Source organism: Prionailurus bengalensis, chromosome B1 (genome assembly GCF_016509475.1).
Source record: "Prionailurus bengalensis isolate Pbe53 chromosome B1, Fcat_Pben_1.1_paternal_pri, whole genome shotgun sequence".
Taxonomy (NCBI): domain Eukaryota; kingdom Metazoa; phylum Chordata; class Mammalia; order Carnivora; family Felidae; genus Prionailurus; species Prionailurus bengalensis.
This window is the reverse complement of record NC_057344.1, coordinates 16,916,712-17,205,069: the sequence shown is the minus strand read 5'-3', so window position 1 is coordinate 17,205,069 and position 288,358 is coordinate 16,916,712. Positions and strand designations below refer to the sequence as shown.

General features: G+C 42.2%; 4 protein-coding genes and 2 pseudogenes across 9 annotated transcripts; 1 reads left to right on the top strand and 5 right to left on the bottom strand.

The window, feature by feature from the left end:
• Positions 1-136,680: 136,680 nt before the first annotated feature.
• Positions 136,681-155,159, bottom strand: F11 (coagulation factor XI). The gene is made up of 15 exons (XM_043559348.1): positions 154,794-155,159; positions 154,030-154,085; positions 151,903-152,065; positions 150,277-150,383; positions 149,241-149,400; positions 147,720-147,829; positions 146,863-147,022; positions 144,652-144,761; positions 144,389-144,551; positions 144,192-144,298; positions 140,071-140,239; positions 138,765-138,940; positions 138,097-138,192; positions 137,433-137,572; positions 136,681-137,168 (listed from the first exon to the last, which is right to left on the bottom strand). Exons 2-15 carry the CDS (start codon positions 154,082-154,084, stop codon positions 137,007-137,009), a joined length of 1,878 nt encoding a protein of 625 aa, XP_043415283.1. The 5' UTR covers position 154,085; positions 154,794-155,159; the 3' UTR covers positions 136,681-137,006.
• Positions 152,553-152,699, bottom strand: LOC122479316 (annotated as a pseudogene).
• A 4,870-nt stretch (positions 155,160-160,029) lies between the features above and the next one.
• On the bottom strand, positions 160,030-193,754 carry KLKB1 (kallikrein B1). Of its 4 annotated transcripts, XM_043559303.1 has the most exons (16): positions 187,419-187,541; positions 186,737-186,795; positions 182,252-182,414; positions 180,913-181,019; positions 177,402-177,561; positions 176,873-176,982; positions 171,192-171,351; positions 169,620-169,729; positions 169,319-169,481; positions 169,107-169,219; positions 168,774-168,942; positions 164,370-164,545; positions 163,087-163,182; positions 161,121-161,260; positions 160,363-160,515; positions 160,030-160,260 (listed from the first exon to the last, which is right to left on the bottom strand). In XM_043559303.1, exons 2-16 carry the CDS (start codon positions 186,792-186,794, stop codon positions 160,243-160,245), a joined length of 1,896 nt encoding a protein of 631 aa, XP_043415238.1. In that variant the 5' UTR covers position 186,795; positions 187,419-187,541; the 3' UTR covers positions 160,030-160,242. The 4 variants fall into 4 exon arrangements, with proteins under 4 accessions (XP_043415238.1, XP_043415228.1, XP_043415249.1 ...); XM_043559293.1 differs by having other exon boundaries at positions 160,030-160,515; XM_043559314.1 differs by lacking the exons at positions 186,737-186,795; positions 187,419-187,541 and adding an exon at positions 193,642-193,754 and having other exon boundaries at positions 160,030-160,515.
• Positions 192,382-218,527, bottom strand: LOC122471005 (cytochrome P450 4V2). Of its 2 annotated transcripts, none has more exons than XM_043559329.1 (12): positions 217,640-218,527; positions 212,571-212,683; positions 210,577-210,662; positions 209,601-209,791; positions 209,136-209,205; positions 207,223-207,349; positions 205,606-205,791; positions 202,938-203,040; positions 198,290-198,424; positions 198,016-198,195; positions 195,756-196,573; positions 192,382-193,811 (listed from the first exon to the last, which is right to left on the bottom strand). In XM_043559329.1, exons 1-11 carry the CDS (start codon positions 217,851-217,853, stop codon positions 196,401-196,403), a joined length of 1,578 nt encoding a protein of 525 aa, XP_043415264.1. In that variant the 5' UTR covers positions 217,854-218,527; the 3' UTR covers positions 192,382-193,811; positions 195,756-196,400. The 2 variants fall into 2 exon arrangements, with proteins under 2 accessions (XP_043415264.1, XP_043415270.1); XM_043559335.1 differs by lacking the exon at positions 192,382-193,811 and adding an exon at positions 194,217-194,486.
• Positions 198,447-199,905, top strand: LOC122467300 (annotated as a pseudogene).
• An 8,561-nt stretch (positions 218,528-227,088) lies between the features above and the next one.
• On the bottom strand, positions 227,089-284,021 carry FAM149A (family with sequence similarity 149 member A). 2 transcript variants are annotated; one of them, XM_043559281.1, is made up of 14 exons: positions 282,970-284,021; positions 249,564-249,674; positions 248,930-249,068; positions 246,563-246,705; positions 244,635-244,760; positions 242,759-242,929; positions 241,248-241,438; positions 240,296-240,447; positions 236,079-236,182; positions 235,392-235,601; positions 232,189-232,309; positions 230,813-230,941; positions 230,405-230,483; positions 227,089-227,697 (listed from the first exon to the last, which is right to left on the bottom strand). In XM_043559281.1, exons 1-14 carry the CDS (start codon positions 283,617-283,619, stop codon positions 227,624-227,626), a joined length of 2,400 nt encoding a protein of 799 aa, XP_043415216.1. In that variant the 5' UTR covers positions 283,620-284,021; the 3' UTR covers positions 227,089-227,623. The 2 variants fall into 2 exon arrangements, with proteins under 2 accessions (XP_043415216.1, XP_043415206.1); XM_043559271.1 differs by lacking the exon at positions 282,970-284,021 and adding an exon at positions 253,876-254,005.
• Between the last annotated feature and the right edge of the window lie 4,337 nt (positions 284,022-288,358).

The window sequence follows — 288,358 nt, the reverse complement described above, 5'->3', positions numbered from 1 at the left end:
ACCACCCAATAATCTAATAAGAAGCTGGTCTTTTGTAATTTAGCAAATTGGGGGATAGCTGAAGATAGACATTCTTTTTTACTATATACGAACCACACCCTGAAACCAAATTCTGAAAGAACAAACAACTGGAACTGGATTTACTTTCTGGAACAATCTCTTTTGTTGCACAGTTACAAATAGAGAGTATGAAGGGGTTCAGGACAGTCCCCTGAACCACCGTTCCCCAGAATGTGCCACTTTGGCTCATGCATTCTTTTGAACTGAGGGCACTTGAGACCCTTTGGGCTCAAGAGAAACTTTTGCCCCTTCCTTAACCACACAGAAGAATCTAAACTCGGGGTTTTCCCCAGAATAAGGGCTATTAATGGAGATAAATTTTATCTGAGTGACCTATCTGTATGACAGGGCAAACATCTAATTGCCAAACATCTACTCTTATTATTGCCCCATAAATGTATTGCTTTATTCTGAAATCCCAGACCCTTAACTCTTTCGTCTTAGTTCAGAATGACGTATGTACCTCACTTTGCCTGTCTTTGGAATTTCCAGGTCTCTGTGGATTCGCCATACGTACACCTATTAAATTTGATTTTCTCCTGTTATCTGTATCATGCTAATTTGGTTCTTAGTCCAGCTAGAAGGACCTTTGAGGGGACAGGAACTCTTGCTCCCCAGCAATAGTGTATAATTTGTGTATTATTTGCTTTCATGTAAGTAGCTGCTTGGAATGTTTAAATATGCTAGAAAATAAGCTGTTCTGGGTTGTTTCATCAATTTACTTGACATTTCTTTATCAAAAGAATTCAGAGAGAACACCAGTTTGCTTTGAGCCTAAATGATAATCAATTATAAAATAATGGTATTCAAAGTTATTAAATTGTAAACGGCATCTCACTCTTTTGAATATGACTGATAATTTGGGACCAATTTGGATTTACCTTTCTAAAATATATAGAAGGGTCTATTAAGTTCCCCTGTGGTTTTATTTGCAAATGTCAAATGAGTTTATCCAATTTTCTTCACCAAGTTTACTTTTTTTCTCCTTACTGACCTAATTGTTTCAGTGTTCCACAAGTATTGTTAGATTAACTGTACCATTCACCTAAGTATCCAGAATATGAATTTAAAGAGTTCATGGCAGGACAGAGAATCACATGTGCTTTGTTATAAGGTCTTAGATATACCTAAGTGTAATTTGAACTAGATAAACACATAAAAAAAGAGTCAGAGAAAGCTATGTAACAGTCATTCTATTAGATTCAAGTCCATTTTTATCTGTGAAATTGTCTGAAACTGAAGTAGGAGATTCTAACAGATTGTTCGATTGATTTTTGTTCTTTGGTCAAGCAGTTTTCCAAGAAAAACATCTTCTGAAATGGAGAGAAGTAGAATAAAGGGGTAGGGAACTTAAGTCTTATTACCTGATGTTACCTCCTCCACAATAATACATAACTCAGCAAGTCTCAAAGTTCAATGTACATAAAAATCAACCAGGGGGCTCACGTAATGCAGATGACAGGGCAGGGTGATCAGCATGCCAAATAATTACTTTCTGCTTCTATTTCTCTTCAACGGTGATATTAACTAAGTAAAGCTCTGTGAAGAACTTATTTGCGGACCAGACGTTTCTCAAGAGAAATTCTGAAACTGGAAAATAAGTCACGTGGCAATTTAACTCAAATACATTCTGCGGTGGCCATATTTATGATTGAGTATGAGTAGATGGAGGGTCCAGTGTGGTGTTAATTCTCTCCCTGATGAAACAGGGAGTGGGAGGGAGGGAGGGAGGAGATGTCACTGGAGCAGGGTTTCCTAAGTGATAATGATTATTCACTGGGTGGAAAATAGTCTTTGGCTACATACTGGCAAGCTGCCTCAAGCCTTTTCTCATGTTAGCTTACAAGCAAAGATAAGCTTGCAGCAGTGGAAAGTAACTTTGGAGGAAGGGGAAAAGGAACAGAAGTCTGAGGGGAGGGAAAGAAGGAAGGAGAGGAAAGCTAGGGTAGATACGGAGTCAGGTATAAAACAGGGACAGAGAGAGCAGTATTCACAACCTAAAAAAGAAACCGAGCAGTTTATGTTGCAAAGTAGTAGGTCGGTAGCCAAGTCACTACAAGTTTGTTTGAATCGTGGTCGTTTGGACATAACAACTGCCGATAAATACTAGAATCAGATCACAATTAAGCAAACATATGAAGGGTTTTCTCAAAAAAAAAAAGCACTAAGCTAAAAATACAAAGCGGTCTGCTCCGTTGGGGTTTTGACAAGTTCACACGGTCTTAGGAAGGTTTATAATATTCTGTGTTTTTAAAGAAGTCAGTCTTTTGAAGAAAGTTTTCATCATCCTCTCAAAAACAATCAATCGTTGAACAAACTAGAAGGTAGAATGGTAGTGTAAGATCAAGTCTATGACTGGACTTATTTCTAGTTTCTGTTTAAATGCCTATTAAAAGAGACGTATGGGGGGGCGCCTGGGTGGCGCAGTCGGTTAAGCGTCCGACTTCGGCCAGGTCACGATCTCGCGGTCCGTGAGTTCGAGCCCCGTGTCAGGCTCTGGGCTGATGGCTCGGAGCCTGGAGCCTGTTTCCGATTCTGTGTCTCCCTCTCTCTCTGCCCCTCCCCCGTTCATGCTCTGTCTCTCTCTGTCTCAAAAATAAATGAACGTTGAAAAAAAAAAAGAGACGTATGGGAAAATATCTGCATTAGCAGAAAAATCTAACAAGAATTCATGACTGCCAATGGCAACTCAGCAACGATAGATTAGAAGACTCAACTATTGTCTTTATTCAACCTATTGAGCAAAAACAGCAAACACAGCTTGAGAGAGTGAGAAGGTATCTGAGCCCTGCCCCATTAACAGCTCCCAGGGCAGGGACAAAAATTTCATTCTCAGCCAGGTGGTCATTAAATGAAAGTCATTCTAAGAGTTAACATCGTTAAAATGTTCATAATATCCGAAGCAATCTGCAGATTCAATGTAATCCCTACAAAATTACCAATACTATCTTTCACCCAGAACAAATAATCCTAAAATGTGTATGGAACCACAAAATATCTTGAATAGCCGAAACAATCTTAAAGAAGAAAAAGATAGGGTTATCACAATCCCAGATTTCAAGATATACACAATGCTTCAGTAATCAAAATAGGGTGGTACTGGGACAAAAACATAGACATGTAGATCAATGGAACAGAAGGGAAAACCCAGAAATAAACCCATGATTATATGGTAAATTAATCTAGGACAAAGGAGGCAAGAAAATGCAACGATGAGAAGACATTCTCTTCAATAAATGGTGCTGGGAAAAGCGGACAGCTACATGCAAAAGAAAAAACCTGGACCACTTTCTTACACTATTCCCCAAAATGAACTCAAAAAACCTAAATGTGAGATTTGAAACCATAAAACTCCTGGAAGAAAACATAGGCAGTGATATCTTCAGTACAAGTCTCAGCAACATTTTTCTAGATAGGTCTTCTCAGGCAAGGGGAACAGGCAAAAATAAACCATTGGGACTACATCAAAATAAAAAGCTTTTGCACAGCAAAGGAAACTGTCAACAGAAGGAAAAGGCAATCTACTGAATGGAAGAAGAGATTTGCAGATGCTGTGATCCAGGGGACATGACTTTAGAAAGGCGATGTAAACATGTAAGGGCTAAATTTTAAGGTATTGTTGAAGGGATCAAAAGCTTTCTGAGATGGTAGGCATGATCCTGAAGAGAACCACCAACCCACCTTAAGTACAAGTGTTTTTAGTATAGGAAATTTTCTTTTACTACTTTTGAATCCTCTCTTTCCTTAGGATAGTATGTTACATATACACGCGTATTACATATATATTATCATTATTATTGTTTAACTTATACTTACTGAGATTGCAATTTTTCTGGCCACATGGGTTGTACCTATTTGGAAGAAAATTCTCCGTAAACACTGATTTGTATTTGTTGAAAATGTGCAGTTTATACAAAAAAGAAGGTAAGTATTTATTTGAGAAGAAGAACCAATTTCCCAGCCAAGAACAAGTTGCTTTGGTGAATGTGTTTTGGTAATGTATTAAATTTTTAAAGAAAAACACACGTACCCAAATCAAATTTTGTTTGGTTTCTCAACAACCACATGGAAAAGCATGATAGCAATTAGAAACCTTAATCAGAATTCTTGAACACTGAATATCTTGGGCTACCATAGAATGTAAGTCCTCTGAAAGCAGGAATCTTGTCTGTCTTATTCTCTACCCCTGAGCCCTAGAAAGGGTGTAGCACAGAAATAGAATCCAATAAATAAAGTTGAATGAAATAAAAAAGAAAAGTTAACAGGCTCAGCCAGAAGCTCTCAAGTGGGACAATTTTGAGAACTCTTCTAAAAAATTATTTTTCTCATGTATGCTAGAGGGTCACAGATTTATCATTTTCCTAAACAGTAACAGTTTAACAGACCACTCATTTTCTTAACAATTGTCATCACAAACGGTCTCACCTCCATTTGGTTGTTCCAAATTGTTGGATTCTGTTTGGTAAACACCGGTATCTGCCTGTATTTAAAGACAGATGAGTAAGTCTTCTTTATAAACTTGCTATCGTGTCGTATGTTACGATGAGAAGAAACGTAACGGAGTTCTGCCACTCATACAGTTATTAGCCAATAGGCACCAAACAGTCATACAACCTGTTTCATATGCTTCAGTGTAGTTCCTCTTCCACGAAAACACCACGTGAGGCAAATATGACAAGATTATAGATGCAGCATACAGCTAGTCCTCTATTTTGAGTCAGGCACCAAAAAACTCTTGGCGGTCCCCTAGACATAGGGCAGGCTTCAAAATTCTAACCATACAGAGCTGTTCTAACAAATTGGGGCACTGGGCTCACTGGATCCTTATACAATTGAACGTAGAGGTGTACATGTTTGGACAGAGGTTCTACCCAATTCCCATATTTGATTTTTTGTTGATGAAACGAATAGTGTTCATCTAATAAATTATATTGCTTTATTTAACAACCATCTGGAGATCAGAGACACAAGAAAAGATGAAGCAACTTTTGCCACTGTCTCTCTAATACTGTTTCTCACATGTTAACCAATCACCCCCATACAGAACGTATTAGCATCCTTCAAACATTAACTCACCCCCTCAACCCCGCAGTGGAGTGCTTCTCAGCTGGTGGCAAGCCTCGGACGCTGGTCTCTGTTCCACAGGATGGGGTTTGTTAAAGTTGTCAAGAATAAAGGCTTGTTTCAAGAGATACCAAGTGAAGTTTAGAAGAAGACAAGAGGGTAAAACTCATTACTATGCTCAGAAACACTTGGTAATGCAGGGAAATAAAAACGCACAACACATGTAAATACAGGATGATAATCCGTGTAACGAACGGATTGCTCCTGTCCGTAGAGGAGTATAATTGTGAAGCTCAAGCTCATGACCTCCCGAAGTTGGGTGCGAAGGTTGGCTTGACATAATACAACCCAACCGTGAGCTTCTATGAGGATTTTTTCGGATAAAGACACTAATAACGTTATTCACTAAGCAGCTAAAAAAAGGAAAAAGAAGAAAACACAGTACTTCAAACATTAACTGGCCACCAGTGTGAAAGCTAAAACTAAAATAAATCTATGTATGGAAGTGTTTAAAAAATATTATAGACCATACAATACTGTGAAGATGTAATGTATTTAAATATTTTATCTTTTTCTTTTATTATTTTTATTTTTATTTTTTATTTTGTATTTATTTATTAAAAAAAATTTTTTTTAACGTTTATTTATTTTTGAGACAGAGAGAGACAGAGCATGAACGGGGGAGGAGCAGAGAGAGAGAGGGAGAATTGGAACCAGGCTCCAGGCTCTGGGCCGTCAGCCCAGAGCCTGACGCGGGGCTCGAACTCACAGACCGTGAGATCGTGACCTGAGCTGAAGTCGGACGCTTAACCGACTGAGCCACCCAGGCGCCCCTTATTTTTATTTTTAGAGAGAGGGAGAGTACAAGTGGGGAAAGGACACAGAGAGGAGAGAGAGAATCTTAAGCAGGATCCATGCTCAGTACAGAGCCCAATGCAGGACTTGATCTCACGACCCAGAGATCATGACCTGAGCAGAAATCAAGGGTTGGTTGCTTCAGTAACTGAGCTATCCAGGCGCCCCTAAATATTTTATCTTTAAATATACAAAATTAGGTACGGATGTCATATTTTAATATCTGGTTCAAACTGTCTTACCTTCCTCTCCTCCCCAACTTCTCTGGCATCCACAACATTTTATTTATCCTCCAGGCACAGTTTAAACTCACCTTCTTACACGGAGCCTTCCTGGATTACCTTTGTCGGAACTAATTGTTCTTTCCTGACATTTGCACTTCTCTTACTGCTTCATTCTGACTTGGTAGCATAGTAAATTATTTTCCTATCAGGTGAGGTAGCGAGTATATTCTTCTTCAGTTAATTCAAAAACAATCATGCAGTAACTTACCTGAAAGGTAATTTTCTAGGTGGGGCAAAATTCTTTTTTTTTTTTTTTTTAAGTTTATTCATTTACCTTGAAAGACACAGAGAGAGAGACAGACAAGTGGGGGAGAGGCAGAGAGAAAAGTAGAGACTGATTTTGGGCCAACATCCAGAGTCAGATGCTTCACAGACTGAGCCCCTCAGGTGCCCCCACGTGGGGCACAATTCTGAGTGGTGATCAGGGAAGCATTTGGAGAAGCAGTGATACCCCGGCTGGGCCTCGAAGTCCATGTTGGACCTTCTCAAGAAGTTGTCAGTGAACTTGGGGAAAGAAAAGAGATTATAGTTCACAAAACAGATGGCATTAAAGGGTGAAAGAAGATTAGGGATGCGAAGACCTGAGCGCGGTCCTATGTGTAAAAGACCTCATGATAAAAAAGGAGAAAGCGTTCATGAACTCAGCCCACGGGAGAATATAACCATGTGACAAAGATCACAGAAACAGTGGTCAGGTTTGGAAATGAAGTGGTTTGGGTGTCTCCTCACTTAAGATGGGGAGAAGGGGGCGGAGGGCGCCTGGGTGGCTCGGTCAGTTAAGCGCCAACTTCAGCTCAGGTTATGATCTCACTCTTCCCGAGTTTGAGCCCCGCGTCGGGCTCTGTGCTGACAGCTCAGAGCCTGGAGCCTCTTTCAGATTCTGTGTCTCCCTCTCTCTCTCTCTCTGCCTTCCCCGCCCCCGTTTCTCTCAAAAAATGAACATTCCAAAAAATGTAAAAAACAAAAGATGGGGCGAATGAGGAAGGGCCTAACCCCATGCTTTTTGATATTCAACAAGGGCCTGCTGAGTGAGTATAAAAAGAGTTTCCTTCGATAATGAGGGACCAATCAGAATCAGAGTGAAAATCCACAGTACCAACAATGCTACTAAAAATCTTAATTCATTGGACAGTAGATTAGTGATTCAATATCTGACTTCTCTGCCATTTCCTTTTCTCTCAATGTGTTTGTCTTTAACTTCTTCTCTATCCACCTGCCTTCTCTTTTGTCCTTTTTTCTCATGTGTCCTATAAAACGACCTCAGATCAATTTAACCTTCAACTACGTCACTCCTCCCCCCAGGATATGAAGAACTACTAGTAAAAATCATGATCACAAAATAATGCAGACTGTGGTCGCTGCAAATTAACTCATGTTCCTGACCCCTCAATAAATATGATAAAATATTGAATTTATTTCTCCTTCTCCAAAACGATGAGACTAAGACTTTTATACTATTTTCAAACCTCCTGTTCCACACATCGTCTTAGTAGGTATCATATGCAAATCCACAAAGAGAATAGAGATCATCAAATAGATACACCTCTGACTCTCTCCTTTCACATTTTAAATTTGGAGGCAAGTGGCAATGATGAGGGTCAGAAGACACATGTACACGTACAGGCAGTCTGATTTCAGGCTCAAAGCTATGGGTCACCTCCAGCATTTCTCAGAGCAGGTGCTATTAGCATTTTGAATGGGACAATTGTTCAGGAACACGACTTAAGCTATATTCAAACTCCTCGTGTATATCTCTTACTAATCATTTTTGCAGTTTTTTTTTCTTTTTCATTTTCTTGCATATTATTTCATTAGGCTTGTTCACTATTTCTCTGCATTTTTTATATTGTTTTTTTTGTTTTTTTTTTATTTTTTTTTTTCAACGTTTATTTATTTTTGGGACAGAGAGAGACAGAGCATGAACGGGGGAGGGGCAGAGAGAGAGGGAGACACAGAATCGGAAACAGGCTCCAGGCTCTGAGCCATCAGCCCAGAGCCCGACGCGGGGCTCGAACTCACGGACCGCGAGATCGTGACCTGGCTGAAGTCGGACGCTTAACCGACTGCGCCACCCAGGCGTCCCTTTTTATTCTGTTTTTGTTTCTTCTTATATCGCTTTGATCTTTATAATGCTTTTATATTTTGCTTCTCCTTATTACCTGAGTCCTGCCACTATTTCATTGAATCCTCTCGTCTTTTATTATCTATTTAGGCCTTTATAACTTTGTAGATGCCGAGAGGGAGAGAAAGAGAAAGAGGGAGAGAAAGAGAAAGAGGGAGAGAAAGGTCTCTGGAAGAATAGCAAGCTGAATTCTTCTTCTGTTTCCTTGATGAATTCCTTTTGTGTGGTATTTTCTTCATTTGCTTTTGGCTTCATTCCTTTCCTTTTTTAAACCTTTGTGACAGATCCCATGGTTCGTTTTTTAAATTATTTATTGTTCGCTATTCAGGTACTGAATCATTTACTAAACCAACGGTCAGAAACCAAAGGCAGGAACGGAGAGGAGGGCAGTCAGGAGGGGAAGTGACGTCAAACACGTTGGGGTGGATTAGATTACCTCCGTAACACTTGGCCAAATCTGTCATTTTCTTTTTGTTGGTGTTAAACAAAAACCAACGTGCAGACCACATTTGAATATGCCCCTAGACCAAACACTCCCAGTCACATAATCGAAGGGTAAAATTGTACTGATTTCCCTGAAATGCCCACTCTGACCTTCAACAAAGCGTAAGCTTCCTTCACACCTGGGTGACCTTACAGCTTCCTAGCCAATCAGCTACAAACCAGGAAGCTCATGCAATGGAGAGGACAGGGAGTCTCCAGTATAAAATTGCTGGGAAAAAAACCCAAACAGTATACTTACTCATTCTTGCTTTATAAACTGAGCTGTAACTACTAACAACTTTAGGGTTTTGATGTCTGTTAATCAACAGCTTATCACGCAAGAAAATATTCCTATCAAATACAGCTTTCTGAATTTTCTTCTGCCATTGCTAACTCTGGAAACATTTTCTCTTCCTTTTCAACGTTCAGGAGGTACATGGCCTGCTCTTAGCCTCAAGTGACCACTGTTGCCCTCCTTGTTGGACTCTCCTGCCCTCCTTGCCAATCACCGACACAGGGGGCTTTTGAAAAAAATCTGTTCTTTAATGAGCTTTGAAGAACCAAGGCTACCGCCGTCCCCTTCCACTTCAGATTTCTGAACAGTTAGTGGCAGTATCCATCAAAACGTAGGGTTCAGGGTTATCATCCGTCTCCTTATTTCATTGACAATTGAATTTTTTATTCATTGTTTCTTCGTTGTTTGGACTAAGAGTTTTCAAAAAAGGAAAACAAATCCTGTTTCTACACTATCTTTACCTAGAAAGTCTTTGCAACAGTTTGGCATTAGAAAGTGTCCTCAAACAAACCAGACAAAGAACAAAGCCCAAAATGGTTCAGAAACACACTGCCCCCCAGAAAATCAAATTCAACCTCACTAGCTCCTCTTATGGTGTTACAGTAAACTTCCACATCATGGAATAGCCTGTAAAAGCTTATGAAATGAGAGGGAAACAGCAGCATTCTATTCCCCCTATTTCATCCCTTCCACAAAGCTTATTTTTAAAAAAAAACTTTTTTTTTTTTTAACATTTATTTATTTTTGAGACAGGGAGAGACAGCATGAACGGGGCAGGGTCAGAAAGAGAGGGAGACACAGAATCTGAAACAGGCTCCAGGCTCTGAGCTGTCAGCACAGAGCCTGACCTGGGGCTCGAACTCACGGACCGCGAGATCATGACCTGAGCCGAAGTCAGATGCTTAACTGACTGAGCCACCCAGGCGCCCCCACAAAGCTTATTTTAAGTCTTGTCTCTACCACCGCCTTCTGACTGGTTTCAGTTTTCTCATTTACCAATTGGGAGCCATGACGCCTACCACATGCTCGTTGCAAGGAATAAACAGCACCTAAGTAAAATAAGTTTTACGCTCTAAAGCGTTTACTTAGCTAACCACCAAAAAGCCCATGGAAAATCCATTGCCAGCCCGGGGAACCTGGGAAGAGACAGAGGGCCTGCTATCTACTTATTACAGCTCGTCTCGTTAACTTCAACTTCTTTTGGTAATCGGACCAAGTGCATAGCCATTGAGCTTTACTGTCCTTATCTAGAACCATCATGACATGTTTCTAGAGTCCCAATTTGTCTTTATTCCACAAACTGTTTCTTGCAATTTGAGTTAAAAAAAAAAATCTCCGCTGTTTTCTTGGTTCTGCCATTTGTTAATTCAGTACTTCCCCCCACCCCCCCCCCCTTCCCTCAATGCTTGGATGGCTGGCCTGAATCAATCCAAAACAGTTCCACTGACAAGAGCTGGGCAGATTTCTGTGTTACAAAAATGTTACATACTCTGCGTTAGAGTTCTGTGTTTAATGGATTGGACTCAGCCAGTGGTGTTAACTTTTCTGCCTTATTTCCTTTCTACAAAAAGGGCACAACGTTGAGATGTCTAAACTTGCTTTTTGTGACTAAGGCAAAAACAGTAAAGATTTTTTAAAAAAAAAAATGCTGAAACTAGGTACAAACACTTGGAAAGGTTTCTATCAAAGAAAATTTGTCAAGTTTGTGCATTACAGGAGAAAATAAAACACGGATACAGAGGCCATCCAGCTCTTTGGCTGATATATCTAGCCGGGCTTCAGAACTGGGTCCCATATATTTTTTTATACCCTCTGTCTTTTTTTCCCCCAGAGGAAGCTTCTATGGTATTCAGATTGATAGGCTCACTTTCCCAGAGAAGATATGTATGCTCTTTCGGCTCTCAGCTCCCAGGGAATATGTTACATAGTCTCCCCCACTTAAACGTGGCATACATACTCTCGAAGTATCAAACCCACCGTCTCCATGAACACTTCATTAAATACACTGGCCTTGATGAACTCTACTCTTCCACTGAATCAGTTTATTTTGTTAATTCACTACTGTCTTAGCATGTCTTAAATAGCGAGTTCCTCCTCCTAAATTCAGTTATCTGAAGACAGTGACCATTTGGCATCTAATAAATAATTGTTGACAAAATGAATAAGTTGTTGGTCTATGTATCCGAAATTAACATCTCCTACATCTGTTTAGAGTTAATATATAGCAATGGGGGTTGTTAACAAGCCAGCAAGCATACATCTCATCGGGATTTGAACAATTACGTTAACACTAGTGACAATATCACTTTTCTAAGTTACAGCTTCCTAAGTAGTCAGTTTCTGAGAGACTCCACCTGGAAATTCTATAATGGGTTATCTGGCCTATGTCTGCTCTCCTTCAACAGACCTATCTTTAGTCTCCATAAGAGTCTATGTACTGGAGTTTCTGTGGAAGGGAATCACTTGGAACCAATGGATGTTAAAGTATGAAGCGTTTTTCAAAGTGTTATTCAACTTGGCTAAGTTAATTTTTTAATTAAAAAATTTTTTTAGTCTTTATTATTTTTGAGAGAAAGAGACAGAGACAGAGCACGAGCAGAGGAAGGGCAGAGAGAGAGAGGGAGACACAGAACCCGAAGCAGGCCCCAGGCTCTGAGCTGTCAGCACAGAGCCCTATGCGGGGCTCGAACCCACGAACCATGAGATCATGACCTGAGCCGAAGTCGGACGCTTAACTGACTGAGCCATCCAGGTCCCTCTCAACTTTGCTAATTTTTTTTTTATTAAAAATTTTTTAAATGTATATTTAATTTAGAGAAAGAGACAGAGCAGGAGTTGGGGAGGGGCAGAGAGAGAGAGAGGGAGACACAGAATCCGAAGCAGGCTCCAGACTCTGAGATGTCAGCACAGAGCCCGACGCAGGGCTTGAACCCACAGACCGTGATCATGACCTGAGCCAAAGTCGGACACTTAACTGACTGAGCTACCCAGGTGTCCCCATTGGCTTATTTTTTTTCCCCCAAAGACCCAGTCTCAAGAGTTAAGGTCTAAATACTGTTGTCTTAATTATAGTATCCAACTTAGGAAGAAAATTTAATAATATTAGAAATAATGTCATTAGGTAGATTGTGTTGACTAGTACAAAGTCACCACTGATCAAACATGCCAAATAAAGCTATAATGACTACATAAACTCCAAATACTTTTGGTTTGACACTTGCTTCTCTTTACCTCTGGAAAGAAAACAACAACCTATTAGATATGGCTAAAAATTCCATAAAAGGGGTATCACCTGATTTACCCACACAAATAAGGTGCCCAGGTATGCTGTCTCCTCGGTGACTTAGCCTGAAACTCAGACTCGTCCTCTGTCTACTTAGGATACACAAGTAGAAAAACTTCAAAGTTTCCTTTTAACTCTAAAATTTAAAACTTATTTTTATAAAAGAAAATGCCCATTGCACTAAAAGGTTGGTCGAGGGTTAAGAACGGTAAACTGGCATTCCGGGGGTGAATAAAATGACTCGTTTCTAGTGTGTGCTGATTACTGTAGTATGGATACTCCCACGATAATTTCAAGCTCCCCAAGTGTAACCAGCAGACGTAGAGTTGGAAAGAGATGTGTATAACCCATTCTCCTGTAGGTCAAGCCAATTCCAGAACACCACTGGCTGAAACCCATCAAGAATTTTACTTCAACATTTTTTTTTCCACGTTTATTTATTTTTGGGACAGAGAGAGACAGAGCATGAACGGGGGAGGGGCAGAGAGAGAGGGAGACACAGAATCGGAAACAGGCTCCAGGCTCTGAGCCATCAGCCCAGAGCCCACGCGGGGCTCGAACTCACGGACCGCGAGATCGTGACCTGGCTGAAGTCGGACGCTTAACCGACTGCGCCACCCAGGCGCCCCTCAACATTTTTTTTATAAATGTTTGTGTTTTTTTTTGAGAGAGAGAGAGAGCGTGCTAGACAGCGAGAGCGAGCACACATGAGTGAGGGAGGGCACACAGAGGAGGAGACAGAGGTTCCAAAGCAGGCTGGGAACTGTCAGCACAGAGCCCAATGTGGGCTTGAACTCACGAACAGCGAGATCACGACCGGAGCCCAAGTCAGACGCTTAACCAACTAAGCCACCCAGGCACCCCAACAATTTTACTTAAAAAAAACATACTTAAGCATTTTTAGGTGTTTCTAATTTTATGTGTGTCCCTTAGGAATAATAGAACTTAAGTTCTTTCATTAGGTATGTGTTATCGACAACATAGATCTTCTTAAAGCTTGAACTAAATTTGTATGCCCCATCAACAAATATCTGCTAAGCATCTGATATTACCAGGCGGTGTTCAAGGCAATACAGCTTAGCAGTGCACAAAACAGACAAAAATCCCTGCCCTAACAGAACTTGAGGTTTATCTCTAAATCATTTAGAGATGCTATGGCAAAACAGAAGACACTGTATCAGTTAGAAATCTCTTAGTTGCAACACATAAACCGAAATAAAATTAATTCACCTCTGTTGTAAGACAACTTACTGGTTCATATAAAAGCAGAATCTGAAACTATACCTGAAGCGAGGCTTCATCCAGTGGCTCAAGTTAATCACCAAGGACCCAGTTGTGTTTGTCTCACTGATCGGTTCTTTCTGCTTTACACAGGACCCCTTGCAGACCAGTGACGCCCCTTCCTGGTGGCAAAATGGTTACTGTATTTCAGATCTCCAACCTCAGGTCCAAGAGAAGAAAGAAGGTGCCTTTCAGGAGCTCCTGCACACCAGAGAAAAAGCCTTTATTTTAACAGAAACCCCGGGTCATACAACCTTACTTTTTATAAGGTTATTTGCCCAGCTCTAAGAAAATCTCTTTGGCCAAAGAGAGGATTTGGTGATTCACTGAAGCCCATAATATTTCACCCTTGGAGTTGGACGTGGGTCTTCTGTCCATTCAAATCTCACAGATCAAATAAAGAATGCTGATTCATAGGGACACATGTACCCCAATGTTTGTAGCAGTGCAATCAACAATAGCCAAATTATGGAAGGAGCCCAAATGTTCATCAACTGATGAGTGGATAAAGAAGATGCGTGTTTACACACACACACACACACACACACACACACACACACACACACACACAGAGGGAGGCAACCCGTAAGAGACTTTTAAATACAGAGAACAAACTGTGGGTGGGGAAAATGGGTGGTGGGCATGGAGGAGGGCACTTGTTGGGATGAGCACTGGGTGTTGTATGTAAGTGAGGAACCACCGGAATCTACTCCTGAAGCCAAGACCACACTGTATACACTGTATGTTAGCTAACTTGACAATAAATAATATATATAAAAAGAAACACACACATGCACACACACGCACACACACGCACACACACACACACAATTAGAGAACAACAAAAGCTATTTTGAAAGAAATAAAATAAAAAGATGTCAGACAGTAAAAATACGAAGTGTCAGTTACAGGTACTTAGACAGCACCGGAAGTGTGAATTAGAAAAATGAATAGAGCCTGTACGGTTTCTATCTCTCTGGCCACTTATAAAAAAGACTTGCCTCTGGGCTTGTGGTCTAATAAGGGATCTGACACATAGTCACAATAGTTAATAGTTAAAAAAAATATTAACTGAAGATCAGGACATTTGGAATTAATTACAATTAACACACGTGTCCCAGTTTGTCCAATGGAAAAACAGAGAAGACATTTAACAAGGATCAAAGGGTCTCCTTTTCACGTTTTAGTAGTTTTTAATAAGTCACAGAAATTTCTTGGTGATATCAAGTTTTTTATTCTGTATCCATAAAATGAATGGAGAGAGTCAACCATTTTAGAGCAAGTCAGAATATACCTGACAATAATCACACTACAAAGATGCTTATGGCGATTGCTGGAGAAATATGCAGAACAAAGGCTGAAATTTACAGTGTTTGCAAGCAAAGAGTGGTCTTTAACCACCATGGATTATGAGAAGTAATGACTATGTAATTGGTTTCTAAGCTTAAGTTTTTTCTCCAAAAATATCCACACATAACTTATTTTCACATGCGTACCTTTTGCTTTCAAATGCATATCTGCAAAATGCATTTAGGCCCAGATTCAAAAAACTGAGGCATTATTAAAATATATTACATTTCTCTTTTTCCGGTGTTCATGAAAGAGATCGACACACACACGTCTAAACTTTTAGATCTAATGATCTTTACGTCAACTGAGTGCATATCTCTTTCAACTACGGTTATCCTTTCTACGGTGATTAAGCTCCAGCCTAGCAAGTGACGTCCGTAGCTTCATCTAGATGTGCCTCTGTATTTTTTATCTACATCCCACCAGAGTCTAGCTGTAACTTAATCCTGTTCCTCCTTGTTATATCCTCAAGGGAAATTAAGGCGAGCAATTAACCTAGGGATTTCAATTAAAACTCGGGAAGACATTCATTTTTTCTGTACAACGAACCTGCCACCCACTGGGCTTGTTGGGGGTAATCTTAACTTTGTTTCATCTGACTACTTGTTTTATCTGAGTCACAGCTGATTGAAGCAGAGGTGTTTTAGTTATTTATTGCTGCGTAAGAAACTACCTTAAAATTCAGTGGCTTAAAATAATAATCGTTCTATTAAATACTTCCTATGTGGTCTCAGAGCTTTTACGCATGTCTGCCAAGCAAGGTGGTCAACACAGCAACTCCAGGCTCCAAGAGGGACTGCTGTTCTACCAAAGACCCGGGTAGAAGCTCTAAGGCTTCTTTTGACCTCACTGTGGAAGTTCTCCTTGCAGGTCATTTCTATATTCCATTTATCAGGCAGATCACTACTGTAAGGCCAGTGTTAAGGGGGAATTAAGTTAGACTCCTCTGTTAGTGGTAGTAGAAAAGAATTTGCAACCCCCTGTATTTTGCCACAGGCAGCAAATCCATAGGTTTGTTAGGGATGCAAAGCCAGGCTGAACAGGTAAACTAGCTAAATCACATTCCTCTTCCAGTAACCTGAAATTGAGAAATTGTTAAGATGGGCCGATTAGCTATGATAAAGTGGAGTCACGGGTGCCAGTAGAGGCTGGTGTAAAGCCAGCTGAGAAAGGGGAGAGCAGTTATAGGCACACCTTGCAAGGGATTACACGGCTCCTGAGACAGAGGGAGATAGAAAGAACAGTTGTCTAATCCTCATATATCTTTATGATATTGCTCTTCCTGAGGTTACTTAGGTGAGACACTATTTCTTCAAACCAAAAATGTAGTGAGTCAGCTCTTCACCATCGGTAAACCATGTTTTTGCTAAGTTTTGACTTTAAAAACAAAGTACTACACATTACTGCATCTTTTGCACTAACATTTGCTTCTCCAAATATTTCTCAGGGGAAATAGTTGAATAAAGTCTTCAGGACTAAGGTACAACCATAAAATGCGGAAAAATAATATATCAAGTCTATGCTATGCCAAACTATGTGGATAGAAGTTGGAAAAAGTCAGCTGACTTTGAAACATTTTTCTCTCCAATACCAATCACCTAGCTATTTGAACAGAAATTAGTCACTGATGGTCCACCTGTCGTATCCTTCTATCCTACAGATTAGGCTGAGCTCTAGAAAGGCAAAGAGGGGGTGGCAGGAACACGGAACAGTTGAACCTCTCATTCGCGGAAAATTCATCCGTGACTTGATGAATCCAACTGGGCCATGTTTCAGCTGTACAATACTTATAAAAACGGTAGAAATTGATTCCTGAAGACATCAACCGTAAAACAGCACTCCTTACGTAATCAAAAGTTCCACTTTTCTTTCCTTAAAATTGTATTGCCATTTAGATTTTTTAAGGGCACAAACTCCATGTCTAAAAGATATCTCAGTCGACAGGTGAAAATTCATTAACATTTCAAAATCAAATATTCGAAACTCTACTCCTGCCATGTGCCGTTCCACAGAATAAATCTGATTTTAAAGTCACTAAGACTGACTCGATCTGAGTCTTTAACAATGGATTCTTTTCTCCTGAGAAACACAGCGTTACTCCACACGCAGCTGGACTATTGAAGTAAAATGTTAGCGGACTTCATTAAATCTGGGATAAACACAAGCAGATTATTCTGGCCAGAACCAAAGTTGGCTGAGGTAGTAGAAATAAATACAACAAAGCCCCAAACCTAACCTTCTATTGACTGAGAAGACGACCACTTGCCTTTTGTTGTTGTTGTTAAATTAAAGAACTTTATAGGAAGGCCAACCACCACTGCTCAAAGTAGTCTGTTCCTTTTTTGGGGTTCCGTATAGGAACAGAACAAGTGGCTAAATCTGGAGAGTTTGAAAACAGTGCCCAAGAAATTGTCTAGGCAAACATTTTGCTTCAATGCGGAAAAGTCCTTTTTTTGTTATTAGGAAAAAGGAAGACCTAGTCCTGATTTTTTTTTTTTCATTTCAGAAAGAACCATCTATTTTTCTCCAGCTCATGTTGGTGTTCTAATCTCAACCATTTAATGTGCTTCTAATTTGAAAATTTTCAATCTGAAAAGAAAGCATACAACAAGTTTAAAAGGCACAGTGTTCTGCCGCTCATTTGCAGAGATTTTAATGGGATCAACAGAATAGATCCCAAGTAAACACCTAAATCATAGGTTGGGAGGTCAGAACAAACCTGAAATGGCTTAGATACCATCTCTTACTTTGAAGGACTAATTATGTTCAGGTAAATAGCAATGCATTTGAAGCCCTTTCTGGAAGAGAAATCATCATAGCTTTTGTGGAGCCTTCGTTTTCTTATTAGATGCCATTTCAACTTTACAGTGAAACAAAATACTTCTCTTTCTTACACAACAGCGAAATTGAAGGTAAAGTTAGGCCATAATTTCTTTCTTTCTTTCTTTCTTTCTTTCTTTCTTTCTTTCTTTCTTTCTTTCTTTCTTTCTTTCTTTCTTTCTTTCCTCCTTTCTTTCTTCCTTCCTTCCTTTTTAATTTGCCATGTGCTTAATTTGTCCTTTCTGGGTATTCTCTTTAATGTATGTATACATGCTGAGAGGGGCCACATTGTGCTTAATGAAGACCCTTTCCTGGGAGTGTGGAGATGTTTTAAGCAGAGGCAGGCATCCACAATGGCAGGCTGGCCCTCAGGATTCCATGCCCTGCAGCAAAAACTGGAAAAAATTGGTGGAGGTGGGGGAGGCGAGGGCCTGAAAACCTTGTGTAATAGATAATAGATTCCATCCACCGGTATCAAATGCAATGGAAAATTTCTGTGGATTTTGTAGTTTCTGAACACCGTATTTTTGCCTTTGTTAATTGTTTAGGCAAGGGTACAGGCATTTTCCACCCTCCGAATGATTTAACATTGAATTAAACTGAATATTACCCTAATATTTGCACCATCCCAGAAACAGTTGCAACTGGTTGTGAAAACCAGCTCTTCAAAAACTGTCCTCTAGCAGGAGAGTGTATTAACCAAAAGCTTGACTGCCACAGAAAATGACATTTTCAATAAATACAAATTCAAACATTTCTAAGGAGATTTTTGGTCTGAGCACGGCTGCGTAAGTCATCATCTTTCCTCTTCTCTTCTGGAAATCATAAAAGAAAACTCTCCATTGTAAGCAAAACTAGATGAATGTAATCCCTATAGTCTAAAATGCATGTACCATATGTCGAAGGTCACTGAGATATGACAGACACAGCCAGGCAAACGTGAAGAGGAGAAGCATGAAGAATTACAGGTGACCCAAGTGGGCGGAGCTCAGGAAATGGCAGGCAAAGTACACTTTCTGCAAAGGGTTCCCTCAACTAAAATATACAACTGGATTCCTTGTTAGTAACAATCTGTGGAGAAACCGGGGTTGGAGGCGGAAGGCTTCTTGAACCTGGTTTGTTTCAAAGAGGTGGAGGAAATGAGCTGCAAAAGAAGAAATGTAACAACAGGCTGGCTACACTGTGGAAATCTATGTGTCTCCATGGCAGCAGAGAAGGACAGAATCTTTCATATTAAAAAATATGGAAGGTTCCTTGGACTCTTCTCTTACAGGGAAAAATTTCCGTGAACCCAAACTCATTCAATGATGGAGGTAAAGCGAGAAAACAATAACCAGGAACTGGGAAATCAATGATACGTAAAACTTTAAGACGCAATTTGAAAAGGCTGTAAAACTTACAAACAGAGAAATAATACCTATCAAAAGAAATGTTCCCACGGTGCGGACAAGAAAGAGTGACAGAACATTTTACCCTGATTTAAAAAATCTTAGTGAATAAGCTCTATGTTGGAAGATCACCATTCAGAAGTTTGACAACCTGAGGAATTAATGATTAAATAATAGCAAATAAAGTATGAGCTTGAAGAACTCAGATTTAAAAAAAAAAAGAAAGAAAGAAAAAAATGAAATTGGAAGGAGGACTAGGAAGAATAGAAATTGAAGACAATGAGGGAGCCTGGGTGGCTCAGTTGGTTAAGCGTCTGACTTCAGCTCAGGTCATGATCTCACGATTTGTGAGTTCCAGCCCCATGTCTGGATGGCTGCTGTCAGCACAGAGCCCTCTTCCTCTCCTTTGTCTCCTTCTCTTTCAGGGCCCCCTCCCAAACTTGTGCTATCTCTCTCTCAAAATAAATAAACTAAAAAAAAAAAAAAAAAAGAAAAGAAAAGAAATTGAAGATAGTGCATTAATGGATACAGATGCCAGATAAGTGAATGAAATAAAAGGAGGACTAAGAAAGAATTTAGGGGCACCTGGGTGACTCAGTCAGTTAAACACCGACTTTGGCTCAGGTCATAATCTCCCGGTTCATGAGTTCAAGCCCTGTGTCAGGCTCTGTGCTGACAGCTCAGAGCCTGGAGGCTGCTTCACGTTCTTTGTCTTCCTCTCTCTCTCTGCCCTCCTCTCTTTCTCTCTCAAAATAAACATTAAATTTTTTTAAAGGAAAGAATTTAAAAGATCAAGAAGAACAGCTACACAAACCCAATAAAAGAGTTCTAATAAAGAATTGGAATCGTGAAGAAGAAAACAAAATTGAATAAAATATTTATTCACATTTTATTTATTTTTTAATATGTATTTGTGTGAGAGAGACACAGTGGAGCTGGGGAGGGGCACAGAAAGGGAGACCCAGAGTACGAAGCAGGCTCCAGGCTCTGAGCTGTCAGCACAGGGCCTGATGTGGGGCTTGAACCCACAAGGCGTGAGATCATGACCTGAGTTGAAGTTGGAAGCTTAACCGACTGAGCCACCCAGGCACCCCTCAAATTTTAATTCAAGAAAACATTTCGAAATGAAAAGCAACCACAAATGAGAATGAATATATTAAAAAACTTACTATGTGTAAGGGAATATCAAACTGGAATGGTCAGCACCAAAATGTATTCTAGGAAAATTACTGCACTTTAAGGATCAAGAATTTGGGGACAGCAAGGCCCAAACAAAGCAAAACAAGAGATCCTTGTAAGGAGGGTCAAAGACTGGCCTCTGCTTTCCTAGGCAGGATTCAACTAAATACAGCAAAGCAACACTCAAGATTTCGAAAGGAAGAAAAGCATAAGGCAAACTGTCCTTTGGTGCAAAAAGGTTAGTAAAGCAACCCTCAACATGCAGAAATACAGGAACAGTCTTTCGTGTACTTTTATAGGAATACTATTTTCCTATACCGTTTTCATTTTAGGAAATGACTGGAGAGCGAATCTCGGTCAACCAAGAGATGACAAAAGGAAGTAAGACAAAAGCGTTTGTAATCATCACTAAACTCATGTATTGGCAAACTTAATGTGGTCGTGAAACAAAACCGTACGCTATGTTTGAGATGCATCGAAAATAAATATTTTTTAATGTTTGTTTGAGAGAGAGCGAGCGAGCGCACGTGCGAGGGAGGGGAGACACAGAATCCGAAGCAGGCTCCAAGCTGTCAACACAGAGCCTGATGCAGGGCTGGAACTCACGAACCGTGAGATCATGACCTGAGCCGACGTTGGACGCTTAACCGACTGAGCCACCCAGGCGCCCTGAAAATAAATAAATTCTAAATTGGTAGAAACGTAAAGACTCCTGAAAGTATGCAACACGGTGCAAAAAAGCAAGCAGAGAACACAGGGTTCACATCAGGCCAGGTAGGATTCACACCTGAACCACTATCGCATTTTATTGACTCTAAAATGGCACTGATTGTATGATTTGCTATTATTTTTTATTTCATTAAAAAAGAATATCTGCTGCCAATTACATTGTGATTCAATACTTCCTGGTCACCTAAGCTTTTTATTTCCTACCTCCTGAAATAGGTAGATTGCCACAAAAATTTTTTAAAATCATCTATCGCTATTAGGCATTCAAAAGAGAAATAGGTCAACGAAACCTATGGTTTATTATTGCCAGAGACTGACATACAGAGACGGCTCATTTGAATCGACCACCGAGGTTCACTAATGTCTGTGATATTCACAGACAGAAGGATATCAGTTTCTGTGCTATCAAGAGCATTGGCAATGCAATATTTCCTAAGAGCTCTCCATGATTGATTCCAGAATTTTCTTCAAAGCCATTGCATCTTGCGCAAATCATGAAACAGTGGGCACACACAAGTCAGGTAATTTGAGGACAGCTTAATAACGAAACCACTTACATAGGTATGGGCAGGGTGTATAGTCAGTTCAGTATCCCAGGTGGAACCCTTACCACCCCTAGTCCTGATGGGACAAGAACAAGGAACAGTGCTGCTCACTGGAGAGCCCACATGTTAGGAGCCACAGGCTCTGGTTAGAGCCACTGCTATGGCCTGTCAGGTGAGCCAGGGGAAAAATATCTCAGCCTCCTTCCATCATCTCCTGCTGGGGTTCCCTAATGATTGAACGCAACTGAAAGCCAGCAAGAAGGATTAAGGCCTGCCCCTTAATCGATACATTTCCTTGCAGGTTCCTCCAGATTGGAGATGATCGATAGCCAAACAAAGCACCTATTAAACTGTAGCCACCAGCTTTTCTTGTACATTTTCCACACCTCTCTTGTCACAGCATCTCATTGTAATTTATTTGCCTACTTGTCTATCTCTTCTTGAGGCCTATGGACAGGGACTGTATCTGTCTTTTAAATTTTTTTTTTCAACGTTTATTTATTTTTGGGACAGAGAGAGACAGAGCATGAACGGGGGAGGGGCAGAGAGAGAGGGAGACACAGAATCGGAAACAGGCTCCAGGCTCCGAGCCATCAGCCCAGAGCCTGACGCGGGGCTCGAACTCACCGACCGCGAGATCGTGACCTGGCTGAAGTCGGCCGCTTAACCGACTGTGCCTCCCAGGCGCCCCGGGACTGTATCTGTCTTAATTCTGCATTCCTAGGGTGCAGGGATGGGGACACAAAGCTTTGGGTATTATGGGTTGGGTTTCTAAGTGCCTGGGTGTCCTGCTGGCAGAGGAGGAAGCAGGAGTCTGGAGGAAAACCCAAACACCTAGGGTCATTACAGTCACATCACGATGATGCCAAGATACCGTAAAATTTTGAGAACCACTGAAATACATAACATATTTACAGGTGACTATAATGCTATTATTATTAGGTTACTTGGGCTCTCTCAAATTAAAAACTATACATCCAAAAATCCTGAAAGAACTCTTGAGGAAGGCCAGAGGAGATTTCTTCCCCAATTTTTTGGTTTCCATGAGGACAGATTTCCCCTTCTGTCCTCAGACTACTGGGAAGATGGCAGAGAATAAGGATCCTGAACGCACCTTCTCCCATGGATACACTGAGATTATAGCCACATCAGTGCAATCAACTCTGAAAATGACCTCAAGACTATCAAAACACACTTCCCATAGTTAATCATAGAGAGGAGGCCTCATTAAAAGGGTAGGAAGGGTGGAGAGGTAGAAAGGGGGGTCGGGAACCAAATTCCTGGCAAGACTAACCACAGATGAGAGGGACACCACATGCACGGAGAAGCGAGAAGATCATAACCCACGTCAGGCATCTCAAATGTGGAGAACCTGCACTGGCAAGATGAGTCCCCAAACATTTGGCTTTGAAAACCAGGGGAGCTGAACTTCATGAGTTTTTACCAGTGGGTCTTTTATCAGTGGGTCTTAACTCTGATATTTTAAAAAATCAATGGACTTAGCTCCAGGAGAGCAGAGGGCAATAGAAAACTGAGTCCCCGCCATTAAAGAGCAAGCATGACAAATAACCCGGCCAAGATACAGCATAGAAGCAGCAGTTTGAAAAGCACCTGGGGCGAAGATTTATTTGCTAATGTCAGGATGTACACTGGAGGGGCAGGGGTTTTAAGAAACCTCTCCAATAGCAAAGCATGTGGCAGGTGCCACTCCCAACCACTAGTCCCTGTCCCACCTAGATAGTAGGACACCAGCGGACCCAGCACAAACACTCTCTACCTACCTCTCTGGCACTGTGCACCCTGTTTTTGTGTTCTCCTGTGGATCCACCCCATCTAAGTCACCCCACTCCACAGGAGACCTTCCAAAGCAACCTCAGCATGGCAGGCACCATTCCAAAGTGACTCTTGCCCTGGGGAGAGGAGAGGATGACTATGTATACCGGTGCCCCTCCAGTCCCAGCAGCCAAACCTTACAGCCACCAGCACAGAGTGACCTGCCAATTAGTAGGACTGTAGCCCCAGGGGACAGACTAGTGGCAGGAGGCAGGTCTGGCCCTGCTCATCAACAAAAACCTTTAGGGGGACAATGCAGGGATAACAATCTGCAGTTCAGTGTGACCAGAGTCCCGGCAGATGGGCCGAAGGTGACATCTGTTCTGACTGCTGATGCCACCCAGGTACAAGCCTGCAGGGGCCTCAGATGGGCCCCCAGCAGCACAGGGACCAAACCCTGCGTAGGGCACTCATAACAGGCAAAGTGAGCCATTGCAGCTGACTAGGCTGAAGGCAACCGTGGCTCAGACACCACAGTAGGGTGCACACCACTCACTTAAGTGACACCCGGAAACGTCTGGTTCAGGAAAACAGGCACATTGCACTACAAAGTTCCACAGGAGCTCTTCTTCATAAGACCACTACTTGCAAAATCAGGAGATAGAGCTGATTTTCCTAATACACAGAAACACAGAAGTTTAGAGAGAATGAGGAGACAGAGGAACATGTCTCAAATCAAAGAATAGGACAAAAACACTGCAAAAAAATTTAAATGAAATAAACCATGAATGATGAAAAATTAAAAGTAATGATCACAAAGATACTCAATGGACTTGAAAAAGGGTTGAGATCTTAATGAGAATTTCAACAATGAGACAGCAAATGTAAAAAAAATAAATAAAATGAAAACGAACCAGAGATTTAAAAAAAAAACTTCAATAATTGAAATTAAAAATATACTAGAGGGAGTCAATAGCCTATTAGAGGAGGAAGAATGAAATCAGTGGTCTCGAAGACAGAGCAATGGAAAGCAACCAAGCTAAACAGCAAAAAGGAAGAAGAAGAAAAGAATAAGTTAAAGGAACTCTATGACATATTCAAGTGTCATAGCATTCCCATTACAGGGATTCAAAAAGGAGAAAAGATAGAGAAGGTAGCAGAAAAGCTATTTGATAAAATAGTAGCTGAAAACTTCCCCAATTTGAGGACGGCAACAGATACCCAGGTCTAGGAAGCACAGACAGCCCCCGAACAAAATTAACTCAACAAAGTCTGTGCCAAGACACATGGTAATTAAGTTACATGTAAGGGAAACTCCATACATCTATCAGCTGGTTTTTCAACAGAAACTCTGTAGGCCAGAAGGTGCAGCACGATAGATTTAAAGTGTTGAAAGGAAGAAACCCACACCCAAGAAGCTCAACACAGGAAGGCTATCATTCAGAATAGAAGGAGAGAGAGAGTTTCTGGGACGAACAAAAGTTAAAGATGTTCATCACCACTAAACCAACCTTACAAGAAACACTGAAGGAAATTCTTTGACTGGAAAGAAAAGGCAATGCAACGGTCAGGAGTAAGAAACACACGAAAGGAAAGATATTCGCAGGTAAATGCAAACATGTAATAAAAGATTAATCAGTTATGAAACCATTATGGAAATTATAGCACAAGACCAAGAAAATGGATTATATTTATTAAAACTATGGGGAGAGGAGTAAAATTTTAGTGCTTTTGGAATGGATTCCAACTTAAGCAACCACCAACTTAAGTGCTTTATGCCTAAGACGCTATATATAAACCTTATGGTAACCACAAATCAAAAACATATCATATATAAAGGCCCCAACTGAGGGGTTAGGGCTTTAACCTGGGACTTTGGAGGAGACACATTCTCACTGTAGCAACAGGGTTCACGTATAGAGAGTTATTGTGACCTCAGGATTGAGCCATATTCTCAAAAGCTCTATCAGTGACAAAAGCTGACTTTATCTCCATCTTCCGGATTCTCTCAACTGAGTCAGAACATAGTAAGGGTGAAATACATTCATCTTTTCCTCCCCCCCCCCCCGCTGTTTCACTTCCTTTCTTCTCCCTTCATGCCTTTCTTCAGGATCAGAGGGATCAGTTAGTCACAGCCCTCAGTCCGTGGCACATCATCATCATCGCTGGAGCACATAAGGACCCTAATTTTATTTCTCATTCACTGACGACCTCAAATCCCAACAGAACTCTGAGTACAAATCCAGGATGCTATGTTCCTTTCCTTTTTTAAAGTTGGAATTTGCAGTTCACGGCTCACCGTCAAGATCTCCAGATAATTAGCCGTTGCTACGTGCCACAGCAAACAACGAATTAAAGTCACTTTTAAACATTTTAACTGAAGTCACTTTCATTTTGGTTCCTTCCTGACAGCGGAGGCCTATGCCATACGCTTGATGTAAAATGTGTATTTATAACAACATCTTATTTTCGGTCCTTGGTGCTGATGCAATTAACTTTAATTTTGCGACTATAGCATGATAAAGTTATTCCTTCTCTCAAAGATGTAACCTTTGTGGAATCCTTGAATGGTGTAAGCCATCCCTGAAACACGCAGGAAATTTCTTGTGCTGCCAAGATCTAGCCCCCCATCAGGCAAGACGTCTTTGGTGGCACTGGTCACATAGTGTTCCACCATGGTCACCTTCTACTGGTCAGGCTCAGGGGTGGTGGCTTTTGTCTTTCTTAGTATATCTTAGAGCCTGAAATTGGATAGTGTGTAGCAGGTTCACAACAAGTCCATACTGTGCCTGCATTGAAAACTGCTTAAGTGCTCTCTCTCTCTACACCCCACCCATGGGGAAAACCCAACGACACAAGAACATCTAGACATTAAAGGAGTGGCATAGAAGAAAATGAACCCATGGCTTTCTCCATTTGTGTGCCTTTCTAGATGGGTGTGGAGATATAGCTCCTTCTTGACCACACCTTCTAGGGGTGTGTGGCCCTGGATTAACCCTAGTATTCAATCTAGGGGGACGCGTAGACTGAGAGGACCAAAGCTAGATTCTTCAAGCAGACATATACAGACCGCAAACTGCCATGGCCCAGAGCGTCATAGGGGCCCTGTTTTTATGGTTTTGTTCTCCTGGATTTCCCTTCAGACCAACAGCCTGCGGTTAACCAGGTCACAGACCCCAAAGTTCCTTGATTGAATTTGCAGAGAATTATAAATTGGTTTATTTACTCTAAAGCTTAAACTCTCATCGGAAGCCTGGCTGATCCCGGTTTAGTGTTTTTATAGCACTTAATTTTTTTTTTTTCCAATTCACATCTCCTTAGAAAAGTAAACGTCTTTAATACTGTAACACAATTTTTTTTCTTTCTTTTTTGTCCCAAGGGTGGAAAATCATAGCAACGTTATTCAGAGTATCTCTCACCCACTCTCTTGAACAAATTAGGACATGGCATTTTGTATGGAAAAGTTTGAAACCCATGGCTATCTCTGGGGAGTTTCTTTCATGGTTTCCATTCTGAGTTTAGCTCCTAGTGAAGTTAGCTTGGATGCCTGACTTCTTCCCTCAATCACCCCAGTTGTCTACAGAGAGAGACTTTTGGAATATGCATTTCTGTCTATTCAGGGATACCCAATTGTGTCAGCCAAAAAAACTTCTCAGAGTCTCAGATAGCAGGTGCTTCGAAAGCTGAAAAGGTCCCACACCACACCTCAATCACCTTCTATTTCCACCTCAGTCGCCTTCTACTTGTCAGGCTCAAGGGCAGGGGCTCCGTCTTTCTTAAAGAGTGAAATCGTTTATTGTGTACAAGGTTCACAGAAGGTTCATATTGTGTCCGTTTTGTGCCCTGGAGTGCACGAGAATCCTATTCCAATTCTGCTAGTTGGACCGACCATGAGGTCCATCTGCAGAAACTCGTGTTGCTCCAATCCAAAGACCGTGTGCTCCCTCAAAAGCAAAGGCACCACAAATTAAACCATCGATAAAAGACAAACATTTAAATAAATTGATCAATGCCAATGTGGCCACAGTAAATTTTCCCCATGTATACTTCATTTTAATGCGAGTATTAAAAACTGCTGAAGGATAATTATTATCTAAATATCCAGATAATCTTAAAATATTGCATGTCGGCAAAATTAGTTTTCTGAGATTCCCATATTAAAATGATTATGTAACTAACTGAAGAGTCTCTCGTACGAGCGTCTATTTCTACATTGTCACAGTGCTTAGTATTTTAAACATTTCTCGTGTTTATCTTATTTTCAGGACCTTTACCTATATAACTAAGATGCCGTGTTTATGATGCCCACTAAAGGACACAGAAAGGGGAAAATATTGGAAGAAATCTGCGTTGTCACAAATCCTTCTGTTTGGTTCTTTTGGGGTTCAGTTATTTACTCTGCTTTTCATTTCCTTTCATACTCTTTGTCTACATGTGGGCATCTGACCAAAGAACCAGCTAAATAATTCGAACTCCCCACAACAAAAACAAGACAAAACTCAAAGCTTTTTAGTTGAGGTTATATAGAAATTCTGCGTTTTTATATAAATGTATAATCTTAGCTCTAATTCAGGAGAACAAAAAATTAAATCTGTTTCCTGGGATATTTAACTAAACGACACGAACAAAAAGATTTTTTTAAAAATTCCCACGTGACGTCCCGTAATAGGAGTTTAAGAAAGTGTTTAATAATTCCTGGGAGATAATGTTAACTTTTATTCAAGCAGTGATTTGGCAGAATAAATGGCAGTTCTCCAACACCCCTAACCACAGCCCCAGGAGTCCTATCTGCACTTAAGAAAAATAAACCTCATCTCCAACACACCACCAGTACCGTGAACAGTCTGCCATAACCTTAGAGAACACACATAAATGAGAGGGATTTACATTAAAAATCAGGGATCATTTTTCAAACACGAAGGACAAAGTGTCTTGGAAAGAAGTAGGTAGGACCCGTATTGAGGTATCCTTAAGAATCAAATCTCCCCGCCCCCCGCAAACCAACCCCTGCTCCTTACTACCATTCCGTTCATTTTATTTTTTATTTTTATTTTTTTTTAATTTTTTTAACGTTTATTTATTTTTGAGACAGAGAGACAGAGCATGAATGGGGGAGGATCAGAGAGAGGGAGACACAGAATCTGAAACAGGCTCCAGGCTCTGAGCTGTCAGCAGAGAGCCCGACGCGGGGCTCGAACTCACGGACTGCAAGATCATGACCTGAGCCGAAGTCGGCCGCTCAACCGACTGAGCCACCCAGGCGCCCCCCATTCCGTTCATTTTAAACTGCCCTCCAGCCCAACTAGACCTTTCTTTGTTCTCCATCCTTCCACCCACCCAAAGCCCTTCCAAAGGGCCAAGTCTTCGCCCAATTGCTTAAAATCTCATCATTCACCAATGCTCCAAACATCATCAGGCCTTCCTGGCAAACTTCTTTTCAGTCCACAAGACCCAGCTCAAAATGTCATCTTTTTGGTGAAGTCATTCTTGATTACCCATTTAGAGTTCATTTTTCTCTCCTTTGGCTTCCAACTGTAATTTTTTTTCATGTCTCTAAAATGACTCGCAGCACTGTGTGGCCATCGTTTGCACATAGGTCTCCCCACCGTGCTCCAATCTACTCATCTTTGTAACAGCTACAATTAGCACATTTTCTAGAACAGAATAAGGCCTAAATATTAATTAAAGGAAGGGATACGTGGTTTTACAATGGGTATACTGAAAATCATGAATTGTAATCAAATTTCAGCTTTATTATTATTCCTTAATTCTTCTGCTGTATTAAGCTTTATCCAAAATAAGATATAATTCCTCTATTATTGGAAGAAAAATCATGGCAACCCTCATGAGGTTGTTATTCTAATCTTTTTAATGTTTATTTTTTGAGAAAGAGAGAGACAGAGAGACAGTGTGAGTGAGGAAGGGGCAGAGAGAAAGAGGGGAAACACAGCATCTGAAGCAGGCTTCAGGCTCTGAGCTGTCAGCACAGAGTGTGACGCAGGGCTTGAACTCACGAACCACGAGATCATGACCTGAGCCGAACTTAGATGCTCAACTGATTGAGCCACCCGGGCACCCCATGAGTTGTCTATTCTAATGCAGTAAGTGGTCTCAGGCTAGTAATTTGAATGTCCAGAAGTTCAGAGTTTTCATTTGAAGTGGACAGCAGGTAAAAGAAAACTTTATTACTTAAAGTACAAAGTGTTCTCATTTTTTAAAGAAACAATCATGTTTGCAGAATTACTGAAAATACAATAGAGATCTTTTTTTAAAATTTTATTTGTTATGTTTCAGGAACTTTCCTGAACCATTTGGGAACAACTTGATGGCTTAATTCCCCATCACCTGTGTGTACTTCAGTCAGTATTTCCTACAAACAAGGATACTGTCCTGTAACTACAACATCTTCATGAAAACCAGGAAGCTGACACTGAAACAGTACTCTCATCTTATCCTCGGGTCCCATTCAAGTTTATTCAGTTGTTTTCAATATATTTTATTTTTAGCAAAATGATCTCATTCAGGGGCACCTGGGTGGCTCAGTCATTTAAGCTTCCACTTTGACCCAGGTCATGATCATACAATTGTTGAGTTTGAGCCCCACATCGGGCTCTCTGCTGTCAGCACAGAGCCTGCTTTGGATCCTCTATCCACCCCCTCTCTCTCCCCCTTCCCCCATTCATGTGCACGCTCTCTCTCTCTCAATAATAATAAATAAATTTTTTAAATGCTCTGGTTCAGAATTATGTTTCATGTCTTTTCGTCTTTAAGTTTGGAATAATTCCTTAATTCTTCCGTGACTCTCATAGCTTTAACATGTTTTTTTAAAATTTATTTTCGGGGCGTCTGGGTGGCTCAGTCAGTTGAGCGTCCGACTTCGGCTCAGGTCATGATCTCACGGTCTGTGAGTTCGAGCCCCGCATAGGTCTCTGTGCTGACAGCTCAGAGCCTGGAGCCTGCTTCGGATTCTGTGTCTCGCTCTCTCTCTGACCCTCCCCTGTTCATGCTCTCTGTCTCAAATATAAACATTAAAAAATTTAAAAAAATAAAATTTATTTTCAAGTTAGTTAACATACAGTGTAGTCTTGGCTTCAGAAGAAAAACCCGGTGATTCATCTCTTACATGTGACACGCAGTACTCATCCCAAAAGTGCCCTCCCTTGAAGATTTGCTTTGCTGTGGCCCTTGTATGGGGTTTGTGCTGTCTCTTCAAGCTTGGGTTCAAGCCATGCCCTCTGAAAAAACTACTGCAGATGTGATGCTGTGTTCCCACTGCAGCCCATCAGGTGGCATGGGATTTCAATTTGTCTATAATTAATGATGTTCATTTGAGCACTTGATTAATTGCTCTTTGTAAGATTAAGTATTTTGTGGGAAAGTACTTTGAAACCGTATAAATACCACATTCCTGATATCAAATTGTCAATATGGTCATTTTTGCTTACGTTTGGATGAACTCATGGTTTTCTATTTCGCTCATTGCTACTGTTATTTATATCAGCGTTCATTGCCCCCAGTTGGGCAAGGAGGAAATGAAAAAGGTCTCCATTTTTTTTTTTTTTTTGGATATGTCTGCATCATTTTCTGACTACTTCCTTATCTTCCGGTACAACAAAATGTTCCAGGCTTATCTCATACTTGGGCCCAATCTGGGAGTCAGCCATTTGTCTAAGGAGGTCTGGTGTCTATTATTGGAGAATGTTATTTAGAAGCGAGATCTGGATGTTAGGTGTCCTCAATGGTGCTGGGGTGTCCACTGATCCCAATGGACAGATCTAGGAGATATATACACACACACACACACACACACATACATATACATATATGTATATGTTTATATACATACACACACATACACACACACTTATAAGTATATAAATACATATTAATATATAAATACTTTTACACATATATACATGTATATATATCCATACGTGTTAATGTGTACATATATAAACACACACACACATAGATGTGTGCATAGATCATGACCTGGGTATATATACACACATTTATATTTAATTGATCTGTCTGCCTGAACCATGAGTTCGATTATCTCCAGTCCCAATCCAACATCATGCATTTTATTTTAGTTTTCTTCCTCTCCATATTTTTAACTCCTTTCTCTGGCAATGAGAATCCTGGCTCCAATGATCCTTATTATGTTTACTTACTTGATCAATCCCCCATATTAACTAAAATCTCATCTATAACACTGAATTATTCAGGAAGACAAGGAAAGAGAATTCTACGTTTTTACATTTCCATTTAAAGACAGAACTTGTTTTTCCCCATGCTCAGGCTAGAAATAGGTGACTACTGGCCTCTGGTTAATGCAGACAATTTAGAGAATGGAAGCTGGTTGGCTTACGTTTTCCCTCCCCTCTCACTTGCTTTCCCACTGTCTAGTGGTTTGTGGCTGCTAAGGTCAAAGAAGGCAAGTTAAGGTGTTGGGGACAGAATAAGATGATAAGACACTTTTTTTTTAATCTATGTGGTTTCATGAGCCCTGCACTGACAGATGGTTAAATCTGACTCCTATAGACATTTTTAAGACTGCTTGGGAGTCTCCACAAGTGTGCCCCGCAAAGGAAATTCTCTTGGTATTTGCAACACTTCTTTCTTTCAGTCACTCCTGATGTCCCTTCAACTTCAACTTCTTTGGTGCCCTATCCTTAACAGAATCTCAATATTGAGGTCTTCTCACACTTTTGTAGAAATTCTCTTAGAAAAAGTTCAGAATACTCCATCTCTTCACTTTTTTCTGGTGGGCTAGAAGTTCACATTTGGTACCCAGAAGCATCCCTCGCACCAGTAAGTTCTGGAAGAAGAAAACATCCATGTAGCTGCCCACGGCGGACATATTTCTCACCCTCTGTGTACCCTGCATAGGAGTCGGACACCAATCCTTTGTGCCTCCCAACTGGAGAGAATACGTGTCAGTGCTCCTTGGCTGATCTCATGGAAAACCCTCTTCACTAGGGTTCACCCCACTTGAGAAAAAGAAGGTAGCTCTGCTCCCCAAAAAATGTTTCCAAGTATTCCTATTTTTCTCCATATTCTGATCCATTTTTTATCCTGAATCTGCCCGACAGATCCAAGTTTTTCAGTTTCCTTTGTGAATTTGGCATGAGTTGGTTTGCCTCAAACCCATTTTGGTACATGATTTCTACCATATGGGTAATTAACTTGAAACAAGCAGAAATGGTCCTATTTTAACACAATCAGCTTTGAATGAAGCAGTTAAAAGCTGAGAGAGAAAAAAAAGAGTGTCGTCTCATCTTAACTGCCTAAGAGACTTCCTCTACCCTTAATCTTAGACCAGATGCGCCTCTCTGTCCCCGAGACTTACGTCCTCTGGTATCAACTACTCATAACTCTCACAATCTCCCTGTCCCATGTTCGGTCACTGTCATGGTCATTTTTCAATGGGGATTTTCAACATGGATAAACATCTTTCAACACAAATTTTTCAACGTGAATACCCACTCAAGACCTGGACTTTCGTCAGGTTTTGGGCATGCATCAGTCAACAGAACACAAATTCTTGCCTTACAGCATTTGCAGTATAGTCAGAGAGAAAGACGGCAAATAAGCCAAAAACGTGTGCCATAAATGTCAGGTAGAGACAAGTTCCATGCTAAATAAATAAGTAAGTAGGTAAGTAATAAGTAAGTAAATCAGTGCCAGTGGATAAAAACTGACGGAAATGAGTGAGTACTGGTTTAGTTAGAATAGTTAAGGAAGGCTCATCTGGAGTGACATTGGGCATCCACCTGAAGGCAACTGGAGGACTAGTCAGGAATTGCTGGGAAAGAGAATTCCAGGCAGAGGTAACAGCCAACTACCAAATCCCAGTGGCAGGGCAAAGCTTGACATGACCCAAGAAAAACAAGAGGCTATTACAGCGGAAGCAGAGTTAGCAGGGGGTTAAGTGGTAGGTAATGGGCCACAGAACATGTAGGGCCTCGTATGCCGTGGCGCAGATTTCAATTTTATTTTGTGCTCAAAAGGAAGACACCCGAGTGCTGGTTTGGAGCCGCACAGTGGACTGCTTGCTCTCTCAGCCATGTTCGTGTTGCTGATCGTGGAATGCCTGAACTTGACAGACAAGGCTTCCTTCACGGTGGGAAGCCATTTTTGTGCTTCATATCTCCACTGCCGACACAGACGAGCCGATCGCTTCACTTACACGTCTTTTTCCGTCTTTTTGGTATCCAGGGTATTCCATACATCGCAGCAGAATTTTAGGCTAAAAACTCAGTCTTTCGCAGATGCCCTCATCCTTTGGGGTCTTTGTTTTTCTTTAGCCCAATTTTAAGACATTCCCCTGAACCGTGTCTGTTTTTCCACCTCACCTCACTGCCCCATTCTTCACACTATTTTCCATAGCTACTCAATGCTGCCTGAGCAGTCCTCGAGCACCCCTGCCTTCACTCTTTCAGTAAGCCTATTTTTAAATATGTATTTCTAGTTTCTGGCTTATCTAACAGACAGTAATCGCCAGTTCCAGTAATTACCATACATACCTATTTCTGTCTAAGTTATACTGACAATGAAAAAAAGAGACAAGGCTTCCAGAAAGAGATTATCCTTAAGATGATTTTATAAGAATCATTAGGCTTTAAGTTGGAGCAAGGGTGGTGGGGGCAGGGGAGAGTAAGGGAGGAGGGAGCGGCGGGGTGGGGAGTGCCATACGGCAGGTAAAAAGAACTTCACATACAGAGGTGGAGAGGCGTGAAAAATATATTGGAAAATGGAAGTGGTTCGGCATGAGTGATGATAATGGTGTGTGTATGACCAGGGTCAAGGGAATGAACACATAGAGATAGAGAAGTTGGAAGATACTGACGTTATGCTAAGGAGTTTGAGTATCATTCTGAAGGCAATCCAAGGAAGGATTTAAGTGGGGGGGGGGGGGGGATAACACGGGAGAAATAAAGTATTGTACCACATAAACCAAAAAAATGAAGAAAAGAGCTTATTAAATTGGCAGCTTGTAACTAAGTATTCTAAAGCTATGTTTCTAATAACCGATAGTCAAAATGGAGATCGCAAAATGTTTTCTTCCTTCGCTTAAATCTCTTGAGCGCGTACCTAAGATACTTAAATCATACGATTTTCCACTAGAGTTATCAAAAATGGATAAGAAAAAGATACAGAAGAAAGTACAATAAAAGGGAAAAAAATTGGCTTTGCAATTAGATTCAGTTTATGCTAACTTGGTTCCTGTTATTGGTAAAGACCATCTGTCTGGGATAAACATTCAATTTAAGTAAGTGAAAGCACAGTCTTGAGTGATATAGATCAAATCCGCTACAGAAAACAGCTCTTAAGGAGATTGTTTTTTAGCAATGTGAGCTGCTGAGACATATGCAGGGTTCAATCATTACATAATTGTCACAGGGACTAACTTTTTGTCTAGATAATTAATATCTTGGAAGAGCCGTAAGAAGTGTGCCTCAGGGAAACAGAAGTTGGGAAAAAAATTTACAGAATAAAGTGAAACATAGAAAACGCTTGCGTGAGGAGTCTATATGTGAAAAAGAAGATGCCATTCATTTAAATGTTTATCGATCACCCAATGTATGGCAGGCACGTAATGGTTCCGTTTCTCTGGAGAGCCATAATACACAGGCTGAGAAAGGAGAGCGTGTTGAGGGGATGGCTGAAAAAGGAACAAAAGGTGGGCAAAGAGACAGCTGCAGCCCTTCAGAGAGCTGGTCAGAAGAATGACCAGGGGCCAATGTTTCAAGACCTACAAAATAGGGGTCTAATCATTTTTTGCAAAAACCATTTTTTTTACTTCCATTAAGACTTTTCTTATCTGCCTTATTTCCCACTAATTTCAATTAATTCAGATCGAGACATTTATCTCAGTTTATTAACATTTAAAAAAACCCTGAATTCCTCCTATGCAGAAAACCTTATCAACACCAGTGTCTGAAGATTTTTGAATGTGCACATCAGCAAGAATTTTGCGCCTATACTTCTGATATTCATGTTTATTTAATTGTAAAGTTCTTACTATATCAATCTATAAGGTATATAAACCATGAAAAAAAATAAATTTTATATTGTGACATGAAGGTGAAATTATATTTAAGTGAACTATTTAAGTTATTTAATGATAGCACTTTTTTCTTTCACAAAAAAATTATTAATTTAGAGAAGCACAATTTGGTAGAAAGTATCTCCTTATTTTTAAAAATCTTGCATTAATATCCTGGGTACAGCAATTCAAAGAACTAAACCTAATTTCAGGTTATTTGATGTAACCATTAGTTTTGTTTGCTTTGTTAGTGGAGAGAGACACTTTATCAAGAGCTCCAACAGTAAGAAATAAATACTGGCTCCATTTACCAAATCCTAACATTCAGGGGTGCCCGGGTGGCTCAGTTGGTTGAGTGTCCAGTTCCTGACTCTTGACTTTAGCTCAGGTCACGATCTTGGGGTTTGTTGAGTTTCAGCCCCCCCAGTGGATTCTGTGCTGGCAGTATGGAACCTGCTTGGGATTCTGTCTCCTTCTCTCTCTCTCTGCCCCTCCCATGCTTGCTCTCTATGTCTCTCTCAAAATAAAAATAAACTGTAAGAAAAAACCTCCCGACATTCCTTTTTCAACTCCAGCCAATAATTAGGAAAAGGTTTTTGTTGAACTCTTTCTAGAAACTTTCAATTTTCCCTAATGTTTATCAATTGTCCTTCAAGACAATTAGGAAGCAGATGCATTTTTTATTTTTGACAAATGATTTCAAAATTCTCTCAAGGTTTTTACCTGAAAGATTTTTAAAACAACTTATAAATGAGGTATTCAATTTTAAGGGCAGAGAGTTATTATTCAAAGAGTTAGTATATGAATAAAAAAAAATAAAATAAAATAAAATAAAGGAGGGAAATCAGTGTCTCAAAAGCTTAACTGAGCACAAGATAGAACATTAGATGATACTAAGGAATCACTGTTTAAATAAATTTTTTGAAGGGGAAAAAAAAAGAGTATAGATGACATAGGCCATCTTCAACATTCAAATCATCATACTAACAAATCCTACTTTCAAGATACTCTTTACATAGCACATGTTTTTTTAAAAAATGGGGAGTTGGGGAAGATGGCAGAGTAGGAAGATCCTGAACTCGCCTCATGTCATGGACACAGCAGGATAACAGCTACATGTACGTGATTAACTCTGAAAATGACCTGAACACTGACAGAAAAGGCCTTTCTGGCTGATAACAGAATGTCACATCAAAAAGGGTAGGAGGGGCTGAGAAACCATTAGAGACCAGATCTCTAGTGGGACTAATCACAAATGGTTGGGACATCACAGTCATAGAAAAGCAAGAGGATCAGACGCCACACCAGGCATCCTTGGCACTGGGGACACACAATGGGAAGACTGGTCCTGATAATGTCTGGCTTTGCAAGTCAGCAGGGCTTAGCATTGGGAGCTTTAAAAATCAGTGGGCTTGACTCCCATAGACCCAAGGCGTGATAGAAAATGGAGACCTCGCCCTTAAAGAGCCAGCATACTAAATAATGTGGTCAGATATATAGCACAGAATCAGTAGTTTGAAAAGCCCCCGAGGTCTACATGAGACTTACTGAATAATCTTAGAACGTGTGCTAGAGGAACAGGGATCCTTCGGGAACAAAACTGCTGGTGGGCACCATTTCTCTTTTTCTCTCCCAGCCTAGAGCCTGACATCTGCAGGAGCCAGCACTACTACTCCATCTACCTCGCTCACACAGCATGCCCAGCCCTGGTGTTCCCTTGTGGACCTACCCTCTGCAACACAACTGCCACAGCATGCGTTCCTCCAAAGGGGCTTCTGGCCCCATCAAACCCAGGAGGCAGTTCCAGTGGGATCACGGTAGCTCCTACCCTGGGGAGCGAAGCAGATAGCACTCATCAGCATGCCTGCAATACCTGGACCCGGGCTGCTTAGCGTGCTGCACCGGGGGCTAGCCCTGCCCTTTGATGCACCTGAGTCTGTGGCAGAGAGGCTCATTGCAGACACGCCGGCTGAGTACTGGCCTTGCCCACCAACGAGCCACAACAAGGCAGCCACAGGTCGATCTCTCAACACCATGAGGAGCAGAATCCTCTTCGACCCTATTGGTAACCATTTACCAAAGCCACCAATGAACATGCAAAATGGCAAAAGGTAACGATAATTTTAAAAGCAACAAGAGAAAAGACAATAGTTACATACACGGAAAACTTCCTAAGGCTATCAGCTGATTTTTCAGCAGGAATTTTGCAGGCCAGAAGGGAGTGGCGTGATATATTCAAAGTGCTATAAGGAAGAGATCTGCAGCCAAGAATATTCTATGCAGCCAGGCTACAATTCAGAAGAGAAGCAGAGATAAAGAGTTTCCCAGCTGAACAAAAACTAAAGGAGTTTATGACTACTAAATCAATTCTGCAAGAGATATCAAAGGGGACTCTGAGTGCAAAGTAGAGACCCCAAGTGACAATATAAAGGTAGGATACTCAAAAGCAGTAAAAATGCATATTTTCATAAATAAGGAGTCAGGGAACTCACAACATTGGATGTAAAATATGACACCCTATGCCTAAAATGACACCATATGGGCAGGGGAAGAGTAAAGAATGGGTTCAAATTTAAAGGACCATCAACTTAATATAGAATGCAACATCCACAAGTGGTTGTATACTAACATAATAATAACCATATATCAAAACCACTAATAAGATGCCAAGAATAATGAGAAAGAAATCCAAATTTGTCACTAAAGAAAATCAGAAAAACATGAAAGACCAGAATAGATCAGAGACAATGTACAGAAATAGCCAAAAACCAAATAATAAAATGACAACAAATACATATCTATCAACAATAACTTTGGATGGAAATAGATTAAATCCTCCAATCAAAAGACATAGGGTGACAGAATGGATAAAAAAATAAGACCTCTCTTTATACTTTCTACAAGAGACTCATTTTAGATCTCCAGACACCTGCAAATTGAAAGTGAAGGGATGGAGAAATGTCTATATTATGCAAATGGACATCAAAAGAAAGCTGGAGTCACCATACTTACATTGGACAAAATAGAATTTAAAACAAAGACTATAACAAGAATCAAAGAAGCACACTATATATTAATGAAGGGGACAGTCCACCAAGATAGAATTGCAAAGAGGCACCCAACATAGGACCACCTAAATACATAAAACAGTTAGTAAAACACATAAACGAACTAATCAAGAATATGGTTATAGTATGGGCTTTGACACCCCATTCACATTGATGGACAGATCCTCTAAAACAGAACATCAACAAGGACAAAGGGTTTTGAATGGCACACTGATCCAGATGGATTTAACAGATATATCCAGAACATTCCATCCCCAAAGAGAAAAATTCACATCCTTCTCAAATGCACATGGAACATTCTCCAGAATAGATCACATATTAGCCTGTAAAACAAACCTCACCAAATTCAAGAGGATCGAAGTCATACTACACATCTTTTCTGACATTATGAAACTAGAAATCACAAGAAGAAACTGGAGAAGACACACCCACATAGAGACTAAACATCATGAGACTAAACAACCAACGTGTCAATGAAGCAATCAAAGAAGAAATAACAGTGATACAGGCCTAATTCCAGAAACAAGAAAAAGCTCTAATAAACAATACAACACTATGCCCAAAGGAATTAGAAAAAGAACAAAGCCCGAGTAGAAAAATGAAAATAATAAAGATCAGAACACAAATATATGATATAGAAACTAAAAAAAAAAAATAGAAAAAGATCAATAAAACCAAAAACTGGTTCTTTGACAAGACAAAAATCAACGAACCTTTAGCCAAACTTATATCAAAAAAGAAGAAATCCAAATAAATAAGGAATGACAAAGGAGAAGTAACAACTGACTCAAGGAAATACATATAATTATAAGAGAATGATATGAAAAATGATATGCCAACAAATTAGATAAGCTACAAGAAATGGGTCAGTTCCTAAAAACACACAAACTTCTAAAACTGAATCAGGAAGACACAATCTGAATAGACCAATTACTAGTAACAAAATTGAATTGTTAATCAAAAGACTACCAAAAATAAAAGTTCAGGACCGGATGGATTTATAGGTGAATTCTACCAAACATCTAAATAAGAGTTAATACCTATTCTCAAACCATTACAAAAAACAACAACAACAACAACAAAAAAACCCAACAACAAACAACAAAAAAACAAAAAAACAAAAACAAAAAAAAACCACAAAAAAACCCCCAAAAAACAGAAGGGAAGAAAAACTTCCAAATACATTCTATGAGGCCGGCACTACCCTGAAACCAAAACGCACCATAAAAAAACTATAGGCTAATATCCCTGATGAACATATATGCAAAAATCCTCAACAAAATATTAGCCAATTGAATTCAACAGTACAATTTATTATTCTTATTTTTAACTTTTTTAATGTTTATTTTTGAGAGACAGAGCATAAGTGGGGGAGGGGTAGGGAGCGAGGGAGACACAGAATCTGAAGCAGGCTCCAGGTTCCCAGCTGTTAGCACAGAGCCTGACACGGGGCTCGAACCCACCAACCATGAGATCACGACCTGAACTGAAACTGGACACTTAACTGAGTCACCCAGGCACCCCTCAACAGCACATTTTAAAGAATGTGCCATCCTCCATGATCAATTGGAATTTATTCCAGAAACAAAGTGAATTCATTGGCTGTATTCCAGCAATGCAAGGGTGTCTCAATATTCACTAATCAATTAACATGATACACAATGTCAACAAAGCAAATACCACGATTATCTCAATAGCAACAAAAGCAGTCGACAAATTTCAACATCTGTTCATGATGAAAACCTCAACAAAGTGTGTTTAGAAGAAACATACTTCAACATAATTGTGGCTCAACATATTTAGGTGCTGCCATGTTGGATGCATAAATATTTACAATTGTTACACCTTCTTGTTGGATAGTTCCCTTTACCATTGTGTTTTGTCCTATTTTGGTTCTTATTACAGTCTTTGTTTTAAAGTCTATTTTGTCTGGGGGCACCTGGGTGGCTCATTTGGTTAAGTGTCCAGCTCTTGATTTTGGCTCAGGTCATGATGTCACGGTTCGTGATTTGAGCCTTGCATCGGGCTCTGTGCTGACAGTGAAGAGCCTGTTTGGAATTCTCTCTCTGCCCCTCCCCTGCTCTCTCAATAAATCAACATTAAAAAAATAAAGTCTGTTTTGTCTATCAGGTATTACTCCTGCAGCTTTCTTTCTGCTTCCATTTGCATGAGTAATATTTTTCCAACCCTTCACTTTCAATCTGCATGTCTTTAAGTCTGAAATAGGTCTCTTATAGGCAGCATTTAGATGTGTTTGGCTTTTTTATCCGGTCACCCTGCATCTTTCGATTGGCATATTTAGTCCATTTATATTCAAAGTAATTATTGATACCTATTGCCATTTTGTTACTTGTCTTATGATTGTTTTTGTAATTCTTTGTTTCTTTCTTATCTTGCTCCCTTCCTTTATGGTTTGATGGTTCTTCTTATTGATATGATTGGATTCCTTACTCTTATTTTTTGTGTATCTCCTATAGGGTTTTGATTCATGGCTACATTAGGTTCATATAGAACATCAATTTGGGTTGCAAAACAAAGTATACAACTGGAAAATTCTTTTTTTATTTAAAATTTTGTTACAGTACAATATTGGCTTGGGGAGAAGAATTCAGTGATTCCTCACTTGCATAAAACACCCAGGGCTCATCACAATAAGTGCCCTCCTTAATACTTATCACCCATCTATCCCAGCCCCCACCCACCTCCTCCATCAACCCTCAGTTTGTTCTCTACAGCTAAGAGTCTCTTGTGGTTTGTTTCCCTCTCTCCTCTTCCCCCCTTTCCAGGTGTTCATTTTTTTTTGTTTCTTAAATTCCACACATGAGTGACATCATATGGTATTTGTCTTTCTCTAATTGACTTACTTTCCTTAGAATAATACATTCTAGCCCCATCCATGTTGTACCAAATGGCAGGATTTCACTCTTTTTGATGGCTGAGTAATATTTCATTATATATATATATATATATATATATATATATATACACACACACACACACACACACACACATATGTAATATATATACACACATATATGTACACATATACATACACACACACACACACCACATTTTCTTCATCAATTCATCAGTCAATGGACTTTTGGGTTCTCTCCATAGTTTAGCTCTTGTTGCTAAGGCTGTTGTAAACATTGGGGTGCATGTACCCCTTTGAAACTATATTATTGTATCCTTTGGGTACAACTGCAGTGTTCTTAAAATGATCAAGAATCACATAATATAAAAATGTCTTAACTAGAGACATATTAGACATTGATAGGTTTCTTTAGACTAAAGTCATATTTTAATGAATCATACGTTGTTAAAGACGAATTTTTTGTTTAACCAAATGTTCTGTTTTTAAATCATGAGGACAACAGTGAATACACTACATTCATCCCCTCTCTATTACATAGTGTTCTCTTATTTTCTGACATTATAGAAAATAAGAAATTATTATATGTGCTTAAATTTAAAAATCCTTAGTGTAGCTTAGAAGAATCTGGCCCCCGCTGATCTCTCAAGCTTGATTTTCCTCCTTTCTCCTTGCTATATGCACGATAGCCACAGGGAACTTCTTTCAGTCTGTTAAGCATGCCATGATTTTACTTACTCCCAGCCTTTGTCTACCTTCTCTCTTCTGCCCAGAGTGTTCTTATCCATCGCCAAGTTCACCTGGCAAAGTGTTGTCCTTCTTTAAGATGTAACGTAAAGGTCACATTACCAAAAGCCTCCAGTCCCCTTCTCCCACCCAGCCACTGCAACCAGATTAAGTTCCCTTTTACATGCTCCTCAGACCAACATCTAACTTGCTCACTGCTGTGTATCCAGCGTTTAACACAGTCCCTGGCATATAATAGGTGCTCGATAAATAATTATCGAGCCACAATAAACATTTCTGTAGCCTAATAGCAATACGGTTCCTTTGGCTAAAAATGGAAAATATTTTTATCACCCCATTTTAATTATGTAACACAAGTAATCTTTGATCCCAAATGTCTCTCCTTCAATCAATAACCTTATGGTTCAGAAAATATGCCTGTGATGGTTCATTGTGTGTGTCAACTTAGCTAGGCTATGGTGCCTTGTTGTTTGGTCGAACATCTGTCTAGGTGTTGCTGTAATGGTATTTTGTAAATGTGACTAACATTTCACTTTAAGCAAAAGAGATTATCCGCAATAATATGGTGGATCTTATTCAGTAAGTTGAAAACCTTAGGAGTAAAAACTGAGGTTTTAGAGAAAAAGGGATTCTGCAAAACGAACATAGAAATCCTGAGTTTCCAGTCTACCCGCCCGTCTTATCAGATTTCAGACTCAAGACCATAGTATCAACTTTTACACAAGTTTCCAGGTTTCCAGCCTTCTGAAACACATAAATGCATGAATAAATAAATGTTAAATCCAAGTGAAGATCTGTCCATAATTCTTTTTAGGTAACGTTAGCTTAATCACATATCAATCATTCTATTTTCCCCTAAAATATCATAGAAAATAAAAGAATAAAGAATATTTTCTATTTTATCTACGTAACTATGTATCTGTCTCCTTTCTTTCATCTTTTAGGGTAATATATAACACTGAAAAAAGTGTAGTATATTAGTTAACTCAGTGTGGCTCCCAGATCTGGAAATACATTTTGAATTATAACCCTCTGTACCCATTAAACAATAAATTTTAAAGCCTTCCTGCATTATTTTAATATCATTTTATTGCTGCCTTTCTCCTTAATATGTAAGATATTTGTGTATACCTGATAAAAAATTATAGTCTTCATTCACATGCATACATTTTGGCTGACTTGCCACCCTAGAAAACTCATAAAAACAACTTCATTAGCATATGGTATACAGAATTTAACACCATTATTAATATTTTCTTTGATGCTTTTAAAGTTCAGTGGTTCTAAGTGTAACGCCCCTGTGTTTCAATCTTATTATCCAGCTTTTTGGGGGTATGAAAAGAATCTGACAACCATGAAATGAAAGTTGCTTTGTTCACATATTAGCATAGCACGGGTGAGGGTGCGTACTGCTTTGAGTCAGTTATAAAAATTTCCAAATAGCTATTATCATAGACTTTCAAACTTATTACGAAAAGCAGTATCTTAAATATCCAATAGTGAAACAGACATTGTAAACGCATGCAAAATTTGACATAATGGTATCATGATCCTCACCCAGTTTCCAAAATTATCAGCTCAAAGACAATCGTGTTTCATCTATGCCTCCCACAAATTCCCTTCGCCTAGACTACTTTGAAACAAATCCACACATGATGCCAGTTTCTTCTGAAATGTTTTAGTAATGTATTTCTAAAAGATAAGAACACCAGGGGCACCTGGGTGGCTCAGTCAGTTGAGTGTCCAACTCCTGATTTTGGCTCAGGGCATGACCCCAGGGTTGTAGGACTAAGCCCTGGGTCAGGCTCTGTGCTAAGTGCAAAGTCTATTTAAGATTCTCTTTTTCCCCCTCTGCTCCTCTCCCCCATTCTCTGTCTCTCAAAATAAAAATTAAAAAATAGTAAATTAAAAAAATATAATAACTCTGGAGATAAAACAACCCCCAAATGGGTCATCTCCTCTACAAATTTAATAATTCCTTAATCGTAAGATATCCTGTCAATATTAAGATTTATAGTGTGTCTCATAAATGTCTTATAGAAAAAGTTCCAATCAGGATCCAGATATCTAAAATGCAGAGATCGGGATCCTACTGTGATTGAGATATCTCTTAAATTTATTTTATTCTATAATTTTTTCCCATCTTTTTTTTCTCTCAGTTTATTTCTTTTTTTTTTTTTAATTTTTTTTTTCAACGTTTATTTATTTTTGGGACAGAGAGAGACAGAGCATGAATGGGGGAGGGGAAGAGAGAGAGGGAGACACAGAATCGGAAACAGGCTCCAGGCTCTGAGCCATCAGCCCAGCGCCCGACGCGGGGCTCGAACTCACGGACCGCGAGATCGTGACCTGGCTGAAGTCGGACGCTTAACCGACTGCGCCACCCAGGCGCCCCTCTCAGTTTATTTCTTGAAGCAAGTGGATTATCTTTCCTGTAGATCTTCCCACAGGCTGAATTTGGCAGATCATATTCCATTCTTCTTTAATGCTTCCTCTATATTATTTTCGATAAACTGGTAGTTGAACATAAAGGCTTGATAGGATTTTCTTATTAATTTCCTTCAGAAGTTGTTCTGTATTAACCAGAAATTACATATGTGATTCTCTCTTTTCTTATTTTTAGCAGCCATTTTTGGTATCAATGATATTAATTCATGAGGAAAAAAGTGCTGAGCATGTGAGCCCTAACTCTGAAGTCCAGTATGAGGCATGCTTTTTTAAAAAAAAAAATTTTTTTTTTAATGCTTTCCTTTATTTTTAAGACACAGAGAGAGACAGAGCATGAGCAGGGGAGGGGCAGAGAGAGGGGGAGACACAGAATCCGAACCAGGCTCCAGGCTCTGAACTGGCAGCACAGAGCCCAACGTGGGGCCTGAACTCACAGACCGTGAGATCATGACCTGAGCTGAAGTCGGACGCTTAACCGACTGAGCCACCCAGGTGCCCCTGGGGCATGCTTTAAGGATGTGTGGGGAGCCAAATCATCAAGGACCACCAGAGATTTGGAGATGTGCCCTTCTGACCATATGGTGCTGTTCTTACCCAATTAATACAAAGCCATTGTGCAATTATACAAATCAGTCTTCCTTCTTTTTACCCCTTTGTGAATTAGAACTCAGTATTGACCCCTTAGCCCTATCCCCATTGTTACTGAATAGCTAGCGGGGTTAGGAGTAAGCCCTCAGAGAGGAACACAGTGGACTTATTTTATCTAAGACATTTGTGAGCTGAAGTTAGTGACCGGAAAAAAAAAAAAAAGAAGAATTTTCTCTGCATTTGGACCATAACTTAGTAATATGGGTTGCACTAGCCATAATCACCATCACCATCAACCTCACCATCAACCTCACCATCACCACACCATCGCCATCCTGTGAAACTCTATGTACGTAGTACTATATTGAGTGCTAGGTCACGGAAACAGAGAAGGCATGTCCCGTGGTCTTCTAAGACATACTGATATACTTGGCAAGAGGGGAGAACACTAATAAAATGTAAGAAATAGTAAAATAGATGAGGAAAATGCCAAGCATAAGAGTAAACAGAAGAAACAAATACATATTTTCAAATGAGGACTGAAGAAAGACCTACCGAAGGTTGAGGCAGCCAGGAAGGTCTATGGAACTACCTTTGCTGTGCAGGAGCCCTACAAACTGGCAATTTGTGAGTAAGGAGACAAAAACCTTCCTTTGAATGGAAGCTTTTTAAAAATTAGGCACAGTTTCCCTTTCCGTCAATGGCAGACAATGTCCCCCAGATGGCATCATGGGTGAATTTTTACTGAATATTTGAGAAAATAACTTAAGCCCTTAAAAAAATGTTCAGAAAATAAAGGGGGCAATAATTCACAACAACTCCTATAAATCCAGCTTAACTCTAAAACAAGCATCTTAAGTGATTGACAGCAAGAGAAAACACAGACAAATCTAACTCATTAACATAGATGCAAAAATCTAGGACAAAATTTTAGCAAATTAAATCTAATTTACACACACACACACACACACACACACACACACACACACACCTCAAAGTGAGGTTTATCCCAGGATTATAAATTTTAGAATCTGAAAATAAACCAAGGTAATTTACCACATTAACAAAGGAAAAAAACCAGATGATCCATTGGCTACATTCAGAAAAAAACAATTAACAAAATTCCATACTCGTTCATGACAAAAAAAAAAAAAAAATTCAAAGAAAACATCGAAGAAAACTTCCTCAGTCTGATAAAGGGCATCTATGAAAATCCTACAATTGATGTCATAATTCATGGCAAAATACTGAATTCTTTCCCTCTAAAATTAATACCAGAGCCAACAAATCCACTCACACCACTTCCACTCATTATTCACTAAAGGTCTAAACAAATGCGGTAAGGAAAATAAATAAATAAAATATAAAACATAGAAAGGAAGGAAGAAATAAAAGGCAGAACTGGGAATAAAAAAGTACATCAGTCTTTATTTGCATATATCATGATTATATATATACGTATGTATAGAAAACTCAAAGAAACCTAAGCAGAGTCTATTACATTTATACTAAACTGGATAAGTTGAAATTAGCATGACTTTGGGATATAAGGTATATATAAAAAATAACTGTATTCCTATATACAGATACATTTTTAAAGATGCAGAGCACTTAAAATTAATGTCAAAAGACATAACACACCTCGGAAGATATGCAAAGATATATCTTAAAGATATATTTTAAAGATATATAAAATATATATATATTTTTAAAGATATATATATATTTTAAAGATACATAAAATATTCTACAGTTAAAAACTACAAAAGTATTGAGAGAAATGTGAAATATCTATAGACATGGGGAGCTATACCATTCTCCTGTTTAGAAAGTCATTAATTCTGCCCAATTGTTCTATTGATTCAAATCAATTACAATTAAAGTTTTGGCAAGGTCGGCTTGTGGGGGTGGGGGTGGGGAGTTGATATATTGATAAATTGATCCTAAAATATATATATGCAAATGCAGAGGACTTACACTAGCCAAAACAATTTTGCAGGACAATAAGAAAATTAGATGACATACCCTATCTGATTTTAAAACACAATACATAGTTATACTAATCAAGACATGGGATACTGATGATGGTTAGATATATTGATCAACAGAGTAGAAGACAGATTTCAAACACAGATCCACAGGTATGGTCAACTGATTTTCAAAAAAAAAAATGCAACAAAATAATCTGAGAAAGGAAAAACTTTCAGCAAATAGCACTGGGTAAATTAAATATCTGCATCAAAATAATGGAATTTGATCCATACATCACACCATATACAGAAATCAACTTGAAATGTATTGCAGTATGAAATTCAAAAGCTAAAACTATAAAACTTTTAGGAAAAAATAGGGTAACTTTGCAACTTTTGGTTATGCAAAGATTTCTTAGAGCACAACATAAACCACAAAAGAAAAAGATGATAAAATGGATTTAATCAAAATTAAAACTTATCAAAGGATGCAACTAGTAAGATAAAAAGGTAAGCCATAGACTAAATCTAATTATGCCCTAATAATATTAACAAAAAAATCCCTGTTGGGAGGGGAGCCATGATGAGATACAGTAGGCTAAACCCCCAAGGCTAACAACAATTAATGTTGGAGAGGATATGGGTCAATCAACTCTCATACCCTGTTTTTTTGGGTGCCAGTTGGCACAATCATATTTCAAAACTATGTGGGATTATCTGAGAATGTTGAATATAAGCTTTCTCAGGAAGCTAGAAATTTCACTCCTAGTTATACACTCAACAAAAATGCATCAATATGAACACCTATGTACAAGAACACGTGTAGCAGCATTATTCATTATGGTCAAAAATGGAAAGAAACTTAAGAATCCATTAGGAGGAGGATGAATTTTGCGTATGTACAAGCTGAAATACCACAGAGCTTCAAATGAAAGCAGCACACTATGACAGCATAAACTGAGAGGACAAGAACAATGAGGTGAGATTGGAAATGCAGTTAATGGTCAGAGTTCCTTAAACTTTATTTATTTTGAGACAGCGTGAGAGCAAGAGGGACTGAGAGAGAGAGAGAATCCCACGCAGGCTCCACGCTGTCAGCACAGAGCCCGATGCAAGGCTGGATCTCGCAAATTGTGAAATCATGACCTGAGCCCAAATCAAGTCCCAACGCCTAACCGACTGAGCTACCGAGGCGCCCAGCATTCAGAGTTTTCAAGGACTTGGCAGTTACAGCAAGGAGATTGGGCGTTCTGATTCATCTGATGACAAAGGCACTGACAGATTTAATGGAAGACAGTGATCTGATATGATCTGTATCTTTTAAAAAGGTTATTCTGGAGGCTCTATGGAGAAGTGATTGGGTTGTGAATCAGAGAAAAAGCCAGGAGAGTCATTAAGATGTTGTTGTAATGGTCCAAACAAGGGGTGAGTGTCTTCAACTAGAAAACGGTAATGTCTCTCAAAAATTGTTGAAAATGACCTTCCAGGCTGGTGAGTCAGAGTATTTGTACACACCACTGTGCTGGGTCCCAAGCTATGCAAGGACTGAAGCTCCTTTGTTCAAAATCCTGCCCTATGCATCGCTTCATCTGGCTGTTAATTTGTATCTTTTAATACCCTTTGTAATAAACCCATAGTCCAGTGAGGAAAAAAAAAAAAGGGATAAACCATCCCTGTAACCTAAAACAAATGTCAGCATTTTCTTCTTGATATATTTGAGATTAATTATTTTTTAAAAATTATATCAAGAGTTTACCTCACTTCATAATCATCTAAAAGCAACTGCCAGGGTATTTTATATTCTGTACTAACTCTCAAAGTCAATTCTAATAGATATGGAATTGTCTTCCACGTTGGTTTTTGTTTGTTTGTTTTTTTTCAAATTCATGCATCACTAGACTTTTATCTATTACCCATGGTAGTTCTAAAGACACCATGCTTACTTCTAAGGTTGCAGACGTCTTCTGTTTATTTTGGTATGTACTCTGTTCTCTAACAGGGACAGTTGTTATTGGTGCCATGCTGTTATATGTCTGCTTATCTGAATGGTAATGTAAGTTATTAGCTTGTGTAGTTTAGTATAAAGCTCAGGTCATTTGACTGCTAATGGTAAATGAGAATAGCCTTGATAAGAATTGTGTCTTTTAATTTACAACACAACACATTATCTTTTCTCAAAACTCCCTTCCATTTCGCTCTTAATGAAGTTTAGCAATGCAGAATGACTATTCACGGACTCGGAATATAAACACAAACATTAGGAGGGCACACGGGAACTGACCCTGGCACGCCTGTGTTGTTCAAGAACCCTCCAGGTCTTGACGGACTGGGCTTGAGGGTAATGTTAATGAGTAGGAATACTATGCTTTTTGCTTTTACCTCTGAAGCAAAGGAGATGCTCTAATGTCAAACTCCCACATATATCTGTGGCACTGTGCAGGAGGTGACCATGGATTTGTTACCTTCTCATAGAACCCAGATCAAAAGCCAGCAGAGGGTGACTGACTCATTCGTAGTGCTGGCCTATGCAATAAACTTGTGTTCTAAACAAAGGGGGGCTATTCTGGCCACCGTATGTTCCACGTATGTGAATTTTAAGTCCAAGGAAAATAAAAAGGCTTCCGGGTTTTTACTTTAGCCAGTTCTGCTGCCAATGGATTATAAAATCAGCACAAAGTCACTTCAGTTTTAGCTGTAGGGTTTTAGTGTCAATTCCAGAGTAAGGATTCAACTGATTCTGGGTGCAAGGTGGTTTTGCCCAGGCAGAATTTTGGTAGGAGGCACTGTTCTAGGGTTGTGACTTATTCTAAGACTGCATGCTTCTTGGCTAAAATGCTACTTACTGTCTCTTTCCAATGAGACTGCAATGTTCAAAAAGACAGATACTTTGTCTGTTGCATTCACCCTCAACCTTCAGCACCTATAATAGAGTCTGACACAAGTGTTCAGGTTCAATGGATACATGAGGTCATTAGTGCTGTCCACCCGATATTTCCAGTTCTACACTCCCATGCCATCCCTCGCCTTGAATTGAGGTCTAGTCATGGGACTTGCTTTGTGATAAAAGTGATCTGTGGCACTTTGTTTACCGTACAATAGACATTAAGAGACTTTGGGGGCAAAGAGGAGACTGGATCATTCATATAACTCAGTCAAGGTGGTTTATGGACCTACGTGCCAAAAACAAAACTCTGAAAGTCTAAGTAGAAAATATAGTTGAATATCTTCCAGATACTGAGGTAGGGAAAGACACAGCAAGACCCAGGAGAGTATTAATCATAAAAGAAATATGGGTAGATGGGACTATATTAAAATTAAAAACGCTTGTTCATCGAAAGATACTCCAAAGGAAAGTGAAAATACCAGTTACAAACTGTAAGAAGCTATACACGATACACATGACTGGTACCTACGAAGACAAGAATATATCAGGTGCTCCCCAAATGCGTAAGAAGAGCCCAAAACTCAACTGGAAAATGGCAGGGGAGTCAACAAAGGGTGATGGAACTGGACACCCATGTGCCAGAAAACGAACGTAGGCACACGTCTCATACCCTTCGCAAAACTGAACTCGGAGTGAACCGCAGACACACAACTATACGACCCTCCTACAACATCACGGGAGAAAGCCTAGATGACGTTGAGTCTGGTGATGATGTCTTAGAACAGCAGAAACATGATCCGTGAAAGACGCAAGTGATAAGCTGGATTTCATTAAAATAAAAAAAACTTCTATTCTGTGAAAAGCACCATCAGGAGATCGAAAAGATGAACCACAGACTGGGAGAATACACTTGCAAAAGACATGTCTGATAAAGGACTTCTGTCCAGAGTACTCAGAGAACTCTTAAAAGTCAACACTATGAGATGCCTGGGTGGCTCCGTCAGGTGAGCTTCTGACTCTTGATTTCGGCTCAGGTCATGATCTCATGGTTTGTGAGTTTGAGCCCCGCGTCCAGCTTTGTGCTGACAGCTCAGAGCCTGGAGCCTGCTTCGGATTCTGTGTCTCCCTCTCTCTCTCTGCCCCTTCCCTGTTCACACTCTGTCTCTCTTTCAAAAATAAATAAACATTAAAAAACAAACAAAAACTCAACAATAAGTAAACAAACAACTGGGTCCAAAAAAAAAAAAAGTACAAAGACCTTAACAGGCATCTCACCAAAAAAATAAATAAAATACTACTACTACTACTACACGGAAGGCAACTGAGTATATAAAAGATGCTCCACACTATATGTCATTTGGGGAAACACGTAGAAGTTGAGTATTCTGGCTATTGTATGTATAAGTCTCCTTGTCCGTGACATGGGCAGAATAAGAGAACTTATTACGTAGGCTGGATTTGATTGGTTAAATACAATGACTCGTGATGCTTTTCAGCATAGTGTTTGGCCCGTAACAAGTCCTCAAATCATATTCTCTTTCAGGTCTTATCAATCACCCCGCTGAGCCTCATAGAACAGCATCTTAGAGTCTAGCACGACAGTGTCCTGCTGTCCTTGCTTACACTGAAGCTATTCCTCAGGCATAGAATACTCTCGATCTCCAGCATCTGATTCCATAATGAGTATTGAAAATTGAACACATTTATGAATGAATACCATGACTTAAAAAAAAAAAAGACTAGTGGATCAGTCAGGATTCAAAGACACAGAACAATCAGGAAATAGAAACTAAGATTCGCTGCAAAGAATTAGCTTACATGATTGTAGACGCTGGCTAGGGCAAGTCCAAACTCTCTAAGGCAGGATGTCAGGAATGCAAGCTGGACCTCTCAGGCACAGGCTGAAGCTGTTGTCTACAGGGAAATTTATTCTTCAGAGACACCTCAACTCTTAAAACCCTTTAACTGATTAAGTCAGGACCGCCCAGATTATTTAGGATGATCTCCCTTAAATTTATTGGATTAGGAATGTCAATCACATCTACAAAACCTTCCCAGCAATGCCTAGATCAGTGTTTGAGTGATTACCTTGGGGCTACAGTATAGCCAAAATGACACAAACTGGCCATCCCGAATGATACGTAAATTCTGCTTACGTGACACACACACTAATGAAATACACATTGACAGAACATAGAAGATGGGGTTTGCAGGGGGCTCATGTTTCTTGGAAGTTTCTACTCAGACTGAAGATCCAGCTCCCCCAAATCTCAATGTATTGGTGGCTGTGTAGACCTCAATATAGCTGAATTGTAACTCCTTCAAATAGAAGCTATAACACTTATTTCCTTTTTAAAAATTCTCTTTAGGATTTGTTGGTTTCTTTTTAATGGTATCTCTAGTCATAAAAGTTACTTAATAAAATTGCATGGGAAGTTGAAGACCCAAAAAGGAATTTATTTATTTGCCATGTCTGATATTATTCATGATTCCAAGCCTGCATAAAATTTAAATATTACAACAATCTTTCGGGGGTTAAATTCTACTGGGAAAATAAGGCAATGCAGGAAGTGTGTCAAAGTCATGAAAAATTCCAAGCACATGATCAAAATACTGGCTTCGCTTGGCAGAAACGTACCATTTTCTAGGGCAAATGATTACTAATAAATGGAAATGTCTGGTTTCTTCTTGCTCCCATTAACTGTCATGTAATTCACACCAGACAGCCAATAGGCGGACCTTTAGTCTTCGAAAAATGGAACAATTTGGGGAGAATTATGAAGCCAAACAATACTGAATAGATGGGAGACATTTTCACTAGCAGGGTGTGAACAAAACATTCAAACGAGCAGGTGCAGACTCCCTGGCTCGTGGGACACGCTGTACATTTTCATCTATGCTTTCACTGTCTTAATTCAAGCAGGCAACACAGGAAAGCTACGCTCTCTTTAATTTTTAAGGCGAGCAGGGGCCACTGCTTGCTGGTGTAACCTAAAGTTTGAGAACCACTGGTGAAGAAATGCCTTTGATTAGACTTAATTTGGAGAGCAATGCTTCTCAGGCTGTAGTGTATGAGGAGTCGCTGCTGGGGAGCAGGCAAAATGCAGATTGCCAGGCCTGCGTGACTGTGATCCCCCAGGGATGGGATGGGAGCCAGCCCATTTTTGAGATGCCGCTTTGAGTCTTCAGGGCCAAGCCTGAGAAGAGGCTCACTGCCTGGTCCTTTATGTCTGTGATCCAGACTGGCCCAGACTCTCCACTGAAACATTCTTGCCCATGTCTATAATCCTCTGGGCCGTCCTGGGGCTTCTCTTTCTTAAAAGTTACGTTAGCCTTTACCAAATTGAGATAAACAAAATGGAATATGTAATTTCAGATCTATCCTATGAAGGAGGAAACTACTGAGCTTAGAAATTTCTAAGAAAAGCCTAACACCTGGAGGAATGGGAAAAACACAATTGGCTTTTCCTTCCCCCGGGAGTTAAAATGGTTCAGGGCACTTTTTCTTCCTAGTTATCTCAAGTTCTACCAAATCTAATCAAATGCACACTCTCCTGGTCGAATGAACGAATAAGAGGAATTAATAAAACAAAAAGTATGACGAAAACTGGTTTTATTTTGTGGACTTGACATTGCTCAAGAGGATTCAGAAGTCTGTGAATAGAGGCCTTTCCCATTTGTAAGGCTCTTCTAGGATGGAACTGACAGTCACCTGGGGTTCACAGACCCTGGGCAAGGACATACCGACCTCATTCCCTACAAGCCTGGGGGATACAGGAGGGAAGTGCTGTCTCCAACTCAATGAAATGTAACTGCCCAAGTCTATAATATTTGCTGGCAAACATTATCACTTTGATTTTCTGCTTGTGATGTCAATGCATGTAAAAGTAACAAAAAAAAAATACCTAAGATAAGTAGTGCAATCTTGACACAGTTTAAAAATACGTACTCAGTCCTGGCCTTCATGTAAGAAGTCATCATTTCATGGAGTGTCAGGGAGGCCCAGTCAGTTAAGCATCTGACTCTCAGTTTTGGTTCAGGTGACTCACTGTTGGTGAGTTTGGACCCCACATCAGGCTCTGTGCTGACAGGCAGAACCTGCTTGGGATTCTCTCTCTCTCGCTTTCTCCCTCTCTCTCAAAATCAATAAAACGTACATTTAAAAAAAATAAAAGTCCTCCTTTCATCATAACCTCTAGTTTTGTCTTTTTTTTTAAATTATATGAAAAAAGGTTACAATTTCTTTCCTTCTTGATAGTACTACCAGTCCTACTGAGATTCCCTAAGAATATGGAGGCAACGGCCTTGGGTTATTGGTGAGCCCCAGGTGTCATAACCCTGGACAGTGCAAAAGAGCTCTTACTGCCACCTGGCCCAGCAGTAATTTTTCTTTTTAATTCCGTGTCATGGTGATTTGCACTGATGCATTTCTGTGCATACCAACCTATGAATATTTGGGGGATTAAAAATGGAAGCCGTCAGAAATCAAGTATGCATTTGTTAGCACACCAATAGACTCATTAAAGTGGTTGGTGAAAATTTTTTTAGTGATTCACTTCCTAGAAATTTGATTTTTCAGTACTCCTGTCTGCTGAGAAAAACAGTAGTTTTTTTTCACTATTATCATCGCTATCATGCTAGCAGCAGGAACTATCAACGCTCAACCATGCCTGGCTCCCAGCAAAATCATGACTCAGGCAAAGGTTGTTTTGATCCCTTTACCTCCCTGTGTTCAGAACTTATTTCATTAGTTCACGCACCAAGTATCTATTCTCAGTGCGAGGTTGCTGGTGACCCCGAAGAGTACAGTTGTGAAGGAGTTTGGAAGTGAAAGCCAGATATGAGAGGATGTGAAGAGAATGCGATGAGAAGAAGAACCAGTGAGAATTTTGAGAAATTTTGTTGCATTGAGTGACAAACAAAATAGGGTCGTTAATGCGGTGAAAGCGAGAATAAGCGAAGGCTTTTCAAGCGAGGGAAGTAACAGCATGTTTGTCTGCTGATGGGTTGACCCAGGAGATACTGAACACATGGAGGAGGAGAAAGGGGACACCTGTCACTGGGCCCTTCAGAAAGGGAGAGCAATGGGGCCCTGAACAAGAGCAATGGGGCCCTGAACCAGTAGAGGACTTGGCATTATGTAGGACTGTGAATAGTTCATTTGTAGTAACTCAGTTAAAGGCCAGTGATTTGGGGATTTGTGTAGCCATGTTAGGTTGGAATGGCGAGTGAGTGAGCACACTGACTTCTGATAGCTTTTCTCACTGAGGTAAGAAATGACTGTGAGAATTGTAAAGGCATTTGAGGGATTTGAGGAGAATAAAGGTGTAACATAATAATCTAAGGCAGTGAAGGAACAAAGTGACAAAAGTAGTACAGAAGTGTTGTTCGGTCCCCAGTGGCCCCGTGAGGTACAGGATTATAAATCTGCTGTCCAGTTACTAGGTCACAGAAGACAGAGAATTGGATTTATCCTTAGATGGGGTTCAGTCAGGCAATTAAAGTGAGGGGAGGAAAGGCTAACAATATTGATATAGCCTTTAGGGAGTAAGTAAGGTGAAATGAGGTCATGGGGGGGGGGGTTCTAATCTGACAGAATTGGCGTCCTTATAAGGAGAGGCAGAGATAGTAGAGATCTCAGGGTGCACACGCTAAGGAAAGGCTCTGGAAACACCACAGCCACAAGGCAGCCATCTACAAAAGCCAGGAAGAGAGGCCCCAACAGAAACCAACCCTGATGGCGTCTTCATCTTGGACTTCTAGCCCCCAGAACTATGAGAAAAAAAACAAATTTCTGTTGTTTAAGCCACCCAGTGCTTTGTTAGGGCAGCCCTGGGAAACTAATGCACTAACTTTCCTCACCAACAGCAAAATCTTAAAGAAGAAAAATCAAAGGTAGTTTTGAGAGCTTATTGCCCTAAGCCTGTATCTATAGATCTCCGTTGACATTTACTTGACATTTACTCCTAAGTATATTCTAAATGTATATCCTTATTAGATTAAAAAAAATCAAAATGCATGAAACTATTTGAGAATAATACATGCAAGTATGTAATTATAAATCCAACAGCAGTATTTGTGAACTCTCGCATAAATTTCCTACGTAATTGGTTTCTAGATACAGTATTCTTGGGAATAGGGCAAATATAACTCCATTTATTTTTCTCCTTTTAACATAATTTAGAATGGAAAAAAATCCTTTGCCGAAAAATAATGCACAGGTGCATGTATGGCACTTTACTCTTATAGACTACATAGAGTTACAGAGAATTCTCCCCAAGACCCTCAGGTCTATTTTCCTGTGGGTCTGTTATAAATTCCCCCTGGAAGCCCTACACTCAGTAAAATGGCTGTACTTCTTTTTTGAGAAAAGTAAGGTAAAACTTCCCAAACTGGCCATGCTACTTTGTCATAAATCCAGATTTGCTAGCTCCTTTGAGCTCCAGATTTTGCTTGGAAAAGAGAGACAGACAGAGAGGGAGACAGAGAAAGAGAGAAGAAATTCCTGCCGCTTACCGAAGTGCTAGCTCCTGAACTTACTGGCACTCGCATTAGTGACGCGTCTAAATAATCCTATTGTATACTCCTGGGTGATAAGCATGGAACTGGGTGGTTCAAACCATGTCGTGGGAAAGGAAGGAAGAAAACGGAAGATCATGGTAGGTAGGGCCAACAGAAGGAGGTTGTTGCCCATGTCCTTGCCCATCAAAATCAGGAACAAATGAACTAGAAGTGACTAAGAGTTCAGAACGCTACCTGAAAGTTAGTTTGATGTTACTATTTTAAAACGGAAATCATCTTTCATGGACACTTCAGATTAATTTGGGGAATGATAGAGGTTTCTAGGAAGTCGTCCTAGACGAGGAAGAAGAGGGTTATTTTGAGATTTGAAAGGTGCTAAGTAGGAGTCAGGCTTCTCTGGGAGTTCAAACGACAAACCCTACTTTTCACGAAAATTCCGTTTCCTAAAAATTTCAGTTCACATTGGCTAGGCCATGTGGATTTAACTCTACAGCAGTGACCATGAGTGCTGTTATCTTGTAACAACTTTTACGTAAAGCTATTTAGGGATCTCTGTAATTAAAAACATAAAGTAAATTTGTAATATGTTTTCTTGCACTCAGGAAAGCATGTTGAGTTAATTATAGGTGAGCGAGCACTTTGAATCTGCTTCCATTTACGTAGGTTAGTACTTTATTATTTAAGTGGTCTGCACTAAAATTTAGGATAGTCCTGACTGAGGCGACCATAATCCCAGTCTGCCCAGGGCAGGTGATGTTTTATGCCTCTTGTTCCAGTGCAATTATTAAGTGAGCCCCTTTTCATTCTCAAAAGTATCTTCATTTGCATTAAACTTCCATTGTATTATGACCCACCCACCAGCATCTCATGACACCAACTTTGACAAGTAGTGGGTCAGAGAATCTACAAATTATTAATAGTCATCTTATACTCATCTGAACGTAAAAATGATAAAAAGAAAAATAAAGAGTTCCCGAGGTTGGAAGATGGAAGAGGGGTGGGTGTGGACCCCAAGCTCACCTCACCAGTGAATACAACGAGCTAAAGATCAAATCATCCAACGTAGCCCAGACCTGAAGACTGAAAACTCCTCAATTAAAGGTGGAGACAAGGCCACATTGAAGAAGGGAGGAGGTGCAGAGCTGCAGTTTGGGAGAGAGACGTATCTTGGCTGCTATGATAGTACAGAAGGGTAAGAGATGGAGTGGCACACAGGGAAGTGCCTGGGGAAAATGAATTCCCCTAGCGGTTGGTTTGGAAACCAAGAGGAGCCAAATTTCCTGAGCTCTTGCCATCAGTGGGACGTAAAGCCTGAAGTTTTAAAGTTCAGCCGGTGTGGCTGGGATAGAGCCCCGATGCCATTGTGCTGCTCTTGGAGAGAAGGCAGGCAAACAACCCTTGGACACACAGCATGGAAACAGACGTGAAGAGCGCCCAGAGCACAACAGCGGGGAGGCTGTTTGCTCATCTTAAAGTGTGTCCCAGAGAGGCAGCATCCATGTAGACATTCCTCTGGAAACAAAAGAACTGTCTAGAGCCATCTCCCTCCCCTGCCCTTCAGCATTAGCAGAGGGCCACCTGCAGCTCCAAAACTCACTACCTGACTTGCTTAAACCAAGCCCTCCCTCCCCACCCGCCCCACACTCTGGTGGGACCACCTCTCCCGGTCACACTTGCTTCAGTCCCAGCCCTAGAAGACCAGTCCCCCCCCCCCCCCCCCCCCCCCCGCCCAGAAGACCAGTCCAAACCCTAATTACACCACATCTCCCAACTCAGGAGTTTTGTAGTGCCTCGGTTCCAGAGGCATTGGTGACAGGTCTCATTTCACAAGCAGACCACAGCACACCTAGTTAAAACGCACCACATTCAAGCCAGGGACCAAACATTAACCAACAACAGGCAAAGCCTCTCCAGACAACTGGTCTGAAAGGATAAAGCAGTCAGGACAAAATATCAGAGCACATACAGCACACATTAGAGACATTCCCTCTAGTGCTAGGCTCTGAGGAACAAGGGACAGTACACGGGAGGGCACCACAGGAACTCTCTTTTAGAAGGCCATTACCCTCAAGGAGACATAGTTGACTTTCCTAGCACAAACAGGCACAGATAATTAGATAAAATAAGAAGACCAATTTATCCTAGATGAAAGAACAGGACAAGGCCACTGTCAGAAATCTAAGCAAAGCAGATATAAGTAACCTGCCTGATGGAGAATGTAAAGTAATGATCACAAAGATACTCACTGGACTTGAGAAAATAGTGTAAGGCTTAAGTGAGACCCTTAACACAGAGATAAGGAATACCCTATCAGAGATAAAGGCTCAAAAACCAAAATGAGAAACACACTTCATAGAATCAACAGCAGGCTGGAAGAAGCAGAGGAATGAATTAGAGACTTAGAAGACAGAGTAACGGAAAGCAATCAAGCTGAACAAAGGAGAGAAAAAAGAATTATGCAAAACAAGAACATACTTAAGGAACTTGGTGACTCCATCAAACATAATAACATTCATATTATAGGAGTCCCAGAAGAAGAAGAAGAGAGAAAAGGGGGCAGGGAATTTCTTTGAAGAAATAATAGCTGAAAACTTCCCTAATATGGGGAAAGAAACAGGTCTCCAGATCCAGGAAGCACAGAGAACTCCCATCAAAATCAACAAAAGCAGACAGACACCAAGACATATTATAATTAAATTTATAAAATATAATGATAAAGAAAAATCTTAAAAACAGCAAGTCAAAAGAAGTCACTGACTTACAAGGGAAAACCCCTCAGGCTAGCAGGAAATTTTTTAACAATACTTTGGCAAGCCTGAAGGGAGTGCCATGATATATGTAAAGGGCTGAATGGGAAAAAATCAGCAGCCAAGTAGATTCTATCCAGTAAGGCTATCATTTGGAACAGAAGGAGCAATCAAGAATTTCCCAGATGCACAAAAACTAAAGAAGTTCATGACCACTATAGCAACCCTGCAAATAATATAGAAGGGGACTCTTTGAGCGCAAAGGAGAGCCCCAAATTGACAATATAAAGGGAGGAAACACAAAATCAGTAAAAGTGAATATTTCCATAAAAAATCAGTCAGGGAACTCACAAAATAAAAAGATGCAAATATGACAACATATACCTAAAATGTGGGGAGGAGAGGAATAAAGAACGAGTTCAACCTTAAACCACCATCAACTTAATATAGACTGCTACATGCACAAGAGTTTACACTTAATGTAATAACCATTATGAATAAATATGCAAAGAATAAAGAGAAATAAACCCAAATATATCACTAAAGAAAATCATTAAAACATGAAAGACAGAAGATCAAGAAAATCTACAGAAACAACCACAAACAAGTTATAAAATGACAATAAATACATACCAACAATAGGTCTGGATGTAAATGGATTGAATGCTCCAATGAAAAGATAGAAATTGACAGAATGGATAAAAAAAAAAGATCCATCTATATGCAGTCTATAAGAGATTAATTTAGACCTAAAGATACCCGCAGCTTGAAAGTGAGGGGATGGAGAAATGTCTATATCGTGCAAATGTTTAACAAAAGAAAGCTGGAGTAGCAATACTTACATTGGGCAAAATAGATTTTAAAACAAAGACTGTAACGAGAGACAAAGAAGGACACTGTATAATAATAAAGACAATCCAACAAGATGTAATTGAAAATATTTATGCACTCAACTCAATGTATTTGGGAGGATCCGAATACATCAAAAAGATAATGGCAAACATAAAGGAACTAATTGGTAATAATAAAATAATAGTAGGGGACTTTAACACCCCACTTGCGTCAATGGACAGATCGAAACAGAAAATCAGCAAGGAAACAGTGGCTTTGAATGACACACTGGAACAAATGGATGTAACAGATATATTGAGAACATTCCATCCTAAACCAGAAAAATACACATTCTTTCAAGTGCATATGAAACATTGTCCAAAACAGATCACACATTGGGCCAGAAAACAAACCTGACCAAATTCAAGAAGATTGAAGTTATACCGTGCATCTCTTCTGTCCACAACACTATGAAACTAGAAGTCAACCATAAGGAAGAATCTTGGTAGACCACAAATACATGGAAGTTAAATAACACGCTACTAAACAATAAATGGGACAACCAGGAAATCGAAGAAGAAATTAAAAAGTACATGGGCACAAACTCTCAAATAAAATAACAAATGAGAGAGGAGAAATAACACCACAGAAATAAAAACAATTAAGGATATTATGAAAAACTCTATGCCAAAAAATTGGACAACCTAGAAAAAATGGGTGCATTCCTAGAAACATACAATTTACCAAAACTGAAGAGGAAATAGAAAATTTGAACAGACCAATAACCTGCAAAGACGTTGAGTCAGTGATCAATAAACTCCCGACAAACAAACATCCAGGACCAGATGGCCTCACAAGAGAATCTACCAAATATTTAAAGAATTTATACTTATTCTTCTCAAACTCTTTCAAAATATACAAAAGGAAGGAAAACTCACAAATTCTTTCTACGAAGCCAGCATTATCCTTACACCGAAGCCAGAAAAAGACCCAACTAAAAAAAGAGAACTATAGGCCAATATCCCTGATGAACATAGATGCAAAAGTTCTCAACAAAATACCAGAAAACCAAATCTGACAACATGTTAAAATATATATATATTTTTCACCATAATCAAGGAGATTTATTCATGGGTTGCAGGGGTGGATCAACATTTGCAAATCAAACCACGTGATACATCACTTCAATAGGAGAAAGGATAAAAACCCTATGATCATTTCGATAGACTCAGAAAAAGCATGTGACAAAGTACAATGTCCATTAATGATAAAAGCCCTCAACAAAGTATGTTTAGAGGGAACATACCTCACCATAATAAAGGCCATATACGAAAAACCCACAGCTAACATCATCCTTAATGGGGAAAAATAGAGCTTGTCCCCTAAGGTCAGGAACTGGGCAAGGATGTCCACTCTCACAACTTTTATTCAACACAGTACTCAAAGTCTTGGCCACAGCAATCAGACAACAACAACAACAAAAATAAAAGGTATCTGAATTGACAAGGAAGAAGTCAAACTTTCATATTTGAGGATGGCATGATACTATCTATGAAAAGCCTGAAAGACTCCACCCCAAAACTACCACAACTAATAAATTCAGTAAAGTCTCAGGAAACAAAATCAACATACATAAATCTGTTACGTTTCTATACACCAACAATGGAGCAGCAGGAAGAGAAATTAAGCCATCAATCCCATTTACAATTGCACCCCAAATCGTAAGACCCCCTGGGATTAAACCTAACCAAAGAGGGGAAAGACCTGTATTCTGATAACTATGAAATACTCGTGAAAGACATTGACGATGACCCAAAGAAATGAAAAGACATTCCAGGCTCATGGGTTGGAAGAATATTGTTAAAATGCCTATACTACCCAAAGCAATGTATACACTCAATGCGATCCTTGTCAAAGTACCAATAGCATTTTTCTCAGAACTAGAACAAACGTTCCTAAAATTAGTATGGAAACACAAACGACCCCAAATAGCCAAAGCCATCTTGAAAGAGAAAAGGCAATCTGGAGGTATCACAATTCCACACTTCAAGTTATATTACAAAGCTGTAGTAATATACCAAACAGTACGGTACCAGCAAAAAAATTGACACACAGATCAATAGAACAGAATAGAAAACCCAGAAGTAAACCCACAACTATGTCATCAGTTAACCTTTGACAAAGCAGAAAAGAATACGCAATGGGCAAAACAGGCTCTTCCACAAATGGTGTTGGCAAAACTGGACAATGACATGCCTGAGAATGAAACCAGACCACTTTCTTACACCATACACAAAAATAAATTCAAAACTGGAGTGTCTGGGTGGCTCAGTTGGTTAAGCATCTGACTCTTGATTTCGGCTCAGGTCATGATCTCATGGTTCATGGGATACAGCCCCATGTTGGGCTCCATGCTCAAAGTGCAGAGCCTGCTTGGGACTCTCTCTCTCCCTTGCAAAAAAATAAAACATTAAAAAAATGAATTCAAAATGAATGAAAGACCTAAATGTGAGATACGAAACCATCAAAATCCTAGAAAAGAATATAGACTGTAAACTTTTTGACAGCAGCCATAGCAACTTTTTTTCTAGCTATGTCTCCTGAGGCAAGGGAAACAAAAGCAAAACAAAACAAAATCTATTGGGACTACATCAAAATAAAAAGCTTCTACACAGCAATGGAAATAATCAGAACACTAAGGCAACCTATAGAATGACAGAAGATGTTTGCAAATGACATATCTGATAAAGGGTTAGTATCTAAAATATATAAAGAGGTTATAAAACCCAACACCCCCCCAAAAAACCCCAAATAATCCAGTTTAAAAATGGGCAGAAGACATGAACAGACACTTCTCCAAGGAAGACATCCAGATGGCCAACAGACACATGAAAAGATGCTTATGATCACTTATCCTTGGGGAAATGCAAATCAAAACTATAATGTCTGACACCTGTCAGAATGGCAGTTCAACAACACAATAAACAACAAGTGTTGGGAGAATGGGGAGAAAAAGGAACCTTCCTGCACTGCTGGTGGGATTGTAAACTGGTGCAGCCACTGTGGAAAACAAAGTGGAGGGTCCTCAAAATGTTAAAAATAGAACTATCCTAAGATCCAGCAATTGCACTACTGGGTATTTACTCAAAGAATATAACAACACTAATTTAATTTTTTTTAATGTTTATTTATTTTTGAGACAGAGCATGAACGGGGGAGGGGCAGAGAGAGAGAGGAAGACACAGAATCGGAAGCAGGCTCCAGGCTCTGAGCCATCAGCCCAGAGCCCGACGCGGGGCTCGAACTCACGGACCGCGAGATCGTGACCTGAGCTGAAGTCGGACGCTTAACCAACTGAGCCACCCAGGTGCCCCTAACAACGCTAATTTAAAGGGATGCATGTACCCTGATATTCATGGGAGCATTATCTACAATAGCCAAAATGAGGAAGCAGCCCAAGTGTTCATTGATTGATAAATGGACATAACAGTGGTGTGTGTGTGTATATACATACACATACATACAATGTGTACACACACACACACACACACACACACACAAAGAGAATATTACCCAGTCATAAAAAAGAATTGAATCTTGCCATTTGCAGTAACATGGATGAAGCCAGAGGGTATAAGGCTAAGTGATGTAAGTCAGTCCGAGAAAGACAAATACCATGACTTCATTCACACATGGAATTTAAGAAACAAATGAGCAAAGGGAAAAATACAGAGAGAGAGAGAGAGAGAGAGAGAGAGAGAGAGAGAGAGAGAGAGAGAAACTGAGGAATAGACTCTTAACTATAGAGAACTGATGGTTACCAGAAGGGAGGTAGGTGCAGATATGGGTGAAACAGTGATGGGGGTTAAGGAAGGCACTTGTTGTGATGAGCACTGGGTGATGTATGGAATTGTTCAATTACTATATTGTACACCCGAAACTAATGTAACCTGTATGTTAACTGGAATTAAAATTCACAAATAAAAATATATTATAAAAATAAATGTTTATATGTAAGTTCAAGTATAAATACCCTCTCCCACTTTGTGCTACATAACGACTAGTCCTTGGTATAAATGAGTTTGTCATTAAAGAAAGAATTTTACTGCAAAACCAGTGGAAAGTTAGTGTGTATGAGTAGGAACCATACAAAAAAACAGCTTGTAACCAACAGATTACATATATCAAGACGTGTCTGAACTTGACCCTCTGAGGTCCAGGTTCACCCATTATGTAACTGAAAGAAAGCGTTATAGGATCAAGGCCAGACAGCTGGTTGTCAGCAACACTGCCTGAAACGGGTCAAGAATGAAGAGACAAATTAAAGACGCGTTAGGGGTGAGAGTATTAATTAGTATAAAAAACTACATTTGATAGGAAAGTGGGAAGAGTTAGACCCATTGGGATGTCACAAAGAAGGAAAGGGTCACGCAAGAGAACACAGATCGACAGAAGAAGGCCTCAGGGTTTGGATCTTGAGGGAGATAAATCTCAAACACAACGAGCTCTTTTCCTAGCTTCCTTCTTCGGGACGTCTGTAATGATGGCAAACTGGTCTAATGACAATTGAGTGACTTACTAATGCCCATTCTCCTCGCTGTCAAAGGCAAATGGGCTGTTATGCAGCCAATGCAGAATTAATTTAAAATTAAGGTCAAATTCAGAATGTATTTGAGTGCCCTTTAAAAGAAACCAAGACTGTCCCTGCTGATACATGTCTACAGATAGGTACACTGTGGGCGCACCGCCAGTGGGTCCTATGGCACCCACATGGGTAAAAAAGGCAGTTAACATCCTAGAACGTATAATTCGAGATGATATACTCTTGACTTTACCAAAGAATCTGTCTATATGTAAATACCAACACGATCGTGTCTGTCAGAGCCGTGAAGAAGCAATTTAAATCTCCGAGAAATCCAAATCCCTCTGGAGGTTCAAGATTTCTTTTCCTGACAAACCTAAGAGGTTTTTTTTTTTTTTTTTTTTCCATTAACGCCGCCATGGAAAGAAACAGTGACAGAATAGTTGCTACGGGGGTAAACGCCCGGAAAGAGATGAATCGCCGTGTAAGGCGGAAAGTCTGAAAGCATAAAGCTCCGTGCGGTGAGTACAACGGAGCGTGGGAAGCATTCACGGACGATCGACCTTGCCTTGCCATCACCTGGGTGTGTGAACCCAGGACCAAGGACTTGCAGTTTATAAGACAGAATGATGAAGGGGGAATGGGACAAAGGCAAGCAAAATTGGCAGGAGCGATGAGGGTACCGGGAGCATGCAACTAACAGCAGGGCAGAGCTGTGGCCAAGTTGACCTGGAACACGACCTCCTGACCTGTGAGGCGCTGCTTAGGAATGACCCGGCTCCCTTCAAAGTGAAGGCTGATTAACTTCCAGTGCTTCCCTAAGACCCACAATAAGGCACACTGCGGGCCAGCTACGTCCCAGGAACTAGCCTTGCCCTGGAAATGCTCTCAAGAGCAACATGGTGTCTGGGTTCAGGAAGCTCAGAGTCTGGGACACGAGACAGATGCTAACTGTATCAGTGTGTCTGTATATGTGTAACGCTGATATGTAGGTCTCTTCGATATTGCATTTTCGGGTATTTTCCAAAGCAAAGTAGAAGCGGTCATATAGGATTAAGCCACGAAAGCAGTTAACTGGTAAGAGCTTGTATACACATAAAAACCAGGTAAGGAGATAGACTTATTTGCAATGAGGAAACATATAAATTGAAATAGTTTGTAGCTTTCATATGAAACAGTAAAAAAAAGAAAAAAATCAAACAGGGGCACCTGGGGGGCTCAGTCAGTTCAGCGAGCGTCCAACTTCTGCTCAGGTCACGACCTCATGGTTCGTGAGTTCGAGCCCTGCTTCGGGCTCTGTGCTGACAGCTCAGAGCCTGCTCCGCATCCTGTCCCCGCCCCCACCACCCCTTCTCCCTCTCTCTCAAAATAAATAAAGGTAACAAGAAATGAAACCTGCTCTACGGATGCGGTGTTCGAAGCAATCCTGCAGAGGAGAAAACAACACTTACTCGGGGACAGACCGCGAGGCCCAGGTTTTACAGCATCAGTGCCGTAAGTCACAAGACTACGCTACAGCACGTTAAGCCAAGCCTCGGGAGTTCATTCCTACAGAAGTCAACTACTTTAAATATCTATCAACTAAGTGGGAAAATGATTTCAAGAAGGCTTCCGAGGGGTTAGAAAGTCCCTGCACACCAGGGAGACCAATTATCGTTGGCTCTCACCAACAGCCCTCACACTCTTCAGGGAAGTATCTAGAAAAACGTCAGAGGCCTGTGTGGTCACCACCTCCTGTACCGTGCATGTGACCTACATTCGTACGTAACACGTGTGAAACGTGGTGTTGAAGTGATGCAGAGACATGGTTCGTGCTGGAGAGCACATATTAGCGATTTCCACCTCTACTGCAAGGTTAAGAAAAAAAAAAAGGTTCCCCAAGGATGGAACAGTTGAACTAGAATCAGACCTCAGAACAGATAGCTGGGAGGGATGGGGTGGCCTGCAGGATGGGGGGGGGGCCCTGGAATGGAAAGAAGCCTGGGTGCGGGCAGGTGGGGAGAGAGGAGGCTGTACAGACAGTGAAAGGCCAGAGGACAGCAAGGGCCAGCGGCTGTGGAAAGGGTGTGGGGCTTTATCCTAAAAGCACTAAGGGACATTTAGAGTATCTGAAGGAAGGTGTTAACACACTCAGTTTTCTTTTGTGCAAAAACCATCCTGGAGTGAGTACATACGTTATCAACCTAAAGGCTTCCCATATACAAATACGGTATAGAGAACACGATAGTCCTAGGAGAATGGTGTGGCCCCTGGGACTTTGCACGGCTTGAGGGGCCATGTGCGGGAGCTCTGGCAGTGCAGTGAAAACATGAGGAAATGTTTAAGGCCAAAACAGGACTTTTTAATAATGGTTTATTTTCATCCATCCAGTAAGGATTGCTGCTTGGCAGGTATCCTGCACCAGAGCTAATCCCGCCCTGGTTCTGTTTATTGAGACAGAAGCTGAGCTGAACCCCCAACTGAGTACAAGACTAATTGCCCCTATTATAGAAAGAAGCTTTTTGTTACAAAAAGCAAAACATGCCAATGGTTGATAGAGTATGCGCTCTGGGCGCCTGCAACCTGGAAGCTGGTTGGCGTCTCTTGGAGAAGGTTTAGATTTCTTGGTTGCCCGTGCACAAAGCCTTTTTGTTCACCTTCCATGGTAACAATTGCTTCAGAAAGTTCCTTCATCTGGCAGCAGACAAAATTATGCCCACTCAATTGGGGGAAATTCCATTCTTCATGGAGGCCTTTTACAGTATTAATGGTTTTATGTAGGACATTTGGGAAGCATAGGAGCCAGACCGTATTCTGGTAGAATTTCTACAGTAAAACATTGCCTAATTCATTCCTGGGCTGTTTATTTCTGTAGTTCTCCAATTTATTATTAGTACTGGCTAATCGATGGACCTGCTTGCTCTGTCTTTCCTGCTCTCCACAATCCCCGGTATTTACTGAAATACACCTAAATGTATGTATAGCTTTCATTCTGAACATCTATATATGTGCAAGGCACTCTACACTGAGAATTCCATGGACCTTGGTTCTATCCTTTATAATCTAAAACAGTTAAAGGTATTGCCATATGGATACTAAATACATATCATTTATTTACATTCTAGGTATAATCTCAACTGTCAAGGGCATAGCAAGGACAATCCTATGTTTACAAATGCAGTTAATTTCCCTCCTGGGGACCTTGAAAGATTCATTTCCTAGTCTTCCTTGCAGAGATGTGGGAGTCATGTTTCTAGTCACTGCAATGAAGGTGGACATTATAATTCCAGACTTGGCCATGAACACCCCGGGGGAAGATTTCGTGCTCCCTTTTTCCCTTCACACAGCAGACCTGGAGGCCACGCGTAGAGAAGAGGGAGGCGTCCAAAGTGGAAAGGGCTTGCACTCCTGAGTCACTACCCAGGGGGCGTGAGTGCTGCTGTCCAGGAACATCCACGTTGGACTTTGTACGCACGAGAGATAAACCTTTGTGGGCTGAGATTTGGGGGTCGTCACAGAGGACAACCTATCCTGACACAACGTATTAACATTATTAGATAAGATCTAAGCCTTGTAATAAAGTCAAACTGTTACATTGTATGCAGCGTGGGGTTCTGCTTTGATTATTGAATAGCATTTGTCTAGCACTAAATACCCAGTATAAAAACTGTTGTACATCCAACAGGCAAATGGATAAACTGTTGTACATCCAATGGAATACTCTTCGGCACTTAAATGAGCTATCAAGCCATGAAAAGACATGGAGTCAACTTAAAGGCTTATTACCCAGTGAAGGAAGCCAATCTTAAAAAACTAAAGACTGTAGGATTCCAACAATACGATGTTCTGAAAACGACAAAAGTATGTAAGAAGTAAAAAATTCAATGGTTGACAGGGGTTGTGGTGGTGGGGAGGGACGAATAGGCACAGCACAGAGGATTTTCAGGGCCGTGACAATATCCTGTGTAATACCGTAATATTATGGTATTATATATTATATATTTGGTATATATATACCATATATATTATATATGGTATTATATATTATGTGGTATACATTATGTGGTATCCTAGGATATACATATTATAATGCATCAGTGTAGGTTTATCAATTTTAATATAGGAACCACTCTGGTGGCGGGGGGGGGGGGCACTGATAATGGGGAACGCTATTCATGTATAGGGGCAAAGAGTATATAGGAAATATCTGTACCTTCCCTTCAATTTTGCTGTGAATGTGAAACTGCTCCCAAAAATATAGTTGTAATAATACATTTTTCTAAGAAATAACAAAAAGATGTTTCTATCAGCAATCATGTTTGGCTAGTTTTAATACAACGCTATCTAAAAGACACTGCCAGCTGTGTATTTATATCTTCTGGTAAAATAATATATGAATACCTCCAAGCGTGTAAGCTTGCGTGACTAGAATCAAAATAGGACCTATCGAGAAGCATGAAGAATCGGGGGACGAGTTGGCTGTAAGGCAAAGATTATGATTTCTGCTGTATCTCAGATACCTATCTATGACTCCTGGTGAAATAATGCTGAATGCTATTAATGACACGTTATAGTAATACTAAATTATAATTGCTGTACTTCTCTTGCAGACTGATAAACTTGGATAAGGATTTTGAGACATACTTCTATTTCCCATTTAATCGCACCCCTTGTATCCACACCGGCTGGCCAACATAAAGATAAAACTCAGGTTTTAATTATTAATAGATTCTACTGATACGGAAATGGGTAGTTAAGACTAAGTTTTGTGTCAATTGCCCGAGTATTTTAGGAGCTAAGATTATGTGGAACAGCAAATTCTAGGCTGAAGTGGCCGTGAGTTCCTTTTTCTTTCTATGTCCTACTATATAAAATTCTCACACGCGAGGCATGTCGGCACCTAAGCCAACAAGGAGGGAACAGAAGCGAGGGAGGGAACCTGAGCAACATAGCCTAATACAATGGGCGCTCCCAACTACACAAATAATTCATGGTACAAAAGGCAAACTTAGCCCCAGTTGAGGATGTTTCTGAGCTCCAAGGGTATCCAGCGGTTAAGTGGGGCAGGGATAAAAAAAGAAAGTCACTGGGTCAGCTAATACTCAAAAACAAGTGGGCATCAGTTTGAATATGGCAGAAATACAGCCCACGGGCTGGGGTCAGGGGGATGGAGAAAGTAATGGTATTGGTGAAAGGATATAAAAGGCGCAAGGTCTAACCACTGGGTGGGAAGTTGAAGGCTGATAAACTGAGATTTGGGGCAAGGTTCAAGTCAAGATTGACAGGGAGGGGTACTAAAATCTTGGGCAGTGAAAACAAAGGCATCATACCATGGGGATGAACCGCCCCAAGTGGTAATTCCATTATTAACAGTAACCAAAGTAACAATAGCTACCATCTATTGGCTATTTAGTGTGTGCCCGTACATGATGTCTATTTTTAGAGATGAGCAAAGGGACATATGGGAAGACTTCATCACTTGGGCCAAGTCATACAGTTAGTAAAAGCAGAGGTGGAACTTGCATGCAGGCTTTCTGACTCCCAGCACCTGTGCTCTTGGGTCCAAACACTGGTTGGTACCAGGCAAAAGGGGTTCGGTTCTCTGACAAAGTCTCTGTGCTGCTCAGGATTCGATGAGAACCTAGATGTTCTGAATCAACAGCCAAGGCATCAGAGACTAACTGAAAAGGACACTGAAGCATTCTCCCTTTCTTCCGTACCACCTGACTACAGTGTCTTACATTCAGCAGGCGAATATTCATTGTTGGTTTTTTTTTTTTCTGCTTTGAAATAGAAATTAGGAAGATTAAATAGAGAAAAAAAACAACAAAACCTTCTCCTCTACTACCCCGGAGGGTGGATTTGTGCTGCTAGGGAGAAAGGAATTTTCTTCGCCACAGCATCAAGACGCAATATATATTTTCTTATAAACGATGAACCTTCGAGATTCACCTGTGCTCACCATCTGTACACTTTTGAACAGTTGACCAACTACGTCCATTGACCCAATGTAATAAGTGTGTGTATACCAGGAGTTAGACATCCACTGGGTGGGCACATGGGTTCAGCTTGTCTTCTTAGGCGTTCTCTATCCCCACAGGCATCTGGCATATAGTAAGCACTCAGTAGAAGTTGGCGGCTTTTATTGTGTTATTATTATGTACAAAGTAATTGATGTCACAGCTGCAAAGGTTTTAGATTGAGAACCCTCTATTAAAATACTTCTGTATTTCTTGTGGCCATTAACCAGGACATCATTAGGGACTTGGGAAAAGATTAGCTAATGAGGGGCTCAATTCATTAATGAGACAACTCAGTTGTGCTTCTTCTTCCCTTAACGGCAGATCCTCTTACTCTCCAAGGCACTATTTAAACTATTAAAATAACTAATGAGATCATTACTGTTGTCAGACGAGTCCCAGACCGAGCAGATATCTGTACAAGTAATTGTAAAGTATTTATTCCAATAGAATGTCCTACCTGCTTACTAACACCCAAAGAGAAAATAAGACCAGAGCAGAGAACCCACTCCACCGGGACTGGGTCCAAACGTCAGGAAGGGTAGAGTAACCTGAAGTTAACTTGTTTTTAGTCAAATGTGTGATTACAATTATTCCTTTTTTCAAGGTTGAGTTTTTCTATGATTTTTAATTTTTTTTATGTTCGTTTATTTTTTGAGAGACATAGACACAGCACACGTTGGGGAAGGGCAGAGAGAGAAGGAGACACAGAATCGGAAGCAGGCTCCAGGCTCCGAGCTGTCAGCACAGAGCCCGACACGGGGCTCGAACTCACAAACTGTGAGATCACGACCTGAGCTGAAGCCGGACGCTTAACCAACTGAGCCACCCTGGTGCCCCTTTTCTATGATTTTTAAAATGAGTGAACACAAAGGCCTGAATTGTCAACAGATTCACATGAAGTAGGAGTCATACCTGACAGACTGTTATTGATGATTAGTAAAATATATACTATATAATTAAAAGCATGTGTGACATCAATACCTAGGGATTCCCAAGTCCAGCAGACAGAACTTCCTGAGTCCCTGTTTCTTCTGGGATGGATTTTGATTTCTGAGAGGGAACTGTGTGAGGGACAGGTTAGCAAGAAGCTGCCATTGAATCTAGGCCCTCTTAGCTTATTTATCTTCTAGTATCGTATAGCTTTCTCTGGTTCCAACATTCACTCTTAAGGGCAGCCGCTACCCGCGAATTGCAGGTTTATTGGCAATAAACAATCTTTTCTAGACAGACTAAGAATATCTTGCTAAAAGCATTTCTAGATGAGTAATTGGTACACAGCAACCCCGGAAAGACCCTGATTTAACACCACTTCATGCTTGTAAGGGGTTCTGCTTCGGGCCAAGTTTGCTTCTGGTGTTCCTAAGAAGGGAGAGAAATGGTTTAGAGACCTTCCAATAACCCTTTCCTTCCTGAGAACAAAGAGAAGTCGGCTGGAATGTGAAATGCATTTGAAATATACAATGGCCAGCTGTGATTTTCAGAACATCAAGTGCTATCAAGGGTCAACCATGGAAATTCCAGACTGTGAATGCAGCCAAGTATTAAAATCACCATTATGCTATACCACAATAAATCAAAAATAAAGTCTTCGTGATATTGAAGAAAAAAAAGTCCCAGCTTCCAGTGTAATCATTTTTTAACCCAACCTAATCCCCTCAGAGGAAAACAATTTGTATAAAAAACCAGTGATGACTGTTTTTGGCGTATCTCAATGTTTATCTACAAAAATCATGCTTCGGAAGTGACAGGAAGGATAGTGTGAGTAAACATAGTTCTTACATAATGAACTCCTTCTATAGTTAATTTCCTTTATTTTACTTATTCACTGCGTAAAATGCCATCAGATCACTAAACACTTCTATGATCTTCAAAATGATGTCAACTTGTAAATAATGGTCTTCATATATGAAAATCTTGTAACCAAAACAATATTTGATTTTATTGTAAGAATACCTAAGTACTGGAGGTAAGAAGAAATGGATGTGGCTTTTTCTATTTGTATTTCACTTATTCTTTACTGTGTGCTTATGCCCAAGTTATCTTAATGTTAGAGATGGGACCAGAATCAGTCTTTTGACTTCTCCACTTTTCTTGTTATTGTGCATGACAAGAATAACCAAAGTCCCTTCCCCATGACACCCCACGGTCTGATGGGCAGTTAGATATCCAAAAAGGTCATTCTGAGCCGCAGAATAAATCCTAGCCTGTATTATGTGTAAATGCACTAGGAATACAGAGAAGTGAATGCATAATTGTGTCCAGAGAAAATTTTAATTGAAGTGGTGATAGTTGTGTGATTAGAATTATAGTTAGAGGTTTTCCAAGTGTCAGTGGAAGGGTAGGCAATAGCAGTATATGTGGAAGAAAAAGCCAGTGCCATGACAGATGTCCTAAGTGCCAGGCAGCCTCACTCCCTCGGGCTTCCCTCTGGAAAGAATTCTGGGAATTTTCCATCTCATCCAGGTGGCCTGCTAGTTTGCTTATGGAAATTGTTCCCATGGATCGGGAGGATACACCGAGGAGGCAATGAAATTTTCATAAGGCAATGGACTGGTAGAAAAACCTCTCTCAAACTGAGGATGTTAAAAATCAAGGAGTACAATGGGGCGTTAATGATGGAACACGTGAAGATTAATTTTGAAGGAGAAACCACATCAAATGCCTAAGGATCTACATATAAGAGTCACATAATCACGACTGTTCTCGTCTTTGTGATTGCAGCTCTTTCCTTTTCTACCAGTTATTGGTAGCAGAAATGATAAATAACGAGGTGTCAAAGTAGTGACTATAATTGACTGAAAATGGGAAGCTCCCTTGACCCCTTTCAGATTTGTCAAGACCCGTCTGTTAGTCCATTTGCTAACCCCTGGGTACCCAGACACGCGTCCGGGTAGGGCTTAAAATTCTGGGAATTCCTTTGCCTACACCGTCCTACGTTGATATATATCTGGCATAATTAATATCAGTGCGTTTTACTGCAATGAAAGTGAGCTTTTGACAAACTTTGAGAACTTGCTATTTTTTAATCCACTCAATTAACATAGAAGAGGGGTAAGAGCTTCAATATTCAACTGAGTTTAAATACAGTGAGCTCACTGTATTCAAATGGATCTCCAAAACTGATGGGCAGTGAAAGTCCAGCAACAAAATGCCAGACCCACACAAAGTATATAAAGGGTTAAGAAACACAGGGGAACATGGCCTTGGGTGAATAGCTTGGGCAGATGTTGTGGGGCTCAACCTGCCTTTCTGGTACTCACTTCACAGGAAGGCCACCTTCGATGGGCCAGTGACAGATCTGCACTATTTAAATGAACTTGGGTGGGTCTGCACATTCATGGGACCTTCTATCTTTGTCCTGGGATGAATCAAAGACCCCAAATGCTGATTCTAATAAGAAAATGCAGATTCCCAACCATGTTCATGAAAATTTGCACCCTTGGTTTTCCCATATAATCTAACACAGCTCAGATTCTCCTTCAATCTCTACTTTCTCTCTCATTCTCAAAATGTACTATCTAAATGCTTGTCATGAGAGATGTCACGAGGGGTGGCACCCTGCCCAAATCGACTGGTTATGTTAAACTAGATGCTGCCTTCTATTCTTACGGAAGTTTTGACTTCCATGCATCGTTTCCCAGACAGATGTTTTATAAAGGTTACAGACTTCTGTCCTCAATGTCAAATCATAGGAAATCATGGTGATGTGTTCAGTGGCATTATGGCTTTTGCTAAATAGCTATTTAAAACATTTTATGTAGTGCCTGCACTTGATATGTAATCAAGTACATATATTCTCATTGATAAATCTGTGCCTGTTTCAAGGGAAATTTTGTCCATATGCTAATTAATTTGCATTTAGCTCACCAAATGTTGAACATGAGTAGGATTTTCAGTACAGGTCACTGGAAATTAACTTGCTTTCAAATTCTGTAAATGACAGATTATTTCAATGAGGAATCTTAGTGTAGTAACATATAATGTCAAACTAATCATTTATTGATGCAAAGTGTAAGATGAAAGTCAATTTTTACCTGGTAAATATTTTATTTCCTGTTTCCAGAAAACCAGTGAACCAAAATAGGAAAAAAAAAATCCAAATTGAGGAAATTTATTGTATTGAATTCACTTTAGTAATTAACATACCTCCTGTTCCATAATGGATTTGAGGTGACTTACAAAGAAAAAAAACATAACAAGCTAAGAAAATGAAGTTAGAAATAGAAGTTGCCTATTGCGTATCTTAAGGAAAGCAAACAGGACTTTTGAAAGAGTTTGGCTGAAAGGGGCACCTGGGTGGCTCAGTCGGTTAAGCACCGACTTCAGCTCAGGTCATGATCTCAAGGTTCCGGAGTTTGAGCCCCTGCCTTGGGCTCTGTGCTGACATCGCAGAGCCTGGATCCTGCCTCGGATTCTGCGTCTCCCTCTCTCTCTGCTCCTTTCCCACTTGTGCTCTGTCTCTGTCTCTCAAAAATAAACAAACATTAAAAAAACAAAAAGAGAAGAAGGTTTGGCTGAAATACTACCCTTTGCCAAACACAAACCTGATTCAGGAAGAGAACGAGGAGATTGGGGCATTACATTTTCCAAGGCATAAACAGTCAAGTATAAAGAACCTGGGTGCACTTCAGTGTAAGGTTAAGACCTGGGTGGGTCTGTTTATGTCTTGGTGGCTGATCTCATTCCAATTACAACAGTCCTGATGATGAGACAGGGAGATGGTCCGCTAGGGCCCTGGGACACCAAGAAGTGAGTCCTACGTGGGGCCAGGTGAATTTTACTGGTACCTGTGCCCAACTCAATCCCCAGGGAAAAGTAATGAGGAAATTTTGGAGGTCATTACCCGTGAGTTTTTAAAAAATGCCTTGCTTTCTAGTAAGCAGGTGTAAGCATCTAGGCAGAGGCCATAGAAGCAAGTCTGACTTTCTCCGTGCACCTTGCCTACCTCAGCATCTTCCCTCATTGCCTCACAATTCGCCCCAATTCAGGGCCTATCACCCCTTCTTTCTCTCTCCCTCTTCCCTGCCACGCTTTTGGATCTACTGTCCAATCTCCGAATCCTATGTACCACCCAAGAACACCTTTCGAATACGGGATTCCATAGTTACGGAAGATTGAACCCAAGCATCCAACTTTGTTTCCCCACAACACAGAGGCTCTATCTCATGTCAATAAAGGTAATTTCGAGAGATGAAGGCAGAAGGAGAGAGCAAGACAGGAGACAACAACACACAGTTTGGTAGGTGAAACATGGGCATAGGTAAGTGGTAATCTCCTTAGGAAGCCTAAGCAATTCAAATTCTAAACCAGCAGAAAGCTAAAGCTAAAAAAAATAATAATAATAATAATAATAATCTGATTTAAAGCCCAGATTTCAAGAAATAATCAACAGAATTTTAAAGAGACTCAAATAGGTGGCACCAGGTACCTCTTCAGTAGGAGTGAAGAGGGGTGGGCTGATATACAAAATAAATTTCTTAAAGCTTTTTCCATAGAAGCCTAGATCGCTTTCCTTGACACCACTGGATAACTTCCCTTCTTCACTACTGTAAAAGGGGAAATTCTAGAGAGGGTAAAATGAAGGGCCTCTGCCTTGGCGTGTAGGAAGCACAGGTGAGGCCAACATACTTCACTGAAACCCAAAGGATTAAGTTTGAATGCTAATCCCCTCCACGCTCCTTTCCCTGCTCCCGCTTTCCCACCCTTTACTTCCAGGTAGCAGATGGGGAAAAGCCTTCTCTAAGGAATGGGATTAGCCCGAGAGGAAAAAAGCCACTCTGATTATTTCCAACATTAGACTTTCCCAGAAGCTGTGTCCAACCTGATCACCCTACAGTCTCACTGCCAGTCGTATGTTTGGTCCTTCGCTCATATATGATCAGACAACTCATGATTACCGACATCTGGAGACGACCTCCAGCAGGGGAGAAAAGAAACAGACAAAAACAAAGGCAATAAGTAATGAGCACTTTGGAGAAAATATAAATTTCGCAGAGAAAGAAAACCTGAACAGCTAACTTAGGTCTTGAAAATGGTAAGCAAAGGTGTTAACATCCATCAGCTGAGAAGACAACGCAACAAAAAGATGGGAGCTCCATGATATAAAAACACCTCTTAGAACTTACAAGGGTTATGGCAGAAATGAAAACAATAGATATTAAAAAGTGAAACTGATGAAATGTCACATAAAATAGAGTAACAAATGAGAAAAAGAAGTGGCATAAAAAAAAAAAAAATCAAAGGACCAGTCTAGGAGATGTATCATCTGAATAACAAGTTCCAAAAAGAGAACAAAGACAATAGAGGAGGATATCTTGGTTTTTTGTTTGTTTGTTTTTGTTTTTGTTTTAATTCCAAAGCACTTCTGGCAGCATTGGCAGAGGAGGAGGATCCTAAGCTCACCTTGACCCACGGGTACATCTGGATAACACCCACATCAGCATAAATAACCCAGAAAATGACCAGAAGTCTGGCAGAACAGACTCTCCACAGTTAACAAAGGAGAGGCTATATCAAGGAGGGTAGGAGAGCAGAGATAGCATCAGGAGCCGAATGGACCCAAAGGACTGTCCACGGGAGGGAAGGACACTGCAGGCAGGGAGAAGGGAGAGGAGCAGACCGCCTGACCCCATGCCAGGCACCCCAGGCACTGGGGACTCATGCAAGGAAGATGAGTCTCCCTAACATTTGGCTTTGAAAACCAGGGGGTCCTGGCTTCCCAAGTTCTTAACAATCAGTGGGGCTCAACACCTGGAGCTTTAAAAACATCAGTGGGCTTGGCTCTGTGACAGCCAGAGGGACGTAGGAAACGGAGTTCCTGCCCTTAAAGAGACAGCGTAACAAACAGCCCTGTGGAGCTAAAGCACAGAAGCAGCTGTTCGAAAAACTCCTGGGGTATGCCTGAGGGAGATGTGCTGAATAATCTCAGAGCTTGTGCGGGAGGGGCATGGATCTTAGGGAGACTTCTCCAGGAACAAGGAGGTGGCAGGTGCCATTTCCCCACCCTGTCCCCAGCCTAGACACCTGTGGGAACCAGCACCCTGTTAACACTCTCCATCTAGTTTGCCAACAGCATGCTCTGGCCCTGTCCCTATCCGCATACCAAACCTTCCAGCCCAGCTGGCCTCAGCAGGGGTTTTCCCAGGGGGCTACAGGTCCCACCTCCAACAGACCAGCTCAGACCTTGCCGGCACCACGGACCCCCGCCTCTGTGTTCTTCTGAGGGATCCCACCCTCCAGCACGCCTTTGACAGGAGTTCAACCAAAGCAGTGCCACAAGTCTGACAGTACGCAAAGAGACCCAACAGGGGCTGGCACCACTCCAAACGACTCCTATCCTGCGGAGAGAGGAAGACAGGATTTCCTTTCTGTTCATCTTTGTTGAGGACAAACAGCGAGTGGGACTGCAGGCCTCACCCACCAAAGAAAGCTTCTCAGGGCCCAACACAGGGAGAGCACCCTGCAGTCGGGGCGACCGCCATTCTGGAAAATGCCCAGTCGGACTCAAGCCCAAGGAGGCCCCAGTCTGGCCCACTAACAACGCAGGGACCAAATCCTGCCCACAGCAGACAACGGGAGACATTGTAGATGACTGGGCTCAACATAAACTTGACTCAGCCACAACAACAGGGCACATGCGACATGGATCGGAGACATTCCTAAAGCACCAGAGTCTGGTGAATAGGAGACATTGAACGGCAAGAACCTCTTCTTCATAAAGCCACTCCTTTCAAGAGTAGGCGAGGTAGCTGACTTTTCTAATACACTGAAACAGACACAGAGACTGGCCAAAATGGAGAGAGGGGGGAATATGCCCCAAATCAAAGGGTAGGATAAAATCAGGGCAAGACAAGTAAGTGAAATGGAGACAGTAAAATATGACTAATAAAGAATTGAAACTAATGGTCATGAAGATATTCATGGCACTTGAGAGTAATGGAAAGGAATCAAGCTGGAAGAAGAGAGAAAAATAATAATAACAAATGAAAACAGACTAAGGGAACTCAGCAATACCATCAAGCATAAATAACCAAGATCCCAGAAGCAGAACAGAGCAAACAAGGGGCTGCAATTTTATTTGAAGAAATCATAGCTGAAAACTTCCCAAATCTGAAGAAAACAAATCCAGATTCAGGAGGCACAGAGAGCCCCCACTAAAATTAACCCAAGGAGGACAGCACCAAGATACATAGGGATTAAGATGGCCAAAAGTAGTGATAAAGAGAATTTTAACCCAACAAGGTGATCGTTCAGTAAAGAAAGAGAAATAAAGAATTCCCCAGACAAACAAAAGTTAAAGGAGTTCATCACCCCTAAATCAGCGTTAGAAGAAATGTTAAAAGGAATTTTTTGGGCAGAGAGAAAAAGGCCATAATCAGGATAAGAAAATTATGAAAGGAAAAATTTTCACAGGTAAATGCAAACATAATGAAAGTATTAGATTATTTACTTACAAAAGCAGTAAAAGCAATTATATCTATAAAAATCAGTCAAGAGATTCACCAAATAAAAGGATGGAAAGTGTGACACCATATACGTAAAACATGGGGGGGGCAACAAAAGAGTTAGTGCTTTTATAATGGGTTCAAACTTAAGTGACCATTAGCTTAAAATAGACTGCTATATGCATCAGATGTTATGTATAAGTCCAACACTAACAATAAAATCTGCTAATATAGTCACAAAAAATAAAAAGAAAGAAATCCAAGCCTATCACTAAAGAAAGCCATCACACCACAAGAGGGCAAGAGAAGAAAAAGACAAACAAAAAAGACCTACAAAAACAACTGTAAAAACAAGTAACAGAATATTAGCAAGCCAAATCCAACAATGCATTAAAAAATCATTCAACACAACCAAGTAGGGTTTATTCTAGGGATGCAAAGATGGTTCAGTATTAATAAATTAATCAATGTGCTGCATCACATTAACAAGAGAAAAAAATAAAAATCATATGATCATCTCAGCAGGGGTGGAAAAAGCAACCGACAAAATACAACTTCCATTCACGTTAAAAAATTGCAGTAAGGTAAGAGGGAACATATCTCAACACAATCAAGGCCCAAAATGAAGCAGCCACAGCTAACATCATACGCAACGGTGGAAAACTGAAAGCTTTCTCCCCAAAGATCAGGAACAAGACAAGGATGCCCACTCTCCCAATTTTTATTCCCCTTAGTACTGGAAGTCCTAGCCACGACAATCAGACAACAAAAAGAAATAAAAGGCATCCAAATTGGTCAGGAAGGAGCAAAACTTTCACTGTTTAAAGATGACATGATAGGGACCCCTGGGTGGCTCAGTCGGTTCAATGTCTGACTTTGGTTCAGGTCATGATCTCACAGTTCATGAGTTCCAGCCCTGTGTCAGGCTCTCTGTGGACAGCCCAGAGCCTGGAGCCTGCTTCGGATTCTGTATCTCCCTCTCTCTCTGCCCTCCCCCCCCACTCATATTCTCTCTTGGTCTCACACTCTCAAAATTTAAAAAAAAATTTAAAAAATGTTTAAAAATATTAGAAATAATAAAGATGACATGATACTATATATAGGAAACCCTAAAGACTCCACCAAAAACCTACTAGAATTGGTAAAGGAATTCAATAAAGTCACAGGATATAATATCAATATACAGAAATCTGTTGCATTTCTATACATTAATAATGAAGTAGCAGAAATAGAAAATAAGCGGAAATAGAAAATAAGCCAATAGTCCCATTTACAATTGCACCCAAAAAGAATAAAATACCTAGGAATTTAATCAAGGAGGTCAAAGACCTATACTCTGACAACAGTAAAACACTGATGAAACAAACTGAAGACAATACAAAAACTCCAACAATATTCCATGCTTATGGATTGGGAGAATATTGTTAAAATGTCCATGTTACCCAAAGAAATTACAGATTGAATGTAATCCCTATCAACACTCCAACAGCATTCTTCCTACAAGTAGAACAAAGACTACCGAAATTTATATGAAACCACAGAAAACTCTGAATAGCCAAAGCAGTCTTTAAAAACAAGAACAAAACTGGAGGTATCACAATCTCACATTTCAAGATATACTACAAAGCTGCAGTAATCAAACCAGTACGGTGCTGGCCCAAAAAGAGACAAATAGATCGAGAGAAGAGAATAGAAAATCCAGAAATAAGCCCGTGATTGTATGGTCAATTAATCTTCAGCAAAGGAGGCAAGAATATGCAAGGAGAAAAAGATAGTCTTCAACAAATGGTATTGGGAAAACTGGACAGCTACGTGCAAAAGAAAGAAATTAGACCACTTTCTTACATCATACACAAAAATAAACTCAAAGTGGGAGACCTGAAACATGTAAATCCTAGAAGACAGCACAGGCAGTTATTTCCCTCCCATCAGTCATAGCCCTGTTTTTCTATATATGTCTCCTGAGACAAGGGAAACAAAAGCAAAAAGAAACTATTGGAATTACATCAAAATAAAAAGCTTCTGAACAACAAATGAAATGATCAACAAACTAAAAGAAAAACTACTGAGGAGGTATTTGCAGATAACATATTCAATGAAGGGTTAGTATCCAAAATATATAAAGAACGTATACAACGTAACACCAAAAAACCCCAAATAATCCAATTAAAAGTCATGAATGTTTTTTCGAAGAAGACATCCAGACGGCCAACAGACACATGAAAAGATGCTGAGTGTTACTAATTGTCAGGGAAATACAAATCAAAACCATAATGAGTTATTACCTCAGACCTGTCAGAAGAGCTAAAATCATAAACACTAGAAACAACAGGTGTTGGCAAGGATGTGGAATAAAAGGAACCCTCAAGCACTGTTGGTGGGAATGCAAACTGGGGAAGCCATTGTAGAAAACAGCATGGAAGTTCCTCAAAAAAATTCAAAATTCAATTACCGTATGATCCAGTAACTCTACTTTGGGGAATTATCCCAAGGATCTAAAACACTAATTCCAAAAGATATATGCACCCCTCCTTCTTACTGCAACATTATTCACAAAAGCCAAATCATGGAAGCAACCCAAGTGTCCATTGTAAGGTGAATGGTAAAAAAAAGATGTGGTTTATATATAGAATATTACCTAGCCATAAAAAAGAATGAAATCTTGCCATTTCCAACAATATGGATGGAGCTAGACAATATAATGCCAAGGGAAGTAAGTCAGTTAAAGAAAAACAAACACCATATGATTTCACTCATATAGAACTTAAGAAACTAAAGAGCAAAGTGGGAAAAAAAGAGACAAACCAAGAAACAGACTCTTAACAATCAGGAACTGATGGTTACCAGAGGGGAGGTTGGTGGGGGAATGGGGGAAATAGGTGAAGGAGATTAAGGGTACACTTATCATGATGAGCACTGAGTAATGTAAAGAATGTTGAATCACTATATAGCACACCTGAAACTAATATACCATTGTATGTTAATGATACTGGAATTAAAAAATTTTTTTTTTCCAAAGCTGAGTAACAGGAGTGTCCAGATTCAATGAATCTGATATATGCTTAGGACAAAAGATGAAAAGACCCCTCTCAAGAATATCTCTAAGCAATTTCAGAACAGTAAGGGCAATCAGAAGATCTGACAAGCTTCCAGAGAAAGAAATATAGGTCACATCAAGAATCAGAATGTCTTCTGCAAAAAATAATATACAAACAGGGAGGGAGGGGCGCTGGGGTAGCTCAGTAGGTTAAGCATTCGACTCTTCCGCTCAGGTCACCATGTCGAAGCCCATGAATTCAAGCCCTGCGTCGGGCCTTGTGCTGACAGCTCAGAGCCTGGAGCCTGCTTGGGATTCTGTGTCCCCCTCTCTCTCTGCCCCTCCCCTGTTCGCACTCTGTCTCTCTCAGTCTCTGTCAAAAATAAACATTAAAAAGAATAAAAAATAAAAAAAACCAGGGAGACAAACCATAAGAGACTCTTAAATACGGAGAACAAACTGAGGGTTGCTGGTGGGGTGTTGGGTAGGAGGATGGGCTAAATGGGCAAGGGGCATTAAGGAGAACCCTTGCTGGGATGAGCACTGGGTATTGTATGTAAGTGATGAACCACTGAATTCTACTCTTGAAATCATTATCACACCCTATGTTAAATAACTTGGATTTAAATTAAAAAAAAAAAAAAAGAATCAGATGGCTTCTGCTATCAGAGTTCCTGGGTGGCTCCGTCAGTTAAGCACCTAACTCTTGATTTCAGCTAAGGTCATGATCTCACAGTGAGTTTGAGACCTATATCAGGCTGACAGCACCCCAGCCTGCTTGGGATTCTGTCCCTCCCTCTGTCTGCCCCTCCCCCACACACAGTTACGCATGTGCCTGTGTGCGCGCGCGCGCGCGCGCTCTCTCTCTCTCTCAAAATAAATAAACATTAAAAAAAAAAAAAGGAATGGCTTCTGGCGTCTCAACTGCAATACTGTGAGCTAAGATATAATGAAACTATACCTTGAAAATTCTGAAGGAAAATTATGTTGTTATATATAAAATTTTACCTTTAGTCAAATATCAATCAAGTATGTACAGAATGAAGAGACAGGGAAAGGCATTTTCAGACATGGAAAATATGACTAGTAGTTTTTCAAGGAAGGAGACTCAAAATAATGGTGGAGTGTTTGGAAGTAAACCAGGGCAAGCAAGCAAGCCAAAGGAAAACGAAAAAATTAATTACAAGAAAACAAACAAAAAATTGCACAAAAAAGAATTATAATTACTCCCTATCTTATACGTAAATACCAGTTACAAAGTTGTAATTAGGTAAACGCTGAATACTGATCAAACCAAAATTACAAAACAACTAAGTATTAGCAAGATAAGAGCGTGGAAAGTATACGGGTAGATAAGCAGAAAATACTATGACATATCAACATATCTTAACATATAATATCTAAAGTGGAAAAATAATAATATTAAATCATAAATGACCTAAATCCACCAGTTGAAAGAAATCGGCAGAGTGGATCAACAAACAGTCCCACTCTGTTTTCTACAAGTTTCTATTTCGCTCCAAATATAATAAGGTAAGCAGGTTTAAAGTCAAAGGATAAAGATCATTTGAACACGAGTTAAAGGAAAAAATGAATTGGCTAGATTATCATCAGATAAAGTAGACTTCAGAGCAAAGACATTTCTCAGACACAGAGAGGGACATTTTGTAATTATAATGGTAACTTATAAACAATGTCTTCCAGCAACAAGATTCAGCAACACCACATGACTAAGTGTGTACAAACCAAATTAACTGGGAAATACATGATGCAAAACTGATACAACTGAAAAGGAGAAAGGACATATCTAGGATTATGGTTGGAGACTTCAACTCACCTCTTACCATTGATAGAACAACTAGACAGAAAAATAGCAAAAAAAAACCAGAAGAACTCCATGATACCATCAATTAACAGGATCTAATTGATATTTATAGAACACTCTTCTCAACAACAGCAGGATATACATTCTTTTTAAGTGACTACACACCATTTACCAAGATAGACCCTATCTCTGGCCATCAGACAAACTTCAACACGTTCAAAATCATTTAAGCTATACAGAGTGTTGACTGACCACATTGCAATCAAATTAGAAATCAGTAACAGAAAGAGAACTCTCCAATCTTTGGAAACTAAGCAACACACTTATAAATGATCCACAAGTGAAAAAGTCTCAGAGAAAATTTAAAAAAAATTTATGAAACTGAAAATACAACATGCCCAAATTTGTGAGACACAGGCAAGTAAGTGCCAAGAAGGAAATTTCTAGCATTAGTGCATATGCTAGTAAAGAGGAAGTCTCTAATAATCTAAACTCCCAGGGAAGAATCCAGAAAAAGTAAAACAAAATAAACATAAAGCAAGCTGAAGAAAATAAAGAACTAAAATAATTTAAACTGAAAACAGCAATAGAAAAAATTAATGAAATAAAGGGTGTTTCTTTAAAAAGATCATTAAACTGAAATGTTTCTAGCAAGAGTGGCAAAGACAAAAAGAGACAAATTACAATCAAGAAAGAAACATGGGGGGCGCCTGGGTGGCGCAGTCGGTTAAGCGTCCGACTTCAGCTCAGGTCACTATCTCGCGGTCCGCGAGTTCGAGCCCCGCGTCGGGCTCTGGGCTGATGGCTCGGAGCCTGGAGCCTGTTTCCAATTCTGTGTCTCCCTCTCTCTCTGCCCCTCCCCCGTTCATGCTCTGTCTCTCTCTGTCCCAAAAATAAATAAACGTTGAAAAAAAAAATTAAAAAAAAAAAGAAACATGGGCTATTGCACACACCCTTTAGACATCAAAAGAGACTATTATAAATTGCCCTATACACATAAATACGAAAATGTAGACAAAATGGACCATTTCCTTGAATGAAACACAAACAACCCCAACACTTAACATCATTTAAATACACTATAACTATTAAAGAAAGTGAATTTTTATTTTGAACATACACACACACACACACAATTCTTAGGCCCAGATGGTTTTACTAGAGAATCCCATCAAACATTAAAAAATTTCCACAAATTCTAAACAATGTCTTCCAGAAAATAGAAGGGGAAACACTTTTTAATTCATTTATAAAACTATTATTACTCTCATACCAAAACCAGACCAAAACAAAACTACAAATATTCCTCATTAATACAGAAGCAAAAACCCTTGACAAAGTATTAGCAAATAGAATTAAACAATACATAAAATGACCTATAAAAGAGGGTTTAAAAAGAGGGTTTATACCAGGGATACAAAGCTGGCTCAATAGTCAAAATTTAATCAGTATAATTTTTTATATTCTAGAAATATAATCTACCATATTACAAGCTAAAGAACAAAAATCATTTCAACTAAAGCATTTGATAATATTCAACACCCATTCGGAATAAAAATTCTCAGAAAATATGAATACAAGAGAACTTCCTTAACTTGATCAAGAGTGCCTACAAAACACATACATCTAACATTATGTTCAAGATTCCAAAAGTGAATGCTTTCCCCCAAGATCAGGAACAAATCAAGAATGCTTACTCTCACCAGTGTTCAATACAGTACTAGAAGTTCTAGCCAGCACAACAGATGGAACAAAAGAAATAAACCTGCTCTTATTTGCAGAGAACGTGATTTTCCGTACAGAAAATCACAAGCAATCTATAAAAACAAAATTCCCAGAATAGGTGAGTTCAGTAAGTTCATCGGATACAAGACAAACATAGAAAAAAATCAGTTGCATTTCCATATACTGGCAGCAAACACACGGACGACAAAAATTTAACAATAGACACAGCACCGCTTACAATTACTCAGAAAGATTAAATACTTAGGTGTCAATCTAACCAAACAGGTCCAAGACTTGTATGCTCAAAACTACAGGATGCTGACAAAGAAATTTGACAAGATCCAAATACGAGAAGAAACATTTATGTTCGTGGACAGAAAGATCGAAAATAGTGAATACATTAAATTTTCCTAGATTTATATACAGGTTTACTTGAGATGCCTATCAAAACTCCAGCACAGCAGCACCCCGGTTGCCCAAACATCAGACTCTTGATCTCAGCTCAGGTCATGGCCTCACAGTTCATGAGATCGAGCCTCACATTGGACCCTGTGCTGACAGCATGGAGCCTGCTTGGAAATCTTTCTCTTCCCTCTCTCTGCCCTTCCCCTGTTCATACTCACTCACTTTCTCTCTCTCTCTCTCTCTCTCTCTGAATGAATGCATGAATGAATGAATATTTTTTTTAGAAAATCCAGCACAACTTTTGTATACACAAGCAAAATTATTCTAAAATTTCTATGGAAGAGTGAAGAATAAAACAATTTTGGAAAAAAAAAAGTGGGAGGAATCCATCTACCCAATTTCAAAACTTGATGTAGTTACAGAAATCAAGACTATGTGGTGTTGGTAAAGAGACAGACACATAGATAGATAGAATGGAATAACAAACCTTGAAAGAGATCCATACAAATATGCTCAACTGATTTTTGACAAAGGTGCAAAAATAGCCTGGATAAAAGATGGTCTTTTCAGCAAATGATGGGCAACTGGGCATGCATCAGAGGAAAACAAAGAGAAAATCTTGATCTAAGTCTCACAATTTTATGCAAAACTACCTCAAAATGGATCATGCACTTAAATACGAAATGTAAATCTATAAACGTAAAGGAAAAAAGAAACATAAGAAAATCTTCAGAATTTAGGCATAAGCAAAAGAGTTATGAGACTTGGTACCAAAAACACAATCCATAAAAGGAAAAGTTGATAGATTAGACTTCATCAAAAGGATGAAAAAGTTAGTTACAGACTGGGAGAAAATATTTACAAACCACATATGCAACAAGGGAATAGTATCTAAAATATATCAAGAACTTTCAAAACTCAGCAGTAAAAATCCAAAAATCCAATCTGAAAATGGACAAAAGACACAAGGAGACATTTTGCTGAAGGCAGACGGGCATATGAAAAGATACTCAACAAGTTAGCACATTTAGGGAAATGCAAATTAAAATCACAATGAGAGATCACTATACACATACTAGAATGGAAGACATTTTTTCTTTGAAGAACACCAAATGCTGGCAAAATTATAGAGAAATTGGACCACCCGTTTGGGAGTTTTTTCATACACACACACACAAGCACATCATACAACACAAAAATTATACCCTTGCGTATTTATACAAGAGAAATGAAGACTTATGTCTACAAAACAACCTGTACATGAATGCTTACAGAAACTTTATTCGTTATACCCCAAACATTAAACAACTCAGATATCCCTCAATAAGTGAACAGTGGTACATCCACATTATAGACTACTACTAAGCAATAAAAAGGGATGAACTATTGATACATGGAAAGAACCCGGATCAATATCTAGAGAATTATGACAGGTGAAAAAAAGTCAACCCCAAAAGGTCACATACTTTATGATTCCATTAAAACAGCATTGTTGAAATGACAAAAAAAAAATGGAAATGGAGAATAGATTAGTGGTTGGCAGGGGTTAAGTAGTGGATGGGGGGCAGATGGATGGTGGGTTGGGCCATAAAAGGGCAACATGAAGGATCACTGCGTTGATGGAACGTTCTGTGTCTTAACTGTATCAATGTCAATATCCTGGTTGTGATATTGCACTATAGTTTTACAAGGTATTACCACTGGAAGAAACTGGGTAAAGAGTACATCTGTTCTCCTTGTATTATTTTGCAAAACTATGGGGTGCCTGTATAGCTCACTCAGTTGAGCATCAGACTCTTGATTTCAGCTCAGGTCATGTTCCCAGGGTCATGGGATCGAGCCCTGCATCAGACTCTGTGCAAAGCATGAGGCCTGCTTAAGATTCTCTCTCTTTGTCTGCCCCTCTCCCCAACTCATTCTCATTCTCTCTTTAAAACAACAACAACAACACCACAACTGCATAAGAATATACCATTATCTCAAAATAATAAGTTGCATTAAAAAAATAGAAAAAGTACACTTGGGCTAAACATTTTTTTCTCTTCACCTTCAAACTCTTAAATTTATTCGAAGCTCTTTCTAGAACCCATCAAATATCAATGCTAAATACACCAGGGATGTGTCTCTGAAGATGTTGGACTTCGTTGGAAATTATTAAAACCCACTGATGATCTACTCTTCATGTCTTGATCATGATTTATCATGACTTATTTGCCTTTGCAAGTTAGAGCTTCCACTTTTCGATCTATTTTTATGAGCCAATTTGCTCTGGTAAGTAAACACTTTTTAATTTATCTCAATAAAACCTCTAACAACCCTCTGAGGTAATTATGCCTAATTTGCAAAGAAGAAATGATTCTCTCAGAAGAAAATGCTTGTCAAACAAAACCCAGGAAGTGATGAGCCAGACTGTGAGCTTTTTTTTTTTTCCTCATTGCAGCATACTGTACCCATAACCACTTTATCATGGTGTTCCTTCTGCCTGAAATGTTCCTGTTATGTTCCTCCTAGGAAACTCCTCCACATTTTTTTTCTGTTTCCTTTCGAACCAAATATAATTTCTTCTGCTGAGTCTCTCTTGACTGTCAAGCAGAATTCATTACTCTGTTACTATCCTGAATATCTTGTATATACCTCTTTCAAAGCACTTTGCACACTCTTACAACTGTCTTTTCCCGAAGACTCTGAGACCCTATAGGGCAGGTACCAGATTTCTTTCCTTTTATTATATTCCTAATATCCAGTGTAGTGTACACTTAGTAAAACCACAATAAACGTCTGTTACTTGACAGAATAACTGGTGAAAACATGTCACAAATTAAATAGGGTAGAATCCAAACTGTCTATGTGTGAAGTACACAATCAGGGAGGACACAGGCATGGGTGTTAATTAGGCCTGAAGTGGAGCTCACCTCCCTTATGAGCCTAATGAGTAACTTCCAGCTATGTTTCTGGCATTGACAATGAGATGGAATTAAACATCTACTGTCTAAGTCTATGTATTTCTGTAGGTGATGCTCTCCAAAATATGTGTTGGATGCTTCCACTTATCTGGTGTATTCCATAAGAGCTTTGTAAACGTATCTCTCTCTCTCTCACACACACACACACACACACCAAGTTCACATTACTAGGTAGTGACGTGTCATATCTGTATTTAAACAGAATATATATCCAAGATCAAGCAGAAAACAAACATGCTATACTCTACTCCATCCTCCCATGATGAGGGCAGTCTTACCAGGCTAGGCGGTTGACATAGTGATGAATAAGGCAGTTCTTATTTCAAAGGTGATAGATGACAGGAACTCTTAGGGAAAGAGAGCCATCTCAAGTACTTAGGTCCCCACAAACAAAGGAGAACAGACAATATAGCAAGGTTGGAACACGATCACAACTAATGGCTTAGCTGGTTATTCCTAGGTCATGCCTGTCACATGCAGCCCTCACTGGAATTTGATAACCACTGACAAGAATACTCTTCTAGCAAAAGTACACAAATAAGGTAAATTATAGGTCATATGACTTTATTTGGTACCCGTATGTGTTAATCATTCCCCAGAACATTGCTGTTTGACTGAAATATTCTCATTTTGCCACTCTCTGAATGGTAGATGTGGGGAAAAACAAAGAAGGCAGTGGCGGTGTGAAAGGATGACTAATTACTGTCCACTTCAAATAAATGTAGTCTCGGGGCGCCTGGGTGGCTCAGTCGGTTAAGCGTCCCACTTCGGCTCAGGTCATGAACTCGTGGTCTGTGGGTTCGAGCCCCACATCGGGCTCTGTGCTGACAGCTCAGAGCCTGGAGCCTGTTTCAGATTCTGAGTCTCCCTCTTTCTCTGACCCTCCCCATTCATGCTGTCTCAAAAATAAATAAATGTTAAAAAAAATCCAAATAAATATAGTCTCCAAAGAAAGATGCTTCTCAGCCAGCTTCCATCAGCTTCAATATCCATAAATTACTAATTTTATTTTTGTAGAAATGGGGAGTCATGAATGATGCTAATTAGTTTCCCAAGAATCAACCTTGAGACACTGATTTTTGGCAGAACAACAGACTAGATATTGAGGGACTTTTTGACTAGAAAACACCTACATCCTGCATAAGACATCTTTCAGAGTTATAAGTACTAAATATTATTCACATAAAAGCAAAATTTCTCTGAGGCCCAGATGCCAGTACAGCAATCTAGGGCCAGCAGAACCTATAGAAAGGTGGGTGTGACCCTCAAGGATTATACTCCTCCCTAAAGGAGCTGAAGTGGTTCTAGGTCAGAAGTGCTCCCTTGCTCCCAACAGAAGAAAATCTATTTTATCTCTAGATGAAAATATTTTAATCACTCAAGCTCTTAGAATATTGAATTAAAACATTTTTCCATTAAAATGATTGCCTCTACCATTCAAAATTCTTTGCACAGAGATGTCAAGAGGATCAGACAATTTTACAAGTAAAACCTACTACAAAAATGAAACGCTCAGAAATAAATCCAGCACGAGATGTTTAAAATGGTATGGAGAAACCTAAAACACAATAATAAAAATAAATGAAGATATTCTATGTTCATGGATAGGAAATATCAATGTTATAAAGCTCCAAGCAGTATACTCAACAGTATTCCCTCTCCAAATCAATCTAGAATCAATCCAATTTCAGTCTAAGTGCCACAGGTTCTTTTTTTTTTCCCCTTTGAAAAACTTCCTTTTTTGAGAAATTGGATTCTAAAATTAACATGGAATAGCAAACACATAAGAATTAACAACATGCTGATGGAAGAGAATTTGAGAAATCACTCCCCACCAATGATGATGACATATTGTTAAGCAATAGTTAACAAAGACAGTGTGGTACAGACACTAAAATTAAACTGGTAAAAGAACTGAATAAAGAGTCAAGAGATAGACTAACACATCTATGAAAAATTCAAATAGGAATGTGGTGGTGGCATTGTAGATAACTGAGGAAAAGATCAAGTTTTCAAAACATAATACTGGGACAATAGGCTATCCATGAGAGGGTGGGGTGGAGGGAGATGGATCTCTTCTACATTCCTGACACCACAAAAAATTCCTGATGGATTTAAAACTTAAATGTGAAACAAAAACTTCAGATCTTTTAGAAGAAAAATTAGAAAAAATCATTTTAGGAACGTCATAGTGAAGAAGGGCTTTTTTTAAGTTTATTTATTTTTGAGACAGAGACAGAGCATGAACGGGGGAGGGTCAGAGAGAGGGAGACACAGAATCTGAAACAGGCTCCAGGCTCTGAGCTGTCAGCACAGAGCCCGACGCGGGTCTCGAACTCATGGACTGCGAGATCATGACCTGAGCCGAAGTCGGACGCTTAACCGACTGAGCCACCCAGGCGCCCCAAGAAGGGCTTTTAAAAGCACCTAAAAATGCTAATAATAAAAAAAGATTGGTCATCATAATTCTCTTAAAATATTTACTTGAGTACATCAAGACTTTGTAAAGAACATTAAATGACAACCCATCAACTGGGAGAAGACACATAAAATACACGTAATTGACAAAAGACTGGTATTCCAACCTGCTACCTATCTAAAGAAAAATGAACAAATAGAATGATGGGTAAAAGTTATGAAGAGTTATTTCAAAGAGAATGAAGCCAAATTATAAATAAGCACAAAAAAATTCACCCTCATAAGCTTTTCAGGAATTATATTTGAAGATAGCAATGAAATACCATTTTATAAACGTTAGCCTGGAAAAGATTAAGACCTGATCAAATTATTATAACAATTTCAAACCAAGAAGGAAGTATGTCATAAATTTGAATACTAGCCTACGAGATAAGCATAAAAATACCACGGTATCATTGTTCACAACAGAAAAAATGTTGGCAGCAACCTGAATGTCCACGGATAGAAAAAGTAATAAATATATTGAGTGATTTTGCATAGAATATGATTTGTCAGAAAATGAACTAACTGCTGTTAAATGAAACAAAACAAGAATTTTGGAAACATTGGGTAAAAAGAGAAATTTTCTGTAGACAGCATACATCCCAGAAAAAAAAAAATGTCATGTTACTTAAGAACAAACAAAACTGAATGTACTGTTAGAGGTACCCAAGATTTTGTGACATTTTTTTTTTAAGTTTTTCAAAGAGGTAATTCAAAGATGAAGCAAACACACAGGTAAAGTCAAGGTATTTGGGGAGGAAGAATTCACAGGTGTTTCTTCTATTGTACTTCGTAAGAGGTAAAATATATCTATGTTCTTTTGTCTATATCAAATACTATGCAATATATTTCAATAGTATTAAGATCCTACTGGTTCAACTGAGCAAAGACTTTGAATCCAGTGTTTTTATTAAGTAATTCCAGTCATACTTCATTTGTGCTTTGCTTTTTTTTTTTTTAATTTTTTTTTTCAACGTTTACTTATTTTTGGGACAGAGAGAGACAGAGCATGAACGGGGGAGGGGCAGAGAGAGAGGGAGACACAGAATCGGAAACAGGCTCCAAGCTCCGAGCCATCAGCCCAGAGCTTGACGCGGGGCTCGAACTCACGGACCGGGAGATCGTGACCTGGCTGAAGTCGGACGCTTAACCGACTGCGCCACCCAGGCGCCCCATGTGCTTTGCTTTTATAGTGCTTTACAGATACTAGGTTTTTTATAAAGTGAAGAATTGTGACCACATTGCATCGAGCAGGTCTATTGGCACCATTTTTTTCCAACAGAATTTGTTCACTTGGGGTCTCATAGCCAAAATATCAACATTAATGGGAGTGTGGAAGAAGTTGGTTCCAATCCTCATGGAGGACTTCAAGGGGTTCATGACTCCAGGGGAAGAAGTAACTGCAGATGTGGTGGAAACAGCAAGAGAATTAGAATCTTAAGTGGAGCCTGAAGATGGGTTTGAACTGCCGCAATCTCATGATAAATAAAACCTTAATGGATGAGGAGTTGCTTCTTAAGGCTGAACGACGACGACAGCGACAAATGGTTCCTGAGATGGAAATCTATTCTTGATCCTGCGAAAATTGTTGAGATGACCACCAATGATTTAGAGTATCACACACACTTGTCTATTACATAAATTCAGTGGCAGGGTTCGAGAGGATTGACTCCGAATTTGAAAGGACTCCTACTATGGGGAAAATGCTATCAACAGAATCACATGTTACAGAGAAATTATTCATAAAAGGAAGAGTCAACGGTCATGGCAGGCCCTGGCCTTCAGCAACCACCACCCCTATCAGTCAGCCATCAACATTGAGGTAAGAGGCTCCACCAGCAAAAAGATGATGAATTGTTGAAAGCTCAGATGATGGTTAGCATATTTTAGCAACAAAGTATTTTTTTTTAATTTTTTTTCAACATTTATTTATTTTTGGGACAGAGAGAGACAGAGCATGAACCGGGGAGGGGCAGAGAGAGAGGGAGACACAGAATCAGAAACAGGCTCCAGGCTCTGAGCCATCAGCCCAGAGCTTGACGCGGGGCTCGAACTCATGGACCGCGAGATGGTGACCTGGCTGAAGTCCGACGCTCAACCGACTGCGCCACCCAGGCGCCCCAGCAACCAAGTATTTTTAAATTAAGGTAAATACATTGGTTTTCAGAAATATCCTATTAAATAGACTACAGCACAGTGTAAATATAACTTTTATATGTACTGGGAAACCAAAAAAAAATTTTTTTTTTGCAATATTTGCTTTATTGTGGTGGTCCGGAACCAAAGCCGCAGTATCTCTTAGATGTGCTGCACAAGACCACTTTGTTTCCCAATAACAGCAGCAGGTAGAACACCACCAGGTTAGGGGTCACGAGACACGTGTCCAAATCCCCTTCGTCAGTGAACCCGCTCTGTGAATCTGAGTGAGTCATGAAATTTCTCCGAGTCCCCGTTTCCTATCTAGGAAATGAAGATTAAAATAAAACCCCGTCCTGCCAATTTCGCAAGCCTATTAAAAGAGGTAATATGATAGCGATTTGAAAATTGTTCAGTGTGAAGGTAGGTAAAGGTCATCGCCCACATGTTGGCGATACTAAAATTCTGATTTTCAGTATTGTAGAAATAGAAAGAACAGCCAATGGGAGGAACTTCTGCACCGAGCAGCAGCTGGAAACGCTCTCCCATAAAAAGGTGATGATTATGAGCTTTGAGGAGACACTTCAAAAAGAAAGAACAAAGTTTTCTTTGTTCTAATGTAAGTGAAGAATGTTGAAAATGTTGAAAATGTTACTCTAACTGGAAAGAATGATGGCAGCAAGTATGAAAAAATGAAGCCTGAACCAAGGGTTAGAATCATAAACTCAGCTTCATCAACAAATTAGTTTTGTGATTGTGGGGAAATCACTTAATCTCTTGCGCCTCCTATTCTGCATCTGTAGAATGTGGTTGAAATTAGAATGCTGATGTCTTCTGCAACTTTGACTATTTAATTGCAAGGTTATGGAGAAATTTCTTTGACAATAAGCTGAAATATGCAGTAAAACTGGAGACACTACAAATGGTATCTTGAATGTTTGGCTGTTATAATTTCCTAAGTGGCTTTACACACATCACCTCCTTTCAGAGGTCCTGAAAATTTCAATATTGAAAGGGATATTAAATGGCATACTGATTATCCCTTTACTGATGTGTTTCTTTTCAGTATCAATACTAAATGTACAATCAATCAGTCTATACTTGAATATTCCGGGGACGTGGAACTATTTCACAAAACAGCCCAGTCTCATTTTGAGAATTTCTGATTAGGGAAATTTCCTCAAAAGAATTGTATCTAGTAATGCTGTTAAAACTCAGCCATGTATATGTTCCCTGTAGATTATCTCACCTGATCCTCCAATCAGCCCTGTGATCAAGGCACCATGTTAAAAAATAAACTTTGCTTTGTTCACCAGATATTAGGTTACAGAAAAACCGAGCAGAGAATACAAGAGAGTTCCCATATGCCCTCCATCTGTCCCCTCCACAGATTCCCCTACTATTAATATTTTGCATTAGTGGAGAACATTTGTTACAGCTGATGAACCATATTGACACATTATTATTAACTACAGTTTATAGTTTACATCAGGGCTCACTCTTGGGGGTATACATTGTATGCATTTTGACAAAGCTATAATGCTAGGTGCCTCCCCCCACCCCCGCCATGAAGCACTTTACAGAATAGCTTCATTGCTCTACAAATCTCCTGTCCTCCCCCCATTTGTCCTCTCCCTCCCTCACCTTGAACTCTTGGAAATCACTGATCGTTTTCCTGTCTCCATAACGTTGAGTTTTGCTTTTTCCAGAACGTCGTAGAGAGTCACGAAGTTGCCTTTTCAGATCGGCTTTTCACTTAATTATAAACATTTAAGTCACCTCCCGATCTTTTCATGACTTGACAGCTTGTTTGCTTTTATTGATAGAGAATATTCCACTTTCCAGATGTACTACAGTTTGTGTTTTTATCCATGCACCCACTGAAGGACATTTTGGTTGCTTCTAAGTTTTGGCAGTGATGAATAAAGCTTCCATAAACCTTCATGCACAGGTTTTTGTGTGGACATAGGGTTTTCTGATAGATTTTTTTTTCCAGCTTTATTGAAATATGTTTGACATAGAACATTCGGTAAGTTTAAGGTGTACAACCTCGTTATTTCATATACATGTATGTTGCAAAATGATTACAATAAGAGTAGTTAACACATCCGTTACCTTCACATAGTTACCTTTGGTGTGACTGTGGTAATAACATTGAAGATGTACCATCAGCAACTTGCAATTGTACTATACAAAATTGTTAACTATAGTCACCGTGCTGAACGCTAGGTCCCAAAACGTATTTGTCTCATAACTGGAAGTTTGTGCCCTTTGACCGACATCTCATTTCCCCCCACCGCTTAGCAAGTACCATTCTACTCTATTTCTATCAGTTTGGCTTTTTTAGATTCCACATAGAAGTGAGAAAATTCAGCAATTGTCTTTCTCTGTTTTATTTAACTTAGTATAAGGCCTTCCAGGTTCATCCGTGTGGATGCAAATGATAGGATTTCCTTCTTTATATGGCTAAATAATATTCTATTGTATACGTGTTTTCCTTTTCCATTCATCTGTTGATGGACGTGGGTTATTTCATGTCTGAGTATTGTCAACAATGCTTCCATACACAAGGGGATACAGGTATCTCTTTGAGATAGTGATTTCATTTCCTTGAGATATACAGCCAGAAGTGGGATTGCGGGATCATAGAGTAATTCTGTTTTTAACTCTTTGAGCAAGCTCAATAATGTTTTCCATAGTGGCTGCACCAATTTACATTCTCATCAACAATGAACAAGGGTTCCCTTTTCTCCACATCCTCACCCACACTTTTTTTTTTTTCTGTAGCCATTCCGACAGGTGTGAAAGGTTATCTTACTGTGGTTTTGATTTCCATTTCCCTGGTAAGTGATGTTGAGGACCTTTTCGTGTGTTTGTTGGCCATTTGGGTCCCATCTTTGGAAAAAATATTTGTTCAGGTCCTTTGCCATTTTTAACTAGGATTATGTGGGGTTTTGCTATTGAGCTGTGTGACTTCCTTGTATATTTTGAAGATTAACCCCCTTATCAGATACATAGTTTGAAAAGGTTTTCTCTAATCCATAGGTGGTATTTTCATTTTGTTCACTGTTTCTTTCGCTGCACAGAAAAATTTCAATTTGATACAGTCCTATTTTTTTTTTTTTTTTTTTTTGCTTTGGTTCTGGTCTTATCCAAAATACAATTTTCAAGACCAACGTCAGAAAGCCTTTTTCCTAGGTGTTATTAGTTTTATCGTTTCAAAAGTCTTATGTTTAAGTCTTTAATCCATTTCAAGCTAATTTTTGTGACTGCTGTAATATGGGGACCCGATTTCCTTCTTTTCTTCATGAATATCTAGTTTTCCCAACACTTTGATCTTCTTACATGCTGGATTGGACGCCAGAAGTCTGGTGTACAGTTTTAAAAATCTAATTTCTCAGTGAAACAAGCAGGCATATTTTTAAATTCAATAAAAGTTTCTTTAAAGTCTGCTTCAGTAAACTCGGTACCTTTCATATTATGTCTTTTAAGTTGTATTCACTGCTATTTCTTTTTATTAATGAAGCAAAATATATAGTCATTGAATATTTTCTTTAGGCACTTGGGTGGCTCAGTTAGTTGAGCATCCAACTCTTGATTTTGGCTCAGGTCATGATCCCAGGCTTGTGGGATACGAGCCCTTTATCAGGTGTGGAGCCTGCTTAAGACTCTCTTTCCCCCTTTCCCTCACTCATACTCTCGCTCTCGCAAAACAATTTTTAAACATTTATTTTTGAAAGAAATAATGTCTGTAATTTCACCATCAATCGTCTGTTAATATTTTATTGCATTTTGTTTCAGTATATATCTAATTTTCTCCTTTCTCTTCCCCGTCCCCTCCTCTCTCCCTCCTTCCCTCCGATTCATTCTGCTTTCCCTCCCCTATACATTTAAAATACTGTTTCACATACCTATGTGTATTTGTGTGTATATTTAAATATGTATACATAAAAATATATTTAATTTTAATCTAATATATATAGATTAAAAACAAGTTTAATATATAATTATATACCTTACCAAATGTACCTAATTCCTTCTATTTTTATCAATATCTGTAATTTTAACTTAATCCCTGATTGGATGGCATCCACACTTCCCTGGGAGTTTGAAGTTTCCAACTGTTCAAACTGCATTCACCTTAACTTAAGCCAAAGACCACTCTTCTGAGACGGTCACACGCCTATTATTCTCTCTGGTGTCTCTCCTCCTAGCTTTTCTTCCCTTCAATCCCAAAAGGGAGAAAAAGAAGCTAACACATTTGTGCAATGGCTGTTCTTTCAAATAGCATGAACCTGTGGACTGTCCTTTCTCCAGAGAAGTAACTAACCCTTTCAAATTTTCTACTATTGCCTTCATTATTTTGAGATTTTCTTCTTCTATTTCATCAAAAATGTTTTCCAGTTGTCTCCTTTATGATCACACATAGTTTGCAAATTTATCTGTGTAAAAGAATGTCCCTTTTATAGAATCTAAGTTTAAATCATGTAAGTATGTTAAGGGTTTTTTTTTTTAACACATAATTGTTAAAAATAAAAAGTAGTAAATGTAAAACTGAAGTTGTTCAGAAAATTCATCAAGCCAATTTTTTTGTATTTAATAATGTGAATTTCATGAAGAGTCAAGCTACAATGTCATTTCATTAAAATGGCCAAGGTATCTATGTATATATGCATTTCTTTTACCAGAACATTTAGGACTTCCTAAAATTTGACCCTTGTCACTATTACAGTTGTTGAGTGACATCCCACCGAACCTCAGCACAGGAAATCAATGAATAAATAGCATTAAACTTCTATCCCTCCCAATAAACCCCCTAAGAAGGCCTAACTGTTATGCTGGCGTGAATCCCTGCTCCCTGAAAATGAGCGAAGAAAAAAAGCTAAGTCTCGCTAATTTTGTTACAGTGAATGAGCTCAAGTAACACTTTCCTCTTTCTCATCTTTGGTATTGAAGAAAAGTAAGTAAGAATTACCTCCGAAGCACCCAGAAACACTTGAGCTCCCGTCCAAGTCCTCAATAACCAGAGGTGACAGAATCCATTTCCAAACTGTTCGCTGTGGTAGGCACGGTGTGAACACCTAACTCCTTCACATTAAATGAAATAAGAAGAACCCCGTGAAAAATTATGGCTGGTGCTTTCTTTTATTGGGAATTTTCAACTTCTAGGCTGCAAGAAACGCTAACAGCCTTTTCAAAGAAATCTGAATGATTTAAAAAAGAATCTAAGTTGTCAGCGTGGGCTTTAAGAGAGAACACGTAGTAGTCGTAGGACTGGTCGCTGAAACAAGATAATAAGGAAATGAGAGTCCATTAGCCAGGCTAGCTTATGCCACATTAACAAGCAATCCCTAAATCTCTGTGGCTTAAAACCAAAGAGCTGGTTTCCTATTTGGGCGAAATCCCTTGTGAGTCTGGGCAACGCTCCAGCCCATTGGCTCCCGGGTCATCTCCAGCGCGTGTCCTCCCTATCAATTCAAGCTTCCACAATTCCTCAACTGGAGGCAAAGATTCTAGACAGTTCTATACCTGCAAGTACATGCTCCTCCCTGTAAGTGATACACATTATTTCTGGTGCTACACGTTGTTCCCCCATTGCAACAGGGTGGGGGATGGGAGTCCCCCGATGGAGAGGCGGCAGATACAGGGTTAACACTGCCATAAGGTTAACACCCTCATAAGGTGAGCCCCAGAACAGGCCGCACGTTCCCACTCCTGATTTTTGCAAGTGAACCTCCCCCGTTATAGATTCAGTCTCTATATTGGCAACTCACAGTAACAAACCTAAGTGAAATAATTCAGTTTAGCTCACTTTCAAACTTGACTCTTCATGCAGAAAATAAAAATTTAGCAGATGGATTGTAGATCCCTCCAAAGCCAGCAGAAGCAGGGACCATGACCCTGTGAGTGGACAATATGGCTACTACCCAGCTCTGCTTTTCAGTGACTGAGTTCTCACAAGCCAATTACCTAAGCGGGGTCTGTTTGTTTGTTTGAGCCGTCTGAAGATTCCAGTTTTACTTTATTCTTCCATTTATGAGGTTACAAGGATACAAAAGGCAGGCCTAGAAAGGTGCTGGGCTCTCCACATAGGACCACTTCGTAGCATGGGGCCACCTCTCAGATCATGGCACAGGGTGGGAGGGACTGGGTGACCAGGGGGCTGCCATCAGCGGGAGCTGCAGTTGTCACAGCCCTTTATCTATGTGCTTTCATGCAACAATTAAGATAACGTATTACTAACAAAAATGTCAGAATCCTCATTCTCGGGCATCCTAAAACCATTAGTCTCACGTATCAATGGTTTAAGGTTTAGATTATTGACAACGGGGGTGCTTGTGCTTCCACTCTTCCAAAACTAGCCTGGACGAGTTACTGTTTGCTTTGGTCTCCTTTTCAAATGCGCTTTTAGTTTATTTATTTCTTTTGAGAGGGCAGGGGGAGGGGTGGGGGGAGAGAGAATTCCAAGCAGGCTCCATGCTGACAGTGGGGCCGGATCTTTCGAACTGGGAGATCATGACCTGGGCCAAAGTCAAGAGTTGGAGGCTTAACCAACTGAGCCACCCAGTCGCCCTGAAATGCACTTTTCAGTGTCCTTTTCCTTCCTACCTCTTCCCACAGGTACCCAAGCCCTCAGGGCGTCCTCTGGTTATACGCTACCACGCCACCCAAACTTGTCCCAATGGAGAAGTAGTCAAGGGCAAGAGCTTTGAGAAGAACATTTTAGGAGACAGGACATTGCCAGCCTGCCTCAAATACGCCCATGTATCATGGCTGGTCTTGTGCTCCCAGACACACAAAATCTCTTTTTCTTCTGGATAGTAATGCGGTAGTGGTTAAGCCTCTGTTTCCACCCCTGTATCAGTTGTTTTCTTTTAAAAAGGATTAGCAAATTCCAGAGATCTGCTGTACAACCTCGTGTCTATAGTCAACAATACTGTGCTGTGTGCTTAAAAACTGCTTGAGAGGGTAGCTCTCCTGTTAAGTGTATTGACCACAGGGGCGGGATGGTGGTGGTGGTGGCTTCAGAAACTATGTAGGAGCTTGGATTGAACCCTTTGCTCTCACTGTCAAGGACAACTGGTGTGCTTCAAGCCTTTAGAAGCAAGGAAATTAGAGACTTGAGGATTTGTCAACACTCACTTTTCTATTAATATCCATGATTCTTAGAATCCTCATTCCTATTTTCTCCGTATCCTTTACAATTTTTCATTAGGTATTACTTCATAAACATTTCTTCTCCCAGCTACTTCATACATATCAGCTCCTCTTTTGCCTTATACGGAAAAGTAAAAGATCTGTAATATAGCAGCAGGCTCATCACAAGGCTACAGTCACACACAGTAATTGCCAACGCAATCCTGCTCAAGACCAACAAAGTTGGAGGATACCTTATCTGATTTCAGTAAGCATACACTCAAGGCGTGCGACACTGGCAACAGAACAGACACAGAGATCAATGAAACAGAATAGAGAACCCAGAAATAGATCCATACAGATATAGCCCACAGAGTTTTTGAAAAAGGCACAAAGGCAATTTGATGGAAAAAGGAGGCTTTTCGACAAATGGGGCTGGCACAATTGGACATTCGTAGGAAAAAAAGAAAAAAAAAAAAGAACCTACACCTAGACCTTAGATCTTTCACAAACATTAACTCAAGGTGGGTCATAGATCGGATCACTAAACAATACAATTTCCAGAAGAAAACATAAAAGAGATCTATAGGAGTTTGGGTGTGTTGATGAGGTTTTAGATTTAACACCAAAAGCGCAATCCATGAAATAGCATATTGATAAATTAGGCTTAATTCAAAGTAAAAACTTCTGTTTTGCAAAAGACACTGTTAAGAGAATGAAGAGACAAGCCACAGGTGGGGAGAAGATCTTTGCTGCAGTGCATAGCTCTGATGAAGAACTTGAATCCAAAATAGACCAAGAACTTTCAAACCTCAACAGGAAGAAGACAACCCGATTTTTATGAAGGGGAAAGCACTGAACACACACCCCATCAGCAAATAAGCATATGAAATGATCTCCGATATGTTTTGAGGGAAACAAATTAAAGAATAACTCCACCACCACTAGCATAGCTAAAAATTAAACTGATGATACCAATTGCTGGCGAGGATGTGAAGCGACATTACTGATGAGAAAGCAAGTGGCATGGCCCCTTAGGAAGACTCTCTGGCAGTTTCTCACAAAGCAGAACATAGTCCGACTGTATGACCCGGCCATCTTGCTCCTGGGTATTTACCCAATGGATCTGAAGACAGCCTACTAGAAAAACCTGCAGGCAAATATGTTCATAGCGGCTTTACTCGAAATCACCAAGAAACTGGAAGTAACAGAAATGTCCTTCCATAGAATAAACTGCGATACATCTGTATGATGGGATATCAACCTGTAATCAAGAATGAACCATGAAGGAGCACCAAGACAGATAAATCTTAAGTAAATATTGCAAAAGACATCAGTCTGTGAAGACTACATACTACCTGATTCCAACCATTTGACTTTCTGGAAGAGACAAAATTGTCAGCCAGTCAACAGATGGGGGGTTCCCAGGGGGTTGTGGGAAGTTTGAGGGAAGGGGGTAGTATTCAACAAGAGAAGCAGAGAGGTATTTTGCCAGCAACGCTCTTCTGTATGATCCTGCAAAGTCAAATGCGTGACACTAAGTTTGTCCAATGCTACAGCAATTAACCTCGCAAAGAGTAAACTTTAATGGACTGTTAGAGAAAATGAGGCACACTAAAATTTATGAGTTTATCTGTGCAGCCATGGGTTCAAACTGGGCAGCGCCTCACTGGGAGTGGCTGCGAGCCCTCCACCGACAGAAACCACAGGAAAGGTTTTTACAGAGGAGACGCGGAAACAAGTCAAGGAAATTATTTGATTGCTTATAGCTTAAGGGGAGTGATGCTTTCCTCTATTATTGCTAAGGGAACTTAGCTATGTCCCCTGCATGTGACAGGTATCAAATGGGAGTAAAAATCCACTGCAAAGTGGAAGGGCGGGCTAATAAAGTAATGAAATGAATACGGAGATACTTTATTTTTACTTCGCCATTAGACCAACTCTTGGGAGCAGGATGTGGCCAAGGCCATAGCTGGAAAGACGTCTGTGTGCCTGCACCCCGGGCAGAGCCCACTGGCAACGCTTTGGGGGGAGAGGTGCTACCTTGTACAGGGCAGGGCAGGGGCAGGACGGGCTGAATGGAGAGACTGGACAAACGTCCAGGCGGGAAAACAAATGGAAAGGTTATTACCCTGCGAAGGAAGTTCCTCCTGTGCTCTGCTCCTCGATTCACCTCACTGGAGTTGGGCAATCTTTTTTTCCTTTCCAAGAGGAGAGAAACTGGTTCTGTTCCATCCTAAACCGTCTTGATAATGTTCTGTTGTGATGGACCCCAAGCGAGGGAGTGGGAAGAGGGTCTCTGCCTCCGCAAATCAGCCTGTCAGCTCCAGCGGGTGAGGTGTGGAGGGGATCTGCAGTTCAGGGCAGTTTTCTAGGGTAGCCAAGTGGGAGGCTGGCAGCAAAGCACCTGAAATCCTATCATCAGGCTCTTGCCAGCCGACAGTCAACGTCCCACACTTTCTCTCTAGGTGTGAACACAAGTTGGAATTAGTTCAGTATCATCTCCCGTTTTGCAGCAAAATCTAGCCAGAGCTGGTTTTAAATTGGATTTTCCGTCTCTTCCGTTGAGACAGGAATTCACAGTGTCCTCTCGTCTCGTCAGGTCACTGACACTGCCAGAAGCCAGAGTCTTGCTCCCTGGAAGTCAGCCTCTCCTTTCTTCTTCTGTGTGGATCACTACATCATCCTCTGCAGGCAAAGGCACACAGACTCCTTTCCGCGATCAACACCCACTGTTTCTACAGATCTTTCTGGCGCGTTAGGGTCATGCAAAGACGGGGATGGGGCTCAGTGAGGCCCAGAATGAGAAAGGAAAGCGGACGAATGGGCATGACCTGTTCTCGAAGATCAAAATAAATAATTTAGGAGACGATTAATTACTAATAGGCCGGCTGCTGAGAAAAGGAGCTTATTTTTAGTTTACAATGTAACCGTGCAAGACAATAATTGGAACCCCTGACTGGGTGTGTGTAGGCTACATGCTCTTCTGGTGACTTTTGGACGCTTATATTAACTTTTGTAATAACCACAATGTAGGTATTGTCAGGGTCGGCACAGCATAGTGCAGGGGTGAGCAAAGGCAGAAAGGGCCGGATACTGAAGTATTTTAGGTTTTGTGAGCTACAGGGCCCCTGTTGCAGCTCCTCAACTGTGACCTTAGAGCGCAAAAGAAGACATAGGTGGCACGTCGATGAATGGTTCGGGTTGTGTTCCGATACAACTTTACAAAAACAGGACGTGGGCCAGATTTGGCCCAGATCAGTCATTTGAGAATCCCTCGTGTAGTAGCGAAAAGCTGAGATCCATGAGCCAGACACAATGCATTTGATTTACTAGTCTACCTCTTACTAACTCTAGTATTTCCTCTCTCTTTGCCTCAGTTTTCTCATCGGTAAAAACAGAACTTAGCCCGCACAGTAAGGGCCTCGTACATTGTTGGTAATCCATCCACATTTGATACCCGATTCCGAATTAGGCTAAATATTTCTATTTTCAAGTACATTCTGTTTTTCAACTAAAAATGGGAATACAGGGATGGGATTGGGATTCAGACACGTTAACACAGATCTAGTGAAATCTCTTTCCAAGTGTTGCTCCACCTTCATTCTCACCGAGGACAAAAATCTCCCTGAAATATATTCAACTATATTCAGAGGAAAAGTAAACAAACCATTTTTAACACAGAAGATGACGAGTCAGGAGTCCGCTTTCATAGGCCATCAGAATGGGTAGTTGGATGGTCAAGACGTTTATTAAAGGGAAACCAAACAAAAGGTTGCCTGCACGACCACTGCATTTGTTGGAGAGAAAGCTAAACAAAAGCAAACAACAAGGAGGAAAAGTAAGAACAGAACTAGAGCAGAAATAAATAAAGAGAAAAATAAAAGAATCAACAAAAATATTTATTTGAAAATATCAATCAAACCAACAAACCATTAGGGCAACCAGAAAAAAAGTGAAAAACTCAAGTTACTAAAATCAGGACTGAGAGAGGAAACACCACTACTAATCTTACAGACCAAAAAAAAATATATTATAATGGAATATTATGAACTATATGCAACAAATTAAATAATAGAAGATATGGACAAATTCCCAGAAGGATATAGAGTACTGAAATTGACTCAAGAAGAAATGCATAATCTTAACAGACCTCTAAATCAAGGCATCAGCAGTTTTTATTTTTATTTTTTTAATGTTCTTAATGTTTATTATTTTTGAGAGAGACAGTTTGAGTGGGGGAAGGGCAGAGAAAGAGGGAGACACAGAATCCCAAGCAGGTTCTAGGCTCCAAGCCATCAGCACAGAGCCTGACATAGGGCTTGAACTCAGGGACCAAGAGATCATGACCTGAGCCAAAGTCAGATGCTCAACCGATTGGGCCACCCAGGTGCCCCAAGGCATCAGCAATTCTTAAACTTTGACAAAACCTAAAGCAAGCTACAGATTCAATACAATCTCTATCAAAATTCCAATGGCATCTGTTACACAGAAATAGAACAAATAATCTTAAAATTTTGTACGGAACCACAGAGGATCCCAAATAGCCAAAGCCATCTTGAGAGAGAACAAAGCTAAAGGCGTACAAACCTACAGTCATCAAAATAGTGTCATGTTGGCACAAAAACAGACACACAGATCAAGGGAACAGAACAGAAACCCAAAATAAACCCACATACACAATCAATTTATAACAAAGGAGCCAAGAACACACAATGGGGAAACAATAGCCTCTTAAATAAATGGTGTTGGGAGAAGTGGACAGTCACATGCAAAAGAATAAAACTGGACCTGTATCCTACACCATACACAAAAATTAACTCAAAATAAAGACTTAAATATAAGACCTGAAACCATAAAACTTTTTTCTAGAAAACATAGGCAGTAAGCTCCTTGGTATCAGTCTTGGTGATGCTTTTTTGGATTTGACACCAAGCTAAAATAAGTAAATGGGACTACATCAAACTAAAGTGTTTGCATAGCAAAAGAAACCATCAACAAAGTGAAAAGGCAACCTGTAGAGTGGGAGAAAATATTTGCAAATCACATATCTGATCAGGGGCATTAATAGCCAAAATATACAAAGAACTCCTAGAAGATGACTGGCGTAGGAGGACGCTGGTCTCAACGCTCATCTTGCTGATCACTTAGATTCCACCCACATCTGCCTAAATCACCCAGAAAACCTCCAGAAGACTAGCAGAACGGAGTCTCCGGAGCCAAGCACAGACGAGAGGCCCACGGAAGAGGGTAGGAAGGGCGGCGAGGCGGTGTGCACTCCACAGACTGGCGGGAGGGAGCCGGGTGGAGAGGCGGCCCGCCTGCCAAGCAGAGCCCCCGAGTCTGGCTGGCAAAAGCGGAGGGGCCGGACTGAGTGTGTTCCGACAGCGAGCGGGACTTAACATCTGGAAGGTTATAAGCTAACAGCTCTGCTCGGAGAATGGGAGGGCTGGAGGACAACGGGAGGGAGAGGTGTTGAGCCCCGGATGACAGAGCTCAGCTTGGCGGTGAACAAAGGCGCTCACCAGCGCCATCTCCCTTGCCCATCCCCCAGCCAAAATCCCAAAGGGAACCAGTTCCTGCCAGGTAACTTGCTTCCACCGCGCAAACACCCAATGCTGGCTTCTGCGGATCCATCCCTCCTGCGGATCTGACTCCCTCCCGCTGCCACAGGACCCCTCCCGAAGTGGATCACCTAAGGAGAAGCGAGCTAAGCCTGCCCCTCCTGCCACGGTGCATCTGGCCTACCCACCCCAGCTAATACACCAGATCCCCAGCACCACAAGCCTGGCAGTGTGCAAGTAGCCCAGACGGGCCACGCCACCCCACAGTGAATCCCGCCCCTAGGAGAGGGGAAGAGAAGGCACACACCAGTCTGACTGTGGCCCCAGTGGTGGGCTGGGGGCAGATGTCAGGTCTGACTGTGGCCCCGCCCACCAACACAAGTTATTCAAGACAGCACAGGGGAAGTGCCCTGCAGGTCCGCACCACTCCAGGGACTATCCAAAATGACCAAACGGAAGAATTCCCCTCAGAAAAACGTCCAGGAAATAACAAAAGCTAATGAACCAATAAAAAATGATTTAAACAATATAACAGAAAATGAATTCAGAATAATAGTCATAAAATTAATCGCTGGGCTTGAAAACAGTATAAAGGACAGCAGAGAATCTCTTGCTACAGAGATCAAGGGACTAAGGAACAGCCAGGAGGAGCTAAAAAATGCTATCAATGAGTTGCAAAATAAAATGGAGACACCTACAGCTTGGATTGAAGAGGCAGAGGAGAGAATAGGTGAACTAGAAGATAAAATTATGGAACAAGAAGAAGCTGAGAAAAAGAGATAAAAAAAATCCAGGAGTATGAGGGGAAAATTAGAGAACTAAGTGATGCACTAAAGAGAAATAATATACACATAATTAGTATTCCAGAGGAGGAAGAGAGAGGGAAAAGTGCTGAAGGTGTACTTGAAGAAATAATAGCTGAGAACTTCCCTGAACTGGGGAAGGAAAAAGGCACTGAAATCCAAGAGGCACAGAGAACTCCCTTCAGACGGAACTTGAATCGATCTTCTGCATGACATATCATAGTGAAACTGGCAAAATACAAGGAAAAGAGAAAATTCTGAAAGCAGCTAGGCTTAAACACGCTCTAACATATAAAGGGAGACCGATAAGACTCTACTGAAAGTTGGCAGGCCAGAAAGGAATGGCAGGAGATCTTCAATGTGATGAACAGAACAAATATGCAGCCGAGAATCCTTTATCCAGCAAGTCTATCATTTAGAATAGGAGGAGAGATAAAGGTCTTCACAAACAAACAAACAAAAACTGAAGGAATTCGTCACCACTAAACCAGCCCTACAAGAGATCCTAAGGGGGATTCCGTGAGACAAAGTACCAGAGACATTGCTACAAGCATGAAACCTACAGACATCACAATGACTCTAAACCCATATCTTTCTATAATAACACTGAATGTAAATGGACTAAATGCTCCAACCAAAAGACATAGGGTATCAGAATGGATAAAAAAACAAGACCCATCTATTTGCTGTCTACAAGAGACTCATTTTAGACCTGAGGACACCTTCAGATTGAGAGTGCGGGGATGGAGAACTATTTATCATGCCACTGGAAGTCAAAAGAAAGCTGGAGTAGCCATACTTATATCAGACAAACTAGACTTTAAATTAAAGGCTGTAACAAGAGATGAAGAAGGGCATTATATAATAATTACAGGGTCTATCCATCAGGAAGAGCTAACAATTATAAATGTCTATGTGCCGAATACAGGAGCCCCCAAATATATAAAACAATTACTCACAAACATAAGCAACCTTATTGATAAGAATGTGGTAATTGCAGGGGACTTTAACACCCCACTTACAGAAATGGATAGATCATCTAGACACATGGTCAATAAAGAAACAAGGGCCCTGAATGAGACATTGGATCAGATGGACTTGACAGATATATTTAGAAGTCTGCATCCCAAAGCAACAGAATATACTTTCTTCTCGAGTCCACATAGAACATTCTCCAAGATAGATCACATACTGGGTCACAAAACAGCCCTTCATAAGTATACAGAATTGAAATCATACCATGCATACTTTCCGACTACAATGCTATGAAGCTTGAAATCAACCACAGGAAAAAGTCTGGAAAACCTCCAAAAGCATGGAGGTTAAAGAACACCCTACTAACGAATGAGTGGGTCAACCAGGCAATTAGAGAAGAAATCAAAAAATATATGGAAACAAACAAAAATGAAAATACAACAATCCAAATGCTTTGGCATGCAGCGAAGGCAGTCCTGAGAGGAAAATACATTGCAATCCAGGCCTATCTCAAGAAACAAGAAAAATCCCAAATACAAAATCTAACAGCACACCTAAAGGAAATAGAAGCAGAACAGCAAAGGCAGCCTAAACCCAGCAGAAGAAGATAAATAATAAAGATCAGAGCAGAAATAAACAATATAGAATCTAAAAAAACTGTAGAGCAGATAAACGAAACCAAGAGTTGGTTTTTTGAAAAAATAAACAAAATTGATAAACCTCTAGCCAGTCTTCTCAAAAAGAAAAGGGAGATGACCCAAATAGATAAAATCATGAATGAAAAAGTAATTATTACAACCAATCCCTCAGAGATACAAGCAATTATCAGGGAATATTATGAAAAATTATATGCCAACAAACTGGACAACCTGGAAGAAATGGACAAATTCCTAAACACCCACATGCTTCCAAAACTCAATCAGGAGGAAATAGAAAGCTTGAACAGACCCATAACCAGCGAAGAAATTGAGTCAGTCATGAAAAATCTCCCAACAAATAAGAGTCCAGGACCAGATGGCTTCCCAGGGGAGTTCTACCAGACGTTTAAAGCAGAGATAATACCTATCCTTCTCAAGCTATTCCAAGAAATAGAAAGGGAAGGAAAACTTCCAGACTCATTCTATGAAGCCAGTATTACTTTGATTCCTAAACCAGACAGAGACCCAGTAAAAAAAGAGAACTACAGGCCAATATCCATGATGCAAAGATTCTCAATAAGATACTAGCAAATCGAATTCAACAGCATATAAAAAGAATTATTCACCATGATCAAGTGGGATTCATTCCTAGGATGCAGGGCTGGTTCAACATTTGCAAATCAATCAATGTGAAACATCACATTAATAAAAGAAAAGAACCATGTAATCCTGCCAATCGATGCAGAAAAGGCCTTTGACAAAATTCAGCACCCTCTCTTAATAAAAACCCTTGAGAAAGTCGGGATAGAAGGAACATACTTAAAGATCATAAAAGCCATTTATGAAAAGCCCACAGCTAACATCATCCTCAATGGGGAAAAACTGAGAGCTTTTTCCCTGAGATCAGGAACACGACAGGGATGTCCACTCTCACCGCTGTGGTTTAACATAGTGATCGAAGTTCTAGCATCAGCAATCAGACAACAAAAGGAAATCAAAGGCATCAAAATTGGCAAAGATGAAGTTAAGCTTTCACTTTTTGCAGAAGACATGATATTATGCATGGAAAATCCGATAGGCTCCACCAGAAGTCTGCTAGAACTGATCATGAATTTAGCAAAGTTGCAGGATACAAAATCAATGTACAGAAATCAGTTGCATTCTTACACACTAACAATGAAGCAACAGAAGACAAATAAAGAAACTGATCCCCTTTACAATTGCACCAAGAAGCATAAAATACCTAGGGATAAATCTAACCAAAGATGTAAAAGATCTGTATGCTGAAAACTATAGAAAGCTTATGAAGGCAATTGAAGAAGATATAAAGAAATGGAAAAACATTCTGTGCTCATGGATTGGAAGAATAAATATTGTCAAAATGTCAATACTACCTAAAGCTATCTACACATTCAATGCAATCCCAATTAAAATTGCACCAGCATTCTCAAAACTAGAACAAGCAATCCTAAAATTCCTATGGAACCACAAAAGACCCCAAAGAGCCAAAGTTATTTTGAAGAAGAAGACCAAAGCAGGAGGCATCATAATCCCAGACTTTAGCCTCTACTACAAAGCTGTAATTATCAACACAGCATGGTATTGGCACAAAAACAGACACATAGACCAATGGAATAGAATAGAAACCCCAGAACTAGACCCACAAACATAAGGCCAACTAATCTTTGACAAAGCAGGAGAGAATATCCAATGGAAAAAAGACAGCCTCTTTAACAAATGGTGCTGGGAGAACTGGACAGAAACATGCAGAAGATTGAAACTAGACCACTTTCTCACACCATTCACAAAAATAAACTCAAAATGGATTAAGGACCTGAATGTGAGACAGGAAACCATCAAAACCTTAGAGGAGAAAGCAGCAAAAGACCTCTCTGACCTCAGCCATAGCAATCTCTTACTTGACACATCCCCAAAGGCAAGGGAATTAAAAGCAAAAATGAACTACTGGGACCTCATGAAGATAAAAAGCTTCTGCACAGCAAAGGAAACAACCAACAAAACTAAAAGGCAACCAAAGGAATGGGAAAAGATATTTGCAAATGACATACCGGACAAAGGGCTAGTATCCAAAATCTATAAAAGCTCACCAAACTCCACACCCGAAAAACAAATAACCCAGTGAAGAAATGGGCAGAAAACATGAATAGATACTTCTCTAAAGAAGACATCCGGATGGCCAACAGGCACATGCAAAGGTGCTCAACGTCGCTCATCAGGGAAATACAAATCAAAACCATACTCAGATATCACCTCATGCCAGTCAGAGTGGCCAAAATGAACAAATCAGAAGACTATAGATGCTGGAGAGGATGTGGAGAAACGGGAACCCTCTTGCACTGTTGGTGGGAATGCAAATTGGTGCAGCCTTTCTGGAAAACAGTGTGGAGGTTCCTCAAAAAATTAAAAATAGACCTACCCTATGACCCAGCAGTAGCACTGCTAGGAATTTACCCAAGGGATACAGGAGTGCTGATGCATAAGGGCACTTGCACCCCAATGTTTATAGCAGCACTCTCAACAATAGCCAAATTATGGAAAGAGCCTAAATGTCCATCAACTGATGAGTGGATAAAGAGATTGTGGTTTATATACACAATGGAGTACTACGTGGCAATGAGAAAGAATGAAATATGGCCCTTTGTAGCAACATGGATGGAACTGGAGAGTGTGATGCTAAGTAAAATAAGCCATACAGAGAAAGACAGATACCATATGGTTTCACTGTTATGTGGATCCTGAGAAACTTAACAGAAACCCATGGGGGAGGGGAAGAAAAAAAAAAGAGGTTAGAGTGGGAGAGAGCCAAAGCCTAAGAGACTCTTAAAAACTGAGAACAAACTAAGGGTTGATGGGGGTGGGAGGGAGAGGAGGGTGGGTGATGGGTATTGAGGAGGGCACCTTTTGGGATGAGCACTGGGTGTTGTATGGAAACCAATTTGACAATAAACTTCATATATTGAAAAAAATAAAAATAAAAGAAAATTTAAAAAATTAAACAAAAATAAAAAATGCATAATTATGTTGCCCCCTAATTATAACAACTCTATGCCCAATGACAGTTATTTAGTTTGATCTCTCTACTTTTTCTTAGTATTATTCTGTAATTCAGTAGACTTCCCCATTGTTGACTTTCACGTTGTTTTTTAATTTATTTTGTATGTATTGAATAAATATTGGTAAGAGAGGCAGATTGTAATTTCTAGTTTAACTTTTTTATTAGATACCTCCAGTATGTAATAAATTTAAAAGATTAGGAAATTAAAAAAAAAACTCCTACATTTGAATAGAGAGAAATCTGATTTTTAGAATGGGCAGATAATCTGAATGGGTCTTTTTTTAGAGAAGACACACGGATGGACAACAGGTACATGAAATACTCAACATCACTAATCATCAGGGAAATGCAATTCAAAACCACAATGAGATATCACCTCACACTTACTAGAATATTATGAGAAAGACAAGAAGTAACAAGTGTTGATGGAAATATGGAGAAAAGGGAACCTTTATGCTGATAGCAATGTAAATTGGTGCAGCCACTGTGGTAAACAGTATGGAATGGAAGTTTCTAAAAAAATAAAAATAGAAATACCGTATGATCCAGCAATTCCATTTCTGGATATTCAAAGGAAAAAAAGGCATTAATTCAAGAAGATATCTGTACTCCCACATTTATTGCATTATTTATGAAAGTCAAGTATGGAAGCAACCTAGGTGTCCATTCAAAGACGAATGGGTAATAATGTGGTATACATACACAGTGGAGTATTATTCAGCCATAAAGAAGAATTCCTGCCATTTAAAACATGGGTGGATCATGAAGTCATTACACTAAATGAAATCAGATAAAGACAAATACTGTATGAGCTGACTCCTATATGGAGTCTAAAATAAAAAGAAACCCATAAAACAAAAAACTAAACTCATTGATTCAGAGAACAGATTGGTGGTTGCCAGAGGGAAAAATTGGTGGTTTAGGGGGTGGGAAGTTGGCAAAATGGGGGAAGGTGGTCAAAAGGTACAAACTTTCCACTGCAATACAAACAAGTCATGGGGATGTAACATACAGCATGGTGACTATGGCTAAGTAACACCATATTGCTTATTTGTAAGTTGCTAACAGAGATCTTAAAAGTTCTTAACACACACACACACACACACACACAATTTGCAGTTATGTGCGGTGATGGATGTGAACTAGATCTATCATGGTGATCATTTCACAATATATATAAATTTTAAATTTCTACGCTGTTCACTTGAAAATAACACAATGCTATAGGTCAATTATATTTTAATTTAAAAGTTTGTCAGTTCTTCAAAACATTCAACATACTTTTACTGTATAACCCAGCTATTCCACTTCTAGGTATACATCTAAGAGAAAGAGAAACATACATCAGCACAAAATCTTCTACACAAATATTAATAGCAGCATTATTCACGGTAGCTAAAATGTGGAAGCAATCCAAATTTCATCTACTGATGTATAAACAAAATACACATCTATACAGTGGAATATTATTCAGTCATAAAAAGTAACCAAGTACTGATACATGCTGCAACATGGATGAAACTTGAAAACACTGTGGCAGGTGGATGAAGCCAGGCACAAAAAATTTACATATTGCAGGATTCCATTTATGTGAAATGCTCAGAATAGGCAAACATATAGGGATTCAAAGTACATTAGTGGTTGCCTCGGGCTAGGGTAGATGGGGAGAACAGAAGTGGGATGGTAAATGGCTGCTAATAGGTATGAGGTTTCTTTTTTAGAGTGATGAAAATGTTCAGAAATTATATTGATGGCTGGACTACCCTGTGGATATACTAATCGTCACTGAAATGTACACTTTAAATTGGTGTACTCTGTGAATTATCTCTCAATAAATTTTTTTTCTTAAAGAATCCATATTATCACTGATGACTTATTAAGAGGACCCATCACTGATGATGATAAACTCATTCACCTGGCTGGTTTTGAACTGTGAAACTACCTTCTCATTCTTCTCCATACTCTACCCACCAGAAGAAATTTCTATGACAGGAGGAGTAGCTCCATAAGTTATCTGGAGATTTGCCTCTTCTCATTTTTATATTTATTCAACAATTTTTTTAATCATTCTGAACTCATGAATATGTGGTTTTTTTTTGCTTTGGGATATAATCCAATACTATATGATTCATTTCATCACTCAAATTGTTCCAGCTTCGGTCATGGGAACTCTTTTGGTTGGGGCGTTTGGAATTGTAAGTAAATGACTTCTTTACAGTAACTAGTTAAAGTGATCTGGACGTGAAAACAAACAGCCAATTCAGAAGCTGCCATTCAACTGAACAGAATAGAATCTCATGTGTGCACTAGAAAGTAGCCTGGAAGCCATGAGCATTTCATGCGTGGCGGAATCAGTGAGGGATGTTTTACAGTAGGTGTGGGGAGTGCTTGATGTGAGTCTGAAAGTCATTAAAGAACTTCAACTCAGGGAGGGGCCAAGATGACAGAGCAACATGGAAGTTTTCTGCTTCTCTCATCCCTGAAATGCAGCTAGATCAGCACCAAACCATTCTGCACACCTAGAATATCGATCTGAGGATTAACACAACCATCTGCATAACTTGACCCACAGAACTCGGCAGGTATGGGCATGGAGAAGGGAACTGGAGGAGAGAGAAGTCATGGAGGGCGGGGCACTGTTTTGGGGCCAAGAGGACAAGCAAGGGGGCAGAGTGCAGGAAAAGCGCTCCTCCCAAAAGTAGCTGGAGAGAAAGAGTGGAAACACCCGCAAGTGACTGAACAAGAAAGAGAGGAAGGAGAAAGGAGAGGGTTTTAATACCACTAGGACTCTATAAACAGGGCAGAGAAGCATTGGAAATTCCACAGCCCAATACCTGGCAGCGTTCTGGTGGGAAGGGTGAATTCCCAGGAGCAGGCAGCAAGGTCTAAGGGGTCTGCAAGCCATACAGGGAGAAGCAGTGTCCCTGTTAGGAGGGCATTTTGTAGAGGCCCTATGGCCTCCCCACAGGCAAAATTCCCAGCACACCCCAGATAACAGCCATGTTTGCTGGTATTGGAACAAAGACAGCAGGGTGTGGTGAAACCCGGCACCAGCTCTGTGTTGTGATTCACCTTAATCCCAGAACTGCTGCTGCTATGCAGTCTCATGAACTTTTTCTGGGGCAAACTGGCCCCCAACCACAATCTCTGAGCCTCTGTGGCAGTACAATTGCAAGAATATTCCCAGGGGCAAGCTGGCACCTGGCCAATGCTTGGGAAGACCCTTCCCCAGAGGGTCAGAGTGGGTCCAAGCCACAGGGCCCTCAGAAGTGAGAGATCTGGAAACACAGCCCCATCTGAGATAAAATTTGGGAGGGAGGTACCGCCTGGCAGGCTGATTGGCTTGGACACGGACAGCGTAGAAGCAGGAAGTGGACAGAAACCTGAGACAAAGGAGAGGTGTTTGATTGCTGGTTGGTGAGAGCACAGAGTTCTGGCACTAGAGACTGGGAAGCTGTGAGATGCCATTTGCACCTTTCCCAAACATGCGCATACACATGAATGCACACCGCAATGGTCCACCCTAGTAACCTGAGCAGTACCTAAGCAATAACCTGGTGGAGAATGAAGCCCTTACACCAAGCCATGTCCAACTGCACCAACCAAGTCATGGAGGACCAACACAAGTCTCTCCACCTGCAAAGTGTACAGACTATCAAGTGCTTCATAGTTGTCTTCAGCTTCCTCTAGACGTCAAACTTCATTCAGACTTCATTCTGTTCACTTGTCCATCTACTAGTTCTTTTTTTCTTATTCTTAGATACAGGAAAAGAAAAAAAAATATTTTTATTTTCCATTTTTATAAAAAAGTTTTTAATTTTTACTATATTTTATTCTTTCTCTTTTCTGTACATTTTTTATTCTATTTTACTTTTTCTTTGCATTTTATTCTATTTTATTGTATACATTTTAATTTTTACATGTTTTCTTACTTCTTTCTTTTCTTTCTTTCCCTTTTTTCTCTATTCTATCAACCTTCTTTCAACAACCAGACCAAAACACATCTAGGATCTAGCTTCCTTTATTTTATCTTGCATGTGCTGTTTTTAATTTTTTATTTTATTAATTCGTTTTCCTCCAAAATGAGGAAATGCAGGAATTCACCCCAAAAGCAAAAACAAGAAGAAAGGACAATCAGGGACTGAATCAGCACAGATATTAGCAAGATGTCTGAAGTAGAATTTAGAATCACAAAGAGAGAATTAGCTGGCATTGAAAAAGCATACAATCCCTTTCTGCAGAGATAAAAGAAGTAAAACCTAGTCAGGACAAAATTAAAAATGCTATAACTGAGATACAATCTCGAAAGGATGCCACAGAAGCAAGGGTGGATGAAGCAGTCAATGAGCGGTATAGAAGACAAAATCATGGAGAATAATAAAGCAGGAAAAAGAGAGGGAAACTAAGGCAAAAGAGCACAATACAAGAATTAGAGAACTCAGTGACTCATTAAAAAAGGAATAACATCTGAATCATAGGAGTCCCAGAAGATGAAGAGGAATAAAAAGGGGTAGAAGGTTTATGTGAGTAAATCATAGCAGGGAAAACTTTCCTAACCTGTAAAAAGACATATATATCAAAATCCAAGAAGCACAGAAAACTGTTAAATTCAACAAAAACCAACCATCAACAAGGCATATCCCTCATCAAATTCACAAAATACACAGACAAGAAAGAATTATGAAAGCAGCAAGGGAAAAATGTCCTTAACCTATAAGGGAAGACAGAGCAGGTTCATAGCAGACCTATCCACAGAAATTTGGCAGGATATATTCAATATGCTGCATCGGAAAATTATGCCGTCAAGAATTCTTTATCCAGCAAAGCTGTCATTCAAAATAAAAGGAGAGATTACAAGTTTCCTAGACAAACAAAAAGTAAAGGAGTTCAGACCACTAAACCAGCCCTGCAAGAAATTTTAAGGGGGGACTCTCTGAGGGGAGAAAAGGGATAAAGGAAAAAAAAAGACCAAAGACAACAAAGACTAGAAAGGACCAGAGAACACCACCAGCAACTCCAACTCTACAAGCAACATAATGGCAATAAACTCTATCAGTACTCACTCTAAACATCAATGGACTAAATTCCCCAATCAGAAGGCATAGGGTATCAGAATGGATAAGAAAATAAGATCCATCTATATGCGGTCTACAAGAGACCCACTTTAGACCTAAAGACACCTTCAGATTGCAAGTAAGGGGATGGAGAACCATCTATGATGCTAATGGTCAACCAAAGAAAGCCGGAGTAGCCATACTTATATCGGACAATCTAGACTTTAAAGACTGTAACAAGAAATGAAGAAGGGCATTATATCATAATTAAGGGGTCTATCCACCAAGAGTACCTAACAATTATAAACATTTATGCCCCCAACGTGAAAGAACCCGAATATATAAATTGATTAATCAAAAACATACAGAAACTCAACAATACCATAATAGTAAAGGACTTCAACACCCCACTTACAACAATGGACAGATCATCTAACAGAAAATCAACAAGGAAACAATGGCTTTGAATGATACTGGACTGGATGGACTTAACATATATTCAGAACATTTCATCCTAAAGAAGAACACACAGTCTTCTCGAGTGCACATGGAACATTCTCCAGATCAGGTCACATATTGGGACACAAATCAGCCCTCAACAAGTACAGTAAGATCGAGATTATACCATGCATATTTTCAGACCACAATGCTATGAAACTTGAAATCAACCACAAGAAAAAATTCGGAAAGACAACAAATACTTGGAGATTAAAGAACATCCTACTAAAGAATGAATAGGTTAACCAAGAAGTTAAAGAGGAGATTAAAAAGTACATGGAAGCCAACAAAAATGATCACACCACAGCCCAAAACCTCAGGGATGCAGCAAAGGCGGCCATAAGAGAAAAGTATATAGCAATCCAGGCCTTCCTAAAGAAGGAGGAAATATCTCAGATACACAAACTAACCTTATACTTTAAAAAGCAGGAAAAAAAATGGCAAATAAAACTCAAAACCAGGAGAAGACAGGAAAGAGTAAGATTACGGCAGATATCAATGCTAACGAAACAAAACAAAACAAAAACAAACAGAAGAGATCAATGAAACCAGGAGCTGGTTCTTAGAATTAACAAAATTGATAAACCCCTAGTCAGTTTGATCAAAAAGAAAAAGGAAAGGACCCAAATAAATAAAATCAAGAATGAAAGAGGAGAAATACAAACAATATTAAGAGGATATTATGAGCAATTATATGCCAATAAATTGGGAAATCTCAAAGAGAGGGATTAACTACCAAAACTAAAACAGGGAGAAATAGAAAATTTGAACAGACCCATAACCAGTGAAGAAATTCAATTAGTAATCAAAAACCTCCCAAAAAACAAGAGTCTAGGGCTGGATGGTTTTCCAGGGGAATTCTACCAGACACTTAAACATGAGTTAACTCCTATTCTTTTGAAGCTGCTCCAAAAAAATTGAAATGGAAGGAAAACCCAAACTCATTCTATGAAACCAGCATTACCTTGATTCCAAAACCAGACAAAGACCCCACTAAAAAAAGAGAACTATGGACCAATTTCCCTGATGAATATGGATGCAAAAATTCAACAAAATACTAACCAACCAGATCCAACAACACATTAAACGAATTATTCCCATCAAGTGGGATTTATACCTGGGATGCAGAGCTGGTTCAATATCCACAAATCAATCGATGGGGTATGTTACATTAAGAGAAGAACAGATAAGAACCGCATGATCCTCTCAATAGAGGCAGAGAAAGCATTTGACAAAATACAGCATCCTTTCTTGATAAATACCCTCAAGAAAGTAGGGATAGAAGGATCATACCTCAAGATCATAAAAGCCATATACAAAAGACCCACCACTAATATCATCCTCAATGGGGAAAAACAGACCTTTCCCCCTAAGGTCAGGAACATGACAGGGATGTCCACTCTCACCACTGTTATTCAACATAGTATTGGAAGTCCTAGCCTCAGCAACCAGACAACACAAAGAAATAAAAGGCATCCAAATCGGCCAGGAGGAGGTCAAACTTTCTCTCTTCACAGATGACATGATACTCTACATGGAAAACCCAAAAGATTCCACATGAAAACTGTTAGAACCAATCCATGAATTCAGTAAAAGAGCAGGATATAAAATTAATGCACAGAAATTGGTTGTATTCCAATATACCAATAATGAAGCAGCAGAAATCAAGGAATCGGTCCCATTTACAGTTGCACCAAAAACCATAAAATACCTAGGAATAAACCTAACCAAAGAAGTAAAAGATCTGTATGTTAAAGACCATAGAAAGCTCATGAAAGAAATTGGAGACACAAAAAATGGAAAAGCGTTCCATGCTCCTGATAGGAAGAACAAATATTGTTAAAATGTCTATACTATCCAAAGCAATCTACATATTCAACACAATCCCTATCAAAATGCCACCATCATTCTTTACCCCACTGGAACCAACCATCCTAAAATTTGTATGGAACCACAAAAGACCCCAAATAGCCAAAGCAATCCTGAAAACAGAAAACCCAAGCTGCAGGCATCCCAATTCCAGACTCAAGCTGTATTACAAAGCTGTAATCATCAAGACAGTATACGGTACTGGCACAAAAACAGACACTTAGATCAATGGAACCAAGTCGACAACCCAGAAATGGACCCACAAACATACGGCCAACTCATCTTTGACCAAGCAGGAAAGAATATCCAATGGAATAAAGACTGTCTCTTCAGCAAGTGGTGCTGGGAAAACTAGAGAACAACATGCAGAAGAATGAACCTGGACCACTTTCTTACACCGTACACAAAATAAACTCAAAACGGATGAAAGATCTAAATGGAAGACAGGAAGCCATCAAAATCCTCGAGGAGAAAGCAGGCAAAAACCTCTTTAATCTTGGCCGCACCAACTTCTTACTCAACACATCTCCGGAGGCAAGGGAAACCAAAGCAAAAACGAACTATTGGGACCTCATCAAAATAAAGAGCTTCTGCACAGTGAAGGAAACAAAAAAATAAACAAATAAACAAAAAAATCAGCAAAACTAAAAGGCAACCGACGCAATGGGAGAAGATATTTGCAAATGACATATCAGATAAAGGGTTAATACCCCAAATCTATAAAGAGCTTATCAAACTCAACACCCAAAAAACAAACAATGCAGTGAAGAAATGGGCAAAAGACATGAATAGACACTTTTCCAATAGACACATGAAAAGACGGTCACATCACTCATCATCAGGGAAATACAAAGCAAAACCACAATGAGATACCACCTCACACCTGTCAGAATGGCTAACATTCACAACTCAGGTGACAACAGATGTTGGGGAGGATGTGCAGAGAGAGGAACACTTTTGCTCTGCCGGTGGGAATGCCATCTAGTGCAGCCACTCTGGAAAACAGTATGGAGGTTCCTCAAAAAATTAAAAATAGAACTACCCTACGATCCAACAATTGCATTACTAGGCATTTATCCATGGGATACAGGTGTGCTGTTTCGAAGGGACCCATGCACCCCAATGTGTATAGCAGCACTATTGACAATAGCCAAAGTGTGTAAAAAGCCCAAGTGTCCACTGACAGATGAATGGATAAAGAAGACGGGGTGTATATTTACAATGGAGTATTATTCAGTGATCAAAAAGAATGAAATCTTGCCATTTGCGACACTGTGGATAAACCAGACTGTATTATGCGAAGCTAAATTAGTCAGACAAAGACAAATGTCCCATGACTTCACTCGCATGTAGAATTTAAGATACAAAACAGATGAACCTAAGGGAAGGGAAGCAAAATAATCTAAAAACGGGGGGCGGGGACAAAACAAATTCTTCAGTATATAGAACTGAGGGTTGCTGGAGGGGTTGTGGGGGGATGGGTTAAAAGGGCAAAGGGCATGTAGGAATACACTTGTTGGGATGACCACGGGGTATTAGAAATAGGGGATGAATCACTGGATTCTACTCCTGAAATCATTATTGCACTAGAGGCTAAGTAACTTGGACGTAAATTAAAAAATAATTTTTAAAAAAAGAGCTTCCCCTCAAATGTTGACTCCTAAAACAAGGTCTACCATGCAGAGAAAAAGTACTGATGCCCCCCAATGCAATTGTCCAATTCTCCTCAGACATGATTGGTTATTACCCAGGCAAAGCATCCTAGGCTTTCACACCACACCTCCTTTTCTCCCCTCTCCTGGACGGCAAAGGACTCAGATCTTCAACAATCCAGACAAACTAAGAAGACTTTTGCATTAACGCAACCTCTTTCTAGAACTACAGGTATTATCTTGGGTGAAGAGCACAGCCTGGGCTCCAGAGAGAGTTATTATTCTACTCTGCTTTGTTTCTAAGCACATTTCAGACCCACCCCAAGCTTTAAACAGCAATTTATTAAAGAATCTAAGTAAATCTCAACATCTGGTTGACCTTTGATAAAGTCCCTCTTGGAGAACAGAAGAACCTATTCGGTTGTTTGTTTAGCACGTTAACAGTAATGCTTTCATTTTCGACAGATGCCTGTTCCAGGGGACAGATCTTTCAGGGCAATTATGTTCTATTAGGGAAAATTACACAGAAACTTGAATTTCTGGTACCCAGCATGGGAAAACAGAAGAGCATTGTGAATTAAAATGTTATGTTTCTCTGGTTTTATAAATGTATGTTTATGATAAACCAGCAAGAAGCAACTGGCTTTCTGCATGTTAACTCATTCATGGATTCAGCAGTTATTGAAAATGAACTATATTTTAGATGCAAGTAGAAATTCTAGTCTACGATAGAAAATAAACCCACGTAAAATATATATTTTTAGGTTTATTTGGAGAGCAAGAGAAAGGGAGGGGAGGGACAGAGGGAGAAGGAGAGAATCCCAAGCAGGCTCTGCCCTGTCAGCCCAGGGCCTGATGCGAGGTTCAGACTCATGAGCCATGAGGTCATTACCTGAGCCCAAATCAAGAGTCAGATGCTTAACTGACTGAGCCACCCAGGTACCCCAACAGAAGATATATTTTACCGTGATAAGGTCACGTATCACTGAGGATTCCTGTCATGGTTCAGTTTGTGTGGATGAGCAAGACTTCTCTATAGCCGTGGGTTTGGAGCGGAGACTTAAAATCTTAAGATCCACTCAAGTAAAAACTGAGAATGGTACCTTCCAGAAAGAGAAGCCAGTACCCAAGGCCTAAGCAAAGTGCACTGGTGCGGAGCGGTGACCAGGATGGGGAGTGATAGGTAATGTTCGAGAGGGAGGAGCCTGACACATCAGGCTTTAGGAGTCTCAGGTAATGAGTCGGGATTTAGGTAAAAATCAAAGACCTAGAGGGATTTGATCTAGAAGTCCAATAATCTGCTTTCTATATTGAAAAGCTCTGCTTACTTGCAGAGAACAAACTGTAGGAAATCAAGAAGAGATGGCAAGGACACCCCTTCACAGACTTGCATTCGTTCAGGCAGGAAAGAGGTGATTGCGGCTCGGTGTTGTCTGACGGAAAAGATGTACTGAAATTGAAAGCAGAGACCTTGCTGATCCATCAGATGTGAAAAGAAGCTCAGAGCTCCTGATTCCGGGGGAATGGCCTTGCACCTTCTAAGATTACCATATCTTCAACCCAGAGTACAGAAAATATCAGAAGTGGGTGGCCACATGGACTGCAGGCGAGGTAGGACCACTTTGCCCAGATTTCCTCACTCCCTAAGAGAGAAATTTACAGTTTTACTAAATGTCCACCATATTTTTCTTGCAGGAAGGGAAGAGGCTCTATTTGAAAGAAGTTATTTTTCCTCAGAAGCTGTACATTCATGAATGTGGGAAACTGAGAGAGAGCAAAGCCAAATCTGTCCGGGCCAGCGTTGTCTTCCCACAGTTGAGCAAAATCAGCTGTGCACTCACCCGGGTGCATAAATAATGCCAACAAGTGCTTGGGGGACAAAAGCAATGAAGCAACAACATGGCTGACCTTCGCTCCATCAGCTGCCCACAGGATAGTTCAGAGTGGAGGCTGAGCCCTCTCCACTGCCTCCCTTTGCTTACCCTGCACACAGGGGAGCCTCACACAACTTTGACAACATCATTATTCTTGGGACATTTAAGAAAAATTTGCCAGTACAGAGGGTGTCCTTGCATAATAGGGGTTTGGACTCAGGGCAGACTCTTAGCAGCAATAGAAATTTGCCCCCATTAAGCAAATTTTTTTTTAATATATGCATTTGCACTTTTAATTATCTTCTACAATAAAGCAGCCATCTCCACCTACAGGGAGGTTCTTCAAGCCATTTGCATTAATTTCCTATTGCTGCTCTAACAAATTACCGCAAACTTAGTAGCTTAAGACAACACGAATTTATCATCTAACTTTTCTCGAGGTCAGAAGACTCCATTCAGTCTCACCGGATTAAAGTCAAGGCATCAGGAAGGCTGCAGTGTTTATGGAGGCTCCGAGGGGAATATCCCTTTCCCTGCCTTTTCCAGCTTCTAGAGGCACCTGCACTTCTTGGCTGGTGGCCCTTCTTCAATCTCTCCAACCTGTTGCTTCCAAGGTCACATCTATTACCGGCTCTGGTCCTCCTGTGGTCGTTCTTATGAGGACCTCGTGATTGCATTGGGCCCACTGGGATAATACAGGACAAACTCCACATCACAAGATGCTTAACCACCTCAGCGACATCCCTTTGCTAAGTTAACATAGTAACACGTTCTGACATCTTTAGGAGGGGGAGACGTTACCCAGCCCTCCGTACCCCCTACAGTCAAATTTCACATCCTGGTCTCTGCAATGTCCCAGAACTCCGAGAGGTCAGGCAAATACAACTGGAAGTTTCCAACTTTACAAAACCCCAACTTATCAGAAGTAAAAATAAGTCAACAGACAAGAAATTTTAAAATGTGTTCCTCCTGTGTTTAAATTATCTTCAGATTAATTCAGGAGCCCCTTTAGGGCAGTCGGGAAGTTTTTTCTTCTGCCAATTTATCAAAGCTAGGGAATTAAGAGTATTAGAGAAAGGGGTTAAAAAAGAAACTCATCGGGAAATGTAACAAAAACTCTACTATGTTGCCTAGATGGTAGTTTATATTAAAAATCTTTCCATATCCATCGGCTCTTTTGTTCAGTTATTCATACAAAAATATTTGAGTCGTTCCCCCGTGTAGGCCGGGTGGGTCATGTTTAGGGTCCGATAGGCCATTACATGATGGGGCCCTCTGCTCGGAGTTTGATGGGGAGAGTCACTGGAGGCTTTGGAGCAAAAAAAGTAACATGATTAGATGTAGGTTTTAATGGGGTCACCTTGCCTCTTGGGTTGAAACCGGATAAAGGGCGGGAAAGATTAAATGGAAGAGACTCGTGTCAACGGTGTGATGTGTGACAGGTTACCCTCAACAATAACAGGAGTGCTTACTTAGCATATGATGTACTCTCATCAAAAATCAGTGACCCACATGATCTCATGGTTTGTGAGGTCAGGTCCCACCTCGGGCTCCCGGTTGACAGCACAGAGCCTGCTTGGGATTCTCTCCCTCTTTCTGTCTGCTCCCCATTTTCTCTTTCTCAAAATATGTAAAAACTTAAAAAAAAAAAAAAAAGAAATCAGTGACCCAGAGGTGGTTAAATAGCATTTCAAAGGATGCTGTCAGAATCTATACCAGAGCGTTTGGTTCCTTAGCAAAATTAACAAAGAAGCAGGATTGTGTTTGTTTAGGATGAGGGAAGGCTAGTTAGAAACATCTGCACAGGCCCCTTACCCTCGCCCGAGTAGAGCAGAAGCCGGCAGGTCCCACACCTGTGTCTTGTGTTGCCTTCAAGGTCCGGAGCTGGAGCCCCACTGAACTCCAATTCAAGGTTGACTAGTCCTTCTACCAGAATTCTATGTTCCCCTTGCAGTAAACCTAAAGACACCCCAAAACTACAAGGATAGGTTGTGTAACTTTTTGTTCCTGTTTGCTAATGGACAGTCATATGTTTGGTAGAATTTCGTCTAAGACTTGCTTTCTCTGTAACAGACCATCTTAATAGGCAGTTATTCAGAGAAGAGAATGTAACACCGCCAACCTTCCACTAAGCAACGAGAAACTATTTACTAAAAGCACGTGGCATTTTTGGAGCGGTCAAGTCAGTTTAGATCCATTTCCATCTAATAAAATGATTCACCTTTTTTTTTTTTTTTTAAAGCCAAATCTGGATTCTGAGGGCTTGTGTCCCACATTGGAAATTTCTATCTATACTCAAATACAACAATGCTCTGAAGTCTCCCTTTCAAGCCAGCTTTACTAGGTTCTAGAAATATAAAAATGACGGATAGAGTTCAGTCCGAGTGTGAACAGTGCATTGGGATGATGGGTGAGTTTTATTCGTATCTCTGTATTTTGATTTTACAAATTTCCTTCAATAAACACATCTTAAGTTTATGGTCATAAAATACCACTGCCAATTCTTAAACATTTTAAAGAGCAGTAAGTCATTGTTTGTGGAGGTGCCTGGGTAGCTCAGTCGGTTCAGCATCACACTTCAGCTCAGGTCATGATCACGTGGTTCATGAGTTCGAGCCCCACAGCAGCCTGCTGCTGTCCGTGCAGAGCCTGCTTGGGATCCTCTGTTCCCCTGTGCCCCTCCCCCGCTCACACTTTCTCTCTCAAAAATGAGTTTTTAAAAATAAAAAATAATTCATTTTTGGTCACTTGAAAGTGAACTTAGGCCAAAAGCTTCCATTATAAGATGACAGAGCTTTTCAGATAACAAAGTATTTAACAGAAAGTTTAGATGATTTTACTTAACTACTTTTTTAGATATAGAACATCAACAAAACATCTTTAAAGAATTATGATATTTTAATATTAGTTATATTTTAAATCCATCCATTGATTTTTAGAGAAAAAATATAAATATATGAACACATTTTCAATTAGTTCTCCTGATAAAACACCATTTAACATTTCTCATAAAATTACCAATTGTGTCTTACAAGTTTCTTTCCCACCTCCCACCCTCCATAAGAGGTCACTTCCTATTAAATCATTTTTAATTTTTAATTAAAATTTTTAACTTTAATAACCATTTACATCAATTTTAATGATTCTTGTTGGAGGAAGTGGATAATGGGTGAGACAGTTTTGTTAGTTTTTCTCTGAGAATTTGAATACTTTTGATGTTTGCATCTTTGAGTCCTCATCCCTTAAGTTTAGAAAGAAATGGTTGAGGTGAAATTTACTCCAAGATAAAACTTTTGTGTAGACGTCGGCTCTTTATGCTGATAGAGACTATGATCTCGTCTTTAGGTACACAATTTAAAGGTTACGTTTGAATAAAGCAGGACATCTTTTTTTTTTTTAATTTTTTTTTTTTTTAACATTTATTTATTTTTGAGACAGAGAGACAGAGCATGAACGGGGAAGGGTCAGAAAGAGGCAGACACAGAATCCGAAACAGGCTCCAGGCTCTGAGCTGTCAGCACAAAGCCCGACACGGGGCTAGAACCCACGGACCGTGAGATCATGACCTAAGCCGAAGTCGGCTGCCCAACCGACTGAGCCACCCAGGCGCCCCTAAAGTAGGACTTCTAAAGCTTCATTTCCCGTCCCTTTTCCCCCCGCCCCACACACAAATTATGTGGCTCTCCAACAACTCTCTGCCCATCAGGCACCTTTTACCAGAGGGGCATCACCTGAACTCACTTTCCAAAGGGGCCTTAAAAAAAAAAAAAGATTCCACAGGTGATTTTAACTTAATGGCTTAATGGTTGAACTGGGGAAGCGTTTCAAGCACATTCCAGCAATGGCCAGGGTGGCAGGATTCTCTCACCAGGCTTCACGGGGGCCAGATGAGAACGCATGGGCTCTGCAAATTTTCAGGGGCTCTGCACGTGACCTCCCGCAACACCTAGCTATCTCCGGGGGGGGGGGGGGTAGCGCTGAATTATCATCTTGTTGTAGGGAGTCCAAGGCGAGCCCTTTTGGTGAAAGCATGAGGGCCACAGACTGAAGACCTGGTCAGGTGGGACTGAGGGGGGGATGTCATTTTGAGGCTACCAGCAGTTTCTCACGCTCTGGAAGCTCTGGAGCCCGGCGTTGGCCTGCAGTTCACGGGGTAACTGCACCCTCTGCTGGGCCCCTTTGGAAGCTATGAAGATTTCACACTGAGCCCCTTCAAGAACTGCATCCTTTTTTGCGGTTCTTGTTTATTCTGCGAGTTTGCATGCACGAGCTGGGGGGGAGGGGAGGGGGGACAAAGAGAGAGGGAGACTCCCAAGCGGGCTCCCAGGTGGGACACGACCCGAGCAGGTATCCAGAGACTGTGGCCCAACCAACCGAACCCCCCAGGCGCCCCCCAAGAGCTGCATCCTTAATCCCCCTCGCCCGCACTCTTTCCGCTGGTTTTTCATTTTTTCTTTTTTACTTTTATTTTTTTCAAGCTCCCAAGCCGTTTGGCCAATACCTTAGACATTGTGCCCGAGGCAGGCAAGAGCCACACCTCGGGCCTTTGCTCCGTTCCCACGAAGGGGACCAACCCAGTACAGATGAACGTTCTGGCCCCAAGAGGCTTTCTGGGGCACACAGTCGTATCCCCAACCGCGGGGGTCATTGCCACACCTCCAGGGGACGCCTGAAACCGCAGCTGGTACCAAACCCTCCGTATACGATGTTTTTTCCTGTACGTGCCTACCTGCGATCAAGTTTGCTTTACAGACGAGGCACAGGAAGAGACCAACAGTAACCAATAAGCTACGACGACGATAACAACATACTGAAATAAACGTTACGTGACCGTGGCCTCCCTCTCTCTAAACATATCGCCCGCGGGTACTCACCCTTCTGCCTGGGATGCTGCGAGAGGATAAAATGCAGACCGGAGCGGAGGACGTGAGGTGAATAAATACCTGAGGCTTCCTGACCGAACGCAGCGTCGTGACGCAGAGTCAAACGAGGGGCACCTGCTTCCAGGCCAAGGGTAACCGCGGGTAACGGGACTACTGCGGTCCCTGAGCAGTATACCCCACAAAAGCTGGTTCTGCCCCCGGAGGATCTGTGGTTGGGGTGTCCTTAAGCCGGGCCTTGCAACACACAGCCAGTAGGGAAGCCTCCATGAAGGAACTTGACCAGTGGAGAAAATGATAGTGTCCTTGTCTACTTGGGAATGGGGGGAGGGGGGGAGGGGAGGGTGCCTGTATGTGTGCTTGTGTGTGTTTGTGGAGGTGGCATTCTGTTTTCTCCTGTTATCATCAAGCCTCTAGTATTCAAAGACTTTGTTTTAAATATTGCCACTTGATGGTAACAGCCCGAGCAATCAAGGGAGGAGATTCCGTTCAGGTGTTCGGCAGCGCAGGGGTGAGGGAGAGGCAGGGGGTGACCGGAGGGTTGGTGAGTGGTGGAAAGGTGGGGAGGCAGGAGGGGCTTGGAGGAAGCCACAAAGAAATGGCAACAAGCGGTGCTGAGCCCTGTGACTCAGCAGGGAGTGACCCTGCTAAATGGCAGCAGGGATGGGTTGGTGGGACCGAGAGAGGAACCCCACCCTGCAGTCGTAGAGGTGCCCGAGGAGGACACCTGGTACGCTTGGACCCCACTGTTGGGGACTCACAATAGCCACTGAAAGGAAGCGAGGTCCCCAAAGCTGAGGAGCCTGGGACATATTGTTTTAGGGACAACTACTGTCTACAGACAAGCGATTTATAACAGTTCTATTGGAAAACGCAAGCATATTTGAACGGAAGCAGCTGAATTGATCTAATGTTTCCAGATATTGTATGTACATAGGATTTGTTTAGATAAATGAAGTGCATTCGGTCTGCATGCTATGGTTTAAAATGTGAACAAAAAGAGGTAAAAAGGGCCATCTAGTGGGACAATGGAGAATTAACTTGAAAATATTTACAAGCTGATGTTTCTCTCCCCCCCCCACCCCCTGCGTGAATGCACAAATAACACGATATTCTGTTGTAATGGAGGTAATAATACCTTATCATACATGGTGGTGATAAGGGCAATGAGGTGATACCAGGGGTAGAGCAGAGAGGACCCTCTACAACAGGTAGATGTTGTAATTTCTTATTTGTATTCTTGTTCTTGTTTTTGTTGATCAACATGATATTACTATTACTAATATGACCGATCACTGAATGTTGGCCTCCTGAATTTCATGTTCATGATATCCATTGACAATAAGCCGTTCGCTTAACTCTAGGACGTCAATTTTTACTCCGGGGATAGGATGAAATGATAATGATGTGATAGCCTTCCCTGGGGATTGTTTAAAAGTCTGCTCAAGAAGCTCCTAATTTATTTCAACACACACTTTTCCCCAACACTGAACTAGGAGGTGGACTTTGGAGGAAAGAGGGAGAAGAACATACACCTCCTGAGAAAGGCAGCCTACCCTCGAGGCCGATGGTGTAAAGTGCCTGTGGGTAACGTGTAACACCTCCGAAATGTTTCTAATATGTATGTAGCAGCAGAGGGACATGCTGTGACCAAGGGACCGCCTTCCCATCTGTTATCTGACTTCCTTTCGCGTCCGAAATGGCACCGGGAGAACCAGGCCTTGAAGTGAGAAGATCTGGGTTTTCCAGGCTCCGCTCTTGCCGTAACTCGCGGTGTCAGCCAAGGGAGATCTCTTCACACGCTGGGCTTCACTGCTGCGCAGATGATCACTAGCCTTCCGCCCTCACTATTGTGGGTCCCCAAGAGTTCGTGTGCCAGATGTGACCTTCCACTGGGCTCAAGCATACAGACCCTAGAGCGACTTGGAACTTGATCTTCTGATCCCGCAAGGCAGCAGAGATCGTGCTCTTCACGTGGGGTTTAGTAGGCTGAGCAGCTTGGGGAGGGGGTGAGGCGGGACTGGAAACATAGATATCAATGTAAAAATGCTCGGAATTCGGATAAATTGGAAGAATGAGCAAACTGAGTGCCTGAGCCTGGAATGGAGCTGCACAACGTTTTTATAACCTCCAGCATGGCCGTCAATATGCTGCTCAACTCATGTACTGGTGGCAGGAGGTGAAAGCAGCTGGTCATACCTCTGATTGTTCATTTCGTTTCTCATCTATGAAGTAGAATCTGAATAAATAAAAATGAATTTCCAAGTCTGAAAAATAGACCTACCTGGATTGCTGCCACTTTATAGACACATTGAAATATATATAATGCAGTAATATCATTCTTTAATTTTTTTTTTTTTTTTTGAGAGAGAGAGAGAGAGCACACAAGTGGGGGAGGGTCAGAGACAGGGAGGGAGACACAGAATCCGAAGCAGGCTCCAGGCTCTGAGTGGCCAGCACGGAGCCCGACACTGGGCTCGAACTCACGGACCACAAGATCGTGACCTGAGCCGAAGTTGGACGCTTAACCGACTGAACCCCTCAGGCACCCCCCAGAAATATCATTTTAAAATAGCTTCATTAGGGGCACCTGGGTGGCTCAGTCGGTTAAGTGTCCGACTTCGGCTCGGGTCATGATCTCACAGTTAGTGAGTTCGAGCCCCGCGTCGGACTCTGTGCTGACCGCTCGGAGCCTGGAGCCGGCTTCAGATTCTGTGTCTCCCTCTCTCTCTGCCCCTTCCCCACTCATGCTGCCTTTCTCTCTCTTTCTCAAAAATAAACATTAAAAAAAATAAATAAAATAGCTTCATTAATCCTTCCTTTAACTAAGTGAAGTAATGACTTGAAAAATACATCCAAGTCCACCAAGCCAAGTGCAAATCAATAGTTTGTTTATACAGATATTACTGAGGAAGGAATTCTTTGTCTTGGTTTCTCTTCACTGTTTGACCATTCTTATCATGGGGAAAATTATTTTAAGTAGTGGCAGCAGAGACCTGTCAGGAAAACCCCTCCTACATGGTGGTTGATGCTGTTTTCCATGTAATGACGAAGGTTTCGTATTTTGTAGACTTTGTTAAGGTATCTTGCCAAGCAAGATCGTGACCGTGAGCACCACCCTGGCTGTTCGGACAACCTCCAAGGATTGACCTTACCTACAAATCCTCACAAACGTTACAAATTCCTGCCTGGGCACAGCACAGCGTGCTTTGAGAGTTTCAGTGTGGTTACAAAGCGGGTGCACAGTCGCTGGGGAAGGGCATGACGGGAGAGGTGGGAAATCGGCCTCGGGGAATAGAAGACAACACCGTGTTAGGTAACACACACACACACACACACACACTTGGACAATTATCATCTCCATCTGGAAAGCCCACCATATAGTAATACATTCGTGACCAAATTGCCCGATACAAGGGAAAAGGGGAGGGAACTATGGAGTAATGACTGGGCTGAGGATCTGTTCGCTGAGTATCTGTTTGGTGCCAGTTACTGTAGGACTCATTTGAATAGAGTCTCTCCTCTGAACGTTTGGATGAAATGGATACTGACAGTAAATGATACACTATTCGCGGTATATACTCAACCCGGGAGGCGGGCTCCTAATGCGACAGGACTGGTGTCCTTATGAGAAGAGGGGAAGAGACACGGGGGCAGGAGGCCACGTGAGGACGGAGGCAGAGATTGGAGGGGTGCAGCCAGAGGCCGGGGGCCACCTGGGGCCACCGGCGGCTGGAAGAGGCAAGGAAGGAGCCGCCCCTGATGGCCTCAGAGGGAGTGAGGCCCTGCCGACACCTTCATTGTAGGCTTCCAGTCTTCAGAACCATGAGGGAAGACATTTCTGCTGTTTCACAACAGTTTGTGGCAATTTGTTACAGAAGCCCTGGGAAACAAAAGCCACATGTGAAGAAGGGGAAGCTTGGAGACCCAGAGAGGCAGTGAAGCTGAAGGGAGTGTTAAATATTCATTACATTCTCTCTCTCTCTCTCTCTCTCTCTCTCTCACACACACACACACACACACACACACACAGAGGTACATCCCTATGGGATGGCTTTGGAAATGGCAGAAATGTTCTCCCAGGAGGGAAGAGAAAGAAGCTGGGACTGATCTGGTTAACGGGCATTGCACGCACACCCGAGTCAGAGTCGGGAAGAGCCCGCGGACCCCCTGTTCCTGACACAGAGAGAAGCCCTCCCGAGGGCAACAGGCAGGCCCACAGACGTCACGTAGGAAGGCCCACTGACAGAGGAACCTACCGTGATGACACGGCGGTCACCATCAAGCGCGGCTGGAACGTCAGTGTGGCTGGTGAACTCTCTGAAGGTGACCTTCGAGTCACTGCTAACCAGGATGTGGAAAATCCTCGGGGCGGCCGGGTGGCTCCATCAGTCAGGGGTCCGACTCTTGGTTTCGGCTCAGGTCACGATCTCATGGTTCGCGGGTTCGAGCCCCGCATCAGGCTCGGTGCCGCTGGTGGGGAGCCTGCCTGGGATTCTCTCTCTCCCTCCCTCTCGGCCCCTCCCTCACTCACGCTGTCCCTCTCTCAAAATAAGTGAATAAACTTGCAAATATAAATTAATTTATTAAATGTTTAAAAAATTGTGGAAAATCCTCTCACAGAAGGAAAGGGGAAGGCCCGTTCTAACCCAGGCTGGTAGAGGGTGTGGAAAAGCACACAGGTAAGGGATGTCAGCACAACAGAGAGCCCAGAGAATGAACAGAGAAAAGGGACTGAACAGGACCAGAGGGAAAAATGCCTCCTTATCAAAAGGGATCAATTTCCCCGATGCTTTAATGCGGCCGAACAACAGGCAAGGCCATAAGTGTGTCATATATAATAATGTATTTTTTGTAAAATCTTTCATAAATCAATGCCTTAATATTATACACGATCCTCATTCCAAAGTAGGGGTTCACGTCCCAGAGTCTGTGATAATGGCAGCCTATGGCCGCCTATGAGAACCAGAGTAGGCCTGGCCGGGTGTGGCCTCATTACCGGCTGTGCAGGAGAGCCACTCATCTGAGAAAGCCAGACAGCTCTAACAAGAGTCGCAACCAACCTTTCTTTGAATGTTCAGAATCAAAATTATTCAAGAAAACAGAACTTTTAAAATTAGAAGGAATACACTGAACTGTGTTCCACAGAAGAGTACAGCTCCACATGCTTAATATATGTGGGTTAAACCGAATTGAATCAGGATAATACTACTACTTTAGGTCATTAAGTGCCAGTGCCTTCCAGTGTTTCCATTGCAAGGAATAGAAAACCCAATTTGAACTGGCTTAAACACGCAAGGGGATTTATTGCTATAAAACAGGAAAGCCCAGGGCTGGGCCAGGCCTCAGGCCTTCTTTCTCCATGTCTCCGCGGGCCCCAGGCTGGCTTTTCAAGAGTGCTTGACCACAACCGAGATCAGTGCCTCCTCCTTCACGTGGAGGGGGAGGAGAAAGGCATCCTCTGGACAAAGTCTTTTTTTTTTTTTTTAATTTTTTTTAAGTTTATTTATTTACTTTGAGAGAGAAAGAGTGTGAGCTGGTGAGAGGCAGAGAGAAAGAGAGAATCTCAGGCAGGCTCTGCAGAGTCAGCTCGGAGCCCGACGTGGGGCTCGAACCCACGAAACCACGAGATCGTGACCTAAGCCGAAATCAAGAGTCGGACGCTTCACCAACTGAGCCTCCCAGGTGCCCCCGGACAAAGTCTTAAATGTTGCTCAGAGTGACATCTCTGAGCCAATCGCAGTAGCGGGGGGGACGTCACGTGCCAGCTGTCTGGAACCTGCTGACTAGTAGACTAACTCCCAAGGCAAGGATACCTCACCAGAGGCACCCAAATCAGGATCCATACCTGGAACTGAGTTAATTCTACCCCCAAATTAATGTCTGTAACATGCAGGGAGGATAGGCAACCAATATTTTCACAGCACGAAGTCACTGTCCAGTTTGAGCCAGAGAAGCTCTGGAACTTTTATTTTCTTGCAAGAATTCTTAACATGTTTATAAAACCACAAGGATCATGCTCTATTTTTGTCAACATGGTAACGACTAATTTTAACAGTTAAATAAGAAATTAAGCTGTTAGTAAGTTGACAGCCTTATACATGTGATGTTTGGTGACTTTCATATCAAGAAAATTGCAAAAATAAAACTACATTGAGACACCTTTTTTCACCTGTTGGGCCCCCAAGTTTGAGCATCCAACTTTGAGTCAGGTAATAGCCTCACAGTTTGTGAGTTTGAGCCCCACGTTGGGTGTGAGCTCAAGCCCCACTGGGGATTTTCTCTCTCTCCCTCTTTCTCTGCTCCTTGTGGAATTCTCTCTCTCTCTCTCTCTCTCTCTCTCTTAAGAATAACAAAATCAGGGGCGCCTGGGTGGCGCAGTCGGTTAAGCCTCCCACTTCAGCCAGGTCATGATCTTGCGGTCCGGGAGTTCGAGCCCCGCGTCGGGCTCTAGGCTGACCGCTCAGAGCCTGGAGCCTGTTTCCGATTCTGTGTCTCCCTCTCTCTCTGCCCCTCCCCCGTTCATGCTCTGTCTCTCTCTGTCCCCAAAATAAATAAACGTTGAAAAAAAAATTAAAAAAAAAAAGAATAACAAAATCAAAAAATTAAAAAGCAAATTCCCAAGTGTAATGTCATAACGTTAGCCAAAGCGGGACCCTCTCCTACGTTGCTAATGGCAGAGACAATTGCCGCAAGTTTTCGAAGAAAAATTGGATAATATGTATCAAATTACAAATTGCAGTCATGCTTTTGGTTTTGTTTTCAGAAATTCTACTTCTGGAATACATGCTGTAAATTTACCTGCATGCATGTGGATGAGTGAAAAAAACTGGAAACCACCCAAGCGTCCATCTGGAGGGGCTGGTGTGTGGAATCCCCGCCCTGGGATACCATATTTTTGTAAAATCACAGACTGAGGAAGCCCTGTCCGTCCCGATCAGAACTATTTCCAAGGCAAAACACTACATGGAAAAGAGAGCAGTGCTGAACAGTATACAGAGCGTGTCATCTTTTGGTGCGGACCAGGGAACCTTCTCACTGTATTTTTTAGACCTTCTTTCCACGATTTCATTTGTGAACCGTGGGCATGTATATACCCACTGTTCAAAGACTGAGGTCTTTTGCAACGTTAAGTCTGACAAAACTAACGTGTGTGCTTTTCTCAAATACTTTCCAGGAAAGACTCTGCAGAAAGCTCTTTCCTCTCTGTCTCTCTTTTAAAGAACACCAAACGTTTATTCAGAAATGGATCAGTGACACGTGTTCCCCTCCAACTTGAAGGCTTCATCCTCTCCTTTGGAACAACAAAAAGACACAAATGGGGAATGTAAAGGAAAGATGTCTTCTTCCGAGGAATTATATCCTAACTTTTTTTTTTTTTTCTTTACTGTGAAGTGTTAGATCAAGACTATTAAGGTAAATAAACAGATAATGAGACGACTATTAGTGCTGTCTGGTAATCTCAATGGCATTCAAGCTTCCGTTCCAGTCCTGTTTGAATCTGCAAGTGTTTCAGATCTGGCCCCCTTATACCACCCCGGCCTTTTTGATGTGGGGTTTTGTTTGTCCTTGGTTGTGTTTTGTCTTCCTCAGCACAAACTCCTTCTTGCCCCAATCTTTGAGCCCGCCCCCAAATGCTCTTTCTCTCTCGTCATAGAGCCCTGTGCATCCCTCTCGGGCCAGTGTAAAATCATTTTATACTTGTGTAATCGGCTTATTTTCACTGTTCATGCTAACTAGACGGGGGCTCCGTGAAAGGAGGGACATAGTTACATATGCTAACCACGGTGTCCTCATGGTTCAGTGTGCTCAATAGATATTTTTCATCTTGGACGAGACGTATCATTGTTGACACAGGGTGAAAATTGCAGTGGAGACAGTGCAGATTCTGGTCCTTGCACCTCATCAGAAACCATCACCGGGCAGATACTCACACTAAAGGGAAAACCCCAGTACGTAGTATACAGGGAGCTGTTTTGAAGGTAACGAGGGCTCTGTGATAACCATCCGCTTGTTCCCAAAGTGGTTTTTCCCTGTAGTATGGATGTATTTTGTATTGAATTCTGTCCAATCCCTTTGTTATCTGTAAAGGTCAATTTGTAAACTTACACCCACAGTGGCAGCTTCTCTTAGGAAGGTTCTAGCTTGCTCCCTTCATCTCTATCAGCCTCCCTGACCCAGAATCATACCGACTAAGTATACAATCCACACACCTATAATTTTCTAGGCAAGTACAACTTTTAAGATCCGTCCCCTAAGACGGGGTGGCTGGGTTACTCGGTTGAATGACCAACTTCGGCTCAGGTCATGACCTCACGGTTCGTGAGTTTGAGCCCCTCGTCGGGCTCTGTGCTGACGGCTTAGACCCTGGAGCCTGCTTCGGATTCTGTGTCTCCCTCTCTCTGCCCCTCCCCCACTCATGCTCTGTCTCTCGAAAACGAATAAATGTTTAAAAAAAATTAAAAAAAAAAGATCCTTCCCCTAAGCTACCACTTCCAGGTAAACTACTACCTTTAATCCTTTCCCATATGGAAATTCTGGAGTCCACATTCGTGCTCGCTGATGGCTTATGTCTACCCAAACTAATTCAGAAACATACTAAAAGGTGAAATGACACAGATTCCTGATCGTTCTGAAAACATGCCATTGAATCTCATCAAGTTCCTCCTTTACAGAAGGAGGATACTCACGTAGGCAGAGTACGGATTCTTGCAAGTTGACGGTGACGGTCCTTGTCCCCATTTTCTCCAGCCCCCATTTCTCACCTAACAAACCTCTTTACGGTGGTTGCTTTGGCCATTCTACCCGAGCCTCCGGTGACACAACTCGCTTCTTTCCTGGTATATCTGGCAATCCCTTAATCTTAACAAAATACCACCGTCTCGGATTTCTTTGGCTCAGTAAGGTGTGATCAAAAGGCAAGAGACTGGATGCTGAAAACAGACTATGATTATCATATAAGGGGAATTGCGGAAATGACAGCTTGTGTCTTTTGACGTGTGGCTCACAAATACCGAGGCCCCTCAACGCCTTACTGTCTTGACCCTGGATCCCGCGGAGGAACATGGCGGCTCGGTGTCTGTCTCCTTCAGTCAAATCAAAACCCTCCTCCCGGGAAGCCTCTGGTTTCCCTTTCAGGGGTCACATGACATCTGGGGACTCTTTCACACCGCTTGAGTTTTCTCCAAAATCCAGTCCACGTACTCAACCACATTGGTGTAAACCCCGGGCCGTTCCCTCTGACCGCAGCCTTCTCCCCAGCTGGTGATGCCCACCAAGTGCCAGACGTCGTTGTGTTTACAGGACAGGGGGCCCCCCGAGTCTCCCTGTGACGGGGGGGCAGAAAAAAAAAGGTGCACGGATCGGTTCAGATGCTTCTCGTCTTCAATGCATGGGTCTCAGAGTGATTTCGTTTAAAATTCTGTTCTTGGCTCTTTGATAAACTTCAGTGTAAGCAAAACAAATTGCTTACAAATTTACAAAAGCAAAACAAATTGCCCCGTGGTTCCCTGCTCCGGGGCAGAAGACTCCTTCTTAAATGCATTAAACATTCTCATGTGACTATATTCAATGGCCGAAAACACTCTTACCTTACAAGCATCCTTCCCTCCTTCTCGGTAGCCTGCACAGAGCATCTTATTGGTTATTTTGTGCCCTCTGTATCTTGTCTGGCACTCTTCGGTTGTCACCAAGGGCACGTTAGCTTTCTGGAGAGTATTTTGTATTTTGTCTGAAAAAAATTTTCGGTTTGTGACCGGAATAATCATATATATAATACAAACACGTATGTTTAAAATCAAAAGCGTACCGATACAAAAATCTAGAAAGAAAAAAAAAATACTAGGTTTACCTCCTTGACCTTTTATAACTAGAGTTATAGAGAATATATTGTTTATTAACATTCCGTTTAAAACGAAGCCTGGCTCTGACTGGAATTACCTCCCAGAGAAAATAATTCGATAACAGGCTATGACATTTAATAAAAAGTCCTAGGTTTCACACTAAACTTTCATTGCAGGAAATGAGTCATTAAAGAGATTGTCATATTTAAAATTTCCAATCAAACAGACATGGGATCCTCCTCACTTGGGTCATTTTGTCTCTTCATTCTTCATCAGCATGCTTTCTGTAGCTGAAGAATGTGATTATTTTACTCACATTTTAGCTGTGGGACTTGATAGAGCAGAAAAGGTTAAGACGAAACCACGTTCTTTATCTTTAGGGTGGAGCACACACAGAAACATGGTTTCTTACCTCCTAATTTTCTGTACCCCCATCCAGTCACCCAGCACTCAGCATATATTATGCTTCGATCTCCTTTGGAAGGTAGACATATGGGTCTCTGAGCATCTAAATTTTAAAAGTCATAGTTTAGTCATCAGAAACAAAATACATCTTCTCTCCCAGGAGAGACTCTCTTCTTTCACTTTCTATTATGCAGTGTGTTCTCTATTATATTCGGGCTGTGCCTCATCGTCATTCACTTTCACTCCTTGTGTTCAGCATTCTATCACGTATCCTGGGAGGAGGGAACAAGGAAGAGAAAAGGCACAGCCCTCCCTCCTAACTTCATCTCTTTAACCAGGTCTGTTGACCCTGTAGAAATTGCCTACTCATTCTGACCCTTGCCCCTAAAAGGGAGATATAGGTCATCTTTAATATTCCAATATATTATAGAGTTGGGTCATTCTGTGAACCTGAAGAAACCTGGAGAAAACTTAGCGCTTCACCCACACCCCATAGTAAGATTTAACGATCAGGGAACAGCGCCGGTCTTAGCAGACTAAAAGAGTAGCTTAGTAGCCCCTCTCTCATGATCATACCACCTGGAGATTGTGGGGCTCAGGCCATGAACCTGGCAGTGTTAAACAATACATCTAGGCCATCATTGTAGAGAACATTCCATTTAAAATTCGACACACCTGTGTAATTCATTGCTGTTTCCAGTTTCAACAAGGCAATATCATACCCACTTTCTGCCATTTCATATTGATCATGAATTATTATTTCTTGAACCCCAAAGAAAGCCGTGTCCTTTTTAACTTCTGATTGATTTAAAATGCCACTATAGACACGCAAGATTTTAGGTGACTCTAACCTAAGGAATAAACAATAGAGGAAAAGAAATTTTCATTACCAAATGATTCCCAAACATTTGAGCTATACTGTTATTTACCTAGCTATTACTAATATTTTCTGCCGGCGGCAGGCTTTTTGTCGGAAAGAAGTGATTTCATGCTAAAATTTTTCTCTCACATATTCCTTCTGTAGAAGGTCCTGGGTGAGCATTTACTATATTAAACACATAAAAATGAATGAATGCTCTTTTCACCCTCCAACACACACACACACACACACACACACAAACACACTCGCGCTCTCTCTCTCTCTCCTCCTCCCTTCCTCCCCCTGACTCCCCCCCCCCCCATGAAGAGTTCCGGGTGTTAGTTTCAACCCTACCGTTGATTACCTATCAACCTGAGAAATTCACTTGGATTTTCTTGTACTCCATTTTCCCATATGGAAAAGGTAAAAGGTAAAGGAGGCTATTGACTTCAAACATATCTTTGAGTTATAACGTATGTATCAACAAAAACAAACACACAAAACCATGTCCGGAAGCTCTCCTGATGGAGCTTTTAGGTTTGACCAGTATTAAAGTTGACCTAAGTAGGGAATCCAATCTGAGGATACGTAATGAACTCTTCCTTCTGTATTTGGAAACATGGCAGTGGGGTTGGGGGCTGGAGAGAGAGAGAGGAGACAGGAGAGAGGAGAGAGGAGAGAGGAGGAGGGCAAGAAGGAGAAGGAGGGGAGGGGAAGGGAGCAGAGGGAGAGGGGAGAGGAGAGGAGAGAGTGGAAAGATGAAGGAGAGAGAGAACGACGAATTTAGAGAAGGGGAAATTTTCTTTGTGTTTGGCTCTGGACCTGATGCCAAGACAAGCACAGATGATATGTTCTGATGGGAAACAACAAGAACACCCCTGGGCATGTGGATGCATTTAAATGGGAAAGCAGAATAGTATGCCATCATATTCTTACACCTAATCTGATGCTGGTAGACCGTAACTGTTCTTTCTTTTTGCCTTTTTTTTTTTTTTTAACTACAGAGATTTAATGTAGCAAATGGGGTAATTTACATTTTTAAAATATTTACTAAAATGCTAATGACAGATTCGGTATAGGGGCGACCCCCGGGGAACTAATACAATCGGTAATGGTACTGACCCAATCAAACAGTGAGCAGCTGTTAGTATCCACTGGTTTCCAATGATGGAGCCTCCACACAGGTGTCTCTGGGCAGGTGATGTGATGTGCAGAGTTATCTGCCATGGCCACTCACCATGAACAGATGCCTCTCCTCCAACAATTCTGGGCTTGATTTTGGTCGTACACACTACAACAGAAGGGTTGCAATGAGTGGCTTCCTAAGTCTTCCTTTTCTTTTTTTTAATTAATTTATTAAAAAAAAATTTTTTTTTTCAACGTTTATTTATTTTTGGGACAGAGAGAGACAGAGCATGAACGGGGGAGGGGCAGAGAGAGAGAGGGAGACACAGAATCAGAAGCAGGCTCCAGGCTCTGAGCCATCAGCCCAGAGCCCGACATGGGGCTCGAACTCACGGACCGCGAGATCGTGACCCAGCCGAAGTCGGATGCTTAACCGACTGCGCCACCCAGGCGCCCATAAGTCTTCCTTTTCCATCAGCAGTTACGTCCCTTCAGGCAGAAAGAGAAGCAAACCTGCCCTCGATTCAGTATCTTATCACGACCTTGACTTGAAGAAATTTTATAATCAACTCAGCAAGCAGAGCTTGCACAGGAAAATTGCATGACTAAGTCACCTTCTAATGACATGCTCCCAAAGAATGTCTCATCCGGTCCTGCGTGGCAGTCTTCTCCTCCCTCATCTGCTAACCCTGATGGTTCTCTTAAAGCAGTTGTCAAGTGTGGCCCTTGGACCCATCGCGTCACTCGGGAATTTCTTAGAAATGCAACTTCTTGGGGCGCCTGGGTGGCTCAGTCGGTTAAGCGGCCGACTTCGGCTCAGGTCATGATCTCGCGGTCCGTGAGTTCGAGCCCCGCGTCGGGCTCTGTGCTGACAGCTCAGAACCTGGAGCCTGTTTCAGATTCTGTGTCTCCCTCTCTCTGACCCTCCCCCATTCATGCTCTGTCTCTCTCTGTCTCAAAAATAAATAAACGTTAAAAAAAAAATTAAAAAAAAAAAAAAAAGAAATGCAACTTCTCGAGCTCCCCTCAGACCCAGTAGATCAGAAACTTGGACAATGGAGCCTAGTAATCTGAATGTCAACCCGCCCTGCTGAAGTTGGAGAAATACTGTCATAAAGAAAAGTGAGCACCCTCCTCTCAGTTTACAGCTTTCGTCCAATTCCTATCTTCTTCCGCTCAGGCTGACCTTTGGTCTCAGAGTCTCTTGCTCCAGCTGGGCACCATCCAAGCACGGGCTGCTCTTCTGTCTGTGAACTGCTTCTCCTTTTGGCTTTGTTGACAGTTTGGGGTTCTCCCGGTCCAACCCTTGATATTTTCCAAGCACTTTGATTCACATTTACCCCCTCTGTTTCCTCCTGTCTTAGCTGCCCTGGGCAGGATGGTCGTTTTTGCTCCTACTTCCTGGCACGCCAAATGAGAACCCACCCTCCCAATGGGAGCCCTGGCCAGATCTGCCCCAGTAACCTAGATGGAATTGGAATGAGGTGTTCCGGGACAACAGTATTCTAGAGCAATGCTTCTCATACTTTAATGTGCATATGGATCACCTGGTTATCTTAAAATGCTGATTCTGATCCAGTTTGGGGGCGGGAGGTTGCTGAAATTCTTTCCAGCAGGCTCACTGCTGATGTCATCATGCTACACCCAGACCACACTTAGACTAGCATGGCTCAGAGGACCAGGGAGGCTTCATGTCCTTAGCTAGAGGAGGAGGAGTGTGAAGTTAGCAAAAGAGTCAGCAGTCAAAAGCCAAGTCCTTGGGGCGCCTGGGTGGCTCAGTCGGTTAAGCGTCCGACTTCGGCTCAGGTCATGAGCTCACAGTTCGTGAGTGCGAGCCCCGCGTCGGGCTCTGTGCTGACAGCCCAGAGCCTGGAGCCTGCTTCAGCTTCTGTGCCTCCCTCTCTCTCTGCCCCTCCCCTGCCCATGCTCTGTCTCTCTCTGTCTCAAAAATAAACATTAAAAAAATTTTTTTAAAAAAGCCAAGTCTTTGATGGTTTGTTCCCTGGTTTTGTGCGGGTGTAGAACAATCTCTCTAGGACTTTCTTTTCTGAACAGGAAAATAGACGTATAATCCTGGGGCAAACGTCAAATAGGAAGAGAGGAGTCTTGAAGAAAACTCTAGTTGGTAGCAAGCAGAGGCAGGAACAAGCTGGGTGTGTTTGTGAAAGCTTAAACAGGCTGGCACACTGAGAAAAGCGTTCTCACCTGAGGGTGGATGGGGTGAGATTCGTTTCAGAGCAACGTTTTGAAGATTTTGACTAGATTCTGGAATTACAGGGAAGCCCTTGTGATTTACGAGGAAAGGCAAAGTTTAGGAAAATGAATGGGTATACAGTAACTAAAATATGTTATAAACAATTCAATAGTGCCTTTCTTAGGGACAAATGATAGGTCTTGATGTTCATTCTATTTTGTCTCTCGGTTCAAACAAAATGCTGCAAATATCTGTGTTTAACATTAGATTTTGTGTTAGGAAACATCTCTTTTGATAGCAATTCCTCTGTATCTTCAGAAAGTTATGTTGAAGACCAATGATGGTGTAAGATATGAGAGTCACCTCAGTTATATATCCCCTCCCATTAGGGTATTATTTCATCGGACGTCGTGCAGGAAAACCTAATTATCTAGTTTCAGAAGGTGCACCAAAATGTCTTAAGATTTTATTTTCCTTTATCTTGTATTCTCTGCCTCAGCTATCAATCTCCACCTGATACATTCTGTAGCCTTCATACACCAGAATCCATACATTCATCAGAGAAGAACGTAGTGAAAGGAAAATGGGGAATGGGTTCAAGTGTTGAGCGCTGGTTCCCATTTTAGAAACTACGTCAACATCACTGACAACAACATCTGCCAAGCGTCCCTTCTCGTGCTTTGCAGAACGAAGGCAACAGAATTATCATAAATGCTCCTTCTTAGATAAATATATTGTAAGGAAAACAGAATATAGGAGATACAACTTAATTGGCTGGCTTTTTAAAGGAGTTTGGGCCATCAGATCCCTCTGGACTCCAGGAAGGCATGGTTTCCTCGTTAGGATGTTAGATCGGACACAATATCGTACATGCTACAAAACAAGTTCTCAGAAGTTAAGGATTTACTCTCCTCTCAGTAGAGAACTAATTCTGACACAGAAGATTTTTATACTCTGAAAACTGTTATAAATTATAATCATCACTTCTATATTACTCATTAAATCTCAGTTGAATCTTAAATTCATAGTCCATTGGAATATCGGACATTAAGCAAGCAAAAAGTCTAAAACATGTAGTTTTATGTGAATTAGTAAGCACTAAAGTCATCATAGGTTATTATGGTAATTTAGAGAAAAGTGCGATAATGTTCTTTCCTGTTGGAGATTCTGTCTGGAGATCGTTCTGTTTGCCTACAAACCATCCCTCAGTACTAGGCTCAGAAATTAGCCCCTAGAATTGGCCACTGCTGATCTTATTTTCAGGGTAATTTGTATCACATTTTACACATATTGTAGGTCTTGTTTAATCTAGAGAATCTTTTTATTTTCTTTCCACCCTGTCATACTCATTGTTCTAAATAAATAGAGTTTTACTGTAAATCTTTGCCAATATTCATAAGTATGCAGAATACTTGCAGGGGATCTGAAAGAATGAAGACCCCTGAAGGGGAGCTACTTTATTTCTTGAATACATACACATTTTTTTCAAACATATGGTAGTTATTTATGTTTCAACTAAATACCAAGTAATGGCCAAGGGACAGAAAACAAATAATCTGATTGACCAAATTCCTGACCGATATTCAATCGTCAAGGATAATAAGAAAGATACTTAGCCTTCGTAGTAGGAATTACACATAAAAGTGTTGACTGAGCCTGAGTCTCATCATAAACTGTATACATGTGTCCAGTTAAAACCCATACTCAATATTAGGTAATGCAGAGTTTAGTTGAGGCCCAATATTTACCACTAAAACATGGTCAGCCTGGATGACAGGAGTAAAACTAACAGAAAATTGTATCTAAGTTGGTTATTGTACTAATTTTCTCCCCTTTGCGGTTACTATTGACGCTGACAGTCATGATATATTTGGTATAAAAATAACTTCTTCAGATGTATTTTCTCGCGAGCCGTTAAACTCACCATTATCCATTTTACATAACCTTAATGTATATCCAGAGACGCCTCCTCTCCCATGAAGTATTTTCGTTGGGGATCCATTTGAAGAGAGTTTTAAGTAACATTTACCCCTGCAGGTGGGAAACAGAAGAGTATAAACATAACACCCCCCCTCAAGGAGACGGGACGGGAGTATCCGTGTAACTCTTTGTACGTCTTACTTCCCTCCGTCGCAAGACTCTGGAGAGGGCGAATAGGTAAAAAACTGGCAGCGGATGGAGTCGGTACACATTTTCTGGCAGGCTTCGTGCCCTTTCACGTCAACAATGTCCAGTTCTTCTCCCAAGAAATCAGTGTCGTGGTAAAATGAGGAATGACAGAACACTAGGCAGGAAAGCACACATCAGGTACGAGACACCAAACTCACCACTAGTCGACCTAGGTTTGTTGACCTTGATCAGGAGACAGTGGCTCCATTGTTTACCTGGGACACTGTGCCTGCAGGTTTGCAGACTGAAACCGGACAGAGCTCTGTCCTTCTTAATGCGTGTACTTGGTAATCCACTTTCAGATGTTTTCAGGAGACAAAGATTTCTAACAGAAAAAAAAAGGGGGGGGAGGAGGGAATATAAATGGATCACGTAACACATATCAAAGAAAAGAACCATTTTTATAACACGTACAGAAGTCAATTCATGTTGGTGTGTTTAAGAGTGAACAATTTCTCATTTTGTAAGTGCTCTTCATACATCACTGGGTCAGACCCCATGATCCATAGGTTGTAGACAGGTCTTCAACAGGATACCACTTGCCTCCATAAAAGTTTTCGGAGCTGTTTCTATCGCCAGTGTTCCTACCGTCTTCCTTCTTTCTCTCCTTTCTTTCAACACTCCTCGCCCATTTCAAAGATTCCATAACTTTCATGCTCTGGAGAAATCTGCTATCCAGAGTTGCTTCGGGCTCAGACACGGATAAATGGCATTCATCACAGGCTCCATACAAGCAGCCTCTTCTTGGAACAAAACAACTTTTCCTGATTAGCCCCAAATCACAGTCTAGAGCAGTGCTGTCCAATAGAGTTTTCTGCAATGATGGACACGGTCCATGCCCGTGCCACCCAGTTCAATAGCCCCTAATCACATGGGGCTACTGAGCACTTGAAATGTGGCTGATACAGCTGAGGAGATGAATATTTAGTTCTATTTCATTTTAATTAATTTCAATTTAAAAAGCCAAGTCTTGGCTTCTAGCACTCCTGTTCCTCTCTCACCCTGTATTGAGGATCCAGTGTTTTACCCCTCTTACAGGTATTGACCGGGAATGTTATAAAAGGAGTAAAAAAGAAAATGAGCAGTGATTAGGCATCTTTCTAATTTGTGCCATTTGTAATGCGGTCTTTGAACCCCCTTTCTTCTCTGACTGCATTCAGTCCCTTCAATTACCAGCGGTATGCTAGTGATACCCAGACACAGATCCAGAACACAAACCTCTCCTCTTAGTTCAAGATTTCCCTTTCCAACTTCCAGATCAACATTTCTCTCTGGATGTCCACTGGGCATCTCTTCCCTCTTGAAATCTGCGCCTCATGAAATCTGCATCCCAGTCATGGGTAGTTTTATCCTTTTGATTCCTTGGGCCAAAAGTCTTAGAGCTCTCACTGACTCTTTCCTTCAGAGCAGACAACCAGTCAACAGATTTTATTGCCTCCCCATTGGACAATATATCCCAACCTGATGACTTCTCTATCACTTCCACTCTTGTCCAGGTAGGGCAGGGTTTTCATCTCTTTCGTTCACTAGTGGTATCCCTGGTGTTTAGAACAGTGCCTCGTGTGCAGTAGACACCAAATAAATTATATCGTTGAGTAAATGAAAGTAACAGATATATTTTCATGGGACCAAACTAGTACTTCCAAAAGTCACTCGATGGAAAACCAGGCTTGCTTGATGGACAAGGACCTCAAGGGCCTAACCCAGCTGGATTCTGGGGGACCCATTCCTCACGCAAACAGCCAAGTCAGGCAAATACCGGGGGCTCTGAGAATTCCCATTCAGATAATATGGAGTACCGAGATTCTGAAGCACTCTTAAGTGGGGTTTTTGGTTTCTTGTGTTTGTTTGTTTGTTTGTTTTGGTGAATCTTATTAATGAGGAACGACAACCCCAGTGGACATCCCTGTAATGATCAAAGACCTTTCCCACGTTTCAGCATGGTTTCCTGTATCGGTACCCATCGGTAGGAAAACAGAATCTCAATTCTCAACACCCCTCCACAATTATCCCCAATTCCATTCATATAGGCCTTCCTTTCCACCTCTCTTCACTTCGGATTTGACATTACCCTGATACTCCCAGCCCTTTCTACTCTAGGTTCACTGATCTCCAACTGGGCCCTGGACTAAGTTGCCCCTTGAGGGTCATCCTTAATGTTCTTTACTCCGTTCAGAACGAGGCAACCCTGCCTTTGCTGCAGGCAGAGACCTCCCTCAGCTCAAGAAAACAAGAGTCCTCGGTAACCTCAGATTTGCGGTCACCAGGTGGCGAATGCAAAGAGAGAGGGGCTAGGCATCCTTCCCGGCAACTTTGGCCTGTCCTCTGCAGACACTTCGATTAAATGTGTAGCTGCTCAGAATTTTTTTAAAGGATGGACCTTGATCGGCCGTCTTAAGGCATGAATCTTCATCTTAATTCCTTACCTTTCAGATTCTTTTGGCCATTCTTGGGAAAGGAAGGTAAAAAACAAACAACTGGGGTGGTGAGTACAAATGCGGCGACAGACAAAGACATCCGGAGCCATGACACTGTCGATGTTACTGTCCGCAAATGCCGTACTAGGGAAAATGTCCCTGATACAAGCTGTACGACAGAAGAAACCATGTTTAAGAAATCAACTCCCCAATATAATCAGCAAAATCCCAGCTAGAGTATTTGTAGATTCCATATAAAAAGTTTGTTGCGGGGTGAAGAGGGATGAGGAGGCCCAGCACGGAGGAGGTTTTTAGGGCAGTAGAAATTCTCTGCACGATACCGGGAAGATAGATAGATATCATTATACACTTATCCCAACCCATGGAATATACAACACCAAGAGTGAACTGGAACGTAAGCTGCAGGCTTTGGGGCGATTATGATGTGTCAATGGATGTCAATCGATTGTAACAAATGTACAACTCTGGTGGGGGCGGGGGGTGTTGATAATAAGGGAAGCTGTGCATGTGCCCCGGGGAAGGGGTCTATGGGACACCCATACTTTCCCCTCCATTTTGCAGTGAACCTAAAATCTTAATAACAATTCTTTTTACAGTTTGTTTATCCCAAGCTCTTTAAATTGTTTTCATTCGGAAAACTGGAGTGATTATTTTAAACTTTAAATTCAACTAGAGCTCTAATTACATGGGACATAACGACATTTTTTCACACGAAGAAGGTAAAAGATCGTTTGGTCCATTTCACCAGGGAGCGCACATGGGTGTCCTAAGTCAGGCCCCTCATTCATACCAACCGCACCTACTATTTAATGGTTAAACCACCTCGCCGAGAAAGTAACGGTTACCCAGCTTAGAAAGCGCACAGGATTTTAGTGAAAATCCAGACACCACTTTAGTGAGCTTCATTATTCTGGTTGGTGTCCCCATGTGGGTGTACTTCAGCAGACAAATGTTTCTGAATGAAAACAAAAATGGGAAAATGTTTTACTCGTCTAAATACGTGTAGGAAACAACATGAGACGATACGAAATTCCAGTCTAGAGACTTCCTGGGCTGACAGCTGAGGATCTGCTCTGAAAAGCATCAAGCTGATGCTGGACAGCAGGACTTGAGTCCTTCCTCTGCCAGGACCCGGAGGGCCCCTGAATTTTGTCAATTCTAGTTTTCATCACTTAAATGGCAGCTTTGGAGAGATGACGGCCTGAAGAATCGGAGGTAGGAAGTAATGAATTCTCAAGCCCTTCTCTACTCCCCCTTTCCTGGCTTGCTGTCCCTGTCGTGTTAAGTCTCAGACGTTGAAATATGTTAAGAAGATGTAGCTTGCGCTGAGCCAAACACAAAACATGAAAACTTACTTCTAAATCTGAACATTCGGTTTTATCGTCGTCTTTTTTGAAAGGAGTGAGGGATGCTTTATGATTATTTATATTATTCACCTCCTTGTGAATGTGGAGAGTGGAATGGAAAAACCCAAAGGGGAATCCAAATAATGGTCATTTAAACTTCGTTCTCCTTTTTTTGTTGGGTTCTAGATCAGTGTGGTTTCCTATACAACCCTAGAACATCTCAGAAATTTCTAAATATAAAAGTTAGTGATATTTTTTTCCCTAAAAAAAATTTTTTTTTAACGAGAACACTGATTCATCATTAGAGATCAGGTCATTTCTACATTCTCACACATTTATCTCCAGCATATTTCAAAATCCAGTTTGGGGTGGATTTTAAAACACTTCACATGGGGTGCCTGGGTGGCGCAGTCGGTTAAGCGTCCGACTTCGGCTCAGGTCATGATCTCACAGCCCGTGGGTTCGAGCCCTGCGTCAGGCTCTGGGCTGATGGCTCAGAGCCTGGAGCCTGTTTCCGATTCTGTGTCTCCCTCTCTCTCTGCCCCTCCCCCGTTCATGCTCTGTCTCTCTGTGTCTCAAAAATAAATAAACGTTAAAAAAAATTTAAAACACTTCACATGGGCTTCAGTTATTCTGTCTTAGATAAGGAACTCTTACTTAGAGAGGTCTGAGTAGGTTTTCCCCTCGGTCCTATAATCCTTAGGCTGGGAATGACGCAGTCAGATCAACTGTAACTGTCTCAAAACTTCCAGTTAAGAAACGTATCACTTTTTAAATTAGCCAGGCGATGGGTGAAGCAGATACAACAATGTCAGCAAAAAGACAGAGTCCTTAACATAAAGGGAATGCATTTCTGCTACTTTCTGTGAAGAAAACTATTAGCACTGTACTTATTCTAGAAATGTCGTTTGGGGGCTGAAAACAAAAATTCTGGCATCAAGTCGAGGAGAAATTTTGTTTTCCATCAGACAAGGCGGCGATCTACTCACTGTCCACGGGCTCAGCCTCCGGCTCACTCACCGATGCTCCGTGCTTGGAAACTGCTTCGTTGCATATGTGAAAAAGTGACAGTGCACATCATTTGTGCATCTCTCTTGGCATTCCTGGGCATCCCTGGTCATCAAGCTATTATAGTTCATGCCCTTCATGTCCAGGTCCACGTACAAATTCCTGTGGCAAGCTGGAGACAAAAGCAGACAACGTGGCGGTCTTCCAGACTCCAGAGCCAACCTGAACGGTGCTACGTTAGCAACTGCCCTTCCTGACTTACTCTTTCAACTCTTCCAGTCACTTTTTCTCAGAAGTCCTTTGTTTTCATCTTCATCTGCTTAACTTCTACGCTCACATGGAAGCAGAAAAAGAATGAAAATGCCCTTCTTACGGCGCAATAATATTAGACTTGTAAATTGCTGTGTTAACTTTCTGCCCTGGCCTCCCTTGTCTCCTTAACTCCACTGACTGATTGACCCACTAACCTATTGGAGGATCTTTTGACGGTTAGGTGTCGTCTCAACCTTCCTAGTTGCTCCTTTGATTCGAAGTAATATGTCTAGTATGGACTCCCAGGGGCGCCTGGGTGGCTCAGCTGGTTAAGCGTCTGACTTTGGCTCAGGTCGTGATCTCACGGCACGTGAGTTTGAGCCCCGCGTCGGGCTCTGTGCTGACGGCTCAGAGCCTGGAGCCCGCTTCGGAGTCTGTGTCTCCCTCTCTCCCCGCCCTTCCCCTGCTCAGGCTCCAGGCTCTGTCTCTCTCTCTGTCTCACAAATAAATAAACATTACAAAAATATGGACTTCTATATAAAACTTTAAGCTGGGAAGAGGAAGATGAATGATGAGAACTGATACAGTAAGACGTGTCCTTCTAGTTGGGTAAATTTTAATGAAGGGGGGACAGAGTGTGCGTGCTAGTTTTGACTCTTTCCTGAAAGAACTTCATTAGGAGACTCTAAGTCCACACCGCAGGGTTTTGTTTCATAGCCATAAAAGCATATGTGATATAACTATATATATATATCATAGTAACTAAGTGTTTACGAATTCTAATAGGACATCTTACCACTTATTTGATGTGGGCATTGCTTGAAAGAATATCCAGAAATTGCTCCTGTCATATTCACCCTTGGCAGTGTTTCTGTTACACTGTCTTTCAGGATACAAGTAAACCTGCGTGAGAACTTACGTTTTAAAATAATGGATCTTAAAAGTCAGCACACAGAAAATCAGAGAGAAAGAAACAAACTGCTCTATCTGATGCCAAAACAAATATTTTCTTAGCAAAGCTGTTTGTTTGTTTTTTTCCATTCTGACATCCCTTCACTTAAGAGCTCATGTACAGTTTTCCCTACTAACTGGAAACAGGAGTGAACTATGGCCCGTTGGTCAAGCAGCCCTCTGCCTGTTTTTTGCAGCCCATCAGCTGAGAATGGCGTCTTATTGCTAAATGGTTACATTTTAAATAGTTATAGAAGTACTTCTATAATATCTTTCACTTTGCTTCTGGATCCATCATTGCTAAAATATTCAACCCTGGCTTTGTCACGAAAAAGTTTGCCAACCCTTGTTGTAGACTCTAGAGTAGTAATTTTTTAAGTTCAGGATACTATGTAAATATCTATGAATGCAGCAATAATACACAAACATGTTGATTACTTACCTCTGTAGTAAAGCTTCATCATTGAATGTTCAAGTTCAACACGGAAACAAAAGTGGTGGATGGAATGTCCTAAAAGTTTTTTTAATGTTTTTATCTATTTGTTTTGAGAGAGAGAGAGAGAGAAAGCGGAAGCAGAGGAGGGACAGAGAGAGAGAGAGAGAGGGAGAGAAACCCAAGCAGGCTCCATACTGTCAGCATACAGCCCAATGTGGGGCTCAGTCTCATGAAAGCATGAGATCATGACGTGAGTCAAAATCAAGAGTCAGACACTTAACCGACCGAGCCAGCCAGGTGTCCCCAAGTGTCCTAAAATTTTTAAAAATATGACTATAGACACAAAACCACTAAATGCAGTTGTGAATCCGGAGCAGACACGGGTTAATAGCTATAAATTATGTTTGGGGGACACCTGAGATGTTATAAAGGGGTTCTTGTTACAATCGTTTCCTTTATGTAGGAAAAGGTATGTTGAAAGATTTAGGAGTAAAATGTTATAATGTTTTCAAATTATTTCAAAGGGTTAAATAGAAAGATAGAAAGATAGATAGATAGACGGACAGACAGATGATAGATAGACATAGATAAGGCACAAATGGCGAACAAAAAACTTGGCGGTGACAGGGGATCACTGTGCTGTTCTTTCAAACTACATTTATAAATATTTATTTCCTAATAAAATAATTGAAGGAAAAGCACCGGTTGGAATAACATCAAATATCAATAATGAATCAAAAAGCAAGGAACAAAATGATTAAGAGGCGTAATAACAGCGGAGAGAAATAAGTATACCGCTAAAATCCAGACCACAGAGGAGCTAGAAAGTCCACACTGAGAGGCATGTCTGCTCCTCCCTGATCTGCCTGGGCACGATTTTTTTTTTTTTTTCCTGCAATACTCAATATTTCAATTGAAGGACCACATGTTTTCCCATCATTAACCTTCCATTTTATAAAATGGTAGATGAATACTTATTGGTAAATAATCATCCCGGAAAGCTACTCCCTCTGTGCAGAAACGCGAACATTTTACCATCTGGTAGGATCTTCCGACGACGAGTCAGCCATGAAGGTGAAAAGCAGACATCTCGGATGGTGGGTGCAGATAAGCTGACAGTGCGTGGCGCTTGGCGTGAAAATGGTAGTCACGTCTCCGCCTTGAAAGCCGGTATCTGTGAACAGCTTAGTCACACATTCTGTGATGTAATACGTGGCAGGAATTATTGGGGGCTTTAGTTGCACGTATCGAATTAGATAACAATCTCACAAAGGCAAGCCAAGTAGGTCTGCCTCCCAGGAAATGCGCCCGAACTTGGAAATCAGAGCAATCGACCCTTTGATGTTGGTTGATTGGATGAGCAGCCTCAGACAGAAAAAGAAATCGCAAAATGGCACATTTGCCTCGATGGAACTGTGCTTCTGAGGGATTATCTTGGAGATGAGGGTGCTTTGCGGGTAACTGGACAGTTTCTCAGAGCTTTCCTGGCCAAAGATGTTCCTCAGGGTCACATCCAAGTCTGGAAACGGGCCGCCTGCTTTTCCCTTTCCCTGTTGCTTGTTTGTCAAAACTCCTTGTTTATATGAAACAAAGGATCCAGAATGATGGTTTTTCAATAGTGTTTGATGGCCCTGGCTGTGATACACTGTATCACCTCACTATTTAAAATGGGCCCGTTTAGGAACAGGAACTGTAGATTCTCAGAAAAATATCCGAATTCCCATTCCAGCTGAAACCACACACAGGTATTTTTTTAAAAGCTAAGTTGGATAAAACCCATTTCTTTTTTTCTGTTTCTACACTTGATCTTAGCCAAAAGGCCAAGAAGCGATTTTTTTTTTCCGTCTCTAGAAAGAGATGTTTAATATTCCAGATTATGGCTCTTTGGGTCATTATTACTCAGTCACTGAATAAAAGGTTGTAGTTTTTAATCTTAGTACACTGCCATTAAGAAGGCTTCTTAATATCTTTCATATACATAGCATATGCAGGCTATATATATATATATATATATATATAAATGTATACATACACTTACAGTAAAAATGAAATACTTTGGGAAGGATAAAATATAACTCAAATATTTATCGTAGTAACAAACATACCAATGAGTATGTGGGAAAGTACGTAGGTACAGAGCAGTGAAAACTATCACTAAAACTATCACTAGATTTAGCCAGGGTCTTGGAGGGGGGAAATTCCAACTTTATTTTCACTAACCTCTACCCAAAACGTGATACAGCCTTCCATCATTAATGTAACAAACCACAATGTTCATAGTATCTGCTTTGTCATGCTAAGATTACAGATTTAAAAAGAAAACATGACAGCTGCCGATATCCTCAAATAACATCACCAGCTTGGTGGTGGTTATTACTTTGCAGTTTTAGACCCACCACCAGATCTTGTTACATCATGTGTCAATAAGAAGGACATCTATCTTTGTATCAGGTTTTGTTTCGTTTCGTTTTTACATTTTCATTAACGATATTGCAATACAATTGATTTTCTTGGCAATCCTTTGTATTTTTACTTTACGCTTTCGAAAACACGACTCTGAGGACGCAGTCCAAAGAGATCTCTGGGGAAAAAGAGGCAAGGATCCCTGCCACAGCCTGTGCTCAAAACCCACCACATACACCTTCTAACTTACCCAACTATAACCTCTGCATATAGGATAATTTTCTCCAAGATTAGCAGCTACCCAAGAGTGACCCAGAGGTGAGCAGAAACCTGCCCCCTCTCCCCAAGCTCCGGGCGGCTCCCTTGGAGTTGCAAGGCGGCCCCTCATTAGTTAAGGGTCTGTTTGCACCTAGAAGTGTTCTCATGGTCCACGGAAATCCCCCCATGCGATGCAAAGAAAGTAATAATTACCACCAAACTTGTCATGACTGATGCAGATTTGGATATAAACAGAGGTACAGATTTGGATGTGACTTCTACATATAGACCCAGATTACTACTATTATGACCAATTCCTGTTCTTTAATTGCCCTCCCTGTTTTGAAAACCCCTGGAGCCCTTAAGTGAAAAATAAAATGATTTAATGTCCTTCCGTGGAGTAGATGGTATGGGCCTGTAGATCAGCCCTTCTGTTTTCCAGTCTTCAAAACAGGAAATTAAGCTGTTTCCAATTCTTATCTGAGCTTAGGCTCTACTTACCACTGGAAACTGAGGCAAATAAAATGAAATGTACCACTCGATATAATAAAATCATCCTACAAAAAGAAAAATGTGTATGTATTTAGAGCATGCAAAGTGAATTTATAAGTAGTTCACTGACATCAGGGCTCACAAGAAACAGGGAGGGAGAGGAGTGGTGAATTCTACGGTATTTGCAGGTTGTTACGTTAATGCTGAATTTTACCTTCCCCAAATCCTAGGATACTCCCCAGGATGAGTTCAAGACTTTCCTAGTTCTGAAGAACCCAGAGCGGACGGGGGGAGTCCCCCCATCTCTGCTTCCCCAGTGCCTCCAGCTCACCGTTAACCAGATATTTTTCATTGCTGTCATCCGAGCCCTCCACAATTCCAGTTTTTCCATTTTTGTGTTCTTTTCCAATTTGTTTCCTTTCTTTCCATCTTTGAAGTCTCTCTCTGTACCTCTTGGAAGCTCTAAATGACTTTCTACTTATGACGTTACCATTTAGAAAAGTCTGCTGCAAGTATATTCATAGACCGTCTTCATTACCTATAAACGTACTTATGCTCACAAAGCATTGAACTAACTGCTCTGTGAAAAACTCAGTATCAGTGAGACGCACCAAGACTTGCTATTGTTTTAACCTCGATCTTGAAAATCTTTCTAATTTGTAAAATTCTCTATTGTAAAAGATTTGTAAGACCTCCCCCCACCCCCCATGGTAGGGAAAGGCACTTCAAGGAAAATTTGCTGGAGAGAAATCAAAGAATTTTTGAAATCGTACCTGAAAATATTTTGTTGGCCTGTTTGCCACCTTCTCAACAACAGGGTTTCTCTTCTTCCAAAATGGTCTTCATCCTCCTCTAAATGAGCTTGGGCAGGACACGTTCACTCAACTTTAATATTTACTTTTCCTGATTCCCGATGTTGTGTAACGGTGTCTTTTAGTACATCAGTGTCTGCGAGAGCTCTCAAAATCTCGGCGTATCTAAAGCGGTCCAGTTGCTCGCTCTTTCAAGACAATACATCTTTTTGTCTTATTTCACCGTGTATTTTTCAAAACTTCCCCCCAGAGAGACTGAGAACTTAAATTTGTGTGGCTTAGCAACTGGCCCCTCACACTGGGATGCCTGGTAACCACGGCTGCCCTTAACCACACTGACAAACATCGGCTGTTAATCATTAATTCTCTCCCAACTCGAGGCTCACAGTCTACAAAGAAAACGGGGAAGGTCTGGTGGCTTCTTGATGCGCGGTGTGGCCCCGGGGAACGTCACCTGTTGGGGATGGGGACAAAAGAAGGCGCGGACTGCAGGTGCCCAGCACTCCTAGACTCAGTTTCCCTTTGTATCAAGTCGCCTCCTCCGGGGGTTATGTCGATATGGTCAGTTCCAAGACGCCAACCCCTTTTTTATTCATCTTGCAAACACTGAAAGTCTGACTTAATTTTTTTTAAAGAAAGGGAGAAACATGGGGCTTTCCTGTCTTTCTTTAGAGTCCACAATCGGAGACAAAAGGGGAGCTAGGAAGTCACGTGTCTCGCTTTTGCAAGCAATCAAAACCCGTCAATTCTCTTTGCCTTTTTTTTTTTAATGTTTTAATCTTTATTTATTTTTGAGAGAGAGAGAGAGAGAGAGCATGAGCAGGGGAGGAACAGAGAGAGAGGGAGACACGGAATCTGACGCAGGCTTCAGGCTCTGAGCTGTCAGCCCAGAGCCTGATGTGGGGCTCGAACTCACAATCCGTGAGCTCGTGACCTGAGGCGAAGGGCGATGCTTAACTTACCGAGCCACCCAGGCCCCTCCCCCCAAAAAATCTGTTTTAAAAGTCCAATTTACATAAATTTTAGTTCCCTTGCAAAACTGAAACCAAAAAAAGTACATCAATTTTTGAGAGATAATTTTATGGTTCAGAGAAGACTTCTAATTCTTCATAGGAAAGCAAAGTACGATTTTAGGTTTACAAATGCAGTCATAAATTAAAAAAAAACATTCTTGGGGTGCCTGGGTGGCTCAGTCGGTTGGGCGTCCAACTTTGGCTCAGGTCGTGATTTCACAGCCCGTGAGTTTGAGCCCCACATCAGTCTCTGTGCTGACAGCTCAGAGCCTGAGCCTGCTTCGGATTCTGTGTCTCCCTCTCTCTGCCTCTCCATCCCTCGCGCTCTCTTTCTCCTTCAAAAGATAAATAAACATTAACAAGAAATGAAAAAGGAACATTCTGAAGATGAAAGGAGAAATAAACCTGGAGACAGGTTTGCCTCCATTCGAGATCCTTCTGAAGTTATTGGTGTCAGAGGGGATACCAGACTTCGTTCAGTGACAATGCGGTGATAGGAGTGAGATCTTCAGAGCTTAGAAAACGCCACCAGCTTCCTTTGAGCCTTTTAATACTTGGAGACAGAGACCCTCTCATTTCATGTCTGTTACACGTAGGTTGCCATTATCTGAACCGATTCTGAAAGTGTGGAAGACCTAATCCCCAGTGGCCAAGTGCCTGTGAGGAGAGGTGACCCAGGATTAGGAACACTGGACACCGTTTTCCAAATTCTTATGGAAATGGAACTATGGAAAAAGAGAACTTACTGAAGGAGACAGTGAGAGAATAATTAGTGAAGTAATGTAGCTTTGAAGTTTAGCTCCGTATAAACTAATTGGACACTTTTTGAAAAGAAGAGAGAAGACAGCGTTGTGTCCCATGGGGCAGAAAATTAAGGGGGATTTGGACTCAGAAGAGGCGTTCACGCAGAGTGCTAAGGACTACTGTGGCATTCTGTCAGGAAGGCGGTTCTTCAGCCATTTTTATTTCATCTGTTGCCAAGATTGGGTGACCTGTCTTGGCAGAAAGAGTCCTTAGTTGCTTTCTTGAGTTTCCCACTTAAACTGAATTACATTCCAGTCACACAAAAAGTGCATATTTATGACACACTGCTTTCTATGAAGCTCAAACACAGAAGGGCAATTTTATGCCAAGGCAGGTTTTCATGGAAAACCGATATGTGGAGTTATATAAGGTCCTTACATCCCTGTATTGTTTACTCCATGAAACCCCATCTCTATCCTAAAGCTTCAATGAAAAGACCATAATGATAACCTTCCAACCCTATTCAGAGAAACAGAAAGACTCTAATGAGAGCAATACTTCATTGGGAAACCAAATAACAGCATCCCAAGTTGGGTTTAGCTAGTTAGTGAAATCTCTAAAGCTTTTGAAATGATATAAAAATTCCAAACTATCTTTGTCCATCCAGGTAAAAGTGGAATAAGGGTCTTACTTGCCTAGAAATTCTTTGAGATTAAATAGACCTTCCTTTCAAACTAACAGAAAGTATTCTAAAGACTTCTTTCAACCAATGCCGTTGCAGTCTAGAATTTTAATGTCAACTACTTTTATCTTAAAGGCAAAGCCCCCCCCCCCCCATAACCCAAATAAAATGCTTTTGAAGGCTAATGGAAATGGGGAATTACTAGACAAAATCTTAGGAAGAATCCAGAACTTAGTCTGCAGAGACCCAAGTGCAAGTCAGAACTTAGCAGCATTGATGACCTACAATCCCGTCTGGGACAAAGAAAACCACACAGGCGCACTGCAGTGGAGACCCCTCTTCTCAGTCACGGCCACAGTCAGCTTTCTCTCGGAGCTCCTCTCTCTCTCATCAAGATTTGCTTTGAAAGAGGGCATAGCTTCCCACATCCAACAGCCCCATTCTTGATGTCCCTGAAATATCCCCTTTTCATTATAACGTATCAATGCTGACCTTCGATGGGAGTTTCTCAACCCTGCCATTATCGATATCTGGACCAGATAATTCTTTGTCACGAGGGGCTGTCCTGTGCCCTGGCTTCTCTCCACTGGATGTCTGTAGCACCCCCTTGCCCAGGTGTGACAACCAAAAATGTCTCTAAACGTTGCCACATGTCCCCTGAGCGGGGACTGTCTCCAGGTGAGACACTGCTTTAGAGGATAATGAAAATAATGAATGGTGGTTATAATTGCTCCCGTGACCCTTTATGAGGCACCCTGATAGGGGCTGGAGACCCAATCTGGGATCTATGAATGCCACGCGCAGTCTGGCTCTGTCCTCGCCAGTGGCCTTGAGTTCATCTGTTCACCTCCTCAAGCCTCCGCTGCCTCCTCTTTAGAATAAAGATGCATTTATTCATTAGACATTTACCAAAAGCCCACTTATATGCTATATGAATGAAAGACAGCCTCCTTCAAATTCGTTCATGATTTGGTGAGGAAACAGTAGTCAACAATAACTAAAAGTTGCAAACTTAAGTTAGAGGTTTTGCACACCTTGGGGAGAACGAGACAGACGCCGGAGGCGTGTGCCTGTGCTGTGTGTTCCACGCGTGCAAATGCTGGAGTAACAGGGACCATTCCAGTACCCCTGGCTCCGATCAGCAACTTTTAACACAATCATCACACCCCAGGGGAAGTCCACATTTCCAAACCCTCTTCCCAGTTTTGCCGAAAGGAGGTCATCCCCTGACCAGTGGTTGCCCAGCAAGCATTCCAAAGTCCTATTGAAACACCCGTTAGAATTAATCCTAAAAGCCAGAGATGAAAGGTTCTGGTAGCAAGCCACTTATTTTTCCTTTTAAAGATAAAATGACACCCACACAGAGCGAGGACCACTGTGTTTATTGCACGCCAAACTAAACGTTGAAGCTGTCTTTATTTTTAATTGTTTCGTGGAACCCAGCCAGCCTTGACAACGTCTAGAACATTTACTTCCGGAGTAAACACTTCCCTATCGGAGGCGGTTGTGAGGAAGGCGCACCTCATGGTTTTCCTCCAGCCCTTCGCCTTTAGCCCTTTCTACTACTTAGCGTGTCTTTCGGTGGGGAGGGAAAAAATATTTTTAGAAACTTCACTTTTCCGTCTTTCTACTTGTTTTGCACAATAGTTTGTAAATGGGCAGCTCTCTGTAAGTGTGAAGTCAGTGTAACTGACTTGGATCCCAGCTACCTGGTGCCGGCTGTGGTCATCGCCGGCACGGCTGGAATTTGGGTCTCATACGGACTTAGGTCACATTTTTCCCACGGTGACTCCCTGCTACCGTGAATTTACGAGACTGGATTTACGAAACGCTGCATACCTCACGCGTCTTGAATTACCACCGCAGAGCCCCATAGCCACGGACACCCCCCACCCAGCCCCGAACAGCAGATTCCTTGCCCTGCTGGAAGGCTGTGTGATACGCGTGTTTATAGGAGCTGCAGGCCTGCGAGCCTCTCCCGCACACCCAGCCCGGGGCCGTGTGCCAGTGCCAGGTAACAAGGTAGGAGGCCCAGATGAAAAGGTGCGCTATTCGTGATCTCATGGTTCGCGAGTTCGAGCCCCGCGTCAGGCTCCACGCTGATGTGCCGAGTCTGCTTGCAATTCTCTCGCTCTCTGCCCCTCCCCTGCTCACTCTCTCCAGGTCTCTCTCAAAATAAGTAAATGAACATTAAAAAAAAAAGGAAAAGAAAAAGAAGAGATGCACTGTTATTCTCCCAGGTTCAGAAAACTCTTTCTTAGAAAAGTGAGTCTTATACAGGTTCCTTCCCTTCCGCTTGGCAGAACAAAATGCAAGCTTGCTGGAACTTCACCCCAAGGGAGGCGACCAGTGGTAGGTTTCAATGACCATGCAGATGGGGAAGAGTAGAAATTTCTGTCTCTAAGATATACTGTGATCCAGAGGAGGCAGTTAGACAAGAGTGATGGCAGCACAAGCACTGTGCTAGAATCTGGAGTCCCTTCCCTTCTGTTTCACAGTCAGAAGAAAACACTGCATTTATTTACTTATTTTAACGTTTATTTATTTTTGAGAGAGACAGAGACAGAATGCGAGTGGGTTAGGGGCGGAGAGAGAGGGAGACCCAGAATCCGAAGCAGGCTCCAGGCTCTGAGCCGTCAGCACAGAGCCCGACGCGGGGCTCGAACCCACGAGCTGTGAGATCATGACCTGAGCCGAAGTCGGACCTGAGCTCAACCGACGGAGCCACCCAGGCGCCCCAGAAGAAAGCACTTTAAAATCACATTCTTTTGCCATTTTATGGCACAACAAATAATCACGGAAATGTTCATTTGTTATCTCCCGGTACTCGCGTTATGACTGAATGCCGAACGCCTACTGGTGCAAGACCTTGTCCTCAGCAGCTGCGTATACATTGTCCCTTTTTACCCTCAGGACAAGGACACGAGGTAGATACCACTCTCCATGATTTGGCACATGAGGACCCCACGGCTCAGGACTTGAAGTGAACCTAGGATGTAAAAGTGTGGGCTACAAACTGGGCTCTCTCCCACCTCCAGAAAGCTTCGTCACGCCCGTGACTTCATCAGAGACTGGTGAGCCCATCACCAACCTGTGTTTTCTCTAAAATCCAGTCCACATACTCAGCGACTTTGGTGTAGACACCCGGTTGTTCTCTGCGGCCACAGCCTTCACCCCAACTGGTGATACCGACCAAATGCCATATTCCATTGTGTTTACAAACTAAGGGACCGCCTGAATCGCCCTGTGGCACAGCGGGTGGAAAAATAAAATCACAGAAAAGTATGACAGACGTGCCTTTAAAATTCTCTGGTCACACTGCACGCACCCCACACATACGGTTTCTTATACTTTTGTCGTATGTTCCTCATTGGCTGCTGATGGGATGAAAATGATTTAATTCAGTAGCGTATGCGTGCATTTTCCGTTTTTCCCAACAAGGAAATGTTGACATCGTAATCTCAATGTCAAATACATCTAATGCTCTATATGTTAGTACAGTTGTTATATGTACAACTGTGCTCCTTAAACATAGTATATGTATATATATATATATATATGTATACACACTATATTATATTTATATTATATATATTATATATTATTATATATATTATTATATATTTATATGATAAAAATATAAATATATATAAATAAAAAATATAAATATATATAAATAAATATAATAAAAATGATATACACTCACTAAAGGTTATTTATGAAATTGCCAGGTTATGTGGCTCAGAATTTTTAAGAAAAATATAATGAAACATACTATGAGAAATGTATTTTGGAGCTAATTTTCTCAAGCAGGTTACTGTGTGTTCTTTGCGCAATCTAATGTATTACCTTACAGGCATCTTTGCCTCCTTCTTTATAGCCAGCACAGATCATCTGTTTGGTTACTTCATAATCTCTATATTTTTTCTGGCATTCTTCACTTGACACCAAAGGAATATTTGCCTTTTGTAGGATATTTTGGATTTTGCCTAGAAGGTCACCAATATGTAACTTCAGAAGGAAGAAGTAAGATAAATAGGAAACATACTAACGTCTTAAAGCAGATCAGAATAATGAGCTTTTCGTTCAGGTCATTTCTTTGGATTAAAAACAGTAGGGTGAGAAAGTAGCGTTAATCGCACAAACAGCGAGTAACAGAGAAGGAAAATTGAGAAACAAAGAGACAGAGAGAGAGAGAGGGCGCACACGCCATGTTTTGGCCTCTGACATGTAATATTAGGACAACCCTTCCATATCTTCTGTCATTTCATCTCAGCCGATGTCTCTCAGAAATTCCCTCTTATCTCCTCCAACCCAAAAGCTGGAAGTTCTTACCTCTCGGTTTTTGTTTTATATATTCAACATGATCATTCTAAAATATATCGTTTCAGGGGGAGGGGACCACCAGACCTCTGACAGCAGAGGAGTATTTTGCTCTTTGAGTAAGTCCAAATATTTTCCACAAAGAACAATTTATTGAAAAATAACTAAATTTCCACCACTCTCCAGGTTCTCCTTGAGCGTACACTGGGAGCCTTCCTTGTTTAGTTAAGGTGACTTTTACAATTTCTTCCTGTCTTCGGGCACTTATCAAAAATTGGAAAAATTTGAATTCATCGAGTAAAGGAGTAAGTCAGGAAAGAAGGAAAGAGCATGACAAGCTTAAATAGGTAAAGAATGCTGCAAATATTACTCCCTATAGTGTCTATCAGGAACATAGTTTTGGAAAGGGAGAATAGTCTGTTTCCTGGAAAATTCAAGGCCAGTTGAAATACACCAACAACCCATGAACAGGGGCTCTTAAATGGGGTTGCACCGAAAGAAGTCACTTGTTCTATTAACTTGCGTTGGAAAATACATCTTTACTTTCACCGATATCCAACTGCAGTCTAACTCCTTTCAGTTAGGAAGGCAAGCCCCAAGCAAGGGAGTGTTAGCAGAATCTACGGCCTCGCCATCAATAGAGAGCCCAGATATTTGCATGTCAGGGTCGCGATATTTGCACATTACAGTTGTGGCAGATAACGGTAAATATCACTTGTGCTCATTACAATTTCTAAATTATGGCAGTTACCTGAACAACTTGCTATTTCATATATTAACAGAGAAACTCATGCATTACTATAGCACATCCTTTGAGAAGTATTTTGAGAGCTCATTTGCAATTTCACTGCTGTCCTTCGGGTTTCTGTGTGTTTTAAGTATTTAAAAGTGGTTCATGGGCTACATCAGATTGCAAGAAGGATGTATTAAAAAAAAAACAAACCAACAAGATTGACAGCCTGTCAGAGAGATGGTTTGCCTGCCTGTGCTCCAGGTCCTTAACATCAAGGCACAGAGAGATGGGAACACTATTAATACTGAGGACAGGATGGGCTTGAGCAGTCTTGTTAGCCCTGTATGGGACCAGTCCTTTTATGAAGTCCCACAAGTGATCTTTATTATAAAGTAAGATGCTTAAAAGGTTGCCTGATACATTTCCCCAGACCCAAACAAAAATACAGCTCAAAAATCACCGAGTGGGGCGCCTGGGTGGCTCAGTCGGTTAAGCATCCGACCTCGGCTCAGGTCATGAACTAATGGTTCATGGATTCGAGCCCCACACAGGGCTCTCTGCTGACAGCTCGGAGCCTGGAGCCTGCTTTGGATTCTGTGTCTCCCTCTCTCTCTGCCCCTCCCCTGCTCATGCTCTGTCTCTCTCTCTCTCCTTCAAAAATAAATAAAAACATTAAACAAAACTTTTTAAAAATCACTGAGTAAATATTTGAGGCAAGAGAAGACTTCTCGTAAGAACATTTAAAATGTCACGCCGTACCTTTTTCTTTCGTGAAGCCCCATCCAGTCACCCAACAATTAGTATACATTGTGTTTGTATCATCTTTGGAAGGCAGGCATATTGGTTTTTGGAATTCTGAAAGGTAAGTTTTAAATTAGAGTTTGGTTACACAAAGGTATGGATATTGACTTTAAAAATACACACCTTCCTCTTCCTGGATTCTCTTTCTATAGGGCAGCACCAAGGGAAATGACCCTTTTGCTTTCTGCTCAGTTGCTAAGGGCAACGATTCAAGAAACTTTCTCATCTCCCGAGTCATTTTCCCATGACGTGTTTGGTGTCACGTCTTCTGGATTCAATCTTAAACCTCAGAACACAAGTTTCTGCCAAAAGCATTAGAGGTTCTCGCGTTTTACCCTGTGGGTGATACTTTGCAGAGTGATAACGGAGAATCTCCAGGCACGATTTTAAGCGCGTTAAAGTATTAACTGACAATGTTTATGACAAACCAATGGGTCATTATCACGCTCATTTTACAGATGAGGAGATCGGAGGTGCAAAGAGGTGAGGGCAACGTGCCCGAGGTCACGGGATCGTTACTGGGCGCAGTGGGCATTCACCAACCGTGGACACTATTCCTCCAAAGGCCACACGTCCAACCATCACACTACCGGCTTCCCAGAACCTCCTTCTGCGCACATTCGACCTGGGAATTAGGATCTGGCCCCGTCTGCCTTCCTGTATTCCTAATATGCCCCAGGCAGTGGGAATTCCGCTACTTGTGTCAAAGCGAGCCAGGCTTCCCAAATGGCCATTTCCGATGTTGCATTATTTCAATAACGTGTCAGTGGTCGTATTCCTCCCTGAAGAAGCCAATTGATGTTTCTTTTTTTTTTTTTTAATTTTTTTTCCAACGTTTATTTTTGGGACAGAGAGAGACAGAGCATGAACGGGCGAGGGGCAGAGAGAGAGGGAGACACAGAATCGGAAACAGGCTCCAGGCTCTGAGCCATCAGCCCAGAGCCTGACGCGGGGCTCGAACTCACGGACCGCGAGATCGTGACCTGGCTGAAGTCGGACGCCTAACCGACTGCGCCACCCAGGCGCCCCTCAATTGATGTTTCTTGACCCTTAAGTAGAAGCTATTTATCCAGGTCACAGATGTTCCCTTCCTTGGCAATTCTCACCTTTCCTCCAGCCCCACCCACCAGGAAATAAAGACAATCTGTCCGCATTCTGCCCTCTCATTCAAACGGGTGTGAAAATGTAAACCGCTGAACTCAGATGTCTAGCTTCTCCTCGATCGAATACGCCGCGCATACCTGTGTAATTCAAAGGAGGCTCAAGTCTTATCAAGGCAAGATCATCACCACTGTCTGACATTTTGTAATTTGGGTGAATAATCATCTCCTTTATTCGTGAGAAAGGCGTTTCTGTTGTTATCTCGGACAGATTAAAAATGCCACTGTAAACACGCCAAACGTCCTGCAGGGGAAGCCTGGGAGAAAAAAGGAAATACCTATTTGACCCCAGAAAGACTGGCCTTTGATACTGGTCCTTTCTCCTGTCGCTTCACCTTTCAAAAAAGAACTGGGAAGAAAATACTACGGGTTATCTTTACTCACCTAATTTCGCTTCCTGGCAATTTGTCATCCCCACCAGCAGCGGTACGGAAACTCTGAAGATTTTAGTTAAAAACACTGAGAATGGACATTTCTGTGGTTATTCCATGCTTACTGTAAGTCAAGATAGAAGACTGTTGCTGTCCCAGTTCTGAGAGAAACTGGTTGGGAGAGACTCACAGGTGATTGTGGGAAAATCCTGCTCAGTTCACCAAACCTGAAAGCAGTTGCTTCCATGAAATCCAGAATCCTCAAGAGGTCGGACCCGTGTTACACAAGCCCCCCTACCCCGGCCGCCCCCGCCGTTGGGCAAATTAGGGAGGCTTCAGTGTTATTTAAAATGTATCTATCTAGGGGCGCCTGGGTGGCTCAGTCGGTTAAGCGTCCGACCTCGGCTCAGGTCACGATCTCACGGTTCGTGAGTTCGAGCCCGGCGTCGGGCTCTGTGCTGACGGCTCAGAGCCTGGAGCCTGTTTCAGATTCTGTGTCTCCCTCTCTCTGCCCCTCCCCTGCTTGTGCCCTCTCTCTTTCCCTCTCTCTGTCTCTCAAAATAAATGCACTTGGAAAATAATTATCTGTCTAGGTCTCTGGCTGCAGTAAGGCGAGTGGGAGCCCCAGGCATGGGGCTCAGAGTGGACCTCCAAGGTGGCTTAATTAAACAGCAGACAAGCCGCCGGGCTTCCCCAAGGTCAAGCTGGAGAACAGAGGGACACAGGAGAACACCTGCTCACCCGAGACCACGGAGCAGGAGAGGCAGAGTGAAATTTCCTAAGAACCTGGAGGATTCCCCACCCCTGTCATCTTGGAGACACCTCAGTCCTGACTTGGAGGACAGCCTCCTGCCAGGTGAACATGAGCGACAGGCTGCGTTGTGAACCCACACCCGAAGCTGAGGCAACCAGCCTATGGGGCTCTCAGGGGACCCCCGCTCCTACAGCCAATCCTCCAGCTTGCCCTGGGCCGTCAGAGAAAATTATTTGTAAGATTAATGAAAATAAAGCACACCTTGGGGGCAGGGCCAAAGAAAAACCCCACAAAAATATAATAAAACATAAAAATAAATATAAAATATAAAATAGTAAATTAAAATAGATTTTGAGAAGTATGAACATTTAAATTAACTCTTTAAAATAGAAGTATCTACAGGGGCGCCTGGGTGGCTCAGTTGGTTGAGCACTGACGTCGGCTCAGGTCATGATCTCGCGGTCCGTGAGTTCAAGCCCCGCGATGGGCTCTGTGCTGACAGCCCAGAGCCTACAGCCTGCTTCAGATTCTGTGTCTCCCTCTCTCTCTGCCCTCTCCCACTTGCGCTCTCTCTCTCTCTCTCTCTCAAACATAAAATAAACCTAAGACAATAATAATAAATAAAATATGAGTATATACAAAGGAAGTCTAAAACTGTGATCAAAAGCTAAGTCTTATCTTGTGTAAAGATTGGGACATTCTTATCACCATTAAGTGAGAGATACAAGATATATTTGCATAAAACTCTAGAGGAAACCATGCAGATAGGGGCAGAGTGGTTTTCTTTCAATTAAATCCGTGTTTCCGTGGATAATATCTCTTATAAACTTAACAACACTGAGTCTTCAAGAAGGAAGGTTCTTTTTTTTATTATTGTTTTTAATGTTTATTTATTTTTTTTTAATTTTTTTTCAACGTTTTTATTTATTTTTGGGACAGAGAGAGACAGAGCATGAACGGGGGAGGGGCAGAGAGAGAGGGAGACACAGAATCGGAAACAGGCTCCAGGCTCCGAGCCATCAGCCCAGAGCCTGACGCGGGGCTCGAACTCACGGACCGCGAGATCATGACCTGGCTGAAGTCGGACGCTTAACCGACTGCGCCACCCAGGCGCCCCAATGTTTATTTATTTTTGACAGAGAGAGACAGAATGTGAGGGGCTAGTGCCCAGAGAAAGAGGGAGACACAGAATTCAAAGCAGGCTCCAGGCTCCAAGCTGTCAGCACAGAGCCTCATGCAGGGCTTGAACTCACGAACCACGAAATCATGACCTGAGAGTAAGTTGGACACTTAACCAACTGAGCTACCCAAGAATGAAAGTTCTTAATGTAAAGTGCTACAGTCACTGTGGAAGACAGTATGGGGGTTCCTCAAAAATGAAAAAATAGAACTACCTTAAGATCCAACAATTCTGCTTCTGGTTATATATTCAAAGAAAATGAAAATACTACTTTGAGAGATATCTGTACTCCCTTCATAACAGCATTATTTACAGTAGCCAAAACATGGAAACAACCTAAGTGTCCCTCAATGGATGAATGCATAAAGAAAATGTGGCATAATATATGTACTATGTCTCCATATACACATACATATACATAAATGTATTATACATATGCATATAAGTGCATATACACATTTAGGCATGTGTTTGTGTGCGTATGTATACATATACTTATATATAGATATATGATGGAATATTATTCAGCCATAAAAAGAAGGAAATCCTGCAATTTGTAACAACATGGATGAGACTTGAGGGTATTATGTTAAATGAAATAAGTCCGAGAAAGACAAATGTTACACGTTTTCACTTATATGTGGAATCTAAAAAACTGAACTCATAGACGCAGAGAACAGATTGGTGGTTTTCAGGACAGTGTCATGGCAGGAATGAGTCGAAGTGGCCAAAGGATACAGTCTTCCAGTTATAACACGAATGAAGTCTAGGGACCTAATGTACACCATGGTGACTAGAGTTAACAATACTTGAAATATTTGAAAGCTGCTGAGAGTGTGAATCGTAAAAGTTCTCACCACACACACACACACACACACACACACACACATACACACACATACAAAGTATTTCTGTGTGGTGATGGATGGATGGATGTGTCACCTAACCTTAATATGCTAATCATTTTGCAATACATGCATATGTGAAATCATTACATTGCACACCTTACATTTATACAAGGTTATGTATCAATTATATCTCAGCAAAGCTGGAAAAAAAAAAGACGAAAATTCCTGACCCCCAATTGCATGCATTTAGTAAAAAAGGGGACCTACCATTTCCCTTCTCAGGGTCTTTCCTTTCAGGCCAGTAGCTTTCCCCTTAGCAACGCCCATGCTCCGCTAACTGGGGGCCCATGCTGCTAATTGGCAACCATGAAGGAGCCTTGCTCTGCCCATCCCTGCCACTGACCCTTATTTCAGCAACTGTATCCTCAATCCTGATACATGCAACCCGGGCCCCACCCTTTAGACAGGGGAAGAGGGAGAATTTTACGAAAACAAAACACTTGTTGAGAGACATCAACTATCTTTTATTCTAGAGCTGTTAGTATTTCTTGCTTATTCCTATGCTTTGTCCATTTTTACATTTCTTATTTAATTATAGCTTATTTTTTAAAAAACGTTTTATGTTCCAAGTATAGTACGGAGCATTTTAAGTCTGTCACTTCATCTAACAACCTTGTGAATTAGATACTATTCTTATTCATATTTCACAGATAGGAAAATAAAGCTAAGAGAGATTTACAAACCGCCCAGGGTCATTCCTACTTCTGGTAATTGTGAGAGCTGCCCTGTTCTAACTGCAAAGCCTAAGTGTTTTAAAACTTTAAAACCCTGCCACATGTACAATTTGCCCAATAAAATAGAAAGGTTGCATCAGATTTTATCCTCTGAAATATAGAGGTTACAAACCATCGCATTTTTTGTTTTCACTATTAATGTTATTTAGTGTATGTGTGAATCAGAGAGCTGAAAGTAAATCTCTACAGGCCTGAAAACAAAGTCTTTGAAGAATACATTTAGGGAGCGGTAGATGCAGGTAGCAGCAGACAGGGCATTTTTCGTTTTGCTTTAAAGCAGGAGTGACACCCCCCAGGAATGTCAGGCATTCCTGCAAAGAGGCCACACTGCGTGCTGATGGCTCAGGTCTTTCAGTGCTCAGACAGGCCCTACCTCGTTGTTCACCACTGTGGATACAAGCCCTCGCTTGAAATGTCTTTTATTCACGAAGAATAAACTTCGATCAACAAACGGACATGATGATCTAGACCCTGAACTTAGAGTTTTCAAAACGAAAAGGCAAGATAAGACCCTGGATAGGACGCACCCAAAACGTACCCATCAAAGCAATGGGCGGTAGTTAGGACCCACTGGTGTCCGATGATTGACCCTCCACACAGGTGGCTCCGGGCTGTCAGCTTCACTTGCAGGCTAACTTGCCAAGGCCACTCTCCCCAGGAGGAGTTGGTCCCTCCAACAACGCGTGTGTCTGTTTTTGCTGAGCAGACTGAAAAGAGAGTGTTAAAGTTAATGGTTGGAATTAGAGGTGAATCAGAGTTCTCTGGAGCCAAGGGAAACAAAGTACACCATTCTATTGTTTAAGACTAAGCAAGCTATCAAAATAACACAGACAAGCCTTTACAGCTCCATGAAAAAGGGAGGCTTACTCACCAGAACTGTCCCCACTTATACACAGCCTCAAAGAATAACCAGAGCTCGCTCGTGTCCCGTGCGTAATCCTAGTTGGGGACCCATCCAAAGATAATCGTAAGGAACACTTACACCTAGATAAAAGGATCGGTATAAAGATTAAACCTTCACACAGGAGGATCATTCATGAAGTTGGCTTGCCGACTGTCTGTGAAAAATGAATGTTCACTAACTTCTTTCTTCTACAGTCTTCTGGGAGTAAAGAATAAGTAAAAAACTGACAGCGGATCGTCTTGGTACAGGTCTCTTGGCAAACATTCACTCCTTCAACAAAGGTTACATTCAACTCTTCCCCTTCAAAAGCAACTCCTGAGTAAATTTTGGAATGGCAGGGCTCTGTGTGAATTAGAGACATAAAAAGGCATTAAATGAAAGCAGCAGTTAGGCCACATCTACACAAGTCGTTGGTACACTGAGGATTGTTTCGTTGCTATTACTTGTTAAAAGATCACTATCATCATTGAATCACATTACCAGGCAAACTTTGCTTGCAGGTTAAAAGGCTGTATCCAGATATGGTGTTTTCCTGAGGAGTAGGGGAACTTGGTGTCCCGCTTTTGGAAGTCTTAAGAAAGCAAACGTTTCTATTAACAAAAAAAAAAAAAAAAGCAAAAGACAGAGAAACAAAATTGCGTTAAAGGCAAACACCAGGGGCGCCTGGGTGGCGCAGTCGGTTAAGCGTCTGACTTCAGCCAGGTCACGATCTCGCGGTCTGGGAGTTCGAGCCCTGCGTCAGGCTCTGGGCTGATGGCTCAGAGCCTGGAGCCTGCTTCCGATTCTGTGTCTCCCTCTCTCTCTGCCCCTCCCCCGTTCATGCTCTGTCTCTCTCTGTCCCAAAAATAAATAAACGTTGAAAAAAAAAATTAAAAAAAAAAAAAGGCAAACACCAAACAAAGCACCTCGTGTTTTGAAAAGCACCTCTGTAAAATTTATTCTTCTGAGAAACTCTTCTGTTTTTTTTTTAAAAAAAACAACTTTATGTTTTATTTTTGAGAGAGTGAGCAAGAGAGTGAGATCAAGTAGGGGAAGGACAGAGAGAGAGGGAGACATAGAATCCAAAGCAGGGTCCAGGTTCTGAGCTGTCAGCACAGAGCCCAACTCAGGTCTCGAACCCATGAGCCGTGAGACCATAATCTGAGGCGAAGTCAGATGCTTAACCGAATGAGCCACCCAGGCGCCCCATAGGATTTTTTTAAGTCCAAGATTTGTGTGCTTTTGTTAATATCCTCAGTGTAGAACCATGAAGCCTGAGTCTCATAAAATTTGAATTGAATAATGGAAAAAAGTAGGCAACATGATTACATTTCAGTGTATTTAGTAATTTTTTAAATGTTTTTATTTATTTTTGAGACAGAGAGAGACAGAGCATGAACGGGGGAGGGACAGAGAGAGAGGGAGACACAGAACTCAAAGCAAGCTCCAGGCTCTGAGCTGTCAACACAGAGCCCGATGCAGGGCTCGAACTCACAGAGTGTGAGATCATGACCTGAGCTGAAGTCAGATGCTTAACTGACTGAGCCGCCCAGGTGCCCATTTTCTATGAGTTTTAAAAAGAGGGAACACAAAGGCCTTAATTGTCAACAGCCCGACATGGGACTCGAACCCCTGAACGGCGAGATCATAACCTGAGCCGAAGCTGGACACTTAACCAACTGAGTGACCCAGGCGCCCCCAAGTGTCTGACTTTTGGTTTTGAGTTGGTTTCGGCTCACGTCATGCTCTATTGTTCGTGAATTTGAGCCCCACGTCGGGCTCTGGGGAGCCTGCTTGGGATTCTCTATCTCCCGATCTCCTCTCTGCCCCTCCCCCACTTGCACACGCTCTCTCTCCGTCTCTCTCAAAAATAAACAAACATTACAAAAAAAAAAAAAAGAAAAAAAGAACATAGGTGGAAAAGTCCATGAAGTTCCTAACTAACCTGCACCTGGCGGAAAAGGGCTTGCTGCGGCTTGGAGCGCTCTGCGCGAAATTCCCAGAAGTTCTCAAACACTCAAACTAGAAAATGACAGCGATGACCGGACGGTAGCAAACGTCGCACATTCTTACCTTTGCGGTTCCAGATGCCATGCCTTTGTGTGGAACGTAAAGAAGAGGCAGTTCGGATGATAGGTGCAAATGGTTTGGCATACAAAAGCATCCGGGGTAACGACTCTGGCAACGTCCACATCCGAGAAGGCGAGATGCTGGAAAATGTTCCTGCGGCAACCTGGGAACTCACAGAGGGAAGACAGTCCTCAAACCGCACGATGCTCAGGTGACTGTACTTTGTCATCGTAACGAAAGGACATGATGACTGTTTGTTATGCATAACGCTAGACATCCTCGAGGGGGGAGACTGTCTGTTGAAATACCCTCGGACTCGTTTGTCATTCGGAAGAAGGAAAAATTGGGCTAAATCCGATAAAAGCTCGACTCCCATGTCAGAGAAATGAAACAGCTCAACCTGTGTGTCCAGCTCCAGGCCGACCAGTGCAAAATATTTAGGTTACTCAGCCTATCCTCACATTCTCTCTGTGGTACCTCGACCCTGAATTCCAGGCCTTAGGAGCAGAAGGTTTTGTGTGGTATTTTCCCGAATATTATGAAAAAGATCTTAATAAAAAGCATTTAACAAAAATATCAGGTGACAAAAAAATAAAAATAAGAGAAAACCCACCTTCATTATCCTTATATAATCTTTTTTTTTTTTAATGTTTATTTATTTTTGAGAGAGAGACAGAGTGCAAGCAGGGGAGGGCAGAGAGAGAGGGAGACGCAGAATCTGAAGCAGGCTCCCGGCTCTGAACGGTCAGCACAGAGCCCGATGTGGGGCTTGAACCCACAAGCTGCGAGATCATGACCTGAGCTGAAGTCCGGCGATTAACCGACTGAGCCACCCAGGTGCCCCAATATAATCTTAATTCTAAATTACGTTTTTATTTGTGTTCATATTATTTACTAAGTTTACTCAATTTGATAACATAAATTTTATTAAAATGATGGGAGCCTGAAGAATAATTATAGCATTTACAGGAAGGACAAAAGGAGTCCCAGTTTAAATGAACATAGTTTTATCAGGAGAAAGTACCTCCCATGACATAATACCTACATGTGGGCAGTCTAGGAAATGAGGCTTCAACTAATTAAATCTTCAAAAACAAACAAACAAACAAACAAACAAACAAACAAAACCCAAAACACAGATTCTGGAAGCTGAAAGAAAACTTGTGCCAACCTACAACTATATCCCCTGAAGGATGTATGTGACAAGTTGTTCAACTTTTCTGAGATATTTATAGTGATAAGAGCTCACTTCCTCATGACAAGGTCCAATACTTTTTCTTTAAAATTTTTTTTAATATTTATTTATTTTTGAGAGAGAGAGAGACAGACAGAGCGTGAGTGGGGGATAGGCAGAGAGAGAGAGAGAGACAGAATTGAAATCAGGTTCCAGGCTCTGAGCTGTCGGCACAGAACCCGACAAAGGGCTCCAATTCATGAACCGTGAGATCGTGACCTGAGTCGAAGCTGGGCTGCTTAACTGACTGAGCCACCCAGGCACCCCTGACAAGGCCTAATTCTTTTCTGGACCGTTCTAGGTGTTAGGATTGTTTTTTCTTTCCTTATTTACTTCATGGTAGCACCTACCTACATCTGCCTAATGGAGCCACACACATTAGTCTAATCCTTTCTCCAAAGACAGCCCTTTTTTTTTTTTTAATTTTTTTTTTCAACGTTTTTTTTAATTTATTTTTGGGACAGAGAGAGACAGAGCATGAACGGGGGAGGGGCAGAGAGAGAGGGAGACACAGAATCGGAAACAGGCTCCAGGCTCTGAGCCATCAGCCCAGAGCCCGACGCGGGGCTCGAACTCACGGACCGCGAGATCGTGACCTGGCTGAAGTCGGATGCTTAACCGACTGCGCCACCCAGGCGCCCCAAAGACAGCCCTTTATAAACAAAGAATTCAGATAGTCATCCTGACTCTTTTTCAGGTTAAATACCTTTAACCTGTCCCTTGAGCCACTTTTTGTTTTCCATTGCTTCTAGATTTCTTACGGTCCTGGTACCCCCTTTTGAAGTGCCCCGGGCATCCATCGCTGCAGAGGAAGTAGGCAACACAGAACTGAATACAATTTGAGTCCCTATCTGACCCATCCAGATGATAATAAGCCAGGGGCTATCTTGTTTGAAAGACCGTTTTCTTTTTCAGAGCTACTTTTCCTGTGTGTTTCATTTGTTTTATCAAAAGCATACAGGATCGGTGTGGGAATGGCAGACGAAGGGCCTCTGAAAATCCTCTCTTCCATAAAAGTGATGGGCGCACCGGCCTATTCGTCAAAATCAATGTTTTCGGAACTCTAGAAATTGATCAAATTATAACCGTCCAGGGAGCGTTTGTTCAAGAAGAACAGCTGACTCTCTATAAGAACAGTAAGTTTGGGGGCCCCCGGGGGGGGCTCAGTCGGCTCAGCATCTGACCCTTGATTTCGGCTCACGTCACGATCTCACAGTTCCGAGAGATCGAGCCTCAAGTCAGGCTCTGTGCTGACAGTCCAGAGACCGCTTGGGATTCTCTTTCCCTCTCTCTCTCTGCCCCTCCCCTAAAATAAATTAAATAAACATTAAGAAAAAAGGATAGTTGCATAAGGCTTTGGGCTGACGGCTCAGAGCCTGGAGCCTGCTTCGGATTCTGTGTCTCCCTCTCTCTGTGTTCCTCCCCTCCCCCGCTAGCATTCTGTCTCTCTCCCTCTCAAAAATAAATAAAAAATAAAAAATAAAATTTTAAATGGGGCGCCTGGGTGGCTCAAGTCAGTTAAGCGTCCAGCTTTGGCTCAGGTCATCATCTTGCAGTTCATGAGTTCAAGACCCGCAGTGGGGGTCTTATGCTGACAGCTCAGAGCTTGGAGCCTGCTTCAGATTCTGTGTTTCCCTCTCTCTTGGTTCCTCTTCCTCTCTCTCTCTCTCTCTCTCTCTCTCTCTCAAAAATAAATGAAGGTTAAGAAGAATTTTAAAAACAGAAGGATGAAAGCCGTGAAAACAGCCTCACAATCATGCGGAAAAGAGACCAGCAGTCCCGCAGCCCTGGAGCGGGCAGAATGGGGCTGGGGCTGCTCCAATGTCCCATCTGCATCCCCAGGCAAATGCCATTATTTGACTTGTCTGGAAATTCTTGGGAAAATCCCACTCGCAAGGACTGAGTTTATTTTCCATGGCTCAGAGCTTCTTCAGTGTTAACTAACAGCCTTTTCCTTGCAAGTGTTTGTCTAGAACAAACAAACAGGGGCGATTACGTAACATTGCAGCTTCCTAGGGCATTAATCACAGCTGGAACAAACAACAGGCTCATAAAAGATCCTAAAAGGGAAACCAGGGGAAAGAAGGTGGTGGTGAAAATCTTGGACATATTCCTGGGAATCTGGAAGGCCACGTGCAAGTACAGGGCTGTGTGGCATAACCAGGGCTGTGCTTGTGCCCCCCAAAGATTTGAGAAAGTCCTAGGCTCTCAGGCTGGCTGACGTTTCGCCCTGCGTCAGCAGAAAGAAAAGGCCCTGGTAAAGTTGTGAAACGCCCGTCTGAACGTTGAAAGCATGCTCCAAAATTCGCAAAAAGCCCCTCCTCAAAGACTGAGAAACTTATTGACTGCAGGCATCTAAGGAAATCCTCGTCCAATCATTAGACAACTATTAAGAAAACTAAGTGGAAACATCAGTCAGTGGTCATATACTCCAAAGAATAAATACTTTACAGAGTTAGCTCAGAAAAGTCACCAAACAAATAGTAACAACAAAAAGCAGTAACAACAGCAGACTCTGGGGAAGGAGGGAACCTGATTTCCAGGGTGACCATATGCTGTTATTTAAAAGGTCTCGGGGCACCTGGGTGGCTCAGTCGGTCAAGCTTCCGACTTCAGCTCAGGTCATGATCTCGAGCCCCAGGTCCGGCTCTGTACTGACAACTCAGGGCCTGGAGCCTGCTTCGGATTCTGTGTCTCCCGCTCTCTCTCCCCTTCCCCACTTGCACTCTGGGTCTCTCTCTCTCTTTTTTTTTTTTTTTTAATTTTTTTTTTTTAACATTTATTTATTTTTGAGACAGAGAGAGACAGAGCATGAACAGGGGAGGGTCAGAGAGAGGGAGACAGAGAATCTGAAACAGGCTCCAGGCTCTGAGCTGTCAGCACAGAGCCCGACTCGGGGCTCGAACTCACGGACCGTGAGATCATGACCTGAGCCAAAGTCGGCCGCTCAACCGGCTGAGCCACCCAGGCGCCCCTCTCTTAAAAATAAATAAACATTTAAAAAAAGTTGTAAAAAAAAAAGGTCTCAATTTTTTTCAAAAAATTACAAGCCATGCAAAGAAACAAGAAAGAATGGCCCATACACAAAAAAAAAAAAGAAAAAAAAGGCAGTTAATATAAACCCTTGCTGAGAAGTACAAACTTCCTCTTGTACTGTACAAAGACTTCAAGCGAGCTATTTTAAATATGTTCGAAAAACTAAAGGAAGCCGTGTTTAAAAAACTGAAGATAGTATGAAAACCTTGTCTTGCCAAAGAAAGGATATCAATAAAGAGATAGAAATAATACTTTTTTTTTTAAAAAAAGGACCGAATATGAATGTTAAAAGTGAAATATTCAGTAAATTTGAACTGGAAATATGGTACACACCACGGAGGGGGGTGTGCCCGAGGGAAAAGGAAACAGAGAAAGAAACAGGAAAAGGAAAAGGGAAACAGGAAAAGAGATGCACTGTTGACAAGTTCTTAACCTCCTGCAGAGGGGACCTAGCCCAGCACCTGACGCCGATCCTGGCACAGAGTTGGCACTGGATGCCGTGTGGCATTGGCCATTGGTGATTTGGTTTCAGCAACATCTTATCGTTAACGCTCTTGATACGCTAAATCTGGTGGAAGGTCATGACGATTTTCTGGATAATTCCATCGAAATTACCTGAATGTCTGAAACTATAGCACTTTGCTGATTCATTATGGTAGAGTGGGTTCACTAGACAGTGGACACTGCCCGGAAATGACCTTCTTGTTTTCCCCGCAGTGTAACTGTACTGGTTTTCTATTGCTGCTGTGACCACTTATCACAAGCCCAGTGGCTTCAAACAACCCAAATATATTAGCTCACAGTTCTGGAAATCAGAAGGCCGAAATGGGTCTCACTGGGATGAAATCAAGATGTCGGCAGGATTTTGTTCCTTCGGGAAGCTCTATAGGAGGACCTGTTTCCTTGCCTTTTCCAGCTTCTAAAGGTTACCATCATTCCTTGGCTTGTGGATCCTTTCTCTATCTTGAAAGCCAGTGGTACAACATCTTCAAATCTCTCTCCCTCTCTCCGATGCTTCTGTCTTCCTTTTTCTCTTATAGGGACTCCTGTGACTACATTGAGCCCACGCACATAATGTAGAACCATCTCCCATCTCAAAATCACATCTACAAACCTCTTTTGACACGTAAGGTGACATATTCACGTGTTGCAGGAAATAAGTGGGGACATCTTTGGGAGACTCTAAGTCTGCTTACTACAATCACACAGGGAACTGGTAGCCACACACTCGTGAGTTCGAGCCCCGCGTCGGGCTCTGTGCTGATGGCTCAGAGCCTGGAACCTGCTTCGGATTCTGTGTCTCCCTCTCTCTCTGCCCCTCTCCCACTCACACTCTGTCTCTCTGTCTCTTAAAAATAAATAAACGTTAAAATTTTTTTTAGAAAAGAAAAAGAAATAGTAGGCATACAATTACCAATTTCTGAGAGTGCACAGGGCTTCAGGGAGAATCCAGATGCCACGTTAGCCAGGAGCTTTATACTGGTGGGTGTTCCTCCTGCACTGTGCTTTAAAAGGCAGGTGTTCCTGAATGTGAAGAAAAGAGGTTACTTCTCTCCCCAAACTGCAAGATGCACGCAGAAGCCCATTTTGCGTTGAAAGGATCTATGGTCGGTGGGAAATGAAGCAATCAGAACAATGACTTTGAAAATGAGTGGGTTCGGGGTTTGTATTATTAATCAGAGAGACATCTTTCCGCTCTACCCAAGGAAGCTTCGGGTGAGAATGGGGTGGGAGACATTATTCAACCAAACCCTCATTCCCCAAGAGATGGAAGTTATTCTCCTTAGAAAAACTGGCAACAAAACTGAGCAAATAAATAAGTGGAGTGGTTAGGTCTAAAAGCCCTGTTTGGTTTTCCACTGGGGGGAGAAAAAAGTTATGAAGCGTACAATTAAATCTCAAAAGCACCATCGGAAAGGACAGACGCAATGAATTTTACTCACCGGTACTCTGCATTGTAAAACGTGTGAGTGGCGTACGTGAAAAATTGGCAGTGAATGCTGTTGGTGCACTTTTTTTGGCATTCTTCAACACTTTCAACCTTAGAGACGTTAAAATTGACTCCTCTCATATCAATTCCTTTATGAATGTCTCGATGGCAAGCTGTACACACAAGATGCACAGAGCAAATTCAGTCCGTTTCCTTCTAGAAGTAGATCATCAGTTAGGGTAGTTTTGAAGGATGATACTCTGTTTTTCACAACTGCCCCGTTAGTTGGGGGATTTGGAGTTTTTGTTACATCCCTAGATGATCAAACTCTGCTTGAAATAAACACATTCCAGTATGTTTTAGAGCACTACCATGGAGAAGGGGTAACTTTGCTTCCCAAATTGTAAAGTACGTGCAAAAGAATACGGGTAATAGTTCACCCTGAAATTAACAATAAGCAGAGGAAGGCAAACGAGGCAAATAATGGGGGCCCTGGTGATTGTTCTAGGAATTTGCATTGTTATACTAACTGATGTGCCTTTGACTTCCTGCACTGAATGAAGAAGCTTCTCACTTTGCTTCTTCTTGGCTTTCAACCACTCCTGCCTGATGGCGAATTTCATCCGTAAGCCCTGCCACTGACATCCATGTGTCAAACCGTTATCATAAAAGGTGAACAGTTCTTGTATATTCATGAGGAATCCAATTTTATTCTTGCTTTAAAATTTTGTTAAATTCCACTTAAGCATCCTTTCAGTTGGAATGTATCTTATATACAAAAAATATAGATAATTATTTTAACAGACAGTGAACCAAATTTGTGATTTAGGCTTTTTTAAATTTATTTTTTTATAGAACTTTTTTTTAATGATTACTTATTTTTGAGAGGGAGAGAGAGAGACAGAGTGCAGGCAGGAGAGGGGCAGAGAGGGAGGGAGATACACAATCCGAAGCAGGTGCTAGGCTCTGAGCTGTCAGCACAGAGCCCCCGACACAGGGCTCAAACCCACGAACCTGTGAGATCATGACCCGAGCCGAAGTCGGCCACTCAATTGACTGAGCCACCCAGGCGCCCCTAGGCCTTTTTTTTTTTTTTTTTAAAGCGCTCAAATACATTAGTTAGAACCTTGGATAAAGAAACCAGCAGTATAAACCATAATGTATTGGATGTAATGTTCCACTCCTCAGGGGGATGGTGAAAAAAGGCATAAAACTACATTTAATGGTGGGAAAGACAGAAAATGTACAAACTAGTAGGAAAACAATATATGGAGGTGGGTGGAGCAGTAGATAATCCACAGTGATTCACGCACACAAGAGTCTGTAGATTCTAGAAACGAAGTCTCTTTCCAGTTCTGGTGCGCATGAGAAAAGAAACTCACTGAGTTGGAATGGGTTAATTGCAAACTAAAACTTTTCTTTATGATCAACTGAAAGCTATAAATCTACCAATAACTGTTTAAAATTTTTTTTTCAACGTTTATTTATTTTTTGGGGGACAGAGAGAGACAGAGCATGAACGGGGGAGGGGCAGAGAGAGAGGGAGACACAGAATCGGAAACAGGCTCCAGGCTCTGAGCCATCAGCCCAGAGCCTGACGCGGGGCTCAAACTCACGGACCACGAGATCGTGACCTGGCTGAAGTCGGACGCTTAACCGACTGCGCCACCCAGGCGCCCCTACCAATAACTGTTTTAAATGAAAATTGGTCCTGAGCTTAGGGACTTTATGTCCTTGGGAGCAATTATTCACTTTAATTTGAGATACTTGGGGAGAGTTAGAAGGGAACATTAAATCAAGTTCTCTAAGACTGAGTTTGGGAAAAAATTAACAATGACTACTAGTTATTGAGAAAAGCAAAATATTGTTCTTTAAATTTTATTATGATAACATAATGAAAAATAATGCTTAATTGAATAATTTACATTAAGTTGTATGAGGACATAAATTTGATCTTATAAAATGGGAGAGGTACTCGTCCTCAGGTAAGCCACATATTGGCTAAGTCAGATCCCCATGTTTATAACGAAGGACTGGATACTATACAAACTGCGGATGCATATGCATGAGTATTGAGGGAGTGGTTGGTGGTAACTGGGGAAGGAAGGATAAAAAAAAAACCCAAAAACTTTAGGGGGCCCCTGGGTGGCTCAGTCAGTTAAGCCTCCAACTTCGGCTCAGGTCATGATCTCACCGTTCATGCGTTCCAGCCCCGCCTCGGGCTCTGTACTAGTAGCTCAGACCCTGGAGCCTGCTTGGGAGTCTGTGTCTCCCTCTCTCTCTGCCCCTCCCCTGCTCATGCTCTCTCTGTCTCTCTGTCTCTCTCAAAAGTAAATAAACATTTAAAAAAAATTTTAAAAACTTTAAAACACCTGAAATATGAAAGTACAGAATTAACTGTAAGCAGTAAAGGTAAAACAGCAGTGATACATAGTCACAACATGGTTATCTGAAGGTTCTGCCAGCCCATCAATTGAGAGATTCTTTTCTGTACCTTTCACTTTCAGATCAGGTATGTCAGGCAAATGGTTCATTTGCCTTAAATTAGGATAGGGTTGGAAATGTTTCACAAGACATTAGTAGCAATAAGTGTTAGAATTTAAATTTCCTGGCCTCTTAGTCCTCACTTTTTTTTTTGAAGAAGTCTTATTCTTTTTTTTTTTTTAAGTTTCTTTATTTATTTTGAGAAAGAGAGAGAGAGCACACATACATGAGCAAGTGGGAGGAGGAGAGAGAGAGGTAGAGAGGATGAGAGAGAGAGAGAGAGAGAGAGAGAGAGAGAATCCCAAGCAGGCTCCACACCATCAGTATAGAGCCTGATGTGGGGCTTGAACCCACAAACCGCAAGATCATGACCTGAGCAGAAATCATGCCCTGAGCAGAAATCAAGAATCAGACGCTTAACCGACTGAGCCACCCAGGTACCCTAGAGGTATTATTCTTATTAGCAAGGTTTACAGAGCCCAGGCCTTCAGGTTGGGGGCGTAATGGGGTTTTGTAACCTCTGCATTATTGACATTTGGGACCAGAAAATCTTTGTCATAGGGGGTTTCCCTATGTGGAATCTTTAGCAGCATCTCTGACGTCTGTCCAATGCCAGTAGCATCCCCCCACGTTGTGACAAATGTCCCATGGAGGAAGAACAAAGTCACCCCTGGTTGAGAACTATTGAGAACCACTGGGGCACAAATTATCTCAAGTAACACGGGAATAGAGACACTGTCCATGTTCTCTTAAAGAGCCTTATCTGCAACTGGAGGTGGGGGAAGGAGGCAATTATTTGAATGTGGTTCACTTTCTGCAAATCTTATACTGTAGGGCTAACCTCGTAAAGAATAGAGGCTCCTTAAGCACGTAACTGGTAAAGGCAAGAGGGAGGCCACATCCAGAACAGTGCCCCATCTCTGTTATCCTTCTGAGTACTCCCTCCCAAAAGTCCAAGGCAGTACAGAGATTGAACAGAAGCTATTTTAAGGTGAACCCCTTACTCATTCAAATAAGAAATCAAGAAATCAAGAGCTTACCACTTATTTGATGGCCGCATTGCTTTAAGGAGTGTCCAGAAATTGTATTTGCCCATGACATTTTTGGCAGGGTTCCCGTAACACTGTCTTTCAAGAAGCAACCAAACCTGTTTATAAAAGTACTGTCAGTTAGAGAGTAGAATAATAAACACACACTGGTGAGATGTCTAACGTTTTCTATACACTAATAAATGTGGCCAGGAATAAGGAAAATAATAGAGCTTCCCTGACGCTTGCTAGAAAGAACATTCTTAGAGGCAATTGCATAAAATCTAACAGGCTTTGTAATACCTAACCTCAGCATTATTTCTCTTTAAAAAAAAAAAAAAACATTTTTAAGTACGGAAAGTCAATCATATTAAAGAGGTAATGATTTTTTTCCCATGTAACACTTCTGTCTTTGATGCCAATCTTCTTGGTAATCTTTCACAAGGATTCTGGAACCTAACTCAACTTTTTATTTGAAAAGTTGATGCCTGTCACATACAGTCTGGGTTTTCTGTACACGCTTAACATGTTGAATCAGGGGATGTTTACCTAGTTTCTAGTTTCTAAATTCAAATGGTGTTAAGATAAAAGGCTTCTGGAAATGGAGCAACACAGAAATGTTCCTGCTGTATTTTGAACAAAATGAAAGCAAATGATTATGAAACCATGGCTGCATGACCTCATAAGATTTTTAGTGACTATTTTTTCCAGTGCTCTTACTTTCCCCAAATGCCAGTAATATGTATTTTCACGTATGCGCATCCCCCCCTCCACACACACATAATGTATGTACCACAGGTGCCCAAAGTCATTCACTACGGGCCCCTTCAGTCCAGAACTTTCCTGAGGTCACAAGCTCTGGAAACGCCTCAACTTTATCGTCAACAACATGTTTGCCTTGTGTTGTATTTTCTTAAGACCGTGTTATCCACCAACACGATCACGAGTCAGGCAATAAGTATGTTTCCTTGTTCAGGTGAAATATTCACCTGTTTTTAGACCCTTTCTTGAGACAATCGCTTAACCCAATGGTTTTCAAGCATTTTCCTCGAGGCCTTGGGTAGGCAATGCCTCATTTCTACTACTTTAGGCGAAGGCAACAGTTGTTCTAGCATGTGTATTTCCAGGCCCAAGCCACTCTGGTTCAGTAGGCCAAACAGTTTGGGGTCTAAGGCTATAGCCTAAGACTCTGCTAATGTAAGAACCAACCGCTCCAGGTGACCCCAGTGAAGCTGGCCCTCGGACCCCATTTGGGAAACATAACCCTGAAATAGCTACACCTTTTTTGCACGTCACTGGCTCTAGTTTGAAGCATGGATGGCTTCTCCAATAATGAAATATCAGCTTTTACCTTTTGTCTGTGTCATTAGTGGAACTTTCAGGAAGAAAGCTGAAGAGCAAGCACCTCGGATGAAATGTGCACATCATCTGACAGTGCTCGGCATTCGGGGTATACATGGCAGTTAGGTCCCCACCTTTGAAGAAGGTATTTTTATATAGTTGAGTCAGGCAGCCTGTGGTATAATCATCAAAAAGAGACATTAACTTGGAATGAACACAAATAAGTATCTTGATAGAAATACGTCTGTGCTGTGAACCTTCTTACTTCCTCCACTAACTATCCAAAGAGCTTCACAACAGGACTTTCATTAGAGAGGTGGAATGACACATATTGAGGTGGCTATTTGAACAAGGCGTCGTGTTATTGAAGAGTCACTCGATGGGTACTTCCATATAAAAAAGCTTGGTTGATTTTTACCAAATCAAACAATAATTTTCCCATAAATTGTCCCCAAGAAAATACAATTCTAGCTTGGTTTCTCCCTGTTGCCTAACATGCTATGGAAATACCATGCCTTGAAAATAACAGGCTTCCAGTTACGGAATGAATAATTCACGGGCGTAAAAGGCACAGCATAGCTAATACAGTCAATGGTATTGTAATAGTGTTGTACGTATGGTGACAGACGGTAGATAGACTTGTGGTTGAGCCCAGCCTAACTAGAAGAGAGGCTGAAGCACTATGTGGGACGCCTGAAACTAAGGTAACATTATGTGTCAACTATAGTCAAACATGAAACTTAAGGGGAAAAAAAAAACCCACAACAACATTTGATCTCTTTTTCAAAACCCTTTCATAACAACCGTTCCTGCTAGATTCTCACAACAGCTCTGTAAGGGAAGTTAGGGACAGACCTCATTATATGCCTCTGACTTTAACTGAGTCTCAGAGCAGTACACATTTGCCCAAGATCCACGTAGCTAACGAACGTCCAGGAAGAGAAACCGAATTCTTCTCACTACCAGCCCTGTTCCTTTTCCCAGCGTGCGATGTTCAGTGTTGTTCCCCATCTCAGTTTAATGTCAGCAAACTACGAGTTATTGGGTATTTAGTCGGCTCGTACAGAGGACACACTTATTCGCTTGGTTTCTACGAGCAAATGCAAAGGCAGGCCTATGCTACCCTGAACATCCATTCTGAACTATTTGCTGTCTGCAATTGGTCACCATTCAAAAGGACGCCACATCTCACGTGTTATGAGAATATCAAGGGATACCTTTATTGCTCTACTGTTTCATATATTAAAAGTAAACCTTTAATGCATGAATCTGGGTTTACCTTGAACGACCTGCTTTCTTTTTTTTAATGTTTATTTTTGAGAAAGAGAGAGAGAACAGAGGCAGAGCAAGAGTGGGGGGAGGGGGGGAGAGAGAGAGGGAGACACAGAATCCGAAGCAGCCTCCAGACTCTGAGCTGCCACACAGAGCCCGACGCGGGGCTCGAACCCATGGACGGGGAGATCGTGACCTGAGCTGAAGTTGGAAGCTTAACTGACTGAGCCACCCAGGTGCACCTGCCCCCCCCCTTTTTTTTAATGTTTATTTATTTTTGATGAAAGGCTCGTTTTAAAGTCAGCTTAATAAGCTTTTCCAGCTAGATAGCACACTTGCTTGCCAGTCAATCGTCCGTTAACCACAAGATACGCCAATGATAACTTTGTTCATCCTCCAGGACATCTATTTTCGTACTGCCCTCCAGGGAATGGGCAGCTTAGACACATGTGTTTCATTACGCACTGAAGATTAAAATGTCCTCTTACACTATCCCACCCCTCTGGGGATTCTGGCCCTGAGCTCTATTACGATGACCTAACCCGGCAAGATCGCGTCTCGCTTCTCTTCCTCTCGGTGGTGTGGCTAAGATGACTATCCCTTGGGCAAGTTTTATATTTAGAAAAGCAGACATCTCTTCGGGTGGAAGCTTATGGGAATACAAGTTGCCAAGTGTACAGGCCCAGATTTCAGAGACACCCAAAACACTGAGCGGCCAGTCCGGTGACAGTGTTACCTGCAAAGTGACCTGTGTTTCAGACAACTGGTGCATGTGGCTGATGCGCAGTTATCAAGCGGCCATCCTCCCCCTTCGCGGCGCACAAACGTGCATGCGAACAACGGCCTGTGCCAGCCTGGGAGTTCCCATTCGGCCACGTGACTCGGCTGATGGGAAGGTGCAACTGGAAACCGACCAACATTGGAGCAGACTGGGGGGAAAGTTCTAATAGGTGTTCTTGCTTATCCTCAAAACTTGGTAAGGATGATGATGATAACGGTGATAGGCTTGTTTGTATCGTGTTTTAGAGCTTTAAAGCAGTTACACAAGTTATCCCATAACATAAACTATGTCACGCTGTCCTCTGTGTCCACGGACTTCGGGCGGGTTATTTGGTCTTGTTAAAAAAAAAAAAATACATCATCAATAAGAAGAAAAATACCCTATTTTTAAAAAATTGGGCAAAGGAAATGAGAAGGTAATTTACAAAAGAAACATAAATAGTATATGGAAAAATGGTAAGGATCATAAAGATTAGGCAAGTTAAAACAACAGATGCCATTTTACTCACCAGCTTAGCAAAAAAATTTGATTGTGTAAGTTCCCAGTGTTGATGTGCTGATTTTGGCTCCAAATGATGAAAAACCTAGCTCAATGGGACTCAGTATAAATAAAATGTATTGGTCCAGAAGCCAAGTCCATGGTGGATTTGGCTTCAGGAGTAACCGAACAGCGTACTTGGCTGATCCCATCAAGGTACAATTCCCCTTCATACATGTGCTCTGTTCCATGGCTTTGCTGTCGCTCTCAAGCTCCACATAGTGACAAGGTGGTACCAGAAGCCCAGGCCTTTGTGTTCCCCAGTGGTTCAAGTCCAATTGGAAATAATAAGAAGAAAACTCTTATTTCTAGAAGTGTAAGCAAAGGTCTTGCTCTAGGGCTTTGGCTCTCGTCAGGTCACTGTAGCTAGCAGGATGTGTAGACCTACTTACTGGTCCAGGCCTGCCTGGGTCACAAGTTCATAGACCCAAACTTGGAGGCAGAAGTTTCCCAGAAACAAATTAGGATACTGTTTCCAGAAAGGTGACTATATGTCCAGTCACAAAATAATGGTTCACTACTGGAGTTGACCTAATTGGGGTATGTGATTACTCTTATCTGCTGGTGGAGATGGCTAACTGGAGAGTCACCCTTGTGAAAGATAATTCCATTACGTATATCACAAAACCTTCTAAAATATTCACACACTCTCGTACCTAACATTGCTTATTTCCAAAATGTTGTTCTACAGAAATAACTGAATGTGTATAAGCATGTGCATACAAAAATACCACGCGTAAGGAAGATTACTAGGCTGCAAAAAATGTCATGTATATAAAAAGATAGCTATAAATGGAAAGGTGAGTTATAAAAAAGTATCTATAATTAATAACATCTTCGTTAAAGGTATAGACATGTGTAGAAAAATATCTCAAGGACTAAAAAAGATTTTTAACAGTGGCCATTTCTGTAACGTAGGACTTCAGATAATGTGCGCTTTCTCGTTTGCTGCTTACCTGCACCTCTAATTTTCCTAGAATATTTTTTTTGCCAAAAAGATAAAATTGAAGTGGCCATAGTCCATAGCATCTCTGGCTTCTTACTCCTCAGTATTCAGTGGATTTGTATATGGTAATGATCATGGTAAAAGCAATTAGACATGGGGGCAGATTTCCATTTAGAAGGGGGGGGGGTCAGCTTCTTTCTGAAGAAATTATATTCCTTTACAAATGTAACCCTTACCCAAGAGGTATTTATATCTTAGCCACACATCTGGGGGGTAAGTAAATAACCAGTGAGGTGTGGTCTTTTTAAGTGAACATAGACTCAAAATCTACCCATAATGGTGGCTCAGAGAAAATGACATTCTATAACAATGAATGATAAACAGTGTCCAGAATCATCTGTATTCCCTGAACACTTAATGGAATGGATAGAAAGGGAAACAAGTTCAAAACCCAACACTGAAACCAGAACTACTCAAATGGATGATTTACTAATTTAAATTTAAACCCAATACTTTCATTTCTGAAGTAGTTCCCCAGTGGCCTGAAAGAGTACAAATACGCACCGGGGACTTAGGACACGACTTGGGTCGGACCCAGACCCTACAAAATGCCTACCCTGAATATTTAGATCAAGCTGATTTGTAGAATATGGTAATAATACAAATTGAGGGCTGAGTGTTTAAGACCTGCTTTGTAGAGAGCCATTTACAAATAGAAGTTTCTGTTAACACAGGCCCAAAGACATTCTCACTTCTGGGCTCCCCAGCGCCCATGTGTCTAAGGCATTGCGTCTGAAAAGTAGCAGTTGCCTCTGAATATTAAAAGGATTTGCGTCCTGACTTTTGGGGTCTGCCTCCTTCCCGAAGCTGTATGTTCAGTGGCCTTCTCTGGGGCTGGCATTCTTGTTAACTACTCCTCTCCCACACACAACCTTAGGTCTTAGAGATAATCCACTCACCACAGGAAACTGTAGCAAACAAGCAAGTGAAGTAAGCAGCTTGCCTGAATGAAATCATCCTAAAAGAGAAAGCAACACAGGCATAATCCTGCTGGTTACAGCTCATAGTTGACATGAAGCCTAATTTACGGTGATAGAGGTTTTCTTATCAATGTCTGCCTTGCAAATCTAAGCACATAATGACCAGTACAGGGAACAGGAGCTTTCTGTATATTTCATGCCGGGGACTTCGCACAAGATTCCCACTGAGACCTCTAGACTACCGCTGTGTTTGTCCCTCACTTGCCACCTATGTGGCTGATAATTACCGAAAGGGAGTCGGTAGACGGAAACCTCTTGAATGGAGCAAGAGGAAAATTATTGTAAATAATGGCAATAATGTCGGCCCAGAGTCCCTACGTAAAGAAAAGCACTCACTCAGCATGATCAAACTCATTTAAATTTTAAAGCTGTCAATATTCTCTTTGCTTTTAAAATGGCCTGAGACTAAAAGGTTTCATGTATAAGAACATTGAGTTTCTTCTACACTCACTAAATAGGCCGGAAATTACAACATAAACTGAGAGCTTCTTCTCAAAGTAGAAATAAGCTTATACGCTTAATTAAAAATACACACACACACACACACACACACACACACAGAAATTATTTGGAAGCAATCAGAATAATAGAAATTCTCTACCTGAAAGCGAAATTGCTTCCGTGGTTCTGGAGGTGAGGATGTCTCTCGCCACTTAAAAATGGGTGGTTCAAGGCCTCCTAATGGAGCACTGCAGGCAGTATTTGCTTGGCTCCAATATTGACTTTGGTTTTTGGCCAACAGTTCCAACTTTTTGTCCTGTCAACATATTCTATGAACGTCCATTTCCTGTGTTCAGCTATCTAATATGTTAACTATTTCATGTTAGGGCCACCCTATGCATGCACAGACTTCCATTTTCAGAAATGTTCACAACCACCCCAGTTATCTGGAGTCATGCAGCCTAAATCTCATCTAACTGAACTTTTTCCATCACAGTCACCTGGATGACAGCTGACTGAGGGATGCATAGCTCCTTCTGGAAGGATCTTTTGGCAAACGATATCTACGCTTTTCCAAACTCTAGTCAAAGAAGCATGTTAAGTAATTGTGTCAAACAGCACGGCCTGCAAGCAGAAAAAGATTTACTCTCTGGTCCTTTTCAGAGAAAGTAATCTGAAACCTGCTATAAAGCACTAGTGGCAGGGGCGCCTGGGTGGCTCAGTCCGTTAGGCGTCCGACTTCGGCCAGGTCACGATCTCGTGGTCCGTGAGTTCGAGCCCTGCATTGGGCTCTGGGCTGATGGCTCCGAGCCTGGAGCCTGTTTCCGATTCTGTGTCTCCCTCTCTCTCTGCCCCTCCCCCGTTCATGCTCTGTCTCTCTCTGTCCCAAAAATAAATAAAAAATGTTGAAAAAAAAAAAAAAGCATTCGTGGCAGAGTTTAGACTTCCCTGTCAGGATGCCTCATCTGGGAAAAAAAACAAAAACAAAACATACTGCTTTTCCCAGACGTCTGCTCCTGCTCAGGGAGCTCTATTTTTATTCTTATATTTAATAAAAATTCTCCTTGTATACGGAGATATACCTTCTTTGCAACCTCTATCCTTCAGTCCTAGATTTACCTACTCGATCTACATAAAATAATTTATTCTTTTTTGTGTGCTTTTTAAACTGCCTAAAGACCATAATCACTTGCCCACGAAATCTCCTTTGTCTTCCAACCCTCCAAGTTACAGTATATCATTCTGGCTAGTAAATCAGATTTTTAGGAAGTTGAGCCTTATGTAAATATTTTATGCATATTACTGCAGTGCAGAGCCGTGTTTCTTAAAAATGTAGCATAATGTTGCCGGTAAAATATTTTCTGGCTGTAACGAAGTGGCATATTTCAAATATGCATGCTGTGCTGCCTTGTAGATTCGGGGCATTAACTAGCACACCAGCCGTCAACAGAAAGGAATGTTCTACCCCGTGCAGTTTAAGAGAATTTAAATAGGGGATCTCACCTGTTACCAGCCTCAGCAGAAAAACGACCAGTGGAACACATCCACCTTTGCCTCCAAAGCACAGCAGAAACCCTCAGAGGTTGTCTCCCTAAAAGGTGCGATTACAGGTTTTAACCTACTCGCGTCGACTTCGGTGTTCCATTTTAATATCTCTTACAGCAAAACGCAAGTCATGCTCTAGCAAGGCAAGAAAACTCAAAATTTTCTTCTTGGAAGAACCAAATGAGAAATAACTCGAAGAGGGGCAGGGGTAGGCCGAATTCTAAAATGTCCCCCAAGATTTCCCAGTCTAATCCCGGGGACCGAACGCAGGAGGAGACGCCCTGTCTGTCCCCGATGACGTTGCGTTGCGTGACACCTGCGATTTCGCAGGTGTAATTAGGATCGCTGAACAGCTGATTTGGGGCTAATCAAAACGGAGATGATGCGGGGGCCTAATCCCATCACGGAGGCTCTTTAAAAGCAGAGCTTGCTTCTGTGGTTAGCCTAAGGAGAAGGCAGACACCAAGGGCGAGAGGGACTTCGTTGGCTTTGACACCGATGGGGCCTGTGGCAAGGACCCCAGAGTGGCCTCTACTACTTCCAACAAATGTGTAATGACCTTGATAGAGGATTCTTCCCACAACACCCACACCGTGGTTTGGGGCTTGTGAGACACGAAACAGGGAACCCAGCTAAGCCCACCTACTGACCCACAGAACACAGAAGGATACATTAGGGTTGTTTTAAACTGCTAAGATCGCAGTCGGTTGTCACATGGCAAAAGGACACTAATATAGGTTTATTTATCTGAAGTGAAAGTGGCTTGGAGAGAGGGGGGGTTTGCAGCAGGACACTTTGGGGAGAGGGGAATGGAGGAGAGTCCCTAGTGGAACACAGGGTGCTGGATGGGAGGCTGGGCTGGAGACAGGGTGGTGATCTGCCCTGGGAGCTTTCAGAGAACCTGGGTTTTTTTTTTTTTTTTTTTAATTTTTTTTTAGTGTTTGTTTATTTTTAAGAGAGAGAGAGAGAGAGAGACAGAGGACAAGCAGGGGGAGAGCGAGAGAGAGAGACAGAATCTGAAGCAGGCTCCAGGCTCTGAGCTGCCAGCACAGAGCCCTGATGCAGGGCTGGAACTTGCGGACCCCGAGATCATAAACCCAGCCAAAGTCAGATGCTTAACTGAGCCACCCAGAAGTACCCCCTCCACACTTTTTTTTTTTTAAGAGAAAAGCCTTGAATTTCTCATGAAGCTGTTGTGGGGCCAGGAGAAGGGCCGACCAGGAAAGAGGCAGATGAACAAAAGCTACATTGTGCAGCTCAGTAAGAATCTCAGTTCACTGAGAGCTGAGAAAGGTCTTGGGAGGTGCACCTTGGATGCCTGAGAGATTTCTGCGGTCCGCATCGCTGTGGCATTAAGTGTCCCTGAGAAGGGCCCGACTTTAGGCTCTGTCCTTCCCGGTGCACTTCTTTTACACATGTAGTACCATTATTATAAACACATATGTAAGTAAAAGATATAGGAACAGAATAAATTACAAAATAAATAATTTAACAGAACTGCAGTGACTGCCCTTGTGGTGAGGCTTCAGCTGGAAGGGGAGAGTAATCTGCTCTTTGTAAGGGATCCGGAAGAGGAAAGGGGGCAGTAGCAAACAGGAGAGGCCATCCTTCAGCATCTCATTTAAAAAGAGATCTTCTATCCCTCCTGGGTCTTTACTATGCTTCTTTTTCTTCCTAGCACCTACCACTAGCTGACAACACGCTACCCATTTGCTCATTTTAATGTTGTGTTTCTGCGGCACACCAGCTCCCACCTTGCTGTTAGGCTTGGGTCTCTAGCTCCAAGAGCCCTGAGGAGCTCTTGGCAGACAATTATTGAAGGAGAGAGTGAAGTGGTGAATAAATAAGAAATTAAATGTTTTTAAAAGAAGGAAGGAAAGAAGGAAGGGAGGGAGGGAAGGTGGGAGAGAGAGGAAAGAAGGGAGGGAAAGAAAGAGGGGGGGAGGGAGGAAGGGTAAGGAAGGGGAGAGGAGGCGAAAGATGGGGAGGGGAGGCGACGGGAGGGGAGGGGAGGGAGGAAGGGAGAAAGAGAAAGAGGAAGGAAGGAGGGAAAAGAAAGAGAGGGGGCAGGAAGGGAAGAGAAGGAAAAAAAAAGAAAGAAAAAGAAAAAAAGAAAGAAAAGAGAGAAAGAAAAAAACAATTGAGGACAGGATGGTCCTTTTACCCACAGTTGTGGACCATCTAAGTCACGTACGAGAGTCACTGTCACTCTTGTAAGCAAAGTTCAGCTGCCGGTCACTGATAACACTGACAATCATTGGACTAAGAGGCAGACTGGCTCCAACCCTGTGAACGTCCCCTGTGGGGAGCAGGTGCCCTCTTGAGGCTCCATCCAATTGCTCAGGAGGAGACACTGCCACCCTCGGCTTTCATCAACAACTTTGTTTCTGGTGGTAACGGATCGACAGTAGATACAACGTCGAGCGTTACCAACCGAGTAACAATTAATTATGAAGGCACAGGAGGCCGTGAACCCAGAAGCACCTTCACAGGCTTGCGGAGCTGTGGCCACATGAAAACAATTAGTTGTGCCTGAGCGGATTCAAAGTTTTAATTTTTTTTTTATGTTTATTTAGTTTTGAGACAGAGAGAGACAGAGCATGAGTGGAGGAGGATAGAGAGAGAGAGGGAGACACAGAATCCGAAGCAGGCTCCAGGCTCTGAGCTGTCAGCACAGAGCCCGACGCGGGGCTCGAACTCACGAGCTGTGAGATCATGACCTGAGCCGAAGTCGGACGCCCAACCGACTGAGCCACCCAGGCGCCCCGAAAAGTTTTAATTCACTCTATGTCCCTAAGAATAAAACTTCAGACCTGAGCGAAAAAAGAGACCAAGAGTACAAACAGTAGGATCAAGGGGTTAGGCCTGCATCCTGGGAGAAGATTCCTGTGCCAGCACGCCCTTTACTATCCAACTAAAACATATAGATTTAAATGATATACAGTATTTAAAAATAAAACATTCTAGAAATAAGATAAATAATGTCTAAATACAGTAATAATTTTTTCTTTTGAGGAAAAGGCTGTCCTATGTTTTTTTTTTTAAATTTATTTTTTTTTCAACGTTTATTTATTTTTGGGACAGAGAGAGACAGAGCATGAACGGGGGAGGGGCAGAGAGAGAGGGAGACACAGAATCAGAAACAGGCTCCAGGCTCTGAGCCATCAGCCCAGAGCCCGACGCGGGGCTCGAACTCCCGGACCGCGAGATCGTGACCTGGCTGAAGTCGGACGCTTAACCGACTGCACCACCCAGGCGCCCCTGTCCTATGTTTTTTATATAGGAGTTTGAGCATCTCTATTTCCAAGAGACCTACATTGACTAATACCAGGAAAGATAGGAAGGAGTTCACGTCCACTGTCCGCTACAACAACAAGAAAATGCTGGGTAAGAGGAGACAGTAAGTGACGGGAAGGAAAAAGAAAGTGCCAAGGAGTTATCTCCTGGGAGCACGAGAGCAGGAGTAGGGACAGCTACAGGCCGGGAGTTAGTTGAGAGACTGAATTCAGTGCAAAAGGCCCAAAGAAATAACCCATTTGGCGAATTTCTGGACAAGAAGCAGAGGAGAGAATACACAGTCCTTTTGTAGGAATCACGGGTGAGAGATTTATCCCTGGAATTTGGAATACAGCTAGCCAGAAGGAAAATGGGGGTGAATCTGGCTTAATGAAAGCAAGAAAAAAAAAAAAGACAAATTAGCCTGGGGAATACATCAGGATGGGGCTAAGAAACTAGACCCTTGTGTTAGGCTAATCCCAATTCGTTCTAAGATAAAGCAGGGGACTTTTAATGTTCCTACCATCTAGAAACGATGGGAACTCTGCATTTCCTCAAACGCTATTGCATTTTTCACTTCGTACACATACAAATATCAAACCACTGTTATACACCTGCAATTAATATCATGTCAATTAAATCTTAATTTTTAAAAATTCTATCACATTTCAATGACTAGCAGACATATGTTATCGGCTGAGGTTATCCAGCCTGGAGGAGAAGGAGTGAGCAGGAGAAGGAGCACAAAGGAAAGAGGATGAGGACAGAAGATCACGTCCGAAGAATAGAGCACCTTTCTCCTTCCTGCAGCTGAGCTCACAAACACTAACTGGCTTTGGGTTAGAAATGAAAGACGAGCAACCTAAACAAAATGGCAGTAGCCTGGCGCCTGGGCTCCAGCGTGCAGGTGAACAATTGAACAGTGCACAGGGCGGGCGTGTAGCTGAACTTGCCCATCCCCGGGAATGTGGGACTCAGAGCCTGCAGGATTCTCTCCGTTTCTTTTCTGTGCATCTTCTCTCCCCTGCACCTTCTTCCCAGAGCTTCAACTGCCAACTGATCCCCAGTCTCACAACCTGAAACCTCCATCGATTCCCAAGGAGAGAATCTGAGTGGACCCTGCTTGGGTCAGTCCACTTAAGACGGTGGGATTGCCTGAGAACATGGCGTCATCAACGAGAACTGTACATTTACAGCGTGTAGATATGTTGGGGAAGCAAAAAGGCGAGAAACAGAAGAAAATTGGGGGAGGTATTGATCATGGGACAGTTTCAGAGATAAAGGGGGTACTGTTCCTAAAAGAAGGAGGGAGGTTTCTAGGCAGACTCAAAAATTTGTCATGTTCCTACCAGCACCCCTTTAGATGCTGGAAAGCAAAACGTTTTGATCTTCTAGATACAGTGTGCGTGTGTGTGTGTGTGTGTGTGTGTGTGTGTGCGTGCGCGCGTGCCACACAGGCAGCACCTCTTTCGTTGTAAGACAGGTCGTTTGGTCCAGAAACTGACATTCTTTTGTTGTCTGTGACAATGAACACAGCATCAATCAGTTCACTAGCCCGTCACCTGGAGAGGTTTCCAGCCTGCAATGCTGGGTTCCAATGATGCTTGTGGTTTTGCGGATTCCCAGGCCCCTCTAGGAGATTTCACTTGCTGCTATCAGCCGAGCAAACTGTGCTGGGATCTCTACTTCGTGTCCAGTTAATTCTTCAGACCCAGGAAAACTCAGCATCAGTCTATGACGAGGGCACAAGGAACATTTTGTTGGAACGTCTGCGTAGCAGTGATGATACCAGTTCAAAAGTGCTATTTCCTTTATTACTCATTACGAATCAGTCACCCGCTAATGTGTCCTTTAAAGCTATCTATGTTCCAGGGCGCCTGGGTGGCACAGTCGGTTAAGTGTCCGACTTCAGCCAGGTCACGATCTCGCGGTCCGTGAGTTCGAGCCCCACGTCGGGCTCTGGGCTGATGGCTCAGAGCCTGGAGCCTGTTTCTGATTCTGTGTCTCCCTCTCTCTCTGCCCCTCCCCCGTTCATGCTCTGTCTCTCTCTGTCCCAAAAAATAAACGTTGAAAAAAAAAAATAAAGCTATCTATGTTCCAAGATAACATCAATTCTCAGAATAAAATATAGCACCCATGATTAAAACGTAATTTATTTTTCTTGAGATACCTCTTTCAAGCAGCAGTTAGACGAGTAATAGGGTCATAGATACTTGATTATTCTCTTATTTAAAAAAAAAATCAGCGTCTGCATTTTGATATACAGTCCATTCTCCCTCTAACATGGTTACGAGAATTTTCAATTAAAACACAAGTAACAAATTATTCTGGAGCTACATGAAGATCTCAGGCCAAAAGGTAACATTAAGCAATGTTTTGCTTTAATTTCACATCCAGGGCAGGGCCACTGAAAGAGAGAGAGAGAGAGAGAGAGAGAGAGAGAGAGAGAGAGAGAGAAGAGAAGAGAAGAGGAGAGGGAGAAAGAAAGGAAGAGAAAAAGAGGAAGAAGCAAGTTTTCAATCTAAATGCATACAATTGAGAAATAATACTAATTTCCATGAATAAAACTTTGATTATCCATAGTCATCTGGAAATAAGATTTTGTACATATATCCACTTTCTTTTTTTTTTTTTAATTTTTTTTCAACGTTTATTTATTTTTGGGACAGAGAGAGACAGAGCATGAACGGGGGAGGGGCAGAGAGAGAGGGAGACACAGAATCGGAAACAGGCTCCAGGCTCGGAGCCATCAGCCCAGAGCCCGACGCGGGGCTCGAACTCCCGGACCGCGAGATCGTGACCTGGCTGAAGTCGGACGCTTAACCGACTGCGCCACCCAGGCGCCCCAATATATCCGCTTTCTAGCTAACAAAGTTAAGCATATGCTATGAACCTTTTTCAACTGTATCATATACTTCCTTGACTTTTTCTCATCAACTAAGCCACTGGGTTGTCTGCACTGGGGTTCCCTGGGACAGTAAAGTGGGTAGAGCTGCTGACCCTGCCCTAAATGACTCAGCCTGAAGCGCTTGCAAATGGCTTTGGTTTGCAATCTCTCCCTGGGACAGCCATTGAAGAAGAGAACTTCCATCCTCTTACTCTGTTGCTTCTCTCTGCTATTGCCTTGGGAAAACTGAAGCAACAATGATACTATGTTCATTAAAAGTCACTTTTTAAAGGCACTGGTTGAGGGGATACAGATATTGCCTACGGAATTAGAACTCAGAGAAAGTCAGTTATCAGCTTGGTAGGTATGTTCCAGAGGACTGAATTTACTGGAAGTCTAACCCTAAACTAAGTGAGATATTCCTGAGTTACTAAATACAGATGGGTGGCTTCTCTTTTCCTTTAATGATGGAAGAGCTCTAGAAGAAATATCCCAAAATCGGAGGCAGAAAAAGCTGTGTTCTAAGGACACATCTAGCTACAGACCTGAGTTCCATCAAATAAGAGCATAACACAGCGCAGTCTATCACGGTGGGAATGGAGAGATGCACAGACCTCCGTTTCCAGCCCTGTCACCCACCAGCGGCGTGACTCTGGGCAGAAACTTACCTTCTCACTGATTTCAGACGCTTCGAATAAAAGGGAGTATAACTAGTTAAGTTCTCAGGTCCTCCCAGCCCCAAGAGCCATTACTCAAACCTCTGAGGCACTGTGGGGGATTGGAAATTACCGAGAGGAGTCTTTCCCAACTGTGTATGATATATAAGGCTAGTTGTGATGCTAAGGATAATGAAGTCACGGCTATCGGCACCTGGTCAAAAGGGAAACAGGAACAGAACTTATGAGTCAACTTAAAAAATTATCAAGTCCAGGCAATATAATCTGAAAAGTGCCATAATAATTCTTCTTCTCATATTTGATGTCACTCATATAATTTTAAAACTTGAGCTTCTTAGGTCTAAGTACTTAATTACCCACCCTTTTCAAATTAAATGCGTATGTATACATGCATATACATGTTCCCCAGTCAGTAAGAATACCTTTAAAAAATTCTGGAATCTCCATTAAATTATATTCTTTCGGTGTGCCAATTGAATTGAACTGGCCTGTGGATCCCTCTGCTGAGAAACCTATCATATGTTTACTTGGGTGTTGTCACTGGTTAACTCTACTTTGGGGATCGAGACCAGGGCTAAGACCTATGGTCGTGATGCAAATATAAAAACTCTTTGGGGAGCTTGATCCCAACAGAAGTGGGGACAAGAAAAAAATAGGTCTAGGGACTCAGAATATTGAACCCAAATCTAGAAATCGTAAATCCAGCTCCCTTCAAGAAAGACCGTTCATGTGACAAGGGCACAGCCAAGGACTATGGTTAGGACGCATCTCCGTTTCTCCTCGTCAGCTTGATCCAGATGCCACTGGTTGGACGAAGAATCAGCTCTCCCGCCAGACCAAGTTCTTCTCTTTTCTGGTTGGATTCTACCCAAAAATGTCTCAGGATGCAGGAGAGAACGACCTTTTCTTCCATTGTGGCAAATTTTTGACCTTCAAGTTAATGAAAATGGCATTACTTTAAATATACATAGATCTCAAAGGTGAGGAATCACCGGTCCTATTAGAGGAAGCAAGCAATCTTACATTTTCACAATAAGGAGAAGCAGAGTTACTTGAGGTCTTGGTTAAAAATGAAGATTCTTAAGCCCCCTTCCCCGCCCCTACCCAGGGCAGCCCAATAGCTGGGGTGGGGCACGTATCTGTATTTTGGCAGTAATCCCAGATGAATTCTAGGGTCATTGAAGCATGAGAATCACTACTGTAGATGGCTTATTGGGCCTTTAATTTAATTTACTACAGAGTCACCAGATAGGCTTCAGATTCGTCCATTTAAATCTGACCTCATTTTGCTAACACCTGCATTTACATCCTCATAAAATGCTAGAGATCCTAAAGCCAAAGTGTGTATAATGCACGGTGATGTGCATCCATTTTGTTTAAGTACTTCAGCTGGCCATATGGTAAACATTCTTTGCTTCTGTTTTGCCAAATGCGATTCTTAAAAGCAACAAACGTAGATGTTAGGTTAAATAAAACTGCTACAAATACATTTTCTACCATAGAAAATACATCCAACATGGACCCCAAATCTACAGTATTTTAAAACTCTACCATGAAACTGATTGCGCTGTATGTTATGAACTGAATTCTGTCCCGGTAAATTTGCATGTTGAAGCCCTACCCCACCCTGTACCTCAGAATGTGACTGTGTTTGCAGACAGAGTATTTACAGAGCCTAATTAACTTAAAATGAGCTCATACGGATGGACCCTAATCCAATCTGACTAATGTTTTCATACAAAGAAGAGATCAGGATACGACACACACAGGAAAGACCGGGAAGATACAGGAAGATACGGGAGAAGACGACCATCTATAAGCCAAGGTTTAGAATGATCTCTGAAGAAACCAACCTTGTTGATATCTCAATTTCAGACTTGCAGCCTCCAGAATATGAGAAAATGAGTATCTGTTGTTGAAGCCACCCAGTTGGGAGTACTTTGTTATGGTGGCCCTAGCAAACTATTCTACTTTACGACAATCTTTTTTCGAGACAATAATGTAGAGTGAAGTGGAAGAAAAAAGAAACCAATTTTTAAGAGACCGTAGCCTAGGAGACATGACATCTCAAAGAAATTATTGTGAGGGGGCGCCTGGGTGGCTCAGTCGGTTGAGCGTCCGACTTCAGCTCGGGTCACGATCTCGCAGTTTGTGGGTTCGAGCCCCATGTTGGACTCTGTGCTGACGGCTCAGAGCCTGGAGCCTGCTTTGGATTCTGTGTCTCCCTCTCTGCCCCTCCCCCACTTGTGTGTGTGTTCTCTCTCTCAAAAATAAATAAACGTTAAAAAATTTAAAAAAGAAAAAGAAAGTATTCTGAGAAACCCACTACCACATGGGCTGGAAAGATCAAACCAATTCTGATGGATACAAACCTATACAGTTTCTGGGTCCAGCAGAGAAAGGCACATATGCGAATGGGTGGCGTCCTTGCGAATTCTCGGGAAAGAACCGTTCCGGCTGGAATTCCTCAGGATTTGGGAAGTATCTTGGATCTCTATGCAGTGCATAGGGAACGATGATTGCTTGAGAGCCTTTCACAATTTTGTAACCCGCTGTCAAGAAATAGGCAATATGCCATAAGAATGGAGCAAGACAGACGTTAAAAAAAATCCATCTTCCCTATTATTCTAATCATAGAGTTCTTACCAACTTCACAATCTTCAGTAAGATTGCGGGCAAATAAGGGGACAGAAGGAAAAAGGCGGAGGCTCTCCTTAATGACACATTCCAGGTATCTAAGTTTCTTCAGGTCTTCTACGGTAGCAGGACGATCAGACTTCCCTGATCAAAGTAAATACACGAGATGACCATGAAAGAACCATATGGGCTTGGGGAACGGGACATCAACAAGGAATTAATCCAAGCGCCGGATGTTAAATACCTACAGCCAAAGTAGGATTTCTAATATTATACATAATCAAAATAAAATTAGACAACGTGTTAAGTGAAAGAAACAAGACACAAAAGGCCACGTACCGAATGATAGAACTTATAGGAAGGGCTCAGAACAGGTATATCCACAGAGACAGAGAGGCTGACAGAGACAGGGGCTGGAGGAAGAGGGAATGGGGTGTGGCTGATTAACGGTGCAGGGTTTCCTTTTGGGGTGCTGAACATGCTTTGGAATTAGAGTAAAAGTGGTGCAACACTGTGAATGTACGAACTCATCTACTTTAAAATGGTTAATTTTGGGGCGCCTGGGTGGCGCAGTCGGTTAAGCGTCCGACTTCAGCCAGGTCACGATCTCGCGGTCCGTGAGTTCGAGCCCCGCGTCAGGCTCTGGGGCTGATGGCTCGGAGCCTGGAGCCTGTTTCCGATTCTGTGTCTCCCTCTCTCTCTGCCCCTCCCCCGTTCATGCTCTGTCTCTCTCTGTCCCAAAAATAAATAAACGTTGAAAAAAAAAATTTAAAAAAAAATGGTTAATTTTGAGTTCTCAGAGCTTCCAGATGTGCATCTTCTCTTGAGCCAGATTCTTGGACTTTCCCCACAGCATGGCCCCTAATCGCCTTTTGCTCCTGTGTCCAACAAAGAAACTAAGATGGTCTTGCCTTCCGGCCAGAAGAGACATCAACCTCCCTGGACTTACCAAAGGAAGAATGAGAATAGCAAGGAGCAGCTGGAATGAAATCAGTACAGACGGACTTAAGGAACAAGCCAGTGGAGAGATTTTGAAAGTAGAACAGAAATATAACAAACACCACTGAGAATGTTTTCAAAGCAAGCTGGAAATGATTGCCAAGATCCCAAATTCTGCAGTAACAACAGTTGGGGTAACAGCCATCCACAGATCTGTATTCCTTGGAGAGGAAGATAAAGAGGCATTGCATTATCTGACCAGAGTTGAAGTGACAGATTTGGAAGATATTAAATCAGGTTATGGAACAGATGTTCACTTTGATAAAAACCCTTCCTTCAAAAACAAAGCTCTCTCCAAAGAATTTCATCTAGATGAGAGCGTGATCCATCTTCAAAATCTACTGAAATCAAATGGGAATTGGAAAGGATTGGATAAAACATTCAAGTCAAATGCAAAATAAAGCCATAGGAAGAGGGAGCATGAGGAACCAGGGAGCTTCATTCTCTGGCTTACTGGCCATCTTGATGCAGGTACAGATGAGTAAGGAAGGGACGTCTAAGATGATTTTTGGTAAAACCCATCGCAATACTACTTGGTTCCTGCCATGGATGATGGAGAAGGGGGTGGTGGTGGTGGTGGTGGTGGTGGTGGTGGAGGACGAGGAGAACACACTAATGAAGAATAGAATGAAGATGATGGATTCCAATCTCCTGTCTTAATTTTCTCCAGCCCCCTTGTACTCAGCCATGCTGTTCTTGAAGTCTCTTTCTCCTCCTTTACACAATGATTCTCAACTTATTGGGATGGGGGGCGGGGGGCAATACCTTGAGCATAATACAGTAGGAAGAGAAACTCTACCATTTTCTGTTCTTAATTCATTCTTATCTTTTTCTGTCTCGACCAAAACTTCATATAAACAACACATGGGGAAAAAAGAAAAACCTTCAGCTGTCTTAGCTCTGCTGGAAGCTGGTGGGTGCCCGGGCCCCACGTGAGAGTGCCTAGAATTCTAGCTCTTTTCCTCCTTTTCCTCAGTACTGGGCTCAGAGATTACTTTGTGTCTCTACGTGATTATGGACACAGTTAGCATTTACCAAAATGTATCTGGTTACTTTCTCTTGGTTTTAATTTTTAAAAAAATGCATTTCTAGATCAGGGAAGGGTGGGTTTCAGATGTTTGGGTCGGTGAAGTGGGCATCTTGACAACGTGGCTTCTCCTTCAGCCATGTTTAATTGTGATGTTTAATGGAAATCTTTACAGTTTAACATGACACTTTGGAAATAAAATTCTCTCCTAGTGCCTTGAGCCCTACCGCTCCATGGGAGACTCGGCGAGCCTGTAAGACCGTATTTGGGATTGACATTCTCTATTGTAATTTTGTTCCTGTTTATTTTTAAATTTTCTTTTTGTTTCACTGGAGGGAAAAGATGATGCTTGACTTTAAACATGAACAGGGCACAAGTGGCTTTGTTACAATAAAACTAAATACACACCGATAAATGGTTAATTTTATGTGTAACAAGAGGAATTTATACCTGCAACTCAATACCCAAAGATGAGTTGCTCATGAAATTTTAGAACTAATACTGGGGATAGAAGAAAAAGTGAGGGACAATCAGTAGAAAACATGAGAAGTGGCCAAATAAGCCATCTACTAATAATGATGCTTTAATCACGTGAGATCAACAGCAACGAGCTGGACATCGTAGAGGTTACGAAATGTGAACATGTTCCAAAAACACTTGTGAGCTTCTGAAAAACCAAGTTTACTCACCACAGGCAATATGAGAGAATTGAAATCAATACAGAAAAAAATAAATAAAATGACGATAGAAACAGAGCCAAAAAGTTAAGATTGCCTCCAGTCTACAAAATAAAGTCTTCCTTCTTGAGATGTCTAGGCCTCACACAATCCGAACTCAAAACTACTTGTCCAACCTCATCTCTCAATACATTGTACCACATGTGTTAAATTCTAGCTGCCCCTCACGATTCACTACTGTCCTCCAAACTTTTCCATTTCTGTGCCATTGTCCATCTGGACATTCTCCTCTTTCTAGAATGTCTTCCCTCTCCTGTTTTTTCCTTCCCCACTTCTCTTCTCTATGAAGAGACACCATTTTGTTGGCCGGCTGACCCAATCTTTCATTTTCTCCTTCCAGCTATGGGAGCCACATGATGTGTGAATCAGCACCTTTGCTGATGGCACAATGCATAGCCTCTGTGTGGTCGGCTGGTAATGGCTCCTATATATGTCAGGTGCTAATCCCTGGAACCGGTGAATATTACCTTATTTGGGGAAAAGGTACCTTTACAGATTTGATTCAGTTAATGATATAAAAACGGGGAGATTATTCTGGATTATTCATCTGGGCTCCGAATGCCATCACAAATGTCTTTATAGGAGAGGATGAGAGAGATTACACAGACACACAGACACACACACACACACACACACACACACACACACAGAGTGAAGAGAAGGGGGTGTGAAAATAGAAGCTGAGATCTGAGTGATGTGGCCACCAGAAGTGGGAAGGAACAGATTCTCTCCTAGAGCTTCCAGGAGGAGTACAACCCCACCGACACATTGACTTCGGCTCAGCAATACTGATCTTGGATTTCTGGTGTTCAGAACTGTGAAAAAAATAAATTTCTGTTGTTTTAAGCCACCCAGCTTGTAGAGTGTATTACAGAAGGCACAGGAAACTAATACATCCTTCATCCCCTCCTCCCCTTCCTTTTCGTCTTGAAGATACACACGAGACCTCCAACAACAACCAAGGGCACAAAAGCCAAGATGGTGAAGAACAGAGAGAAAAAAAGAGCAAGACTGAGATTCTGTGACATCCCTGTTGACCTCAGCCTAGGACTCCTCACCTGTTGATTGCTGGTTGTGTAATAGAAATAATGGCCTCGGAACTGGAGAGTGTGATGCTAAGTGAAATAAGTCCTACAGAGAAAGACAGATACCGTATGTTTTCACTCTTATGTGGATCCTGAGAAACTTAGCAGAAGTCCATGGGGGAGGGGAAGAAAAAAAAAAGGTTAGAGAGGGAGGGAGCCAAAGCATAAGAGACTCTTATAAACTGAGAACAAACTGAGGGTTGATGGGGGGGTGGGAGAGGGGGGAGGGGGATGGGTATTGAGGAGGGCTCCTTTTGGGATGAGCACTGGGTGTTGTATGGAAACCAGTTTGACAATAAATTTCATATTAAAAAAATAAAAAATAATAAATTAAAAAAAAAAGAAAGGATGGCCTCTCCGCTTCACCCAACTTTCCTCTCATTTGTGGCCATATGCAATCCTATGGGAAACACCTCTCCTGGATCCCCTCTAACATCACCTGCTCCCCACTGCTCCCAAATATCACCTTCTTCTTATCACTCAAGTGCACAGCCAGGACTCCATACTTTATGGACAATAGCTGGTTCATCTAGTAAGCAGTGAGGTCCTTGGAGACAGTAGCATTTATCTATGCACCCCCAGTGTCTAGCCTAGGGCAGTCACACACCAGGTGGTTGGCCAATGCCTGTAAGTGAACAGGGGAGGCCTTGCAAAGGAGACAGTACTGGAAGGGATCCCATAAGGGAGGCTTCCTGCTTATTACACTGACTTTACAACAGGTCCTACAGCACATCCTGAATGAGCATGAATGGCGTCTGTTTCGGCGGACGTGGGACCCCCAGAGTCGCTAATGTTGGGGCCAAACATACCAAACACTTCCTCCAGTTCACTGTCCACGTGTTTCTGGACTTCTGGGTAAGAGCCCAATAGATACAAGGACAAGTTTATTGCTGCTGCAGTCGTGTCATGGCCCTACAAAGGTGAGAAGAAACAACGGCTTAAAGAGCAGAGCTATATCGAGAAGATCGGACAGGATGACTCCATTTTGAATTGGATCTGACAGTTGCAATCTGACTCCAGAACATAACAAATTAATCCCATTCAGCATCTCACCTTGGTGACAAACAAACCTATAAAACAATCCCTTCCTGCGTAGACGGACACTTGACCATGACATGGAGCTGTCTACTTGGTAAGAAGTGGCTCAGCTGTGCTGATAAGGGGGCGGGCGTTCCAAGCAACGGGGTAGGCCAGACAGTTTTGAAGTGGGGGGCGGGGGGAGGAAGTCCGGCTTTTCTGAGCCAACTTGCCAGAACTGTACTTCTCCACTTCCCCTATTTGCAAGGTAGGCTTTACCCACTGAGTATGGGTATGTACCCAGGGAGTACATATGCATTTCTGAGTAATTCTCCAGGGCAAGAAGTTGATTAACAGCTTCATTTAATTTTGCCAAGTTCTAGGCAAAACACTAAGCACTAACTAGGTGCAGAAACTAACATGACTGTTCTTCCCCAGAGCTTCATGAAATACTTGGTACTATAATTCACATTTTAGAGATCAAATACCGAGACAGAGCTTCCCATTTTGTTTTATCTGCTACCCAGAGCGAAACTAAGCATGGAATTCACAGGAGCGTGCTGCTGGGAGGGGGTAGGGGTAAAAATCTTCATATGTAATGACTGGCTCCCAGGCAGTTAAAGGCATGGCCCCAAGAGCCTGCATCCACGTTATGGAGGATGTCACGTTAGGTCACGACGCGATAGTTTGTGGTGTGCCTATTTGATGCAAAGGAGAAAAAAAATGTAGAATTTCAGGCTGTTAAAACTGGAAGAAAAAGATCATCAGGCTGGTTGTCTTCACGAAGGTGAGAGGGATGTTTGCATGCCCTACACACGTATGTATGTGTACGTGTAGGTGCATGCATGACAATGCATGTGTGTGCACTTGTATGCATGTGTGTGCACTTGTATGCATGTACATGTGTGTGCGCATGTACGTGTGTGTGCGCATGTGTGTGCCTATGGGGTGGAGATGTGAGAAGGTCTCTCCACTTCAACATCAAATAATAATAGCCAAGATCTACGGTATGGTTCCTGGGCACAATTGTTGGTACACTTGAAAACATCATTCATCTAATCTGTGAGGCCCGTGCTCGAACAATGAGGACACGGAGGCCCAGAAAGGCTCGATGAGGTGCCCAAGGTTACACCTCTAGGACAGCTTATGGCGGGGGATCTGGCCCCAGAGCCTACGTGCGTATCACCTCTCCACTTTTTAGCTCCGTGGGTGTCCATTTGCCACATAAAATTTCTTTCCGGTAAAGCCCTCTGCTTAAAAAAAGAAGTTTAAAAATCACTGCCCTAGCCCATCTCTCTGTCGTACACATAGGAAAGCGATGACAGAGATTGGGGATGATTGGAAGCATCTCACAGGGCCAGTGAGCACAGAGCCGGGAGGAGAGCTCAAGCCTACAGACGCTTAACGCGACCCGCTTTCAGCTACAGGACACAGACCGACTTCCCTCGGGACAAAAGGACGGATGTGCTCTAGCACTGCATCTAGACGGCCCCGGGGGTGCAGCTAACACACCCGTGAGCATGTGCTGAGCCATCGGAAATGGTGGATGCCTTTTGCTCTCCTCCGTTTCCAATATATTACCACGCGGTGCTTAAAAAAACCATTTCTTTATCTGGCAATCCACATATGTTGAGAGACTCACCCCTTGTGATATTTAATACAGTTAGAATTCTCTTTGTCAAAAACTGCATCTTTTATTATTACTATTATTACTGGAAGACCGGAGATCTTTTTTTTTTTAAATCTCAAACTGGTTAAATTGTCCATGGGGCGGCTCTTGTTCTCTTTCTAAGGTAGGGCAGCTCAGGGCAGTAGCTAAGGACTCATTGGTAGAGGCAGGAAGCAAACGGGCTTCTTTCAAAGGACGTAGTGAAGAAACAGACTAGGGGGTTTCACAGACTAAAAAGAACACAGCAATCGCTGGCCGCTCTTCTTCTTGGAAAAGTCTGACAGACCTTAGATTTTCTTGAGGGGAAAAAAAAAATGTGTCTATGCCGTACCCACCATGACTCAAAGGTTTTTCTGAACACGGAAGTTGACCTGATACTTAATCAGGTTCTTAAATTGTGTAAATTTTAATGCTAGCCTGATGACCCTTCCTTAGCTCTATGAAGCTACTTAAAAATTTCATTACACTTTAAAAAAATAATGTTATAGGGGCGCCTGGGTGGCACAGTCGGTTAAGCGTCCGACTTCAGCCAGGTCACGACCTCGCGGTCCGTGAGTTCGAGCCCCGCGTCCAGCTCTGGGCTGATGGCTCAGAGCCTGGAGCCTGTTTCTGATTCTGTGTCTCCCTCTCTCTCTGCCCCTCGCCCGTTCATGCTCTGTCTCTCTCTGTCCCAAAAATAAATAAACGTTGAAAAAAAAAATTAAAAAAAAAATAAATAATGTTATAGATTCTAAAAAAATAGCTGGAATTTATTTAATGATACCTGAAAATAACATGATGATATACAATACCTCAAACATGAAAGTGTCCACTTCTTCTCGAACCTCTTCGTGACTTAGCTTGTTCCCTTCATCATCAGTCACATTTAAAAGCAAGTCAAGAAAAGCCCTGCGTTTATTCTTGGAGGGGGAAGAGTCCTTGTCACCACTTCTCTGTTCTTCGTCTCTCTTCAGTTCCTTGGCCCGTTCAGAGATGACCTGTGATTTAAACCATCATATGCTTTGATTTGGAATGTGTTATAATCAAACAATACACTCTCCTGTGCAAATATCCCAGTTTCTTTAACTTATTTTTTCTAAACCTTTCCTATCCTTGCTATCTCAATCACAACTTAGGCTCTTGTAAAAATATAGTCAAGCTGCCTGTTACCATTTTATGGCATTCTTTGATAAGACTCGTAAAGATGAATTTAATTGTCAGACAGCTTCAGAATTTTCAAGTGCCGTTTTCACAGACTTTCCAGTGGGGTGTAACGGTCTACTAGATGGTACCCTAGAGTTCTCCTACAGCCTGGTTGATTGCCCTATCTGCATCTTTAACACAGACTGGCATCCTATATCCAAAACAACATCACGATCGCTTTGTAATCTTTGAATTGGAAATAGGAACATCCAGTTAATTTTAATCTTTTCTAAGTTAAAATGATACTAGAAAGGCCCTTTGCCTTTGAAAACTACTGTCTAATACGAACATCTTCCAGAAGACCCTCATAATACTTGCCTCTATGTTCTTTTAACATAGCACCTTGTTTGTTAATAAATATTCATAGCTCATACCTCATTTTGCCATTTTAATAAACTCCCTTACTAAACTAACCTACTTTAGAGTAGGGAACATACGTGTCTTACTCGTTACTATATCTCTAACACTTGGCAAAGTTTTAGCACTTAGCAACTGCTTAATTAATATTTACTAAAGCGCGCCCGGGTAGCTCTGTCGGTTAAGCATCCGACTTCAGCTCAGGTCACGATCTCACACTCCGTGAGTTCGAGCCCCACGTCAGGCTCTGTGCTGACAGCTCGGAACCTGGAGCCTGCTTCAGATTCTGTGTCTCCCTCTCTCTCTCTGCCCCTCCCCTGTTCCTGTTCTGTCTCTCTCTGTCTCAAAAATAAATAAAAACGTTAAAAAAATTACTAAATACATTGAAATGTGATCAGGTTGCCTACTTTTTTCCATTATTCAATTCAAATTTTATGAGACTCAGGCTTCATGGTCCTACACTGAGGATATTAACAAAAGCACAAAAATCTCGGACTTAAAAAAGTCCTATGGGGCGCCTGGGTGGCTCATTCGGTTAAGGATCTGACTTCGCCTCAGGTCATGGTCTCACGGCTCATGGGTTCGAGCCCCGCATCAGGCTCTGTGCTGAGTGCTCAGAGCCTGGAGCCTGCTTCAGATTCTGTGACTCCCTCTCTCTCTGCCCCTCCCCCTCCCGTGCTCTGTTTGTATCTCTCTCAAAAATAAATAAACATTAAAACAAAATTTTTTTAAGTCCTAGAAATGGATAGTAGCAATGGTTGCATAGCAACTTGAATGTACTTAAAGCCCCCCAAATTGGACATTGAAAACGGCCCTAAGGGCAAATTTTTATATTATACCACACTAAAAAAAATGAATTGAGGACTTACCTTATTGGTAAAATTATGTAGGATCTTTAGGTTCCTTTTGTGTTCCCATCCTACTTTACACATAAGAAACAAAAAGTCAAGCCAGAGCCACGGCATCCTCATTCTTCGAGATATCAAATCACTCATCCTGTAAATGGGATAAAAATACGGTAGCCGATACACCGGAAATGTCTCTTTCCCCAGCACCTATTCAATGCCTGCTCTTAATGAGGGAAATATACGGGAATGAGGAGGACTTATCCGAAAGGCTACTAAGAGCCCTGTGCTTCATGCTCAACAATGAATGCACGGGCTTTTACACGTCCAGTGAAGCTTAACATTTTAATGGTTTCATTAGCAGAAGGAAGAATTTGTTATAACACATCCGGACTAGATGGGCACCTGAGGCCTGCTTCTCCTTCTCCAGAAAGAGTTCCTGACCTCCCAAGGCCGCTGTGGCTCTGGGATCACCCACTGGGATGAAATCTGCCAGTTTTTAATAGCCACTCATTTGCTTAATCATGCCTCCGGAGTGACAGAAAAGCAACTGGTCGTCCCCTTCTGCAGAGAAGTGCTCGCTGAATACCCATGTGTCACACAGCTGTCCCGAGTGCCTCCCTTGTCATGTCCGGCAAGATAGCAGCCAGACCTCTAGCGTGATCTCCTCCTTCGAGACGGGCTTAGACACCAATTCTTTAGAGAGGCTCTTGCCGACCACTCACCCGTAGGGCGTAGCCCTCTTTCCCTCTCTAATGTCAACTTGGTCGTTTCTTTCTAAGCAATTATTAGAATTTATGTTTACATTCATCTGTTTCAGTGTGTGTGCCCCTGCTTTCTTCCTATTTGTGTGAGGCGACACAAGTAGTCAGGACTAGTGCAGCGGATGGCAGGTTATAGACGCTCAGTACGCATTTATTAAAATAAGGTGAAATCAGCAGTGAACTTCAAGATAGGATGTGTCAGATCAAATCCTGGCCCTGACTCTTAATAGCTGAATAACCGCCAGCCAGTTTCAAGGTAAAAATCGATGATTTCCACGAAAAAATAATACATACTCAGCAGAAAATTTGGGAAAGGAGAATGAACAGCCACAAAAACAAAACACGGTAAGAAAAAGAGACGCACGCACGCAAACAGTAATAACCACAACTGATATTTTGGTATAGTGCCTTCCAGTGTTTTCTTCCTATAAATCGTGTTTTTCAAATGTTTACTCATTTATTTTGAGAGAGGGAGAGAGAGAGAGGGAGAGAGAGAGAATCCCGAGCAGGCTCTGCTCTGTCAGTGCAGAGCCTGATGCAGGGCTCGAACTCACAAACCGTGAGATCATGACCGGAGCGGAAATCAAGAGTCAGACGCTTAACTGACTGAGCCACCCAGGTATCCCTCCTTCTATAAATAATTCTTTACACCTGGTGGTTATCATACCAAAAATCTGGTTTTGCCTTTAGCACTTAGTGTCATAATGTAATCCCTCAACATATTATAAAATAATCGTCGTAACTTACGGCATCATCTGGGTGTGTTATCATTTACAAAACCGTTCCTCTACTGCTCAAATACATGCTTAAACGACTGGGTTAATTTCAGCATAAAGTTTCCTTTTGAAACAATGAAAAAGACACTCACAAATTATCAGCAATCCTTTTCAAAGCCCTAATCAAGAACCATTAAAAAAAATTTTTTTTTCAATGTTTATTTATTTTTGGGACAGAGAGAGACAGAGCATGAACAGGGGAGGGGCAGAGAGAGAGGGAGACACAGAATCGGAAACAGGCTCCAGGCTCTGAGCCATCAGCCCAGAGCCTGACGCGGGGCTTGAACTCACAGACCGCGAGATCGTGACCTGGCTGAAGTCAGACACTTAACCGACTGCGCCACCCAGACGCCCCGTCAAGAACCATTTTAAAGACAATCCAAAGGACTTCGTTTACCTATAAATTGCACGGACGTACTCGGAATCATCATTACTTTGAGCGCCAATGTTCTTCCCCATGGCTGTTTCTGTACAATAGAAGCAAGAAGCAACCATTCAATTCCATCACCTATCCTGCGTTCATTTTCCAGTGACCACCCCTTAAAAAGAAGACGTAGGTCCTGCTCGGTTCTTATAGGTTTTGAAATTGTTCTCTCCCCCTTTTCTCTTGTACCTTCTGTTCCCTGTTCCTGCTTGCTGCTTCTTCCTTCCCTCTGACCTTCCTGGCATGTGGGCTCTGTGACAATCCTGCCCAAAGCCTTAGCAGGGGCTGCTGCTTCTCAGGCGGCTTAGCAACAGGACCATCCTGAACAATCCAGGAGCCTTTCCAATCCCCTCCTTGGCCTTCCCAATGGAATGTTAGTGTCTGTGTGGGCCAGTCTACGCTACAGCGTACCTTTAGAAACAAATCATTGAGACTTACCACAAATTATATCTAAGGCACAAAGAGTGATGTAAAAAAAGCAGTTAAAGGCTTCTTGGTTAACATGTTTTTCAAGCTTATGAACCAATACGTTTGCTTGTTCATTCATGACATCTAAGAAATCTTCCAGAATTGTAAAATGGAAAGTGGGTGTTAACAATTTTCTCCTAGATCGCCACTTGTTTCCAGTACTAGAAATACAATACATGGTTACAAATAAAAGAGGAGAAACAGAGTGTAAATTTAGCCAGTTCAACAAAATTCTCCCGAAACAGCTTAATCTATAGGTTCTCGCGTGCTTTGGTCAGCATGACAAAGACTCATATATAGTCACAGAATGTGGGTATTTCAGATCTTTTTCTAAATTGGGTCGTATTTAAAGGAGCCCTCATAAAACTTGACAAATGGAAGAATTTGTCTCAATTTCTGAGTTTCTAAGTTAGAATATTTTGTCTCCCCTCGATTACTACCTTAGTCCTCAGCTGATCCTGATGGTCTGTGATTCTCCTTTGATCTCTATTCTCTTCAGATTCTTCACAGACCCACAAGGGTCCCGCCTCTCTCTTGGTAGGCCCCCTCCCAGAGGATGGAGTCCTATTTTTGGACGCCAGCCCCAGGACTGAGGTTTTTGTGCTCCCTATACTTGGCTGGGGCTGACTGCCCTCTTCACTGGATTTTCAAGATTTGCCTGTTCCAAACACTTTCCTTTACTCCATTCACACACCAGGACCTGAGTCTTCTCAGGACACCGGTCATCACCATTACCGAGTACCATGGCTACAGGTTACCATACACGCTGGACTCCTGTCCGTCAGAGCCCAGTGTTCTCCAGTCCTTTCCTTCCAGCTTCTCCCCAGCTTCCTGGTAGCACAGTCTCGGGATGGGAAGATTACTTTGTGCCAATTCCTGACATCACAAGTTACCAATAGAAGTAACTGATTCTACGAGATGGCTTTACAAAGTGACGATGACGTACCTGGTAAGGAGTCCCAGGCCAAGCCATGGTTCTAGGAACTTGTACACACAGGATTTGTCAATTTGACTTGAACTACTTAAAATTACCTTGGAAAGAGGGAAAAAAAATTGAGAGATATATAGATATCAAAATAATTTCAATTGTAAGAGTACAGGACCACCTTTTAACAAAATTTAGCATCTTTTTTTTTCTTGATGTGTATTTATTTTTGAGAAAGAGAGAAAGCGTGCATACACACACACACACACATACACACACACACAGAAAAGCAGGGGAGAGGCAGAAAGAGAGGGAGACAGAGGATCTGAAGTGGGCTCTGTGCTGACAGCAGAGAGCCTGATTCGGGACTCGAACTCATGAAGCATGAGATCATGAACCGAGCCGAAGCCAAATGCTTCACCGGGCCATCCAGGTGCCCAGAACACTACTTTTTAAAGTAACGTCTCAGAACTATTTCTCGGCGATTCATTTTTATTCCTGGGCCTCTAAAAAAGTCAAGTAGAGTGTTGAACATCCAAGTGTCATTCGGTCTTGGGGACCAAATGGAGCTGAGAGAAAGGAAAATGTCCAAGACGATACCCTGGCTCTTACCATGAACTAGGAACCAAGAGGAGTCATTGACTGTGGGTAGGGGGACGGGCAAGAGGAGCTAGGTGAATCCAAGGACGACCATGTCTAGGAAGATAAAAGTCACAAGTTCATTTGTGGGCATGTTGACTTGGAGACATTCAAGTCGCTATGGTCTGAAAGCAGGTAGGTGAGATGCTCAGGCTAGGACTTGAACTAGAAGTGCCTATTTGAGTGTCCCCAGCATGTAGGCAACACTGAAGGCCCTGAGTATGATTAGACCCCCTGGAATCCAAGTGAGGTAGCAAGGATGAGCATTTAGGTCTGAGCACAAAGTGCTGCCTGGGCTCGTTGTTCCAGTCCTGCATTCTGGATAGATCTCCACCCACACATATCAAGCCTGCTCACACCAAGTCAGCCATGGCTGAAATCCTATGCCTGTCTCCTCATTATCTACTCGGAACCAGGCTGCTACAGTGCGGTACAAGACGAAGCACACATTTTCACGGCAATATCTAAGAAAGACATATCCCAGCGCCATCGCCTAGGAAATTCTGTTTTTCATTTTGTTCCATGCAAAGAAACCCTGCTCACCCCATTTTTACTCCCTGACCCAAATCCTTTGCTCATCAAACCACAAGATAGTCTCCCCAGAGTCATAATGATAAGTAAAACGTATTCTTTGGGAGTATACTCCCAATTTCAATAGCATGGATTAACGATATCTGCCCTATCAATATCAGATGAGCATTCTTTTTTAAGAAAATTAACTTGGAGTCATACATTTGTAATGGATAGGAGACTCAGAGCATCTTGAGAGAAACACTCATACTTTATTAGTCCTATATTTTTAGACTGAGAAAACAATGTCTGGCAGGTAACATGTGCTCACCTTGTGGAATAACCTACTTGTGGCTCTATGAAACTGTATCCTTGTGCAGACTTTTCAAAAAAGGAGAATGTATTAGACTTGATATCAGATGTGCACAGACATCTAGAGGCTACTACCCACCCCCCATATTTACACTATATCTGGAAAGCATTAAATGGCACCCACATAGCCAAAAATATTTAGTGAAATGCTCAATATACTAAATTCAATTAAATGTAAGAACATTTTTGGGGCGCCTGGGTGGCTCAGTAGGTTGAGCATCCGACTTCGGTTCAGGTCATGAGCACATGGTTCGTGAGTTCAAGCCCCGCGTCGGGCTCTGTGCTGATGGCTCAGAGCCTGGAGCCTGCTTCGGATTCTGTGTCTCCTTCTTTCTCTGCTCCTCCCCCACTTGGGCTCCGTCTCTCAAAAATAAATAAATGTTCAAACAAAAATTTTTTTTCATGTAAGAACATTTTTGCTATCTTTATTTGGATGAGACTCTCACACCATCGAATATACAGTGGAAAAGTGATCCTATTTCCCACACACTCACCTCCACATTTTCTGCATTATAAATGGCCAAGAGTGGTACTGGTCCAAGCCAGAGTTTCAGCACTGGAAAATGCCGGTATTCTTCCGTGTAACAAATTAGCTGCTGAAAAAATTCTGGGAGGAGAGATTTAATTTTAAGTGAGTTTCTTATTGTGCCTTTTGGGTTGTTTACTTTGGGCAAGTCATTTAATATTTGCCAAGTCTCTCACATCTTCGAGGTCCACCACACTGTCCCTGTGGAAGGCTATAATGACTGAACTGTGAGGGTAATTTAATTATAAGATAATGTACAAGAAACATGTACCTCCAAAGGACCCGATCCCAACTCTCAGGGAGCTGCTAGCTATGGGAGATGGTCACTTCTGTAATACCAGACAAAATAAAATGGTTGCTAAGATAGAAGTTTAGGTCTGAGGAGTTACTGGTCCTCATGGACAGGACTGAAAAAAAAAATCATGAAGGAGATGGTATTCGAGCATTAAAACATGAGTTGTATTTTTATAGGCAGAAAAGGGGAAGTAGGAGTCGAGAGAGAATGTCAACCAAGCAGCAGAAACAGCAGAGCAGAAGCATGAAACTCTGAAAATTCCCTGTAGGTGCAGCCACAACATTAGATGGGGTGATATCATCGGGAGGGGAGATTGGAGCACTGGAGGGTTTGATTTGCTTTTATACACTCATTGGCAGTTTCTGATGAGGATTGGCAAGACTGGAATCGTATTTTAGGACAGTAACACCAGGGTGTGTGAGATCTGTGAATCACCTGGGTATATGGGGGCCACAGGAAGCCGCTGGGGGTGGGGAAAAGGCTGGAGTTCGATGCAGCCAGGGTTAGGGGCATTGGCTGCGCTTTCTGGCTGGCGTTTGCAGCAGGTTTGGGGAAATGGTGACCATCAATCCCAACTCCAGCATCAAAGTAGTGTGGAAAACTCGGGAGTCAACACTTTCCGTGTAGAAATCCACGAAGCCCCTGTCTGGGGAATGCAGCATGGCCTCAGGAGAGATCAAGCCATTGCAAAATTCTCAGTGAAGAAATGCCATGTCGATGAGTGCCATCTGGGTAGAAACAAACAACAGCAGGTGACCGAAGAATTGAGACACAGGGTCCAGGCCTCAGAGAAAAACCTGGCAAAGGTGAGGCATGTTTTCGGAACACAAGTCAAACAAGATGAGGTTAAGGGAGGATTTGAGTCCCAGCTGGCCAAGTGATTACATGTTAGGAAATGGACCAGAAGCCTCCTTCCACTGCTGGGAAAATCCAGCTAGGGAGGGGTGAGGAGAGGCAGGCTAGCGGGTAGGCAGATGTGGATGCAGGGCTTCTCCTGGGCAAAGGGAAAGCCTGATTGACAACAGCAAGGCTAATTTCAACCTGTGAGGCTACTAATACGGTACTTAAGGTACTTTGACAGAGTTGTTTCGACATGGGAATTTGGGCACCAGGGACAAATTGATATGGCATAAAAAACAAACTATTCAACTTTTCAGCACTTTTTCAGTGTCAATAATGTGCGCAGGCTCGGCCCATCCCTGCTCTTCATCCATCATTAAGCTTCACCCGATCCCAGGCTTCACCCAATCCCAGGTCAGGTTGTGCACAGTACAGGACAGGAGCTCACGGATGTCCACTCCATTTAATACTAAATACATAGTAATGACTTTTTTAAGTGTTTGCAGGTTTCAGCACATCGAAACCTAGTAATAATTACCCTAAAAGAGCTAACATCCATTATGTCCTATTCCTTTACAGCAGGCAAGTTATTCTTTTTTTTTAATTTTTTTTAATGTTTTTATTTATTTTTGAGACAGAGAGAGACAGAGCATGAACAGGGGAGGGTCAGAGAGAGAAGGAGACAGAATCTGGAACAGGCTCCAGGTTCTGAGCAGTCAGCACAGAGCCCGACGCGGGGCTCGAACTCACGGACCGTGAGATCGTGACCTGAGCCGAAGTCGGACGCTTAACCGACTGAGCCACCCAGGCGCCCCTACAGCAGCAAATTATTCTATGTCTGAGCTAGAGTTAGCGTTTTTGATGCACTGTCTTTTACACCTCACCATAGTTAAATGAAAGGCATGATTACTGTCACAATTGACGAAACTTGCCCACTATCACAGAGAGTAAATGATGGAACCTGGCTTTGTACTTAAGGCGGTAAGACACTACAGTGCTCCATCTTGACCATTACGCCATATTGCTTTCAAATGTCGCCTGGTCTAAATGGTTGTCAAAATTGCTATGAGAAGAGCTGGGTCAAGTCAACGGTGTCAGAATGCCATGTCTCACGATAACTTCCTGCCTTGTGTGACCTGATAGAGGAGACAGGGAAATCTGAGCCTGTGGTTGGAAGGTAACAGGTCCGATATCAGAGAACAGTTAGGGCAGGCAGGTGTTGACATAATGGACTAAAAAAGCAAGAAATTGGTCTGAAACGCCAATGGAAAGTCAAGGGCAGAACTCCAGGTGAGATTATCGAGGCTGGAGTTTGAACAGTGGCCACAAAATCAGAAGCACAGCCTCCTGCCTAAGAGACAAGGTCAGTGAGAACAAGCAACGTATCTTGGACTATTCTGACACCAGCCACTTTGTTTAGCCCAATGTTGGGCACCAGGGAGGGCCCCGTGTTTGACTGACAATTAAGGAACTTACTCTAACCGAGCTCTAGACAGCGATCTGGAAATAGCATGCATTGAATTTAACCTTAAAATAACTGTCATACAATTAACTTACAAGTTAAGGGTAAAAACTCTAACTTAGAAAATTTTAATATTGGCTTTACACATCTTGGTACTTCTGTGTCGGGTACATTTACATTTATAAAGGCCGTATCTTCTTATTGGATTGACCCCTTTATTATCATGAATACCCTGTTGGTCTTTGATTTCAGTCATCGTTTTAAACTCTATTTTGTCTGGTGTAAGCGTAGCTTCCCAGTTTTCTTTCGGTTTCCACTTGCATGAAACATCGTTTTCCAACCCTTCGCTTTCAGTCTGTGTGTGTCCTTATGTCTGAAGCGAGTCTCTTGTAAGCACCATAAAAATGGGTCTTGTTTTCCTATCCATGCAGCCACACTATGTGTTCTTATTGGAGGATTCAGTCCATTTACATTTCAAGAAATAATCGATACTGCCATTTTGTTCAATGTCTTCTGGCCGTTGCTGTAGTTCTCCTCTCACTCTTTTCCCTTTAGAGAGTTTTAAACAACTCCTCAAATTAAAACAACTCGGTTGCAAAGCCGGAAACGGAGCAAAGCTTTGCCTGATGCCAAAACCCAGTACTTGTGGATGGATTAAAAAGTCCCTTCGTCAAAGCCAGTATGTTGTCACTCTTTTCACTTAGAAAGTAACTCCAGGGAGACTTGCTTTAAATATTCCAATCGGGGGGCGCCTGGGTGGCGCAGTCGGTTAAGCGGCCGACTTCAGCCAGGTCACGATCTCGCGGTCCGGGAGTTCGAGCCCCGCGTCAGGCTCAGGGCTGATGGCTCGGAGCCTGGAGCCTGTTTCCGATTCTGTGTCTTCCTCTCTCTCTGCCCCTCCCCCGTTCATGCTCTGTCTCTCTCTGTCCCAAAAATAAATAAAACGTTGAAAAAAAAATATATATTCCAATCGACTCACAAGTTTATTTTGAAACAGGTCTCATTCACTAGAGATTTCAATGTTTAGAATAAATTCCCAAAAGAATATGATGAGATTTCTTAAGCATATTATTTCTTGCTGGGAAATGGGAGCCCTATATATCGACACAGTGACTCTTTAATGCTATAAAGTCTCAGGGTAGAAGGAGAGGTTAGCTCTGCTCTTAGTATCAACCTAGATGATTTCTACAAACACGATTCTCAGACATCTAGATGCGGTGTTGGATAACTTGTAACATTAGTCACATTGATGTTTAATTGGTGAAAGGTTAACTTGGATTTCTTCTGCCAGGGAACATTTCCGATATTTTGATAAACACCCCCCAGGTCACTCCCGCCCCATGAGGCCTTATCTATTTCTGTGGGGATGCAATGACAGCATGAGGGTTAGGGGTGGGGGGAGGGGAGAGCTAGAAAAGAAATAATACGTCAAGTTTTGGAGTTAATGTTCAACTTGTGAAACTGCTATGTACAATTAATCTGAGGCGCAACTGGATTGTGGTCCTAGGCTCATTTTAGAACCTGTCATTTGGGGCCAATCTTTTGAACCCTGGGTATCCCCATTTGCACACCCATGAAAACGGAGTGCTAAGATCTAATTCACTGTCTCTGATGGGAGACTGTGAAACCAGGTGCTTCTGAGAACTTTCTCACTCACAGTGATTTTTTCCCCTCATCCATGAAACCTAACAAAAACAAGAAACAAAAACAAAAAACAAAAACAATGCACTGTTTCATAAAGAAGGCTTTTAAAACCTGGTGTGTTAAGGTTGCCAGACGGCCCTGCCCTTGTAGTTCACTGTTAGCACCTAACCTCCTCAAAAGAACTAAAATAAGAAGGTCAAGAAGGCTAGAAAGTTGTGGTCAAATGTGATGCGGGGAGGGAGGGAAGCCTCAGATGAAATCTCTAGTCCCTGATTTTCCGAGGGCAGGGGGTGGGTGGAGGATGATGGGACTGTTTTCAGGTGCATTCCCCGCTCCAGGGAAGTTTCTGCTCTTAGGCTTCAACAGCCAAGAAAGAAGACAGGCAGTGTTTAGAGATAGGAACAGCTCCCAAGTGGGAAAAGAAGAGAAGAGGAAGAAGGGCAGCTTACACATACTGCGTTCCACCAGCCTATACATAAAGAAAAACTTGATGTGAAACAGAGGCAGGAGCAATTTTATCAGGGGTCGTAAGGGCAAACCGGAAAGAACTGGGAACCCACTCTCCAGCAGGGGACAGATTCTTGTTTCTCCAAAGCGGCCCTCAAGTCGTGGTGCTCTAGGCTGATGAGCAGGGGGGCTGGCGGGGAGCAGCTGTGGACCGGCTGAGCCCGGGGCGGGTAGGGGGTAGGTGGCGGGGGGGGGGGGGGGGGGGGTGCGGGGAAGCTCCTGCACCCTGGGCCTTCCTGCTGGCGGGTCCGCGCAGGCTAGGAAGCCCACCGGCCCCCGCGTCTCTTACCTTTCCCCTCTGGCTTCATCATCAGCGCGTGTCCCACCAAGGGGTAGCAGCCGGGCAACGTGGGGAGGCCCCTCATCTGCTGCCATTGCCGCGCGCACCTCGCCACCATCTGCAGGAGGCTCAGGAGAAGAGTGGCTCCCGCCACGGAGACGGCGCCCAGCGCGCCCCAGATCAGCAGCTTCTGCCCCAGGCCCACCAGCCACAGCGCCAGCATCGCGCCGGCGGGCCGCTCCGCACTGGGACGGAGACCGGCAGGACGGCGGGGCGAGGTGCTGGGCCAACTCCCGGAGTTCAAGTGCGCCGGTCCTGGGAGGAGTTCCGGGACTCTGGGAGCCCCCGAGCCGCGGCCGCCGCGAGGATGCCAGCGCCCTCCCCCAAGGGGAAAGAGGTGGCGCCCGGGCCGCTCGCTTCTTCCTCCTCCGGCAGGAGACAGGCCCGGCCTCCCGACGGCGGGGACCCGGAGACCGGGGCTTCTCCCTGCGGCGGCCGCCCTGGGCCTCGGGACTAGGCTGGAGCCTCCCGGGCTCCCCAAACAGCAGCAGCCGGGTTGTTACTGCGCTGGGCACAAACCTACGCCGTGCACTCCGGCCTCCGTGTTTGGTCCAGCGGAAACTGACAGAGGGGAACACAGCTCCCAGCTGCTATGGGGTGTTGCTGAATGTGAGTGAAGGCACTTGAGTGGGGAGGAGAAGAATGGGGGTGGAATTTGAGGCAGCTGCGTGTGGCCAGGGCGGGGCAGGGCTTTGGGCTTTAGGTCCCCGCTGCTGGTCACGCACGGGGGAACCGCAGCTACAGAGAACCGGCTATTTGAACATTGAAATAAAGAGGCATTTGGTTTGAAAGGCAGCCTTTGGGGCTTATTTTTTTCCTGGCTGGGTCCCTGACCTCATGCTTCCTCGCGCAACGGGCAGGGTTCTACCCTTTGGGGCCTGGCTGCTTGCCTGCCTGCCTGCCTGCGGGGCTGCACCCCGGCTTCTCCATCACGCCGAGCGGCCTTCCGCTTTGATCTTCGGGCAGCTTTAGGGGCAACATCCTTGGGAGCGGCGGCTTCCAGTTTGCATCCGGTGGCCCACTGGGACTAGGGACAGCTGGGTAAGGTTGCTGTGATGCAAATATTTTCCACAATATCCTCGGGACCGTGAAAAGTCAGCAGCCAGCACAAGTGAGAGGGGAAGGTCAAGGCCTTGGAAAGACGCGGAGTAAGAGAAGCTGGGAAAGGTAGGGGGGAGTGGGGCGGTTGTAAGGGGATGGTAGTTGTAGTGAGCTCTTCAAGAGGGAATGAAGGCAAAGCACTGAGCCTGCAGAAGGAAGAGCAAAGTGACTGGGAGGCTGGAATTCTGCCCAAGGACTAAGCTCCCAGTTCCCCTCTTTTCTTCCGGCAGCCTTGGTCCTGCCTTAACCTTAAAAATAAAACTCACTTTTTTTCTTTTTTTTTAATTTTTTTTTCAACGTTTATTTATTTTGGGGACAGAGAGAGACAGAGCATGAACGGGGGAGGGGCAGAGAGGGAGACACAGAATCGGAAGCAGGCTCCAGGCTCTGAGCCATCAGCCCAGAGCCCGACGCGGGGCTCGAACTCACGGACCGCGAGATCGTGACCTGGTTGAAGTCGGACGCTTAACCGACTGCGCCACCCAGGCGCCCCTAAAACTCACTTATCTTACCAGCAAAATGGGTATATTTGGAAACAGCCGAGAGTTGCGATTTTGAGACACAGCAGACAGCAAAACCATAGACAGGTGTGGAGAACAAAGAAGAAAAAACACTTAAAAAAAAAAGTTTATTTATTTTTGAGAGAGTGTGAGTGCTGCAGGGGCAGAGAGAGAGGACAGGGCAGAGGATCTGAAGTGGGTTCTGCACGGACAGAAGGGAGCCCAATCTGGGGCTCTAACTCACAAACCTTGAGACTGTGGCCTGAGCCACCCAGGGATCTCCAAAACGTTGTTTTATACAGGAGGGAGGGGATTGGGAGTGGCTGCTAGAAACTGAAACTCCTTTGTCTAAACTGGGAGTTTAAAGTGTAGTGGCTTCTCATTGGCTGAGCTGTGACAGTCTCTCATTGGCTGGGCTGTTGCTAGGGGAAAGAAAAACCTTTCTCCCTCCCCCCAGCCCCACACCCTAAGGGTTAGTAAAGTCGTACCACCTGCAAGTACCCTTGTGTTGGGTCTGCAATTGAGGAAGAGTGGTAGGGTGTGTGAACTCTCCCGTCTGGCCTCCTCCTTCATTTCACAGGAGGTTTTCATTCATTCATTCATTCATTCATTCATTCGTTTAATTTTAGAGAGGGAGAGAGAGACGGAGAGAGAGATTCCTAAGCAGGTTCCATGCCCAGGGCAGAGTCCAAGGCGGGGCCCAAATCAAGAATGGGATGATGCTTAACCCACTGAGTCACCCAGGTGTCCTGGAGGTTTCCTTTTATTAACTTACAAAGGGCCTAGGCTGGAGTGCCCCTCTCCCTGTGGCAGGTCCCTAAGCTATAGCCAAAGTGGCAGGGAAGTTGATATGTTGAGAAATGCCCCGATCCCTTCTTTGGTTAATTACATTAATTTTGTCTGCAGCTATCATATAGGCTTCACTCAGCCATTTACAGGCCTGTCTGAAGTAGAGAAAAACATTGCCTAGGGCTCCTTTCTCCAACTGATTTTTGTTTAAGCCATCTGTAAGTACCAACATGGAAAGAGGTTCATGAAATATTAAAACACTAACAATAAAACAAGTTGTAGAACACTAAGTCATGTCATGGGATCTTTGGGAGAAGAAGTTTCTTTCTCTCCAGCAAGACTAATGTCTGGAAAGAAAACTACTGATCAATTCTATGGAGTGAGAATGGAGAGCATACTCTTGGTATTTTATTCACTTCCCTATCGTTCAATCACGTTAAGACTTTAAGAAAATGTATTTACCTAATATCTTTAATATCATTAAATATATCTCATGATTTTTATTTTCTTTCTCTCTAAAGGATTGAGTCCACATCTCCCTCTGGATCCATTCCTTGGCTCCCCTTTACAGAAAAATCCCTCAAAAGACTGGCTATGCCTTTGGGCTTGAATTTCTCTCCTCACATTCTCTCCTGAACCCTCTGCAGTCAGGCTTCTGCCTTGTCTATTCCACTAACATAGATCTTGTCGATGTCCCCAATACCCTCCCTGTGGCTAAATCTTTAAGTCCTTTCTTGGCTCTTATCTAAATTGACCTATCAACAGCATTCAACATGTTTGAGTCCTTGTCACCTCCTTGGAAAACTTTTTCCCCTCCTTGACTTGGAGCATTCCACATTCTTTGATTTTTGTTCTCCCTCACCAATCATTCCTTTCGGTCGGCTTTGCTAGTTTCTCTTCACATCCCGTTCCTCTAGATGTTAGGGTGCCCACGGCCCAGAACTTTTGTTTTCCCTGCATGTCTACACTTGGTCTCTTGGTTATCTCCTCCATTCCAGCACTTAAATACCATCTGTCTGTTGACCGTTGCCAAATGTATCCCTCCTGTCTGTATTTCTTCTCTAAACCCCAAGTGCAGCTCCCCCAAATGCCTCAACATCCTCACTGAAGCATCTCAAAGACATCTCAAACGTGACGTGTCCCAACATGCTCCCTAGAGTTAAGCCCAAGCCTAGCAGTCAGTCTTGATTCCTTTGCCTCACACCACACATCAAATGCAACCGCAAATCCTATTGGGTCAAATTTCAAAACATACAGTCCCTTGACTCTTCAGCATCTGCACCACTGCCATCTGATCTCAGCATCCTCTGGGGTCAGATGACGCCACTCTGTGCTCAACACTCTCCGGTGGCTTCCTATTTCAGATAATTTACGATTTCCAAGGTCAAAAAGGATCTTAACCCCTCAGCTCCTATTACTTCGCTGATCTCATCTCCTATTATTCACCCCCTGGCTAATTCCATGTCATGTCCCACTGGCCTCTGCTGTTCCTCAAACCTCCAGGGATGCTCCTGTTCTAGGTCTGTGTGTTTGGCCCCTTGTCTAGAATTTTTTTTCACCATAGATACATGTCTCTTTCTCCATCTTCAAGACTTTGCTCAAATATAACCTCTGCAATAAAGCCTTTCCTATTTGATTGGAAGCTACAGCTCTTTCCACTGTTACCTTGCCCAGCTATTGCTACCTGAACTTGCTTAGGACACAACCTTACATAAAGAAGGTGCTTGATGGGTATTTGATGAAATAATAAATCCATGATTATCACACAGGAATGTCATCTTCTGTGGGGAAACAAAGGTTAATCGGGAATTCGTAAATGAGATAAACCTCTCACAAACAATGTGGTTATGCATTTTTAATTCACTGGTCCAAGTCTGCTTATGCAGTAAAAAAGGAATGAATAATCTGTGTATTAGAAACTGTGGACAGGTACGCAAATTATATGCAAATCGGGAATTGAAAGAAGCTTTAAGAGTATAATGAATTTTTGAAAACTCTTTCAATACTTTTATTAAAAATTATAGAGGTGAGATGAAAAAGAACGAAAACTTGCCGTTTGCAACAATGTGGATGGAGCTAGAATGTATTACACTAAGTGAAATAAGTCCGTTAAAGACATACATGATTTCTCTCCTATGTGGAATTTAAGAAGCACAACAGACGAACATAGGGGAAGGGAAGGAAAAATAAAATAAAAACAGAGAGAGAGGCAAACCATAAGAAATTCTTAAATAGAGAACAGACTGAGGGTTGCTGGAGGGAGGGGTGAGTGGGGGGATTCGCTAAATGGGTGATGGGCATTGAGGAAGGCACTTATTGGGATGAGCACTGGGTGTTATATGTAAATGATGAATCACTGCATTCTACCCTGAAACCAATACTACACTGTATGTAAACTAACTTGAACTTAAAAAATAAATTAAAAAAAATTATAGAGATAAAAATCCTGAATAAGAAAGATGTACCTCTTAATTGGCATAGAAATTCCATTCTAGTTCAGAATAACATCAGCATGGACACTTCCTTTCATATTATTTTTAAAATTTTTAACATTTTTTAATTAATTTATTCATTTTTTTAAATTTACATCCAAGTTAGTTAGCATATAGTGCGACAATGATTTCAGGAGTAGATTCCTTAGTGCCTGTTACCCACTTAGCCCATCCCCCATCTCACAACCCCTTCAGCTACCCTCTGCTTTCTATATTTGAGAGTTTCCTATGTTTTGTCCTCCTCCCTGTTTTTATATTATTTTTGCTTCCCTTCCCTATGTTCATCTGTTTGTATCTTAAATTCCTCATGAGTGAAGTCATGTGATATTTATCTTTCTCTAATTTCACTTAGCATAATACCCTCCAGTTCCATCCACGTAGTTGCAAATGGCAAGATTTCATTCTTTTTGATTGCCGAGTAATACTCCATTGTATATATATACCACATCTTCTTTATCCATTCATCCATCGATGGATATTTGGGCTCTTTCCATACCTTGGCTATTGTCGACAGTGCTGCTATAAACATGGGAGGTGTGTGTGTCCCTTCGAAACAGTCCCGTATCCCTTGGATAAATACCTAATAGTGCAATTGCTGGGTCGTAGGGTAGTTCTATTTTTAAATTTTTGAGGAACCTCCATATTGTTTTCCAGAGTGGCTGAACCAGTTTGCATTCCCACCAGCAACCCAAAACAGATCCTCTTTCCCTGCATCCTCGCCAACACCTGTTGTTGCCTGAGTTGTTCATGTTAGCCATTCTGACAGGTGTGACGTGGTATCTCATTGTGGTTTTAATTTGTATTTCCTTGATGATGAGTGATGTTGAGCATTTTTTCATGTGTCCGTTAGCCATCTGGAAGTCTTCTTTGGAGAAATGTCTGTTCATGTCTTTTGCCCATTTCTTCACTGGATCATTTGTTTTTTGGTTGTTGAGTTTGATAACTTTCTTATAGCTTTAGGATACTGACCCTTTATCTGGTATGCAAACATCTTCTCCCATTCTGTCAGTTGCCTTTTAGTTTTGCTGATTGTTTCCTTCGCTGTGCAGAAGGTTTTTATTTTGATGAGGTCCCAATAGTTGATTTTTGCATTTGTTTCCCTTGCCTCCAGAGACATGTTGAGTAAAAAGTTGCTGTGGCCAAAGTCAAAGAGGTTTTTTGCCTGCTTTCTCTTCTAGGATTTTGATGGCTTCCTGTCTTACGTTCAGGTCTTTCATCCACTTTGAGTTTATTTTTGTGTATGGTGTAAGAAAGTGGTCCAGGTTCATTTTTCTGCATGTCGCTGTCCAGTTTTCCCAGCACCATTTGCTGAAGAGACTGTCTTTATTTCATTGGATATTCTTTCCTGCTTTGTCAAAGATTACTTGGCCATATGCTTGTGGGTCCATTTCTGGGTTCTCTAGTCTGTTGCATTGATCTGAGTGTCTGTTCTTGTGCCATTACCATATTGTCTTGATGATTACAGCTTTGTAATGCCTCTTGAAGCCCGGAAAGGTGATGCCCCCAGCTTTTTCTTTTTCAAGATTGCTTTGGCTATTCGGGGTCTTTTCTGGTTCCGTACAAATTTAGGATTGTTTGTTCTAGCTCTGTGAAGAATGCTGGTGTTATTTTGATAGGGATTGCATTGAATATGTATACTGTTTATCTAGCAGTTTTCTATGGTATTTTACATGTTTTTATATTATTTTAAAACTCCTTCATTCCTTCCTTGGTTTTGGATGAATTAACAGACATTTCAATTAACATAGTCACTAACCTTCATTTAAAAATTGACCTCAGGAGTAATTCAATTTGCCTTTTTCAATTTTTAACAAAGAAATTCTAAGACTTACTTATCAAGGTAGAGTATTATGAAAACACTGCCCCAGTTCTTCCCTGATCACTTCAAAAAGCACTATCCTTGATGTAAGCATCATTTGCTAACCTCTAAATCTCATTTAACCTATAAATGAAGTGTACAGGTATAAAAATACATGCTCTAAGCAGGTCTTACTAAAGTCAGTGGCAAAGCCATGCCTCTGTTATCTCTAAAATTGTACTTTTTCAGGGCACCTGGGTGGCTCAGTTGGTTAAGCTTCTGACTCTTAATTTTGGCTCAGGTCATGATCTCAGGGTTGTGGGATGCAGCAGGATGCCAGGTTCGATGCTGACAGCACGGAGCCTGCTTGGGATTCTCTCTCTTCCTCTTTCTCTCTGCCCCTCCCCTGCTCATGCTCATTCACAGGCTCTCTCAAAATAATAATTTTGTCAAAAAAATTAAAAAAGAAATAAAAATAAATTTGTGCCGTATGCTCCAGTTGAAAATGATTACTGCACTTGGTTCTGTTTCTAAAGCGGTTTTATCAATACCTACACAAATAATAGATTTTCATTCAGAAACCTTTGAAGCCACAGAAAGTAAAGCTACCATAAAATCTATTCAGTGGCTCTCCACGAGAAAATCATTTCTCTTGGATACTCTTCCTTGATGTTAGTTTAGAATGCATATCAGTCATTTTCCCTTCTAAGAGGTCTGTGCTGACGGGGAAGAAGTTGAATGGGTCCTGGAAATTGACATGAATTAGCTTGAGCCGTTCTGAAAGAGCAGGCTAGATAGAAAACCCACCGTTCGCAGGAATTAGGGACCAGAGGGCACCAGGACTAGAGGCCCTTGGGAACAGGGACTCCAGGCTGCTCCCGTGTCCAGGAATCCCTCACATTTGAGAGTGGCTAAATTAAGACTGGTATTTTAAGTGCCTATAGCTAATGTTGAGGGAGAGTTCTGAAACATTTCTAAATGCTTCGGTCTGCTTTGTGTGGGTAACTACGCATTAAAAAAATCTAGAGTCACGGAGCTGGGGCCAGCCACCGACTCCATAACAGGTTCCATAACTGTGAAAAATAGGTCAGGAGAAATGTAAGGGAGAAACAAAAAAGAGGCAAGGCTCCAGCACCATTTTTGTCCTGTCCTCTGGGATCAAGGGCAACACTAGTTCCCGTCTCAACACGCTTTTTAATTTCCAGACATCTCTAAGTAGGCAAAGATGCTGTCTTCTTACAACCAGAAATATGTCTGAAAATAATTTATTATGCATTTAAGTGGTAACAGGACAAGTGTCATTGCAGATTAATAAAAAAAATAAATCGATAAAATGTAAGTATCTGATCGGAAAAAAAAAAAAAAGAAATTTTGGTGATTTGAGATCTGAGAATAGAAACATCTAAGAACATAAGTCACTATAAAGGAAAACCATGGGGCAGGTGGGAGGCAAACGAAAATGACCCTGGGGCACCTGGGTGGTTCAGTCGGTTAAGCATGTGACTTCATTTCAGGATATGATCTCGTGGTTCATGAGCTTGAGGCCCAATTTGGATAAAACAGAAGCCTTGCTTCCGGTGAGCTCCAGCCCTGCTTTGGGTGAACACGAGCCCCACTTTGGTTAAAAACAAAAAAACCAAAACCAAACCAAACAAAACAAACACAAACACACGCCCTGCTTCAATTAAGCCCCGCTTCTCTCCTCCTCCCTCCATCTCTCTCTGCCCCTCATGGTTTTCTCTCTCTCTCTCTCTCTCTCTGCCCCTCACTAACTTCCCCCCCCCCCCCGTCTCTCAAAAAAAAAAAAAAAAAAGAAAGAAAAAAGGAAAGAAAAGAAAATGACCCTAGAGCCTGGCCTCCAACCGATCACCTCCCCTTCGCAATCCCCATTCCATTTCCTGTATGAATGCCAGATAGGGGAACATGGTCAGAAGAGACACACGCAGGGTCAGAGGACAGAGCGGAAAGAACCGCTGCCTTAGAGGGATCAGGGAGGGTTCACAGCAGACGTGACATCTGAGCAAAGATCAGACTGGGATAAAATAAGCAGGGGGCTGCTTCAGGGCTTCCCTCCAGTGGATGAACACCTTCACCCGCAGACAGCAAACAGGAAACCATACACGGTATGGGGAAATTAGGTTTCTAGTCAGCTTCAAAAGTCAATAAATTTGGGGCGCCTGGGTGGCGCAGTCGGTTAAGCGTCCGACTTCAGCCAGGTCACGATCTCGCGGTCCGGGAGTTCGAGCCCCGCGTCGGGCTCTGGGCTGATGGCTCGGAGCCTGGAGCCTGTTTCCGATTCTGTGTCTCCCTCTCTCTCTGCCCCTCCCCCGTTCATGCTCTGTCTCTCTCTGTCCCCAAAAAAATAAACGTTGAAAAAAAAAATTAAAAAAAAAAAATAAAATAAAAGTCAATAAATTTGGAACACTTCTGGATAGACTGCCTGAGGCTGAGCATGAAAACCAGCAAAATGAAATTGGCTCGGGAGACAGTTGCTGTCATTTCTCAAAGAGGCTCGCGACTCAAGCACTTTTTGAAAAAAGGTGTAAGGGGGCCCCTGGGTGGCTCAGTCAGTTGAGCGTCCGACTTCGGCTCGGGTCATGATCTCACGGTTCATGGGTTCGGGCCCCGTGTCGGGCTCTGTGCTGACAGCTCAGAGCTCGGGGCCTGCTTCCGATTCTGTGTCTGCCCCTCCCCCGCTCACACTCTGTCTCTCAAAAATAAACATTAAAAACATTTTTACAAAGGTGTAACAAAGTCAGCACAACGCCCAGAACAATCTGAATCTTAGATAAACTGACATACTATACCCAAGATGGCTTTGCTATTTTCTAAAGAAGGGAGTGACATCACATCAATTAGTAACCAGGACTTCAGTGGATGAGTCACAGAATGAGACACAAAACGCATGTCAAGACACAAAGTTACAAAATGGCCCATTCCTAGGTAATGTCCTCTCATCTGTTGAGTGTGTAAATACATGCACTGCTTATGTGTGTGTCTGTGTATGTGTGATTGATAAGATGATGGATTATAAACACCTATTAGATCCGAACGCTTCCAGTGAAGAAGGTCGGTGAATTTGACTTGTGGTCTCTTCACAATGCAAGGATGCAAAACTAAGCTGTTTATGTGCTTGCATTTCTCTCAGACGGGCTCAGGTCCCGCTGTCAGACAAACTGATGCCTGTAGAATCCTTGTTCTTCCATCATTCGTGTGATAAATGGCATGCTGAGACTGGCTGCTCCCGGTTCCATCAAGATGCCACTTGGAATCTCTTCCTTGACGTCAGAGTCGTCCTCTGAAAAGATTTAGGCGGATACTGTGAACCTGAAACACCAACCACAAAGTAACGCCCATTAAACTGCTTCAAACTTCCAGCTCTCAAAAGGATGGCTTTGTACATTCAATGCAGACGATATTTTTTTTTTTTAAAAGGAAAACCAAAATACTTTGATGTTGCTTTTACATAAACCGGGAAATATGCAGAACTGCCATCGAGGGTCCTGAGAGGAAGGAAGGGAGGGAGGGAGGGAGGGAGGGAGGGAGGAAGGAAGGAAGGGAGGGAGGGAGGAAGGGAGGGAGGAAGGGAGGAAGGGAGGGAGGGAGGAAGGGAGGGAGGGAGGGAGGGAAGAAGTGAGGGAGGGAGGGAGGGAAGAAGGAAGGGAGGGAGAGAGGGAGGGAGGAAGGGAGGGAGGGAGGGAAGGAAGAAGTGAGGGAGGGAGGGAGGGAGGAAGGGAGGGAGAGAGGGAGGGAGGAAGGGAGGGAGGGAGGGAGGGAAGGAGGGAGGAAGGGAGGGAGGGAGGGAGGGAAGAAGGGAGGGAGGGAGGGAGGGAGGGAAGAAGGAAAGGAGGGAGAGAGGAAGGGAGGAAGGGAGGGAGGGAGGGAAGGAAGAAGTGAGGGAGGGAGGGAGGGAGGAAGGGAGGGAGGGAGGGAAGGAAGAAGTGAGGGAGGGAGGGAGGGAAGAAGGAAGGCAGGGAGGGAGGGAGGGAAGGAAGGAGGAAGGAAGGAAGGAAGGAAGGAAGGAAGGAAGGAAGGAAGGAAGTTGTTCCCCTTCTCCACTAAGCCTAAGTTCTGGCCCTGTGTCCTCCAAGAGCTGGTGGCTTTGCTAGCACCTTCTACCCTGAGGTGGATCCCAGGAAGCTGAGTAGTGAGTTCTGGTGGCCTACTGGCTTCATGGGGGCAGAAGGAATGTCAGCTGCCTTAAGAGACCCTTGCCACTGTTGGGGATTCCCCTCAGTTTCTCCCCTTCTCTTTTTCTTCTGCCACAGAACAAATGTCGATAAATTAATAGTTCTGGGTGCTTTTTGACCTGGAAGCAAAGGTTAAGGGATGACATGCCTGCTTGTCACAAAGAAAGAAAATAAGTTCTTAGAATTACAGAAGTACCTCTGATGTACCTCAGTTATTTCTATAGCCATGAGAAAAGCTCCTGACGGTCGGTAATAACAGTCACAAGATTCCTGATACGAGACTATACTGACTTAGTACGGGGGGTAAATTAAATGTGCAGATTTCAAACGAATTCAGAACCCAGTTCCCTCTCGGAACCTCTCATCCTGTGTGCCCAGTAAACTATTAGACAGCTCCACTTAGCATCCTGCGGTCAAGATCTCCCAAACGAAACTCATCGAAATTCTCTGCGTCCCCTCTGCCGGCACCACTGTCTACTGACCATCCAGGGGATCGGTCTCGTGTACCGCGTGATGCTCATCCCGATTTGCGTGGCTCACGGCCCCTCCGGGCCGCCCCTCGACCCTTTACCCATCTGCACAGCCAGCCGGTGGTCCTGCTCACCTCTCTCACGGTCCCCTCATCTTCCCCACTACACTGAGCGTTCCTCGAGAGAATCTGTAAAAGCCTAAAGCATCCGTGACATCACTATGCCACAGAACTACAGAAGGGCTGACGTAAACAGTGATAAAATTAGCGTGTTGTCACAACGCTTCAATTTTACTAGACTTATGTTTAAACTGTAGCATTTGCCTTAACACAGCAAGTTACCCTGTGCATTTCACATGACCTATAATCCCAATGACTCCTAATTCTTGAACAAACAACATATGCCTAGAATCTAGCGAGGTCCTCTCCGGACATTTTTCCAGTGATGGCTTGATCAACCCAGACTATTATAAAAAGAAGAAACTGAGGCCCAAGAAGGTTGAGGCTCTCCTAAGATAGCTCAGTGAGTGGGATGGAAACCTGGCATTGGGTTCCAGAGTGGCACAGTTCATGATGATACTATGTTGCCTCCTTAAACAAAAATACTGGTAACAGTTTTGAGAATTAAAACATCACTGGCCTGCTTCGGACGAGAAACTTTACTCTAAAAATAGTTACTGGGCTGAAAATAAGTATTTATCCGTGAAACTCTCCATTCTAAAATACTTAGAATATTTGTGTTAATTTTGTGGAGCATTTTTATAAATTAGATCTTTAAAGGGAATTAAGAGGAGGATGTGATGAGAAAACATGAAAACTGTTATTGTGGAGAGAGACACTGATTTGTCATGAGACTCCTAAGACAGCATTTTCCTTTTTCTGAGAGTGAGGCCCCAGTTTAATGCAGAGCATTTGGGCATTTTCCCCTTTTTTTAAAAAAAATTTTTTTTTCAACGTTTTTATTTATTTTTGGGACAGAAAGAGACAGAGCATGAACGGGGGAGGGGCAGAGAGAGAGGGAGACACAGAATCGGAAACAGGCTCCAGGCTCCGAGCCATCAGCCCAGAGCCCGACGCGGGGCTCGAACTCACGGACCGCGAGATCGTGACCTGGCTGAAGTGGGACGCTTAACCGACTGCGCCACCCAGGCGCCCCTGGGCATTTTCCCCTTTATGACTAACAGCAGGCGAGGGCTTATCTTTGAAGTGTGGCTCTTTCTAGAGACTTCTGTGTCTGGCCATGGGTGACAAACACTTGTAATTTGCTCTTACGTGGTCAAAAGAGTCCTACTTAGGTAGATGATCTTCCATTTCTCTTTCCAAAACTTGAAACTTCACGTCACACCTCATTTATTTACAGGTGGAGAAAACTGACCTGTCAACAGACTCTGACTTGTCCATGTGTGGCCAGCAAATTCCATCAGGGTCAGTGAACCTTTTCGAGGAGTATCTAACTGTCAGAAGAAAAATAAAATGAGGGGTGAGCTTTATTGTTCACGTATTTTTTTTAAACAAGATTCTTTTTTTTTTTTAATGTTTATTTTTGAGAGGGAAAGAGAGAAAGACTGTGAGAAGGGGCAGAGAGAGAGAGGGAGACACAGAATCGGAAGCAGACTCCAGGCTCTGAGCTGTCAGCACACAGCCCGACGCGGGGCTCGAACCCACGCACTGTGAGATCTCCACCCGAGCTGAAGTCAGACACTTAACCGCCTGGCCCACCCAGGCCCCCCGTATCGTTTCAGACATTTTTAAAAGTCAACTTTATGGTTAACAGACAACCTACCCGAAATGTATGGGTTGTGCTGGGTCTTGAAAACTGTTCCACGGTCAGAGATCTTTCTCGAAGAGGCGAGCGTTCCAAACTGTCAGGTACTGCGCTTAACACACGGTTCTGTGGATGCCTCCCTCTGTACTAAATAAAGGATAATATGTTTTGGTTTCAGGTAAACACAATCCTTAAAAAAGACAAGAGAAGATTCCTTTCTTTGTGTTTCAACCATTCACTCATTTATTCATCCACTCACTCCCTTATCTGAAACTTATATTTAGATACTGGGAAGTATAACATCTATCAAGCATAAATGTCAAAACACACGTTGATTATGTCATTTTATTATTTAACCCGATAAAGCAAGTGTCCTAATAGGTAAATACGGATTAAAAACCCGAACCGCATAAAGTACCCAATATTAAATTATAATAGAAATGTAATTTTGGGTTTATTTATTTTTTTTAATGTGACGTCTGCCTTCCTTTATGATTTTACTCTAAGCCACGACATTCTAAGGTTACACACGAAAGCTGTGCAATTCTTGCCTTTCTAGGAATGGATTCTGCCGCTGCACTCAGGGAAGCAAAGGAATGCAAGAGAGAACATTCCATCGGTTTTTCTCCTTAGGCTTTTTAGGTTCCCATGACTGGGGCCCTTCTGTGTTTTACGAAATAGAGATGAGTTAGTTACTCGTAAGAGAGCGAAGTGGCGAGTCACTGTAACTGTGGGGGGACATCTGGTGATGCACACCAGCAGCCCCACACCTGCCCCACACCTTTTGCCATCACGTGGCTGCGTTGAGCCTGGGTGAAGAAGACATTCCCTCCGCATTGCGACGGACATGGTGCCCCTGAGCCGTAAACATGAGAGCCGATAAAAATGGCAGGGGCGTTCTACAGAGCTCTTACTTTACGCAGGCGTTATTTCCCATCTATAAATTCACATCATCCTTATATCAGTCCTTTGAGGAAGGAATCACTGTGGCCCTTCTACGGGTCAGAAAACAAAGGCGCAGGGAGATTCATTTCTACTACGTTCATTTCTACACTACATTTGGGTGGCCGGGCTCAAACACAGATCTCCCTGTCTCCTGACCTAACCGTCGTGCTATTTTCTTTGCTATACCATTCTGACTGTCAGATTTTCTTTGACACCTGGACTTTCTGATTCGGTTCAAATCCGGTTTTCATTTCGCACGACAGTGAATTGACCCTCCCACCTCCCGTCAGTTCTCGCATGCCAGTTACTTTCAGGAAGCAGATTAGGGAGACGTTGTACGTTACTTGAGTTCGTACTTGGCCCCGGAAGGGCCAAAATTATATTGTGGTTGTTTGTTTTGCAGTAGACGATCTCAATGGTGCACTTAAATATAATGAAATGTGTCTTACAGGAACAGGTCGAGATCCAGGAACTGCCACATTCTGCCCACCAGTCTCTGAGCCTATGGGGGGTAACCTGCTTCTTGAAGCCTGAGCCGGTGGGGAGGACCCCCGGTCTATGCCAGTTTGCCTGTAAACACAACAACATGTAACTGAGCACCCAGGTGCAGAGACAGGGGGACAGACCTCACCACAAAGCTCCTCATCGGAACTGGTAATCACAGCTGCCTTTCAAAAGAAATGTTCGAGGAGAATGAGCAGAGTGTGGGAAAGACAAATGTAAAGAGGGGGACTGACCACCAGCTCCGGTCACCTTCTCCTTGCTCGGCAGTGACTGTCGAACTGTATTTACTGACTGCTCTGCGATGCTAGTCCCTGTACAGGATACGGAAATAATTGAAGGTCTGGTTCCTCCTCTTAAGGAGCTTGTAAATTCCTGAAAACCCATGAAGTTATTAGAGAACAACGTAATCAGTTGATGTAATGAAGGGCTATGGTAAACGATTCTAAATAGAAGTGCTGTAGAAATTGAGAGAACGGAGCGATCAATGAAGGATAAAATTAATTACCAAGGTGTAGGGCCTCGATGAGGAAAACTATAAAACTTTATGTAAGGGCATCAAAAGGAGAGGCAAGATATGTTCTCTGATGAGAAAACTAAATATTGTGAAAGTGTCGGTCATCCCTACATAATAGATTTAATGCCATCAGGTTCAATGTGATACTTTTCGTTTTTGAATTTGACCACCAGATCATAGACTTTGTCAGGAAGGGTGAGGAAAGGTTCAGAAGAGTAATGATGATAGACATTCCCCACCAGATACTGACATGGAAAGACTGTCTGGTTCATGCATAAGAATGCAGATGGATATTCTACAATAAGATTCCAATTCATTGATTCGTTAATAATCAAGTTATGAAAATTAAAATATGACCATACTGGCTATCAAGTTTAAAAATTTTTTTTTTCAACGTTTATTTATTTTTGGGACAGAGAGAGACAGAGCATGAACGGGGGAGGGGCAGAGAGAGAGGGAGACACAGAATCGGAAACAGGCTCCAGGCTCTGAGCCATCAGCCCAGAGCCCGACGCGGGGCTCGAACTCCCGGACCGCGAGATCGTGACCTGGCTGAAGTGGGACGCTTAACCGCCTGCGCCACCCAGGCGCCCCCTTTTTTTTTTTTTTAATTTTTTTTTTTAATTTTTTTATTTATTATTTTTTTTTCAAGTTTTAAAATACACATACTACCCATAGTTTAGAGGCTGCAAGGAAAGAGTTTCACGTCCTGCCAGTGGGACTATAGATTGTTAGAACCATTCTGGGAAGAGCCTTGGAAAAAGATGTGAAGAGTTATCACATACCCATATGTTATTTCTAGTCGTTAAAATCATGCTTTCACAAATATTTAACAATGTGGAAAATAGGAATAATGTTAAGTGAAAAAGATATGAAAAAAGCTCTATTAGTAGGAAAACGTAGTATTGGAAAAAAGATAAAGGAAAGAAAAGAAGAAACGTAACCATAGATAAAATTGGGAGTAAATGTATCAACAGCTATCATTTTTACATTTCTGGGTATTAGGCATACAGGTGACCTTTGACACCCGCTTGTAGTTTTGGTACTATTCTAATGTTCCACTGTGAACTTGGAGTACTTTGGTAGAAAAAAGCAGGTTACTTTGCTCAAAGTGAAAGGGCACGAACAAAATCCCCACGAGGGAAGGACCAGCACAGCTGGCATGGTTGTGGGTCAGACAGAAAAAAAGGCTGAACCCAGTCAAGGCGGGTGATCAGAAGTAATGGAAACAGGTATGCGTATCAATGAGGGCGACATTGCCCCCCAAGGGGCAAACGCTGGTTACTGGTGGGACAGACAAACCAACCCTTACTTTTTTTATGCATAAAACACAGGCATAAAGAACAGTACATAGACTGTAAGGTATATTTGCGGCATTAAAATTCCACAGGTGAGGGAGGAATTAGGAAAGATCGTCTAAAAGGGCTTCTTAGTATGGCAGTAATATGAAAAAAAAAAAAAAAACCAGTTGAAAAACACGGGTCTATGGTGTATGGATAGGAAGGGGCAGAACAGGAAGGGAAGGTATAGTTGGAGGCACAGATTTCAACAGAAAATAGAAAAGGTTTTGGATGAAAGCCTGTTAGTGGAGCCCAGGGGGGCTGGGAGGAGGAGGAGAGGGCCAGCAATGTGCCAGTGACTGGGGCATGGGGTCAGGGGTCCCAAGTGGCCACAGTGGGACTGGAGGAGGGGAAGAGCTCTTGAAAAGAACTATCAGAGCAAATAACCCCGGATAACCCGAACAACACCAGAAATACCAGTTCAGGAGGGTGAAAGACACAGTAATCCATCACAAAGCTGAACATGGCTCCGTGCAATACATCCAGAAAAATCCAGTTGCTGGTTAAGCACTGGCAGCTGATAATGCACCCCGTCCCTGCAGGGGGAGCCTGAGGCAGCCCCCTTAATGACTCCCTCCCTTGCTGCAGGAAGCCTGGGGCCAGTGGTCCGGGGGCGGGGGTAGGGAGTGGAGGTCTCAGAAGCTGCATAGCACCTCGGGGGAGCCCCAGGCTCTGCCTCTCCTTCCTGGGAGCTTTGGCTAGTTATGCAACTTCTCTCAGCCTCTGTCTCCTCCTCTTGGATCTGGGATCCCACGAGTACTAACTCAAAAGATTTGTGGCAGGGAATAAGTCAGATAATAAATGTGACTCGTCCCGCTGGTGCTGGTAACAGAAAGCTGTCGACAAACACTAGCTGTTATTAATGTAAAGACTGCTGGACTCTTGAGTAAGTGATAAAGCTGGGCTGCTCCCTAGTACCTCTGTAATAAAGGAAAAGACAAGTTCCTTTCTAACAGGGCAATGATTTGATGTCGAGCCCTAAGGTCAAAAGCTTTTCTGAAACTCCCCCACACAGAGTGAAACACAGCCTTAGAGATAAAAAAGAACGAACAGTCATACTACTCCTGAAACCAACGTTACACTACATGTTAACTGACTAGAATTTAGATAAAAACTGGAAAGACACAAACGCGGGTTCTCTGCCTGACTTTACTTTCCAGCACGCAGCTTAACTACACTACTGAAATGCATTTCGTGGAAAATATTCAAATTAATGAACTACTTAGAAGGTGTCCCCGTCTCTATCCTCCGTCACGTGCGGCTTCTGGTTCCCCAGGAGAGAAACAAGACTTACGGCTTTGTTCCCCTTAGAACTTCATCGCTGCACACACTGGGGGTTTTCATCCTCTGGGAGTCTGAAGTGAGAGAAGGCAGCCTCAGATGTGCAGGCGTCTTCCTCGCGGAAGCGTGGAGTCCGCGAGCATCCGAGATTCGTCCCAGACGGTGCCGGGCCACAGACGGAGCACTGGCCCCCGCACCCAGTGATTTGCCTTCTTGTTCATTCCTGGGGGCGGGAGGGGTGGGGGGGGGAGCCAAATTAATTACTCAGCTTGTAAGCATTAGGTGAACAGGGCATAGATAGATGTGCCCATTACGAGGCACTGTCTGGAAGAGTGCCCGCCTCAAGCAGATACTTCTGAATATTGGCTGAACGAATGGACAGACTATCATTACCAATTCAACTTCCATTCCACTGAAGAATCGTCCACAGGAACATAAGGTCTAAGGTCCTCCCTGACTGCAATCACACAGTATAGCCCAGAAGATTAAGAATTCACAGCTATCTTCCCCTTATCTATTGACCCTCACCTAACGGTAAGTCACTTTTGTGGCTGCTATTGGAGCAGTGCGTTTTCATTCTCACACATGGCTGTATCCTTCCCTGAGTGTGCTCAGACACGCCTAGCACGCGGACTTCTGAAGGCCTCGTGCTCAGGTGCATGCGGCCTAGAGAGCAGGCTGCGTTATTTCGCATACGTACTGCGTTCTATCCGCAAAACAGGTAGGTCTCTGCTGAAGTGGTTTTGCTTGAATTGTCATCACACAACTCAAATCACTATAAAAGTTGTTGGAGAAGCGATGAACCTGAGAAGAGTAAAGACAGTGAAAGTTAAAAGGCAGCCAGTGCCAATGCAATCTCTGGTGCCTGTCGGGAATCAGCAGGAAACAAAGGCGTGCTCCAATGGGCTGGTTTGAGGAAAAGTTTTAAAAGGGACTATATTTTATAAAGACGGGCAAAGAGGAATTAACAGGGAATGGCTCAATTTCCCAACACAACGTAACAACGCCACAGTAGGGACGCATTACCACTTGGAAGCCGGGAGTGGCAAGAGGGGAGGGAGAAGTTTCTGGAATCCGGCAAGGGGAGCTGCAGGGAGAAACGCCACCAACCACTGCGACCTGGCAGAGAGGCCAGGAGTGAACAATGTCCCACGTTGTGCTCCCACGTTGAGCTCTGAGAGCCATATGGGGCGAAGGAGCCCTCCAGACAGCTAGAATGTACCAGCGGCCAGGGCATACCAGGGTGAAGAAGGTAGAGAGAGAATCTGGAGAAGCAAAGAAAGGGCACCCCAGCTCCTAACTGGCCTGCTCCCAGAGGAAGTCCTTCACAGCTTGAGGAAGGTAGCTGCCAGGAAGGGCACAAGAGCCTAGGAAGAAACCCGAACACGAGACGTCAGACCCTTAAATTTGAATCCCAATTCTAACCGCTTCCTGACTGGTGGTCTTGGAAAGCTTACTTGGAGGTTTAATTCCCTAATCTTTAAGTCCAGAATACTGATACATACTTTGTATGAGAATTAAGCTGAATAACACTGGGAAAGCACGAAGGGCTAAATAATCCCGAATTCCCTATTTGGTCCCGCAATATGACCAGCTAGGATGTAAAACAACATTTGATTCAGGCAAACAGGATTTCTGAACTAGAATCATATTCTAGTTCGAGAATAGATGTAGCAACCACAAGCACATTTTCCCCCATGCTGAACATGTAAAAAAAAAAAAAAAGTTAGCGGAATAAATTAAGACCTGTTGTCATTACTGCTAGAACACTTTGACTATTTCAAAACAGGCTCTAATAATACTTTATTTTCAACTTTGTCATCCATTCATTTCCTTTTAACATTGATCCAAATGAAAACAATGAATCAGCTGTAAAAAAAATTTTTTTGAAGCCCATTAAAGCTATAAAAAGAGGGTGGCCTGGATGACTCAGTCAGTTAAGTGTCCAACTCTTGATTTCAGCTCAGGTCATGATCTCATGGTTTGTGAGTTCAAGCCCCATGTCCAGCTCTATGTTGACAGCACGGAGTCTGATCAAGATTCTCCCTCTCTCACTGCCCCTCTCCTGCTTGCGCCCTCTCTGTCCTTCTCAAAAATAAAAAAAATTAGGGGCGCCTGGGTGGCGCAGTCGGTTAAACGTCCGATTTCAGCCAGGTCACGATCTCACAGTCCGTGAGTTCGAGCCCCGCGTCAGGTTCTGGGCTGATGGCTCGGAGCCTGGAGCCTGTTTCCGATTCTGTGTCTCCCTCTCTCTCTGCCCCTCCCCCGTTCATGCTCTGTCTCTCTCTGTCCCAAAAATAAATAAATGTTGAAAAAAAAATTAAAAAAAAAATAAATAAAAATTAAAAAATAAAAAAATTAAAAGCCACAAAAAGAAAATACTTGTAAAAAAACTCCTTAGATTGAAAACTTTCCGTATTTTTCGAGCTTAGTTATATTTTGCCTAACACTTATAGATTCTTTCCTATGCTGTCATCAGCCACCCATTTTTATGCCATTCATACTGCGTATGTGAATATGCAAAGTGGGAACCAATGCTGATCCTGTCAGAGCAGTTTAAAAAGCCCAGAGAAAAATACAATTAGCGGCAGCATTCTGAAAGTGTATTTTGAACAGCAAAAGCAAAGAAGTCTTACTGCAAAGCCCTTACACTACAGAGTAAAACAACCCTATTAGATATTTCTATTTTATTTGATTTTTTTTAATGTTTATTTATTTTTGAGAGAGAGAGAGAGACAGAGTGCGAGCAGGGGAGGGGCAGAGAGCGAGAGGGAGGCACAGAATCTGAAGGCTCTGAGCTGTCGGCACAGAGCCCCACACGGGGCTCGAACCCACGAACAGTAAGATCATGACATGAGCTGAAGTTGGACACTTAACCAACTGGACACTTAACCAACCTAGATATTTCTATTTTAAACTACCACTCCCTGACGGTACATCCTATTCAGACCTGTGTTCTTCTACACTTTGCAAAGGTAGTCTGTTTATGTGCTCCTATTCTAGATGCATAGTTTTGCCTCTGCCTTGAATATCTTCCTTTTTCCTTTCAGCCTTACCAAATCTAATGTATCATTTAGGATTTAATTCAGGTATTACTCTACTTTATGGAGGGTGTGCTATCTTTTTCTCCAGGGCATTTATGAGCTAAAGGATATCAAATTACAATATACAATGCGATGTGATGTGCTATGATATGATACGATACACAATTCGCATCTGGTTACAATGAAAGCTGACGCTGATTGAGTGCCTACTCTACCCTACGCGTTGTACTCAGCATCTTATCTCTTTTGCTTCTCTCAGCCTCCTGACCCACAGATCCCATCGATTATGAGACTGAGGCTTTGAGGGACTGATTCAAGATCACAGAGCTCATAAATTGTGCCATCGGGCCCGACACTTGTAGTTCTGTGGCTCAAACCCTCATCCACCCTACTGTCTACTGGCCGCCTCATCTTGCCTGTGTGCCTGTGTGCGTGTGTGCAGTGTTGCTTGGCCTGGCTTGACTCCCTCCAGCTAAACTGCATGTACCTCAAGACCAGGAAACCCCTCCTGTCCTTTTTCTCTGCTCCCCACCCGCACAAGACAAGCTGTGCAAAACCTAAAGTCCAAACTCTTTAGTGTTACTGAAGGTCTCCCATGGGCAAGATCAGCCTTTCCAGCCCCACCCTCCACTAGATCTTTGATTAAGGAAGCAATTCAAGGAAAATGTCCTGGGTGCCTAGTACGCACTAGGCTTTGCATTAGGAACTCTCACCTGTTTACAGAATTTTATCCTCACGGCAATACCTTGGAGAACGTCTTATCATCATTCCCTAGGTAAAGGAAACTCAACTTTGGAACAGTTAAGTGACACGTCCCAAATAGTTCCTCCATAGTTTCTTGACTCTCACTACCCTGGTCTTGACCCAATGCCCCCGGTGGTCCCAGCAGCCCCACCTTTAACCCTGCCCCGTCCAATCACTGTTCTCCAAACACACCCTCCCACTCCCCCATGCCTCTGCTTGGCCTGAAATGACCCACACAGACCTCCTACCCATGCAAGCCCTACTTGCTTCTTCGTGGTTCTGTTCAAATTTCACCTCCAACCTAAAACATAAAGGCTCGAGCTCAGGTCAGGATGAATCATTCTCTCCTTTATTCTCCTGAGGCTTTGTTTTGCACAGAACTGACCCAATGTATTGCATCTGACTTGCATTATGCTTTCCTTTCTACTTGATCAGGGACTATGCTTCGTTCATGTATATGATTGATACAACTGAACATACCTAATACAGTGCACTTAATGTAAACTCAATAAATGTTGAATGGATCCAACATATTCTCATTGACTTTTTTTTTTTTTTATCATTTGGGAGGGAAGACAGGAGAACATCTGGATTCTTCATATTGGCTAGAAATGCTGGGGAAAAGCATTTTTTCTCTTTAAAAACATGGATGAGCACCTGGGTGGCTCAGTCAGTTAAGCCTCTGACTTCAGCTCGGGTCATGATCTCGTGGTTCGTGAGTTCAAACCCTGCGTCGGGCTCTGTGCTGACAGCTCAGAGCCTAGAGCCTGAATCAGATTCTGTGTCTCCCTCTCTCTGCCCTTCCCCTGCTCTCTCTCTGTCTCTCTCTGTCTCTCTCTCTCAAAAATAAATAAACATTAAAAAAATTTTTTTAAATAAAAATATGTAAACAGTTCTACAGCTCAATGCAGGTGGGAAGTCTCAAATCTGAGTGTCTCTATTCAAGAATATGGTGATGCTACTAAACTCTAGACACAAATTATTTTTATTTTTATTTTTATTTTCCACAAATTATTTTTAAAGTAGTCCAATTGACAGACCCAAATACTCGATATAGAAAGGCAGGCACTCTGACATAAAGGCCATAAAATAGTGAAGGAAAGAGAGAGACTAGTAGAAAAACACCTACCTGAGGTGGATTAAGATGAGAAGCCAGGGATATACTTCGGGCTTCAGAGCTTCTGGATGGGGGAACACTCGACGCATCGGTGTTCGTACGAGAAATGAGTGTAAGTGGAGATTTATTCTCAGCTACTTTCAATTTTTCTTTCTGTTTCTTTCCTTCCACGTCAATGACAAAAGAAAAATCAATATTATTAGGAAACATATTATCTAACATAGGTACTTAAAATCCTCTGTTCTAAGAGAATATTTGCTCTGGAGTTACCGTGAGTCTACGATGGCCACTGAACCTTGTATAACACGGAGACCCCACAAGGCAATTGACTGATGTGATGCTTTCCACACGCACGTTCTATCATTTCGGTGGTAGGTAGAAAACTAGGGATTATACACCGGGGCAAGAAAAATTCTTGGTATTGTATAATATCCCAACTAATCTTTTGGTTGGAAAAGAACATATTTAAATTAACATGACCACTACCCTACTGATCACATAACATTAGCCAGTGTTGTCCCTCACTGGCATTTCTAGGATTTGTTTCTTCTCGATCTCCAGTAGCTTCGAGAACATTTCGCTAGGTTAAATGAAGTAACTGTACAATTATCTGAGTTTCCATTTTACTTTACAAAAAAAATGCCATAAACCCTTAAAAACCAACATCCCAGTATTAGAGAGGTTATCCTATTATTAGAGATTTTTAAAGTGACTTTTAGCTCCTTTCTTGTGTATTTCTAGGTTACTCTTCCAAAAGGGCACACATATTATTTTTAGAACTCAAAAAATGATGATGTCCCCTTTGAAGGGATCAAAGATCACGTGTGAAGGAGGGTGGAAAACTCACTTCCTTTCTCACCCAACCATATCCCAGGTGTGGCCACGCTGGGTGGGGCCACCAAGCTGGGCAACGGGGGGTCTTTTTTTTTTCTTTTCATTGGGGACACATGCTGCAGATGAGTACCTGGGAGTGTAACTTCCCAAGTTTTTCTAACCAGCTCTTCCAACAGTGCTACCACATTTGTCCAGACATGATCAAACACTTCCGCAGCCACCGCATCTCTGATACAGTCGTGAGGAGAAACGGGAGGAAGTCCGTGTTTATGCCTCATCCTATGGCGATGAACTGATTTCTGTTCAAGACATTCATCACCCCTAAGAACAAAACCCACTGTAATTACTAAAAGTATCAGTGGCTCAAGTTAAAACAGTGCTATCTATCTATCCATCCATCCATCCATCCATCCATCTACTATGCATGCATATATATATTATGCATATATAAATAAATATAACATCCTGGTTTTTTTTATTTTTAAAAAAAATTTTTTTTAATGTTTATTTATTTTTGAGACAGAGAGAGACAGAGCATGAATAGGGGAGGGGCAGAGAGAGGGAGACACAGAATCAGAAGCAGGCTCCAGGCTCTGAGCCATCAGCCCAGAGCCTGACGCGGGGCTCGAACTCGCGGACCGCGAGATAGTGACCTGAGCTGAAGTCGGACACTCAACCGACTGCGCCACCCAGGCGCCCCTGTAACATCCTGTTAAACAGTACATTGTTGGGGCGCCTGGGTGGCGCAGTCGGTTGAGCATCCGACTTCAGCCAGGTCACGATCTCGCGGTCTGTGAGTTCGAGCCCCGCGTCAGGCTCTGGGCTGATGGCTCAGAGCCTGGAGCCTGTTTCAGATTCTGTGTCTCCCTCTCTCTCTGCCCCTCCCCCGTTCATGCTCTGTCTCTCTCTGTCCCAAAAATAAATAAAAACGTTAAAAAAAAATTAAAAAAAAATAAATAAACAGTACATTGTTACTTTTTATTGCTACCAATTTTCGATCACAAGACCACTTTTTATTATTCAATCTTCGTAGCTTTCATCTAGGAACCAATTTAAGCCTCTGTATCTAGTGCAGAGACGGGGCCTTCCCCTGTGCCCTTCTGGGCAGCCTGGAGTCCTCAGGTGGCCTTGTCCACTTTCGCCAGAATGCTAAACACACTTCTTGTTCCCCATCTGTGCCATATGGTCAAAACAGAAAGGGGAGCACTGATCTAGCACAGACACATCCTGTTAGGAATCTAAAAACTTTTCGGGCACCGGGGTGGCTCAGTTGGTTAAGCGTCCGACTTCAGCTCAGGCCATGACCTCACAGTCCATGAGTTTGAGCCCTGCGACGGGCTCTGTGCTGGCAGCTCGGAGCCTGGAGCGTGCTTTGGATTCTGTGTCTCCCTCTCTCTCTGCCCCTCCCCCACTCACGCTCTGTCTCTCTCTGTCTCTCAAAAATGAATAAACGTTAAAAATTTTTTTTAAATAAAAAAAAAGGAATCTAAACACTTTGGGGAGTATATTACTCTCAAAAGAATGGAAAATCGTTCGGACAAGTAAAAACTACGCAAAACACCAAATGAGCAGATAATCAAAATAAATGCCAAAAAAGTTAATATTATTATACTAAGTCAATGTCAAATAAATTCTATTTACTCTTCTTTTCTGTCAAAAGCAAAATATTCTTCCATCTTTCCATCCGCATCGTAAACCTCTTCTTCCAGGGGTGAACCTGCTGAACAGTCAGCAGGCCGCGTGCAAGCGGGGTCTGGCAGTGCAGGGGAAGAGCACACCCCTGGGAGTATCTGAGAGCCAGAGATGCACAGCCTGTGGGGAAAGAGCAGAGCCTCCGTGAGGGGTGTGGAGCGTCAAGAATACGATGCTTGCAGGATCTGGGCGAGTCTTTATCCATAAAGTACAGAATCCCCAACAAACAAACAAACAAACAAAATCATTGATTATTACATTCGATAAAAGTCGTATCCTTAAAAGCAACATTTTAACACGGGCATCAGTCAACATTTAAGGGCCTCTTAAAAGCTTAACTTACTCTATGAGTTTGCATCCCTTTTGCTGTAGTGAAAGGACATCCTGGCACAGTCCCAACTATGGGTGACTGGCATGGAGAGATTTATCAAAATCTGTTGGTGAGCCAGAGAAGACGGGATAGAGCTTTATTCCTTCTGCTGTTGTGATGGAGCTTGGGATCCATCACAAGGGGTCAGTTTTGGGTTTGGCATTTAGCAAAAGGTTTCGCATCTAACCTTCAAAAGTCAACTCCCTTGATATCGTCATCCTCCTCATCACCATCAATTTATTTATTTTTCTAACTATAATTTATTGTCAAGGTAGCTAACATAACAGTGTATACAGTGTGCTCTTGGTTTGGGGGGGTAGATTCCCATGATTCATCACTTACATACACCCAGTGCTCATCCCAACAGGTGCCCTCCTGGATGCCCATCACCCATTTTCCCCTCTCCCCCTCCCATCCTATCAACCTCAGTTTGTTCTCTAAGAGTCTCTTACGGTTTGCCTCTCTCACTGTTGTAAACTATTTTTTCCCCTTCCCTTCCCTTCCCTTCCCTCATGGTCTTCTGTTAAGTTTCTCAAGTTCCACATATGAGTGAAAACATATGGTATCTGTCTTTCTCTGCCTGACTTATTTCACTTGGCATAGTGCCCTCCAGTTCCATCCATGTTGTTGCAAATGGCAGGATTTCATTCTTTCTCATTACCAAGTAGTATTCCATTGGATATATAAACCACATCTTCTTTATCCATTCGTCAATTGATGGACATTTAGGCTCTTTCCATAATTCGGCTCTTGTTGAAAGTGCTTTTATAAACATTGGGGTACAAGTGCCCCTACGTATCAGCACTCCTGTATCCCTTGGGTAAATTCCTAGCAGTGCTATTGCTGGGCCATAGGGTAGATCTATTTGTAATTTTTTGAGGAACCTCCACACTGTTTTCCAGGGCGGCTGCACCAGTTTGCATTCCCACCAGCAGCGTAAGAGGGTTCCATTTCTCCACACGATCGCCAACATCTGTTGTTTCCTGAGTTGTTAATTTTAGCCACTCTGACTGGTGCATCACCATCAATTTAGAATGAGAAGCATCCTGTGAAAAAATGCTCTGCCCCTGCCCTTCCCTGAAATCCAAGCTTCCAAAATCAGTGGGGCCAAGGCTCACGGCTAAGACAGACATGGGAAGAGTATAACTAGCAGGAAATGAAAAATGAAAACAAAAGGGGGCGCCTGGGTGGCTCAGTCGGTTAAACTTCTGACTCATGGTTTCGGCTCAGGTCGTGATCCCAAGGTTTGTGAGTTTGAGCCCTGCCTGGGGCTTCATGCTGGCAGTCAGTGCAGAGCCTGCTTGGGGTTCTCTCCCTCTAATCCTCTCTCTCTGCCCCTCCCCAGCTCGCTCTCTCTCAAAATAAATAGACCTAAAAAATAAATAAGTACATAAGAAAAAAGTATCACTAAAATGAAATTAAAAATACTTTCGAAAGTAACTCATAGGAACCTACTCTCTGCTGTTGTGCTTGTGTCCGCAGGCATCCAGGAAGGGTGTGTGGACCGTGGAACTAGGCTCGTTACCCTGGAAATGTTGGAATCCTTCATCAGTCGGCACTATGAGCTGTCTTCCTAATACTCTGCGCGGGGTGGGGGGAAGAAAGAAAGACAGAAAAAAGAAAAAAGATGGGAAATTACGAACACTTTTGATTCGGAAAAAGGCCAACACGTTTTGCGGCGTTCCAAGTCAGATGAAATGATGCTTTGAAGGCGTGTGTATGAAGTGACGAGGCACATGCTGGTCCACGAGAAGCGCGATGGTGTCACGGAAAAAGCACGGGCTTCGAGGGCGCAGGACGGGCTGTTCTCGCCACTGACGCAAAGATCGGAGGCAGAGTTCTCGGGCTCTCTGAGCCACTGATTTCACTGGTTTGTTTTTTGGATGAAAGAGATACTAATAGTCACCTGTAGGGCTGAGGGGTGGCTTAGAGATGCCAGAGCCAGACATCTAGGGTAAGGCTGGGCACACAGGGGCTCTCTATGCACGTTAACTAATATCCACGTAATGAATAAACCTATATAAACATATATACCAGGCTTATATTCCTTGCAGTCTCTCCTTTTTCCACCCTCCCCTCCTTCGTTTTCGTCTGAACTATTTAGGACAGGAGTGGTGGGGGCAGGTCTGAGCTCCTGGCTCTTGGGTGACTGCCCTGTGCTAGAAAAGTCAGCACCCACAATGAGTACCGGTGGGCGTACGATGCCCTTCAAGACAGAGGGCTGATGAAGGGCGGAACAGAGAAGATTTAAAAACGACTCGGGGCGCCTGGGTGGCGCAGTCGGTTAAGCGTCCGACTTCAGCCAGGTCGCGATCTCGCGGTCCGGGAGTTCGAGCCCCGCGTCGGGCTCTGGGCTGATGGCTCGGAGCCTGGAGCCTGTTTCCGATTCTGTGTCCCCCTCTCTCTCTGCCCCTCCCCCGTTCATGCTCTGTCTCTCTCTGTCCCAAAAATAAATAAACAAACGTTGAAAAAAAAATTTTAAAAACGACTGAGTCAAGATTTCTTTTAAGTTACCTACTTGAGGTAACCAGAAAATCCCTCTACATTTGTCGGGGTGTTCTATCTAATCTATTCTCTCCAGATGTAATACAAAGGAACTTCAGATAACGGAGATGGGTTTTTCTCCTAAGTGCATCTGGCTGAATAATTGAAGGAAGAAAAGCTTTTTCTCCATACCCAATCTATATTCTCCAGCTTTGCTATTACAAACTGAGCTATCCTTGGGGCACCTGGGTGGCTCAGTCAGTTGAGCATCCGACTTCGGCTCAGGTCATGATCTCACGGTTCATGGGTTCGAGCCCCACGTTGGGCTCTGTGCTGACAGCTCAGAGCCTGGAGCCCGCTTCGGATTCTGTGTCTCCCTCTCTCTCTGTTCCTCCCCAACCTGTACTCTCTCTGTCTCTCAAAAATAAATAAACATTAAAACAAATTAAAAAAAAATAAGCTATCCTCTCTCATAAGGAATCTGGATGAGTTAGTAAAATTCAGCTATTCAATCACTTGGCAAATAATTACTCTGTTCCTCCCCCACCCCGACCCCAAAGACTGTTCTCAGCTCTGAAGACTGACGCGTTGCTCACAAACTAGTGAAGGTGAAAGGTAAAGGCTCGTTTCGGCCCATTCCTGTATTTGTCACGTATGCAAGGCCTTTCTGAAAATGAGCGAGATTTGCTTCTCACAAATTAGAATGCACTTGGGCCCAATATTCCCTCAGACACCATTTCAAAGACTATGCTTTCTCAATTAAGACATGTGTCCTGGATACATATTTTGATCAGGCAATTGCTTTCAGTCAAAATATACGAACTGTATTAACCAGGTAAGGAGTAACCAGGTGGATGCAAAACCCATTCCAGAGAATTACCGTGGAACAACTTCCCTACCTCAGGTGGAGGGATCTTCTTGCCCACTCGCTGCATTCGGCCACTAGATTCTGAGTCTGAGGGCTTACTTTCCCTTCGAACAACATTTCTTCCACCTCCCAGAATAGCTGCTGTACTTTCTGCGCATTGGCTTTGTCAAACTCCTAGAACAGAAATGCACATTCAGTAGCAAGACGAAAAGTTGCAGAACCACGACGGGAGCCTGGGTGGCTCAGCCGGTTAAGTGTCTGACTTCGGCTCAGGCCATGATCTCGCAGTTCATGAGTTCAAACCCCGCGTCGGGCTCTGTGCTGACAGCCTGGAGCCTGCTTCCGATCCTGTGTCTCCCTCTCTCTCTGCCCCTCCCCTGCTTACACTCTGTCTCTCTCTCTCTCTCTCGCTCTCAAAAATAAATAAATATTAAAAAATAAAAATGAAACTAAAAATAAAAAATAGAAGTTGCAGATGTGTGGCCTTCATAATCAGTAACACACATTTAAAGTGCTTCTTATTTAGCAGGAGTACAACATGACAACAAGAATGTGGACTTTGCAGTCATTATAGAAAGGACCATGTACCCTCTAGGGATGATGGAACCTGAAATCGAACCCACAACTCAGCAGCAGGTGCACATTCACTTTGATACACCTGACCCAAGATGGTCAGGTCTGGTTGATTTTCACAGAAGGCTATTCAGTGTTTTCTGTTGTGCTCCTTCCCTTAAACTGATAACAACCTACATTCCCACTACAGCAGGGGAGCGAAATTCTTTTAAAATGCAAATAGGGTAAAAAACTACTAATATTCTCCTCCCAGGAGGGGACTGGGGGACCGAGGCATGGCGAAAGGCTTACTTTCAATTTTCTCTTTTGGCTTTTGTTGCTTATTGCAAATATTACCTATCAAAAAAGTAAGTTAAAATTTTTTATTATTATTTTTTTTTAATGTTTATTTATTTCTGAAGGAGAGAGAGAGAGAGACAGAGTGTAAGCGGGGAGGGGCAGAGAGAGAGAGATACACACACAGAACCTGAAGGCTCCAAGCTGTCAGCACACAGCCCCACGTGGGGCTTGAACTCACGGAACCGTGAGATCATGATCTGAGCCGAAGTCGGACGCTCGACTGACTGAGCCACGCAGGTGCCCCGGTACGTTAAAGTTTTTAAACAAAGAGCAACTGTAGGGCCTGATGTAATTTCAACTCTTGAAACGGAAGCCCCAAGAATCTCTCTGGATAATTACACGAAAACATGGGCCGAAAGAATCGCGGAACTTGGGACACTATGAAGCAAGGGTCCTCAGCCTTCTTCCCACCTGCAGAGGCACGAGAGGGAGGGCAGGGGCTGTTCATCGCAGGTGCAGGAGTCCCGCCTTGTCTGAAAAGTCCTGAGTGATCGGGAGTTCGAGCCCCACATCAGGCTCTGTGCTGACAGCTTAGAGCCTGGAACCTGCTTCAGATTCTGTGTCTCCCTCTCTCTGCCCCTCCTCCACTCGTGCTCTGTCTCTGTCTCTGTCTCTCTCTCAAAAATAAGTATATGTTAAAAATAAAAATAAAAATTTAGAATGCTGGTGGGAAATTCCCTCATCATCGATGATTTTGTACAGTCTTTACTTCTCCACATTTTTCTAGTATTTAAGTTCCTGATTGTCAAAGCCTGTCCTGAATTTCCAGCCACAGACAGGATACAAGAGATCATTTATAACATGGAGGGGGAGGGTTGGGAAGTGGAAAACAAAACCAAAATTCTCAACAGCTAAGATTCTGGGTTATGAGATTATGAGTGATTTTTATTTTTCCTAATATTTTCTGTATTTTTAAGTTTTTCCATGTGACATGTAAATAGGTTCATATGGATGTATGTGTATCTTTCAAAGTTGGTAAAAAAGTTTATTTAAAAGTAAGAAAATGAGGCACCTGGGTGGCTCAGTCAGTTGAGCGTCTGACTTTGGCTCAGGTCGTGATCTCACAGTTTGTGGGTTCAAGCCCCGCGTCAGGCTCTGTGCTGACAACTCGGAGACTGGAGCCTGCTTTGGATTCTGGGTCTCCTCCTCTCTCTGCCCCTCCCCTGCTCTGTTTCTCTCTCTCAAAATAACTTAAAAAAAACACAACTCTTGGGGCACCTGGGTGGTTCAGTCGCTTAAGCATCCAACTTCGGCTCAGGTCACGATCTCACGGTTTGTGGGTTCGGGCCCCGCGTCAGGCTCTGTGCTGACAGTTCAGAGCCCGGAGCCTGCTTCGGATTCTGTGTCTCCCTCTCTCTCTCTGCCCCTCCCCTGCTCATGCTCTCTGTCTCTCAAGAATAAATAAACATTAAAAAATTTTTTTTCAAAAGTAAAGAAAGCAATTCTTCATCATTAATTGTAAGCACAGAATTACAATGAAACCTACGTCATCTCTCCAGGAGTAAATGGAGCTCCTCTCTGTTGATAAGCCAGTGGTGGAACTCTGTGTGCCAGACCCAGACCAAGAGTTGTGGGCACCTGCAGGCGTGGGCCTTCCACTCGATGGCAACGACGATACGGATCCACTGCAGAGACACATGCAAGCAAAGTGGGAAGAGGTTATACGGCAGGTGGTTCTCCTTCTCTGAGCTGCTTTTAAAACTGATTCTAGGGGCGCCTGGGTGGCGCAGTCGGTTGGGCGTCCGACTTCAGCCAGGTCACGATCTCGCAGTCTGTGGGTTCGAGCCCCGCGTCGGGCTCTGGGCTGATGGCTCAGAGCCTGGAGCCTGTTTCTGATTCTGTGTCTCCCTCTCTCTGCCCCTCCCCCGTTCATGCTCTGTCTCTCTCTGTCCCAAAAAAAATAAATAAAAAACGTTGAAAAAAAAATTAAAAAAAAAAAACTGATTCTAAAACATTCATGCAGTGTAGCATCTCCCGACACTACAAACAAAACTGCTTTTTTGTTTTGTTCTGTTTTTTACTTTTAGAACTGCATGGCCAATCACTGATTCTGCTTCCTGTATTCATTATGGGAGCGTTTTGATTGTGCAATCAGAAGCACTGAACAAGCTAATTCTTACCAGGCATATTTATCAATGGCTTTCTGCACATTTCTTGTAAAATGTGTAGGTAAAGGATCTTCGCTTTTCACAACGGCACTGTGCTTTCCAGATCCTTCTGCCAGTCCTCTTCTGAAAAATAAAATAGGAAAACCATCTCTGATGTAATCATCGAATTTTATTCATTGAGACTTTTAAAACGTCCTTTGGCATAAAGTTGCTTCTTTCTTCCTGCTGCGTCCCCCAAACACACAAAGTGTGCATGCTTACACACGTGCTCACACACACCATATTTCCTCAAGAAACTGAAGGTCTAGGATCTTACCATCTCTATTTTTCTTAGAACAAGGTTGACATTAACCTATATGCCCCTTTATGTAAACGGGGGGGGGTGGGGGTGGGGGGAGAAACACAACTTTTTGTGACTTAGCCAGACCGGTAAACATTGCCCCCAACTCCGTGCAGACACGGCCTCACTCCAAGGCAAGTGGACCATGAGCTAGATTTCACTTCCAACTTGTCCCTTGACTGGGTGCCCTTGTGATTACAAAAGCCAACCAGCCTTTCGGGAAAAACTTGATAGTTCTGTATTAACTCTGGAACGTATTAAATTCTGTTGAGTCACTAAACACATGAATGAACAGAAGAAATGATTGAAACCCACAGACAATAGCTCATTTTAGCATGGCACCATTGTCTGCCTAACGTGTGGCGAGTTTTAAAACATTAAAGTTAATGAAAAACAACAACAAAGGAAGAAATCTCTAAACTTTAAATAAGGTACTAAACCTGACTGGTGTAGGAGAGTTAATCATTAAAATGCCCTTTCAATGAACCTCTTAAAACATTTACTTCCCTCTTAGTCAAAGCAACTTCCTAACATTTAACAGTAAACAACTTTCATTCTTTTATAGAAATAATAGTTTCCCATACAAATAACTCATATTCTATATCATCTGAAGATATGGCAGTGATTTGGGGGGAACAAGTCAACTTTCAGTCTTTTTAACAGGGATACCACAGTAATACTCATTTAAAAAAAAAAGTTTGCTGTGTCATCAATTAAAATGGTGCCTAATTTACAGCATTTATATTACTGAATGTAAATGGAGTTTAAAAAAATATCAATACAGATTGGGGCACCCGGGTGGTTCAGTCAGTTAAGCGTCCGATTTCAGCTCAGGTCGGTTTGTGAGTTTGAGCCCCGCATAGGACTCTGTGCTGACAGCTTAGAGCCTGGAGCCTGCTTCGGATTCCGTGTCTCCCTCTCTCTCTGCAAACCACCCCCCGCCTCCCCCGCTCATGCTGTTTGTCTCTCTCTCTCTCTCTCATAAATAAACATTAAAATAATTAAAAATATTAATACAGAGAATAAATTCCGCCCTTAGTTATATATCTGCAGTACTCTACAACAAAGGGAATTTGAAAAACAAGTTAATTAGTACAAACAGGTTAGTAAGAACCTCTGCCTTCCATACATACATCTTGTATGAGAGAAGAATAGAATCATGTATTTTTCCCCCTCCTTACTGCTTATGTGTCTTAGGTACAATCAGGCGATTCGGAGAATAAAGGTGCTAAGAGATAAGAATACCGGACAAGCTTTTACGGTAATAAACAGCTTTACCTCTGGCCTTATTCAGTCGTGTTTCAAAACCATCAATTACTTATCAATTTCATTCGCCTCCGTAACTCCTTAGAGAAACATAAAAACACTTATGATGGAAAGGAGACAATCAACCAAACGTTACATCAGAGAGAACTGCTTCGAGCATTAAGAAAGAAACGCTAGCCTACGAGTTCATCTGCTTCTTACTGAGAAATAACTGGAAACCTCAAGGTGGTGAATTAAATGAAACGTGCTCCTTCATAATATCTATAAAAGAAGAACACAGATCCATTAGAATCCTGCTCTGCCCCTGACAGGCTCTGTGTTCCCAGCAAGTTGCCCCTAACCCTGGACCCACCTGCAACACAGTGCAAATACTGTCAACGGTTTCAATACGGTTGTTGTGAGATCTCAGTTAAATCAAGTGTGTGCAGTGCCCACGTCATCAGTGCTGGCTCTATCGGGTGGTTCCTGCTCACTGCTACCACGGCTATCACACGTTCCTCTCTGAAAACACCGAGCTGTTTCTTTGCACCTCCCGCAGCATTTTGTATCGTACAGATCTCTCCCCATCCTTCAGCTTTTTATTTAGATCATCCTGACACTTTATTGTTTTCGTATCAAACGCATGCCTCTCACACAGAGATGCTCTATGTTTGCCGAAAGAATCAACACGCAAAGATTAAATTAGCGACTCAAACAACGAACACGGTTTTACTCTAAAAGTACATGCTTACTACAAAGGACTGCATTGCGACCAGACACAAACATACTCTTCAAACTCAAGACGTTTCTTGAGGATGTGTCATCCTTCGTGAAGAAAGAAAATTCACAGCTCTGGGAATAGCTGATGGCCACAGAAGTGACTTTTACAACGAATTGGTTGCATAAAATGGTTTCTTGCTGTCAGCGCTGGAAGACTGAATTCACTAATCGGAGGTATGCCTGTTTGTTTTGTCCCCAATGAACAATACCTTCTTCCTCCAGAAAGTTCACCCTTTTTCAGGGGCCAGGGGAGGAGGGGGTCTTTCCAATCCAAGATAATGCTTTACAAAATGAAAGCACTGATGATTCTCTTCTCTTAGCACCGTATCCTTTCCCCAGAAGGCATTCCTACTGACTTCAAAGTGTAGCTGACAGATCTTCAAGATGCGGGGACTAGGTGTGTGCAGCAGGTTGGGGCTGGGGGTAGAGGACTACTATAAGATGCCCTCACCCACCATCTAGGTCTGCACTAGTTCTAAAAAAAAATTTTTTTTTTTTTCCTCTGAGCTTCCTTTCCTTCAAAAGCCTCTGTATGTCTGTGGAACTTCTTGAACTTCAGAGTTCAGTGTAATAACAGATACGTTTGACCACAGAGTTCAGAAATTCTGAAGAGGAAGTTGTACCTATTAATGCAATGAATACCCAAAGTCACCAAAAACCTAGGGATGGAGCTGCCCCCTGGACCCAGGCCATCTGACCTGCGTGTGTCTCCGGGGACCCCAAACTACCGACGTGGTTCAGTAAAACCAGAATCGATACAACTTGCCTTTTGTTTTTTCTTTTTATGTCTTGTTTTCAATCTCTGATTTCTCTCCTCTAACCAACCATTATACATAACACTGAACATCTTTAATTCCCTGTAAACTATCAATTCCCTTGTAAACTCTACAGTCTAAAACAGGGTACAGGGCACCTGGGTTAAGCATCCGACTTTGGCTCAGGTCATGAGCTCACAGTTCATGAGTTTGAGCCCTGCTCTGGGTGAGCACAAGCCCCACTTCAGGTAAGCCCTGCTTTTCTCTCTCTCTGTTCCTTGCTCAGTTGTGCCCTTTCCCTCTCTCTCTCTCAAAAATAAAAAAATAAAAATAAACAAGTGTACAGGATTTACGGGATGTGTCCTGTAAGTACCTTAAAACTTGAAAATGGTGGAATGTCTATCAAGCTTTATTAAATACACAGACACATAACAGTTTATTACATAATACATAGACACATAACAGTTTTACACAAGTTTCTGTCTATACTGCTTAGATTTTAGAGATGTTAAAAAAAAACTGTTAATGGGTATATTTAAGGCTGTTCACTTGGAAAGAGGGAGTGGGTTTTAGGGCCGACTGAAGTGCACCCACTGAACTAGATAGCCCTAATTTGTCAGTGCATCAAATTTAAGGCTGAGTCCAAATCTCCATGAGTCACTCTTCCAGTGGACGAGGTAATGACTCTATTACTTAATTTTACTTTTTAAAACTCACCTCTTGATGGCCCACAAATCTCTGCCTCTTTGCCTTAATAGAAATTCAATATTAAACAGTGATCAGAGCTTTCAAAAATTTGCGTGCCTGCTTAAAAGGACGGTCTGAAATGAGCACCGTATTCTGAGTGGGTCGAAATGCAAGATGGTTTTCTGGATGGACTGTCTCTCACGAAGAGGCTCTTGCCCTAAAACACCCAACGCCGCCCCGACTTCATACAAGCACAGCCTGGACGCAACCACAGCTGGCGGGGCCGATGGGGAGAATCTGTCATCTCAGACGCGACGCATGCTTCTCAGTGCAAAAGAGCAACTTCGCCTGGGAAAGCTGGATGATGTCAGCACTAGAGATTTCATGAATGGGTGCAGGGATATGGACCCGATGGATCCCAGCTTTGCAGCCAGGAAAAAAAAGCAGGCACATGGCACGGAGATGTGACACGATCAAAAGTTCATCATCCCACCTCCCTTCCCAGATCAACACTTACCCAATCACAATCAGCCCCAGGCCTCGGCTGGCGTCCCCGGGGCCCGGCCCCGCGCCCCGAGGCCTGGGCGCCTCCGGGCGCTGACATCCCGCGCGGGCCCCCCGCAGGCGGCGGGCGGCCGTGCGCCCCCGCGCCCCCGGGGCCTCGACTCCCCGCCCGCCCAGCCCTGCGCCCCCAGACCGCTAGCCCCGCACACGCAGCCGCTTCGCAGCCGGGAACCGCGAGCCTCGAGCGGCGCGGCCAGGGGCGCTCCCGGCCGGGTCTGCGCGGCCCATGGGCGCGGCTGCTCGCGGGGCGCCCCGCACCGCTTCGCGTCCCGATGCTACGGCCCCGCACGGGCCAGATTCCGGCGCGGCGGGGCGACGCCTCCCGTCCCCTCCGCGCACGCCCTTCCCTCCTCCTCCCCGGCCGCCGCGCCCTTCGCCGAGGGCGGTCTGGGCCAGGCGGCGGGTCTCGGGCGCTCCCGGTTTCCAAGCCTGGCCCGCGCTCCCCGCCCCCACACGCTGCCTCCCTGCCCTGCGTCCGCGGCCCGCGTTCCCAGGAACCTGACCTTGGAAAAGTCCTGCTGCCAGAGGCCCGATTTCATACTCCAGTGACCTGAGCTTGGGCCGCAAGCCACTCGGCCTCTTGGCCCTCGCCTCGCCGCCCTCCCTGCGCCTCCAGTGCGCACGGTCGGGCTCCCTCTCCGCCCCACCCGGCGCGCCCGGGGCCTGTCCGGGCGGGGGGAGGGGGAGCAGGAAGGGGGTCTGTCCGGACAGGTGTTTGCTATACTTAATTCTTTCAAGTAGGATTTTAATTAACAGGAGAAAGACCGAGAACTTTAATTGACAGGAGAAAGATTTCACCTATCCCCGTCCTCCCATCAAAGGATTCCCAGGTGGGAGGTAGGTGGAAGGGAGGTTAAAAAATATGGAAGCCTCAGACCTGGTGAATGCAAGATGCTAAACCGATTAACAGGAACTCCGGGCCTAGTTGTGCACCAAAGATTTGTCTCTATTCATGTCCCGTCTCTCCAGCTTCATTCAAATAGATGCTTTATCTCATCCCACCCAGTAACTTTTCTACAAGCCAGCGAGCATGCCTGTGTTTAGGTTTTTTAATATGCGCTTGTGTCAATCTTGAAGTCATACAATTATACCAGGACCCCTGTGTGGGGACCTAGCAAAATATCCAAGCCACCATATTCATACATTGAGAGAAACAGGAGTGATTTCGCTTAAATAATGTACATTTTCAAAGCAACGTGGGAAAGGGTGGGCCCTTTATACATACGTGTATATATGTGGGGTGTGTGTGTGTGTGTGTGTGTATCAGGAAAACTGATGGTGTCTGAAGTAAACACACACCTGCTAACACTAGTGATGTGTAAAGGGAGGCATGACAGGGAAACAAAAGAAAGAAGAATATTATGATCCAAAGATAGGCCATCTTGTTTACTTTTTTAACACCCATGCTTCGTAGATACCATTATCCAATTTCACTGAGGAAAATACCGAAGGCAGAAAAACCAGAAGCAAAATGTTCCAGGTCACTCCACGAGGCTGTGGTGTGTGTGTGTGTGTGTGTGTGTGTGTGTGTGTGTGTGTCCCAGCTATGGATTATTGCACAGCAAACCACCCCAAATTTAGTGGATTAACACGGGAATCATTCTGTGCTGCTCACAAACCACAGAATTCACAAATTTGGGCAAGACTTGCCTGGGTGATTATTCTGCTTTGGCTGGCGTTGTGGCTCGCTGGCATTATTCAGCTGGTATACCATTATTCAGCGGTATCCAGCGGGCCTCTGGACTGGTCTGGAGGGCCCAAGAAAGCTTCACCCGCATGGTATCTAGCACTTTGGGGTGGGGGAATGGCTGGAAGGCTGGGCACAGCTGGGCCCTTCTCTCATTGCAAGACCTCCCCGGGGAACCTCTCCAGCGGGGCAATCAGAATTCCCACATGGCAGCTCGGGGCTCTGAGAAACCAAGGCTGAAGCTGTCAGCTCTGTGAAAGTCCGGCTTGGAACGGGCATAGCGTCACTCCCATTGTACTCCATTGTCAAAGTGGTCACGGATTCAAAGCGTTGGGAAAGAGAACCCATCCCTCTATGGGAAGTGCGTCAAAGAATCTGCACTTTTATTCTGCCACTATCCACTTCCGTCCAGATGTTATTTACACGCCTCCCTGACATGCACAACATACTCAAGCCTCTCAAAATTCCCTAAATCTGATCATTTCAGTCATATTCAAGTGAGGAGGAGGAGGCTCCTCGGGGGCATTTCCTCTGCATCTGAAGACCTGTGAACTAAAGAGACAAGCCAGCGCCCTCTGCCCCACAAACAATGGGGAGACGGAGACTGGAGAACCACAGCGGACACTCGTGTCGCAAAGGAGGGACAGTGGGAGACACAGCAGCCTCTGGCCCGCGGCTATCTGAATCCAAGCAGGCTCATGTTTCCAAATCCTTGATCGGGACCCGCTTCTGCTCCCTGGCTCCCTCCCAGCTCTTCGCTCTGCCTTCTGGGCTTCTGGTTCCACCCTCTGAGTTGTCCTCATGAGGAAGAAATGGCCCAGGGCAGCCTGCTTCCTTCCAGAGAAGCTTCACGGGGGAGGAACCAAAGTCAGAGTTGCTTCGAGTCCAAGCTGATAGTGCTTCTAACACTCCACCAATATAATTCTCTTATATAAATTCTGTCCTGTCCTTTCAATTTCATTCAAGTTCCCTCCACTAGCCATAAGCCACTCTGACCCTTCTTTCTGGGACAGGTCATTGGGGCACCTTTGAGGCTGCTATGGGACAATGCTCTTAAGCCCCTAAATCTTCCCGAGGCTTTAGTTAGCCGAACCTGTGGTTCCCCCTCTACCACCGCCCGGGAGCTGATCTGTGCGTGGAGGTCATTTCTTAATTCTGTTCAGAGACTCTGATGTTGAAACAACCCACTCTTCAAACCCAACAAGTCCTGACTCTCACATTTCATACGAATTCTGCTCAATAACTGAACAGCTCCTTCTTTAGTTCATCTCTCTCTTCTCTCAAATTTCCAAACCCAAAGCACTACTGATTTAGAGACAGAAGTCCTAAAATCTTCCTGCTGGACTGGTCTAGAGAGCAGTATGCCCCAGCAGAAATATAATGGCAGCGACACACATAATTTTAAATTTTCTAGTATCTGCATTAATAAAGTTAAAAGGAACAGTTGAAATTGTTTTTAATAATATATTTTATTTAATCCACTATATCTAAAATCAACTATATCTCAACACGTAATCAATATAAAAATTATTGAGATATCTTAAATCCTTTTTTTTTTTCCGGTGCTGTCTTTGAAATCCAATGTGTACTTCCCACTTAGCTCACATCTCAGAACTAGTAATGTTTCAAGGGCTCATTCACTACATGTGGCTTGTGGCTTCTGTACTGGACAGTGGTCTAGACTATAAAATCCTTTGACTTTTGTTGTTGTTGTTGTTTTGAGAGAGAGAGAGAGAGAGCAGGGGAAGGTCAGAGGGCAAGGGAGAGGGAGAATCCCAAGCCGGCTCACGCTCAGCGCAGAGCCCGATAGGGAGCCCTCTGTGGAGACTGACGCAGGGCTCGATCCCACAACCCTATGGTCAGGACCTGAGGATAAATCAAGAGTCACACGTTCAACTGACTGAGCCACCCAGGAGCCCCTAAAATCCCTTGACTTTTATTTTTAATATGGCTTAAACATTTTAAGACTTCATCATTCTTAGCCAAGCCTAAAGTTGTGCGTTATTTATATCTACAAGATACATATACATATGCATACGTATATATGAGAATATGTATATATTCTCTTATAAATATGCACGTTTCCAAAGTATTAGTCATAAACTTCATCAATATGCAGTTAAACGCTTAACTGCATTATCACAACCAAAGCTACTGATCCTGTCAGTTTATTCTTAAAGGCACGTTGACATTTCTATAAGCAGACAAAAATTCATTTCAAATAAAAAGGATTAAAAATGTTCCACATTTGAATATGATTTATAAAAGAAAGACATTTTCCTCAATGTTATTTGTACTTAGAGCATATCATTTTTCATCCTTCACTGGTTACTTAAACTGGATTTGGGAACCAAAAGTAAATACCTATTTCCGCATTCTTGATGGAGTGTTTTACATTCTAAGGGGGGTGGGGGCTTGAGGTCAATAATCGCAGTAATTAAATAGAAGACCTCAATTCCTAAAATAAGGATATTAGGATCTGCCTTAACCTATTTTGGAGAATTCATTTGGATGAAATGAAATTGTGCATGTGACCATCCTCTGAAAAATCCATTAGAAATGTAAAGATCTATCACTAGTCACAAGCAACATTTCAGTTGTCAAAAACCGACCTGATTTCAAGTACTGGCTCTGCCTTGCTCTAGCCAGGCAATCCCGAATTGGTAATAATTCCCTGAGCATAAATTGTCGAAAGCAAATCTAATATTATTCTCTTCCTTGTAGAGTCCTATGAATTAGAGATGATTTTTAAAAAGTGCACGTAGATGCCTAATACATTGTAACTTACATTACTCCGCCTTTCAGCTCTTGAAACATTGAGTTAATTACACTGAGAGTTTAAAAAGAAAATTGAGGGGCGCCTGGGTGGCTCAGTTGGTTAAGCATCTGACTTTGGCTCAGGTCATGATCTCATGGCTGGTGAGTTTGAGCCCCGCATCAGGCTCTGTGCTGACTGCTCAGAGCCTGGAGCTTGCTTCAGATTCTGGGTCTCCCTCTCTCTCTCTGCCCCTCCCCACTCGTGTTCTGTTTCTCTCTTTCTCTCAAAAATAAATATTAAAAATAATTTTTAATTAAAAAAGAAAAAGAAGATTGAGTAGAGAGCTCACTTGTGTCCATATTATTCTTATGCAGTTATAATATGCAAATGTTGCATATAGCCTTTTATATTTATCCAATTCAGGCAGTCTTTCCTTTGCACCTTTGTATCACGTAAACTGAAACTGTATGCATCAAAACCATGTCCTTGCTTTGCAAATGTACACACACACACACACACACACATGCGTATTTTCTATCTCCACCCTGGAGCTGTTCACCAGTGAGCACACCCACCCAGCACCTAGATCTTGGTTTCTAGTACAATCCTCCAATAGGAGGAACTAAGTTTCCGTGGAGAAATATATGATTCCAGGGCTGGGGCAGGGAAAATATAAGATCCTGGAGCATGTACAGTGCCAGAAAATAAGGATGTACTCAAAAAACTACAAAAGAGTGGGGGCATGTCAGGGGCCAGCCTGAAAGAGCCCTGAATGGCGAAAGCTGAAACAATTTGAGTACCAAAATAAATAATGTGGTATTGAGTTACAATCCAAGGAACAAAATAAATATCTATGAGTACATAGTGATATAAATAAATGAATAAATAAATAAATAAAGGGGGAGGAGGAAAGTGGTGAATCTCGTACAGAAAAATTATAAATGAATCAGGTCACTGCTTATCCTTTCAGGAAACAGAGCTTAGTATCTCCGACCCTCAACCTTGAGTGTGGGCTTGATTCCAAAGAGTACAGTATGAAAGGGAGGCGGGTAACTTTACAGGGGAAAAACCTGACCAGCACTCTGTCATCCAGATGATCAAGGTCAGCATCATTAGTGATGAGTCACGATGGAAGCAGACACCCTTAACAAGATATGAGGAGAATGCTGCTTCATCTCTGTGGTCTTCCTCCCTGAAACCCATAATCCCAGTCTAATCATAGGACAAATTCTAATTGAGAGACACTCTACCAAATATGTGACCTGTGCTTTTCAAATTGTCAACGTCATCAAAACAAGGCAAGTCTGAGAAACTGTCTCAAACCAGAGAATACTAAGGAGTCGTGATGGATAGGACCTTGGAACAGAAGAAGGACAGTGGGGAAAACCTGGTTGTAACAGCTAATCTTAAATCAGTGGATTCTGAATAAAGCAGATTACCCTCCATAATGTGGGTGGGCCTCATCCAATCAGTTGCAGCCCTTGATAGAACAAAGACTGACTTCTCCCAAGCAGAAACGAATGCTGCAAACAGACTGCCTTTGGACTCAAACTGTAACTCTTCCCTGGGTCTCCAGCCTGCCCACCTACCCCGCAGAGATTAGATTTACCAAGACTCCATTATCATGTGGGCCAATTCCTTAATGTAAATCTCACTCTCTCTCTAGCTCTTTATCTGTCTATCCATAAATATATACCTTCTTATATAAATCTATGAATATAGATGCAGGTGTAGACATATAGAGATACATCCTAATGATTCGGTTTCTCTGGGGAACCCTGGACGAATACATTGGTGATGGAATGAAGATGGAATGAAATGCGAAATTTTAGTTAATAATATTACATCAATGCCAGTTCGTTATCTGTGACAAACGTACCATCTCATATAAGATGTTAATAATAGGGAGCAACTTTTCTGTACATTTAAAACTGTTCTAAAGTAAAGTCAACTTAAAAATGCTTTCATTAAACTCTTCGCCGCATTTAAATATATTGTCCAAGTTAATAATACCTTCCTAGAAGACCAATAAAACAATATCATATTTTATTACTATAATGTGAAGAATATAATAATTTTATAATGTTCTAGGTAAACTGTGAAGTCCACAGCTTATATGAAATTATAGAAAAATGTAGAATTAATATATTATTTAACAGGAAAACAAAATAATTTTACTAGGTGGGAAAATTTATAGGGACATTATTTTTAAAGAATTACAACGGGGTGCCTGGGTGGCTCAGTCAGTTAAGCGGCTGACTTCGGCTCAGGTCATGATCTCACGGTCCGTGAGTTCAAGCTCCGCGTCGGGCTCTGTGCTGACAGCTCGGAGCCTGGAGCCTGTTTCAGATTCTGTGTCTCCCTCTCTCTGACCCTCCCCCGTTCATGCTCTGTCTCTCTCTGTCTCAAAAATAAATAAATGTTAAAAAAAATTTTTAAAAATAAATAAAAAAATAAAGAATTATAACAAAATACAGGGAGTTATATCTGATTTTATAATGACAGATACTAATAAATAATAACAGAAATGTGCTTTATATAATTATTTTCTAAGAGCAGTCTATGTAAAGCAAACTATAAGTGCATTATTTGACTCCTTTTGCAATCAAAATGTTTGCATGCAATCCCGCCAGAGAGCCACTAGATGTCAATCTTTCCCATCTGTTAAAACTGAAAAACGTGCCCATTTTTTGCAAGACTTAGGATTTAGTGAATTTTCTTTCCAGATGTGGAATCCTGTTTAGATCAGAAACCACTATTGCAGTGAACAATATCCAGTATGCACAGCTGACAGAAAGTGGCAAGATACTAACATCCCCTGTGGCTGGAATGCTAACCCTTTGGCAGGCAAACAGGCTCAGGGACCTTACTTCTGAACCTAACAACCACCCTGATGCTCGCTGCTTTTCAGTACAGAAAAGAAAATCGAGGGTGAGCAACGTAAGTAAATTCCTGAGGGTAAGCAGTTTTATCCAGATCGGTCCAGTCTGAGTTTAAAAGTTTGCCCTTTCTAAGATTCATCTCTGATCTAACTTGCAGATCTCTGTTGAAGTCCCTTCTCTGATAAAGATGTTCTATGGACATCACTTGTGGATATACCAAATACGTTCTGTAATAATACTCACTAACGTTTCTCGAATACTAACCACGTTCCAGTCCCTCCTTTAATGGACTTGATACAAGTGAGTTGAACATTTAAGTTTCACAATAATTCTTTGAAAGGGGGATAGTATTAGTATCATTATGCAGAGTAGTAAACTGAGGCACAGAGAAGTCGATGACATGACAGAGCCAACATTCTAACTTCAGCTACTGGAGATAAAGCTTATTCAACACCATGCTCAGTCTTTTATGCAGGGCAGACACCTCAGAAGCCCTCTACAACATATCCGGAGAAGTTCGAGCTCACTAGATTTAACAAAGAATACAGAAAAGTTTTTACATGTAGAAGAATGTTGTATCTGAAAAGGGTAATGGAGGAAAATTATTAGACTTTTAATATGAAGGGTGTAAAAAACTTAGAAAGCCCTAAGTAATCTATGAGGTTAACAGCTTATATAAAATTACAGAGAGATACAGAATTTGTATTTTATTTTAAAAAAAAACCCACCTAAATTGGGAATTTAGAAATCCAATGATTTCTAAATTAGTGCTGAAAATTATTAAGGACAATAATTATTAGGTAAGACCATACGAAATTGCCAATAGTGTACTGTTTTGAACCAGAAAAACAGAAATTTTATGTGTCAACCCAATACACTGGATGAATGGATTCAATAACATTTTTTTTTTAAGTAGGCTTCATGCATGGAGCCCAACGTAGGGCTTGAACTCATGACCCTGAAACCAAGATCTGGGCTGAGATCAAGGTCTCAACAGACTGAGACACCCAGGTGCCCCAATAACATTCTTTAATATCCAGTATTTTTTCTTACTTTTAAGCATTAACTTTACCATGCTATTATAGTAGAAACTGAAAGAAAAAAAACAATTTGAAAATGTTTTTATGAATACTTTTATAAAGAATTCATCAGACTTTCAAAGTAAAAACAACCACCTAAGCACATTCTAGGAAGAGTTGAATTTCCCCCACTATAGCATCAATATAGTCAAATTTTCCCCCCAAAAGTGTATTTTCATGTTTAATCTCACCTATTCTTTCAATTAGTAGAGCAGAAAGTAAAGATTTGGTAATAATTGCTAGATCACTACTTATAAGGTTTCATTTGCTGTTTCATTTGATGTCATCGAAATCTTAAGATACAGTTGATCCTTGTTATTTGCGGATCCCATATTTGTGAATTCACCTACTTGCTAAAATTTATTTATAATTCCAAAATCAACACTCCGGGTGCTTTCATGCTTATTCATGGACACGTGTAGCGGGGCAAAAAGCTGGAGTTGCCTGAATTGCGTGTTCTCCCCCGAGGTGGAGCAAGACAGCACTCTGCCTTCTTAGATTTGCTCTAACACTACCAACAAGTGCCCTTTTTGTAGTCTGTTTAGTGCCATGATGGTTTGCATTCTTGTGTTTTTAGTTGGTGATTTTGCTGTCGGAATTTGTGGTGCTTAGATGGAAATTATAGCATTGAAGGCGTATATTAGAAGAGAAGACCTAAAATCAATCATCTAACTTTCCACCTTAGGAAACTAGAAAAGGAAGAGCAAATGAAATCCAAAGTAAGCAGAAGAGAAGAAATAATAAAATTAGAGAAAATCGAAAACAAGAAATTAAATAGAGAAAATCAATGAAACCAAAAGACGGTTCTTTGTAAAGCGTAAGAAAAACCAATAAGCCTCTAGCCAAAAAGAGAGAGATTGAGAGGGGGCACAATTTACTGAAATCAGAAACAAGGGGTGCTTGCCCGGATCAGTCGGTGGAGCATGCAACTCTTGATCTCAGGGTTGTGAGTTTGAGCTCTGTGTTGGGTGTAGAGATTAATTAAAAATAAAATCTTAAAAAAAAAAAAAAGCAATGAAAGAGGGAACATCACTACAAATCCCATGGACATTGAAAGTATAATAAAGGAATACTCCGAATAACTCAGTGAGCACAAATTTGATAACCTAGATGAAACGGACCAATTCCTTGAAAGACATAATCTGCCCAAAACTCACACAAAAAGAAATAGACAATCTGAATAGGCCACCTAAATGTATTAAAGAAATTAAATCAATAATTAATAAAACAGAAAGCACCAGGCCCAAATGGGTTCACCGGTGAATTCTATCAAACATTTAAGGAAGAAATTATACCAATTCTCCTAATCTCTTTCAGAGGATAAAAACAGAGGGAATACTTCCTAACTCATTCTATGTGGCCAGCATCACTATAATACCAAAACCAGACAGAGACATTTGTAAGAAAACTACAGATATACATCTCCCATGAAGATAAATGCAAAAAATCCTCAACAAAATATTAGTAAATTGAATCCAACAATTATAAAGAGAGTTATACAGCATCACCAAATAGGATTTATCCTGGGTATGTAAGGTTGACTTAACACTACCTAATCAATTAATGTAGTCAATCATATCAACAGGCTAAAGAAAAATTACATGATTATATCAATAGATGCATAAAATGCATTTGACAAAATCCAACATCCATTCATGCAAAAACAAAAAAAAATAAAACCTCTCAGTAAAGTAGGAATAAAGGGGAATTTTTAAAACTTGACAAAGAGCATCTACAAAAAGTCTACGGCTAACATCTTAATGATGAGAAACTAGAAGCTTTCCCACTAAGGTCAGGAGTATGTCAGGATGTCCTCTCTCACCACTCACTTTTCAACATTCTACTGGAAGTCTTACCAAATACAATAAGACACAAAAATGAAAGAAAAGGTATACTGATTTAAAAGAAAGAAAATTACCTTTGTTCACAGATGACCTAATTGTCGATGTAGAAAATACAAAGAATCAACCAAAAAACTCCTGAAACTAATAAGTGATTATAGCAAAGTTGTAGGATTCAAGATTATATAAAAAAAGCGAATTGCTTTCCTTATATAGGCAATAAACAAGTTGAATTTAAAAATAGCAATACAATACTATTTACATTTGCCCACCCCCAAATTAATTATTTAGATACATATCTAACAAAATGTGTACAGAATCTATATAAGGAAAACTACAGAACTCTGATGAAAGAACTCAAGGCAGAACTAAATAAATGGAGAGATAGTCCATGTTCATGGATAGAAAGACTCAATATTGTCCGGTATTAGTTCTTTCCAAACTGATCTATAGATTTAATGCGATCTCAATCAAAATCTCAGCAAACTATTTTGTGGCTATCAACAAACAGATATCTAGAACTGATTCTAAAGTTTATATGGAGAGACAGAAGACTCAGAATTACCAACACAATATTGAGGGAGAGGAACTAAGAGAAATGACTCTACCTGACTTTAAGACCTACTATAAAGCTACCATAATCAAGGCTGGTATTGGTAGAAAAGTACACAATAGACCAATGGAACAGAATAGAAAGCCGTAGAGATATACGTACATAAATATATTCAGCTGACCTCGGACAAAGGAGTGAATGCAATACAATGGAACAGAGAAAATCTCTTTAACAAATGGTGTTAAAACAACTGGATATCCACATGCAAAAAAATCAACCTAGATACAGACGTAACACCCTCTCCAAAAGCTATCTTGAAATGGATCATAAACCTAAATGTAAAATTTAAAAAACTATAAAACTTCTAGAAGATAACATAGGAGAAAATCTTGATGACCTAGATCATCAAGACAATGACTTTTTATCTATTTATTTTTAATTTTTTTAGCCTTTTAATTTTATTATTTATTTTTGAGGGAGAGAGACAGAATGTGAGCAGGGGAGGGGCAGAGAGAGAGGAAGACACAGAATCTGAAGCAGGCTCCAGGCTCTGAGTTGTCAGCACAGAGCCCAACGTGGGGCTCACAGACCACAAGATCGTGATCTGAGCCGAAGGTGGACGCTTAACTGACTGAGCCACCCAGGCGTCCCAAGACAATGACTTTTTAGATACAACACCAAAGGCATGCCCCATGAAAGAAAGAATTGACAAGTGAGCCTTCATTAAAATAAACTAAAAAAATTCTACTATGCGAAGGATAATGTCATGAGAACGAAAAGACAAGCCTGGGAAACGAGACGGGGAGAAAATATTTGCAAAAGACACGTTGGCTAAAGAACTATTATCCAAAATATACAAAGAACTCTTGAAGACCAACAGTAAGAAAACAAACAACCCGGTTTAAAAATAAGCCAAAGACCTTAACGGACACCCCACCGAAGAAGATGGATCGACAGCAAAGAAGCAAATGAAAAGATGCTCCAGACCATACGCAGCAGAGAAGTGCAAATTAAAACAACAATGAGATGCCACTATACCCCTGTTACAATGGCCAAAATGCAGAACACTGACAACACCAGATGATGGGAAGGTGGTAGGGCATGGAGAACTCTTCCATTGCTGGTGGGAATGCAAAGTGGCACATCCATTTTAGAAGACAGTTTGGTGGTTTCTTACCAAATTAAATGTACCCTTACACTACAACCCCGCAATCACACTTCTTGGTATTTACCCAAAAGAGTAAACACTTATGTCTACACAAAACTTGCACGTAGATGTTTATAGCAGCTTTATTTATACTTGCCCCAACTAGGAAGCAACCAAGATATCCTTCAGTAGGTGAGTGGATAAATAAACTGTGGTACATCCAGACAGTGAAATCTTATTCAGCTCTAAAAGGAAATGAGCTATCAAGCCATGAAAATACAGAGAGGAAACTTAAGTATGTGTTACTAAGTGGAAGAAGGCGATCTGAACGGGTTACGGACTGTCTGATTCCAACTAGAAGACATTCTGAAAATGGCAAAATACGGAGAGAGTAAAAAGATCAGTGTGTGCCAAGGGAAAGGGAGGGATGAATAGGGCACAGAGAATTCTTTAGGGCAGTGAAAATACTGTGTGAGACCACAATGGTAGATACATGTCATACATTTGTCCAAATGCATACGATGTATAAGGCCAAGGCTGAACCCTAATGGAAACCATGATTTTGGGATGCTAATGATCTGTCAATGTAGGTTTCTCATTTTTTTGAAATGTTTCTTTATTTTTGAGAGAGAGAGAGAGAGAGAGAGCACAAGCAGGGATGAAGCAGAGAGAGAGGGAGAGAATCCAAAGCACGCTCCAGGCTCCCAGCTCTCGGCACAGAGCCCGATGAGGGGCTTGAACTTATGAACCATGAGATCATGACCTGAGCCGAAGTCTGAAGCTTAACTGACCGAACCACCCAGGCACCCCTGTTGGTTTATCATTTATAACAAATATCTGACTCTCGTGGGAGATGTTGATAATAGGGAAAGTAATGCCTGTGTTGGACAGGGGGGTACAATCTTTATGAAGTATCTTTGTGAAAAATCTTTTCCTTTCACTCACAACCTTTTGTTGTGAACCTCACACTGCTCAAAAATTAAAGTCTTTAAAAAATGTCAGCCTAAAATTTGCAAAATTAAAAAAAAACACCATAATTTCTCACATTTTTATCTCTGAGGTGAGGATGTCTATCACCAATAGTATCTTACAATAGTGGCCAGGAGAGCATCAATAGGGAAGTACTTGTCATAAACCATAAAAAAGATTAGCTTCCCGCTCACACTCATTAGGATGACTATTATCCGAAAAACAAAACATAACCTGTGTTGGTGAGGATGTGGAGGAACTGGAACCTTTGCATTGTTCTTTTTTTTAAGATTAAAAAAAATGTTTATTTATTTATATTGAGAGAGAGAGCACAGGCACACATGCACGCATGCATGAGTGGGGGAGGGGTAGAGAGAGAGGGAGAGAGAGAATCCCAAGCAAGATCTGCACCATCAGCGTGGGAGCCCTACGCGGGGCTCAATCACAAACTGTGAGATCATGACCTGAACCAAAACCAAGAGTCCGATGCTTAACCCGCTGAGCCACCCAGGTGCCCTGGAACCATTGCATTGCTGGTCGGAATGTGAAATGGTGCAGCTACTATGGAAAACAGTCTGGCGGTTCCTTACAAAATTAAACACAGAATTACCGTATGATACGGCAATTCCACTCCTCAGTAAGTACTCCCAAAGGACTGGAAGCAGGGACTTGAGCAGGTATTTGTGCACCATTGTTCATAACGGCATTATTTGCTCTAGCCAAAAGAAGGAAACAGCGTACATATTCATCAGCATGTGAACAGAGAAAGAGAGTGTGGTCTATACTTACAATTAAATATGATTCATCCTTAAAAAAGAGTGAGATCTTGACACATGTTACAACACGGATGCACCTTAAAGACGTGCTAAGTGAAATAAGCCAGACACAAGAGGACAAATATTATACGACTTCACTTACATGAGATTTCAACGGCATTTCATTTCAGAGACAGAAAGTACCATGGTGGCTGCCACGGGCTGAGGGGAACAGAGGAGTGGGGAGCTATTGTTTCATAGGTACAGAGTTTCTATTTGGGATGATGAGGAAGTTATGGAGAGGAATGATTGTGAATGCATTTAATGCCATTGAATTATCCACCTAAAAATGGTTAAAATGATACATCTTATGTTATATACGTTTTAGCACATTTAAAAAGAAAGCTCACCTTCCAATGGGCAGAATGAGTATTAGTGACTTGGAAAGGAATCTTTCCATACATAAATCTTTTCCACAACATAAAAGCACTTATCTAAACTTTAACCACCAAAGCCCTAGGAGGATATGGGAGTGGGGTCGAATCGGATTCACGTTTCTTAAGTAGGGTCAAGTGTAGGCTGGCTCTATGTTACTAACTGCAAAGCCAGCTTAAGAGCCCAGCACCAATATCTTTTAATACTTTACTGGATTCATAGTAAAAATACTGTCTCATCTATGTTTTAATGGCATAGAAATCATTGTGTGTGGAAAAACCAAGGCCTTGACAATGATGAGTAGAAAATGAATTCAGAAGAGTCATCTTGGAATGTTAAGAACTTCTAGGAATTTATTTAGCCTGTATTTTCCTTCTTATACTGGGACCAAAGCAATTTATCACTTAAAAAAATCTGTCTGGTTAAATCTCAAAGAAGTACTACAATAAGAATAAAATTATAATTCTAACTGATGGGAAAGCATTGTATCATAGTTTAATCGGCAACATTTTTCTTTTTTAGTGGAATATAAAATAATGTGTCTAACAATCAATAACATTATAAATTAAATGAAGTTCAGTAATGCCTGATTTTGAAACAGGGTTTTTATCTATATTCAATGGCTTAATTTGCGGAAATGGACAATAGGCCTGTAAAGATTTGCCCTTCATTAAAAAGCAGCATGGGGGCGCCTGGGTGGCTCAGTCGGTTGAGCGTCCGACTTCAGCTCAGGTCACGATCTCACGGTCCATGAGTTCGAGCCCCGCGTCGGGCTCTGGGCTGACAGCTCAGAGCCTGGAGCCTGTTTCAGATTCTGTGTCTCCCTCTCTCTCTGCCCCTCCCCCATTCATGCTCTGTCTCTCTCTGTCTCAAAAATAAATAAACATTAAAAAAAAAAAAAAAGCAGCATGAACTGGAAGATGATATTGTACCAGGGTAATCTGTCAAATAATTCTCTGCTGTGGAAGTACAAAGTTTATCTGTGTTTCTAATTCTTAATTTCAAACTATTTAGGTTTTTGTCTTCCAACCTTTAACAGAGATGATAAAGCAAAACAGAAGCTAAACTCAACTCATAAAATCCAAAGGGCCTCCTGTCCAATGATTAATTGTAGTTACAGAGCCAGCTGGCCTGACAAAGCTCTCTTGGGGTGGTTAAAACCTTCCAGTTAGTGGCCTCTTTTGATGAACTTCTCAATTTTATTGATTTTTTGGAAGCTCTTAATTTTAATTTAGTATAACTTACCAATCTTTTCTTCCTGGTTAGCACTTTTTTGGTCCTATCTCTTTGGTCCAAAGAGATCTTTGCCTACCATAAGACATAAAGATCATGTCCTATGTTTTCTTCTAGAAGCTTCATTGTGTTTTCTTTCACATTGAGACCTACAATTCACTTAAAACTGATTTTTTCGCATGAGTTTCACACAGGTGATCAAGTTTCTTTTGCTTCTTTAAGGATGAACAACTGATTTTGCACCATTTATTGAAAAGACGGTCTTTTCACCAACAAACATTCATAAACTTAGAAGACTGAATCTGGAATCTAGGTTCTCTATTATGTTCCACGGGTCTATTTGTCTGTCTTTGCATCAGTAATACACTTTATGTATTAATGTGGCTTTATAATAAATTTGGTGTCCTTTAGAGTAATTATTGCTGGGGCACCTTGGTGGCTCAGTCGGTTAAGTATCTGACTTCGGCTTAGGTCATGATCTCATGGTTTGTGAGTTCAAGCTCCGCGTCGGGCTCTGTGCTGACAGCTTGGAGCCTGGAGCCCGTTTCAGATTCTGTGTCTCCCTCTCTCTCTGCCCCTCCCCACTTGCGCTCTGTCTCTTTCAAAAAAAAAAAAAACTTTAAAAAAGTTTTTAGAATAATTATTGTATATTATTATAAATAGTGTTGTATAGTAATTACTGTTATTTTTTTCTGTATATTTTCTATCAATTTCTGTGAAAGGTACATTAAAATTTTTCATTATGATTTTGGATTTGCTTATTTCTTCTTTTAGTCAATTGCTGCTATAACTATAGATAGATTTTTGTTTTTGCAAACTCAAAATTTAGGCTCCCCCTTTTTTTTTTTTGCTGTAAAATTCACTCTTCACTATCTACAAGGTTATTTCTGAGTTGTAAAAATGATCTCTTCCCCATGAGCAATAATTCTTGTATTCTTCATTCAGTTCTCCATTCAGTTTTGCCTGCCACAATCAGAGAGAGCATGAGAACACTTTCTTCTTGCTCTGGTAGGGAGAACTTAGCAGCAGATACTGTAGGTCTGTCAAAAATAGACACATCTTCATATATTTTTGAAATTATGTTATTGGTGCCTGTACATTTAGGATTTTCACATCTTCCGACAAAGCGGCCCTTTTCTATTTATAAAACAGCCCCTGTTACCTCTGCTAATGCTTCTTGTGTGTTTTTTTAAAAGTTTTTATCTATTTAAGAGAGACAGACATAAAACATGAGTGGGAGAGGGGCATAGAGAGAGAGGAGGGAGAATCCCAAGCAGGTTCCATGCTGTCAGCGCATTTTCTTTTCTTTTCTTTTTTCGAAAAAGTTTTCATAATGCTTCTTGTTTTAAACGTTACTTGGTCTCATATTATAAAAGCTACACCAGCTTTCTTTTGATTAGAGTTTACGTGTACCAACATTCCATCCACACATTTATCTCCGGTATTTCTGTATTCTAATATTTAAACTTGCTTCTTTGATCAACTAGAATATAAAGTTGTTGCTTACAGCTAAATCCAGATGGGATTAAATTTGCGTCTTGTGGCAGACTGGGGGGCCTGGCAATCTCAAATCACTAATCCAGTCAGTAATTAAGAAGATTTAAACCTGGGTTTCAGTCCTTGTGGGGCTGGTCTCTTTCCAGTTCAGCTGAACTCCTGAGGGGTTTGTATTTATTGCCCAGCTTTCCTCCTTGCACTCAGGTTAGTGTGCCATTGCTGGAAGTTGAGTTAAGGGAATTTTTGTAGCAAAGTCCTGTACAGTGTGTGCCACAAATCACCATTCATGTCCCAGGAGAGTCCTCAGTAAAATGTACATTGTCCCCTAATGCTTTACTGAGGAAGAATTTACAAATGCTTTATGGTGAAAACTGGAGTGCATCCTGCTTCATGGTCAACTTGAGGCAAAACCAAAGGTTTCCAGCGGGGACCCGTATACGGATTAGAAGTACATTTAGAGTACACACACACACACACACACACACGATGCTAAATCAAAGTATCGGTATTAAACAAATGAGCCGCTGAGTGCATTAAATAACAAAAATAAACATGTGCATCATAAACTGAATTTAATATAGACCTTGAATTCACAAAAGTTCAACACAGGCATATTTCCATTAAGGCATATCTCCAGGAAGCCCAGCTCAAGCCTTGGCTATAATCAACACAAATTTTCCTTCTTATAATGAGGACAATGTATTGTGTGCTAAGGTGCTTCACGGAAAGGTCTATTGTTTGTTTTTGTTTTGTTTTGTTTTAGAACATTTAGCTGAATGGCTCTTCAAGACAGAAAACTACCGAGTCCTCCTGCTGGACACAATTCTTTCTTATCCATCCACGTATCATTCAAAATCAGGGTCCCTAACCTCAGTCTCAGTTCTGAGACTACTTGTAGCAACAACGTGCGTTGCGAAACAGAGCACTTTCGAGGCTATCATTTGCATTTGCATTTTCATATTCTTGTTCACGTGGACAGTGAGGGACCACATGAACAGTTGTGCATGAAAACGTGTCTTGCGCACACAAACGCCGTGCTCTAATGGAGAGGGAACCAAGGTCGGGAGCCACTCACCCGACGGGGACCCCCTATCTCCTCTCCAGCTCCGTGACTTCTGGAAGGCAGAGATCCCCTCATCTCTTTGGGGTGTTCAGGTGACAGAAACATTTTCAGGAGTTTCATAAGCTATTGCTAAACATATCCCTTTGTTCCAATGTACCCGTCATCTCCAGGACGGCTTTGGAAGTAAACATACTTCTAATACTTACTAGCACTGGTGTGCTGAGAAACCAGCAATCTGAAAAATTTTAAAAAGTCCTGATGTGAAGCGTGTGCAGACTTGCAGGGTGTGAATGCTCCCTCTTTGGCCGGCCTCCAGCCACCACCGTGATGCCATTAAGTGTGGAACAGGAAATAGCTGCAGGTGATTGTCTCCCGCCAGCCAGTTCTATCCACTCGGCACACTATTGCTTCGTGGGGACGGAGGGACTCTCAGAGAATCACACAAACTACCACTTTTGCCCCTGAAACACCTCTGATCACCACAATATCTGTAACGGGCTCGCGAGACGACTTCACTGCAGAATTCCCTCCTACTCTTCAGCCAGCCTTTTCCGAAGGGAAAAGGCCCCAGATCACCTCAAAACTGTGACACTTTGCTCATTTGTAAAGAGCAAGCTTAAGCCGGGTTTTCAGGAGTTCTGAGGGTTACATGAATTTAAGCAGATTTTAGCCAATTTAATTTAATTTAACTTAGCCAATTTTATTTTAATTTTTTTTAACGTTTATTTTTGAGACAGAGAGAGACAGAGCATGAACGGGGGAGGGGCAGACAGAGAGGGAGACACAGAACCGGAAGCAGGCTCCAGGCTCTGAGCCATCAGCCCAGAGCCCGACGCGGGGCTCGAACTCACGGACCGTGAGATCGTGACCTGAGCTGAAGTCAGACGCCCAACCGACTGAGCCACCCAGGCGCCTCTAACTTAGCCAATTTTAAATTAAATTGGCCAAATTTAGCCAAACTTACTCAAGTCCAAAGTCAAACTCTACCACCAAGTTAAGACAAAGGGTGAGAGGCAGAACTTTACTGAAGGCAGAAGGGAGACAGCGAGGCAACAACCCTTAAAAGGTTCAGTTTCTTGGCCTCAGACTAGGGGGTAAGTGGGGGGCAGTGTGTTAGGACAGGCACCACGTATGTTTTCATACATGGGAACTCAGCAAATGTCATTAATATTTCTTGCCCGTCTCAAATAGGGGCCCGTGGTTTTCTTCAGTATAATTGCCATGTGCTCCATTGAAAGAAATTTCATTGTAAGGAATTGAAGTTAATGATTAATTTAAAAATTGTCCCTTTAGTGAATCTTGAAAAGAACAAATAACTCACTGTTCAATTTTTTTAAGATACTCAAAATGATATCATTATGTTAGAAATCAGTAAGATCTGAAATGTTAAATGCTATGTGAAAAAAGGAAATTCATTAGAGAAACGTGAATATAAGTGCCTGGCAGGAATTACAGCGGTCAGTATTTAATTATAAGGCTTCTTCTAAACCCTTAAGTGAAATGTCTAATTAAGAAAATGCTAATGTGTGGGTATACCCTTGCCCCTAGCAAGGGCCGTATCTAATATCTGCTTCTCCAATTTTTCTTGCAAGACAATGCTTACCAATTATCTGTCTTACTCTATGGATAAAGTATTTGACTTGCTCTCAAATATACATGAAATAATTTATAAGAATAACACATAAAATAAACGAGAAGAAGGTTAATGAAACTAATGTTTTATTTTAAAGAAGTCATGGCTTTAGGGGCACCTGGGTGGCTCCATCGATTAAGCGTCCGACTTCAGCTCAGGTCATGATCTCACAGCTCACGAGTTCAAGCCCCACATTGGGCTCTGTGCTGACAGCTCAGAGCCTGGAGCCTGCTTCAGATTCTATGTCTCCCTCTCTCTCTGCACCAGCAGCCCCACCCGCCTCACTCATGCTCACTCTCTCTCTCTCTCTCAAAAATAAATAAACATTGGGGCGCCTGGGTGGCTCAGTCGGTTAAGCGGCCGGCTTCGGCTCAGGTCATGATCTCGCGGTCTGTGAGTTCGAGCCCCGCGTCAGGCTCTGTGCTGACCGCTCAGAACCTGTAGCCTGTTTCAGATTCAGTGTCTCCCTCTCTCTCTGACCCTCCCCGTTCATGCTCTGTCTCTCTCTGTCTCAAAAATAAATAAACGTTAAAAAAATTTTTTTAAATAAATAAATAAATAAATGAACATTAAAAAAATTTTATAAAAAATTAAAAAAAAAGAAATTACGGCTTTAGAATAAAAGTCATTTTTTAAGTTGCACTTCAAAATGGACAAAACTAAGCGTTAAATTTGGTCCCCTTATCAGTATTACTAGGAGTATTATTCCAAGAAAGATACTTTTCGATTATTCATTAACATGCTTTTTATTTTTCAAATTTATTTTTCTTGAAAGAGTAAAATTTCTTAGAGTCAGTTTGTTCCAGGACAAACCCTACCAATTACTTTAGAAACAGATTTTTATCCTCCTTACCATGTTAAACAGGTTATTAAAAAAACATTTGGTTTTATATATATATATATATATATGAGCACAATATAGATTGATTGCTTGGATTTGAATGTTATATTTTCTACCTATTAGCCAGGTGGAAGTAAATAATTTCTTTTCCCTTCGGAGCCTCAATTTCTTCATCTGTAAAATGGTAACCAAATTCCTACCCACTATGTTTGTTTTGGTGATTCATGATAATGTCTACAAAAACATGCACGTAGCATTTGGTTCCCAGTAGACATGGAAATACTACCTGTTGTGTCTAATGCTAAGAATCTTGGCTTTGTAGAATAATACATATTTGAGCAATGCTCAATCAACATGCTTATAAAAATGTTAAAACTAGTGAGTAAAACAAAAGTCTAACTGAGGTAGACTCTCTTGACACTATATCACCTGCTTCCTTAAAATAGATTTTATATATAAAATTAAAGTTCCCCAGAATTTATCATTATGCATTAATTTAGCAATGAAATTACTGGTGTTTAAGCAGGAGGTGTTCACTTTATTCAATGTCGGCTCTTTAAAAAAAAATGTTTATTTATTTTTGAGAGAGAGAGAAAGAGCGAGCAGGGAGGGGCAGAGAGAGGGAGAGAGAGGATCTGAAGCGGGTGCCAGGCTCAGAGCTGTCAGCACAGAGCCCGACGCGGGGATCATGACCTGAGCCGAAGTCGACACTTAACCACTGCCACCCAAGTGTCCCCCAGTGTAGACTCTTAATTCAACTAGATTATAAAGAACCTTGGATATACATGAATGGTTTCTAAGACTTCACTGTTCAGTGTTAGAAATCTGAATTAGTTTCATTTGAAAAGAAGTGTCCATTTTAACCTTCTATGTATCTAGTGACATTCTCTGAAATTTAACTATTAGTATTAAAATCTGAATGTAAGTCGTGAGCTTCCAAGGTGGGGTTTTTCCTCATCCTTATTACTGGCATTATAAAACATTTAAGGTGACAATGATCCTGAGAAGAATATACATGCATATGTGCATAGGAAGAGAACATTTTACTTCGTTCAACTTAACCTTAATAATCTGTTTATTAAACAAAAGTAGGGTAAGGCTTGGCTTGACTGTTTTTCTTGTCTTTGTCAAAGACCTTCATTTCTTTTCCAAGTTCACAACTGGATATTTAATCATTTCAAAGGCTTTATTTAATTTCTGTGCTGTATGAAACATGGTATATTCATTGACTATTTCTACCTCTCAAGAATAAAAGGACAATATTTGAATTTTTTCAACATATATTTAAAGAATGATATTTATTCATTTAATGAGTCATGTCCTATTTTATATATATTATATATAATATATATTATATTATATATAACATACAACATATATGATATGATATATATGATATGATATATGATTATGATATATGATATATGATAATATAATATAATATAATGTAATATAATATAATATATATTATGCCTAGCATTCTTAAGACCATTGAATATTCAGATAATTTTGGGGGTAAAGCAAAAGTTTTGCCTGTAGATTATAAAATTATATCCAAAGAGGTATATGATTTGGGTGTTGTTGAATTAAACAAATATCCACACTGCTCTGGTGAGGGGAAAAGTGTTCTCTATATGTAGGGATATGTAGCAGAGTATTTTTAAATGTATTTCAGGGCACTTGGGTGGCTCAGTTGGTTAAGCGTCCAACTTCGGCTCACGTGGTGATCTGGTGGTTCTTGAGTTCAAGCCCTATGTCAGTCTCTGTGCTGACAGCCCAGTGCCTGGAGCCTGCTTTGGATTCCGTGTCTCCCTCTCTCTCTTCCCCTCCCCTGCTCGTGCTCTGTTTCTGTTGCAAAAATAAACAAACATTAAAAAAAGATAAATGTATGGGGCGCCTGGGTGGCGCAGTCGGTTAAGCGTCCGACTTCAGCCAGGTCACGATCTCGCGGTCCGTGAGTTCGAGCCCCGCGTCAGGCTCTGGGCTGATGGCTCGGAGCCTGGAGCCTGTTTCCGATTCTGTGTCTCCCTCTCTCTCTGCCCCTCCCCCGTTCATGCTCTGTCTCTCTCTGTCCCAAAAATAAATAAACGTTGAAAAAAAAAAAAGATAAATGTATTCAATTAGTGTTTTCATGTTCCTTTGTCCCCTCCCACAGTGAATAATCCAAAGCTTTTTTGCTTATTGCTTCAGAAAACAGAGAATGAAGCAGGGGGTTTTCCCCTTGATGTGTGTGTGTGTGTGTGTGTGTGTGTGTGTGTTTTAAGCCTGAACTGAACTTACAAGATTGGTATGGACTTTTAGCTTAGGAAAAGATTTAGGGAAAAGCACATACTTTAGGGAGATTCTTCCCCACCCTCAGAAGAGAAACAGATTCCCCGGAATGGGGAGATTCTGTGAGAGAGATTTTCCGTGTCTGAGAAGGGAATCTTAGGGACAGTCTTAGGACGTGAGGATGTGTCTTGAGTGGCCATTACAAAGCAAAACAGTCCATTAGGGACCCTGTACCCTAGAGAAGGCACAAAGTCAGGAGGTAGATTGAAATCGAGCCAGCCCTCCACTTGATTTCCCTCTTGGTGCCAGTAATGGGCCTACTGGGGGAAGGAGTGTCTTTTCTCATTCCCGTGAACTGGTGGGTCCCTGAATCTAGGAACCAGGTTTTCTCTAGGAAATTGTGGTTCCGAGGCACAAAATGCAGACCTCCGATGAGCTGGAGTACTCGGTGGAACCTGGCCTAAAGTACGTTTGTGTGGTAAGGGATCAGGGGGGACCCGTGTCCTGATCCTTCAATAGGACTTAGGTAAGGATCCCTGAGAAAAGAAAGGCTGTCTGGAGCAGACTGACATCCTCCTGGAAGTCCTGTAATGGAGAATGTTGGTATGAGGGGCTCCCATGAGGACCACAGAAATAAGGAAGAGAGCCCTAACTTGAAGAGCCTTGGTAGATACATGCACGAGCCCTGGGTTAGAAAGAAGGATAAGATGAGATGATGGACATTTCAGTGGATCCAGCAAGGATAGAGGTTATCAGAAAACCAGTGGGCTCCTTCCCTGCCACTGAATATCCTGGCCCCATGTAGGCAAACCACCACCCCCCTCCCCGCCACCCCAGAAAGAGGCTCAAGCTTAAGATAAAGTTGGGAAAATCCCAGATAACTGAGTTTTAGCTTCTACCACTTTGGTGGGATGTGAGCCTCAAATGGAAATTAAATTTAAAATATGGGAAAATAGTCTCATGGGGCAAAAGATCAGTGCCCTTACTGTGACATGCTTCCTTTCTATAGGATTCAGAAGAGATTAATACATTATGATCGTCTCTTAATTACAAGCAAAGGACTCTTCTCAAAGACAATAGACTGGCAACAAGAAAGCAGGTCATGTTGCATATTTCCTGTCAAAGTTCCTTTCGTTTGGAAATGATCTGTGTTCGCAAGTTATGCTTTATGAGACAAATTAGCCATCAAGGGTTGTGAATGAATTATGGGAATCATGATGGACCTAGCCATCAGCTTAAACTTCAAAAAAAAACCAAAGAGTAACAGTAGGAGAGACCTTCCCCTTTGAGCAGCGGACTCTTGGCCACAGGTCTCTCCCCAGGGCCATAGCTCCCATAGATGTTGTGAGCAGAGCACATCTGCAAGTCTAGATCATTCGAACAACTTAAAGAATCTCATCTCAAATCAGAGGGTACTCTGAATGTTGCTTAGCCCTGTATTTCAGGGAGAGTAAAAAAGGTAGTATGATCACTTGGCTGGTTTTTTCTCTCTTGGTGTCCCAAAGGTTTTTCGCTCTTTATGGTCTAAAGGTATCTAAGTAAAGTCTGCCTCGATCCTTCTCAAACTATTGTGTAGTGTCAGACCATTTAAACATTTTTTTCCAGTTTACTGTGAATAAATACTTGTTAAAGTATAATAAAAATACATTAACCAGACAATAAAATGGGGAAAAAAAAGAGGCACAAAATACAAACACAAACGTTATCAGTCAGCAGGCGTCAAGTTATTCTTTCAATTGCTATACAAGTTTCTAAATGCTTTTTCCCACTTTCTGTACTTATCACGGACTGGTGACAGGTAACTGACAGGGCACGTGTTGAGAAATACTAGGTCAGCACAGAGAAGAGACACCTCCACTTGTAGAAGATCTTAAAACACCCAGCAGCAAAAATAAAGAACACTATGTAGCTTCCAGAGTCTGTAATGCACTGTGTTATAAATTTGTAATTGCTGTATGTATTCAAAATCAACTGCATATGGAAAGCTGCCATATTTGTATTTCTAGTCCTTAATCTTTCTCCCATGTTCCACTCACGAAGGTCCAGCTCTCCGCCTGGCACCTTCTTTGGTTGTTTTTCCAAGATTTCAACCCAATATGCATCCCAAAGTGAATTCCTCATCTTACCCAACAAACTCCCTCCTGTGTTCATACTTTATTGATGGCATTCTCCTTGCAGTCACGTGAAATGATCTTTAACTTTCCCTCTGGCTTCCTTCAACTGCACCAACACATTGCCAAGTCCCGTGATATTTATCATCCCAGTATCTTTATTCTTATCATCCTCATCCCAGGCCCTCATATCTCTCATGGGGTTCGTTGCCAGAGCCTCTCCACTGTTTCCGGGTTCACACTCTCTGTGCATTAGCTTATTCCTTCTAAAGCTCAGGCCTGTCCATGCCACTTCTCTGTCTAAAAACATTTAGTGGCCTCCCCAGTGTTTGCTAAACAGAGTCTGGTACCCAAGGCTCGCCGGGTTTTCTCCCAATGCCTTTTCACATACGCTGTACTCCTAACAAATTGAACTCATTATGTGACATACAGTTTTGTACCTAAATGTCCTGAGAAAGGGCATTTAAATTGCCTTGAGATTAGGAACCCACAAAAGTGGCTTATATGACAAAGCTAACATTTTCATCCACTCATTTAACAGATTTTATTAAATGCTTTTTCCTAAAATTGCCTATTTTAGTTTATATTTATTTATTGTTTTATTTATTGCACATGTTGCCTTAAGTGGCACAGGACGAAGGGTTTATAGTCCAAAAAGGATGTAATATGTGAATAGGAGCCACAGGGTTAGGGGGTAGGGATGGGTAAGAGCTGTATGGAGGGTGGGCCGTGAATGATGTGTGATGCTACGGATTCTCCTGCAGTGTCTCTAAAAGCTGAACATGAAACGTTCGATCCCAGGGTGACACCTACATTTCTTCTAGCCATTCGACCATAATCAGTGGTCATGCTAATTAGGATAATCTTTACCTTCGGGACGTTGTCATGAAAGATTAGACTACTCTAACTGGTTTCCCCAAATAGTGGAACCAAACGGTGCCATTTCTTACAGTCCTTTGATAACTGTAAACGAATTCTTTTTTTTTTTTTTTTCTTTTTCTGTCACCCTTTTCTTCACCTGGAATGTATCCCTTCAGGAAACACACTCCCAGATTTCATTTCATCTTCATCCAAGAAGCAGATGGCAATCGTGGGTAACATTTTTTTATACTTTTTTTTTTCAACGTTTTTTATTTATTTTTGGGACAGAGCGAGACAGAGCATGAACGGGGGAGCGGCAGAGAGAGAGGGAGACACAGAATCGGAAACAGGCTCCAGGCTCTGAGCCATCAGCCCAGAGCCCGACGCGGGGCTCGAACTCCCGGACCGCGAGATCGTGACCTGAGCTGAAGTCGGACGCTCAACCGACTGCGCCACCCAGGCGCCCCAATCGTGGATAACATTTTTAAAGCAGGTCTCCGCGTGTTCGGCACGTTAAGACGTTGCTGCAATTGAATTTGGGAACCTCCCTCGGAGGCAAATATTATTATCATCTGCATTTTATCAAGGAGAAAAGCCCACAGGTTGGAAGACTGCACAAACTGCCCAGAATTACACAGCGGGCAGACGGTTTGAGATTGGAATCCGGCTCTTCTGATTCCTAGGTGGACAGGCTGGCTCAGCCCCGATAGACTGAGAGGTAAGTCCCTGCATTCATTTTACTTCCAGCTAAGCTGACAAGCCCTGCAGGCAGGCACTGCAATATTTCCACACTCGCGTGACTCCGACAGTGGAACCCAATCACTCAAAAAGGCAACATTATATGCTACCAGCTATAACTTATAAGAGATGTACTTTCTGACCACATGAAGTTTACGGTCTATCCCCATTCCTATATAGCTATTATCCAACTTATATACCTTCCACCTTACCTACTGTTAGAAATTCTTGTATTTCCAGAACAACTAGAATAAGACCTTTTACAGGGCGGTAAGTGCGTCGTTCACACCAGAAGTGCCAAAGAGAGGTAGAGCGAAGGGTGGGCAAGACCGGAAGCCAGCGTAAATGAGGGACACGGTGTAAATGAAATGCGTGGGGAGGTAAGGGTGAAGACAAAAAGTGGGGGGATCACATGTCTGGGAGTGCAAGAGGGCGAGGTGAAGCAGGGAACTCAATACCCTCTGCCTCTGCGAGGCAGCCAAGGCGCCCTGTGGAATGAAAAAGGCAAGGCCCTCCTCTGTGGGCCATTCCTTCATCCAATCCGTGGTTCAGAGATCAAAACTTGGGCTGCTATGGAGTGCCTCGGTGAAAAAGAAAAGGCTCAGAATTGAGAGAAAGTCTGCACACTTCCCCACTCAAATTAATTCCACTGTTCCCAGTTTTCAGAGAACAGAACAGAATCAGGATGCAAGATGCATGGGTTTTCATCAAGCAAACAGAAACTGTGAATTAGGATCTTCCTTTGTAACTGAGTGTAGTGGTCTTACCATTGGATTCGTGTTTCTCAAGGGTTTATGTCCAGTAGTTTCCATGTCCCAGACTCTCTCTACCTACTCCTTTTGTCTTCCGACTCCTACATTAACCACCTCCCTCTCCCCATGTCCCTCCCTGGACTTGAAAAAACTAAAGACTCTAATATTAAGCAAGTAGTCTAATAATTCATAGTACCTCTCTGCAAACTGGCAGGTGAGGCTTGTAGTTGTATAATCTAAATCCATCACTGAATGATGTTTCTTTAGTCAATGTTATAAATTGCCAACCGAGAAATCCGGGAGGGAAAAAAAAATACACTTCAAGCTGCAAAAGGTCTGTAGTATTGAAGGAAAACTTACCGCAACACTTTCTTCCTTTCCCCCTTCATAAACTTTCTAAGTGACAAAAGGAATGAGGCATGAAAGGAAGGGAATATGAGAGTTTGTATATCTACAAAAGATCCTGGTGCACTCGAGGGCTGTCTGATGGCAGAGTATGAACACACATCATCAGAAAGATCCTTGAATGAGCAGATCTGTGCATATTATTTCTCAGAGCAGTGTGCCTGTTCGTAAAAAGCACTAACACTAGAGGTTAAAGTCAGCATGTGGAACTGTGTGCTCATAAAACATTAAGTGTGTAAGTGTTAAAGGACCAGTGGCCAAAAACAAAGGCCTCATTCCTAAGGCATAGGTATTCTAGCCACTTATTCGAATTCAAATGCAGTTGATTTTCCTTCTGGCGGGGATCAACTTATTAACGCACTTTCTAATATGATTTCCAACATGATGTTTTAAATCAAAAGAATCATCTTAATGTTATTTAACAACTTATTTTAACACGGAGATGAATATCACAGAGAATTGTAAAGATGCAGTCATTTAAATTGTGAATGGGTTAGAATACGTTTTAACGCGATGGTTCTCCAATCTGTTTTGGGGGGCAAGAGGTGAGGAAGAGCTTCTGTGTAGGCAGAAATCTCCATCCATCATGGGGACCCTCTGGTGTGCCCTTGACCATTTCACTATTCTTCTGCAGGATTCAGAAAGCTGAACATTTCTATACCCACTTAAGAATAGCCATATGTTCTGCTCATCGAAAAATAATCTCTTTAATTCTAAACTGCACATTTTGCAAGAGGAATGTTTTCATCACCGCTCTTGATGGTGGAGGGACTGTGTGCATCACCGCTCTTGATGGTGGAGGGACTGTGTGTGTGTGTGTGTGTGTTGAGGGCAGGGTTCCCCAACCCCCAGTGAAATATTCCCATGAAGTCAGTCAGTGTTTCTGAACTACCTCAGGTCGCTATGGCAAGAACTCTCAAGCTCTAGGGAGTTCTGATCACACTATATGATCAGAAGTGTCCTGAGTATTACAGATTCCGTTCATGTCATATGATGTTATACATATGTAAATTAACTAGATACCACACAAAGAAAACCCCATCCCACCTGGGATAAGAATTGTGGCTGATCTTTGAAAACTAGGAAAGCGCAAAGTCTCACCATTTCTTAAACTTGTCGCTGCCAACGCGTGTATTCGGTTACACTGCACATCTCTCTGTCACATTCTGCATCAGAGAAAGGGACTTGAAGCCTCCTTTCAAAATCCCTAAGGAAACCAGAGTATCGAACGATCGAGGGGAACACTTCAGCTAGAAGAGAAACAAAATTCTGTCCTCCTGTCCTTCAAGCCCTGCTTGGTCTCCTCCCCCTCTCTGAGAGCAAACAGCAGAGGATTACCTTCCAGAACGCTGAACAACAAGCCTGTCACGGCGTAGGTTTGAAAAGACCAGGAAGCCCTGGTCTTGCAGGAAGTGCAAGGAGGGTTCCCAGGAGTGTTAGTAGAAGTGAAATTGCAACTAGCGCCTGGCCAGGTGGGTGTGGCAGGAGAAGGTCGGCGTCCTAACCACGACAGACAAGGACCCCGCCGCTACTCACGCTTCTCCACCGTCCTCCGAGTCGCTGTCCGAGGCCCACTCCTCGCCGATGTCCGGCAGGGTGAAGAACAGGGTCCTGGGGCCAGGCCCGGGGGGCATCCAAGCGCCGGGCTCTCGCTCTCCGGGGCCAGATTGTTGGGTGCTCCGTGGGCTCGCGCCTAGGCTGCCGCCGCCCCCGGCGCCCCCGTTGGCCGGCAGCGCAGCGGTGACCCCGCCGGGGCCCCGGGCGGACCGCGCCCAGGTCACCGGGTGGGCGGGGGAGCCTGCGGCGCTGCGGCCGCTGCTGGAGTGGCCGGCGGGCGGGGGCTGCGCTCGGGCCGCTCCCGGGCTACTGGGCAGCGAGAGGGGGGTCCCTGCTGCTTCCGCCGCGCGGCTCGCGACCGAGACCCGGGGGTAGGAGGCGGCGAGCAGAGGATGGAGCGAGGCGGGCGGTGCTCCCCGCGCGGCGGAGGGGGAGTCGGGGGCCAGGGCGGGCAAGAGGGCCGGGGTCGGGGCCGCGCTGAGCGAGGCGCTGGAGCCCGTCCGGCCTGCGGCGGCAGCGCCCCCCGAATGGCCGGAGGAGGCCACCGGCGAGGGGACCGCCGGGGGCGCCGTCGGGGTCTTGAAGATTTTGGCAAAGAGAGACCCCAGGTCCGACACAGCGACCTTCATGCCCCAGTCTTGGAAACGCTGTCCCCGCGGCAGCCTGAACCTCCAGGGCACGGGACTCGGGGCTGCTGGGCTCCATCCACCGCCGCGCTCGGCGATCCGGCTCCGGCTGCCCCGGGCGGGGGCGGGGGTCCTGGGGTCCCCGCACGCCGCCGAGCCCGGGGGGCGCCTGGCACTCTCTCCACGAGCAGGAACCCCTCCCGGCGCTCAGCTCCGCAGCGCTTTAGGCCGACCTGCCCCGACGGCCTGGTCCGCCTGCGGGGTGCCGAGGACGCCGTCTGCGGGGAGCAGCCCCTTCTCCGCCTAGTACTCCGAGACCCCCGAGGGCCAAAGGTCCGGGAGCCCAGGGAGACGAAGTGCCGCCAGCGCCGCCGCGGGCCGGAGGGTGATTTGGGCTCCGCCCGCGGGAGCTACCCCCACGGGCCCCCGGGACGGCGCTGGCGGTTGCTAAGCTAAACAAAAACCCTGCTTAGCTCGCTGCTAATTGGGCCCCAGACTGCAGCTTGGGGCCGCGGCCGCAATAGACACACTGGCGGCCCTCCTTGATTCGTGCCTTAAAGGAACACCGCAATCTCGCCATCATCCTGGTTCCAAAAGATCTGGAGCTTGTCCAGCCTGATAAGACCAAAGGTGCCAGGATCAGGGAGCCGGCCAGCTCTCTGATCTGAGGGAAGCTTAGTACAAACGCGTGTTCAGGCGAGGGGTCTTGAAACAGCAGCGCCCAGCCTCCCGCCTCAGGGCCATGTTCAAAGTGGGTCAGTGAAGAGGACGTAGGGGAACAACAGCAAGGGCCTCACCCAAGAACGTGGAAAAAAGACGGGGCCCTGAGAGTAAAATCCATACACCATGTGTGCGTTCACAACATCTATTTGGGTGCACCAAGAGATTTTAGAACTAAAATGTTGGGGCACTCAAACTATAATCAGACTGCTTGGATACAAACTCAAAGGCAGATATGAAAGGCAAGAGTTTTTAATTAAGTGGAATACATTGCATTTTACTAAGTCGGAAGAAATCTGTGTGCATGGTAGAGTTGTAAGTATGAGTATCTGCGGGAGTGTGGGGTTGATTTTGAGCGTGATTTAAAAATAAGATGTTGACGGTTTATCCACTAATGTTTAGTGAAGAGTTTCTGTTTGGATCTCAGGAGGTATGTTTTCTGATTAGAGGTGGCAAAAAGAGATGAGTAAGTCTGGTAGTGAATACGTTAGCTGATATTCGTGACTCTATACACGAGTCTTTCGCAAGAATCCACAAACTGAATTCTGAACCATGGAACATTTCTATAGTAATGCAAGCTTTTCATCGTCTTGAAGACAGACGGCCAGTCTTCTCCTTACGATATTCACATCCTGTCATGAGCCCTTTTCTGCATCCAACTACCCTGGACAAACATACGCCAGCCCCTTTCCTAACTCAAGATTGTGGTAGGCACGGAGAGGTAAAAAAAAAAAAAAAGGTGTTCTCTTCCCACAATGTGGAATGATCAGCTTCACATCACAGGCTAAGTGTAAGGTGAGTGTCCCAGAAAACAAGGCAGGCACTGTAGTCAGCAGTAGCTCAAGGCAAGAATAACACATGTGTGCCTGAGAGAAGTAAGAGACAAGGCAGATACGGGTCAGAGTATAAAGGGCCTTGTGTGTTGGGAGAGGGAAGTGCATGCAGTTGTCAGCATGAACAGCACCAGCACATGGTGAAGAATGAAGGAAAGAGGGGAAAGTAGCAGACACACCCAGTGGAAACTAGAGGCAGAGGTCTCAGGGTCAAACCAAGCAAACTGCACCTCCTGTGTCATCATGCAAGGACATGATCATGCAAGGACATGATCATGCAAGGACATGATCATGCAAGGACATGATCATGGTTTGGGACCATTAACATCTCTCCTACTCTCATTGTTCTTTTGTAGCAACTCATCAGGTGGCCTCAGAGGTGTGGGAGGCCCATCAGAACACTGAACAGCTTCTGTTTTCATTCAGCTCTCATTCAAGGTCGTAAATCTGTGTCCTAAAGATTTGCTGTGTGTTGGGGCACCTGGGTGGCTCAGTCGGTCAAGTGTCTGACTCTTGGTGTCAGCTCAGGTCATGATCTCACAGTTTGTGAGTTCGAGTTCCAAGTTGGGCTCTGTGCTGACAGTTTGGAGCCTGCTTGGATTCTCTCTCTCGCTCTCACATAAACATAAAAATTTTTTTTGGAAGATAAATAAAAAGATTTTGTTTATTTCATAAGGATCTTGAGTCTGGTTCACAGAACAATTAAATCTTCAATGCAGGTAGAGACTATTTCTAGAGCATGCACTCTCAGTGTTTAAGCTGCTAATCATCTGATTGAGGCTGAACATATGTACTATAACTTGAAGGGACAGGCAGCAAAGGACAGCCACTGCTGAGCGAAGCCTAATTCAAGCCACCCAGTTCCTGGGGCACAGTACTTGCTTGAGACCACATCTCAGAGTTCCTGACTCCTCGGACTTGGAAATCTGATCAGCCCAGGACCTTCACAGCTGACCAGCCTCTTAGGATGGAGCCCACTGACTGACTCAGAAAATACTGGTGCACAAGCCCGAGTTCCACCGTGTTAACTAATAATTACACAACTGCAGATTTGTCCTCTGCTCTTTCTCGACAAGAAGAATTCCTGTTAAGACCAAATTAAGTGGAAAGATTGTTAAATGGGCATAGAACCAAAGAGAAGGTAGTAATTCATACATATGTCATATATATATATATATGACATATGTATATATATATATATATTTTACACATGGGGGCAGAAACCGTCAGAGACAACACTTTTCTCCCTCTTGGAGGAGCAACCTTAATATAAACAGTGGGACATTCACCCACCTATCTCAGCTCTCTAACTTTAGATGTTTCTATGCTTCCATTACTAACCACTTCCTTTCCATGCACATGCTTTTCTTTAAGTATGTAGATACTGTTAATAAGATTGCAGAAAAGCTCATCCTCTTCCAGAACCTGGCTTGAAAGTATTCTGCTTCTAAGGTGTGTTTACATGCATCCTATCTGTCTCGGTTGAATCCAGTCCAAAAAAGTCCCTAACCCTCAGTTTGTGTGAAAGTGGCCTTATTTGGAAATAGGGCCTTTACAGATGTAATCAAGTTAAGAGGAGGTTGTCAGGACGGGCCCTGATTCAATATGGCTGCCATACTCTCAAGAAGAAATTTGAACACAAACACACAGGGGACACGTCATGTGCTGACAGAGGCAGAGACTGGGATGATGGAGCTGCCGAGCCAAAGAATGTGAAGGACGGACAGCCACCGCCAGAAGCTGGGAAGAGGCGAGGAAGATTCTTCCCTACATAGGTCTCAGAGAGGGCATGGCCCTGCCCATCTAATGTCAACTTCTAGTTTCCACAACAATGACAGAATAAATTTCTGTCGTTTTAAGCCACCAGTTTGGGGCACTTTGTTATGGCATCCCTAAGAAACTAATAAGCTATTTGAGTATTAATTAATTAGTGGGGTACTTCACGATCGCAGTATCTTTCTGATATGTTTATGAGCATCTTCGGTGGGGTGCTCGCTCGATAAAGCTGGTCACAGATGCAAATCATGACTTTCTCAAATCTACTAGGAGAATGACAGGAGTCACAGAAAGGATGGGGCGGGGAGTGTCAGTTAAAGTAGGGGATAAAATATTCTGGCCACCCAGCCGTGTGAGGAAGGCACTATGAATGAACAGTGATCCTTTTGTTTGAAGTCCTTTGAAAATGGCCTATAATTGCAAACATGGTAAACGATTCTCAGGAAGACGCTAGGTCTTTTTACACCCATTGTTCATCCATCAACAGTCCTTCAGACAGATGTTAGATGCTACCAGGCCTCTCTGTTAATTACCATTCTCATAACATGACCCCAGGTGAGGTACCACAGGATGGAGCTCAAGTGCAGTAATGAAAGGAAATGCAGTAAATTATTGCTTCTAACTGTGGCAGTGGTGATTTTTAGGCAGACTTGATGTGAAAGCAGTGTTCCACGTGCTAAAACTCTTCTGATTATATTGGCTAATTAAGAATTAGACGCATTGGTTTTCTGGTGTGTATAACAGTGCCCGTCTGCATCACTGAAAAAAACATTAGGAAGTTATGACCATGTTGCTATGAAGAAATGTTATGTTTTGGAAACCTGAAGGTTTAAGCAAATAACACTGAGTAATTAATCTGTTTAAGAATTTAAACTGCCATGGGGCACCTGGGTGGCTCAGTCGTTTAAGCTCTTGATTTCGGCTCAGGTCATGATTTCATGGTTCATGAGTTCGAGCCCCGCACTGGGCTCTGTAGTGACAGCACGGAGCCTGCTTGGGATTCTCTCTCTCTCCCTCTCTCTCTGCCCCTCCCTCCCTTTCTCTCTCTCAAAATAAATAAATAAACATGTAAAAAAATTTTTTTGAAAGAATTTAAACTGCCTCCCTTAGCACAACACCAAGGCCAGAATCTGTAAAGAAAAATACAATCAGATTTGATTATAAAAAGATTTAAAGCTTCTTTTTTTTAAATTTTTTTTTTCAACGTTTATTTATTTTTGGGACAGAGAGAGACAGAGCATGAACGGGGGAGGGGCAGAGAGAGAGGGAGACACAGAATCGGAAACAGGCTCCAGGCTCCAAGCCATCAGCCCAGAGCCTGACGCGGGGCTCGAACTCACGGACCGCGAGATCGTGACCTGGCTGAAGTCGGACGCTTAACCGACTGCGCCACCCAGGCGCCCCTAAAAAGAT

Bases quoted from the DNA above. Each gene is read 5' to 3' on its own strand.
- F11 (XM_043559348.1), bottom strand. From the start codon at position 154,084: ATGATTTTATTATATCGAGTGGTACATTTCATTTTATTTGCCTCAGTT. The intron at 149,401-150,276 runs GTAAGATGTCCT...TTTTGTCTCCAG, and splicing joins ATGCCCACATCAAATAAGTG to CTTGCCACAGGAATTTGTAC. The intron at 144,299-144,388 runs GTAAGACGTACA...TCCCACCTGCAG, and splicing joins GAGTCTTGCGACGGAGGGAA to GGGTAAATGTTACTTAAAAC.
- KLKB1 (XM_043559293.1), bottom strand. From the start codon at position 186,794: ATGATTTCATTCAGGCAAGCTGCTTACTTCACTTGCTTGTTTGCTACA. The intron at 181,020-182,251 runs GTAAAAGCTGAT...TTTTATAAACAG, and splicing joins ACTAATGACACAGACAAAAG to GTTTGGTTGCTTCTTGAAAG. The intron at 169,482-169,619 runs GTAATGTGATTC...TAATTCACACAG, and splicing joins CTGCAAGCAAAGTTTGCCTG to AGCCCTGCCATTCCAAAATT.
- LOC122471005 (XM_043559329.1), bottom strand. From the start codon at position 217,853: ATGCTGGCGCTGTGGCTGGTGGGCCTGGGGCAGAAGCTGCTGATCTGG. The intron at 212,684-217,639 runs GTAAGAGACGCG...CTCTCCTCCCAG, and splicing joins GATGAAGCCAGAGGGGAAAG to AATTTTTTCAGCAGCTAATT. The intron at 209,206-209,600 runs GTAAGTCTCAAT...TCTATTGTACAG, and splicing joins TGCCTTAGATATAATTTGTG to AAACAGCCATGGGGAAGAAC.
- FAM149A (XM_043559281.1), bottom strand. From the start codon at position 283,619: ATGAAGGTCGCTGTGTCGGACCTGGGGTCTCTCTTTGCCAAAATCTTC. The intron at 241,439-242,758 runs GTAAATAGAATT...TTTTGTTCTTAG, and splicing joins GCTTTTGACAGAAAAGAAGA to GGGTGATGAATGTCTTGAAC. The intron at 236,183-240,295 runs GTAGGTGTTTTT...TACTCTTCTCAG, and splicing joins CTCATCTTAATCCACCTCAG to GTTCATCGCTTCTCCAACAA.